Below are 264,493 nucleotides of genomic sequence, written 5' to 3'. Positions count from 1 at the left end.
GTCCTTCGAAAAGCTATCAGTGTTGTACAAAGGCGGAGAGATGGTCTCAGGTTAAAAGGAATTTAAGAAGATATGACAACTAAATGCAGTGCGTGATCTCAGATTGGAAAAACTGAATTTACTGTGAATAAATATTGGATAAATAGATGAAATTCAGTATAGGCTTTATGATAGATAATAGCACTGTGATGTAAAATATTCCAATGTGAAATAGTCTGAATTTCATAATGGTACTGTGGGCTTGTCCTCAGGAGATAGAAACAAGGGTATTTTAGGGGCAAAACTGAGGTTTGTGTCTTCTTCTATCCCAAGACAGTTTGACCTTAAACAGAACAATAACAACAAACAAATGTTTTTAGAAGCTTTGGTGTCTCCACCATGACAGTAATTCTGATGGTGGTTGGCACTGTCACCACTGTAGGCAGGAACCCACATGTATGTGACACCCTAGACATTTGGGGGATGGGTGTGGTTCTCAGTTCTCTTAGCTGCATTTTCTGTTGCCGCATCTTTCTCTGTGGAGTCATATGGCAGTAGTGCCCCTTGCTCCTATCTGGAGACCGTAAGACTGTGGCCCAGGCTCCAGGGGGACTTCTGATACTCCGTGGTAGTGTCAATCACTGGTTCTTGTGTTTTGCTTGGGTGAAACTGAGCTGTTTCGTTTACCTGCCTTTGCTCTTTCTAGAAGCTCCTTGGCAGCAGTGCTCCTCTCGGAGTCTCAACTTTTGTGAATCTCACTAGCTCAGTAAGGATCTCGTAAAGCACACATGAGGCCGGGCCACAGAAATCACATAGGTGTCCCTAGCACTTTCATATTTAGAAGGAAGGAAGGAACTGCCAGTTGGGCCTTTTGCTGCCGGGCCAGAATAGAGCAAGCCAAACGGAGGGAAATTCCCTTTCTCGAGAGTATGGGAAATCAGTTATGCCAGTAGAAATCAGAAAAGGAAAATGTCTCCTCCCAGCTGATTGGCATCTAGGCCACCCCAAGGGCCTCAGTTCACATTCACAAGCACCAATGGATCTGGTAACATGGTTTTTCTACCAGTCAGCTAAATCTAAGTATTAAATGCAAAGTGTGCATTTCAGGAACGTTATGTGGATTTGTGGTGGTGCTAGCATGCTCCAGGCCTATAAAAATGCAGAATGAATTACAAGGAAATATAAATATGGCATTCTCATCAGTGACAGTTATCACCGTGTCACAGTAGAGAAGGACACCGGTGATTTCCTCGTGAATGGACGTGTTCACTGTAGCTGTGGAAAAGCGCACGACTAAGCAGAAACCCGAGCGAGTAAAGCAAGGCGTGATTTCAATGGCGACATCGGGAGAGTCTCACACTTCAGAGCAAAGGAGGATGTGTGCCCTTCTGTTTGCAGCTACGCGAGCCTGTCACTCAGCACCAGGAAAGCTGCTGATCTGGACAGTGGTAGGGAGGTGTTGCCAGCAGGCCAGCCTCAGAGGGCCCCAGTAAGCTGGTGTGTGGTCAGGGAACAGCAGGGGCTGCCTGGTAACATGAAGAGCCATGGCCCTGGGTGCCTATCTTCTGCGCCTCCTTACCCAGAGGCCTTCCCAGACAAGACAAACCCTATTGGACCTTTTCTACCCACACCCCTACTCTTTGTTCTGAAGCATCATTCAATAAATTATGACCTTATAGCTTAAAGGGTTCTAATCATATTTTCCATTTTTTACCCAGGTAAAGATATATAAATTTTATTAGCACATTTGACAGGCAGTGCTTGGTAGATTTCTGGATTGTTCTGGGCACAGGGTAAGCAAGTTCTGTGTATCCATGTCTAGGGTAATGCCCAGAACTTAGGGGCAGGTATCTAGAGCCTACAGATCCAGAGATCTGAAATGAATTCATACTTGAAAGACCTTTGGTCTGTGCTACCTTGTTAGTTTTGTAAAACATTGTGTTAATACAATCTGTAAACGAGCCTAGCTGCTTTATGTGAATGATAATCAAAGGCTGGTCTTATAATTTGTTACTGGTACTTTTGATATTTGCAAAAACAATATAATGACTAAGATTATGTATGTCATTTTGTATTTCTGAAATTATGCATTTGGTAAAGATGACTGAAAGTGGGATTGTTGCTCATGGCGAAAAATAACTACTTTTTGATAGTTAATCAAATCACTGAATCCAGTATAAACTTATGTTGTTTCTCTTTTTTTAGAAAGAAGCCAACAGAACATATAATTGTGAAAATTTAGGGCTCCATGAAATTCCTGGCACTCTCCCAAATTCAACAGAATTTTTGGAATTTGGTTTTAATGTCTTGCCTACACTTCAAAACACAACCTTCAGCAGACTCGTTTATCTTACATTTTTGGATTTAACCAGGTATGTATCTGAGTGCTTCATGTCTTCTTGGTATATTGCTTTCATAAAAACACAATATGTATTCAAATAATTTCTAAGAACTGTGGGGAAGCACAGAGGCAAGCTTCTCTCCTTGTGTGTTCATTTACTCTCCATGAAATACTTTCACCCAGGTCAAGTGTAGTTTGAATAAACATCTGTCAAGAACCAGAAGAGAGGCAAATGCATTGTTCTCAAACAAGCTGCATTAGCGGTTGCTGTTTAAGAAGTTCTGAGGAAAACTAATAACAATAATGAAAATAAACCTTGTACTAAATCAGTTATTATATTATTCTACAGTTGAGCATAGTTGACAATTCTAGAGTAATGACAAATTTTGAGACGTTTTCATAGGAGAAGCCTGGTACTTGGTGGTTCATATTTGCAAATCTTAGCTACTCAGGAGGCTGAGTTCTGAGGATCAAGATTGAAAGCCAGCATGGACAGGAAAGTCCTTGAGACTTTAATCTCCAATTAATCAATAAAAGGCAAGAAATGGAGATGTGGCTCAAGTGGTCCAGCATCAACCTTGAGTGAAAAAGCCAAGTGAGAGAGCAAGACCCTAATTTTAAATCTCGGTACTGGAGCACAGATGCGCACGTGCACACGCATGTGTGCACACACACACACAATTTATAGGAGCATCTCACACCTATTAACCTTTTCCCCTCACAGATTTGCTAAGGCATTCCATTACTTGGTTTAAGGGGTCGAATCAGGATTCCAAAAGTCTGAACCAGTGTTTGAAAACCAGTATTACAAGTAAAGGAAAAAAAACTCAGGGATATACAATGTGAATGTGTGTATGTGTGTGTGCACATGCGTGTGTAAGAAGAGCAGAGACCTATGTGCTCATGATATCTGCACCCCTTAAGAAGTGCCCTCCACTTTGCACCTTCCATGTAAGCTACTGCAATGGAAAAATGAACATTATAATGCTTTATATTTATAACCACCACTGGAAGATGCCCAAGGTGAATCCTGCTGCCTACTTATGGTTAGATGGGGAAACCATTGGTGTGCATGTGTGTGTGTGTGTGTGTGTGTGTGTGTGTGTGTGTGTGAGTGTATTTACATGTATATGTAATCCAGTATTTTTAGAAGCATTACCAGAATCAGGTTCTCCAGAACCCTGCTGTTGTGTAGGACAATTGAGCATTTTCACATGTCATGTGGTGAATAATAGTTCTGCAGAGTAACATGACTTTTATATTTCACAGATGAAAAAGTGGGTGTGGCGTGGTAGGAAAATGTGGACACAGCATGTGTAATATTCTGAGTTCAATTCCAAGCATAGGGAAAGACTCCCTCAAAAGTAAAGCTTCCAGCTTGCCCAGGATGGAATAGCATATTGCATGGTATGCACAGTCTAGGATGCATACTATGAATATTGTATATTACTTAAAATAGCAATAGTCTGATTTTTGCAATCAGCAAAACCATGAATTGTTCCTTACAGTATGAATGTAAACCATTTTTGTCCTTCATAAAGGTGCTGGAAATTCAGAATCAATTCAAAATCAGTATTCAGAACAGAGGCTATTATGAGTTCATTTAACAGGCCACATGTGGATCCGAAAGAAAGTTTATGTTCAATTTTCAGTCTTTCTTTATTTTTTATTGTGAAAATACAGTACAGAGGGGTTACAATTACATGGGCAAGATAATGAGTACATTTCTTATCAAGCATTGTAGTCTCCTCCTTTGTTTCTCCTTCCCATCCCTTCCCATTCTCCCCCTACCCTCCCACCCAATCCTCCCCCCCCACCAAAGTTGTAAAGTTCATTTTCAACATAACGACTTGTACGTCTCATTGTTGCAATGGGTCCACCTGTATCCCTATTTAAACAATTTGTTTTTTCCCTTCCTCTCCACAATCAATTCTCAGTCTTGATGTATATTATTTCACAGTTTGTAAATGGAGGATTTGTCGATGCAAGTCACTAAGACAGTGCCTTTTCTTTTTCCTCTAATTAATCATTATTACATATGATTGTTTGTTTTGAGGTGCCAGATTAACTGGATACATGAAGATACTTTTCAAAGCCACCATCAACTAAGCACACTTGTGTTAACCGGAAACCCCCTGGTATTTATGGCTACTACATCACTTGATGGGCCCCAGTCACTGAAACATCTGTTCTTAATCCAAACAGGAATATCCAGTCTTGAATTTATTCCAAGGCACAATCTGAAAGACTTAGAAAGTTTGTACCTTGGGAGCAACTATATTGCCTCCATTAAGCTCCCTGAAGACTTCCTGACAAGGAATCTGAAAGTCCTGGATTTTCAGAATAATGCTATACACTACCTCTCCAGAAAAGATATAAATTCTCTGAAGCCATCCAGTAACCTGAGCCTTAACTTCAAAGGCAATGACATTAAAGGCATTGAGCCTGGGGCTTTTGAGTCAACAGTCTTCCAAAGTTTGAACTTTGGAGGGACTCGCAACTTGTCTGTGGTATTAAATGGTCTGCAGAACTCTACTATTCAATCTCTGTGGCTGGGGACATTTGTGGACACAGAGGACGAAGATGTTACTTTAGATATGCTCCAGGGTCTTTGTGAAATATCCGTTGAGAGCATCTACCTGCAGAAGCACCATTTCTATGACCTCTCCCCCACCACGTTTCAGTGTTTCACCGGCCTCCAGGAACTGGATCTGACGGCCACTCACTTGAAAGCATTACCCTCTGGAATTGAGGGCATGAACTTACTCAAGAAATTAGTTCTCAATGGCAACAGTTTTGACCAATTATGTCAAATCAATGCTGCCAATTTTCCTTCCCTCACCCACCTTTCCATCAAAGGCAATAGGAAGAAACTTCACCTTGGGACTGGCTGTTTAGAAAAATTAGAAAATCTTCAGAAACTGGACTTGAGCCATGATGACATAGATGCCACTGATTGTTGCAATCTGCAACTTAAAAACCTATCTCGCCTGCAAAGTCTAAACCTGAGTTTCAATGAGCCTCTTGGTCTCCAGAGTGAGGCGTTCAAAGCATGTCCTCACCTGGCATTCTTGGATTTGGCATTTACCCACCTACTTGTTAATGCGCCACAAAGTCCTTTCAAAGGCCTCCAGCTCCTACAGGCTCTGAATCTCTCTCACTGCCTTCTTGACACCAGTAATCAGTATCTTCTCACTGGCCTGCCAAATCTCCAACATCTAAACTTAGAGGGAAATCACTTTCAAGATGGAAGTATTTCAATGATCAACCCACTTCAGACAGTGCCCAACCTGGAGAGTCTGGTTTTATCCTATTGTGATCTCTCTTCCATACATCTGCAAGCCTTCAAGGGCCTTGGAAAGATACATCGCATAGATCTAAGCCATAACAGCCTGACATCTAGTAGCCTGGAGGCTTTCAGCGATCTTAAGGGGATGTACCTCAATCTGGCAGCCAATAACATCCGTATTATCCCACCCCATCTCCTTCCCATCTTGTCCCAGCAGAATACTATTAATTTAAGTCACAATCCCCTAGACTGCACTTGCTCGAATGTTTATTTTTTAACATGGTATCAAAAAAACCTACACAAAGTCGAGGACTCCGAGAAGACACTGTGTGCAAATCCTCCATCACTAACGGGGGTTAAACTGTCTGACGTCATGCTGAACTGTGGGATTACAGCTGTGGGCATTTTCTTTCTCATATTATTTTTGCTCTTGTTTGCCATTGTACTCATTCTTGCAATTAAGTTCCTTCTCAGGTGGAAGTATCAACACCTTTAAGTGCTGAAACTTTCCAGAGATGGCAGATACATGTATTGAGCAAAATTGCTCTACATGAGGAAACTATGGTCTATTCTTCACCATGACCATGGGGTAACTGTTTCATTAGTGACCAGACTTTAGATTGGTTCTTGATGCTGGGTTGGAATCGACTGTTGTTTTTCTGAGCTTCTTTACCCTTGGGAGTCCTGCATGGAGGGAAAACCAGGGCGAGAGGGCCAGATGCTGTGTGAAGATACGGAGCCCTTTCCTCATACGGAAGTGGGCAGAAATGGAAGCAGGAAGAACTCATCACAGTCATCTGCTCTCCACATATTGAAACCCCTGAAGCCTCTCTCACCTTGCTCCCAAAGGACATCATCGACTCCTGCTCCTAACAACTTGAAAGTGCTAAGGCCAGGCTCCCTCTCCCAAGGCTCAGGCCTTGTGCTCAAGACTAAACTCTCAGCCATGTAGCCATTTGCGAAATAGTCTAGGACAAAGTCCCAATGCTTATTTTAAATGTAAAAACAATGCAATGAATTTTAAAGACTAAGCAATGAATGTTGCTCTCAAATAGACTCTATTGATCTTCTTCATTCTTAGGTTTCTCAAGTTTCTATAATATCCTAAGGTACAAATCACTATGAAAATAAAAATAATCTTCCTTTATCACCAAAGTCTAGGGTTTCATTTGCTTCTATAACTTTACAACCATACAGGGAGGCTCCCTCGAGTCTGTCTGGTGTTCTAGGTTTTATGTTGCAAACCCAATTTTACAGGTGGGCTGCAATCCAAAGCACTGGTCTCATTTGGTATCTAGTCCTTAGAAGCCTGTCTCCCGTAGGAACAGGGAGATAATGGTGGTTTGGTTCCCAGGCTATGCCTCAAAAGCCTATTCACCTGGGAAAATATTTAAGACAGCGCTTTCACAATGGAACCTCGTGGGCAGAGCCACCTCTGTGCACTAGCTGTTGGGAACATGATAAGGAGGTTTAGTGAGAAGTGGTTTCTGTTGAGACTGGGCTGTCAGTGGTGGCTGTATGAGTGACAGGTAGGAATTAGAGCCATATACAAAGAGGATGGTGTAAAGGACAGTGTCACAATTTAGGCTTTCTCAAGACTCAGTAAATCTCACTAATGTGGGCCTCAATCTCAAGTCTAGATTGCTGGACAATCTTGCTGGGAACTGAGATGCTTGACCACTCTATCTCTAGTCTCCCTCTTCTCCTCATCCACAGATCTGAACACCCGCAGAGAAACAATATTCAGAAATATTTCATGGCTACTGAGCATATACAGACTACATATTATTCCCTAAAGAATACAGTATGACAACATAGCATTTATATAGTATGAGGTACAAGTAATTTAGAGATTAAAGTATATGGGAGGAAATATGGAGGTTATACATAATATACCATAGCATTTTATGTAATCGCAGGACTTGGCTATCTGTGGGGAGATAGAAAGCAATCTCATGGATCAACCCCTTCCCCCATTGGAACCCAAAAAGCATCTGTATAAGGCCTTGATTAAATTCTGCAACCAATTTGTAATACTTCTGAACATCTGAATATCAAAGAAAAAATTATCTATCTTAAAATTCAATCAGAGGGATCGTACACACACATATATACACATGTGTGTGTGCACATACACGAATCCTATCAGAACTTGCTAGCTCCTAAGCTGAGGGACTAATACTGGTGTAGCAACAGTAGCAATGTGGGGACCTACCTTCTCTCCTCTTCTTCATACCCAGGAAAAGCAGGATGTGTGAGGCCACCACAGCGAGTGAACATTTTTCCAGTTCAGGGACTTGAGGCTTCTTTACTCTTTCTGTTTTCTTTGGTTTAAGATGTTGCATCAAATCTCCAAACCACTGGTTCCCTTGCAGCCTTAAAATTTTTCAGGCTTTCCCCTCTGACAGCAGCTCTCCACTGACCGCACAAACCCAAGCTAAGGATACCACGCCCACACGAACTCTCTAGTAGCTTCCTAGTCTTCAGGTGTTCCTCCGTGTGTGGAATTGCTTCCCTCACCTGTTTTAATTTGCCTTTCATGTCCTCTGTCTTCCTCAGATTTAAAGTCTACGAGAGAGTCTTTCCTCAAGTGGGTGTCCTAGAACACGCCCAGGCCATAGTACGGAGTCAATATATCTTTATATTTATTTTTAATTGTTATTGTAAAGGTGATGTACAAAGGGATTGTAGTCGCATAAGTCAGATAAAGAGTGCGTTTCTTTTTGGAAAATGTCACCCCTTCTGTCACTCTCTCCCAGTTTTTCCCTCCCAGCCCCACCCATAAGTTGTATAGCTCATTTTCAACATAGTGTCCAGTGAATACCACTACTGCATTTGTTCATCCTTCAACGTGTTTTTGATCATTGCTCATAGGTTGCCTGACCTCTGTTCCCTGACCATTTATTGGCACCTAATTCTACCCTAGGCCCACACCTACGACTCTTAGCTTCAGTCAACATCTCCAGTGTTCCCTGGGCTTCCCATGTTTCTCCTTAGAATTACTCAGAGCAGTATTTAAAAACTGGATTCCTGACTGGGACTAATAGTTCATTTAATCCCAGATCCGGAGGTAGAGGTAGTAGGATTGCAAGTTTAAGGCCAACCTGGTCTACATAGTAAGAAACAAGCAACAATAACAAAAAAAATCCACAATAAAACAAAACAAATAATCCCCTAAAATCTAAACAAATAAACAAAACAAAGCTGGATTGATTCTTTTGTCTTACTGCCAGATGATAGAACTCTTTTTTTTTTGTCATTCATGGGGCTTGAACTCTGGGCCTGGGCGTTGTCCCTCAGCTCTTCAGCTCAAGGCTAGCACTCTACCACTTGAGCCACAGCGCCACTTCCGGCTTTCTCTGTTTATGTGGTGCTGAGGAATAGAACCAGGGCCTCATGCATGTGAGCCAAGCACTCTACCTCTGAGCCACCTTCCCAGACCAGATAATAGAATTGTTTTTGATCGAGGCTAGCCCTAGATTTATAATCAATGATTGCTTTCATGTATAAAATACTTCCATATTCTAAATGGTAGGTGTATTTCTACTTCTTCCACCTCAGAATGGAGATGAAATTCCATCATAGGAATGCAGTTTTAGGCAGCACCAACCACTGGATTTCCTGTGCATTCTGTTGAATGTCAGATTTTTCCTGCTTTAAGAACTTGCACTGTAGATAGGAAATTGCTCATCTACCACCCACAGCCACACTAGACTCCATAGTATTTAATGAAGAACTTGGACAACCAAACTGTTCTGAAAAAAAATTCTTTGATGCATATTACATTACACTAAAGGCCACAGGGTCTCTAGCCGTGGTGAGACCCAACTGCCCTTTAGCTTTTATTTGTCTTATTTGTCAGCCATCCTCCTTTTCCATGTAATGTGACTTGCTGCTTCATAACTGTGCCTTGATCTAAGGCTCTGTGACAGCACCTCTGCTTTAAGCAACAGTAAATTCACCCCACAAAGTCAGAAAGGGAGTTTGTTGATGGCTGCTGTCAGTTTTATTGCTTTATCTGGTTACTAGGGTAGAATCTGTAGACATGGTGTGTTTATTGGCTTTATGTATCGCATGTTGTTGCTGCTTTGACAAGCTACTCCTATAAAAATGTGTTATTATTGCATGATGTAGCTCAGTGAGCTGACCCTGCATTTCAAAGTGTACTGAAGCAAATAGCATCGAAGTCCATAAAAGCTGACTGGCCTCCATCACAGAGGATCTCTGCGTGAGCTGCAAGTCTTATAATCTGAGAAAGAATGATACCTTCCTCTATGCCTGCAGCCTCTGCTATTAACAGCACAGCATGGCCCCAAACACAGGCATTAGTGGAAAAACTGCAAAACATTCTTCCCTGTCCAATTCTCTGATAAGCACCAACTACAATTTTAAAGTTTACAAACATATGAAACAACCAGCCTCTTAATGTTTACCTATGTGAGAGTAGACTAGAAGTGGCAACAATTTTTATCTGCTCTCCATGCTGAAGAGAAACTTGAATTATAGCAAGTAATAGTACTAGAAGTCAACTGACTAATATGTTAAGGATTTAAATAATATTGCATTTGAGATAGTCCATGCTATCAAAATTGGAATTAACCTGAGGGAATTGGCTCCCAAACCCACTCAGTATCAGAATAACCTAAAGAACTCTTTACCAAACAGATGTCAGTACCCTGCTCTTAGGTTTCAGAATACCATGGGACTAGGATCAATTCTAAAGTCTGACCAAATTATTTTATATAAAACTCTTCGCTCATCTTAATCAACCAATAATCGAAACTCGTTAGGCCCTGGGAGTCAAATGAATGGGGATCTGTCAGAAATTTGTCAGCAAAAAAAATAGAGCAAAATCATAAAGAAGCCCTCCAGTCTGGGCGAAACATCCTGGAGGGCGGTGTGCTAGTCCCTTCTGCTACCTACCAGGCTGCAAGACTGTCTCCCACCGATGCCCTCCTCCCACTCCAACTGAGCTGTTTATCATTTGAAATCATGCTTTGAATATGTGAGACCTTAAAAAAAAAGAATTAATCGATGGATTATATTTCAAAGCTGTGGTTGACCATATATGGTCAAGGTTAAGCAGTGAAGTTAAGTGTTAGAGTTCCATCTACCTTCTTTGCCATCTGTAGTTAATGTTCTTTGAGCACCTGGTGCTAGATTCTACCAAGGTGAAGAAGAGGACAAGTGACAATCAGAATGTCCATCCATTCTCCTCTTTTTCCCTTCAAGCTGATTCGTGGGCTTTCTCTATTGCTTTCATTCCCCTTTTGTCTTTCTATCCTCCTTAGAAACAATGTAAACATGCTAAAGTACATAAATTATTAAATAAATGAGAGAATGCTCTGAATAAAAGGGGAGATATTGCATACACTTTAGAGGAACAGTGAATACTATAAGCATATCTAGAATCAGAGAAGCTCATGTTAAAATAAACTTTCTACCCACCGGACTAGCAAAGAGGGAAAGTAACACTATAGACAGTGGGGATATGCCATTATAGGAACTGCATGCTTCACTCATGGGTGTGTGGATTGGGGCAGCCCCTTCTAGGTCCATTTGGGAATAATTAGTCAAATTAAATATTATCCACTCATTCTACTGTGGTGTAGTATCCCAAGAAAGTGTCATATGTTGGCCAAGACATTCATCCAGACATTCATGGGGGGTGGGGAGATGTTCTTGGCAGTTTGAGTGTTCATTTCTAGGAAAGCAGACAGGCAAATTTCATAATACAGGAGATCAGACTGTAGCTGGAAGCAATGGATTAGACACGGCCAGAGTTAAATCTTAAACACTGTTAGAAGAAAAATTTCAAGCAAATGAAATTAAAGCAGAATTTATCTGTGTAAAGGATTCACGAGTTGGGCACACTTTGAAACAGTGGTACAGAGGTACAGGAAAGGAAGTGGCTGACAGAAATGATTTGATTAGTTATAGCTGTCTTTGCCTTATTTGGGCAGGATATGTTGAGCTAGTTGCCTTACATGGACATTGTCTCATCATTTGGCAGTTAGTGACAGGCTGATACTCAACTATCTTACAATAATCCATTCTTTCGTATTTTTGAGTATTGGGATTTGAACTCAGATCTTTGCATTTGCTAGACAGCTGCTCAACCACTTAAGCCATACCTCCAATACCTATTGATCTTGTTTTTTCAAATAGAGTTGTTTCACTTTTTGTTTAGGCTAGCCTGTTTCCTGGGTAGAAGTGATGACAGGCATCCCCTCTCCCTGCCCCCCCCACGCCATTGTATCCAGAATTGTATTGTTTATGATGAGAGCTTGTGAACTTTTTGCCTGGGATGACCACAAACCACAATCCTACTTTTGCCTCCTATAAAACTAAAATTACCAACGTGAGCCACTGAATTCAACTGTCTAAATACATGGTTAAGCAAGGCTGCAATTTATCTATGTTCCCATTCATTTATGTGCAGTGGCAAAACTTAACAACATATAAAGCTTCCAGGAGAAAAAAAACCACAAAATGATATCTGATTTTCTCCAAAAATTAAAAAGCCATGTACACAAATCAACGATACGTACTTTTCAGGAATATAAGTCAAAAGCTAAGCCAGGGACATAGTTGCTTATTGGGTGGGAGAAGGGTGGAAGGAAATATCAGAATAAATGAAGTCAGCCTTAGCATAGGAAAAGGTTAACATTTCAAAAATTGAAGCAAGATGATATTCTCATTTGCACCTGAGGTTCTTCAACATACATACACAAACACACTCACACAGAAAGAAAATGGGGCACACACACACACACACACACACACACACACACACACACACACACATACACAAAGGGAAAGAGAATAAATGTCACACATACACATACATAGTGTGATGCTGTATAGCCATTATAAATAGTATTTCCCACTATATTTGCAAACACTGAAATATATTTGTGCTCTAATATTCAAGTAAATGAGTAGGTTGCTTACAGCATGCCCACTATTACTTCATTGTTTAGAAAATTAATACCTATGAATTAAAGCATGACTGAGTTGCTAGAGAGATTGCAATGGCTCAAGAACCTTTCTTGTTTATATTTTGGATTTCCTTTCAGTGCATTTCCTAGGCAATAGGAGGAAAAAAAAGTGTGTGTGTGTGTGTGTGTGTGTGTGTGTGTGTGTGTGTGTGTGTGTGTGTGTGTGTGATTTTCCAAGGAAGATCATTATTTCTGCAAAGGTGAAGAATAAAGAGGTCTTTAGTTGGAAGGAGTACAGGTATTAGAAGAGGATCCTATTTTTCTGAGGGTTTGTGGTTTCATATGTAGTGGTCATGTTCGATCTTTCCATGTGAATAATGAGGCCACCTGACCTGTCCTAGGGACCCATCCCCACCACTACAGTAGGACACGACATGCATCACTGCTTCTAGTGCCAACAGGATTAGAACATCTCCACCTCAGCAACATTATTTCAGTGTAGCACAATTTAACATAGTGTATTCCAAAGGGACCAAACTTTGGGGCAAAATTTTTCACTTAGACAGGGGGATATGGAGGCACCAGCCTGACAGATAAAGAAATGGAGAGGTAGCTGCAAGATGCTTGCTGAAGGCCTTGCAAAACATCACTCCGCCTACTGGCCACGCATGGCCATCTAGCACAGGATGCACATTTGTACCAGGCTTGTAGACATTGTGTACATATATTCTCATCAAGTTAATGGGAGCCATGTTCTAGGAACTGGTTCTGGTGCTAGGAGCTCTCTAGTTCAATTTCATTTCACTCAGATAAATCCTATTAAATGTTAGTGGTCTAAGGAAGTGTCCTCTCAGTGTTGACCAAGTCAAATGGATCTGAAGCTCAGCTCCGTGGACCCACCGCGTAGCAGGCAAGCTGGTGAAAATACTTGCTGGGCCTTTGTGGTCAGTGTCTTCTTTCAACACCTACGAGTCTTGGTTAACAAGATTCATGAATTTGTGTCTGTAACTGGTTATATTGTAAATAATTTCTTTTATCTGAACTGGGTTTAGAAGTTATAACTAGAAACAGGACTGGGTCCTGTGTGTGTATAGGGTAGTGTCTCAGGCATCTGTGGAAATAGAAGTCGTGCCGTTAGAGAGGCCCTAGAAGTCTGAATGGGTCAGATAGAAAACTTAAAAAGCAAAAAAAAAAAAAAAAAAACCAAACAAACAACCAAACAAACAAAAACAACTCAAACCAAACCAAAGCAAAGCAAAAAAAGGGGGGTGGGGAGACAAAAAATAATAGAACTAAGCTCAGTAGGTAGGTAAAATTGCTGAAAGATAGAAGTCATCTGGATCTAGAAGCTAGAACTCCACCTTCTAGAACTCCATCCAAGATCATACTGTGAAAAAGGACATGACCTTGGGGGTGGGTATAAAGGTCAGTTTGTGCTACCTGAGGACATGTGGCTATTTTTGTGGGGGAGGGGGAAGCAGTATGTAGTGGTTATCTCAGTTAGTTAGACAAAAATTGACTGGGCCCCAGGAATGGAACCAACCAATTTCCCTGTTTCAGAATTCCAAGAACCTAGAGCTTTTGTGTTTTATGTATGTGGGTTTTTGGGTTGTTTTGTTTTTGTTGGGGTTTTTTGGATTTTTTTTTTTGAGAAATGGGTGAGCCTTACCAGAAATAACAGGATTACAGAGGCCATAGCATGAGTGTTTTAAGTTAGCTGAAATAGTTTATTTATAGGGTAGATGAGAAAAGGCAAGCTCGTAGACCTCAACAGTGTAGATTCCCCAAAATAACCACAAATAGGCAGCTTCCCACCAAGCCTGTCATGTGACTGATTGCCAGGCAGAGCCCATTAATGAGCAAGGCACAAACACCTCCACACCCGACCTAGACACACCTGTTATTGTCCTGAGCTTCAGGGTTTAACCACAACATACATTTATTACCCCTTTGATCTTTATTATTTATTTTCTTCTACTGACTGTGGGCTCGGTTTGTCTATACCTTTCAAAAACTTTGATATGGGGGAGGTCCCTCCCCCACAGTATAACCCCTGCTTTCACTGTATTTGATGTTGGTATAATTTGTGGAGGGGAAAGGGAAAAACAAATCGTTTAAATAGGGATACAGGTGGACCCATTGCAACAACGAGATGTACAAGTCATTAGAGGAGAGGATTGGGTGGAGGGGGGGGGGGTGTGGGGGAGGATGGGAAGGGATGGGAAAGAGAAATGAAGGACAATGCTTGATAAGAAATGTACTCATTATCTTGCCCATGTAATTGTAACCCCTCTGTACAGTATTTTCACAATAAATAAATAAATAAAAACTTTGATATGTACTATTATATTATTTATATGAGATATTTTCTTTTTTTTTTTTTTTTTTTGTCGGTCGTGGGGCTTGAACTCTGGGCCTGGGCGCTGTCCCTCAGCTCTTCAGCTCAAGGCAAGCACTCTACCACTTGAGCTACAGCGCCACTTCTGGCTTTCTGGTGGTTTATTGGAGATAGGAGTCTCACGGTCTCTCCTGCCCAGGCTAGCTTTGAACCACGATCCTCAGATCTCAGCCTTCTGAGTAGCTAGGATTACAGGCGTGAGCCACCAGCGCCCGGCGAGATATTTTCTTTTAGGTGGGCATTGTTATAATTTTCCTTCTTTATACTGACTACATTTGCTTTATCTCCTAGGTTTTGGTATGTTACGTTTCCACTTTTTTCTAATGAGAGGAATTTTTAAATTTCCTCTCTGATCTCCTCAATGGTTCCCTGTTAATGAGAGTGTTGTTCAGTTCCCATGCACTTAAGAAAATTTTGCAATGTCCCTTGCTGCTTCCTTCTTTCCTTTGCCATGAGAGGAGGTGTAGGATATCATTTCTGCTGTTTGAATTTGTTAAAACTGTTGACTGATGCATGGTGCATTCTAGAAAAAGTTTCATGTGCTGATGAAAAGAATGTATTCTGTAGTTGTTGCACAAAATATTCTGTGAAGCTCTGTTAAGCATGTTTGATCTACAATGTACTTTAACTGTTTCTTTTTTTTTTGGTAAGGGGGACTGAATATTTACTGGTCAGAGTATAGAAATTTCCCTAGAATCCCCCTACTATTTAGAAATAATTTTGTGTGTGTACACATGTGTGTGTGCACACGTGTGCATGTGTGTGTGTGCATGTGCACTAGTACTGGGTCTTGAAGTCAGGGTTTTATGCTCTCAATTTTTTAGCTTATGGCTGATGCTTTATCACTTAAGATACACTTCCAGTTCTGGCTTTAGCTGGCTAGTTGGAGACAAGAGTTTCCCAGTTTTGTGTGCCTGGGCTGGTTCTGAACCATTATCCTCAGATCTTAGCCTCCTGAGGAACAAGGGTTATAGGCATGATTCACTGGTTCCTGGCTATAAATAATTCTTTATGCAAATAAAGATATGGTTTGGGTAGAAGAAGCTAAAGTATGGGAGATGTACACCTTCTTTTAGGAAAACTAATTTTATTGTAGAATAACTGTTTCAAAGTGGGACAGAAAACACATATGAAATATAACTGAATGTTAACTTACCTTATGTGACAAGCTGGTTAAAATCAGAAGAGAATTATGTTTGTGCTGAGAATTGAGCATTAGTATAAAAATTAAGTAGGCTAAATAATTTGAATCCATGTTATTTTATGTTGATAAAGAGTTTTAAGCCTTTATTTCTAAGTTTCCTAGAATCAGATCCTAAGTGATTAAGAACTAAGAAACGTTCCAAAGGCGTCCTAGAACCTCTGAAAGGGAGATACTCATTAGGTCCATTTGAAAAAGTAATGTGAGCAGAAGTCACTGTGAAATAAGTGGTTCTGGATAGTGTTTGAATTGTGTTTGGAGGAATGTGTTAATATGTTTCAGAAAAAAACCATAAATTTCATAGAAATCTGAGATCTAATGCTGTCAGTCATAATTCTTATAGCCTTAAGGCATGTGTGCAATACCTCCTGAGTTTCCTTCTCAATTCCATCCTTGTGGTGAAATCTCACCATTTAACAGATGGTTCATTACTTTCTCTGTCCTGAAATGCTTTCATCTTTAGGAAAATTAATAGACAGGACTCAGCCAAATGCAGGTTTCAGAAAATTTTGGGGCCTTATCTGTAAGGCAAGAATTCCTAGAATGCTAACGAGGTCACTGTTTATAGGACTGTTATTCCAGCATCAGGCAAGAGTTTTCTGAACAACAGCTAAATGTGTTTCCCATCTTCATACTGAACCAGTTAGATTGCCGAGATGTACAATTTGAGGTTGATCCAAAGCAGACTGCTTCTAACAGCCTGCTTAATGGAGGGCACTATATTATGAAGTGGAAAGACAAAAATGGTATCTGAAAGGAATTTAATTTGTCTGAAGCATAAATTCACTGAAAAACTCCTGCCTGGTCTTTCCTGAGTCTTTAAAACTTCACGGCTAAAAGATCTGTATTCCAACTGATCATAAAATATACTGAATCACACTAATCCTGCGAAAACTTCCTGGTTTTGTGGCTGTTCCTTCTCACTTCTCCACCTAAATTAAACTTCAGGGCTGTGACTAGCATCTTTTTTTTTTTGGGTCCGGTCGTGGGGCCTGAACTCTGGGCCTGGGTGCTGTCCCTCAGCTCTTCAGCTCAAGGCTAGCGCTCTACCACTTGAGCCACAGCGCCACTTCCGGCTTTTTTCTTTTTGCTTATGTGGTGCTGAGGAATCGAACCCAGGGCCTCAGGCATGCAAGGCAAGCGCTCTACCACTGAGCCACCTTCCCAGCCCCCTGTGACTAGCATCTTTATTTTACAACTTCAGAGTGTCCTGGACTACTAGAATAGTACACCTGTTGGAACTTTAAATCAAAGCCACCTGAAGACCAGCTTCCCCAGAAGCAGAGGACATCTTAAGATATGAACAAATTTATTCAAGATGCCAGAACAAGGCTGACATAATGAGACTCTTATACTTCTTATTTTTTCCTTGTGCCTATCATTTTCATTTGAAGTACTAGATTAGTAACTAAACTTTTAGACCCTTGTTCTCACTCAGTATTTTAGTTTACCCGGTTATGGGGTGCTGGATTACTGGCTAGCTGAACAGGAGTCTGCAATTACTAATTCTTTTTACTGCATATGCATGAATGCATTGGGAATGATAGAGAATCAATTACAAGAAGAATCTGAACTTAGGTCAGGATAGTTGGCTTTACTATGTAAACAGTAATGAAGCCAGGCTCACTGAAGTCTTGGTCGTATTTAGACTTTCTACATATGTGTATACTGGAGTAGCAGGTAGAGAGGACTTTGCAAAATGACTGTTTCAAGGAATGACTTGAACATACTAGTAGGAGGGAAATTAAGGGACTGCCCTATTATTGGATTTCTTAATGTTTGCCCTATATTTAAGGGAGCAAATTTCCATATTTAATATAGCTGTGCTTTTTACTGTTGCATTTGTGTTGTGAACCGAAAATGCCAGATGCAAAATTGCCTGCTGATTAATTAAAACTAGTGCAGGAGCTCTATTACAGAGAATGATTAGCTTTACTTGCTCATGCTTTCCCACCAATCACCATGTTTGTAACTTAGAAATGCATGACTTTTCTGCATTAAAGGAAAAGGGAAAACAGATGGCTTATATTCTTGATCTGAATTCATTTACATGAAATTTGGTGTTTAGAATAGCCTAGAACTTTAGAACCAGAAGATCTGAATTATAATCCAAACTCTCTTTAGTGTTCTTAAGCAAACAATGTAGCTGTGTGGAGCTGTTTCCTCATCTGAAACATAGGGACACTACCACACGCTTTGAAGATTATGTGGAGGCTCAAATAAGATGGCAGATAAAAAGCATAGAGCCCAGGCTAAACATACAGATAAGGCAGACAATGTGTATTTAAGTTCTTTCTTCCTTATAGTTTCAATGCCATTTAGCGTTGAATTTTCTATGGTCAAGAAGTTCAAGAAATAGTTAGGAGATGATGCTTTAGCTATAGCAGTTTGAGCATAGATGATGCACAGAACTTAGACCAGAATTGCTTGTGACTCTCTTATGAGAACAACCTGCTCTTTCCATACATTGATGATAAACTGTTTCCAAGGCCTCTCCTGGAAGATCTTTGGGTCACTGGATCAGTGATAGGCCCAGGAAACTTGTGTGTTTAATAAATAACCAAAACACCTATCTTGAAGGAAGTTTTCTAACCAAGTTTCTCAAACTTTAATGGGCAAACAACTTGACTGTCTTGTTAAAATGCAGTAAAAAAAATCACAGGTCTGGGTGAGGTGGAAGAGTTTGCATTTCTAGTACACTACTATGTGATATGGATGTTCCTCATGTGAGGACCACACTGTGAGTAGGAAGGGTCTTCAAGGTCGAGGTAAGGACCCACCATTTGTATGAGAAGTAAAAATGCTCTGGAATTTCTCACACGGAGGTGGGGGAGTGAGGTAAGCAAAGAGTCAACCTGTGGGTAGAAATTTTCTTCTTTGCTTTTCAACTGTGACTGCACATTGCAGCTGCCTGAGAAGTGGTTTGTTAAAATTGCAGATGCCTGAATACCCAGTCTTCAGATTCTTATTTTTTGGTGTGATCAGGCAGGCAGCATCTGACTTAATAAGGAGCTTATTAGATTCTCAGGATTTTCAGTGGGACCCGGCCCTTCTGATCAGAATGTGCAAGATTTTCATGTAATTCTAGTGCATGCTTAAGGACAGATAGGTTGCTATATCTCAAGTCATCAACCATTTTCCTCTTACAAGGGCTTGGCTGTTGTGTGCCCAGTGTAATTGTCCCACATGTGTAGCAGGTTGGTGTCAACTCAATTTCGGAAGCAATTTCCTCATTTAATACCTATATCCAGCTCATAAATTCTCTGATCCTCTTGAACCCATAACCCTACCCAACTCCTATTCTTACTGCAGGAGAGAATCTGTAATCTCCATTAATTGCATCTCCTTATTGCTTACATTGTTAGTGGTCTACTAAAAACAATGCCTTGGGTTTAAGAAAAGATTTTGCCCTCAGAGTCTGTTTGAGAAATACTAGAATTTCAAATGCATTTAACTATAGTTGCATTAAAGAAAACTCAAGTAGCCACATGTAAAGACATGGCCCAAGACATTATATCCCAATGACCAAACTAACAGGAATGTGATTGTCCATGCCTGCTCTTTATAGTGACGTATGTGGTTTTTGCCCAGTCTGGATCAAAGTAGGTTCTTCTGAAAGTTTAAACTTTTGTTTCACTAAAGGGTATGTATTCATGCTGAAGTTTTATAAGCAGTTATTACCGTTAATATTGGCCCTGAGATGTAGTTTGGCTTATTAAGTACCAATAAAATGATCACTTCCATAATTGCTGTTTTAAAATGAGACATTCAGCAGAGAGTTGCTCTCTAATCAGTGAGAACTGATTATGCAGTGAGAACTGTATTATGTATCATGATTCTGTCCTCTTTCCTCTTGTAACTTATGATTGTGCAGTGTAAGAGAAAAAGGGAGTCGTGGCTAGTGATAGATGGTAAGTGTGTGGGCTGGCCAGTCAGATTGCAGAAGTTCAAGTCCTAGTCTTGCCAACCAGCAGGGTTAGTCTCTCAATCTCTCTTTTCTAAGTTTTGGCTTCTTAACGCAAGCAATGAAGGAACACCGGAGCTCAGTGTTAGATAGAGGCCTAGTAAAAGGTATCAGGTTATTGGGAGTACTTTGGTTAGCTTCCACAAGAATGAATTTTTATTAAAACAAGAAGGAGGAGGAAGAGGAGGAGGAGAAGGAAAAGGAGGAAGAGAAGGAGGAGAGGATGAACTACTTGTGTAGGCCTAAAGAAAAAAAGGTAAAACATTCCATTCACCAAAAACCAATTCTTGAAAACCCCCCCTCTGTGTTACAGAATAATAATTGTTAATATTTCTGAGGTGATATGTATTTGAAAAACACATAGCCATCTTTTCATGCTAAATTTTATTCAATATTATGCAACTGCATAAGTATAAATATTTGTTCAGTATACAACAATTATGACATCCATGGGGGAGGGGATTTCTTAGAGAAAATAAGACTGCAAACACTTTATTGCACAGATCCTAACAAACTTTTAAGCTGGTAAGTCTACAGCTGGGAGCACTTACCGAGGAGCACATCTTAACAACCACAAAGAGACTGAGCAAACCAAACACAGAACTTCTAACCCGCTGATTGGAGAGTCCCACAACAACAAACAGGTATCACATGAATGCAACCTTAAGTACTCTTTACTCATCCAAAATGCAAAAAACATATTTGGCAAAAAATGATAGTACACTATACAAAATATACATAAAAATATCCTTTGTAAACAAGCAGCTAGTTGTGCTTCAAAGAAAACTGGACAGTGGAAAGAAAAGAAAAAAAAAAACAAGGTTGTAAACCATGAACTATCTCCTGGATAGACCTGCCTTGATGTCTTTAGTGTTGAAAGCTTAGGTTATGACAACTGCTAAACAGATATGTATCGTAAGTGTTGAGACCATTTTTGAAACTCATTTTAACTTCTTGTGAAAAAATATGTTTGTTTCTTTGACAGTTTCACAGTGTAGTGATGAGGAAGAGCTAAAAATTTGGGAATAGCTAACCATTGTGTAGGGGTAGAGAAGGGCAGAGAAGACATTTTTTTCTTTTTCTTTATTATTATTATTTTTTTTTGCCATTGCCAACTTACTTTACAAGGAAGGACAACTGCAAAGTCAGTAATGTCTTTACAGCCTTGCCAAACGATTTATAATCCACAGGGCTGTACGATGATGCTGTGCTTACATAAACAACTTTATAGCACAAAGATACTAAGACATCACCAAGGGGAGAGGGGAGTTGGTGCTAGATTGGTTATTTATTGGTCATTTTTTTCCTCTTATAAAACCAAAGTCCTGTCCAGGATCCCAAACATCTAATAAATACTTATCTGCATTGTCTCTTAGTGCCTTAGTACTTATGTCAGCAAGTGCCATCTTACAATTCAAAACAAGCCACCCCCCAAACTGCAACGACAACAACAACAAAAAAATCAAAAACCCCTCAGCACTAAAAATGGTTTGACAAATTCTACACATTTCATGGTATACAAAATTTAAATAAGGCTTAGCAAAAAGTAAAAAAGGATGGTCACATTCAAGCACCAAATAGCTCCATTAAGTCTTTGTTACAAAAATGCTGCTCTTTATTAGTACAGAATTTTTTTCTTTGCATACAAATAAAGAGATCGTGTTATGAACTGTATGGAGCTACTCGATGCATCAGAAACGAATGTGAAACCCAGGAAACTTGCTCAAAACAGCAGGTTTCACCTACAACATAAGGCCCCAGCTATGTTTAAAATGTATCTGATGTCCTGATTATTCTTTAGTATATATGCTATGATGCCCAAATCCACCTCCCCCCATTTCTTTTCCTCAAAAAAAAAAAAAGCAAATTTAAAACCTCTTCCAATGCCTGATGCTTATATCACTTGACCTAAGTACTAGCAGAGTTGTGTGCAGCCAGCAATTTTTATTCCAGAACAGGGCTAGTGCAGAACCACAAAACGTGGTTGGACTTGCCACTCACAGCAGAGAGGCCTGAGTGTAAGAGCTTGAAAAGAAGAGAAAGAAAGAACAGAAATAAAGCTGATGTGTGTTTAGTCCCTGCTCGTCCTCATGTGAAGACCAAACATGGAATTCAGAGACAAAGACAACTGACCCTTTGGACAGTTGGCCCCAAAGACCAGAATACCCACTATGGTGACTGTGAAGTAAATGGCTAGCTCCATTTGCCCTGGCCATTTTTAATGGAGGAATGCAAATACAGCAGTCAGAGCAGTTCTTGCTTTAGATCTGGAAATAGGTAGCCAGATACAGTACTATCAGAAACTCTGCTTTAAAATACACATGAAAAACTCACAATCTACTGTGTTTAGGGTTTTCTTTCATCTTGAACTCTACTTATAAAAACAGCCTTGAAATAGTCTTAAACCACAGACCAAAACATGTAGGTGAATGTGTACATGTATGAATATGGATGTCTCTATAGTTTTACACACACCCAGTTTTGACCATTATACTTCATTACTACGACATGATAGCGGTAAAGATCTTAATTCAGAAAAGTTGTAGGCGATGATGCGATTACAGCAGCAAGGTATAGACTCTACATCCCAAACCAAACACATCGCTAGGTATTTACAGAGACAATCTCTCTCTCCTCACCAACCTGTGCTGGATACTATCTCGCTTCTTACAAACACTAGCTGGTAAGCTTCGCCGGTTACTCCTGGGAAGGCATCTGGAAGGAGGTTTCCTCTTTCTGTCTCTATCCTCCACTTCCCGCTTCGTGAGGCTCCAAGCTCTGCCTGGCGGACATCCCCACACAGTGCTGGTTTTCATTGGTGGTCAAGACTCAATTCCAGGTTCGGGCTGGGTCCCCAGAGCCCTGTCCTGTTAGGAGGCTTTTTTGTGAGGGCTGCTACGCAAACTCTCTTTGCCTCGCCTCTGCCGCACTACAAAGTCCTTCTCAGAGGAAAGGGTGAGAGGGCGGTCTGAGCTGGGGGCTGGGGGCGCCTTGGTCACCTCCCTGCCTGTGTTCTGTTTCCTGGCCAGGGGAGGCTGGGCAGAGGCAGGCTCTCTCCCTTTGGCTTCTCCCATGGTGGCAGTTACTGACAGTGCCCTGTGCCGATGGCCAGGTCCACCTGGCACATGTGGGTCAGCGTGGTGAGACTCTTGGGCAGTGCCAGAGAGGCGGAAAGTTGGCAAAGAGTCACTCTTGGTCATCTGGGTTTTTCCGTCCTCCTCAGACTGAGACTTCCGGTGGTCTCTGTGGCTAGGGCCTGCGGTCTCAGGAGTGACCCCTTTGGTCTTGGCAGGAGAGGGGTCAGTGCTGAGTGTGGTGGATTCTGACGTGCCTGGCCGGTTCTCAGGGAAACTGGAGGAGAAGCTCAGAGTCTTCTCTGGGAGGGTGGCGGGGCGGAGGCTACTTTGTCCAGTGACCGAAGTTGAGCGTTTCATGCTACTAGACTTACTAGCCTCAGCCGGTGGCTTCTGAGAAGCAGGCGTTTTCCCCTTGGCCTCTGGGAAGCCCTTCCCCATGCCCATGACTGGCCTCTCTGAGCCTTTAGCCCGTGTGTCACCGTGCCCGTGGGAAAGGCTGGCTTCGAGCTTGTTGTCAGCTGCTGGAACATAAAGTGCTTCTGTGCATTTCTTGCCTTCTGGCTTCCTATCTGTGGGGGTGACCTGCTGATTGGGGCTTCTTTCTGTCTGTCTGCACAGAGGAGGGCAGTCTTTCACAGTGGATGGTTTGGGGTGCTTTGGAGACAAGCTTTGCTTTTCACTGGCAGCGGGAAGTTTCTGGTCTACGGCCTCGCCGAACTCTAGGTGTCCTTGCATTGGCAAATGCACTGGCTTCTCTTGTGTATCCAGTGGCCGTCCACCAATGGTGGCTTTCAGCTTGGCCTCAGGAGGACCCTCTTCAGCGTGCAGTGGGCTGGAAGGACCCCCTTTTCCATGGCCCACCGCATCACTGGCTTTGCTCTGGGTGGCTGGGACAACAAGAAACACATCCACACACTTGCTAGTGCTTTTCTCCTCTCTGCTGGAGCCACCCAGGGGTTGTGTGGCAGGCTCTTTGCCCTTTGTAGCCCCAATGCTTGGCTTCTGGGATGAAAGGGGCCTGTCTGGGTGCTTGGGCTTGGGGGCGCTGGGGTCAAGGCCAGGCCGGGGCTTGTGGCTGCTGCTGTCAGTGTGCAGAGCAGCAGGCCTGGAGGAGTCCTGGAGGCAGGGACCGGGTTCTACAGGAGTGGGCTTGGTTCCAGGTTCCCTGGCGGAAGCAGGGACTGGACTATTGCAGTGCTGCCACGCGGCCGGGCTGGGCAGCTCTTTGGTGGTCAGGACAAGTTGAGGGCCACTACTGATCACCCTTTGAAGAGGCTGTTCCTTCCTCTCTAGCTCCTTGGGACTCTGTTTCTGCAAAGGAATGAACGCAGGGAGCTTTTCAGTTCCTGGAGGCTCCGGAGCACAGCGGGCAGGAGGGACTTCAGGCTTGGGGTTCAGGCTGTGTCTCCCCTTGCTCGCCTCTTTTTCACAGTGGCTCCCAGCTGAGGGTGAGGGGTCCTCTCTGGCCAGGGCCCTCCCCTCATCTTTCAAGTTTGTTTTTGCACAAGGCCCCCATGCTTTCTCTATGGCCTGAGTCTGCAGGTGGACATCTGGGCGGGTCCTTCCCCCCGAAGGCAGATTTTTGGAATTGTCACTGGCTTTAGCTGTCTCTGGAGGATACAACTCCACCGAGGGTTCTCGGTGCACCTCTGCCCTCATGATAGCACGCTCACTCCGGGCTGTGGATGGCCCCCTTTCAGACCGCTCTTTCAGGCTTGGCTTCTCTCTTGGGAGGACCTCTTTGGGTGGGAGGGGGACGCCTGGCCTGGCCGGGTCAGTGCTTTGCAGGGTCTGCCCTGGGCTAGCCATGACCTTGATGTCTGTGGACCGGTCCTGGTGTTTGGGACTCCCCTCTCGCTGCTGGGGCTGACTCTCCACAACTGTCACCGAGCTTCTGGCAGCAGCATGGGCAACTTTCCTGGTTTGTTTTAAGTCTGAGTCTGGCAAGGGAGCTGCTGGTGAGTTCTGGAGACCCCGGGCAGGGGGGAGGAACCGAGGGTCTAGCAGGTAGGACTTGTTCATCTTTAAGCTGGCAGGGTCACCCTTTTTGCCACTGCTGCTAGCGAGGGCCAGCAGCACAGAGGGCTTCATGTCGTCACCTGGGCTGGGGCTCTGCGCAGGCTCTGGGGAAGGCAGCTGTGTCTTAGAAGCATGAGGTCCAGATAGGAGAGCAATGTCCAGTGTGCCCTCGATGGGCTTCAGGCACGAAACTGACCTTCCTTCCAACTTATACTCAGAGGGGCTCTTCCTGACCGGCGACTCGGGGGCAGCCAAGCCTGGCTTCTCTGCTCCACCATCCCCCCGGCCAGCTAAGGCTTTGAGGGGAACAAAGGAGACACCACTCATCGAAGCCACATGGGCACTGCTGACATATGCCCGGCTCTCGGGCTCCTGATGTCCATTTGCAGGCCGGGCTGGATTTCCCGCCGGGCATTCGTGGGTATTGGATGTCATCTTTGGCTTGAGCATGGAGCAGTGGTTATCGTCTTTGTCGTCGAGGGACATTTTCTTTCGGAGGTAATCAATATTGGCCAGCTTGCCGTCTAGCTTGTCATTTCGAATGAATTCCTTGGCCTGGGAGGTCTTCTCTGTGCTCTCCCCTTTCCCAGGGGCGGGCCTCTCAGGGGAGTGACAAAGCCCGTCCTGGAGCGTGGTAGGGGTGCAGGCCCGTTTAAAGTCACCTGTACCGTGACCATGCTCCCCGGGGGCCAGGCTGTGGCCAGGCACTGTCCCATCTAGAGTCACCCCCTCGCTGGCCCGCACGCTGGCCTGCTTGTGAAGAGCATCTTTTAACAGGCTGCCCAGAGAAGGAGCCTCCACTGCTTTGTTATCAAAATGACCTGCCCTTTCTAATGGTTTGGGGTAGCTTTTCTTCTCTCTCTCCTCTAGCCTGAAGAGAGCATGACTTTCTGAATCACTGTTGAGGCTGGGGGCTTTCTGATGGGGGTCTTGTTTCTCTGGGAGGCCATCTGGTTTCTTCACGACCACTTTGGCCTTCAGTCTGTCCCTGTCTAGGTCATCCACAGATTCCTGCCGGCCCAACTTCCGGGACACGGGGCGTTTCAGGCAGCCCTGTTCCACAGGCCGGGCACGGCTGAGCGACGGGGCATCACACACGTTTTCCTCCAGGCTCTGTAGGGTCATCTCCCGCTGGGACTGTTCCCGCTGCACTTCCTCCTGGGTCACCTCTAGGCTGTGCTTGCGGGAGCACAGGTGCTTCTTGTCACTGCTGTAGGAAGGGGAGAGTTTCTCCTCAGACTGCACCCGCTTGAGCAGCGGGGAGCGTGGGGGCTCGGCACTCTTGGGCCTCACGATGTGCCTGACGATGGTGGGAGGAGAGTGCATCTTGCCAGGAAAGGCTTGTGCCATCTTGGCATTGCCCAGTGAATGTCCCAGCAGAGGGGATGGTGAGCGCTGAGGGGAGGTGGGCTGGGGGGTGGGAGAGGGTGTCCTGGCCAGTGGGGACAATGGGATGCTGCCAGCCGACTTCCGTCTTCCAGAGCGGTACCGCTGTCCACTGAGTTTGGGGGCCAGGCCGTGGAGAGTGCTTGGGCGGATGTGCCCAGACCCTGCTGGGGAGTTGGGAGCGCTAGAACTTGGGGAGCTGCTCTGGGAGGAATTCGTACCTGTGGGTGAAAGATAGAAGGCGGTGAGTACCCAGGGTCGTCTTCCTTTATCCCCCCCAGGCCTGTCAGGTAAATCCCCTCATGCTAATCTTATTTCAATAGTCAGTGAACAGCCCCATCTGTGTCCTGCTTCTGAGTCCTGCCGTTCACCTCCGCCACCTGCCTTCCCCGGGCCGGCCTGAGTGCCTGCTTCTCAGAAAGGACCAAGGATGACCTCACTTCCTCTCCACACTCTAGGGCGTCAAGACCTGGGGATCACTCACCGGATGGGAAGTCAGGGGTGGAGCGATAGCTAGGGGTAGGAGAGCGAGGGGACAGGCTGTGTGTCGGGGAGCCCGGGAGACTCTCTCCTGATGACAGAGACCGGTTCAAGCAGGAGAAACTGCGGCTGGTGTGGAGCAAGGGCGAGGGCTGCTTGGCTAGCTTTTTGAAAAGAGATCTCCTCCTAGTGTGGAAACAGGAAATAATAGATCAGGTTTACTTTCAGATCCTCTCCTGCCTGCCCACGATACAGTGTCTTCACTCAGTGCCTGAGTGTCAGATGGTATCTGCCTGCAGAGAGTAGGAGGCTACTTCCTCATGAATGAGAAGGGAACAGTCCCAACTGGGTGCTGGTGGCTCACGCCTATAATCATAGCTACTCAAAAAGACTGAGATCTGAGGATGGAGATTCAAAGCCAGCCTGGCAGGAAAGACTGTGAGACTCTTACCTCTAATTAACCACCAAAAAAACTGGAAGTGGAGCTGTGGCTCAAGCGGTAGAGTACCAGCCTTGGGTAATAAAGCTCAGGGACAGTGCCCAGGCCCTGAGTTCAAGCCTCAGTACTACCAGAGGAGGAGGAGGAGGAGGAGGAGGAGGAATAGTGTGGGACAGTATTCATGCAGGTACATTTAATTCCAAACACTTAGGAAGATCTGGGAAAATAGAGGTATAAATACATTAAAAACATACTAATTAGGTTTATGGTAAGAGTCTTCTTTGTGTGAAAGCTTCTTAGGGCATACCGCATCTGTGTCAGCATGATTTAATCAAGAATAATACAAATAAACCCATAGAAATGAAACCATTAGTCTGGATACAGAATCCTGTAATGGTGAGATACTGGGCAGAGGCTTTATCTGTGGAGGGCTGTTTGCTATGCTCATTCCGTTGTGGGCTCTTGAATATTCCCAACAACAATGCGGGCTATGTTTACATGGACGACACCAGGCAAGGTAACGCGGAGGCCTTCCCTATCAGTAGACAGCAGACACTGTGCCACAGACACATTGAACACTTAGAGCTCAGTGAGTGCAAGATAAAAAATAATAATAATAATACAGCTGCCTCAGGCTTATCTGCACATGTGGCTAGCTGGAGCTCTTTTGCTATCAAAGAGAGCTTAAACACTAAATTGTAATGCTTCTATACCTTCTAGAGTAGCTTATTCTCTATAACCTAAAGCACACCCAAAATATAAAGTGCAATATAAAAGAGTAGAAGGAGCCTAGAATTTGTGGGAACACTTTACGTTCTCTCTACTCCCTCAGAGAAATGAATGGGAAACTACCTTCTATTCTTTTGCCTCTTTACTCTCATTTGTCTGTATATTGCTAAATCCTGTGCCTATATTACTATATTTAAATTTGTTTGGCTGTAGAAATCCTGTTCATTTGCTACACTGAAGGATGAGAATTAAATTCTTATATAATCACTTTTGACTCACAACACCTTATGGCCTTTTTTCTATTCTTCCCAATATAGCTGACTCAAAAAATTTTGGTTCTAGGCTGGGCACTGGTGGCTCACGCCTGTAATTGTAGCTACTCAGGAGGCTGAGATCAGAGGATCATGGTTCAAAGCCAGCCTGGGCAAGAAAGTCTCTGAGACTCTGAACACCAATTAATCACCAGAAAACCGGAAGTGGCACTGTGGCTCCAGTGGTGGAGCACTAGCCTTGAGCTGAAGAGGTCAGAGACAGCTCCCAGGCCCAGAGTTCAAGCGCCACAACCAAAGGAAAAAAAAATTGGTTTTAGAAACAGCTCATGTTTAATTTTCACATCACAGCTAGACTATAGAAAGTATAATTCTGTTTTCCTTCTTATATAGCTTTATTTTTCCCAGAACTGATCACTCATTTTCCACATATATCTTTCTATATCTCTATTCAAAGTCTCCATATGATGACTATGCCAGGTCCAAGTGAGTGAAGCAGACAGGTTACAGCACACACAAGCCAAACCCACCTGGCAAGAAAAATCCCTGCCTGGAGCACAAGCATGCATCTCCCTTTCCTCTGCATGGAACACGGTTAGACACGTAGTGTCCCATACACCAGGTTTATGTCAACTCACTGGGCTTTTGTTACTGAGAAAGAGCTCCTTTATTTCTAAGTCTATATTTGGAAGCTTTAAGGATGTAGTTATTTTGGTATGTCTGGCATTACAAAACAACCATGTTTACATTAGTAAAGTACATTTATAATGCAGATACAATGTGTGAAAAACTGCCTGATGGCCCAGTTCCAGAAATCTACCTCTACCGAAATGAAGTCTAAGAGGCTTAAAAATGAGCAAAGGGCTCTTTGTGGTACTCACAGGTGATCAAAGATGATAGAATCTTTGTACTATAAAACATCCCAATAATTTTCCCGTGAAAAAGAGTGGTATTAACAAATATGAACTTTAATGTATACGCATGTGTAAATTGTGGCATGCAATTTCTCACGGTAAAATAGATCTCTCTTCTATGTCAGAGTGTATGTTAAGGAACAACTTTTTTCCTACATGGGTAGGTGTACACCAAATTTGGGAAGATCCATTTAACTAACCTCTCTAGACTTTCCTTCTTCTTAGACTTCTTGCTCCGCCTCACCATCCGGCTCTTATAGCTGTTTCTTCTGGCTGGTCCTGTTTTGATTGATGTGTTTTCAAATGGGGTCGTGGTGATTGACACCTTATTTCCGCTCTATTAAAAGAAAAAAAAAAGGTTAGGTGGTATTAAAGAGAAATGCTATAATAAAGCAAGATCTGAACTGAGTTAAAGATTGGAAGACAAAAGAGACAGGGGCATTTATCCAAAAGTCCTTCCATTTCTAAATAACCCTTCTCTCCCCGAAGTCCTGACAATTCAAATGGGATGGCTGGCAAAAAGGAAGTGCCTTTAGAGGGTGGGCCCTGGAGCCATTGGTTTGAATTCCTACTTGAGCAGGCTGCTGAACCTCATGAGTCCATATTCCCACTGTACTAGCTAAAGGTGAGGGCTGAATTCTATCTATCTCATTTCTCAGTGCTCATTCAGGGAGCAAATGAAGAGTTTGTAAAACCTTTAGCACCAAGTGGTAAGGGAAGGCCTTATGGGAAGGCCTCTATAAATAACGGTTAGCTTCATTCATATGCATTAAGTAGAAATGTGCCCAGTGGCTGTCTAGTCTTGGTTGATATATTTTTCTTCTTTTTTTCCCCCCCTCTGTTTTTGTGTTTTTCCTTTGGCCTAGAAATCATAGAGCAGCAAAACTGAATGAGACTTTTATGTTTAATGATTCTTAAAAGGTTCTTTTCCTATTATCATAAAACCTGTCAGCCTGCAGAGCTAGAGAGTATGTGCCAGGCAGTGGGAAAGCTCTCTATGCAGGCTGCACACAGTAAGGTATTTCCTTGCTTCCTGGTTGGTTCTGTGTCTTCTCCCTGAGTTTTGGGAAGGGACATGGTGGGCAGCCGCAAAGCATAAGGTAAAGTATGGTGCTGGCAGCCAGATGAGGGGTGCTGAGGGCAGGTGGTGAGTTACTCTGACTTTCACAATTTCTTGAATTTCCTAATAACCAGAGGAGAGACATGTTCTTTCAAAGTCCGGGGTGGGGGTGGGGGTGGTGCTGGGAAGATGGCTCAGTGGTAGAGCGCTTGCCTTGCATGCATGAGGCCCTGGGTTCAATTCCTCAGCACCATGTAAATAGAAAAAGGCCTGAAGTGGTGCTATGGCTCAAGTGGTAGAGCACTAGCTTTGAACTAAAGAGCTGAGAGACAGTGCCCAGGCCCAGAGTTCAGGCCCCACAACCACCACCACCACCACCAACAAAAACAAAGTCAGAGGGGGCTCTGATGACCTTGCAATGACAAGCACTATAAGGAAAGGGCCTTTCCAAAGGCCTTTGCCGGGAAGGGACCCAGTGGCTGAGGTTGAAAAATGGTATCAGGTTATAGGAAATGAAGGGTTGTGGGTACAGTTGAAAACACAAGGAGTGACTATTGTAATGATAACATCTATTCTTCCCTTCCCCCAATTGGGAAGTATCTCATGCTTAGTAAGAAAAAAAAATGGAAGTATAAGTTAAAACACAGGGTCTTGTGTATGCAAAACAAGTGTTCTATCATTAGTTTTAAAACTATATCCTCCTCTTGACCCCCCAACTTTCTAAGACATGTATAAATATACATGTATATTTATATATTTTATAGATAGTTTTATTATTACTCTGGAGATTTATTTCTTAATTTCACATTATATAATTTTTCATCATTGAACATTCTCTAAGAGTGAGATTGTTATTGGCCACATACTAGATTCTTCCACTTGGGTGAGCCACAACTTATTTAGCTATTTACCTTCTGCAATTCTTTTCTCTTTTTTGCCAGTCCTGGGGCTTGAACTCAGGGCCTGAATGCTGTCCCTGAGCTTCTTTTGCTCAAGGTTAACACTCTATTACCATAGAGTGGCCATAGTGCCACTTCCTGCTTTTTCTGTTTACGTGGCACTGAGGAATTGAACCCAGGGCATGACATGCTAGCAAGCACTCTACCACTAAGCCACATTCCTAACCTGTAATTATTTTCTATTTTTCAATCCTTATGGGTTAAGATTCTCTTATTTTAGTTTTCTATGTTTCTTTAGGGAATGATTTGTTTCTGCCTTTGACTAGGCATGGTATTTATTGTTGTCTTTATTATCCTTTATCATTCCCTAAAATTTTAGAGAAATGTAGTTTGAATTCCAATACACAGATTTTTATCTTCTTCATTCTAAATAGGTAACTGGTGTGTTCTATATGCAAATACACATTTTGAAAGTATACCTTTACTCTTGTAGTAGAGATTGATAGTCTATTTTCTAAATAGAAAATTCAGCTACTAAGTATATCAGTTTTACTACTGGAGGTTCTTTGGGGTGGGGTCTTCTCTTCATAAATCATGTGGGGCCATGATGGAAAATGGTAGGTTTTCCTTTCATGAAGGAAAGGACAACAGAAACGGCTGAATTTCACCACTTAACGATGCTTCGCTTCATTTTTTTTCACATTCCTACATTGAGTGGACACACAAGGCCATACAGTTATCTGGGATGTCCTACAACAATAAGTACAATGGAACCAAAAGCCTCAACATTATTTATCACAGGTTACAGATCCCAATGAAAGAAGATTCCAAGCCTGGCTCTCCTGACCCCATCCTCCAGTACTTCTCCTTCCCAAACCCAGTCCTTATAGGTGGGGTAAGTCCTTATCCTCTACATCTCTTCTGTGCTTGGCTCATACTTATCACCAGTGGTGATGAAGAAGCCAGGAATGCTCCTGGTGGGAGGCCTGTCCAGAGTATCAGATCACCAAGAAGAAATGAGGGAGACAGAAGCTTTGTAAAACTGGGTGACCACTTCTCAGTGAGGAGCAGGCCTTCCTGAGAGCAACTGACTGCCCTTTCCCAATACAAATCTGTTTCCTTTCTGTTCGTACACATGGCTATTTCAGAGAATCATTCATTGGATGTAGGCACATACTCCAACGATAATTTCTCTAGGGGGGAAACATACAAAAAATGTAGAGTACAAATATTACATTGAAAACAATAGTGGGGGGAAGGTACATAATTGGGGAAAAAAATGCTATTTGGGAAGCCTGCCACCTGGTGGATCTAGTTGGCAAGTGCTACCTGAGTATGGATGAATATAGTTTGCAGACTAGGGTTATACTCAATTAACTTCTCTTGGATAAATGAGCAATTTATGGCAAAACTTGTTTTAAAATAATAGCAACAACAACATAAATGTAGTCAGCACAGTAGTCAGTGTTCAGTTAATTCACTTTTACTTAAATTCTTTTCAAGAATGTTTACAGTGGGAGGGAAATTATTTTAAGCTGGCTGAACTGAGTCCAGTAGCAGAAGTTACACTATCCAATTTCCTCTCATAGTCTGACTGTGTCACCTTAACAGTTAGTCTTGAGCCAACTGGTAGATCTAATGCTCTTGCCTTTCTCTGCAAAACACAGGTGGGGAACAGGCCTTTCTTGCACATAGATTCTCCTATACTACCTTTTCATATGATGAATCTCCATGCATCTATCAAAGCCCTGAACAGATAGCTCCCATTTCTCTGATGCTATTCCTATGCAGCTTGGTGGCCAGCCATCTTTCCTCCTTCTGAACGTCTGCCATGTTTACAGGCTGATCCTTATGTTGAACGCTGTGATTAGAGTCTGGCATTGCCACCATTTCCCACTGTGAGCATTAGACTATAGGGTGCACTGGCAAATTGGCGGATGCATGTGTGCAGTAGTGCACTGCAGGAGTGCAAATTATCTTTGGCTCCCTGGCAGACAGGCTGGAGTGCCTTGTTCAGTTTTCTCTGTGTTTCCTTTTTTAAACAAGAACATTTATATTTGTACATTCATCGCATCTACCTCAGAGGGTAACTGAGGGTGATCTAAGATTATTTTTGTCAAGCATGACAGAGCTTGACAGGTACCAAATACTCTGGCTTTACTAGCTGTTATTCTTATGTGTCATTTTCGTGTGATCCTTGCAGTATTCCCATAAGTACTACACATACGGGGGCGGGGGGGGGGGGCGGGGAGAGGCGGGGAACATGATGCTATTTTGGTGGTCCTCGTTTCAGTATCTAGAATTTCCCAAGAAGTCATAGAAAGGATACTTCTGAAGCAGAAGCTCATGAAGTTTAGGGCTTCTCTTAGGCCTAACAATGTAAAATAGTGCTATACTTAAGGCAGCAACCTGGGTGAATGCAAAGTCTGGTAAGCCTAGAAGAAGGCTATCAGGCAGGCAGGGAATATGGCGGGGTCCATATGGCCTCTGTGAATAAGGAAAGGGTGGAGAAAGATTTCAGCCAATCTCTGATGTTTTTAGAAAGACTGATGCCACCTAAAAGTCAAATGTAAGTAGTGAACTCCTTGTGGCAGGAAAGAGATTAACTCCTTGTGTGAAAGGATTTGTGTCGTTACTGGGGAGGTGGACCAGATAATCCACAGTGTCTATAATTCCATGGGTCAAGGATGCTGAAAGTCTGGACAAGTTTCTCTGTCTGTATAAGGCTGAGCTTCCATAACAGGTCTACTTGGAGACAGTGAGGAAAAGTGAAGCCCAGTGTGAAACCATGAGACAGAAAATACTTACGATGTTTACAATCTAAAGAATAGCTATTAGAGTTTCTAAATGTGTACATGTAGCTCTATGTGGCGACTTTCCTGCCCTTTTTTTAAGGATGCCATGCATTTCTGTAGAGCAGTATATTGTGGGAATAGAGCTGCCACCCCGAGGCTAAGCCCGCTGTTGATACCCGTCACTCTTATACTCTTTGCTCAAGAATCGTTGGTTAAATTTGGAAGAGAGCTGCATGATTACACAGTTCGCTGGGAAGATAATTAAATCCCTTGTATCCTCTTTGTTTCATTACACTAGCTACTCCTTCTGAGTGCTTTCTCTATGAACCAGAGGCAGGATCCTCTGCTTGGATGTGTGACAGAACATATCATGGCCTCAAAGGGTGCCAGGGCTGCATGCCACCATACTACAGCAGATGCAGGGACACACCATGACAGCAGCCAGCAAGGAAGCCTGCGGGCTGTACACAGTGATCTGGCTACAGCCAGAGGAGGCAAGATGCTACATAGAGGACCATCTGATTCTGCTAAGAGACCTGGCCAGAAGTCTTTACGAGGGAAATTCACATTTGAATTTCATAGAAGCAGAAAGGGAAGGTTTCAAAGTCCAGAATCATATTAAGATAGAAAATAAGTTGCACAAAATGTGTTCCGTGACGTCTCAGCAAAATAAACAAGTGTATATTCCCTCAGTGTAGAGTTGTTTATTGTGTATTGTGTCTTCTGCTTTAATGAGCAGATGTAGGACATGATGTAAACATATGCTGTAGCAGGAGCTATTTTGCATATAATACATGTGATAAAGAATGCGGAAACCAGGTACATAGTACCACCTGAAATCTTTTTAGTGTTTTAAAAATCAGTGATGCTGATCTCCAGTAGAATGAATGACAGCTAAGAAAAGCCCACCTACAGACTTACTCTCTGACAACAAGGGTCAAAGTAGGTTCCTAGACAGAGTGAAGGAGCATTTTAGAGACAGTAAATTCCTTTTTGTCTGTTGCTCCGGAAGTCTCTACCAACTGGAAAGGCTTCACACTGAATGTGAGAGAAAAACCTTCAGTACTTTCCTTGAACCCTTATCCCCAAAGGATAGGGATTGCAGGATCGAGAGCTGTTAGCGAAGCAGTTAGCCAGAAGAAAGAGCTTTTGCATTTCTTCCTTCCACAGTCAAAGGATTGCAAAGTCAGCAGTCCTACTGGGCTTCCCATTTCTTAGATACTTAACTGAGAGAGCTGCTCTACCTCATTGTCAAGACAGATGCTAAGTGAAACTGAACACTGTGGCTCTTATCCATGCAGGGGTGAGAAGCTACAGAGGGCATAGGGCCCAAGTATGGGCCAGCCCAAATCATCTTATGGTAATTGCTATTAAACAAAGACACGTGCAATCAGACATGAATCGGGACCCAACAAAAATAGCCACATGGACCTTGTCTTCTTACGGTAGTTTTGGGATAGCTAGCAAAGGAGAACCTAATGGTTCATTTTAATGTTTCAACTTTGAGCCCCAAATTCCCACAGACCCTGAGCTCAAGATGAAAGGCTCATCAATGCTGCCAATTAATCATTAACAACAACTCTCTTATAATAGATCTCAGAGGATACATACACTTCTGCTTCTGGGACCCAGGCCAGAATCCAAATCTTTTGAAAACCAATTATGTGAACTAGGAAATGACAAAGGAAGAGAAAAGTCATTTAACGACACTTGGTTTCAAAAGCTCTGTGCACTCACTACCTGTATTGCATTCAAATTCCTCATTTTATTTTCAGTCCCACTTCAGTGTCACTTCCCTGGGATGCCTCTCCTCAGGTCTGGGCTCACTCTGTTCTCATATACACGTCCAGTACTTCATGAGCCAGCATCTCTTAAATCCCACATCCGTCAATGAGGGCTCAAGATCATCAGTGACACCCCACACAGGTTAATGCACATCCGTGCTTTGTCTCTTTAAGAGGGCTGTGGATTCAATGAGGCTTGCATCTCTCTGGCTGCCATCCCTGACATTCTCTTAGTATAGTACTCAAGAAGTAAAACCTACTCACAAACCCATGGGTAGTAAAGACTGTCTTTCCTATCATAGAAAAGTCAATGTTTTCCTGAGAATGTTTAAAATCAAATTCAACCATACTTGGATGGATGACTTTATATATTCTGGAGTCAGCAAAGCAAGCATCTCAACAGATCTCTCTGAAAGAAGGGAAATATTCCTGTCTCTCTCCATTTATTTTCATGGCCCCTGTCATATGACTCCATGGAGCTACTTAGCTTTCCTTGTTAGTAGGAACTGATTCCCATTTAATTCATACATTTGTATAGTGAGCCCTTTCTTGTACTTATTTTTTTAAATCACTTACAGCACCTGTGTATATATTTATAGTTCTGTCTTTAAAGGAACACCAACTCTTGGAATAAATTTAGATCTGACCTCATAATTGAATTCTATGATAGTCAGACCTAAAAAAAAAAATTCCTGAAGAAAGCCATCTTTAGGACAGGTGAATCCAAAATAAATTCTACCCTGGGATATATAAACAAAGAGAGTTCTTACTATACACAACTTAGAATGAGAAGCAAAATTAAATTAGGGAATGAGTGTGCAGGTGTAAAGACATTCTTTCACTACGTAATACTTGAGAATTCACAGTAGTTTTGCTTTTATGTGAAACCTCATATTAGTGACTCTCTTTTCAGTGGTGAGACTGACCACAGGGGGTAGGCCTTAGAGAAGATGACCTCTTGGTACTAATCCTTCAGGGATACCTGCCTTTTCTGCATGTCCATGATATGAAGAAGACAGTACCTTTAATAGGAGCTCTATAACTTCCGTGTGGACAAGTCCATGCACGGGCTCTCCGTTGATGTGCGTGATCAGATCCCCAGCCTTCAGTCCTGCCTGGCATGCTGGACTTCCTTCTTCTACATTCTAAATTCCAAAAGGAGAGTATATATTTGTAAGCACACTGATGACAACTCAAACACCCAACTGTTTCTTCCATCAGACTACCCTGAGCTACCTTGCAATCAATCCTGTTCCTGACAGGAAATCAAAGTCATGATTCCTATTCCTATTCTCATGTTCTAAGTAGGATAATTCCTATGTTGCCATTAAAAAGAAAAAGCTTAGTGAACTTTGGAAAAAAATAGTGGAATAAGAAATGAAAAAGAGAGTGAAAGAATGTTGTCTGCCTATGTGGCATGCAGAAACACAGATACTGGACAGAATTAGGAGCGATGTTTTTTGTGAAGTCAGATTCATCTATACAGAGGGAAAAGCGCCTGAACAGGTTAATGAAATGCTTCCCAAGGGCCACCAGCTTAACACAAATGCACTGGCTGAGAACAATATTTTTGCCACGTGATCACTCTCCAGTGTGGCTGGGAACAAGAGCTGATGTGTGTGAGATCCTGCGCTTACCCAAACGATGTGGTGCACTGTGTAGATGTCGCTGTCTCCCACGTACACCCGGATGGCTCTGATGGCGAACCCGTAGTTCTTCCCTGAACTGTGGATCACAATGGGCTGATGGGGACTTGCAGAAGCTGCTGAAGAATCTCGGCTGGGCGAGGAATCTCTCGAAGATGAGGGGTCCGAGGACAAGGAGTGGGGAGACATTGGACTGCCCAGAGGAGAAACAGCAAACATATCTGCAACAAAGAAGTCGGCCATCAAAGCCAATCCTGGGTGCACACTTGTCCATGCAGCCAGCCCTCACCATGGGAGCCCTGCCAGGATTGGGAAACAACCCCACAGAACAACCCCATTTATGACCAGTGGCAAAACCAGGAAGAAATTATGCAAAAAACAAAAAACAAAAGGTTTCTATTGGCTCTGGCATGGATTGCAAAACTGAAACCTGTCAAGAAAACAGCAAAAGTGTTTCTATTTAATTTTTCAATTAAGACTCAACAATCATGAGTCTTTCATTCTCTAAACTAATTACAAGACATAAAGATTACTTTCTGACTGTGATATTTTTAATTACAGATACATGCATTCAAGTATGCAGAGAAGAGTGTGTGAACTACAGTTAAGACACGGGATTCCAAATCTTACCCTCAATCATTTCCCTTGGTTCTTTCCAGCCATATATGGCCAGGAAAGCCATGATCAATTTACTACCTGCTTTCTGATGTGGCATTAAAGTACTATTAATTAACACATTTTAATTGGAAAAAACCCACTAACGTGCTAAACTCTTTATAAAATAATTACTATGGTTACAATTGATTCTATTTATTACCTGCAAACACAATTAGTTTTACTGTAGAATAAGGCAGGTAATGTAGATTAATTTAAAGAGCAATTCAGTTCATACCCCAAACACCAATTCTACAATTTTATAAGCAAACTCCTATGTTCTGAATGCCTGTGGTTCTTCCAAAGTTCCAGCTCACTTGTGAGAACACACAGGAGGTACCATCTAGGAAGAAAAAAAAGTTCCCACTCACACCAAATCTGCCAGTCTCTTGATTTTAGACACTGCAGTCTCCAAGACTGTGTACAACAAATCTGCTGCTGACAAATCACTAAATCTAAAGTATTACATTATAGCAGCCTGAACAGCTAAGACATTAGCATATTTTTAATCAGTTCATATCACTATAAATAGGTCTTCACTGGTTATGGGAATTTGTGTGTGTCTGAGAAATGTAGAGAAGATGCTGATGTTTAAATGAAAGCCTAGTCCAGGACCAGGCTATAAGATCCCAGTGATCACAGGTACATGGCACTTCCCACTGTGATTATAGTAAGCTGGAAGTGCACACACTCAGCATGTTCCAGGTCTTAGGTTGTGGGAAGAAGAACAGAGCTAAGCATGCCGCTATCTGCGTTCTTCTACTCTGGTTTCAATGTGCCCCTGGCCACTTCTGTTTGCTGGCTACCTTCTGTCTAATCCCTAGCTACAGGCCAGGCGAAGAGAGGCACCACAGTAAGCAGTGACATGAGTGGGAAGAGGACAGAGTGAAAGAGCCAGTTCCCTAATTCTCCATCCCACGTTGATCTCCCTTATCTCCCCAAAGTGATTTAGTTTCCGCTACTAAAGAGTGGGCTGTCTCATCTGCTTTCAAGAGATGACCGCATGGGCTGGGAATATGGCTCAGTGGTAGAGTGCTTGCCTTGCATGCATGAGGCCCTGGGTTCGATTCCTCAGCACCACATAAGCAAAAAGAAAAAAAAAATCATTCAAGAGATGACCGCACCATGCCTAACTCTCCTGCTGGGCAGATGGACTGCGGCCACTTCTTGGGTTATGATGGACCATTCAGACTAGTGACACAGATCTCCACTTTATGGTGCTCAACAAAATGTCACTCAGGAAAGAAATCTACTAGAGTGAGCGCTATCCCCAAATGAGCATTTGTTTATATCCAATTTCTTTCTGCATAAATATGGAATTTCAATAAATGTAAACAATCCCTTTCGTGCATGGCCACATCCTTCCCAACACAAGCCATCTGCAAACATAATTTTGCTCCACTTGCTCCCTTCTGCTGTCATTGTCATGATGTCACCAGCACAAGGGTGTCTATTTCATCCTCACCACAGAAGGACCACAGGAGTAACCAGCCGAGGTGAAATCGATCTAACCCAACTATGATGAAGCTGTTTCCAGGGGGAATTTTTTAAAAAGTGCCAAGAACAATTTATCTACCATTAGGAGGAAGCAGACCCCAACCCACAGGATTGGGGAAAGCTTCAAATTCTTTCAGGGCCATCTGTGATGCTCTGCATCTCCAGAAATGCAAAAGTTTACACTCTATTTGTCTATTTCCTCATTAATTAGCTGTGAAAAGCTATACTTAAGCTTCCAACACAGATGCTGTATACAGCTTTTTAAAGTATATACATGATATATAGTCTAGAGAAGAAAAATTATTCCAGGGAGGGAAATTCATCATTCTCCTTGGAGGGAAAAAAAAAAAAATTCATAGAAAGAACGATTTTCTCATTTCCTGATACAGAATGTGAGAGGAAAGTCCCTGTCTGTTTTCTTTGGAACTCCCAAAGGTCCTATAGGGAGAAATACGGGGTCTGTAGGCAGTCCTGAAGATCTTAACAGTTTTTCTGAGACACCACCCATGATAGATTTGAGTGATCTAGCATCTCCACCAGCATTCAGAATGCGGGGAAGTGGAGGGAGGACAGGGCACACATGCACAAATGCATACATCACACCATTTCATGCAAGTAGACATCTCTCTACCTCCTGGGATCATGAGGGACAGAGCACTGGCAGAAAGGGACTTTGTGACTTTCCCCGAGATTTTCTTTCTCTCTGTGCTTTCTAATCGCTGTCGAGCCATGTGAGAAGCGGATTCACTGGAGGGCTTGGAGGAATTATCTGTACTGTCCACACACTCGCTCCGTCCATTTATCTGATCCAAGTGCTCTGAAAAACTGCCAACTGAACAAAGAAGAAGGAACAAACACATTCAGGAAAATCTAGGACAGGAGAGGTGGAGAAAGGGTGAGAAGGGAAGGAAGGATAAATACTGGGAAACATACTCATGGTTAGCTGAGTCCATCTGGTGTCAGGCCAACAGGAAAAACACATGATTGGTTAGGAGAAAGGAGAGGTGGAGAAGGAAGAGATGAAAGAGGTATCAGTTCAGCCTTGGTTCTCCTTGTACACATGGCTGCTAAATTCTCAATCAATTCTCAGATCCAGTTAAGAACATATGTACAGCGGCTTCTTTAACCCCCAAGACCAGCATTTCCTTAGAATCCCCATGATCAACCATATTATACTCTGGTACTGATGATAATCAGCAATGTTGCTAAAAATTTTCATCACAGAGTCATCCTGAATCACTCTCTGCCCAAATCTGCATCCTTCTCAGACATACCTCACCTGGGCCCCAGTTAAGATGGTAGAGTATGCACCACCCAAGTAGCTGGGATTACAAGTGTAAGTCACTACTCCTAGCTTCTGTTTTCCCTTTGGTTAAAAACCAATGACAACACATTGTCATCCACTGAGAAGAGGCAATGTGTATCTCATAAATTCTATCAAAAACAGAAATATAACATTTCTAAATTCATATCATAAGCTTGTGGTACTTAAAATCCCTCAACTCCACTAAAATCTGAAGATCTACAATCCATGCAGAGAATGTCACACCACTGTGCAAGAGCCTCTGAAAATCTATCCCGAACACTTAAAAATGCTGACTAAATGACATTCTTTGCCTAGTAGAGCACTGGCCTAATTCAACAAAACAAATACTTCATTTCAGCTGAAATGTTACAACACATGACTATCCAGTTCTTGTCCTTTCTAGTCCATGGAGAGAGACACACTTCACGGTTCTAAGGTTTCTTCTAAGAGAAGCCTGAGACAGGAGGGCAGGGATGGGCAGAGGTTCCTTCCGGACTTTCCTGTAAATCCACCTGACCAATCAAAGAAGACAATGTTAAAGCACACAGCAACAATCTTTTTGCTCCGGTGTGCTAACATTCTTACCTAACAGTTTATTCTATTCCTTACAAAGCCATCAGTTGTCTGCAGAACTTGTTCAGAACTGCTTCACTAGTCAAAACTTTCGTGTCTCCAAACTTCAGCTTACTGCTGGGTGACTCAGACACTACCTTTCTCTTTGGAACTGGTTTGGATAGGCTAAATGACAAGAATAAAATGATAAATACACAGCGGAATCTCTTCACAGTGACCAGTTATTGGGTACATTCAGGCACCATACCTATCTACAATTTCAAGGATTCAAATACAATGTAGTCATGAAAAGAGAGAGAGAGAGGCATAAAGTTCACTTTCCTAAGTGTCTAGGCACCATTTCCCCCTCGCTCATCTTTTCCTCTTCCCTCCATCATCTCATCGAATTGCATCTGAGTATACACTTCTTTACTGCCAATGATGGATAATGTCACCTTAATGTTCTCTAAATGTCAAGGGTTCCTTCCTTTTGATGGTGGAGCAATATAAAAATCAACAAATTTAATTTTACTACAGTCACGGTTTTCAGGTTCCCTAATTACCCTTGGCTATAAGCAAATCAACTCATCTCTCTATTCTGTACAGACCCCTGGGTCTTTGATTATTTTTAGTGTGTGTATGGGGGAGAGAGAGAGAGAGAGAGCGAGAAAGGTGGTTTGAAACTATTAATCAAGATGCATGGCAGGACCCAGGCAGAGACTTTTTAATTATGAAAGTAATCAATCAAGTGTTTAGACATTCCTCCCCTCCCTTCACCTCCTACCTTTCTGATGGTGAGTATCTAGAGGTTTTAAGGAAGAGCAAACAATTCACCACATCAAGGACAGGACAACCAGCTGGGGAACTTTGTAACCAAGAATGCAAAATACTGAAACATCTACACTTTCTATGATCACCAAGAACTAAAAATGATCAGGCATTGTAGAATAATATATGTCTCTACACTTACTTCTATGTTGCTATTCTCCTGGCTTTACAGTTTGAATAAGTGAAATTATCCAATAGGAAGAGATGTGAGGTGAAAAGAGAAATGAAGAAAATATGACATTTTTTTCTCCCAAATTGATTCTAACCAGATATGAAGCTCTTCTCCCTCTCCTTCTCCTTCTTCTTCTCCTAATTTCTCTCCCCCTCTCTCTTTCTCTCTCTCACTCCACCTTCTCTCCACCTACCTTTCCTTTTCCTTCCCTTAGGGCATTCCATTTGCTAAGTGGGTGCTCTACCACTTGAGTCATGCCTCCAAACAATTTTTGCTTTACATTATTTTTTGCCTGAAGTCAAGCTAGGACCATCTTCCTCCTTCCTATGGCTTTCCTTATAGCGGGGATAATAAATGGTACCACTATGCCAAGATTATTTTGTTGAGATGAGACCTCACATTTTCGCCTGGGCTGTGGGGCTGTCTTTGACCGGTGCTGCTCTGGATCCCTGCCTCTTGAGTAGCTGTGTATACAGGGTATGGGCCACCAGGCTTGGCAGATCCAAATTCTTTAGTGAGGCTGAAATAAGCCTAGCTTGTAAATCTGTTGGGATTTTCTTTTTTTAGGTGATTTTTTTTTCCAAAATAACTTAGGCTCTGCATATTTACTTAGTTTAAAAATGTTGAGGGAAATTCTTGGAATTATTTATGGTTGTCAATATAGCATATTGAATATGGTTTAATGAAAACATTTATTCTAGCAACGCTAAGCCATACTATGTTTCATTTTTTGCAAAAGTATAAATATGCACTGCTTGCTAATAGCAGGGTATACTGTGTATAACACCTTTGATAAATCAAATGATATTTTAAAGACATGTTCTGAGGGAACTCCAACAGTATGTTTTGTCTGCCATGGAGCTGCTTTATGTGCAGTGCAAAAAGACAGCACATGAAAGCACATTGTTGTTTTTTTGTTTGTCTATTTGTTGATGGGTCCTGGGGCTTGAACTCAGGGCCTGGGCACTGTCCCTAAGCTTTTTCACTCAAGGCTAGCACTATACCACTTTGAGCCATAGCGCCATTTGTGGTTTACTGGTAGTTAATTAGAGAGAAGAGTCTCAGGGACTTTCCTGCCTGGGCTGGCTTTGAACCATGATCCTCATATCTCAGCCTCCTGAGTAGCTAGGATTAGAGGAAAGAGCCACGGGCACTAGGCCGCACATTGGTTTTTCTGCCTCACTCTCCCTTCTGCAGTCTTATATAGGCTGGAAGCTATCCTGTGAGTCTCACAGAGAGGGTATCAGGAGGCACCGAGTTTGAGTTTCTATACCATACTGTCAGAGCAATCAGGTCAGGGTGGGCAGAAAAGCTCACTTTATATTGTACCATATGGGTGACTGAAGGTATTTGTGAATATAATTTTGGTGCTATGATCATCTGGTATTTTGTCTCACTCCAAACTCTTGGGTTGCACGCCATCCTGTAAGACATACCTTTACATCAACAACTAGGACCATCCTCTCCTACATTATCCAGTTCTGATTGCTAGGGATCCCACTGAAGCCAGCTGTGAAAGAGAGGCTGGAAAAGATCAGACCCCAGCCAGCGCGGAGGAGGGGGCTGAGGCATGTGACCTGTGTCCCTCAGCCCCAAATGAGAAGCTACAGGATGATTATAGAAACATGGGATCTTCACCTTCACCACCTGGCCAGATCAACACCAGAACCACTTCTCAGTGTGGCACCAGCAGTGCCAGCACCTTACCTGACAGGGTGGAGCTGCTGATAGTGCTGGCTGGGGTGGTGACCTCAGCCTCCTCTTGGGCACATTCTTCGGGAGGAAGAACTGGCTTTTCAGGCTCCTCACGGGGGTCTCCAAGGCAGGGGGTGGCTTGATCTTGCTCTCCCTCTGTTGAAATAGCCAGTTTGGGAAGTAGGCCGGAGCTGAGTTTATGTCTGCTGCTATCAGTATCTGAAGAGTTGGAGGCTGATAACTGTTGCCTTAAATTGAAAACAAAAGCAAAGTCAACTATATAAACTGGAAAACAGATGAAAGCATATGTTCGGAAGAACCAGGTAACAACATTCTTGGGTGTGCCTGACCATGACACATATATCTAGTGCAATAGTTGCTGAGGTGTGGTACCCATGGATGGGAGGCGTCAGCATGGCCAGGGAACTCACTGGGAGCACACATCCTCAGGACTCACTCCCCATCTACTAACTGGCTTGGAAACTCCTTGGGAGAATCCAGCATCTGTATTTCAACACCCCTACCTCCTCAAGAAATTCTCAACAACAACAAAAAAATCCCAAAGCTGCTTTGGCTACTGTGCAGGTGGCTATTTAGGAGGCATCTCACATACACTTCAGAATACTCCGAACTCCAGCTTAATGTTTCCGTGGATGGCAAAGGTGTGCTTTTGGCTTTGTCCCCAGAGTCGTCTTTCTCTTCTCCTGAATTCTGAGTTATTCGATCTATACTGCTGAAAACCTGGAAGGCAAAATAATCAGTGCTTGTAAATATCTTCTACAAAGAGCTTGTCAGATAAAGCTTCTTGACTTGAGAGGTAAAAATAAATATATAAACAAACAAAACTGAGTTTATGGCTGAAGTGTGAACTGTGACGAGGTATCCAGAAAGTTCTTGCAATGTTGTTTGTATGACTTCTGAAATGAAGGGTCTGAATGTGTATGTTATTTCTTTTTTTTTCCAGTATAAAAGCTATCAATCTTGAAGTCCCTGTACCCAGTGTCTTGGGTTTCAGATGTGTGAATAAAATCTATAGACATAGCCTGAGGATCATTGCCTATCTCTGATTAATGTTTGATCATAGTGCTAATAAAAAAGAGGGGAGGGGAAATAACACAGAAAGGTTGATTAGCCACCAGTCAGAGGTAGGAAGGAATTGAGTGCAAAGGGAAGAATGACTGATCCATTTCAAGATTTGGGTGGGAAGGTCCACAAGGCAGGTGTACCCTATATCCTTGGTGCTAAGAGCCAGGATAACTTGTCTGGCTTACAAATCACCTGCAGTGAGTCAGGAAGCTTCCTGTGCAGATTCTGAGATTCCTTCAGCAGACCAGAGATTAGCTCTCCTCATTTCAGAATCTTTGCAATCTCAAATGAAAGATGGGAGGCATCAACTTCCCATGGGCAGTGGCGGGGAGGGGAGGGGGTATATACCCCATGGCTCTGCTCAGCAACTTGCCCTCACACCTGCGATCTACTGGGATTGGGAGAAAAAAGATTAGGCTAGAGAACAGAAGGTGGGGGAAAAAATGAAACACTTTGCAAGGCAAAGCAGGAAGCAGTATTTAAAAGCCCTGGATTTGGTAGGATGGGCAAACAGTTGTGTCCAGATTTGGTGTTAGCCAAGCTTTGTCCTAGCTCTAGACAGGCTAGCCACCATACTCTCCAACAATACCTCTGCGACATTCTTATAAACAGAGAGGGTAAGCACTGGCCAATTTGCAGATGCACTTTGGGTAATCAACTTAGAAAAACCTACAGAGCACTTTAAAATCATGAAAAGCTATAGAAAAGCTAAATAGTCATCATGCATGGTACCATGGCAACAGAAAACATGTAGCAACTGAGAATAGCAAAAGGGAGGTAGGCTGCCCTTTAGGTTTATTTCTGTGTTGTTTTTTTTTTAATAATAAGTTTTTTTACTGTGAAAATGCTGTATAGAGGGGTTACAATTACATGAGCAAGGTAATGAGTACATTTCTCATCAAGCATTGTTGCCTCCTCCTTTGTTTCCCCTTACCATCCCTGCCCTCCCATTCCCTTCCCTCCTCCACCCCCCTCCCCGCCCCCGTTGTAAAGTTCATTTTTTGACATAACGATTTTTACATCTCATTGTTGCAATGGGTCTACCTGTATCCCTATTTAAACAATTTGTTTTTTCCCTTCCCCTCCACAAATTATACCAACATCAAATACAGTGAAAAAGGTTGTACCATGTGGGAGGGACATACAAAGCAACAAAGAAATCATCTTATAAATATGTTAGAAACAATAGAAGAAAGAAAAACATTTGAGTCCTTTCCTCCCTCTCTGAACTACCAATTTCCTTAAATTAAAAAAAAAAAAGAATTTAAAAATCTTACTGTCTGTAAAAAGCTATTTTTCTCAAGCATCAATTTTATTGTTTTCTACCTTCCCCCAAATTCTAGTTTGGCTTCCTACTGACATTCATTATAGCTTACAATTTATATTACTGACTAAATAGTTTTCCTTGGGGAAAGAGGCAAAAAAATTTCAAGTTTGAGGCTAGCCTGTATTACACAGACAGACCCTGTCTCAAAAAGGAAAACACTAAAACAAAAACAAACAAAACCAACTTTCGCATCTCATAATCAGTGGTCCCAAGGTAGCATGTGTTCTTTCAAGGACTCGAGGAAAGAGCTCTCTACACAACAAACTCACATTCTACCTTATAAGATAATTAGGAAATGGAAAGAATTGGAAAAAATTATATTAAGTGAAGTAAGCCAGGTCCAAAGAAACATAACTCCCAAGGTTTCCCTTATTTTCAATAACTAGTATATGTCTGGGACAAGCAGAAAAGGTCAAAAGCTATGTACATATGACTAGTTAAGATGATGTTAGCGAAATCAACCCCAAGATAGGGACACAGTGTTTTTTTCTTTCTTGCTATTGTTTCTAACCTATTTATAATGTACCATGTGATTTTTTTGTTCCTTTGTATGTTCCTCCCCCACAGTATAACTCCTATTTTCACTGTATTTGATATTGGTGCCCTGCATCTTGTGTATACACTTCTCTAATTTTGGGAGGGGAAGGGGAAAAAAAACAAAATGTTTAAATAGGGATACAGGTTGACCCATTGTAACAATGAGATGCACAAGACACTATGTTGAAAAACAAACTTTACAATTTAGGTGGGGGGGGGGTGTAGTTGTGGAGGTGGGAGGGAAGGGATGGTAGGGGAAAAACAAAGGAGGAAGCAACAACGCTTGCTAGGAAATACACTCATTACCTTGCTCATGTAACTGTAACCCCTCTGTACAGTATTTTTACAATAAAAACTTAAAAAAAGAAAGAAATGAGTGAGGCTTCCACAGCCTGGCTTGGCAACAAGCATGCTCATCAGATAAACAGCTACCACAAAGAGATGACTATAGATGCAACTCCATGCCTCAAAAACAAAACAACAGCTAAAAAATAAACCCACCCAAAACAAAAACATCCTTTTCTGTGTGCTGGTACTGGGGTTCTCGTTTAGTTTCTCCCATCCCACACCCTAAGGCTGGTGCCCTACCACTTGAACCACATCTCTATCTACTTCCAGATTGTTGTTGGTTACTGAACATAAGAGAGTCTCCAAGATGCATCTCCCTGGCTTTTAACCTAGATTAAAAGCTTCCTGCGTGTAGCTAGGACTATAGACATGAACCAATGGTGCCCGTTAAAAATTTATTTTTGAAAAAGAATCTTAATTTGTAGAGAGAGAAATACTTCCACACTAGAGTGGAGACTCCTGATTATCAAGAGGATGAGGTCATTTTTCCTGACTGGAAAAGAGTTTTATAAGCACAGGAGAGCTCCAGCCCATCTAATAAGGGTAGGTGGGAGACTCTTGCAGCGTCTCTGAACATCGATGGCCCATGCAACTTACTTTTGAGAACCTGTGTGAACAGGAGGAGAACTGCCGTATTTCCACGGTGAAATCTTCATCATTTGTGTCATCTTCTTCCTCCGTTTCCATGTGATGGTATTTCTCTGATCGAGCTGTACAGAAATGGTTAGGGACAATACCAATTACTCAGAGTTTTGGCTTTTAATTTAGGTATTTTAATTACTTATTTCTGTATCATCTATTATGGGTCCCATTATGTTTAAAAACGTGTAGGTATGAGATTGGAAGGCTCAAAATTGGATTTATTTTAAACAAAGTAAAAGCCAAATGAAGTCTTATGTCAGATAATGCACATACTATCAAAATAACTCGTGTCATCCTCGGATTCCAGTTGGGGAATGAATTCTGCCTTCTGTCTCAGCAAACTGTTCCAGTCTAAAGAGCGGAAGAAGCGATGCTGCTTGACTTCATAAGCTCCACCTGGAAGTGGGGAAGCAGAGGCAGAGAGGAAAGGGTGAACTATCCTCCAAGGGAAGGTGAACTGCGGGTCTTGGGAACAACTCAGCAGAGAATAAGAAACAACATAGAAATCGTAACTTTTTCACTTGACTACCAAAACCCAAAAAATTTTGCTTCCATAATCCATCAGCTGGGGATGTGATTTTGCTAACAGCAGTGTGCTAAGGCACACGGTGTCTCCTTGTTAATTTTTCCATGACTCCTTCCATTTTTCAAAGGTTAATGATGTGGCCACTTAAAATCACATCATGCAGAACCTAGGGATCTGGATGCATGTCTGCCCAAAGCAGGCTCACTCATTACAAACCCAGAAAAATTCTAACAAGGTGCAAAATGTGCTCACAGCACTATGTCCTCTGGAGGTGAGGTTAACAATGATGGATTGTTCCTAAATACCATATAACAGTTACCATTCAATTTTATTGGATTGCTCATTAGCATATGTAGGAATTAGATTCTTTGGCTTAGATTCCTAAGTAAGGGACTGATGGCATGTTGGATAGATTTATAATGCATCCAATAAAAAAAAAATCAATCAATTCCTAAATCCAGGCTCCTCTTGCCAAATCAGCATAACAGCACAATTTGATGAGTTTTTTTTTAATTCAGTTCATGACTTTTCAAGGAAAGGACTTATAGAGAATATTAACACTACAACTCACATAAAGAGAGGTGTGACATAAAATCATGGCGTGATATAAAAGTCAGAGCATGAGAATCAGGCCCCTACCCTGCCACGAGCATCACACTGTTCATGAGAGAGAGAACAAAGAACAGATTCTGCAAAAACACTAGGAAGAAAGATTTCTGAAAAGACAACCCCCAGGGTCCAAATCAGCCTCCCCATAGGCTATCTCTTCTGGTTGGAATGTAGTTGTCACTCATGCCTCCATCCTATCCTTTGTGGGACACAAAAAGAACAGCTAGAAAGAAATGCAAGCTAGATGGAAAATGGGCTGGGGATTTTGTTCCAAGAAAGGATTCTGTCGATGTCTTTCAAAGATGTGGTTCTGTCTGTATTGGGCTCCTCTACTACAAGGCACAGTTCTGGCTCTCCCCAAAAGAAATCCAGACAAGGGTAACTGGAGCTCTGAGGACAAAGGTGTGCACAGAGAAAAGAAAACAGGAAACTCACCCTAAAAATAGGGAGAGTGGATTCTTCTTTATAAAGCAATGGATAAAAATGTATATTGAAGATTCTGCCCAGGTGTTTTCCATGTTTCTAGCACTGGGGTGAAGCATAACAGCTGTGTATTAGCAGCTATGGTTTGTGGGCCAATTCTATGCCAGTGTGATATCTGGCAGAGGTATCTTTTTAAAAAAAAAATTAGATCATAGAAAGTAACCCCCCAAAGTAGGCATCATCCACTTCATTTTTAAATGTGGAAAATGAGGAAAAATTACACTGAGAGAGTAAGCATGGGAGGGCTAAATCTAGGTAAAAATATTCAGGTGTAGACAGTGCTACAAGTTGTTGTTGTATATAATGGGAGGCATGCTGTGCTTTGCTTCATCTCCACTTTTTCTTCTGCACCATTTTGACATGGATCCACATTCACCTGGCCATTCCACAATAGGCCAGCACATTCCATTCCAGTTCACCGTGCGTTCTAGGTCCCAGTCAATTTCCCCAAATGCAGCTGCCAGTGTCATTTTCTTCCAGTATCCAGTAGATATAAAGGCCAAGAGAGCTTAAGTGCTTCCCTGTCCCATTCCCTCACCAGGCAAACAGCACTAAAGTTCACACCATCAGGCTCTGATGTGTATCTCATACGACACATCTCTGGGCTCTTGTTCCAGCCATGGTTCCACTTTGATGATGATTAGCATTTCAGCTGCTGCTCAGCTTAATCCAGAGATGCAACTATTCCCAGGTGAAGGTCTCAGATGGTGCTTCTGGACCACAGCACTGCTCTGTCTTCCCTCCCCTGGAACTCTACAAATAGATGATCCCAAGGAGTCACAGTCTCCTGAGGACCTACCACATATTTCTTACCCTTTGGTTTTTGTGTCCCACTGAGAACTTGGTTATAAGTGGGTTCTGTTTCTGAAGTCCTAACAGAGAAGAACAGAAGGGGAAAAAAAGGGAAAAACTAGGAGAGGAGAAGATGACCTCAGGCTTCAACTATTATCAGGAATATAGTTGAAGACATATGAGCTAAACACAAATTGTTCATATGAAGATAGTTCACCATGGAGAAAAGAGGTGAGAAAGAGAAGGATGTGGAGTATATCTTGAGCTCCTATGATGTACAAGGTTCAAAAGCTAGAAACTGTTAGGACTTTTGTAGGGGTAGGGGGTGATACTGGGGATTGAACCTAGGGCCTCACACATGCTAGGCAAGCATGGTATCCTTTAAGTCTTATCACCAGTCCTTTGGCTTTATATTTTGTTTTTTGAGATAGGGTCTCATTAGCTTTCCCCAGGTTGGCTGCTCTCTTCATTTCATGTAGGCTCTTCGTGTATATTTCTGCATTTACTCCTTATGATAATCTTGACATCTTCATAGACAAGGAAGCTGAGGCTACGGACAAGGAAGAGATTACTCAGGACTCCACCACTGGGGATCCTGGTAACAGTCACCATTGAGCAGCTTTAAGTTCCAGTGGGCCAGGCTGCCACTCTGTAAATTCAAGAGTATAGTTCAAGTAGGACAAAGTCCCCAAATTGCAAGCTATGTTTTGGCACTAATGTATTTTCTCCCTTGAGTTTTCTCTTTCCATGGAAGTTTCTTAAACATCCATTATGATCTTCACACCATTTTTCTCAGCCTCTCTGGTCTCTTGGGGCAAATGTACATTCACACATTTTCATGATGCATTATTTTGCCCACTAAATATACGTTAAATACGAAATACTGTCGCTGGAAGCAGCCTGGCAGGGCTGCAGGAGCCTCAGCCTCATTCTCTGGGTCCTATTGAGAGCTGTCATGTTGGACTTGCTTGTTTGGCAGACACTTCTTGACAATGTTAAGAGCTTCAGCAGGGTCTTTTAAATGTCTCTTTCAGACTTCTGCTAGGGGGTTTGTTCCTCAAGCTGTCAAAACCTGAAAAGGCTGAATGTAGCAGTCAACAAGAAAATGCGCAGAGAAATAACTTGCAGCATATGATACATAAACATGGGTATGCTGACCACCATCCAGGCTCTGTCTTGTTAAGCCTAATAGGGAATCTGAGTATTCTTAGAGGAGGGAAAGGGGTAGAACAGCATGTAGAAAACCTCTCCAAACTGGCATTTGAACAGTGAAGGATGAAGGTTTCTGAGTCTCCTTCAGAAAGGGTGTGTCCAACCAAATATACTTTTAGTCAGATCTTAGGAGGCCCTTTCTCCGGGTCAGTTGAACAGAATATCTAAATAGATTTTTGTATTATCACAGGGCAATCTTCAAATGCCACTGCTTCTCATTTTTGGCTCCAGTGAGTAAAAAATCACTCCTTCAAAGTCTGCCCCATATACAATCTTGACACAAATTCTTTGACAGCTACTTGAATCTCTTGATCAAAAGCCGATCTGACTGCAGGACACGGAGGACAGGAAATATCAAGTTTGCTTATCATTCCAGGCAAGTGTAAAAGCAAACAGTGGTGAGGCAACATAAAGAGGTTCAGTCAGGTGGAAGGTAGTGGTACCACCACTATGCTAGTATCTGATTATGTCCCCAAAAAGGTGAGATTTCTTTTTTTGAAATGCAGAAAATTCAAAATGGCATCATAGGCACCACACCTGGTTCCAAGAACCATACCTGGATAACCTCGTTGTATCCTCACAATAATCCTATAAGATGCTTTTTCCTTTTTTTGGTTTTTATTTTTGCTTTTGGTGTCAGTCCTTGGCCTTGAACTCTGGGGCTGGACATTGTTACTGAGCTCCTTTGCTCACGGTTAACACTCTACCACTTAAGTCAAAGTTCCACTTCTGGTTTTTTAGGGGGCAGAGATTTGGAGATAAGAGTCTCATGGACTTTTCTGCCCAGGTTGGCTTGGAACAGATCTCAAACTCTGGAGTAGCTAGGATTACAGGCATGAGCCACCAGTACCCCACAGAGATGCTATTTCTAAAGGTTTCTTTTTAGGGCTGGGAAGGTGGCTCAGTGGCAGAGCTCTTGCCTTGCATACATGAGGCCCTGGGTTTGAGGTCCCTCAGCACCACATAAGCAAAAAGAAAAAAGCCAGAAGTGGCACTGTGGCTCAAGTGGTAGAGTGCTAGCCTTGAGCTGAAGAGCTGAGGGACAGCGCCCAGGCCCAGAGTTCAGGCCCCATGACCAGACCCCCCCTCCAAAAAGTAAAATAAATAAAGGTTCCTTTTTATGCATGAAGAAACCTACCACATGGCCACAGAGCTGATAACTCAGACCATCTGATCCAGTTTGTGTCCTCAATCCTGATTTACAATGACTCAGTAAAGGTCCACCTACCACTGAAAGAATGGAGAGGCATGGGGATTCCAGTATGAGGTCTGGCTCAAACATCACCTGGCTAACCCTTCATTTTTTTTTTTTTTGGGGGGGGGGGGGTTCCAGTCATGGGGCCTGAACTCTGGCCTTGGCGCTGTCCCTCAGCTCTTCAGCTCAAGGCTAGCGCTCTACCACTTAAGCCACAGCGCTACTTCCGGCTTTTTTCTTTTTGTTTATGTGGTACTGAGGAATGGAACCCAGGGCCTCAGGCATGCAAGGCAAGCGCTCTACCACTGAGCCACCTTCCCAGCCCCTAACCCTTCATTTTTAAACCTTCTTGAATTCTCTGATGCAGGTTGGGCATTTTAGTCTTTGTGGACCAAACTGCTATGACTAATCAGCTCTGCAGTCAGATGTAATACTAAATAAATAATGGCATTGTGTTTTAGTAAAAACAGATAATAGGCCAGATTTGGCCTGTAGATGACAGTTTGGCAGTTCCTGTTCTTACGTATTGTTGTAAATTCTAGGAATACATCAGTCCATACTAAGTAACAACAGAACCCCCAACAAGGATCTGTGGTGAATGAGGAAAATAATAGTTGTTTGGAACTGTCATAAAGGGATTTTATGTTGGAAAAAGTGTAGGAAGAAATTATTAAGTATTTTTCCTGATATTTCTGCTTAAATGGGGTAGCATGAGACCATTTAGAGAGTAGATATTCTTTACAATCAACTATTTCACTGAGAAAAATAACGCAGCCTGAGATAAATTCATATACTCAGGTATCCTGGGATCTCTAATCTGTCTATCCAAAATCTATGCAAGAAAAGAAAACATAAAATAGTCAAGAAAAATAACCCATAAGAAATGAATCTCCTATCTCCTTCATCTTGAAAGGCAGTGGTGTTTAATAGTCTTTCTAGGGTCACAGTACTGATCACTGTGATAGGATAGCATAGTTCAACCCCAAGCTATCATTTCTAGTAATTAGTTTGAGTACTGATAACCCGTTTCAAAGCCTGTGGATAATAACATGCTGGGTTAAATCCTTATGGAACATATTAAAACAAAAGGAAAAGTGCACCACTTATTTGGGCATCACTGTCATGTTAGTTAAGATGCATGTTTTTCAAGACAGAAGAATTGCATATATTCTTGGGATTTTTTTTTATTAAAGCAAGTGAAGAATGTCTGTTTTGCAAAATACAAAAACAAACAGTAGCCCTCGTAGGGTCTATGCTACTCTGAGACAACAAAAACAAAAACAAAACAAAAAAAAAACACAATCCAAATAATATTGCTCTAATGTGTTGCTGTTATGTCCTACATCAACTAACAGATGTTGCCTATGCAAAAAACAAAACACAAACAATGCCCCAGATTGCTCCAGAAGACATTATATCTGGCATATTGGGGGGAAACAAATCACGATGCATGTGCTCTAACCTGTTCCCAGCCTCTCCAGGGGATTCTGCCTGAGCAGCAAAGTAATCAGATCCTGGGCATCCGGTGGTGGGGCCTCATCCTTTTCAGGCCAATTGATTTCATCTAGAAAGAAGAAAAGTCGTTTATAATTTTATTGCTCGAAGGGTGGTCCAGGTCCCTGTCTACAGCCTGAGCCTAACCTGGCTTATGAAACCAGATTCTGCATGTTAAGTCCTTTACTGGACTTGAATGTACAGCCAGGCCAGAGTAGTGTTAATTTAATAGAACAGAAATAGTATGGCTCTGCACAGGGTAGGGAGGAAAGATTTTAATAAGAATTATGTTTTCACTTTTCTGATTTATATTTCTGTGGGCAGAATTGGCTCCCAACAAGTCGCCCCTTCTGTTTATTAAGAAGATTTAATAGAACAGAAAGTAAACACCTGTGTTCAGATGCCTGCCTATGAGGGATCATCTAAGAGTGAAATTTTTTTGTCTCATTTTGCTGTGGCCACTGACTTCCTCAGCTCCAGGAAATAAAAAATTATTTTGCCAAAAAAAAGAGAAAACAACAACAACAACAACAAAAACCTTCTAAAGTCAAAGGAAAGGCTAGAATGCTAAGACTAAAAAGAAGAGACATACCCAAGTCATCATAATAATGGGAGCATATAAACTCTGTCATAGATATTAGAATATGTTCTTATTCTAAAAGAGATTTTGCCTAAAGATAGGTGTGCATGCTTGTATGTAATAAATGCAATAAAAACATGAGTTATTTCTGTGTGTGCCTGCCTCTAGCTTCCTCTGCTGCAGTTTAAATCTGATTTGGAAAATAAAACATGAATATGCATCAGAGCCGTAAGGCATCCAGAACAAAGCCAGCATTTGCTGCTTGTGTTAATTAAACAGTTGATTCCCCTTGCCATTCAGGCCTTGGTATGTGAGAAAGCAGCCTAGTTATAAATCCATAAAAAGCGCAGATATTGTATAAACCGGTTACTCACTGCAGGCGACTCACAAATCTACTTTGTTAAAGTTTACAAATATACTTGGCTTTCAAAGTCAATGTTAGAAAGTAACATGATGATTAAGGGGCTCAAGCATAAGCACAATGATTTTTTTCTGTGTTCCATTGTGGACTCTGGAAATACAGACCAGAAGGGACTAGAAGTAGTTGATGGACATGTTAGGGCTGTCTGACCAACTTCAGGAAAAGAAGCCTTGTTCAGCTTTGCTTTGGGGAAATTGACAAAATCAGCAGGTAAGATAGTGATGGATACTATTTAATTATCATTTAGCTTTGCCACAAGCCTCATAACAACAGTAAGGGTCAGCTTGCAGGTTAAGATCTAAAGGTTATTGAATTTTAAATGAAAGATGAACAGCTGTTACAGAAATAACATTATACCATAACAACTACCAATGAAATCATTAACAATCTGTGGATTCAATTTGCTTCCTTCCCATTCTCATTATTTATTATTTGGAAGACATTTGTTATAGGGTTTATTACATTTTTTTGTTAATTTCTTCAGTGTGCCATTATCCATTCTTCCCATTTATATAACTGTTTCCCACATTAACCTTTTTTTCCCTGGTGCAATTTTCCTATTATAGGAAGGAAAACTAGATGACAATTAAATCATTTGTAAATCCCATACCAATTTCTTTTGCAAAAAAGAAAAAAAATAGTACACGATAAAAGTTGGAGCCATAGCCAGCACACTTCCCAATTCCATGCTAACAAAATTTCCTCAGATCAGTTTTCAACACATATTACCCTTGAGATTGTGAGAGTCAGTTTATGGGCTATGATGAGTGAGTTCTTTAATTTGTTGGCTTAACTGTTTGATAAAGGTTAACATAATAGTAGTAAAAATTGTGATTCTCAACAGATTTATATAAAATAGTTGCTCTGAACTAGTAGCTTCAATATTAACTCCTGATGATACTTACCACTGATGACTTGTCCAAATAGCTCTTCGGGGGTGTCCCCAAAGAATGGTACGCATCCAACTAGAAATTCATAGAGAATAATTCCCATGGCCCACCAGTCCACTGGCTTCCCATAGCCTTGTCTCAGGATTACTTCTGGAGCAATATATTCAGGTGTGCCACAAACCTAAAGATGATTGCATTATTAGAACAACTGGAATATTAGAAATGAATTAAGATCAAGATGGCTAAACCCAATTATTTTGCCTAGAGAAAACCTGTTCAACTTTATGGAATCACGTGAAAATGATCTTAACACTAGCAATTAAAAGTTGGGTGCCATAATCCTAGCTACTCAGGAAGCTGAGCTCTGAGGATAGCCATTCAAAGCCAGTGAAAGCAGAGATGTCCATGAGACTCTTCTGACTTCCAAAAATCCAGAAGTGGAGTTGTGGCTTAAGTGGTAAAGCATCAGCTCTATCACCAGGAAAAAGCTAAGGAACAGGGCCCAGACCCTGAGTTTAAGCCCCGATCCCAATGGGCACATGTATGTTAGTGCACAAACACACACACACACACACATACACACACCCACACACACACATACTACATACAAGCAATTATAAGACCAAGGAAAATTATTGATTCAGTGTTAAATTTCTGGTTATGTTCAGTTTCAAACTAAGAATCTAGGTAGTTTTACCTAGTTTGTAATAGTACAGATATTTATAATTCTTCAATTTACACAATAGCACACTTTTAATCAGTCACTACTGGAGATATTTATATGAGGAAACCAATTCTCGCAGTGGTTATTTCACAAAGGCAGGACAGTGGAGATGTGTTTACCTTAAGTAACTTTACAATGAACAGATTGCGGGCACATGGTAATGAGGCATGCTTAAAGGGAAATGGGCCATGGCTCAGATTTTAGCATCCGTGATTGTACAATGCATCATGAGTTTCACAAGTACTCTACTGAGACTCCTGGATTCCTTATAAAAACAGTTTTCCATTTGTCTCTCTCATACTCTCACTTGTGTGCAATTAGATCGTTCGTCTTGCTAATAGACTATAATGCTAGGGGAGGAATGCAGAGGGAATGGACAGTTCAAAGAAGCCCAGGGAGACAAATGGGAGCAATCTGTACTTTATTAAATGTAAGGCTTATACAGACATCTAACCCACTGGTACTAATGTGAAGATGGCCTACACAAGTCACTTCTGAACTACGTTTTATTTCTCTGTAGAGTGGAACAGCATCTTAGCCTACCTGTTTATCCAGGAACTCTCGCGCATCCTTCTCAATATGACCCTCATAAAGATTGGTAGTCATGCTCATCAGTCCCACCTTAGACAAGCCAAAATCTGTCAGCTTGATGTGCCCCATGGAGGTAACCAACAAGCTGCGAAGCAGAAGGACACGGAGAACGACAATCACTTTGAAGCTGCTTCTATTTATTTTAGGCTCCCTTCTCCCCTCATCAGTTTGAAAGACTTATTACGTACATTGGTATCAGCTTTATGACAAAATCCAGACTAGAAAGAGAGGAAGTCACACAAAGATGTCAAAGGCTTGAGTATAAGTCACATGGGAGGGCTGTCTCAGCTGATCTTTCCTAGAGCATCACACAACTGAAACTCTTAGAAAAAATTCAAGTATGAAACTCTAACTCCTTTCCCATTTTCAGAATGAAGAAATAGGAAAGGGCTACCATCTCCTAAGTCAGTAGTTAAGATAAGCCATTCATCTTGGATTCCAATGAGACACAGATAAAGGACATGGACAAAAACAAAACAAACAAAAAACAACCCTCCAAAAGCCTGTATTTCTTTTACATGTGAATACGTTGCATTTGGATATACCATAAATGTTTCATGTTAAGTCAAGGAATGAAATTTTTAATAGCAGATATAGGGTCGTAGCAATTTAGAATAATGATAGGAATAGAGATTTAAAAAGCTACTAGGAAGAAATCAGTGTTTCAGATGAACTTTCCAAATTTTCTGAAATGAGTACGAGTCCCTTTTATCATAAAATTTGTAACACATTCAAGGTTTTTGTAGTGTAATGATTTAAGAGGTATCTCACCTTAGTAGAAAAAGTCTGAAATATTTCATAATTGGTGTCAAAATGAATAGCTAATCACTTTGGGAAAATGTTATCTTTGTATATTAAATCAGACACCAAAATAAACTCCACATGAATTAAAAATCGATAAATAGTGTGAGGAAACCACAGTATTACATCACGTACATTATCTTGAAATAGGGAAGGACTAGGTCAGTATGATATCAAATATAGGAACTATCCAGAAAGAGGTAGACTTCTATGTTGTTAGTCAAAAGTTCACATAAAAATATGTATTTTCCTAAAAAATTAACTATAGTCATCATTTTCTCCTATTTCTCATAATTTCTTATTCTAAAACATTGTAGCCTTTAAAGACGTATATAAAAATAACCACATATACTGTTTGGAACATTGTAGAAGAATTTTTTTTTCTTTTTGCTTATGTGGTACTGAGGAATCGAACCCAGGGCCTCATGCATGCAAGGCAAACACTCTACCACTGAGCCACCTTCCCAGCCCCTAGAAAAATTTTTTAAGTATGAATGACATTAAGAGAAAATCTTTTGCCAGGCGTCAGTGGCTCACACCTGTTTTCCTAGCTACTCAGGAGGCTGAGATCTGAGGATCACAGTTCAAATCTAGCCCGGGCAGGAAAAGCCATGAAACTCTTGTCTCCAATAAACCACCGGAAAAAAACAGAAGTGGCACTATGGCTCAAGTGGTAAAGCACTAGCCTTGAACTAACTGAAGAGCTGAGGAACAGTGCTCAGGCCCAGAGTTCAAGCCCCATGACTGACAGAAAAGAAAAGCTCTCATAAGAAGAAAATATTTGGTATCTTGAGAAAGAAGACTTATGTTTCCCCAATGTACATACTTGTCTGGTTTCAAATCCCTATGTACAATTCCATAGTTATGCAGATATTCCAAGGCCAAGACTGTCTCAGCAAAGTACATCCTGGCCATATCAACTGGAAGAGGACCCATGTTTTTCATTAAAGTAGCACAGTCTCCCCCTAGAAAACAAAGGATAAAGACTTAGTAAGTGCAGTGCCAAGCAGGATTCATGAAGACCAGCAGTTTAGATTGCAGAATTGCAATATTGCTTTTATTCGTAAGTGAAGACTCTGTTGAGTAATTACATTTCCAATTAAGACACAGAGGAGAGAAAATAAAGATTTAAGATGTTGTAATCATCACAGTAGGTTGGGCTCTGAAATGAAACTGGATTCAAGAACCATGAGTGTCCTTTTTGGATGACAGTAACAATTCAAAAGCCATAAAACATGGATTCTTAGCAGGGTGCCAGTGGCTCATGCCTGTAATCCTTGCTACCCAAGAGTCTGAGATCAAATGGAACTGGGCAGAAAAGTCCCCATGAGACTCTTACCTCCAATTAATCACTCAAAACAGCAGCGGTGGTGCTTTGGCTCAATTGGTAGAGTAACAGCCTTGAGCACAAAGAAGCTCAGGCATAGTGTCGAGGCTGAGTTCAAGCCCCACCACCACTAAAACAACAACAACAGTTAAAAAAAAACAACCATGGATTCTGGAATTAATCCGTCTAAGCATGAATTGTAAATATGCCTCAGACAGAGAGCTTGTAGGCAAACTTGTCTTGGCCATCCTGACTGTGTCATCTGTACCATCATAGCAATGATGTCCTCATTTACAGGATTATTGTGAGGGTTCATTAATTAATATATGTAAAGAATTTAAGATATAATAGACCAACACATATCAAACATGTTAACTGTTTATTATTGCTGTTAAAATGACCACAATAACCAAGTGTTGATGTGGTAAAAAGAACTATGAATGCAAATCAGGTGGTACCCAGCAAGCCTCCCTTCCTCTAATTTTACTTAGCTGCAGTTAAAAACTTGAATTAAAGAATGTTATTCTTTGCTTGCATTTTGTAGTTTTGAAATTGTGTGCAAACAATGACAAGAGCTTAAACTGGATGTTCAGGAATTTGTTTGGCTTTAGCCAAACTCTCTCTCTCTCTCTGTATTTATCTATACACTTTATGTCAGCAAGTCATAGCCACTTTATCTCTCTGAAATTAAATGGGGAAAAAAGATAGAAATGAGATTCCTGGGAGTATTTGAAGTGGACAGCATGAACCACTTTGAAAAAAAAAGCAAGAAAAGCTAAGTGTTGGAAGTTCACACCTGTGATCCTAGCACTCTGGTGGGGCTGTGGTACATGCCTGCTATCCCAGCATTTGGGAGACACCAGAAGGTCTAGAATTTTAACTCAGTCTGGGCTATGGAGCAAGACAAAGAAAGAGGAGGTGGAGGAGAGACAGTGAGAGAGAGAAGAAGAGGAGAGAGGAGGAGGAGGAGGAATAGGAAAATAGAACAAGGAGCCACTAAAAATCAGAAAGACTGTCTGGATTTCCAGAATATTTTTCCTTTCCTATAATTCATTTTTAATTTCACAGGATAGATTGAAAAGGTTATATTTTAATTCATTTTTAATAAGACTGGTTATAATGAATGTGTTTTGTGATACAAGATGTAAGTAAGTAGGAAAAATCCTACAGCTTATATTTCAATGTTAATGGTCATTTTTGGAAGGTAGTTAGGATTAAAAGCTATTAAAAAAGAAAAACAACCTGTTCCCATCTAGCACTAATTTTCCCTTTGTTATAGTAGAGTAGGCACTTTACCAGCAATTATCCAAAGATAATGACTGGGAATACAGCCATCTCATTGCCTGGCTTCAGTTCCTACATGGAGAGAGCCATTATATGGCACAGACACAGACAGCTTGAACAACACAGCTGAGTGAGGGATTTCTGGGTATACGTGTCATGTTCCCCATGTCCCAGCCAGACTTACCTTCTACGTATTCCATGACCATGCACAAATGGCGCCTTGTTTCAAAGGAGCAATACATGCTGACCACAAAGGGGTTTTCTGCAAAAGTCAGGATGTCTCGTTCCACAAAGGCCTGCTGGATCTGGTTTCGAAGGATGAGGTTCTGTTTATTAATCTTCTTCATGGCAAATCTCTGCCGAGATTCCTTATGCCGGACAAAGTAGACTGCCCTGAAAAGGAGCACAAGTATTGGGATTTTCGGGAAGACAGAAGGTAAGGGTGTTTGGGGTTACAGTAGCCATGAGATGCACAGTGTTTCTCAGGTTTTACAAAGCTGGAATTCAGTTTGCAAGAGATACACTGGCAATTAGAAACAGCCTATAACAGGCTAAAGTCTTTTAGCTAACTGAAGTAAAAAGAAAATAAAAAATCTTTCCATAAAGGTCACATATAAAGTATCAAATTCACCTGGCCCCAGTGGTTCATGCCTGTAATCCCAGCTACTCAGAAGGCAGAGAGCTGAGGACTGTCATTTGATGCCAGCCTGGGCAGGAGAGTCTGTGAGACTCTTATCTCTAATTAACTACCAGAGAGTGGTATTGTGGCTCAAAGTAGTAGAGCACTAGCCTTGAGTAAAAAAAACCTGGACAGCACCCAGACCTGGAGTTCAAACTCATCTTCACTGCTGAAAAAGGAGACAAATTAACCCTGTATTTGTGTGCACATGTGTAGAAACTGGGCCTTGAACCCAGACCCATGTGCTCGATTGGCTTTTTTTGTTGTCATATAAAGCTGGCCTTCTACCCCTTAAGCCACAGCTCTACTTCTTCTTGACTGACTAAAGCAATACATTTCTCAATGTTACTCAATGTCTGCAGATGGGACCATAGCTTCTTAAGAGTATGTGTTATCCAACTGAGAGTAATCTCCTTCCTATGAAATTGGTAGGTAAATGAGAGTACCTGAGCCCTTACACGAGCAACAAAAAGTAATGCATTTCCTTCTGTGGGCCTCAGTGTATATCCCTGTGCTTGTTCCAAGAGGAAATACAGTCTCAACAGAAAAGGAGACAACCATGTAGCTGCATTTCTGTTCCCTCCAACCCCAGGCCAAGGTGTCAAGAAACTGCATTGTGGGATGACCATTTTATCTCAGCCTAAAACCTTATCCAGATACTTTCTAGAGCAAGACACCAGACCCCTTGAGGCGTGGTTGATATGATATCAAAATTAATGAACTTAAGTAAATATTCAAACCATATCGTACTGAATCATCCATTTGAAAATGAGAAGTTTTGTTTATAAGAAAACTAAAGGAATGTTTCAGAAAGTTTCAAAGATGTGAATTACTGAATGAAATTCCTAAGGGGTTTAGTGGGGATAATTTTAAAAAATCATATAATCCTAGATTCCTACAGTCAGACTGCTTCAAGTATTTATTTTACCTTTAAAGAAGCTAAAACTGGAAAACAGAAACAATGTATTTTATGGGAGGCTTATACTGGCTGTCTTCAAAGGCCTTACATTGAAAGACCAATAAACACATTTATGTAGGTCAAATTTTAATGTTTTAAGTATATATTTCAATACTTTCCTACACTGATTTTTTTCTTAACCAATTAATAATTCTTTCTGTATCAGATTAAAAGCTTTTACTCTATTTTTGCTTTCCCTATTACTGGTTGGATAAAATCAGAAATCCATAGTCACTTAAGCTGCTTCTAATCAGATAATGCTAGCAGAATATAACAAAGGAGGACAGAAAACAACTTGGCAATCCCTGGAATGAGCATTGGTAAACAAGTAACTGTCACCAAGAGTGGGTTCTGAAAAAGGAACCTATCATTTTGAAATAAAATTAAGAACTCAAAATGCTGAAAGGAAAGCATCTTTATTTTTTTTTATAATGACCTACCTAGAAGTCAGTTTTCATGCAACTTCCTTTCCAACTCTTCCCTCAAACATTTTATCTTAAGCTCAGTGCCAAGGACCCTTCAATGTCTAAGCAAATATATTGGCATTTCCACACTTAGACTATCACAAGGTGGCAAATGGATTTTTCAGCCAAGCATCCCTTCCCCTTCTCTACACTCCCTTCCCACCTCCCCTCCCCTTTCCTTTCCTTCTCTTTCCTTATACTATACACTTAAGCCACAGTTCCTCTTCTGGCTTTTTGGTAGTTAATTGGAGTTTAAGAGTCATCATGAACTTTCTTGCCCCAAGTGGCTTCAAACCACAAATCTAAGATTTCAACCTCCTGAACAGCTAGGATTATAGGCATGAGCTACCACCATTTCTTACATAAGTAATTGCTCCAGGAACCATAGAAGGTAGAAGAAGAACAGAATTCTACAGAATTTTATAAAAGAATAAAAGAAATGTAGCTTTAAGTTCAATCTGACCAACATCCATAATAAGGATCTTAGTAGCACAGTGTAAAAAAAAAAAAAAGGATTCCATCTATATCTCAGATTTTTAGTATATAAAATTTTGGTTTGGGGCTGGGAAGGTGGCTCAGTGGTAGAGTGCTTGCCTTGCATGCCTGAGGCCCTGGATTCTACTCCTCAGTACCATATAAGCAAAAAGAAAAAAGCCAGAAGTGGCGCTGTGGCTCAAGTGGTAGAGCGCTAGCCTTGAGCTGAAGAGCTGAGGGACAGCACCCAGGCCCAGAGTTCAGACCCCACGACCAGACCCCCCCCAAATTTTTTTTTGGTTTGAGTTTTTTATTTTTCCATACGATGGTGTATTTAAAATAGTCAGCTAATCATTAGGAAAACTGACTTAAAGTAATTGAAATGAAATTTGTCTTGTAGTAGCTTGAGAAATCCCTGACTCAGGACAGATGGGTCTATCTTGATAAAATTGTAGAGGTGAACTAGACTTCATAATTAGAAATTCAAGGGAGTTTTATTGGTGTTGTGGTTGGTTGTTTTTGTGGTCCTAGGGATCATACGCAGGCCTTCATTCATTCTAGGCAAACATTCTATTTCCACGCTATACCCCAACCCATGGTTTGCTTTATGTTCTTGGTTTCTTACATTTGTGTTTTGCTTTTCGAGTATTATTCTTCATGCTAGAATTTGTTTACTATGATGGTTCTCTTTTACAGATACCTGTCCTACTTTTCTATAAGTTGATGATCTAAAATTACTAAACTCAGCAGAGAGCAGGAGAAATTGAAAAAGAGCAAGAAAGAGCAAGAAAAAGGCAATTGGCACTGTTGAGCAGAATATAAAATTCCTGATATCCTAATGCTACACTGGACTGACATGGCCTCTGTTTCTCAGCTTTCTGGCTCCAGGGCTTACTTAGTTGGAAAAGGCTGTATCTGTCTCTACCTCTGGCAATCTTCCTGCGAATCATGAAAACCCCAGGGTGCGAGGTGACATACAGTTAAAGGGTACCCAGGGACATGTTCTCTGTGAGCCAGAAGAGCTTGTACACTCTTCCCAGGCAAGAATGAGGTGTGGAAGGATGGCGAGAAGTGGATTCTGAAGTTAACAAAACCTAGAGCCCATTGATTCTGCCCTATTTGGCGTGTGACTCTAACGTGTGTAAGTTGTGTAAGGCTGTGAGAGCCAAATATCTGATTCTGGGCTGGTGGAGCTGCATATGGGAGCAAGGAGATGTGTGTCAAAGGAAAGCGGAGAGGAAAGGCAACAGGAAGCATGTGAAGAAAGAGCAGATGTCAGTTTGCACTCAGGGGTCTCTTGAATAATGTACATGGAGGTTATAGAGTAGAGGAAGTGTGTGGGGGAGGTGCTGTGCCTCTCCAAGTTAGTGATTTTATTCTGGAGTCAATTTTATTCTTTCTGTGAAAAGTATCTCAAGTACTAAAACTTGCTATCCTCTTTTCTCAGCCTCCCTCATGCTGGGATTACCAGAGCAACAAAAGGGAAGGGCCTCTATATCCCAACTCAGATGGCAAAAAGCTTTAAAGGCCAGGTGGTACCAGTGGCCCTGGCCTATAATCCAAGCTACTCATAAGGCTGAGAATTGGTCAGAAAAGCCTGAGAGACTCTGTCTCCAATTAACCAGCAAAAATGGAGAAACTGGAGGTGTGGCTCAAGGGGTAGAGCATAAACCATGAAGGAAAGAGCCCAGTGAGACTGTGGGCATAGAGTGCAAGCCCCAGTACTAGCATAAAGGAGAAAAGGAGTTTTAAACAATATTAGTTACAGCAAAAGGTAAATATTGCTTAAAATCAGAGGATCTGTCACCATGTCTTTGAGCTGTCCTTCCTGTATACTAGTGATATGAACTACCATTCAGGCGTCTTTGAGTGAAGAGAGACAAGGAGGCAGCACAGTACTTGACATGACAATCATCCTTCTACAAAGTGCTACATAGTAGGCATAAAGAAATGCCTCAACTCTCTTTTAGTTAATAGTCAGAACCATGTTAAACAGAGAAAGAAATTGGAATTAAATGTGCTTCCTCCGCCCTGGTACTCAGGGCTTTGCTCTCTCACTTGGCTCTTTTGCTCAAGACGAGAGCTCTTCCACTTGAACCACACTCTATTTCTGGCTTTTTGCTGGTTAACTGGACATAAGCATCTCCCTGACTTATGTGCCCAGGATGACTTTGAATAAAGATTCTCAGATTGCAGCTTCCTGAATTATAGGTGTGAGCCACCAGGGCTTGGTTAAGAAATTAAATCATCCTTTTCACAAGAATGGCCACCAAGTAAGAAGAGAAAGTCACTACACTCTGTGTTTCAGCAGGACAAATAGAAGCCCTTCCTAATTAGAAAGTGAGAAGCAGCATCATTAAAGTTTGCGAAGTCACCAAAATCCTTCTTTCTAAGCTTTTGATGTGAGTAATGAAACAAGGACACGCTGATGCCCTAGACATTTTCTACAACCAAGCTCCACTACGCATCTAGAGATCCATTTATTCAGCCAGCCCGCAATCAGCATTATAGCTGCATAAATGGATAGAGGTACCTCCATTCAAATTTCAAATTAAAAATAATTAAAATAGAGAGGAAATCTGTCAGAAATGTAATGAGAGATTAAATCTGAGTAGAGCAAGGGAGAGGAAAAAAAAAAAAGAGTCCTGACTGATAGCAGAGGCTCGGATAGGCAGCTTGTGAAACCATTAATGACTTGGCCTACATCCTGGGTGTTTACTGATTCACAGCTTGTTTAACTTCTTGTATATTCCCAACTGTTCCCCAAAGTGTGATATACCTCATCTACTCTACAGTGCTTTAACTGCACTACAAATGAGTTTACTCAACCAATTAGAACTCCAAATACTGCTAAGATAAATGCCCAAGTTTTATGAAAGTAGTGATTCCCAGATCATCTTTTTCTAGATTTCCACTGCCAGTAGAATTAAGCAATGCTCCAACCCACCAGCCCATTCAATTCTTCCATTTAATATACAAAGAATTCCTCAAGCCATCTCCAAAAGAACAAAAAAAAGTGAAATATTAATAAATAGGCAAAATCTAAGAACACCTGGATGGCTTAAACACTTATTTTTATGTAGAAAACTTCCTGTGAGGTCCTTAAAGGAAAGAAAATGTTGTGAAAAATGTAACACCAAGAAAGTATTTATGAGCCACATCAAGAAATATGCCATCTGACATAGTCCTGCAAACAAATCAGTGAAGCATAGAAAGGACTCACAAATATTTAAGTTCTTCACTAAGTTAATGGTGTGGAAAATATTAGAGGTGAAAAACTAGCAAGGAGAAATATCCCTTGTGGCACAACAAAAATCACTTTACCTCATCTGTTCGAATGTGTCGTAAATGGCAATAAATGTCTCTGGGATTATTTATTGCTTTCCACATACAGATGGAAGAGGGATTAATACTTAATTAGGCTAGGATTCTTAGGCTGTCTATAATGGATTAAGCCCTAGACTGTGCATTCACTGCCTTCCCACAGTATTTACTAGTAACTCAAAAAGATCTTGTTGCTATTTATGCTGTGCCCTGAGAAGGTAATTGTGTGTCTATAAAAACAGATCAAGCCACTAAAAGAGGGGAATTCAAAGATTCCCAGCACAGAGTAATGATAAATGTTGAAAGGGTCAGAAATAGCAATTATCCTTCTTTTTTCATATTACATGTAATGAAGAATTACAATTAATCCCACAAATATAGACAATTATATGCCAATGAAAATACCCTGAAAAATAATGCTTATGTTGTATATTATGTAATGGTACTATAATAAAGGAAAAAGAAAGGAAAGTGATAATTTGTTACCTCCTAGGAGCCTAAAATATATTATTTGGATGTTTGATGTCAATCTAGAAAATAAATCTCTTCCTTAAAGGAAAAAAAATGGGATCAAGGGAGGAGGACCAGTAATTTGATTAGATTATAGGATTAGGCTCAATTTAGTAAATTTTGGTATAACGTAAGGATTAACAGAACATATCATGATAAATTTTCCAACAGCCTTATTTTAAATAGTTTTCTCATAAGGCTGACTATTGATCAGATAGGAAATACAAGGTAATGCTCAAGTAGCAATTCTATGTATGAAACTATATATGTGTACATGTATAGATATAGCTTTATGTAATATATAATATGTATAATTCCTCTCCCAAGAGTGAACCCAGCATGGCAGAATGAATAAATGCAAACAGAAATACAGAACTATTTTTCCTTTGTTTTATAAAACCTTCTTTCCAACCTTCTAAAACAACTGCTAGGCCACTTGCTATTTTTGCAGTTGGATATTCAGTAAGAAGTGATTCTGGCTGTATATCAGCCCCACTGAGGAAAGCGAACAGTGATCTGAAAAGGGAAGTCCCTGCCTGGCATCTATTTGGCAAAAGATGAATGTGCAGAATAAAGATATCACTCCGGTGTGTTAAAATATAACAGAGAGCTTCTCTTCAATTAACTCACCCATAGGCTCCATTGCTAATCAATTTAATTGTTTCAAAATCACTTTCTCGAGGTTTCCTTCGAAGTTTCAGGGAAGTATTCGAACTCTTGGAAAGAAAACAAAGTTAAAAATAAGTCTAGCATTTGAGAAAATCATTTTAATGACAAAACAGGTACTACTTGAATGGATGTCATGCCGTTTAATATAGAATTCTAGCTAACAGAACCCAGGGCCAACTCTAAAGATCAAAGTGCCACAGCAGTGCTTAAGCCACTGTTCCTTGTGACTCCAGCTTAGCTACATTTAAGCAAAGACAATGGCAGGGAGGAAACTGGAAAGTCCTGGTTTTATTTCCACTCTGTATACTCCTCAAGTTAGCCACCTTCCCAGCCCTCTATGAGTCTTCTTGTCCCATCAACTCTCCCCTCAAATCTCCACCACGAACTCTTCAGAGGGGAGTGCCAGAAAATAGCAGACAGAAAGACAAGTACCAGTTTGATAGTGCTTCCCTGATGCTTCCAAGGAACTTCAGTCTCAACACATTTAAAGTTTTGATAGTTACTACAACAAAATTAACAGGACAACCATCATTTGCTTAGTACAGCTTCTAACCACCAAGATACTCTCTTATCCATTTTACATGGAATTATCTCATTTAATCTTTCATAATCTCTTATAACTGTTGTACTGATGGGGAAATTGAAGCACAGGAGAATCATTTCCCTACACCCTCCACACCTAGTAAGAGGTGAAGCCAGTTTTTAAATCCAAGCAATCTGAATCCGGAAGAATCTCTTTCCCAATTCCTACCCCCATGATTATACAGATGTTCCAGGTTTCCTGATCATCCCTAGCCTGCTCCTTCCTGATTTCTCTGCTAGGGTTAGCTATTTACAAGAGTGTTCCCCAACCAAACCTCTGACTGGTGTCCCTGTAACTGCCACTTAACTGACTTTCCCACAAGCACCCTGCTGTACCCCAGTTGACTTCTTTTCTTCAAGCCATTACTCTGATTGGAGCATCTTCCTTTTTAGTCCATCCTTTCTCATATACATGGACACTGTTCCAAAGCTGGGTTGCTTCCTGTTGTTGCTTATCTTAAAAGCAACTACACACAGGGGCAACAGGGACTTGTGTGCATGTGTGTGGGAAGGGTTCTGACAAGAGCTTTCCATCTCTATGGTCTCCCCTGATTTTAGCCCACAGATGTCCCTTGTGTCTTCAGTGTTCCTTGGTCCCTTGGCATCTTAACCATGTCTTGCATCACAAGAGCCATGGCCCCAGGGAATTTTTTTTGTGACTGGCCAGACTAAAGCAAATCTCCTTATGGTATATTCCAGCAGTGCATAGTCTTTTTTGCTTTGTAGATTTTATTCATACTTGTTATTCTAGGGTTTGTTTTTGTTTTTTGCACATGATTTCTTTTTTGTAAAATTAGGCTTTTTGTAGAAGGTAGACACAAACATTGTTTGCCTAGTGCCTGGCATACAGAAGAAGACAATAAATATTTGTTGAAGAAAGTAATTAACGCACTCAAAAATCTCCAGATGCTAATAAAACACAAAAGCCAACAGCATATTTCATGGGGAAAGTACTCACACTCACTGATTCATCCGTCTCTGGTGTTTCTGCTGTACCACTATCATAGTTTCCCAACTGAGCCATTTCTAGGAATAAAATAGCCAAGAAAACAAAAAGCCAGGTACAGTTTAAGAAATAACTGCAATTAGACAAGAAGGATGTGCTCTTTCTTCTAATATAGCCATAGGAAAACTGTATCTAAACATAGCAAGAACCAGTGGCAGCTGGTAACGTGCACTTGGTCATTACATACCCTGTCCTGGAATTCCATTTCTTTTTATTTTTTGAAAATATTTTTATGATCTTTACTTGTACAAAGGAGTTGCCAGCCAATAAAGCAGTTATGAGTACAATGCATCTTGATCAGTGTTCACTCCTTACCATTTCTTATGACAGCTCAACAGAGGAAAAAGGGTTACTTGCTCTGTTTAAAATGATATCAAAATATACAAGTCTTTCCAAGTCGGGTGCCAGTGGATCATGCCTGTAATTCTAGCTACTCAGGGGACTGACATCTGAGGATGATGGTTCAAGGCCAACCCAGGCAAGAAAGTTGATGATACTCTTATCACCAATAAATTACCAAAAGAAAACAAAAAGTAAAAAGAAAAACTGGAAGTGGAGCTGTGGCACAAGTGGTAGACTGTTAACCTTGAACAAAAGAAGCTAGGGACAGTATACAAGCCATGAGTTCAAGCCCAAGGACTGGCACCAAAAATAAAAAATACCCGCCCCCCAAAAAAAACAAAAGATGCAAAGCTCTTCAGGATTTGATGGACAACAAAAAGGCACTGGCTACATTTTGGAAATAATTTTCGTTTCCAGTGAGCATCTATTGCTTCATTCCTTTGGACCTTCTAAGAGAAATGCTACCAAATATAAAGAGAATTTGCAGTTTCTTAGAAGTGGTAATGGTGATTGGTTCAGAAGGGTTTGGAGATGAAAAGATTTGATTAAGGCCACTGGCTAATTTTTAGGCTCTTCTCCAGCAAAATGGAAACAATATTAGTTATCTCTTAGAACTTTTTTATTAGTACAATGCATCATAATGCATGTGAAGCTCTTAGCATGTTAACTAACAAAAATTAAGTGTTTATTAAATAATGATTGTTATTTATTATTAATTATATAGTACAAAGTAATCAATTCTGGGCTGGATGCCACATGCTTGACATCAGCTTAAGCACTACCCTGGTGGTCTAGTTAAAAATGACAAAGGCATATAATTGCCCAGCTCAAGTTGGAATGCATCCTTGAGTTTATGTAAATAAATGGCTAAGTCTAATTAATGCACTGATCTCAGTCCCCTGCGTAGCTAGAATAAATTTTTTTCCCACAGGTATTTTCTAATTTTATAAAAAAGTGGACCTGTGTAATAAGAAGTGATAGTTTTAGATACATATTTTTGTAGAGTCTATAATCATTTCTTAGGTTCTTATTTCATATGTTTATGTTTTTATAAATATAACTATAATTTTTAGCTAGTGATTATTCCTAAGGCTTATGAAGCTAAAATACATTTAAAGTAAAAATTGGTATAGTCTAGCCAAAAAATATCTGGAGATGGACTCGAGTGTTCTCAGTTGGGAAAATGCCAGGATAAAAATAACCTTAAACTCTATACTTTCTTGGTGTCATTCAAATGAGGTACAGACACAGAGACAAACTAAAGCATATTTGGATTGAAGGAATCTCCAGAAAAGAGGTAGTATTTAATATTGTTTAAAAATAGAAATAACAGTTAACACATTAAGCAATGACAATGTGATTGCCATAAATTTGATTTGGAAGGACCTGAGGGGTAAAGAGGGCCATGAATTGTTTGTTTAAATCCATGACACAGATCCAGAACTCTCACTCATCAAAGGACCAGCTACAGATACGTTAGCTTGGATGCCAATAGCATAGAGAAATTTATTAAATTGCCTGAGGAAGTCATACTGTAAATGAGAACAAGCAGATTAAAAACTATCCTCAGACAGAACTAAAAAAATTAAATCTCAAGAGTTTTTAAAAAAGCGACTCCTAGTGATAAATTTTTATTACCAAATTTGAAACATGCCAGAGACCCTTACAAGTTTTTAAGGCCTCTGTTAAGGGACATAAATGGGCCTGGGACTATTCACATACCAAAGATCAGCTACAGAAGTATTTACTGTCAGGGAGGAAAACTGGGAAGAGCTGACCCAGCCTTAACCACACTGGCGTGAAGAGCCAGGGTAATCTGCCTTGACAGCCTCCCCTCACTCCAATTATTTTCATAAAAAAATAAATTAAAAGAGGGTTCTGTTTTAAATAGAATTTCTGCTAAATAACTATTATCTGGGAAATACATATTATTGGTAAACAGTGGGTAGTAATGGGAAGGAACCAAGAGTCAGCTTTTGAAGAGGAAGCTAAGGCATCATTTTGTAATGCCTGAAGAGATTTTTAAAAACTCATCTAAATACCATTAAACATCTGCCCTTTTTTATTTCATTGATTTAAACCATTTCTGAAGAGTCATGATTCAAAAAGGTAAAGATGGTAATTTAAAAGCCATGGGGGGAAAAATCTCTCTCCAGGGAACTTCTCAGAAAAGCAGCCACCAGTCTCTGATAAGTGATGAATCTGTTGTGGTATTGCTTTCAGTACAGTATGAATTTATCTGGAATTATCTCCCAGTAATGCATGCATCATTTCACTGGAAGCAAAGATACGACGGCCACAACAGCAAACAAAGCAGGAAGCACAGGAGAGAGCAGGGCAGAAAGCAGCAGGCTCCCTGGCTTTAGATGGGAAAAAAACTTCTGTGCCCATATTTACTTTCATCACGCACAATGGAGCAGGATAAGCGCTGCTCAAATTCAATTTGATGAACCAGGAAGACTATTTTGAATGAGGAGTCGATGATTGTTTATGAGTCTTTTTAGGCAGTGTATAATACTAAGGTTTACAAGTAACAATCTAGAACTACAATGAACAGGAAAAGGTGGGGACATGACTCATACTAGGTTTTTAAGAAAAAAAAATCACTAACAGAATGTTTTCTATTCTCTGTACTCAATAGAAAGCTATCTTGTTTTTATTTGATTCAAAAAATCCTTTGATAAGCCTTAAGAGACGCAATCTTTTCTATTATTGTCTCTCATGTGTGCTAACATTCCTTTAGACTGTCTTGAGACATAAAAGCAAAACTATACATACCTAACACTACTGTACTCAGATTTAAAGCAATCTACCATCAATTGCATTACACCCCAATTAAATATAAATGCCAATTTTAAAGGAATGATAATTAATTTCTTCAGCAACACTTTCAAAATAAAAATTACTCTCAAAAGGAGTTCAATCTAGCTATGCCAGCGAAAAAGTCTTCAGAGAAGATTGAAAACCAAATTCTCCAGGATAGTCTGGCTCACAGCCTATAAGCTATCAAGGCCTGACCCCTTCTCCAGGTAACCAAAACTGGAACAGGCTCATTTTCCTCAGGACTAGATGCTCCCCAAGAAGAAGTACTTCAATAGAGAGCCTAAATAGGAAAAACAAAGACTTGCTACTAAGGTCTTCTAGAGGACATAGAATAGAAGCAACGAAAAGTTAACCCAGCCAAGTTCTTACCTTCCAAAGGGTCCTTATTGAGCCCCAGCTGACTGATGATGTACCTGGGAATGTCAGTTTTGATGCCCTGACCTTCTTTTGCATGGCCTTCTGCTGCTTCCAATAGGTAGTAAAATTCTTCAGGATCAAATTCCTGGCAGAAGACAAACAGAGACAGAATGCTATGAGCCAAAATGGTGTGAGATTCTGTTACATAAATCTCATTTATAATAATACTATTGATATAGCTTATTTATTTGTTTTTATTGTAAAGGTGATGTGCAGAAGGGTTACAGTTACATAAGTCAGGTAATGAATACATTTTTTTTCGGGGGGGTCAGTCATGGGGCCTGAGTTGTGGGCCTAGGTGCTGGCCCTTCACTCTTCAGCTCAAAGTGGGTGCTCTACCACTTGAGCCACAATGCCACTTCAGCTTTTTTTGTTTATGTGGTGGCTGAGGAATCAAACCCAGGGCCTCATGCATGCAAGGCCCCTGAATACATTTCTTTTAGAATAGTGTCACCACTTCCCTCATTTTCTCTCAGAATTTTCTCTCCTGACTCCCCCTCCCTGACAAGCGGTATAGTTCATTTTCAGCAGTGTCTAATGAATGTCACTGTTGCATTTGTTCACCCTTTGTCCCACCATTTCTGTGATTCCCCTTCCCCTCCCCAAATCAAATAAACTTACATACGAGACAAAAGGCACAGAAATCAAAAACATCAACAAAGGAGAAAACAAAAAAAAAAAAAAACCACAAAAACAAAAGGCAATAACAACAACAACAAAAAACACAAAAAACAACCTCCAAAAACCTCTTGTTTCAATTTTTTGGGGTTCATGTCAATAAACATCATTTTACATGATTTTATGTACATAGCTACTGAACCTTTATGATCCTCTCCTAAGAATATCCTCCTATGGTCTCACTCTGTGAATGTTTAATTTATCATGTCCAAGTGTAATATTTTGTCTTTTACCATCCAGTGTGTTTACTTGTAGACTTATAGGCACATTCTAATTACTACAAATGAGGGATACCAAGCAACCTATGTTTCTTTGGGTCTGGCTTACTTCCCTTAAAATAATTTTTCCAAGTCTTTCCATTTCCTTACAAATGGTGCATTATTATTCTTTCTGATGAAAGCATAGAATTCCATTGCATATATCATATTTTCTTGAGCCAGCTCAAAAAATTAACACCGTTCCTCCCCCGCCCCCCCCCCCCCCCCCGCAAAAAAAAAAAAGACAACAAAAATCCAATTAATAAATGGGCTAAAGCTTAAAGAAACACTTCTCAGGAGAAATAGGAATGGCTAACGGACACATGAGAAATGTTCAACATCTCTTGCCATAAAAGAAATGTAAATCAAAACAACATGGAATGTAGCTTTAAAAAAAATGTATGTAACTTTCACTTCTATTTGAAGTCTGTTCATATTCTAAGCCAATATACTCATTCAATGGGATAACCTAAAGATAATGATTGCTTCTAGTTACCTTGTAAGGCAATATTTGAGATACTATTTATGCTCCAGTCAAGATCTGGATTTCATTGGAAAAGAGCAGATATTCTTTTAATGGTTTATGTGACCCAGTACTCTATCGCCCTGGTTGACCTTGGACTCCTAGGATCAATTATCTTCATTCACCTCCTCCTCCTGAACATCTAGGACTATAACTATGTATTTATTACTTGCTCTGCTAGATCTGAAGTTTCATTTTTTCAATTTAATTTTTTTTAGAGTTGGGGAGTAGTGCTAAAAATTGAATCCAAAGCTGTGGGTCTGATAACAAAATTTTGAAATCTGAGAATTTTACTTAGAAGATTCAGTGTCTCTCTATATATAATTAAGCATAATATTAAACTACAATTACTTAAAGGTTTGTAGGAAATTTACCAGATCTAGATGTCTAAAACTATTAGAAAGAAAATCTTTAATGCTACCATATTTTTAACTCTAAGTATTATTATTCATACTTACATTATGCAAAGATTTTTTAAAGTAGTAAGCTGAAGTTGTCAATGACCTCTATATTACTTTCATAATAAATTTTTCCTATATATTTAAGTTTTGCTGGTCATCGATTAATATATTGTAAACAATTGTGTTCAGAAATTTAAAGCACAGTTGCGGATTTCATGGTTCAGTTCCTAAAACCCTCTTCCTTCTTGATTAATGTCCAGAATAACCACCTTTCAAATCTGAATCCCCCACCCACAGGGCTGAGGACCGAAATCAGGGCCTTGCACTGACCAAGCAAGTGCTCTTCCACTGAGCTAAATCCCCAAACCCTTGAATCTGTGTTTCATCTGATAATTACTCAAGAATTTTTAAGGGTCAGGAAGTGGCGCTGTGGCTCAAGCAGTAGAGAGCTTGCCTTGAGCTGTAGAGAGCAGGGACAGCACCCAGGCCCAGAGTTCAAGCCCCACCACCGACCATTGGTGGTGGGGCTTTTTTTTTGGTCGGTGGTGGGGCTTGAACTCTGGGCTTGAGTGCAAAAAAAGAATGTCTCAGGGTCACATTAAAAAAGCTTACTGCAAATGAAATCAGGCCCAGCCAGTATAATCTAATCACTCAGAGCTCTGAAAAGACACTTCCCAGGACTGACAGGACAAACCTGGGAACTGCTGGCATAAGATAAAAGCTTAAGGAAACATCCTTTAACATTCTTGACACTCCAGTTTAATCTGATCTCTAAACTATACTGAATATAAACATTTCCAAAGCTACTTTAGAGTCCACTTGTTCCTGTCAATACTTTTACTTCTCTTATCTGCTGCTGAGTGATTACTATAAAAAAATGCATTTCCTCTTTGAAGACAAGATCTGTTCCTAGTATACAGGCTATTGTGCATAAAAATATTTTAATGTTTATTAGCATTCCCCCCACCACTGATTATATTATTGCACCATAGGAGAAGCAGGAAAAAATATCTCCCTTCTATCTGTCCACACATCTAGTTCTCTTACCACAGGTATCCAAGGTAGTGTACTTCTGGCTTTTTGCTGGTTATCTAGAGATAAGAATATTGAGGATCTACCTGCCTAGGTTCGCTTCAAATGAACCTCAGATCTCAGCCTACTGAGTAGCTATGATTACAGGAATAAGTCACCAGTGCTCAGCTACATGATGCTTTTTACTCTGTGGTCCTAAGGATCCAAAGCTGATAGAAATCCTGCTCTCCATCTTTTACCTCAAGATCTGCCTCCCTCTGCTATCTCTCATCAGGCACTGGTATTTCTGAGGCTAAAAATATTTCAATATTGTAAAATCTAATGAATGTTAATTAAGAGAATAACAAGAACAAAGCACCACAACCACACACATTATTTTGTATTAAATGCTGAAAAATATATTATACATGGAGTTCAATTACTTTAATAGCTGGTAGAATTTTTAAAAGGGAAACTTTGTGCTATATTAATTTAGCCCTTTAAATAATTCTTATGTTAAAGTTCCATGTTTATTTACAATTTTGATTGAAATAACAATCAAGATTTAGTAAAACAAAAATTTTAAAAGGGCAAAATGAGTATTATTATGATATAATTTTAAAAATGAAACAATATCTAAAAGTCATTCCTCCTGATAGCCCACTGTACCCTTTTCCAAATGGGTTTGCTCAATAGCAATGACTTCTAGCATAGTATAATAAAAAAACAAATAATAATTATATCTACGGGTCACTATATAGGATATCTGGGATTTCCTTCTCTCTGACCCTCACCAAACTCCAAAAAAACACGAGGCAGAGCAAACATTTTACATTAGCTGTGACACAGAGTAATTATGCAGAAGTAAGGTCGAGTACACTATTTCATGACCATCCTTCAAGTTTGACCAGAATGTAAGATGACTACCAGTTAACGCAGCACCAACTCTAGAATTCTTTCTTAAAATCAAAGAAGACAAGTCACATATGGATGCCATCACACACATTCACAAGCTGCAGCTCATCCCAATTCTCCCCATTTAGTGCTGCTGGCTGAAGTGAAATGAAACTGGAGCTTTCTGTGGGTTGCTGCTTTCCTGCAGTTAACAATAAATAATGTAGTCACATCTAAAGGCAACTTACCAGGCACTCCAATAAACGAGCAGGGCGGGCAATAACAATTAGGATCTTTCGGACTAGCTGTTTAATAAATGCCAATTCTCCGCTTTCAGAGCGATCGTGGGCCTATGAAAAAAGCAATGAACAGCATGAGGACACAGTGTTGCTCCACTAAATGGAAAAGAAAATCAGCAAAGCATGCTAATGAGCTAATTGCAAACGTTCAAAAATTAAGCAATTTAGAAAATACTCTTAAAAGATTGATAAGTGGGCATTATCTCTAGATAAATGGACACTATTAAACATCCACATCCATAAAATAGCTCTATTAGCTAAACTTTAACTGCAAAACTTTGATTTATTATCTATGTTAAAAATTGAATATGTCTCTTTAATGTGAACCATGAATGAAGGAGACATTAAAAGTTTATGACACATTAAAACGTGTTACCAGTACCGTCAGCTCATCAAGAACATGGACTTACCAGATGTAACATGTTAGATGTGTGAACAGCAGGAACAGACTGGGTATTCTGTTATCCTGGGCATTTAACATGCTCATGAAATATACTTCACATATACAATATGATTTGCTTACAAGTTAGTTACTTCCCCATGTGTAAGAAGTATACAATGCTTACTTTAAATATTAGCTGACTAATGTTTATCATTGGACACACACATATATATATATATGTGTATGTGTATATATGTATGAATTCAATTTCACACACTGAATAAATAGGCACTCAACTCAGTAAAATTTTATCCAGTTTTGAATTTTACTTTACATGTTGTCCAAACACAATGAAATGTCCTGAGACCAAAGTTGTTTGCCAACAGTCAATGAAATTTTCAATGAGGTCTTCTTGAATTATCTGGTAAATATTGGGTTGATATAGGACAGAGATTTTGGAAGTTTTGATGTAAATTTCTATACTTGTTCATTTTAGGACTGTTTTTTTTTTTTGGGGGGGGGGGGAAGGTCCGGTTGTGGGGCCTGAACTCTGGGCCTAGGTGCTGTCCCTCAGCTCTTCAGCTCAATCTAGCGCTCTACCACTTGAGCCACAGCGCCACTTCTGGCTTTTTTTTCCTGCTTATGTGGTGCTGAGGAATTGAACCCAGGGCCTCAAGCATGCAAAGCAAGTGCTCTACCACGGAGCCACCTTCCCAGCCCTAGGACTGTTTTTTAATGACTTACTTTCCTCAAAGGATTAAAAACAAGTATCATGTTCCTGATGGTACAATATGATGTAATTCTGCTGACACAGAAATAAGCAACTACAAAAAGGTTCTTCTAGCTGGGTGCCTGTGGCTCACGCCTGTAATCTTAGCTACTCAGAAAGCTGAGATCTGAGGATCATGATTCAAAGTCAGTCCAGGCAGAAAAGTCCATGAGATTCTTATCTCCAATAAACCACTCGGAAAACTGTAGCTCAAGTGGTAGAGAGCTAGCTTTGAGCTGAAGAGCTGAGGGACAGCGCCCAGTCCCAGAGTTCAGGCCCCTTGACTGATTTAAAAAAAAAAAAAAAAAAAAAGGTGTTTCATCTTTGCCAAGTCCCTCTCTACAAAAAAAGAGCTGGCAAGGGATGTGAAGGGGAAACAAAGGAGGAGGCTGCAATGCTTGATAAGAGATGTACTCATTATCTTGCCCATGTAATTGTAACCCCTCTGTACAGTATGTTCACAATAAATAAAACTAAAAAAAAAAAAGAGCTGGCAGACTAGTTTATTTTTTAAATGATTTTAATATGCATATTGAATTTAGGCCAGCATATCAAAGATGATGTTAAAAATACGTAAGTATATAAACTATGTACAGAGTGGGGTGCCAGTGGCTCACACCTGTAATCCTAGCTACTCAGCAGGCTGAGATCTGAGGATTGAGGTTTAAAGCTAGCCATAAGAAAGTCTATAAATGTAACCCCTCTGTACAGTATTTTCACAATAAAAAAAAAGAAAGTCTGAAAGACTCTCTCTCCAATTAAAACAAAACAAAACTGTATTAGAGGCCATTGGTAGAGCACTAGCCATGAGAAAAAAAGGCTTAAGAGAGCCTGAGGCCCTAAGTTCTAACATTGGTACCAACAAAACAAGGAAAATAATTAAGACAGGAGGAAGGAAGGAAGGAAGGTAGGAAGGAAGGAAGGAAGGAAGGAAGGAAGGAAGGAAGGAAGGAAGGAAGGAAGGAAGGAAAGGGAAGGGAAGGGATGGAAAGGGAAGGGAAGGGAAGGGAAAAAAGGAATACAAATCATAAAAGAATAAGAAATCAGCTTATATTTAAAAAATAAAGAAATTGGTAAGCAACTAGAAAATAATACATTCCTCACACTTACACACATATGCTTCAAATAATAAATTTTCTGCTGCAACAAAAATAGATTTTGGAAGATAAAATGAATGCTAAGAAATATGATGATTTTTTTTTATAGTTTAGCCTTAACTAAAGAGAGAAGCTTAAAAATAAAAACAAAAACCCCAAAGCCCACCTAATTCTTTGTCTTAAAAGGCCAAGCATGTTTTGGTGGCTGTTTTCAAAGGGAAATGAGAGTTTTATATATAAAAGAACTAAAAAATGCCCAATTCAGGCTAGACAGATTTCATTTCAAAAACCATAATAAAAAACTATTAATTCACTCCAACTTCTTCTGACAACCAGCTATATCAAAGGCCAAAGCAAAGGAAATATATCAGCTGCAATAATGTGTTATTTTACCAACAGGGAGAGTTTATTTGTGTGTGTGTGTGTGTGTGTGTGTGTGTGTGTGTGTGTGTGTGTGTGTGTGTGTGTGTGTGTTTGTCTGCCTGCTGGTCTTGGGGCTGTCTTGAACTGAGGGCCTGAATGCTGTCTCTGAGCTTCAGTGCTCAAGGCTAGCCCTCTATCACTGAGGTCCAGCTCTACTTTGGGCCTTTTTTGGTGCTTAAGAGAAGAGACTTTCTTGTCTAGGCTGGTTTTGAATCCCAATCCTCAGCCTCCTGAGTAGCTAGGATTACAGGTATGAGTCACCAGTACCAGCTAAGATTTATTTTTAATTGCCTTGAAATAGTCTGCAAAATCTATCATCAATAAGCAAAAAATAAGTGGGCAATTCTACTATAAATAGCTTTGGATATCAATTCTACCCTTTTCAAGGAATGCTTACAAAGGAATGAAAAACAGAAGTAGGCTGATAATTATGATAATGTCCTGGGACAGATTTCTGGAATTACAGAAGAAGATGCTCACAGAGGTTGATTACAGAGTTGCTCTCTGGTCTGCCTCTTGTGCTTAAAAGTGTACATGCCAATACTTTCTCTTGTGTTCAAGGTGTACCATTTCCATACTTTCAAGGTATCTTCATACACAGAAATAAGCATGGAGTTGGCATTTTCTAGAAGTTGACTTGATGGAAAAAGCGCCAGCAGATTAGATTAGTATGACATTACATGATAATAGGCGAAATATTTAGGCATGCCTCTGTATGTGTTTTTCCCTTCTGCCTCTCCATAGTCACTGACCACTCAATAACAAGGCACTGAATTGGGCACCAGGAATCAGAGCTGACCCATCTTCCTCAAAGTCGGCTTTATGCTGATAAAACAAGTTCTCCCCACCTCCAAACTATTATCGCAATATGCTGGAGCTTAATACACTGAGAGGGGTGTGCAGACATAGGCCATGCTGTGGTTTTTCCCTTAGGCTGCATGGAACACTGAAGAGTCTGAGGCTGATGTTCCTGTTGCTGCATGGAAGTGTGGATCTGAGGGGTTATGACTAGAGGGAAACAGACCACTGAAAAGGAGGGTCCAGCTCAAGTGGTGGATATAGAATAGGAGGAGAAAGTTGGGAGAATTTTAGGAAGAAAACAGAGAGGTTAGTGGCTGCTTTAGGTAGGGCAAGGCGAGTTGTTACTACAACTTGTATTCCCAGGAGGGCTTGTAGTCCCAAGAGGTACCTGGGAAGAAGGTGGTGTGATTGGGGGGCAAGGGGAGGGGAGCATGCAGGAGAAGCCCGTTGAAGGACCCTGAGAAAGGCAGGCAAGCCAGCAGTGTTGTGGTGGCCTAAGTGAAAGGCATTCAGTAGGCAGGCAGGCACATACCTCTGAAATCCCAGCACTGAGTACTGCTGATCTGAGATCTGGACTGGAAGCTACTAGAATCCTTAAGACTCTAATGAGAGCAGCCAACAGGCTGAAAGGGGAAACAGTGAAAGGATAAGATTGTAGGAAAAAGGTGGGCGCCGGTGGCTCACACCTGTCATCCTAGCTACCCAGGAGGCTGAGATCTGAGGATCGCGGTTCAAAGCCAGCCTGGGCAGGAAAGTCCGTGAGACTCTTATCTTCAATAAACCACTAGAAAACCGGAAGTGGCGCTGTGGCTTAAGTGGTAGAGCGCTCACCTTGAGCTGAAGAGCGCAGGGATAGCACCCAAGCCCAGAGTTCAAGCCCCACGACCGACCAAAAAAAAAAAAAAGATTGTAGGAAAATTAACTTGGAGAAAACAAGACTTTGAAAAGAAATGCTTAGAATAAACAGGGCAGAAATGGGTAAGAGAGGTGTTTTATTTTTGCAGGGAGGGGGGGAGGTGGTTGGAGGACAGTAGGGGTCAGACACTCGTGCCACAAATATTTAGGCCCCTCTATGAAACAAATGCCTTCCTGGGAAAACAAAGCAGGGGAGATCCCTGTCACATGAGTTCTCATCTCATAGTACTACTCCAGTGAGGTCCACAGACAAGCGATCTGTGTGATAAATTAAGTGCAATTATTGAGAGTAAGCATCTAGCAACTCTTATGGTAAAAGTGTACAAGGCCAGGATACCCAAGTACATGCTCATTTCCCTTAAACTTATTTTCATTTTTGTGTATGGGAGGCCTGCTCCAAGCCAAATTGGAAGTTAACAACAACAAAGTCGAAACACAACATGTTTGTCTCCCCCCACACACATACACACCCGCAAAGACAGCCTGAGAGACACTTGTTTTAGAAGGTTGAAATGTGAGAAATGAGAACAGCAAACAAAGCCCCATGGGGAAGTTTGGATGGAAAAGGGGGAAAAAAAACAAAACAAAACAGTGGCTGTTAGCTAGAGAGGAATCATCTTACCTTGCTAAAATTACGAAAATTGTATAGGGCCAAGGACAGGTGGATTTCTCCAAAATTAGGGCTAGTGTTTTCCTGTAGTTTTGTACAAGTATTTATATATTTATTCTTAGGAAAAAAGCATCTATGATTACTTTCACATGGGTATAATTTATGCTCTATGAGGTACAAGAATATTATAAATCCAAATACACAGGCTTTTAAATAGGTTTCCCCTATGAACTGTGGCCGATCAATTTCAGTGAGAGGAGCAATATCATATACTAATTCCATTCCACCAAGCACATTCCCTTCCTGTCTGGGGTGTTATCAGGAGGTAGGCATGCAAGTGTTAGGCAGAGACCAGCCCTGTGTTTATCTGTCATTTTAGAAATTGGATATGTTGTTAGAGGAAGAACTGACACTAATGAAAATATAAGTTGCCATTTACTACCCACCACACGCAGGTTAATTAATAGGACACATAGCCTGGAAGAAGCCATCAATTTTCCATTTAGCTTTTGCAGATATTAGAAGTAGATAGGACCATCAAAGAACGTACATATACTCAAGCAATTTATAGCTTTCTGGGTAAGGAGGCAGGAATCTCTACTTCAAAATCCTTCAAAACCCACTTATCCCAGAGTCAGTGATTGCTGGGTCTCAAGGTTCCTGTATAGGTGATTACATTAACTTCCTATTACTATACATATTGACCAGAGTCAACCTACAGCAAGTAGTAATCAGTTAGCTTTTTTTTTTTCTTCTTTGCTTCCTTGGAATATAAACTATATCTCATAGCTACCATTTGTAAGAAAATGGTCTCATAAAGCATTCTTTTTCCCAGGGAAAAATGCAAAACAAATCAGAAAATTTTATATGCATGGCATACGGTTCTTACCTCCTGTAGCAACTTGTCTAATTTGTGCTGCAATTCAAGGAAGTACCGTGAGGTGATAAGACCCTGGTGAGATTTATCCAAACAATCTCGAGCCAGTTCAATAATCTGATGGTGAGTGAAGCTAAGCACTCCATCTGCTAAGGGAAGAACGTTGTCAGGGGAGTAGCTAGTGATAATTTCCTTCAGACGCTCTTCCATTTGAGCAGTAGCCTGTTTAGAGGAAACACACAAGTACAGGTGTAACATAAGGAGACAGACGTGAATAACCCAACCATCCCATTTCCTAGGCATTTCCAAAAACCTCCACAAATTGTTAGTAGAATTCCATAAAATAAAGTCAAAAGAAACCCCAACTTCTGGGCTGGGAGGAGTGTATATGTGTGTGTATGTCTCGTGTGTGTGTGTGTGTGTGTGTGTGTGTGTGTGTGTGTGTGTGTGTGTGTCCAGTAGAGTGCTTGACTAGTACGTGCAAGGCCCTGAGCTTGATCTTCAGCACAAGAAAAGGAGGAAGGGAAAGAGGGAGAAATAGGAGAGGGAGAGAGATCTCAGTTTTGTATAATACAAGAATCACACATACCTGTCAATGTGTATTTGTCCAAACATATTGATTGTACAGACTCAAGAGAGAGTCTTAAAGAAAATGTGGGTTGTAGGAGATCATGATGGGTTCATGAGGGTTCACTGATTGCAAGAAACGTACCACCTTGCTGCTGGAGGTCAATGAAGAGTGTAGCTGTGTATGTGTGGGATGCTGAATACAGAAAACTTCTGTACTCTCCACTTTATTTTGCTATGAAGCTAACGAAGAGCGGAGGGGAAAGATAAGGCAGATTCTGCAATTACTTCATCATGTGGCATGAAGATGGTAAAGATTTAAGGTACTTAAATGAAAAGGAATATTTCAGGGTGCCAATCCCTTTTCCAATGTCCCATCAAATGTAAGGTGACCCTTGTAGGCTTTCTGAACTAATTCCATATATATCTGTGAAATGCGATGCTTTTATGTTCAATCTTGGGCTCTTTCAGATGGATTGTCAAGAAGCTCCAATATTTCTTTAGTTATTAGTTACACAGAACTCAAGGATTACTGCTATAGTTTTATAGTATGAACCATGTTTGCTTTCTTGACTAGGTTTTCATGTACCAGGACAAACACCTTAGATCAATCATCTTTATCCTTTCCTTAAAAGGGTTGTCCCACGAGCAAAAGGCCAAGGAGATTCCCGTGGCAAAATGTATCTAAAATTTCCAACTTTCACTTCCTTCTTTGTGAACACTGACTGCCCAATCAATACCCCTGGCTTACATGAACTATATATAAAGAGAGATTCCTTCTTTCCCCTTCCTCTTCTCCTCTTTCATGTCTGAAACTGCATTAACTCCTTGTAGTCAGTATCTATTTCCCTGGTGAGCAGGTGGCATGTGATAAATAGTGAAAACAATCAATGTTGGGTTCATTACAAATAATAAGTCCTCTACCCCTGATTTATGAAAATGGAGATTTCCCTTTGTTCTTGCCTAAGGCAACAACGGCAGTGGGTGAGGATTAAGACTGACAAAGACAGGTTGTCTTCTACCTAATGTGCAGAAACACTTTGAGGAAAAAGATGTGGACAGAGGTAAGGTGGTAGGGACTATGGGAGAGCTGGTTATTGCTGCCAGAGGGTTTGGCATCAGCCAAATAGCATTCTGCCTCAATTCAAATTCCTTTTACCAGTCTACTGGTAACATTACAATTGTCCCCTCTCTAGCAATTGGCTTACCATGTGTAATGACTGAAGACATGAGGAAAGGGCAAATGAGGTTTCAAAAGAAAAGTGAGCTCATGCCTATAATCCTAGCTACTCAGGAGGCTGAGATCTGAGGATTTCAGTTCAAAGCCAGCCTGGGTAGGAAAGTTCATGAGACTCTAATCTTCAATTAGCTGTCAAAAATGCTGGAACTGGAGCAGAGACTCAAGTGATAGGATGCTAGCCTTGAGCAAAAGAAGCTCAGGGACAGCATACAGGTCCTGAGTTCTAGCCCCAGTACCAGCAGAAATTTAAAAAAGAAAAAAAATAAGAAAAATGGTTTGTAGATGCAGCAATCTATGGCTTTCTAAGAAGAAAAAGATCCTCTACTTGGCAATCTTGCAGTAGTTCCAGAACATGAGTACAAGAAGTACGTACACACACACACACACACACACACACACACACACACACACACACACACACACACACAGCATAAAGCCTTTGAGAACAGACCCTCCCTGTCTCACCAACCCCAGGTCTGCCAAGTTCGTTGCATATACTAACAGCACTGGCTTCAAGGCCAATTCAACAGAGTTCTCAGTGGTTGGTAGCTTCCTATTTCCTTAGTTGTTTTCTTTTCCCAAGAAAAGACATATAAGACATTACTGGAGGCTGGATCCTTCCTTCTTATAACAATAACACCTTTACCTTAAGGATGCTGAACCTACATTGCCTGTTCATTTAGGTGCCAGGCACCATCAATTCAATTCATTACCTTTGGGAACCTTTCTTTGTAGACATGGTTCATCATAATTATTTCATGGTCACAGCAGGCAGGGGAACGTCCAGGGCTGCAAGCAAAGCAAATTACCCTTTCACAGCATGAAATGAAAATAAGCTTTTTATTTATAAACAGTCCATTACATCCAACGCACTATGCAACCTTCAGAGGAAAAGTATGCCGTATTAGGTAATAAACTACAAAATCAGTCATTAGTGCTCATGTCCACACACAGACCTGCAAATACAGAAATACACTGAAAACTCTTCAGGAAGCAAACCCAAGAAGTAAAGTGCCATAGAATAATTATAATATTAGTTCAGGAACCAGCCTTACATTGAGATTGTATTCTGCATGTGGCGTGAGTCTTTGTAGTTCTGGAAACCAACTAATGAATTGCAGTATAACACCAAACAGAGCGGCCACACACAGCAACCTCAAAGATACATTTAACAGTGTAATTTCACACTTTTATCATACACCTGCGCTCTGCCACATGCTGCTAGAAAGGGCGGAGAGACTTCCATGGCACAGGTGTTGAAGTGAAATCCATTTTCTAGACTAGCAAACATTTATTTGGGATGCTGAGGTAGACACACACAAAGAAACACAGGTATACAACTGTTGTGTGGTTTTTGTTCTTTTATTTCAGTAGTCAGTTTGTGTCTTGCGTGATGCAATGCGGTTCTACCGTTTTAAGGAGGTTACATTGCTAGATATATACAACTTACACTAGACACCCCAGGAATTTCTTAAAAGAATTTTAAAGAAATTTTTAAGAATTTTTAAGCTGAGAAGGTGGCTCAGTGGTAGAGTGCTTGCCTTGCACACATGAGGTCTTGGGTTTGATTCCTCAGCACCACATAAACAGAAAAAGCTGGAAGTAGTGCTGTGGCTCAAGTGGTAGAGCACTAGCCTTGAGCTGAAGAGCTGAGGGACAGCGCCCAGGCCCAGAGTTCAGGCCGCACAACCAACAAATTTTTTTCTGTAATGGTACTCATCTAGTCACCAAAGAACCTCTAGATGAACTAGAAATACTGGTTTTTAATTCTGAGTATCACAGGAATCTAACATATTCTACCATCCTCTGGTACGGATAAATTCAGTATTACAATATTACATGAAGAAAGCTATAAAGAGAAAACTCTTTTGTGTAAACTTCAAAATTCACCTAACAAGCTATTTTTTAAATGATAAAACCTCAGTAAAGCAACACATATTACTAATATAGAATCCTATGGAGCCGGGAGTTGGTGCCTCAAGCTTGTAATCCTAGCTACTTGGTAGACTGAGAACTGCATGGTCATGATTCAATGTCAGAAAACTTTGTAGATTCTATCTCCAATATAGCCAGTAAAAACCATGCTAGAGACATGCTCTACTCAGCTGCTAGAGCACCAGCTGAGTAGCAAAGTTGGGTAAGTGTGAGATCCTGAGTTCAAACTGTGGTAAGAAAAAAAAACTCAAATTGTCATTGGTCAAGGAGATGCACTACTCTGTATCCACTCATTTAAGCAGGACCTATTGACTGGCTCCTAGGGATGCTGTTAGCAAAAACCCTGAAATTCATGTGCCATCTGAGTCTCTTCCAGAAAATCTCATCTAAAAAATCACTTCACCCATGACCTTTCCAAGGTATTCTAACAACAAACTCAGGAACTGAGGAACCGGAAGCAGGGTATAAAGAAAGGAAGCTCCATTTGGCCCAAAGGTTCAACAACCCACAGAAGTGCCCAAGGCAGTAGGCCCTAAATGGCAGTTTGATTCTCCCACTCCTACTTGCTTCCTTCTCTTACATAGTTGGTAATCCCCAATAAACATACTGAAGAGGAAATACTATTTCAGAGTTTACTTCTTGAAGAAACAGAGTTTGGTACACATTATTTGAAACAAAGTCAAAATGAAACTAGCAGCCAGGTGCCAGTGGCTCACACCTATCCTCCTAGCTACTCAGGAGGCTGAGATCTGAGGATCATGGTTTGAAGCCAGTCCAGGCAAGAAACTCCATGAGACTTATCTCCAATTAGCCATCAAAAAGCCAGAAGTGGAGCTGTAGCTCAAGTGGTAGAGCATGAGTGCCAAGGCCCTGAGTTCAAGCTCTAAGAATGGCACAAAAAAGCAAATGAAAAAGCAAAGAAGAAACTGGCTCTACTCCAACATCAAGAGGACTAAATCTGACAACCACACAATTCAGGAGACACAACTCCTATAAATGTGTTCATAATCTGGGAAAATGTAGGATGTATGATGGGAAGATAGTATGGAAAAAATATTAGGATGGGCCTTTATAATATGGAATCCAGGAAAATATCTTCCTGTTTTTGCTATTCTTTCCAAGTAAGCTCTTTTCTCTTCATATAAATACTTAACTGTTCTTGCATCATAATAAGATGGCCTTGAGATTTCCAATGGCTAGAAGTTTTCATAGGTAGTACCCTAAGGCTAACATGATTACTGCTATTGCAGCAATTAGCAAACTGTGAAAACTTAAAGAAACAATACCATGCCTTTCAACAGTAATTACCAATTTCATCTGTAGACAGGGAAAAAAAGTCATACTATATTTACGTCTGTTCACAAATCAACTAACACATATATGAATTAAAGGATGAAAGATTTTTTTTTTTTTTACTGCCAATAGCTCAAACAGATAACACAATAAATCACAGTTTGGGAGAGGGCCACACACCTGAGACTTCGGGAACGGGGACGCATCGGCGTGTTTCTGCATCTGTTCTCAGTGGCAATGCTTTCTGTGGTACAAAAATGTTTTGACAAGAAGTGTAATTCATCTGGTGTTGGTTGGTATGGCAACTGATGCAACTTCTCCTGAGAAGAACAGGATGACTGAAACAAACCAAAACAAAGTTTTTAAGACTATGTCCAAGAGAAATTCTGAAAACAAATATAAGACCAAAGTGCTAACCTTGGGAGACAAAAACATTTTATCACTTTCTTTCTATATAATAATAATATATAATATCAGTACATAATAATATACACTATAATAACTATATAATAGTTACTAGAGTCTAAACGAATATCTGATGCTCTCTGAAAGGCTAATGGCTTTCTCTATCTTCTCTAATTTATTTCCAAAGATAATTTCCCCAAAGATAGTTTCCTCTGTGGATAAAACCTAGGCTCAGAAAATGGGTAGGAGACAGTCAAAGCCAAAGCAAGAAAGTGACCCTTGAAGTGAGATTTGCATTACGGATTATTTCTTGCATATACTGTTGCTTATAAGCAAACCCTGTCATTTTTCAGATAAATAACAAATTATATGGGATAAGGCAAAAATAAAATAATAAAGCACTAAGTGCGCCAATGGGAAGATATTTAAAATATGTACATTCAGGAGGCTGAAGCAGGAGGATTGTGACTTTGAGGCTAGCCTAGATTACATATGGATTTCCAAGCTAGCCGTAGCTACATGGCACTGATCTTATCTCAAAAGTCAAAAGTATATAAGATCACGAGAAATCCCTTAATAATGCATGTTGTCCTTACATAAAACTTCCCTCAATCCAACCTTCACCAGTAGGCTTTCTCAGCAATCTGAATTTTTTTCTTCCTCTTTTTGTGCCAAGACTATCATAAAATAAAATAAAAAGTCTTCAAGAAACAACAGTTTCACTACCGATGGAGAGTTTTTTGTTCATTGTGTACAGACTTGGTGGGTTGTTTCTTTAGATCATCGCTCAAATTTGGAAAATGGTAATGTTGGAAAGTAAATAGCTAAAACTGACTACTTTTAATCAATCAAAGATAAAGAACTGCAAATAGAGAAACTGGAGTCGGGTCTTTTTCTTTTGTCAGTACTTGGGCTTGAACTCAAAGCCTTGCCGTTGGTCAGCTTTCAGACTCCTAGCTGTCATCTACCATTTCAGTTAGGCCCCTAGTCCAATTTCTGCTACTTAGTTAGAGGCAGATGTTTTTTTTTTTTTTTGCCCTGGTTGACTTTAAAATGAGGAAGGTCCTAGCTTGCTATGTTGCGAGGGTTATAGGTGTGAGTTACTGGTGCTGTCTTAATGACAAGTAAACTCTGTATGTAATTTTCATAAAAGAGAACAAGAAATTTTTGAGTAAGTGGAAACATGGCTAGAATTAGCATAGGTTGAAAGATCTCACTCATGCAACAGTATCAGTTCTAGTAGATTTTTTTATTGAAAGACTACTGTCATTACTAAAACATACCCTTCATAAACACTGAAGCTCTGCAGTACTATAAAAACTATAAATTAATGACTAGAAGTTAAAAATAATCCTTATACATTGAAATTACAAAACGCCTAACTAATGCTGAGACAAAGAGGGATTTTTATAATGTAATTAGATGATTTTATAAACCATAAAAATGAGAACATAGCGAAAAGGACTTGTGATACAATAAGGCACAGCCTTACATACTTTCACTATAAAGTAAAACCCACAAAAATGAGTTCAAGAACTCAGGAAAGGAATAGTGAGATCAGTCTTCCAAGTGGTAGAGAAGCAGTGGCGATAACAGCAAAGGTGAGGAAAATAAACATCAAACAAACAAACAAAAAACATAAGGCTGTACGTGGAGAGCTGGGGAGAAGATGAATGGCCAAGTACTTGTCTAACACACACCTAGCTCTGGGTTCTACCAACATCCTAAAAAGTCTATACATGTATTCCTCAGGTAAATCTATGTCTACATTCTTGTATCCAAGATTTAAAAACCCACAAACCAAGAAGTTTGTAAGTTGACAGCAACTGAGCCAATGGGAAGATATTTAAAATATGTACTCAATTCACTAAGTGTGAATGTTGATTCAGGTTGCTGTAGAAACATTAATGTATTGGAGTTGCTGCTGGGCTGTTATGTATAATTACAGAGATCATGTTACCTTTCTAAAAATAAAAATTAATTCTAAAACATACCAGCCTCAAGAGTTTCAGAAGTCAGTATGGACAGGTAAGAAACCCGTATAGGAAAGATACCAACCAACCTCAGAGAGAGGTCCTTTGAGTAGGTAGGGACAAAGGGGTTTTGATGGTATTTTTTAACATTCTATCTATCCATCTGTCTTTCTATCATCTATCTACTTGTCTGTCTGTCTATCTACCTATCTACCGACCGACCTACCTATCTAGCATGCAAGTACTAGGGCTTGACCTCAGGGGACTAGGTGTGTCTTTAACTTTTTCCCTCAAAGTTGACACTCTACTACTTTAGTCAAAGCTCCACTTCTGGTTCTTGGCTAGTTAGCTGGAGATAAGGGTCTCTCAGACTTTTCTCCTTGGGTTGGCTTTGAATTGTGATCCTCAAATATCCTGAGTTGCTAGGATTACAGTGTGAGCTGCTGGAACCCAGCGAATCATTTTATTAAATAAAATAGAAATCTGGTTTTTCAACATAGTTGTAGCATATATGACAAAAAAGGTTAACATCTGATGAATCTAAGGAAAATGAGATGGTATCACATGTACTTACTGGGCAGCTCCATGAGGAACTTGGCCTTGGTTAGGGGATAGGGAATGTGATAACCTGAGTGAATGGGGGGTGCGGGGTGGGTGGGGGGAGTGTGCTAACTGTGACAGCAGAGTCTAGGAGTCCAGGAGCTTTTCTGGAGAGAAAGAGAGAGAAAGAGAGACAGACAGACAGACAGAAAGACAGACAGAGACAGAGACAGAGAAAGTATATCCCAACCAGGTATAAATTGGAACAGAGTTAAACAAGTAATTCTAGGATGTGCCCAAGACACTGGGGACAGCTGCAGGCCAGCAAGATGAGCTGGGGATGTCTTAAAACAGTAAAGTGCCTCCAGAAAGTAGGTCATGTTTTTAATACATATACAGGATCAGTTTCAGCAGAGAGTAAGGATTCAGTGAAGAACTTGCAAAACCAGCAAAGACAGCTGCCAGGATGTCAGTGGGATGCAAGTGTTGTCTCTAAAAGCTTTCTCTCTCTCTCTCTCTTTCTCTCTTGCCAGGGTGACCATCTGAACTCAGTAGTCATCTTGTCTCAGCCTCCCTAGTAGCTGGAAATATAGGCATGAACCATACCTGGCCCTGACATACTTATTGAGGAGGTGCCCCAATAAGCATCCTTGGAGTAAAATGCCGGAGGATAGAGCAAGGGTAGACCCTATTCCCTCACCTGATTGTCATGTGTGACCACCAGTCATGATCATTCTCTTCTGTTATTAGTAGAGTTTAAATTATGTTTATAAAAAAATTTAGCATTCTCATTCTAATTTATGTACATTTTGATGTGCACCAGAGAAGAAAGATTTGTTTATATGTTTATAAACAAATACAAGATGAAATAGAGAAATAAAATATAACTGTACACCCACAAGTAAAATAAAGCATCCTTGAAATGTTTAGAAGAGTCTCAAGAATTAGTCTGGGAGTTTTCCAATCAACTAAGTCTTATTACTTCATATTTTCCAAATGGAATGCCAGTGAGCCTCATTACCTAACTAGTTTGCAAAGGATTTTTGAAGTAACCATAAATCAAATCCACTTTCAAAGAATGGAAGATTTATACAATACAAACTATCCTGCTAGTAATTCTCAAGGCAGTTAGAGTTCTAAGTACATTTTCTGAGTTATACTATCTTGCAAATAATCATTTAGCCTCTCCAGATGACCACTTTGCAAAGGATAATGGTCATGGATGCATGAATTTCTCCTTGTTGTTTCCTAAAAGTAATATAATTTAATAGTCATACCTCATATTTATCAGTATATATATTCACATTTTTATTCTGTCCCTCAGCAGAAAAATAATTTATCTGATGGGATGTCTTTTCCTTACTGCTGCAAATGATTCCATATTACTTATTTCATAATTTAAAATTATGATCTGAATATCATCTTGGAGAGGTCCCACAAATTAATTTTAACTAACATTGGACACTAAAAAGAAGTTGTGGTACTAAATATTCTCTATGAAGACTGATTAATTTCATGTGAACATATCTTTCCAATGTCAAAATGCAGCATTTTAAACACTGAGCTGTTTAGCAATTCCTGTAATATCCATTGGTTAAAGAAATAATAATATTTCCATTTCTGTGTAAACAGTTTTAGAGTTCAGCTTGTAAAAGAACTATCTGTAAAATTTAAACTCTGTTTTCAGTGTACTGATAATTTCATCTGGATAGGTTCTATATTTTCCTTGGGAAAAAACAGCTAAACTATATTTTGTTTGGCTAACTAACTAATGCTTAATGATAATCCTAAAAGTAATTCAGATTTTATTTAGGCAAGAAAAAACTGTAACTAAGTAGTTTTGTGAAAATATTGCAGCACTATTTAAAGGAACAGGACACAAAGAAAGTGGGGAATGAGAGAAATAGCATTTCTAGTTTTCACTGGTCACTTTTTTTCTGATTTTTTTATTGTGAACTGGTCACTTTTATCAACATTAATATGGAGAAAAGATAGCAGAAGTAGTAGTACCTACCATCACAGACTAAATAGCTGTTTCTGGTTGTTTGTTTGTTTTGGCTGGAAGTACAATTTGGAACACTTTATAATAAGTACTTGTAAAAGCACTAGTTTAAAAACCATTTAAAACCAACAGAGTCAGATTTTATGTACTTGTTCTTTTTTAATTCTCATTAAAGATGATATGTGATAAAAACACACAGAGATATTATGCTCTCTCTTACTTTTCTTAATAAATGGGAGATTTCTGCATCAAGCTATCATAAAGCCTAACTGGGTAGAATGCAAAGTGTTATAAAGGGAATAAAATAATTTGACATTAGGAGACATGAATTCTTTTGGGAGGGGATTAAATGAAAATATGTATGTAAAATCCATAAGGACAATCACTCTGCTAATCAGAGCTTGGTGCTAATTAAAGATACCAAGGGTCTGGGGAAGGACAGTACTTAAAACTTTATGAATTACTCTTCTTTCTCCTTTGGTTAATCGGTTTCAGCATTCATTTTCACATTGTGGTTTCCCACATTTTCAACATCTGAAATGTGGACCAGTAACCACTGACGGCTGCCATAACAGCCAAAGATGACCTCACTATTAGTTAGTGACAATTTTATCCATGGGTCCCATCCAGGATTTTTATTGATGTGAGGTTGATGTGCCACCCAAACTACTTAGGACTCTTAGAAATTTTCTCAAAATGGTCCAAATGAACAATAAATTCACATCCACAACAAAACGGAATAATGGACAGGAAAAATGACCTCACTTCAGTAAAACTCTAAAAGAAGATTTTAACAACTTGGTTTAGAGGTGCTCCAGAAAACCCATGTCAAATTATAGTTGGGATCCTAGGAACAGATAATTGAAGGTTCTAGTGATACAGTTATGGGTTATCTACTGAGCTGTTGTTTCTTGTCAACTCCAGGATTATCCAGTGAATGAGTCTCTGTGCTTAGCATAGTACTGCAGGCTGTGGAAAGCACAACAGATGGATATTCCTAATCAGCCACACATTTTAACATTAAGAGGGAGGAAATGAATTAAAAAGACTATACACATAGTCCACATTCGTGGCTCACACAAGAACATCCAAGCCATCACATTATATATTTAGTGAACACCTTCAGCCTCCTGGGTCTTTCTAAACGACTATTTGGTTTCTAAGGCCTTATGGATACAGACAATCCACAAAGCTACACTAACTTCAACTAAGACTGCTTCTACTTAATCTACTGAAGTCTGTTCAGAAATACCTAGGCCTCTTATTGAAATAGTGTTTAGGGGCAAGAGTCTTTTCCCTCTATTCTATTTCCATGATTCAATCTTGTCTCTATTTATATGAACCTTTTACTAAGTAATCTGTGACTCTCTTTAAAATGGCAAGCTAGAAGTCTTGTCATTTTTGGGGGGTTTGGTTTTCTTGTGTTCTTTGAAAGAGAGAGGAAACAAAACAAACTTCTAAACCACACAAAACAAGGTCAAGTCTAGTAAAGTTTAATGGCATTTTCAGTATTAATATCCCCAACATGAAACTAAAGCAAGAAAACCAGATTGTGTTTTCCTCACAAACTACAATAAAAATTGGTATTAAAACAAAAGCTTCCAGTTGTCTCTAAACCTCTTGGGCCTTATACAGTTTATGTGTCACAATTTAGAAGCTTACAGGAATACTAAGCCCTTTTCATGTTTGTTAGGCCATCATTTGACAAGTAACATATTCAGAGTGGCAGACATGTAGAATTTATCTTCTTCCCACCAGGAAACACCCAGAGGAAGCACTGCCTACATAGAGGGTAGATGGGAGGGAGAGAAAAGGATCTAGTACTTACAGAGACAGTAGAGCTGGGTGTGTTTGTCCCATAACCAGAGGAGGGTAGGGAAGCCAACGACCAGCGGCGTCCATCAGTCCTGTTGAGAAAGGGAACATAGTTTAGGTCAACTCTGGAGTACTGTCACAAGGGAACTCAAGAGAAAAGGAGTAGTTTTAGTCGAACAAATGACACAAACATCATCTGTGAGGTTGTGGAAATGCTCAGCCAGGGTCAGGGTAAACAAACATTATACAGCAGGTTGACTTTTATTTAAACTGAATCAATACACCCAAACAAGAGGAAAGTGAATGGTTTGATCCATAGTATTGATCTCTCACTAATACAATTTGACAAAATGAATACCAGGGATAATTACAATGGTCAGACTCAGCAGATTCAAAAGCATACAAACAGAAGGGAGGAAGGGAAAACACTCTCAACTAGGAACTGATAACCAGAACCAAAAATCTTTACCAGGGCCTTAATTCCAGCATAGTGTGAGAGCCTATGGGAAGTCAGGACTGATGAAAAACTTCAGTGTCCTAAACTCTTTGCACTTTGTGTTTTCAAGGGAGCAGTCCCAGAAGGAAGCTCATGGCTTGTAGATGGTTGAAGTTGTTTTTTTTTTTTTTTTTTTTGTCAGTCCTGGGGCTTGAACTCTGGGCCTGGGCACTGTCCCTCAGTTCTTCAGCTCAAGGCTAGTGCTCTACCTCTTGAGCCACAGCACCACTTCCTGGTTCAAGTTTTTAAGTGGCAAGTAGAACTAAAAAAGTGACTGTCTTTGAGCTCAGACTCTCTGAAGAGTTATTGCTTCTGACATGACCTGGCTTCCTTCATAAAGTGTTGGAGCAAAGATCACCTGCAGAATTTTAGAGTCTGCAGCCCACTTCTAGGCAATGACCATAAGGGCAGAAGGAAAAAGTATCCACAAATAACAGATGCAAACACAAGGGGTAAAGCCGTCTGTTCTAGTCTTAGAGGGAAGGCTGTCAGGAGTCTTAAATAGAATTGCTTTTGTCCTCAATAGTGTTAGCATAGTGATTTCTGAATTGGACTCTGGTTATGAATCAGGGTCATTACATGGGTCTAAGATGGGTTAATTTCATAGTAGAAGCAATACTGCTTCATCTAAGGCAAGTAGAAACCAAAAAGGAAATTTTCTGGAATTGCTGGCATCCCAGACTATGTCTTAAAAATCACAAAGTGTCATGAAAGCAAACACATGCAAATCTGCCAAGGGGAAAGATAGAGAAAACATCTGAGGGGTAGTATTGTGTTCCTAGATGCACTACCATTCATCAACTTTCTATAATTCATGACTATATTAATTTACAAAGTAGGAGACAGGAATAGACAAACTACCAAAATCACATTCACAGTAAGTTGAAATCAAGGAATTCTACAACACTGAACACGAACTGGAGAAAACACAATTTGATGTTGATGTAAAAAACTGACAATTTAGCCTGATGTGCAAGGAAAAAATATTACCATAGGCTACCATGGGTGTTACTCCACTAAATGCGAATGGTCTACAAAGACAAAATGGAGAAAATCAAGTGGACAAATCATGGAACTACTACAATGTTAAGATTTTAATAAAAGTTACCTGTCATTTCTGTGACCATGATTGGAGTACAATTGAATCAAATATGGTAAGAAAAAAACAAGAAAAAAAAAGAAAAAGAAGAAGAAGCAAAATAAGATGTTTTCAGATATACCAAAGTAAAGAAACTAGGACAATTAAGTTCTATGTTGTTTAAAAAACACTGTTAAACAATTGAAAATATTAAATACTTTAAAAGAAAATAATTATAATATGCTTATAGATACCCAACTATCAATTAAATGGACACAGATTGATTCTATTTTATTTAACTATTTATTAAAGTCTTAAAAATCTATATCTGTATTTTATATTTTAAATCCCAATTTAGAAAAGGATATGATTTTAAAAGAATTCAGTCTATTTAATAGCAATTATCAGAAACTAGTTTCTGGAAACAGTAAGGGACACAATATCCCCTACCATAATTTTGTTTTGTGATTCATTAACTCTCTCCTTTCCCTCAGGTATCAATGAACATATTTCAGATGGATGAACAATTCCAAGAGGAGATACAATCTTACTAGCTCTGAAGCATAAATTATATTTGCATAGTCCAGAAAACATACAACTAGAAAGATGTTTGAACAAAAATGTGCCAGTATTCTGTACAGGTATTGAACAGATATAATTTACATCTCATAAAGTTCCCTAAGTTGTCTGTGTCTATTTACTCAAATGGAGCAAAAGGACCATTGCATTTTCATTGTCATGACAACCGTACATCAGAAGTTACTATATATGCTACATGCAGTCTTTAAGAGAGAATATGCCCCTTTTCCAAGAAAGCTATCCCACAAGTGCAATTTGCATCTTACTAACAATGTTGCCTTTTCTCTTTAGTAGCTATCAAAAAGATATACGAAGTCAAGCCCACATTCTTACCAAAGCAACAGGCTTTTTGGAAAAAGTCTTTTCCTTGTGTGTAAAAATCTTGATGTTACATTAAGTGAAAAAAACAGGGAGAAAAAAACATCTGAATGGAACAGAGGACACAAAGATATTGGCAAAAAACAACAACAACAAAGCAAAACCCCATGGTTTCAATTCACAAAAACTCAGAATTAGGTATATCACAAAGAAAGAATGAAAAACTCTGCTATCAACCTATTTAACCATATGATGTGGAAGCAGATTTCTTTCCTTAATTGTTATGGTCACCTGGGGTGATACTTATATTGTGTACTTTAGTAGATGTTAGAACAAACTGAACTCTAATATAGTACAAGCAACAAAATCTGCTCCAGAAAGAATTCTAAAAAATTAAGTAGGAGGTTGCCTTGGTCACAAATGCTCAACAAATATCTAAGGACTTTAACACAGCAGACAAATGTGCTCGAGTAATTTGCGTGTATAAATATAGCTAGAGATTTAACCTGATAAACAACAGCTAGACAACCAAGAAAGACCTATGGCATTTATTCAAGGACACTTGATTTCCAAAGAAGGTGAAAGTAATTTATCATGTGTGAACCTCTACAACTTCTGGAAAAAGCAGATTATCACCTCCAACTTACCACACAGGGAAAGATGTTAATCCACACTTAAGTACACTAAATCAGTACAGGTTAACTATCTGTCATCCAAAATTCTTGGGATCTGAGAGTCTCAGATTCTGGAATTCCTTGTCTTTTGAAATATCTGTGCAGACTTTTTTGGTAAGTATCTCGAATTCAAAGTCAGAAACATTTTGAAATCTCATCCTGCCACCCCAAAGTGTCAATGAACTTCAAAATGCTTCAGATTTTGAGCCAGACACTGGTGGCTTATGCCTATAATCCTAGTTACTCAGGAGGCTGAGATCTGAGGTTCGAAGTTCAAAGCCAGCCTTGGAAAAGAAAAAAAAAAGTCCACCAAACTCTTGTCTCTGATTAACCAGCAAAAAGCCAGTAGAGGTGTTAGGCTCAAATTGTAGAACATTAGTATTGAGTGAGAAAGCTAAAGGAGAATGCTTTAACCCTAAGTTCAAGCCTCAGGACCAGCATACACACGTGCGCGCACGCGCGCGTACACACACACACACACACACACACACACACACACACACACACACACAGAGTTTTAGATACTAGAGTATTCTGAATTTTGAGTTTGTAGATTAAGGGTGTTTAAGCAAACAGGTTATAAAATAATTACCAATGTAAAAAGGCAGAGCACTAGTGGCTCATGCCTATAATTCTAGCTACTAAGGTGAGATCTGAGGACTGTGGTTCATAGCTAGGCTGGGCTAGAAAGTCTGTAAGACTCATCTCCAATTAGCTAATGAAAAGTTGGAAGTGGAGCTGTCGCTCAAGTGATGGAGTGCTAAGATCTGAACAGCTCAGGAACCACACCCAGGCCTGGGTTCAAGCTCCAATACCAGCACAAAGCAACAACAACAAAACAAACAAAAACAATTGCCAGTGTGAAAATAATCCTCTAGACAAAAATCTCTAAAATTGATGCTTTTTTCCTTTTTATAACTCAACATTTAAAAAATTAACTTGCTAATTCTACTCTTGCATCTGTATTAGACAATATGGAAAGCAAATATGAATCATCATACCATACATTCTGTAATTGGAATTTTATATTACAGGGGTGTCTACTGGGGGAGTATTATTATATTGCAAATTATGATCAGGAAAGACTAATCAGCCTGACCTTTATCTCTTCATGCAGAGCAAGTTAAAAGAGAGCATATGTCCTCTATTGGACTGCATTCATAAAACAATAAACTGGCATTACTTCTTAAGTCTAAGAGTCCATAGCAAATAGAAGGTAATGGAATCCCTGAGATAAAATCACCATGTTTCCCAAATGAAAAGCAGCTCTAAAATGGGAAAAAGACTCCCAGATGAATGTTCAATAGAAAATGCTTATTTGAATTCTCATGAGGAACACAGGGTTCTTTTTGCTTCTTTAAGAAGATGATCACTCATGTCCTAATATACACTAATGCTTCTTGAAGAGTGTGGAGGGAGTTTGTGCTGGAAGTTCAGGCAAAATGGACCAGAGGTCTCCTGTGGTAATCTCCTGTCACACTGTATGGTTTATTTGTCAAAGATTAACATACTTGGGTGCTGGTGTATTTTTTTTTTTTTACTGCACAGACACTAGATTTATCTGTCCTTCAATCACCCACTTAATTATTAGAGTATCTTCATTCTTAAAAATCTGGCAGGATTAAAAGACTACGATTTCTGTCATATTTTAATGCAAGCTGTAATGAGATTTGCATTTTATTTTATTGCTAAAGGTAATTCAATGTGCTTCTCCCATTTTTGGAGACATGTTTTGAAGACTACATAGGGCAATTTATCAATTTTATTAGATATCTTTCTGCTTGGAACATTGCACAATTAAAAATTTAATACCTGCTAGGCAAATAGACTTTCTGAAATCCTTTTGTTTTGTTTTGTTTTCTCTCTCTCTTTACAATACTTACTGGGAAGAACTAAAAAGAATAAGAGTCAGAACTCTGGGATGATTAAGGGGGGCCTCAATAAGCTCCATGGAGAAGCTGCCTTAATCACTCTATACCCTTCCCACAGTAGGACACAGAAAGACATTGAGCGTAGGATGGGACATGACTAAAGCAACAGAAGAACAAACATTTCCTTTTGGCTTGGGACTCATTATGGAATCTTAATTCTACAGAATTCTGAAAATGCCACAGACACATTCTTCCCTCTAGATTTCATAATATAAAACACATCACCTGCTGACCAACAGCAGTGGGTACACTGTAAGTTTTGCTAGATAGTAATGTGTCTAAGAAAAAATAAATTTCTTAACCTACCTATGCACTTTCATTAAGTGCAATCTAGACCATTTCAGGAAATAGTTAGGTCTCTAAGGAAATTTTGGCAAATATCTAGGACACTCAAACCACAAGCCAAATTTATCCTGAATATCCAGAGACCTGACCGAGGGACATTTTGCTTTTGATTGTCCTGGGCAGACAGGACAAGGTGTATATATGGGAGGGGTGAAGGTTAAATCTGATGGAAAAAGTAGGTTGATTCCACATGCCGAATCCAAAAAAGATGGTTGAATACTACTCTTCTAACTTGGCTAATCTACAGGAGAAAGGGTAGAGATAAGATCCACCTGAGCAACAACAATCCTTCCTCTTGACTCAATGCCCCAGAGTAGAGATGTGTATCTTCAATATGAATAGAATTTGGTGCTATTTGTAAGTAGGCTAGAAAGAGAAAATGCAACGTATCATATAGCCTACCATACATTGTATAGTCTACACATGGCTTTTTCTCAGAGGCATCACTGATTTGTTAGCTTGATGCTCCTAAATAGAGAGCTATCTCAGATTCTAGAAGGAAGTCATTTCTACAGAGTATCAAAACAATAATAACACAAAAAACATACTAGGATACAGATGACTATTGCCTCTATCAGAGAAGCTCAGATAACTCAGTAAAATCTGTTGACCACCACCACCACACAAGATATGCATTAACAATGGGAGAAAATATAGAAAGAGTAATTTCCTGCCTTTATTGGAAACTTATCATCTACTGAAGGACAAGAAGGGACCTAGAAGTCTAATATAAGGCAGAGTCATTAGTTAAACTGTTAAAGCAAGGTGTTCAACTGTTAAAGCAAGCAAAGCCCTTAAGCCAGAGAAGACTTAGGGATTATGAGTTGGACCTCACAAGGCAGAGGCAAGAAAGGGAAGGGACAGGGAGAAGGTAAAGAAATGGGATTCTCCATTACTCCACTTATAAGAAAACCTTACCTCCGTGCAAATGAAAAATGGGCTGAGGCACTGGGGGAGAAATTTCTTGGGCTATCTTGAGGGCTATTTCCTGTAAAGAAAAAGAGGAGAAAAATGTGTCACATGAGCTTGGTTTTTGTACTACTATCCATATCCAGAATCTTCTTCTCCTTAGCAATAAGTTTCTTTACAGCTCTGTAAAATGTTGTTTCCTCAAATAAAATTTTACTTTTATCTGGAGCACAGGAGTGTCTTGAGTTTCAGCAGATTTCCAAGTATACAAAATTTATGAACAGACATCCACCATATCACCAACCACAGCCCTCCAAATATTTAATCACTGAAATAGTTCCACTGTACACAAGAATGAGTATCAATTTGCTTTGGTTGTGCTCCTCCAAGTGCAAACCGGATGGGTAGGTACATGCTTCTATTTGAGGGGTGATGGTTATAGTAAGAAGTGTGAGTTGTCAAACTTAAATACTCCTATGCTAAAAAAAATACATTTTAAAAGATGGATATGTCATAAACTTCTAGGGAGAACTCAGCTGTCTAGACCTGTTTCTAACACATCCCAGATTAATCCTAGCATCGCTAGAAGGGCCCAGCAGGAGCGCCCCTTGTCAATATTTTCTTCAACAATCTCTATGCCCCTAAACAGCTGGAATGTGACTGGCCAGACGGCTTCTAAAAGCCACAGCCACAAGGAGATGGGCAGCATGTGTCTCTTCAAGTCTTTCCAGGGCAGAGAGGAGAGCTGATTGCTCGCTGGAAGGAGGGTAGCTCCTTTGGGGCTTGTTACTTTCTCCATTAGCCCACTCAACCTGCTGCTGATCATTGACAAAGCTTGGCAGGCAGCTGGCGAGGGCAAGTTCAGGACACTCCAGACCACCCTGCTTCCCTCTGCATGCTTAATTAGATTGAAGGAATTGTCTGAAGACCACTTGGGACTGAAGCCTGTTTCAGTATGGAGGTGAGGAAAGGCTGCAAAGAAAATCCTGTGCGTTCATGAAAAACGGAAAACAAATTACAAAGATATATTTGATCCCTAACAACAAACCAGTTGCCACAACACTGGCTTTTCCGTGAAAGAGACTATTGTAATTAGGTATAAGGCTTACAAGATTTTACACACAAGTTAGTACCTGGCTGTAAAGTAAACAATTTATTACCAGTGGACAAAAAGAACAGACTATCACATTAAGAAAGGTAAGTTTAAGTCCTTGAGGACTTCTGGACCGGCAACAACTACTGAAATTTTTCAATTAACTTAAGGTTGCAAATTTTATAGTGATGCCTTCAACAGACAGTCGTTAACTTTATGACAGACAGCACAATCAAAGCTGTTCAACGGGGAAATGCTGAGAAGCCCATTTCTTTATGGAGATAGACTCAAGAAGCATTTTCCCCCTGCCACAGTGAAATTTATCATGTCTTTGCATCTGGTGTTCCTTGGACCCCCTGAGAAATAGATTTTTGCTTCTGCCATCTAGTAATCCAAGACTCATTTGGTCTATTTATCTATTGCTAAATTAAGTTATTTTGACTACTCTGAATAACCTTTATTCCCCCATCCATAATGTAGCTTGTAATTTACTCTCTACATTTCTTAAGACCTCAATAATTTCAAGATGGCTACAAAGTTTTGCTTCCTAAAGGGAAATAGCTTATGTCAGAAATCTTTGTCAAGATTTTGTGGTTTTTCTTCCCCCTTGGGAAAAGTATTTACTTTGTGCAAACACTATAGAATACAAATTATCTGTAAATTATCAAAAATAAAATAACTGCTTAGTTGAGGCCAATACATTTTGAGAACAATCCCTGCTACCTGATTTTACTCAGAATGAAATAATGCCATGAAGGAAATATGATCCCAAATTCTTTGCTTGTGTTCTTTTAAAAAGAAAATATTAAATCTTGAGAATTAAATATTATGGCCAAGAACAATAAGAGAATGAAATGAATATTTTCACAATACAGGATAGAAAAAAAAAACAATACAAGAAATTAACTGAAAAATCACTTTCAATTTTAGAGATTTTTTAACAAGTGATCTCCAGTGATCTCCTCAATATTCTATAAAATATTGAGGCCCACCACCTGTATGTTTGTTTGATAGGCAGACAGAGAGGTGTAGACAGGTTAATTAAACATTGCTCTTTTTTTTTTTTTTGCCAGTCCTGGGGCTTGAACTCGTGGGCTGGGTACTATCCCTGAGCTTCTTTTGTACAAGGCGAGCCCTCTACCACTTGAGCAACAGTGCTTCTTTTGCTCAAGGCTACCACTCTACCACTTGAGCCACAGCCCTATTTCCGGCATTTTCTATTTATGTGGTACCGTGGAATAGAACCTAGGGCTTCATACATGCTAGGCAAGCACTCTACCACTAAGCCACATTCCTAGTCCTTAAGAAAAGAAAAAGGCTAAGATCTGAGGATTGGATTTGAAGCCAGTCCAAGCAGAAAATTCTGTGACATTCTTATCCTGTTAGCCAGCACAAAGCCAGAAGTGAAGCTGTAGCTCAAGCTTTTAGCAACACCTAAAACAAAAAGAGCTAAGAGACTCACCCAGATCCTGAGTTAAAGCTCCAATACAGGCGCGTGCGCGCACCCACACCACCCCCCCACATACATACATAAATAAATAAACAAATAAATAAATAAAGTGAAGAAAAATAAGAAAAAGTCAAGGTTGCCATTAGTCATCTCTTCAGATTTTGCTTTCTCATCTCAGACTACCTTTCCAGGTATATCAGCTGCATACATATTTTCCTTATTTTCTTCTGCTTACCCCTATGCTGCTATAAAAGCAATCATAAATTCTCACACCTTAAACTCAAGTCAATAAGAACCCATCTGAGTTATCTTAATGATGCCAGATCTTTCCTCATTTCATGTGCAACTGAAAGGTCAGATTGAAATGTAAGTATACACAATACACACCCACAGTCATGTGTTCCTCAGGTACTAGACATTTTCTGAGATGCACATCAGGCAATTCCATAAACGCTTGATTATCACAGACTGTACCTAAATAAACTAACATGGCAACTAGGTGATATAATCTTGTAGGTGATCTTTGGAAGTTTTGACAACAGAGTTGACAGAATGTGATGAACAATGAGATTCAATGGAATAAAAGGGGATGCTGTTATTTGATGCACATATGTATGCATATTGTAATTAAGGCTCTTTAAGTGTCATGAAGTTGTAGAGAACATGAGGAGAATGGAGTAGGCTAGAGTTCAACTGAGGATAGTTCAGCAAGCTTTAGATTATCAGGAGAAATAGAAGGGACTTCTAAGAGGGTCAGAAAACAACTCAAACAGTAGTAGGATTCAAGAGTCAGGCTTTCTGGCTAAAAGAAATTCAGACTGGTAAAGCCAATGAGCTGTGGACTATGGTCATTGGTACTAACTAGTGGCTGATCTTAAAAGCTGCTTGAATGCAAGAGAGAGGTGTCAGAGATTTAAATTGGGTATTAGTAAACCTGGTATGGGTGGCCAGACTAGCACTAGAGAAGGAAGAACTGGATCTGGACATGCCAGGCCAATAGAAAAAATATTCGGGGGGATGAATCAAGTATAAGAAGTGATAGGCTAGAAATAAGTGATGAAAAAAGAATACAAAGAAAAAGTGATTGACATCTCCCACATGGATAAACTAAAAGAATAGAATGACTAGTCCAATGGCAGGCATCTTGGGAGGCAAGTCAGATTGTGGTGATCACAGAGGAGGGAAAAAAAAATCAAAAAACAAATGAGCATCCTGTAGACTTTTGTGGCATGTGTTACAGAAAATTCAGCTTTCCCCAGGGAGAAATTACAAGATTTAGCAGATTAGACCTGTGGAAGTCAATCTTTGCAGTCTTTGTTCTTATTTGAAATAAAAATTGATTTCTACTTGGTCTCTGAAGATTTAGAGACATTGTTTGGTCACACAGTGATCAAAATACTGTTAATTTAGAACAGTTCTATTATAAAGCATGTCATCTCTATCCTTAAACTCTGAAATGAGGACCTGACTATTGCACTTGTGCAGGAAGCTTCTTTGGGATAAGAGAGCTAAGATGGACTGAAACCAGAGTCCTATACATGACCTTCACTCCTCACAGCACTGCTGTCTGAATTCATCCACCCATCTGCAAAGCAATACCTGGGAGACTCTCAAATGAAAACTGGTGCCAGTTAATTCTCTGCCCATATGTGCAGCTCTTGCTTATAACTCAAATCCTGCTGCTCCAGGGATTTGCTGGCTCTTGCAAGTTTGAGTGCTTGGACACTTTATAGACTGCTGATATCTTGGCTGATGGCTCTGACCTGCTAGCGAAAGGCTCCGTAGTGGTCAAGCATTAGGTAGGTAATTAACTCCATGAACCCCATGGGGCACAGGAATGGCTAATAAGCAAGCCGTATAACAAAACCATACTTTACCTCATGGCGCTACACAGGGAGCCTCATTTCAGAGGCAGTTATTGTTAAGAAAGTGATTTCTAGATTAATTAAATTGTTTGATTGCTTTGTAATTAGGTTGGGGAAGGCCCATGTCTTTGCCACAGAGAATCAAGCTGCAAAGCTTTTTAAAGGCATATGCTTTACCCATTATAGATTATTAATGTGCTTTTAATGGGGGCTGTTCATGAAATGATAGTTTCTGATGCCCTGATTTTCTATCAGGACTGAGTAAATTCAAGAATTAATGGCCACAGCCATTTAAAAACTCTTGATTTAACAAAAAGAGTGAGCCCCCATTTAAATCCTTGTTGTTACTACCTGATGATGCCCTTAAATGAGCTGTGATGTTTCAGCTCTCAGCCGTGTGCTGTTTCTGACTGCTCTTCTGGGAAAACCTTTGCAACACATGGCCTCTATTTAAAAACCTCCAGTACTAGATCTTACAGAACCATATCTAGGACCTCCTTGCAAGATGAATGCCAGCAAATAAAGTGGCCACTGGCACACTTATTCAAGAACCTCAAACTGAATGAACTTTGTGAACTAATAGTTCGAGTCACCAGAGAAGTTTACATCAACCCCACTGGAACAAAACAAATGACATGTGAAGAGAGGCAGAGACCTCTTCTCCACTTAGACACCTGTCTCGGAAATTGGCTCCTCTCCAGATATAATTGTGGAATATTAATTAAGCCTGGACAGCTGTTTAGAATCTAAGTAGCCAAAGAAAATCCTTGACTAGCTGTCTCTGGGTAAGCTGTGAAGTGTTCATTGCAAGCCAAAGAAAAATAAGCTTGGGATTTTAAGTAAAAAGAGCACTATGCACAATGGATCAAGGCTCTCCCTGTCCTGTGGGCTCTCTGAATATCTTCTGGGTTTTCCTGTGCTGCCTGCCTTGTTGATACTTCCAGAACCACCCCTAATACCATTGCTTGATTCAATATCAGAGGGGAATGACATAGATCCTTTTGAGCTGTTTTTGGTAGGAAACTGCCATCTTTGACAGGGAAGGGAGGATGTTGGTAACATAGAACAACTTTAGTCGTCAGGAATATTGGCAGCAGAGTCAATGGGATTTGCTGAAAAATGGGATTGAGTGCAATGGAGAAGGAAAGAGAGTAAGCAAGGGTGGAGTCTAGTTTAGGACTAAGCAAATGCCTGAATGGTGGCATTGAGTGAGATATGGAAGACTGAGATAAGAACGGAGGTGGGAGAATTAGGAGCTGTGGTTAGCAGGGGCATCCATGGGTTTTGCCTATAATCCTATATAGTCAGAACATGAGATCCAGAAGATGGAGACTCAACCCTAAGCCAAGGCAGAAGAGTCTGTGAGGCTCCCATCGCTAAAATAATCAGTAAAAAGCAGGATTGGAGGAATGCTTTTGTGCTATAAGGCCCTGACTTCAAACCTCAATACTTCTCTCTGGCAAAAAAAAAAAAAAAAAAAGAGAAAAATCTGCATACTTGGATAAACTTTAGGGTTCTACAGAGGCTCCACTTTAAATATATGAAAAGGTACTCCTATCCCACATGATATGCAATTATATATAACACAGTTGCCTTTAGCTGCAGTTTCCAGTTAACATTTATGTTATCTAACATTTAAATCTATAATATAGGTTTTTTGTTATGCTTTAGAGCAAATATTTTTAATACAATTCACTTTGGTGCCCCTGATTGGTTTCAGACAGACACAAACCAGTCAACGGTGCTACTAAAAAAGATTTGCTAGAAATAATTTCAATATTTTTCAATAATTTCAACGATTCTATCTGTCACCACAAAAAGTAAAAGTGAATGGAATATAATGATACACACATTACACTGAATTTCTGCATTTTTCTCACTAATTTACCATTCTAAATTCAAGTAAAGAATATGTTCTAGTTACAGATATAAGCCAATAAAAACTATGTTTTGCTCAGTACCTAAGCAAGTTTCTATTGTTCAGAAAACTAGAAACATTGTTTTTCTCCACTTCAATGAGTATTAACTTCTTTCCATGCACAGAGTTTTGAGTTATCTGCTAGAGTAAATTCAATAAGTGAACATGATGCATACAGCTAAAAATCTACTGATAGATGCAGGAATACATATCACTCACTCTAACAAGACCTCCCAAAACCAATTCTAGATTGTTACATATGTAAAGAATTTTTTCTAAGCCAAAGCTCTTGGGTGTACCAAATTCCTTTTAACAAAACCTCCCAATAATGGTAATGTGTGAACAACATACCACTTCCTAACAGACTGATAATTGTACTTATAATGTTTGTTTTCTAAAGATTGATGGATGAGAGTAAAGAGTGTGAATGAGAGACCAACCAAGAGGTCAATTTCTGTCACTGACTCTCATAGATGCCCCTTGTCTCCCATTCCTTGAAGCCATTCCTGGGAATGTGTGTCCTGTATTTGAAATGCTGTGGCACTGACATGAATCCCTTGGAGATGTGTTATAATAGGTTCTTGAGAATGTTTCAGGTTTGCATTGACCCTTCCTTATTACTCTGAATTGATGTCACATCTCAAGGTGATCCTGAATAAAGACTAGAGAATGTCCAGAGTGATGAAGAAGGTGGATGTTTAGTTATTTGCTTTCCTCCCAACCTACTGTAAATCATCAGCCAGCTATAGAAAAAGATTACTTTTGTCTTTTGTTTATAGTTACTGAGAAGCATTTGTAAGATCAAGGAAGGGGAGGTAAAAACATTGCCACCAAAATAGGTATTCCTCAGTGTCATGCAATTATGTGAAACGTGATTGGTGCTATTAATTTTAGATAATCAATTACTGCCTGATTTTGCACATGACTACATTAAAGAATGAACAATGTATTCGTGCTATTTTTCTCTACCTTACAGAAAGAGATTTCAATTTCTTAACATAATTAAACACAAAAGATTCCCCATTTTACCTAGAAGAAGAGAATGTTTTCAAGAAATTAATTCCCAGATCATTAGCCTCAACTGCTGAGTCAAAGCAGAATTAAATAGGATGCTGTATATCCATGTGATTTCCTAAATATAATCTAAAGGAATTCTTTACCACCCACCTTTCCTTTCAGCATCTCTTAGTTAAAAATATAAATATTAAACTAACATGGTCCTACTTAACATATTATAAGTGTTCCTTTAGAATCAGCTATATGGCACTTGTATCACAAAACACAAATATATGTGCAAGGATTTTTTTTTATTTTTGAAATAATTATTTTTCAGTTTCTACATCTAGAAGAATTCAGCTTAGTTTTAAAAGAATCAACAACATTCAATGTGCTAAGAATCTAGTAAATCAGATCTTGGAAATCCCTTGGCTCTGAGAGTCTTCCTCCTCCAATATTATTCTCAACCTTGACTATATATTAAAATCAACTAGGAATTTTTTTAAATGCTTTAACTAGGGAAAGCACAGAAATGGTGGGACAAAGGGTGGACTAATTCAGCAGTGATGCTCACAAGATATATTGTTGGAAATGAACTATGCAACTTGGGGGGAAGGGTAGTGGGAAGAAAAAAAAACTGGGAGAAAATGACACTGTTCAAAAAGAAATGTACTTATTACCTGACTTATGTAACTATAACCCCTCTGTACATCACCTTTACAATAAAAAAGAGAAAAAAATGCTTTATGTGAGAGGATAGAAATTGAAAGCTGGGATGCAGAAGCAATGCCTGAGAATTTCCTGGTGCAAGGTAAATCATTTTGCAAACCTGCATGTGCCCTTTTGAGCTCTTTCAGCAGAAAAGGGTTGGAATTTCCTCCCAGTTTGCAATTCTTTGTAAAATGGAACTTTCCACTTCCTTGTCTCAGGTAGAATAGTAGTTCAATGTCCTTTTTACACACATACTTCCCTTTGACCTCTAAGAAATCTCAAAACAGCAGTAAAACCTTTCCCTATCAAAAATGTCAACACTCCAGAATCCCACCTGCCTCATTCACACAGGGATCACTCCAAGATTCCTGTAGATACCTAAAACCACAAATACTACTGAACTTTCTATATACTACACACACTCGCACACTGCTGGACTCTATGCTCTATATCCTATATATACTATATAAAGTTGTACAGACTACATATATAGTATATATACATATATATATGTATATGTACTTTTGCTACTTTCTTCTAAATTCACTCTGTCATACCCACCAGTACTTTAATTTCCACTAAAAGAGATAATCTGTGTCATTCCTATGATACTGACATAAGATTATAAAGCTTTTTAAAAGAAAAACTCAGTGAGAAATATATTCATTAACTATAAAATTGTGTATACTTTTTCTATCAACTTTAATCATTTGTTTACTCAAGTCAATTTTCATTATAACCAGTACCTAACAATATATGAATAAAATACAATGACTTTTAAATTTGTGCAGTTCATGCTCTGTTCTCTTCCCCCATAGGTAAAGTATCAGTTATTTGGTCCATGAGATACTAAAGCATTTCAATGTTTTAGGGCGATTAAAATCAAGGCATTGGGTCTGAACTCAACACATAATTATCAGAAGCAAAACTAAGGTCCCTCATTCTAATTATCCTAATCACCCCCTTCTTGTAGAAAATACACTTTTATTCACGTAGGGATGTTTCCATTCAATCCCATATTGAGATTTTGTACATGGGTCCCTGTGTCCATGATATTTCCAATAAGCAACCCTTAAGCAACTGATGCATGAGCAGAGGGGGGCTTGGTTTAAAGTACACACAACTGTGAGGTTCTAAAAGCACACATCAACCTTTAGAGAATTACTGTCTTAAGAAGCCGTACTTATTAAATGCTTATTGTATCTTTCAAGTATTTTAGGTTATACTCAGGCAGGGAATGAGTTCTGATCACCTTTTTAGAGTATGATAGGGTCTTAAAGGCCATCATTGAATAAAAAATTCTAGATACAAACAAGATGCACATTCTGGAAGTAGCTCCTAGTTTTTAATCAAGGACACCAGATATACTGTCAGTTCAGAATCTCAAGATCCTAACCTTGACTTCCCATTAAAATGGCCTAGGGAACTCAGAAAAATCCCCAAAGCCCAGGTCTCACCATAAACCAATTAAATCCAAATGGAAAGGGGTGGGAGTAACCATCAGTCATAGTTGAACGCTTCCCTGGTGCATTTAAGTTTCAGAAATACTACTTCAGATTCTGCTTTAAAGAGCAGTAGATTTTATACTTTCAGTTGTTCTCTAACCTTACTAGGTATGGCAATCTCTGGGGAGCCTTTAAAAAGATACACACTGATGCCAGGCAAGACCCCGGACGTTTCTGATTTAATTGGTAGGGAACAAGGATCTTTTTTAAAGCTCCATAAGTGGCTTTAGGGAGCAAAAGGTTTTAGAACCTACAGCACAGGCTTCTCCTCTGAAGTGTACCCACATCACCCTGAGAATCTGTCACAGCAGGCTGCTGGGCACCTCCTCGTACTTCTCCATCTGTAGGTCTGGGGTGGAACCCAAGTGTGTATTTCTAACTAGCCGCCTCCAGTTACTGTTGTTTGGGGGACCACTGTGGAAACCACCACACTTGTGGGTGTCATGATGAATCATGGAATGTTTTACTTTAGTTAACGGACAAAATAAATTTCATGTTTTTCAAAAACAATTAGCTTCCCAGTGGAGAGAGAATTGATGGAGGTAGGACACGGGAAGAAGAGAGTGCATAGAGATATGTCTGGTTTTACATTTCTTGAAAAGCCATGAACATGTGGCTTTGGAAGAGGGGCTATGTAAACTCATTTTAGAGGAAAGTGGGAAGGCTGTATAATAAGACAGGACCTGAGAATTCTCATTCCTATTGGTAGGCAGATAACTGGTGGCTCACACTTGTAATCCTAGCTAATCAGGAGGCTGAGATCTGAGGATCAAGGTTTGAAGCTAGCCTGGGCAGAAAAGTCCCCATGAGACTCTTATCTCCAATTAACCACTCATAAACCAGAAGTGGAACTGTGGCTGAAAGTGGTAGAGTGTGAGCCTTGAGACAGTAACCAGGCCCTGAGAGTTCAAGCCCATGATCGACAAAACAACAACAACAAAAAACAATAAACAGAATTGATGACAAATTGGGCACAGGAAAATCACTGGACTTGAGAACACAGATGGATGGAAGACAGACCAACATGTGGTCTGGAGAAGTGTCCAGACCCGAGATAAAGCTGTGTGGAAACTGAGTACAGTCTATCTGGAAGAGACAGTACATGTCACAAATGACACGTAGATGGTATATGTAACTCAAGGGCTGCCAATAATCAAACTAGACAAGGAAACTAAGAGGGGCCAACAAAAACAGACACATAGAAGTCGAGTATTCAGGCTGAGTTATATGTATGTATATGTATAACATATATATAAAACCACACATCCATGTACATATACACACATACACATGTATGTTGTAGCTGTATATACATGTGTGTTTAAAGTGTAGGTGTGTCGTGTGTATGTTTAATAATACGCATATGTGTCACTGAATTTGGCCTCTGGGAGATGATGGAGGATCTCCTACAGTGTAGTACTAGCCAAGAATGTTGTAAAACTCACATGCTCTCTCTCAATTCATCTTGGGCAATGTTAGACCTGAGCTAGTTCCCCAGGGATGAAACAATCAGCATGAACTGCTGCTGATTAGTATGTTTTACCAAGATATATAATAAACATAATAAGTAACAATATGTACATTTGGTTATTAATTAAACTATGATTTCAAAAATACGAAATTTCAAATGTTGTAACCGTTAATAACTTCATAATATGAGTTGAAAACCCATTATTAAAAATGTGCTATCAGATGGAAAATGGGTAAGACAATTCCCAAGTGGCTGGCGTTAACATTTTATGATACCAAGTTACTGTAAAACTAATGTTCAACCTTTTTCCTGCTGGTTAGAGGATATGTGAACCTAGATTTCCAACAGACCAATTTTACAAAGGTGGTTCACGGTTTTTTTATTAACCTAAATTAACGCATATATTAATATGGTTCAGTGTGATATACTGGTTCACACATACAGCAGGCACTAAGGCTGTTTTCAATTAACTTTTAAAGAAAACAAAAATTAAAGACAAAGCTCTGTTAGTTTTGTAATGCTTTCCAAAAGTAGTTCACTCAGGTTTTTGGTTTTTTTTTTAAAGGACATTTTTGTTCCATCAGTAGATGTCATAAAAACACTCCTGCATTGTCTGAGGCTCCATGCTATATCCAGCCGGATGCATGTTTCTGGGGGATGTTGGGTTCATCACTACCCAGGGGCTGACTAAGGAGAAATTGAATTGAAAGGATACTAGTCCCATTGCCACTGATACTGGCAAATGCTACACATAAAACTGCTTAACTGCTTTAAACTGCAGGCAGATGGTGAGAGTCGAAGCAATGTGCACATGGGATTTTTTAGCTGAAACACTTAAAATCCATAGAAAAGGAATTGCTAACTTCAAAAATAATGGGTCTTTTTGTTGTTGTTGTTGTTTTGTATGAGTCCTGGGGTTTGTACTTAGGGCCTGGGCATTGTCTCTGAGCTTTTATACTCAAGGCTAGTGCTCTGCTACTTGAGCCACAGTTCAACTTCTGAAGGCCTTTCTTGCCCAAGTCTTTCTTGCCCAGGGCTGGCTTTGAACTGCAAACTTCAAATCTCACCTTCCTGAGTTGCTAGAATTATAGGCATGAGCTGCTGGTTCCTAGCAAAAGAATAAAAATAAAAATAAATAATGTTTTAAAACCCTATTTCAAAGATAACATATAATCACAGTAGAGGATGTGAAAAATATATTTCATTATAAAAATAAAATGCTAATGTTACTGTGGTAGTGTTTCTTTAGCCTACATTTTGATAGTGTGCACATGTACTTGCAAATATTTTTAAGTCAAATCACAAAGTGTATTTGATTTTGTGTGCTGCTTTTAAAATTTTAAATGTTTTGGCAGCACTGGGGTATGAACTTAGGGTCTCGAGTTTGCTTGGTATTCATGCTCTACTACTTAAGTCCTGCTTCTGGTTGGTAAATATTTTGGAAATCCATTTCCAAGTCTCCAGGACTGTTCTTCCTAGGCTGGGTTTCAACCACCATCCTCCAGATCTCCTAAGTAGTTAAGATTACAGGCATGAGCCACATGTTGCTGGCTGCATTCTGCTCTTTAATGTTAGATTGTAACTATAATTTTCCTATACCTTAAGCAATTTTCAAAAACTGTGATTTTTAAATTAAATTTTTATTTTTTGGTTCTGGAGATTGAACAGAGGAATTTCTGCATACTTTCCCTCCCTCCTTCCCTCCCTCCCTCCTTCCCTTCTTTCTTTCTTTCTTTCTCTTTCTTTCTTTCTTTCTTTCTTTCTTTCTTTCTTTCTTTCTTTCTTTCTTTCTTTCTTTCTTTCTTTCTTTCTTTCTTTCTTTCTTTCTTTCTTCCTTCCTTCCTTCCTTCCTTCCTTCCTTTCTTTCTTTGTCCAGGATCAGGACTTGAACTAGGTACTTGACACTTAACACTCATTGGCTAGTGCTCTTCCAACTGAGCCATATGTCCAACCCAACAATATATGTATGCTAAACAGATGTTCTACTTCTGATACATCTCTACCTACACACACAATGTGATCATTTTTAATGGCCACCAAGTGTCCTATTATACAGATAGGTACAATTTACCTAATACTGGCACAGCAACAAAACAAACTCTTAAAGTCAGATGACTGTATTTAGGACAAAGTTTGGTTTGTTATCATAATTTATGTTCATATAAATTATGTTATATAGTATAATTTTGTCATTGTTATTTTTCAGACAGGGTCTTACTATGTGGTCCAGCAGGCTGACCTCAAACTCATAAACCTCTTATTTCAGCCTCCTGAATACTGGAATTACAGGTATGCACCACCATGTCCAAGCTCATTAATAGCACTTTTGATCATTACTTTGTTCTACTGATCTGGTCCCCTGCCAACAAGGGTATATTATTACAAATTAATAAATGAGCACTCAAATTATCTGATAGGGCATGTCGAACACCTGAAAATGTACATTCTCAAATCCAATTGAGAAAGGTAATACTGCTGGATCTGTCTGGCTAGCTCACAAAGCAGCTTTCTTGTGGCAAGAAGTGCCTGCCAGCCCTTTTGGTTGTTGGCCCAGGTATTAAGTGACTAATACTGGGAATTCAGTGTAAGAAGGGAGAACCCATTTCTGTCTCCGGCCTTTCAGGATGTCGTATTGTTTGTGATGTCTAGCCATCAGTTACCAGCCAACTCAGGATTTTGCAACATAAGACTTGTTACATAGGAAATAAAGGCAGTTCCTACTAAAGACATGGTCAGGCATTGGCTTAGTTATTTTCTCCATTGTTAACTGTACTGTGAGTGGCAACAGGCTTTTACAGATATTTTAAGGAAAAGTATGACTAGCTATCAAACACACAATTCATAGGGCAACATGAGACTCTGAAGCATGTTCATGTCAGTAACCTAAATTTAAATAATACACTTTCTACTCTACTAGGAAAACAGCTTTAGGAAATAAAATGGCAAGTAAGATTCTGGTGAGACAGACAAAAAACTCAGCAGAAAAATTGGTAAGGTCCCATTTACCAGAAGAAATAAATGACTGCCATTATATCAATAGTAAGAGCAGGAGGGACAAAATAAAACAAAGCAGATCCATACTGTTTGTGTGAAAGATGTTGTCAAGAATGTGTACATTTTTCTATGTTAAAAGTCTGTCTGAGGGGCTGGGAAGGTGGCTCAGTGATAGAACACTTGCCTTAAATGCATGAGGCCCTGGGTTTGATTCCTCAGCACCACATAAGCAGAAAAAGCTAAAAGTGGTGCTATGGCTCAAGTGGTAGAGCGCTAGCCTTGAGCTGAAGAGCTGAGGGACAGCGCCCAGGCTCAGAGTTCAGGCCCCAGGACCAACAACAACAAAAAGTCTGAGTTGGTGCTGGTGGCTCCTGCCTATAAGCCTAGCTACTCAGGAGGCTAAGAGCTGAGGATCATGGTAGGATGGCAGTTGTAAGGCAGCCAGGTTAGGAAAGTTTGTGAGATGCTTATCTCTAATTAACCATCAGAAAAGCAGAAGTGGAGCTGTCACTCAAAGTGGTAGAGTGCAAGCCTTGAGGGACAAAGCTCAGGGACAGTGCCCCGGCTCTGAGTTTAAGCCCCATGACTGACAAAATACAACAAAACAAACAGTCTGTCTGGGAATGGCAATCATCAACAAGCAAACTACAAATACAGGTGAGACTGCAGGAGATAAAGGAACTCTCATATACTGTTAGTGGAAATGTAAACCAGTGCAACCACTATGGAGATCAGTATGAAATCAGTCTTCAAAAGACTGAAAATAGAGGACCTATGATATCACCTTATTATTCCTGGGCATATATGCTAAGGAGAGTAAATCAGCATGTAAGAGCAACTAATACCTGCATACCCATGTTTATTACAGATCTTTTCACAATCACCAAGCTGCAGAACTAGCTGAGACTAGCCAAGGTACTCAAAAGTCAATGACTGGATAAAGAAAATATAATACATGCATGTGTACATATGAGCACGCACATGTACACACAGTGTCACAGTATCCATCTATGTAATTATCACAGTGAATCCTCCTATTTTAATGTAAGGTAATTCATAACTAAAATAAAATTTAAAGCCTCCCTTGGGTCTCCAAATAATTTTTTAGTTCATGTTTATGTTTGAAAAATGAAAACTGCCCAAATAAAATGACTACTGATAAGCTTAAGAGTCATATTTCCGACCTAAACAATAGTACAAAAGTATGAAATGTCAACCAATTCACCTATCTTTTTACTTTCAGTTTGAAGGATGCTCAAATATGCCCATTTCTCTATCCAAATACATCATCTCATAAGGGAGCAGATGTTTTACAAATTAAGAAACTTACTTCATTTCCTTTATTTGGTCTATTTATGATGATTTATACCTGTAAATACTGAAATAGGGCATTTCTCTTTCTCTTTCACATCCCCCAAATTTCAGAACTAAATCCATTCATTCAATGATGGGTAAGTAACTCAAAAGACTGGAAAGTTCCAGAACATTTTCACAATTGCCCCCCCTCCCCTGCCCCAAGAGCTTTTAGGCCTAATATTCCAGCAATGTTATTGCCACAAACTGAGATCTATTGTTATTCTAGATAAATCAGGAGATAGATGGTTTTCAAAGTGCCTAGGTGGTACGGGCAAAAGGAAATTCTCTTTTTCTATCAAAACTACTTCCAGACACCCATTTTCAGATGTAAATGGAGTGAAGAGAAAAAGAGCCCATATCCAAAACAAGTTAGTGAGTCCTTCAACTATGCTCTACTGTGGCACCATTTGTCACAGACTCTGACATTTCCAATAAAGGCTACAAGATTAGTATAAATGAATCTTGAAAATATGGGGTAAAAAATACCCTTAAAAAATAGAAACTTCGCTGGCCGTCAGTGGCTCATGCCTGTAATCCTAGCTACTCAGGAGACTGAGATCTGAGGATCATGGTTCAAAGCCAGCCCGGGGAAGGAAAGCCCGTGAAACTCTTGTCACCAATAAACCACCAGAAAACCAGAAGTGGTGCTGTAGTTCAAGTGGTAGAGCGCTAGCCTTGAGCTGAAAAGCTGAGGGACAGTGCTCAGGTCCAGAGTTCAAGCACCATGACTGACACAAAAAAAAAAAAAGAAAGAAAGAAAGAAAAAGAAACATGTATTCTTGCCAAAGAATACATAATTTTTAGAAATGTGTCTACAAACTAGTCTACTCCTTTAACAGAAAAAGAAAATGAGGCCAGGTAGAGATAGAATTGTCCAAAATAATATTTGTTACTGGATCCAATTAAGTCTTCAGGAAAAAGGCCGGGGGCCAGTGGCTCACACCTGTAATCCTAGCTACTCAGGAGGCTGAGATCTGAGGATCTCAGTTGAAAGCCAGCCCAGGCAGGAAAGTCTGTGGAACTCTTATCTCCAATAAACCACCAGAAAACTGGAAGTGGCACTGTAGCTCAAGTGGTAGAGTGCCAGCCTTGAGCTGAAGAGGTGAGAGACAGCGTTCAGGCCCAGACTTCAAGCCCCACGACCGACAAAAAAAAAAAAAAAAAAAAAAAGTCTTCAGGAAAATAACCATGAAATAAAACTTCCAAAAATATGAGCATAGTTCTCCTCATATTTAAATGCTAGACTTCCTGTTTGCCGACATCTAATACCTTAGTAGATGAAGCACAAGGAATGTTCATGATTTACAAAAATTGTTAGGTATCCTGCCTCATTAACTTGCCACCAATGCCAAAGATGTTGGCAGGAGAGTCTGTAGGAGAAAGGTTAGAAGATTCCTGGCTTTTGTTAACATGGATAGGATACTGTTTCCCAGAGGTACCATGTCTGAACCATCCTTGACTTCCTTTAACCATGTGGTGTCCTATCATCTTAGAGTTACTCTGCTTATCTCCTGGCTACTCTTTTAGATCCCACAGCAAAAGAGTTAATTCTTAAAATAAAACACTCAGAAACCTGGCACTGGTAACTCATGCCTGTAATCGTAGCTGCTAAGGAGGCTGAGATCGGAAGACTGGTATTCAAAGCCAGCCCAGGCAATAAACTCTGTGAGACTCTTATCTCTAATTAACCACCAAAATCCAAAAGTGGATCTGTGGCTCAAATGGTAGAGCGCTAGCCTTGAAAACAAAAGCTGAGGGACAGTGCCAAGGCTCTGAGTTGAGTCACAGGAGATACACACACACACACACACACACACACACACACACACACACACACACACACACAGGGGTTTTCTCTATCCTTAAATCATATCATAAATGATAAATATAACAAAGATGCCTCTAAACATGTGTATTTCTTTTTGGAAAAGTGAAATCTGCTCTTTATGAATCTACTTGCAGTGGAAGAACCCAAATGCTTTCATAGAATCAGACAGAAGAAATATAATGAGACAGAGTGAATCAAGGCTCATGGGTAGGGTGGAGATTTCCCAGACCCTCCCTGATCCTTCCAGAATGTATCTTCCAGGGCCAGCTTCCAGGCCCTTGCTAGGAGTTGAAAAGGCAAAGCACTGGGGAGCAGGATTCAGAGCTGGGCTCCAGCATTAACGAACTGTGGTGCTCAGAACATTTGTTGAATGGTCATCAGATGTGTGTGTGTGTTTGCACACGCACTCATGCACGCATGTGCACGTGTCCGTGTCTGTCTGTCTGTCTGTACACCAAATGTTTAACTCAAACAGAAGATTACTCTGAGTAATGTGTTAGGTTAAGTGTCCCTGGCTGAAGTAAAGGTGAGGAAGGGAGATGTGACCCCACTCCCAGATCACCCTTCCTAGTTCTTATCATCCAGTTCCAATACACCAAAAGGTAACGCTACTATCATTGATTTCCCAAATGATATCTAAACCAGAACAAGCACACAGGCTAAGGGAAATGAGAAAACCCATAGAGACTGCTTGCTGATAGTCAGCAGCCCTCATGTGACTCCAAAATGTCTGCATCCTGATTTGTACACTAACCTACTCTTTGTAAGTCATGAATTCAGGTTGGTTGTAATAATGCTTAGGATGTTTCTTAAAACCACAGACAAGTACACTTTAAATCATGTGAATGCCTTCATATTGAAACAATTACATGGAGTTACAAGGGCAAGTTTTATGATTTCCAATTGGTAAGTGAAGAGGACCCATTTGATAATGTACTCATAGATCCCAAAAGTGACACACCCAGACCAGAATTGCTGCTGAGTGAAAGGACTGGGTGAAAACCTGAATCTACTGTTCATACCACTTAGCCCTTTATCAGTGGTCAGTGGTGTTGCAGGAGGGTTTTAGGTAGCCAGGGTCCTGACTACCCAGTAGCTGGTGGGGAGGAATTCCTACCATAGAGTCTAGTCCTTAGGGACTGAGGGAAAGCAGTATGAACAGCTCTATAGCCTCCTGTACTAAATAGTTCCTATTTCATCTACCTTAACACCACCATATCACCATGATGTCACTGGGTACAAAGTTCCTGGAAGTTTAATACAACCAGCTATTGTCTGGACTTGAAAGAACATATTGAGATGTACTTAGATAAGTGTTGAGTTATTTTAGTGCCTACACCACAAATTCTTGATGCTTATAAAATGTCATTTGCAGCAAGCATTTGAGAGCATTTCCTGTCAAGATAATCTCTGGCTTCTAGGGACTCAAAAAATAGATTATAATAACACACATACACAAATATAATGATATAAATTCAAGGCAGTATGAGGTTAGCATGCTAAACAATAGGTTCCTAGATTAAGCTAAGAAAGTAATTAGAGTGTATCACAAAGATTTATTTGTGTGTTGTCTAAAATCTAAGGAGTTAGAAGATGAAAAGGGTTAAAAGGTACTATGGAGGGAGAAAATTTGAAGAACATCATATACAAAAGTAAATATTACAAGGAAATCCCTCTCTATGATTGATTTATGCTAATAAAAAATAAAAAAGATTTATGTGTTGTTGCATTTGCCATAACAATAGATATATGAACAAAAAAATCTGTTGTTTATTTTTGTGATGCTAGTAATTTAGCCTAGGGCCTTATTCATGCCAGGTAATTGCTTGACCACCAAGCTACATTCTCAGTCCTAAGAACAAAAACTGAAACCAGCTAATATATTCACTAGGGGAAGGAAGTTACAGAACATTCATTAAATGGATATTAAAATGAAATGATATATGGAAATACTCAAACTATCATACCAAGAGAAAAACCATCTAGACACAAAACTTCATCAATGAGTCCACCATACATGTGTGTATATAAATATTTATATATACAAAGACATGCATACCTAAATTTTATGTAATAAATAAAAGTATAGAAAATATATCTTTTTAGATTTATAGCCAATGTTAAGTAGCTATTCCAATGGTAGAGTGGGCTAATGATGATTTTCACCTTCTTCATGGATATATTTAGTAAATTTTTGACAATGTTTGTAGACTTTATAAATGGAAAAAATGTTTTTAAAAACAGATTTTATGGGCTGGGTGTGTGGCTTAGTGGTAGTGTGTTTGCCTAGCATCCACGAATCCCTGGGTTCAATTTCTTAGTACCATATAAACAGAAAAAGCAAGAAATGGTGCTGTGGCTCAAGTGGTAGAGAGCTAGCCTTGAGCACAGAGAGGCTCAGAGACAGATCCCAGGCCCTGAGTTCAAACCCCAGGCCTGGCAAAAACAAAAAATAAAACTAAACTATAAACAGGTTTTATAATCCTAGTTACTCAGGACGTTGAAATCTAAGGAGCTTGGTTTGAAGCCAGCTGGACAGAAAACTTCATGAGACTCTCATATCTAGTTAACCAGCAAAAACCCAGAAGTAGAGGTATAGATTAAATGGTAGCAAAAGGGCTAAGGGCCAGTGCCTATACTCTTGAGTTCAAGCCCCAGGATCAGTTTTTACAAAGAAGAAATTTTTACAAAGAAGAAAAAACAAAAAGGAAGAAGATCCAAGATGAAGGACAAAAAAACACATATTTTTAAAACACCTAAAATATTTCAATTTTTTTTAACAACTCTTCTAAAATTATACTGCTTTCCTTATTTAAGCTTTTCTAAATTTTCTCCCCCAGGTCTAGAAAAGCCAAAGTTTGTTCCCTTCTCTTACACAGGTATGTTCAGGGTTCCTCTCCCCCAAGCTTGAGCTGTAAACTCAGATAGCTACCACCAGTGTGGATAGACACCCTCGTATTTCATTACAAGCTCTCTAATTACCCACTGTTCTCCTCATATAAAAGCTTAGACCTTGAAAAGCCTGCAATTTGGATGGCTTCAGTAGGGAAGCATTCACATGATGCTGCAGTAAATATACAAATCTGTATTAAAGCATCATTAAAGCTGAAATTACAATCATGCCAGTGTGAATGAGTTCAAAGACAGAGATGGCATTGCTGTACATAATATTTCAATATGCTAGAAAGGGAAAATGCTTTTAAGCTTATGTTCTTGAATTTAAAATACAGACCTATTAATCATCCATTTTATAGGCTGACCAATAAGAGTACAGCTGCTTTGGTAATGTTGAGTGTCTTGCCTTCTGGCAAAGACAGCTGTCCAGGTCTCAAGTTAATGCAGCCCTTCCTCAAGTCCTTTCATCTCTGCAACAGTTATATTGACTGTGAAACAAATACACTTCTTCACAAAGCTAAGGGCTTGAGGAAGACAGTGTGCCCTTACACATAGCTGAGGATTTTTGACCTCTGAGATAATTTAGGAATCAGCTGGTGAGGAGTGAGCTAGAACCACCATGGGAAAAGAAGAGTTGAAGCCACAGGAAGCTATTGTGGCATCGAGTGGAAATTTATTGTACTTTAGAACAAATGCAACTCTAGAAAAGAGAGCAGAATCCCAGGTTCTGACAAGTAAATCAGAAAGGTCTATTCTTTACCCATTTTAATACCTAAGTATTTAATATACTAAGGATTTAATATACTACTTGAGTCATGCATATATACTTAAAACAGTGAAACATGCAATTAAACATCTATAAGATATTAATCTAAAAAGTCTAATCCAATTGCAGTCAGAGTTGGTAAACCAATGATTTTAATTTCATTATAATATTGTACAAAATTTGAAATTGAAACAATTCTCTCTTGATAACTTTAAAGAAAACTGACCATTTCTCATTGAAATATTTAAGGATCTTTTAAGTAACTTTAAGAATGCCCAGGAGCCAGGCGCTGGTAAGGCTCACACCTGTAATCCTAAGTACTCAGGAGGCTGAGAGCTAAGGATTGAGGTTCAAACCCAGCCTGGGCAGGAAAGACTCTTATCTCCAATAAACCACCAGAAAACTGGAAGTGGTGCTGTGGCTCAAGTGGTAGAGCACTAATCTTGAGCTGAAGAGCTGAGGGACAGCACCTAGGCCCAGATTTCAAGCCCCACCACCACTACCACCATTACCACCACCACCACCACCACCAACAACAACAACAACAAAAGAATGTCCACTTAGTGTCAAGACAACTTCAGTTTTCCTAAATTAAATGAGGTGTTTCCTATTTGGCTGCTCGTTGAGGGTGGGAGGTTGTAAATGAGTGTGACCTGGATGGCTAAATTATTAAAGTCTTTGAAAAGCAATAGCAGATCCACTCTCTACTTTTAGCATTGGTGAAACATTAGATTGTTAACAAGGGAAAGAAGAGATTTGCTACAACTACTTGCAAAATAAAGTAACTGAGAAACAGTGCTATGTCAGTCCATGTTTAAGAGGATTCATTTTCTTGGGCAAAAGCAAATCTTGGGTTACATTAGGGCATATACTGCCTCATTGACCCTGAGAGTTCAAAGAAACCTTAGGTATTTCTGGGTAAAAAATCATTTATTTCAGCTGAAGTGCCTGATGGGCCAGCGGACTTCGTGATAAAACTTTCCTTTCTTCCTTTCTGGGAGCCCTGCCTTCTTGTGGATGCTATGACACTCCAATTCCTCTGTCCCTCCTCCCTCTGTGGTTGCTGCTTCTTAAGACTCCTGATGGCCCTTTGGCCTCTCAAGACCTCCACATTTTAACACTGCAGGCTCTGTCTTCTCCCTTCAATGAGTCTTTGCCCTCTTAAAGTTTAAAACCACAGCAATGAGTGAATGACTTCCAAAGCCATACAAGCAACACGGACTCTGCCTCTCAGTGTAACAACTGCCTACTTCTGTCCCTTACATGTCTTCTGAGCCTTTTATGCCCATAAGTCAGCAAAGTGAACTCACACACACATTGCTTCAGCTTTGTTTTTCTTGCCTCTCCTCTCATGGGAAACACTCTCTATATACCTGAATCTCCCCTACAGGACAGTTGGAAGTCACCTTTGATCAACTTCCTCTCTCTTCACATGCAATCTTTATTGAGCACTGGTGATTTTAACTTGAAAAGTACATGATTGAGACCCAATTGGTGCTTCAACAACTGATTCTAAAGAAGAGCCACAGTATGCATGCACAAGCATACACACACACACACACACACACACACCTGCAAAATTATAATTCAAAAAAAAAACTAGCAACAATCAAACAGAAAGAGGTGTAATAGATAGATAGATAGATAGATAGAATATATTAAACTCCAATAACCTTAATTTGTAATTAGGATAATAAGTTAAAGATCCTTCTAGTTAAATTTTCCCTATACTAAGGGGACTAGGAAAGATAAACAGTCATTAAATTAATATTAGGAATAGATTACATCTGAACATTACAGTCCCTTGAAAGGACCCAAATGACAAATGTAGGTCACAGGGCAGGTGAATCTCCATAAAGGATTTAACAATGAATAATGATGTTGGTGTACACAGCCGATTAGTACTTTAATACCAAGCAATACAAAACAACTAAGAAAACACACTGACTGACGTCAGTTCGATTTTATCATTCTTTCCTTAAGCAGGAAGGACAAGATGTGTCATTGCTTCAGCCAACAACTGGTAATTACATAAAGGCTAGGATTTGAAGAAAAAAATTCTGTGAGAACAGCAGGGAGTAGAAAGGTGGTTTTCTCCCATAATGCAGAAAAAATGATGTTTGAAATGACAGAAGAGTTATATCGTGAAATGATACAGCTTTAACACACAAACTCAATTAAGAAGTGTGGTCTGGGAGACCATGTCAGACAGTTACGTGAATCCAAGGTCATGCTCTCCTGAAGATTAACTAAAGGGGAAAAAAGCTGGATGAAGCCATGGGATATGCTTCATTTTTTCACCAACACAAAATGAAACTTGATGGAAAAGATCTTAAGGTGCACTAGATGGAAGACAGACTTTACATGCCTAAGTTTATTTTGTTGAGCTCAACTTATGATGAGGAAAAAACAATGACAGTGGGTGTTCATGTCAGAGATCTTTCTGAAGCAAATTAACTAAAAATCATTTTCCACATTTTATTAATACAGAAATCAGACAGTGTGATGGGTTTCACTGTCACAGTTCTATGCATGTAGATATTTTGCTTATATTTGACCCTTCTATTGATCTTTCCTATTCCTCTCTCCCCTACCTTACTTTTTCAGCTTTCTTACAGTTTTTTAAGTAGAGCTGATTATATCCTTTACATACATGCATGTAATGTACTTTGATCATATTCTTTTCCCTTTGTCTTCCCTTTTTCCCCCTCTCAAAGTGATTATATCATCCACCAAGAAACTTAATTCCTACCAAGGCCAGCAAACAATTTGCTGTTACACTGTGGACACAAAATCTTGCATTGTCCTACTCCCCAAATATAAAGAAGCAAATGTCTTGTGCTAGCATCATCTGTGCAGCGAGAGAGAGAGAGAGAGAGAGAGAGAGAGTTTATGTGTATGCAAAAACTTGGGCTTTAACTTAAGGCCTGGACATTGTCCCTTGGTCTTTTTGCTCAAGGCTAGCATGCTACCACAGATCCACTTCTAGATTTTTGCTAGAGTAGTTTCCCAGACTTTCCTACCCAGGCTGGCTTCAAACCACAATCCTCAAATCTTAGCCTCCCAATTAGTTTCAGATTACTGGTGTGAACTATCTGTATCTGGCAAAATTTTAAACAAAGGTCTAGAAAGCAAATTCAAACTGTTTTTCAAGCATGGGAAATGTACTGCTGGGCTTTTGAATGAAAGTCACAACTAAATACAACAGGAGAACTAATATACCCAGGGCTTTGCCTTAGTCTCTACTAATCGAAGGAGAAACTTCTACTAGGACTTTAAAATCATTCATCTTTACTGACTAAGTTGTTCTTAGCCCATCTGAAGTTCTTAAGCCTCACTTTCTCTCGGTATGCTGCATGGGCACCAATATCTGGTAGAATGCTATGTGTATAATCACTCTAGAAGGCCGGAAAGAGTGAGGAACTGTGACTATCTGCTTGACTTCTAGTCTCTCTTCCCTCATTGCCTGAAAGTTTTAGGAAGGAATCAGAAAACCTGTTGTTTTAAGATGGTTCTGAGGATTGACCAGGAATCTTTTTGCATGCTAAGCAAGCAATCAACCACTGAGTTTCACACCCAGGTCAAAACACTTGTTTTGCACAAAAACGTTCTCAGTGCTTGGGAAAACTATCACCCTACACTGACCTTCTGTGATTAGGAGAAAAAGAACTGAGTCACTGACTATCAAGCATGAAGAGGGAGGGAAGGCAATGAAGTGAGAACAGGATATTCTTAGAGCAAGCCTAGCCCTGTTAAAAAACGAAAACCACAACCAGGTGCAACAACAAAAAGGAAAGAAATCAGAAGGAAAATGTTAGACAGGCTTGACTAAAATATTGGAAAGCCAGGTACCCATGACTCATGCTTGAATACTAACTACTCAGGGGGCTGAGATTGGAGGATCACAATATGAAGCCAGTCCAGGCAGAAAAGTTCATAAGACTCCATAAAAATTAACCAGCAATGCCCCCAGCATAGCTCAAGTGGTAAAGCACTTACCTCTCAAGCACAAGCGCCTGACTTCAATACCCAGTATCAAAAATTAAAGGAAAAGAAAAGGACTAACTAGTAAAAGGCACCACTAAAAAAGTGCAGATTGAGGGAGAATATTGATGAGATTATAAAAGATTAATACTGATATCTCATTTCTTACAAATAAGTAAAAATTACACCAAAGAGTGATGGGTGAAAATATAAAGGAGATACACAGTTAATGAATATGAAAAATGTAAGCTCTTCGAGTAGTAAAATATGTCTTACAAATACTGAGATACCGTTCTTGACTTACACTGATAGAATCTATAAGATTTGATTGTGGTTCTAGGTTAGGCCAGACAACATTAGCAAGACCACACTTTCTCTCTCTCTCTCTCTCTCTCATATATGCAATACACACATATACATATATTCAGTATATATTGATTGTTTAAAGGGGTTTCCTTATATTTCAATGCAAGTATATAATGTACCTTAACCAAATTCACTCCTTTCTAAAATGCAAGACCCTAAGTGAAAAAAGACACACACATCAAACAAAAGAAAGAAAGAAAGAAAGATGCAAAAACAACAGAAAGAAAGAAAGAAAGAAAGAAAGAAAGAAAGAAAGAAAGAAAGAAACAAAGAAAGAAACAAAGAAAGAAAGAAAGAAAAGAAAGAAAGAAAGAAAGGAAGGCAGTCAGGGAGGAAAGGAAGGAAGGAAGGAAGGAAGAAAGGAAGGAAGGAAAGAAGGAAGGAAGAGAGGGAGGGAGGGAGGGAGGGAGGGAGGGAAGGAGGAAAAAAAATGTGCTAGAGATGTGCATCAAGTGGCAGAACACCTGCCTAGTAAGCATAATATCCTAAGTTCAAACCCAGGTACTAACCTCTACTGAGAGAGGAAGATAAATTCAGAGAGAGAGAGAGAGAGAGAGAGAGAGAGAGATTGAGAGTGAGCTCTTTAAAAGAGTTTACTTTGGCTAGTGCAAAGAGGACAAGACAGGTCTGAAGTGTATGCCATGGCTGGCTAAATGATGGCAGGCAACCTTTGGAAGCTAAAAGCAGCCCTGAGTGACAGTCAGGAGGAAATCAAGACCTCAGTCCTACAAAGGCAACAATTTGAATCTATCTACAATCTGCATAAGCTCAGAAGTAGACAGTTTCCCAGCTACCAAAGAAGAGCTCCACTCAATCAACACATTGATCCTGGACTTAATAGCTCTTGAGCAAAGAACTCAGGCATGCCTGCCCAGAATTTCTGCTCCACAAAGCTAGAAGATTAATAAATGCATCTGCTTTAAGCCATTACATTTTTTTGGTAATGTGTTTCATAGCAACAAGAAAACTCTGCAAATATTTTGTTTTCTTTTGGATTTATTTTTAGAGCCTTATTTTCCATTATAAAAGCTCTATATGCTAACTTTCCTACCTTTCTATTCGCTCCTGTGAGTAAACAGCTCTTCCCCCTTTCTCTTTGCACAAAGTCCCAATGCATATCCACAAATACATAAGTATATGCTGTGTGTGCACACTCCACAACTCATGTGCCCATACACACATACACACAACACACACATGCAGTTACTACCTGTACCTTTTCACTGTTTCTTTGGGTATCTTCTCAACACAATTACACAAAAGCCCACCATTCTCTTTATAACCATGCAGTGATGAATTAGATGCCATTATTTATTTAACCAGTTCACAACTGAAGGGCAAGTTACAAAATACACTAATAACAGTTTTAGTATTATTTCATTGTTATTATTATATTTACTAGTTACAATATTACCTTTATAATTTCCTTTTATTTTATGAGAATATCTATAAGATAAATTCTCCTCTATACATGTCCTGGGCCAAAGGGTAAACAGATTTGAATTTTCCTTTTTCTCCTCCTTCCTTCCTTCCTTCCTTCCTTCCTTCCTTCCTTCCTTCCTTCCTTCCTTCCTTCCTTGTGTGTGTGTGTGTGTGTGAACATTCCAGAACTAGGGCTTAAACTCAAGGCTTGGATGCTGTCTGTCCCTTAGCTTTTTGGCTCAAGATTATCACTCCACTACTTCATCGGCAGCTGTACTTCTGCTTTTTTGGTGGGTAAATGGAGATAAGAGTCTCACAGAGTTTTTCTGCTCAGACTTACTTTGAACCATGAGCCTGAGATCTCAGCCTCCTGATTAGCTAGTGTGAGCCACTGGTGCCTCTTAACACATTTGAACTACTTTTAACCAACACGGTAAACCACTATGGTTTATCATGGACTATCTTGATTTTCACCAACACTTATGTCCTGTAGAAGTCCAGCTTTCTTCGTGTCCTTGCTATGATTGTTTTATAGGTAAATAATGCCAGTGCACTTTCCTGGCTCATATTTCCCTTAGAATTGCAGTGAAGCAGCATTTTGTATGCTTTTGTTGGCCATTTTTGCTATGACATGCTATTGAAACCTTTTCCTCACCTTTCTATTAGTCCATCTACTATTTCACATCAATTTACTCAAGGTCTTTGTGCTTTTGGACAATCTGATAGGCATAAAACTATTTTTCACACTTTGATTTATTTTATAGAAACTTTCATTTTAGGAGAAAGTCGGGAGTCTTCTCTTAAAATTTCTGGATTATATTTCATGCTTAGAATATTCCTGGAACTAGGATCCTGTGGATGTTTTCTGTCTTTCTTTGTTGAATGGAACCGTCTTGTTGACTATTTTATTAGCAGTTTCTCACAACCACAATTTCGTATGTGAAGACATGCTTCAGAACACCATGCCAACAGCCTCCCAGCTCTCCTGACACACCTACACAAATAATGAATGTGCTGTCTCTACTCGGGCCGGGATGTGTGGAGACTCATGCCAGGGAAGAGTGGCAGGGTGTGAATATCCTTCCCTATGGAAAAGAGAAAAGTAAGCTATCTTCTGGGTATATTTGTGGCGAGAGATGGTGGGTTTTCTTTGTGTTATTTTCATGGAAATAGCTAGGAATTCTCACCTGACCCTCTGCACCTAACACAGGATAGGAAACATGTTGACAGGACGGAGGGAAGAGGTAAAGGTTCAGCAAATAACATGGTATGGCAGATTACTCAGATATGAAGAAGGGCCTATCATTTAATAGCCTCGTATTGAATTAACATTTTCTTTTTTTTCCACACAGAAATATGAATCTACCAGTTAGTAAATGATGAACACCACTTCTTACATATAAAAAAAAAAATCTGAGAGAATTCTAAATGCTGTAGCAGGAAGATCACAATTTAGAATGTTAGAGGCTACCATGGGCTATACCACCCACTCTCTCAAAAAAACAAAAAAAAAAAACAAAAACCATGTATAGATTGAAAAATAGGTTTCATCCTGACCATTCCTTTGATTAGTTCTAAAATTAATGCTGAAGGGAAAAGAATTCATGCTAAGACTAGGTAGAGAAGAGAGAAATAATTTAAAGGATCATTAAAGTCTTAACCACATTTTTCTTCCTTGTTCAATATTAAAGCTGAAGAAAATCACAGCAATAAAAGATTGATCAACAGGCACATAAAGGATGGGAAGTCATTACAAAACAATAAGAGATGAGGAAATTACTATAAAATACTACAACAAGAACTATGCTGAGCACCGATGGCTCATGCCTGCAATCTTAGCCACTCAGAAGACTGAGAGCTGAGGACTGTGGTTCAAAGCCAGTCCAGGCAGGAAACTCAGTGAGACTCTTCTCTCCAATTAACCACCAAAAAAAAGCGCTACAAGTACAACTGTGGTTCAAGTGGTAGTGTGCTAGCCTTGAGCAGAAAAGCTCAGGGACTATGCCCAGGCCCTGAGTTCAAGCCCCAGGGTAGACATGTACACACACACACACACACACACACACACACACACACACACACACACTATTGATTCACATATAAGAGTCAATATTCACTCAGCCTAGTAATACAGCCAGGCACTGTGCTGGGTGTTAAAGAAATGAACGTCATATAAAGCTATAATTCCAGTCCTTGAATAGGACATTTATCTTTGTTTTACACTCTATAGATATCTACTATATGATAATGATGTAATAAACCTCAAAATTATAAATAGTAGCAATGAAAGTAATTGTGTACTCACTCCACAGCTTGGAAACTAGAACACCATCCAGGCTCAACCTTCCCTATTCTCATCACCCCCACCTCTCAGAAGTAACTATCATAAAGCTGGTCTTTAAAATTACCCTCTCTCTCTTTAAATTCTTACTACAAATATATACATGTAAGTATATACAATTGATATGTAGAACATTGGTATTTATTATAATGCATAGAATATAATTTATATATACCCCCCAAACAAAATATTGTATGTAGAACCATGCTAACTTTATATGAATGATTTATACAATATTCTTTTATAATTTGCTTTTGCCGCTCAACACTATATTTGAGTTTCCTATATGCTAATACAGATGCTAAGAGATAGTTTGTTTTCTCTGTATGACTATGCCTTAGTTTTTTTTTTACCTCGTTCCAAACCAACTGAGATTTAGGTTGTTTGGAATGGTCAACCATCACCAAGATGCATCTGTGCAGAGTTTTAAGCATGCCTCCACATACTAGACATTCTTTAAAGCATTTCTGGGCACTAGTGGTCAACTTACAATACTATCATTTTATCACTTGATCTTCTGCATTTTAACTTTACCGCTATTTACTTTTTACTAAAGTAAAATGTGAGCGATGACTTTTCTCTCCCTTCTAGGCCAACCATAACAGACAACTCGCATGCATCTGAGACCACCAGAAGTTCAGAACTTCCTGAGGAGGGACAGTGACAAGCAGGCATTAACTATAAAACAAATCAAGACCACGTGAAAGCCTACCAAGTTAAACTCAAGTGTTTATGAAGAGGGCCATAAACTAGGTCTATTCTCTTGATTTCTTATCCTTCCTTCAACACTGATCTTCCTCTTGGTCCTGAAAAAACACTCAGGTCAAAATTCCTTCTATCGATGACCTTGATTTTCTTTTCCACCTTTATGTTCTCTTGGCAATCCATCTCAAAGCTCTTTGAATCATTTCTACCTGTCCAAATTATAGTCATCTTTCAATATTTTGGGGAAATTACTCCTTCATACTCCCAAAATTTCCTAATTGGAAGTTACTTTTTTGCATCACTTTGATCGACTTTGAAATTAAAAAAAAATAAAACCAACATCATACAAAGCAGTCTTCATTGGACAGTTTTTGTACTGTGCTTCTACCTTCCTTGTAGTTCTTTAAAGCATTTGAGGCTCAAAGCTTCACCTCTTTAGTCTTTATCCTCTCACAATGGCTATCTCAGTAAAGTTCAGTTTTACAAAGAAATGTGCTGAACAATTCTGAACACTTATCCTCTTCCTGTGAGCTATTTTATCTACATTTTCAGAAGGTATTCCTAATATAAGAACATACCTTGCATCATCTCATAATCTAGAAATGGAGGAAGAATTAACTGAAACAGAATCATATATAGAAAGGAATTGTATAATTCAAAAAGAACAATTTAAAAACAAAGCAATAAGAATACCCAGATAGATGCAAAGACACCCCTGAGACCCAGAAGGCCTGAATTTTTTTTTAAACAGAACAAAAGAAATGAGACAGAACTCAAGAAAGAAAAATGGCTTACCTGCATGAGCAGAGAGAGGTGAGTGTGGTCGAGGCAATGCTGGTGACTGGCCATTGCCTATCAAGCTTTTCCGGTTACTTGTTCGGCAACTGTCAAAAGAAAAGAAAAACAATTTTTAAAAGGAGAATAGCACCAACACTGCTCAAGTATGTATGTATTTGGTATATACTTCCATATCTAGTCATGATGTTGCTAACATTATTGTAAATTACAATATGATCACTAATCATTGAGGGATGCCTGTCTCCTGAATATCAGAAACCATAATGTATTCATATAGTATAACATCATCAATATTCATCACCACCAGTGGACCTATAATCAAATGCCTCCTTTCAGCTCCTGTCCGCATCTGCAAATGTACAGCACGCCATACACATAAGTGATAAATTAAGAATTCAAATCAGCAAACCACAGGTAGCATCTTTGTTGACATGAAATTTCTAATAGAAAATTACATGCAATGAAGTGCAGTGACATTAATCTTACAATGATGCTCTAATTAAAAATCTAATTATTTAGACAAATTTCATATTTGTGCCTTTTGTCAATAGAACAGCCGATGCCAAAGATAAATATACCTCACCACTCATTCATTTTTCATCTTGTAGACTACATTCAAATTCCTTGCTAAGGCTCATGCTTCAGAATCCCAAAAGCAAATACCAGTGTATTAAAATAATGGTGATGGCCACACTGCACAAGCAGAGCAGCTAGTACCCTGTACATAAACGTTAATTACTAAATACAACACAAGGTGATATTCTGTTTCTGTCAGTAGAAAACTATAAAAATGGCTAATTAATTTCAAAGTAACTTTCACAAGCCTCAAAGAGTAAGTCAAATACAAGACCCACTGATGGTGAATTAGACATCTCATTTTCATTTTATTCTTCCCCATCAGTACAATAGTTAGAAATAGTGATAAAACCCAGCAGTAGAGCTTCCTCTGGTTCACCTGTGACAGTACTGGTCAGGGCTCTCCTACCTGTTGTCATTAAGAATGCACTGCAAGCTGGGTGCTGGTGCCTCATGACTATAATCCTAGGCTGAGATCTGAGGATTATGATTTGAAGCAAGCCTGGGCAGGAAAGTCCCTGAGATTCTTTTCTCCAAATTAACCACCAAAAAGCTTGAAGTAGAGCTATGGCTCAAATGGTAGAATGTTAGCCTTGAACAACAACAAAAACAAACAAACAAACAAAAATCAACTCAGGACAGCACCCAGACCCTGAGTTCAAGTCTCAGGATGAGCACCAAAAAGAAAAAAAATAATTAATAATGTACTGTAACTGGGGCATTGGTGGCTCACGCCTGTAATCCTAGCTACTCAGGAGACTGAGATCTGATCATCATAGCCTGGGCAGAAAAATATGAGATTCTTTTTTTTTTTTTTTTTTTTTGGGGGGGTGGGGGAGGAGCCAGTCGTGGGGCCTGAACTCTGGGCCTCTGGGCCTTAGCACTGTCCCTCAGTTCTTCAGCTCAAGGCTAGCACTCTACCACTTGAGCCACAGCGCCACTTCTGGCTTTTTTTTTCTGCTTATGTGGTTGGTGCTGAGGAATTGAACTCAGGGCCTCATGCATGCAAAACAAGCACTCTACCACTGAGCCACCTTTCCAGCCCAAAGTAGGAGACTCTTATCTCCAAATATCAAAAAACCAAAAGTGGAGGAGTGGTCCAAGTGGCAGAATGCCAGCTTTGAGCAATAAAGCCAAATAAATGAGACCCTGAGGCCTGAGTTCAAACCCCAGTACACACACACACACACACACACACACACACACACACACACACACACACACACACACACACACACACACACACACACACACGCTTGCGCATGTGCGAAAGTTCCATCCTTATTTAGTAGAGGCTACTATTATACCAAGTTCTAAAACAGGAATGCTCACTTGACCTGTAAGTATAAGACTTGCCACATTTCTGAGTTCATATAGCTATTAGAAAGGAGCATTTCTAAATATTAATACCTAAACCCAGATTGTTCCAGCAATATTGATTTGAGAGCCAATCTTCTCCTGGATGTTTGCTGCTTATTATCATTTGTCAACATTCCCACATTTATCATTTCTTAAGGTCAGGCTGCATCATTTTATTTTCCTTACTGCAGCAATCAACTTCCCCTAGCATTGTCTGTGAGATTAATTAAGATCATGTTTACTCATCCTTAAAGAAGCTGTTGAATGAGAATAGACTCTTGATACTTAATTATGAAGGTGGAATGTGATATTATCAACTCATCTATCAAGAATTGTATTCAATCTATTAGATACATAATCTTTACATCAGACAGGCTGGTGGTTTTAAAGATACTGTAAAATATATTTAGTGTTAATTCAAATTAATGTCTCCGTTCATTTCAGTATGGCACTATTAAATGTATTAACTTGCTAAAGTTAACAAAAGAAATTGTAAATGACAGATTTCTATCCTGGAAACCTTAGCAGACATATTTCAGCAAGTTAACTGTAATTCAGGATATTACAAAAATGGCTATTGGTTTATATTTGGCATTTGATCTACCTAGTTGATGAAGATTTTTTCTCTACATATTTAATTAACATTTGTATATAAGTAAAATGGATTAAAAAATGTGTGGTAAAACAAATAGAAGCTTAATTAATACCATACCTAGGAACATGAGTACAGTACACTGACTTACTTAAAAACCAAAAATAATAAATAATACTTCTTAAAGAAAAAAAAGAATTTCCTAAGAAACATATAGAATGACTAATGTAAATGAAAATAGTCAACAGTTCAGGTTTAAAGCAAATAAAGAAAAACTCAAACCACAAACCCTCACACACACAAAAAATAATAAACCAGGCATGGTGGGTCACTCCTATCATCTCAGCTACTTAGAAGATCAGAGATTAGAAGGATCACAGTTTGAGGTCAACCCAGGCAAAACATTCACAAGATGCCTTCTCAGCCAATAAAAAAGCTAGCATGTCTGTCACTCCAGCTACATGGAGGTGTACACAGAAGGACCATAGTTCAGGCTTGCTTCAGCGTAAATTCAGGACTATTTGAAAAATAACTAAAGTAAAAATGTCTAAGACATTGGCCCAAGTGCTAGATCATCTGCCTATCAAGCCCAAGGCCCTGAGTTCACACTCTCAAGAAGAAAACTATCAGGAGAACTAGCAAGAATAATATATATATATATATATATCAAAAAGGGATGAAAAAGTTATTCCAAAAGATGTAATTCAAAAAGAAGACCCACATTTAGGTTTTATTTAAATATTTACAGGCATAGTTCACTGACAAATGCCATATACCTAGGCTGAGTATGAGGATCTTCTGCATCTTTTATTGATACTCAACATACATGTCAAAGTCAAAGAGATCATGTCAAAGTCAAAGCAGGCTCAGAACCTCCTCAAGCTCTCAACAATGGCACAGGAAGTTTTAAGGCTGCAATGTTTCTACATTAGCCACAGCAAACCCTATAAAATACAGGCTGAGGCAGATTTCCATGTGCTCAAACACAAATCTCAGTACAGCTGAAGCGGTTTCCTGTCCTCACAAATGAAATTGTTGACAATATTCTTAGGAGAAAGGCACACTTCAAACAGCATTTAATTTTAAAATACATAGATTATTTTTTTTGCAGTGTTGGAAATAATCCAGTGTTAGCACCTTAGGGCATGCGTAGGTTAACCTAGATCTTGACATATGATAATACTTTTGAAATCCAAGGACACTAATGAGATATTCTTGTAGATAAGTAGGAGAGGGATGGTCACCCTACCTCACTCACTAATACCTGCTTCTGCTACCTTTGACAGCCACCAAATCCTATTGCTCTAAGTAACTGGACTTACAACCTACATTGGTCACCACAGGAAGGAGGATCCAAGTAGACAGGACCTCAGAATCTGTGCCATAAGATGCCACAGCACCTGGCTCTGCCCACCTTAATGACACAACATTGGAACACATCACTGTGCCAGCATTGCCCTTTGCCCTCATTCTTTATCTGCCCAGCAATCACACACTTCCTGCCACCAAAGAATTTTATGACATTCCAGTGGGAGGCAGGCTCCTCAGGTGTTGGTGATCACACCTACTCATGTAGTCTTGAGAGTGAGCAAATAGTGGAAATACTGCCTAGGCAAAGTAAAGGTTTCTTCCTTTTCACCAATGTGACTAAGCTGAGTCTGGCTTGCTTTATCTCAGTCACCCAAGGGAAACATGGAGTAAGTCAGTAATGCCACTTCTCAATGGCAGAAATTCTTCATCCTTATCAATGCATTTGATCTTGTAGGACTTGTATAGTTTTTTGTTTGTTTGTTTTTGTCCTTAGAAACACAGATATAGGACCACAAAAATGAAACCGAAGAACAGGTTTGAAGGCGGGCTTGAGCTATTCTATCCTCAAACGACTTCTCTTCACCTCACCTCTCAAGAGGAAACCCAACTCTTCTGCCCCACCCGTGTTCCAGTCTGAGAGTCAGGCCAGCCAGTATCCACTTCCCACTATGGACCTCCCCCACCTCCTCCTCTTAGCTTTCCAGTTGAAGCAACACAGGAAAAAAACTTCCGTTTCCTGGGAACAACCAGCTCAGTTTGTTCTCTGAATTTAGAAGGTGACTTATCATTGTTTGATTAATACAATGGCACAGTCAGAGTCTTGTAAAACCAGAATTGAGTGGAGAAGAAAATCATACACAACTTGAGACAAAGGCAAAGGATGGATTAAGACAAGAGGCTGATAATCCCAGGTAAGTTCTTCTTGTTACCTCATTCTGGGAAGGTCCAGGAACCACTAGGAGACACAGAAACAAGACACTCATCTATTCACCCTGCCCACTGTGACCTGAGATCTGAAAAAAATGGCCAGGTAGAAAAATGGCAACAGAATACTTTTGCCCCCTGCATATTAAGGAATCTGCAGGAAGAAACAGAATACTTTAAAGAGTGTCACTACTGGCTGGAGAGGTGAACATGCTATAGGGTGATATGAAGCCAACATGGAGAATTCTTGTTTTTGTCTGCATGGATTTTGTTCAGGCAGGTAGACTGAAAAGGTCTGTTCCCCAATCCCAAGATCACTGTCACCACCACCAAAGCAGTTTCACCAAGAGCACCACAATCTCCTAACGACTGGCAACAGTGTTTTCCATTTGTTTGAAAGAGATGGCTCATGTCAGTCTTGACTCAGTATCATGACAAAGAAACATGGCTACAAAGCTAATGGAGTGCTACGGAGGGCAGGGTATATATTTTTGGCTTAAATCATCCACATTCTATTTCTGCTTAAACTCTCCTGCCTCCCTTCCTTCCATAAGGAAGGCTTGGTGGGCTCTTTAACAGTTGTCTCGTGGGTCTGTCACATGACTCCTGGCAGAAGAACCTGTTAACCATTCCCTGTAGGTCTCTAAAAGCTGTGAAACCCAACAGGCCATGGCCATTTGCAATCATTCTGAGTAGCTGAAATCCTTCTTAATGTTAAATTACTCTCACTTTGAGACATACATTCTGTGTATGTCTGACCAGGGCAAGACACTGGAGAAGGGGAAACCCCCAGGCACTAAGTTTTACATTCTCAGATGACTTGAGACGTCAACACTCAGCACAACCTGAAACTACCACCACTGAGAGGCGGCAAGAGCAGTGAATTGAGCAAAAAGAGCCTCAGCAATGCTGAGAAGCGAGGCTCCAATTTTATTACTTCATTTTGATGAACGTTTTGATACATTTGCACAGGAGACCAATTATGGGCCAAAGCTTTACCATTCATGAACATCTGCTAACTCTTCATGGTTGAATCTGAACATCTGACTATTCCTTAAACAGAAAGTAGGGCTGACCAGGTGGCAGAAATCCTCTAGTGAATTGTTGTCTAAATATAACTAACTTGGAAGAATTTGGTTTCTTTATCTTTACAATGAAGAGGTTGGACCACATAGAAGTAATCACAAATTAGATTTTTAGTAGAGGAGAATGTTTTTAAAAAATAGAAAAATAATCCAATAACTCCCACCACTTATAATAGACACTATGTTGTTCGTTTTGAATGTTAACATAGATGTGTAAAGAGATGTTAAAGATTTTTTTTAAAAAAGTGTTCAGTGCCATCCAAACTGGTGTCACCTTGCTTGCCCCAAGCAAGGCAAGTACTACAGGAATAGAAGCCTGTAGATTGCCCATGTGGTCTTGATACTGTAGCATTCATGCATGCCTGATGAACATAGGTGGTAAATAGTTTTATACCTAGTAGTACTAGTTTTACACTAGTAGTATCCTAGTGAAAAAACTGTGAAAAAATTGTGAAAAACTACCTCACCCCAGTTAGAATGGCTATAATCAAGAACTCTAACAACAACAGATGCTGGAGGGGATGTGGACAGAAGGGAACCTTACTTCATTGTTGGTGGGAGTGTAAACTTGTTCAACCACTTTGGAAAGCAGTATGGAGGTTCCTCAAAAGACTTCACATAGAGCTCCCCTATGACCCAGCAATCCCACTTTTGGGCATTTACCCAAATGGTTACAAACAAGACCACACTAAAGCTACCAGCACAACTATGTTTATTGCAGCATTATTTACCATAGCTAAGATATGGAACCAGCCCAGATGCCCCTCAGTAGATGAATGGATCAAGAAAATGTGGTATATATACACAATGGAATTCTATGCCTCCATCAGAAAGAATGACACTGCCCCATTTGTGGGAAATGGAAAAACTTGGAAAAAATTATATTAAGTGAAGTAAGCTAGGCCCAAAGAAACATAGGTCCCATGGTTTCCCTTATTTGCAATATCTAGTATATGTATGAGTCAAGCAGAAAAGGCCAGATAATGTGATGTTAGGAAAATGAACCCTTAGATATGTATTTAAATGTTTTTTTCTTTCATGCATTTGTTTCTAACGCATTTATAAGATTATCTCTTTGTTGCTTTGTATGTCCCTCCCCCACAGTATAACCCCTGCTTTTACTATATTTGATGGCAGTATAACTTGTGGAGGAGATGGGGAAAAACAAGTTGTTTAAGGATACAGGTGGACCTGTTGCAACAATGAGAAGTATAAGGTCATGTCGAAAACGAGCTTTACAAGGTTGGGGGGGGGGGAGGATTGGGTGGGGGGGAGGTAGGGAAGGGATGTGAAGGGTAAACAAAGGAGGAGGCTGCAATGCTTGGTAAGAAATGTATGCATTATCCTGCCCATGTAATTGTAACCCCTCTGTACAGTATGTTCACAAAAAAAAAAAAATTAAATTAAAAAAACAAAAAAATTTGTGAAAAACTGATAATCTAGAACTGTGCAAGAAGAAATTGATGGACTTGATTGTAAAAACCCACAACATTGCATTGTAATTCTGCTGTCTTTCTAATCTGCTTTAGACTTGTTGGAGTAAATGTTAGATTGTAGAAAATTCTTAGGTTCACATTTCTTCACCATAATACTCTAAATGACTGGTGGTAGTACAACAGATATCCATCCCCACAGAAAGATGATCTCAAGACCCAGTTTCCCTGTCCTATAAGGCACTGATGAGCTTTGCAATCCATCTCATAATTTCCTAATTATATATTATAATGATTTGTAAAAATTACTATATTAATACAATACTCATATATATAACCATGTGCATCTAATTTTAAAGTCTCCCTCGAATCTGTTTTAATATGCTACTGCTTCTTTAATCAATTAATAATTTAAATAAAGCCTTTGACATACATTCATTTTGTATGCCAGCCATGTTTTGGACTTTTGGATAAGGTCTACTTTGGTATATGATACATATTGTAGGTTTTCTATGACTTACTTCCCCCCCCATACTCAACATTACATTTTTTAGATTTAACCATGGCAACATAAATATATGTCTAATTCATTTTTTAAACACTATTCACCCACAGCAAATTCTATATTCTTAAATGTACTAAAATTATATGCCATGGACATTTCTTTTTCCTATTTGCGACATTAAATATCCAGGACTCTGTGCAATTGCAAATCTAATTGCAAAACCCTTGAAAAACATCTTTACTAAGAGCTGTAGTTGAAAGAAAAATTATACCACACAACATGAAACCTTCACTGGACACCTCTCCTAAGTTATTCAGATTCCCTTATCTACCTTTATTCTATTCCTTTTTCTCCCCCAGAATAGCTCTGGTTTTCTCACGTAAACCAGTAAGTTGTTTTTCTAGGCATCTTCAGGTATATACCTTTACCATTTTTCCTGAGCTGAACAAGGCCAAACCTTTTAGTTGGCTGGCCATACATCATTCAACAAAAGACGTTTTATGTGCCTAAGATAGCTAGGCACTCCCTGGCTTGATTTTGGAAGGCGAAACAGATAATAAACTCAAAAATGCAGAAAGCAGGATAGAGAATGCAAGTGTGCAAAGTCATGGTTTTAAATAGGTGTTTAGGAAAAGCATCAAGGAGGATGTGGCAGTTGGTAAGGCAAGAGAGTGAAGATTAGGCACAAGCAAAGGCTCTGGGGCAGGAGGGCTCTAAGCAGAGCCAACACACAGCATGACAGGAGTGGGGCGAACAGGGGAGAAACCCAGATGACTATGCCAGAGGGAGATGACAGGAGGCAGATCTGTGGCATTTTGCAGGCCATAGTAGGGAGTCTGAATTTTAGGCTGAGAGAAAAGGGCAGCTGTTGGAAGGTTCTGAACATGATCTGCGTTGTTTTTAAGAGAAGCGTTCTGGCTTTTCTTTTTTTTTTGGTCCGGTCGTGGGGCCTTAACTCTGGGCCTGGGCGCTGTCCCTCAGCTCTTCAACTCAAGGCGAGCACTCTACCACTTGAGCTACAGCGCCACTTCCGACGTTCTGGCTTTTCTTAAAGTAGCCACAAGTAGCAGCAACAAGAAGGAAATAAAGGTGATCTGAATCCCAAATGTACTTTATGTCTGGTGATTCTACTTTACACTGTAGTATTTTGTTTTTAAAAATTGACTAAAATTACCCAAGTTTGATGCAAGCATAATATATTAGCTCCTGGTTTTTTGCACAGTCTCCAGAACACGAGAAAAATAGCAAGTACTGATAGGTTGGTGACTACCATGCCCAGTGCTTCAGGACTTGTGCATCTGCACCAAGGTAATGACCCAGTTCAGAGTTATCATGACGCAATTGTTAATAAGATTGGTATGATACTTGAACTAAAACTTTCCCATTAGCATATAATAAAGCATTAATTATAATACGAAGGAATTGTTGTTCAATCTATTTCAACCTACCAACATAAACATGTAGGTTAATTACAACAGGGAGTGGAAAGTATTGGTCTTCAAGCTTCCAAAAATTTTGGGAAGCCGGGCGCTGGTGGCTCACGCCTGTAATCCTAGCTACTCAGGAGGCTGAGATCTGAGGATCGCGGTTCAAAGCCAGCCCGGGCAGGAGACACCGTGAGACTCCTATCTCCAATAAACCGCCAGAAAACCGGAAGTGGCGCTGTAGCTCAAGTGGTAGAGCGCTCGCCTTGAGCTGAAGAGCTGAGGGACAGCGCCCAGGCCCAGAGTTCAAGCCCCACGACTGACAAAAAAAAAAAAAAAAAGACCCAAAAATTTTGGGAAGCCAGGTGCCAGTGGCTCGTACCTATAAGCTTAGCTCTTGAAAGGATGAGATGGTTGGAGCCAGTCATGGAGGAAAAAAATGTTTGTAAGACCCATGCTTATCAACAAGGTAGATGTGATGGCAGACACTTGTTATTCTAGCTACCAGGAAGCCTAACATAGGTGGCCTGCACCCAGTCATGGGTATAGACAAGAAGACAGACACCATCTGAAAAGTAAGCAGCAAAACTAAGGTCAGGAGGCATGGCTCAGTGGTAAGGGCTGTATTTATTAAGTGCAAGGCCATGAGCTCAAACCCCAGCAGTGCCAACAACCATCTAATACGCTAACAAAATTTCTGGGAAAGACAACAGAAAGATCTATTACACTTATAGGCCATTTCTAGATATAATCAAGACATCAAGATAAGTCTTTTTGGTGTGCAGTAGTTCACCCATTATCTCAGCTACTTGGAAAGTAGAAATCAAGAGGAACATAATCTGATCACAGAAGAAAGTACAAGACCCTATCTGAAAAATAATTAGTGCAAAAAAGAGCTGAGCTTATGGCTCAAGTGGTAGTGTATCTACATAGTAAGCTCAAGGTAATGAGTCCAAACTCCAGTACTTGGGGTGTAGGGTGTGGGGGAAGACCACAGTGGGATCCTGCTCAGTTTTTTAATCTTCGTAAAGGAAAAGTGAGAGCACTGAACATTTGTTCCACTATCATGTGGCACAAATATTTATGAAGTGTCACCAAAGAAAAGGAAGATATTCCCAGAGCGAATAAAGTATAAAGGTACAAGTACAATTGATTCAGATGACTCTAAGGAGGAATCTGGAAGACAGGTACAACCAAACCTTTGTTGCTCTCTAAAAAGTGGGAGATAAATTCCCAAGTCTGCTTTCAGACATATTTTTATAAATATCAAACACTAGAATTTTATAGTTTATACTTCATTGCAAATTATCCAGTGTTATGGAATTTCCTTGAGTAATCCTTTAATCTCTGTTATCAGCCTCACACTTGGGGAATAAACCCTATTCCAGGAAAAAACAAAACCAATAACAAAAAACTTAAACTATTCCTGGAAAATCTCAGCCTATAACTGGAAATGATCACCTTTCCTCATCTTAGCTTAAGAAGAATCCTCCCTACATTAACCTGTTCTCTTAAGTGGGTTATCTAAAATCCCAGAGAAGTGATTCACTATTAAAAAGTCCCCATCCAGGATTGAGTGCCAGCTGTGAGCAAAACAGCTGAATGAGAACTCCAGGCCCTGAGTTCAAGGTTCTTCAGTATATAATTTTTTTCCCAGTGATATAATGTTCCCCCAATTCCTTAGTTTGTCTGAACTTTTTTCCTGACCCTGACAAAGACCTGAAAACACTAGGTAGAGGTGTCAGTCTGCTCTAAGACCAGCCAGACTTCACCACTGGCAACACAACAACCTAAGGAAACACTACCTGTGCTACTGGATAGATCTTGGACTAGTTTATACAAGCTTATACAAACATTGTTCCGAACCAAATTACAAGATCACCAGAATAATGAAAAGATAGGGCATAATTAAAAAATCAAGAAGGAACTGGGAATGATATGACAGGATTTGATAGCAGGTTAGATTCAGCTGTTAAAAATTGAAAGTAATTGAAAAATTTGAAAGTAATTAAAGTGAAAAAAGGCCTAAGCCTCAATACTTATGAATTTTTTTTCCTCCACAATTAGCTGCAACAGGGTTCATAAGAGATACGTAACCTGCAAATCTACCCCAAGAATCAAACCATCTGGGCAGACCATCTATTTCCCCAAGGCTCTCAAAGACTGAGGCAGTCAAAGATTGAAGAGAGACTCCAGGATTTAAGATTAGCACAACGCAAGATCAAAGGTGTACAACATTGTTCTTACTTGGGACAAGGGTGGGGAAAAAGCTGGGCCGAGCTAGGTAATTATCTGTGATCTAAGAGCTGAAGGGCACAAGCTATATCTTGGGAAACAGCTCTAAGGGCTGATGCTTGGCAAAAAGTTGCAAGGGCTCATTCCAAACTCTTAGGTCTAATCTGCCCTGCAAGGATAAAGAGATGCTATCACTGGACTAGGCAAATCTGTGGCAAAGTTATCAAAGCAACAGAGTAAAAGTTGGGGGAGGGATGGACTTAGTAGAGCCAGTTTTATAACTGGGGAAAGGCCAGGATTAAATAGCTATCAGACTGATGGGCAAGTGTTAGGCTGTCTACTGTGAAGTTATGTTATCATTGAAGACCAAAGAGAAGTCTCCACAGATACTGGGGAACTAGGGAGTCCAATTTAAGCTGGACTCAAATTCAAAACTTCTCCTGCCTTCGCCTCCCAAGTGCTAGCATTCCAGCACTTGTCTTTTTTTTTTTTTTAATTCCCATGTTTTGTACTTTTTTTTTTTACTTCCATGTTTTAGACTCCCATGCTTTTTTTTCTTTTTTTTTTTTTCAGTCATGTGGCTTGAACTCTGGGCTTGGGCACTATCTCTTAGCTCTTCAGCTCAAGGCCAGCAGGTAGTACCGCTTAAGCCACAGTGCTACTTCTGTTTTTCTAGTGGTTTATTGGAGATAAGAGTCTCACAGACTTTCCTGCCCGGGCTGGCTTTGAACTGTGATCCTCAGATCTCAGCCTCCTGAGTAGCTAGGATTACAGGCGTGAGCCATGGGTGCCCGGTGCCCAGCTAGACTCCCATGTTTTTAACTCCCATGTTAGCACATCAAAGTCAGAATTTAGTGTATCTTTTCTTTAAAAAAAAAAAAAAAAAAAGCAAGTCCAAAGTCCTACTGTAAAAAGACTTTAGTTTACTGACATTGGATTATTTTTTTTATTGTGAAAATACTGTACAAAGGGGTTACAATTACATGGGCAAGATAAAGAGTACATTTCTTACCAAGCATTGTAGCCTCCTCCTTTGTTTCCCCTTCCCATCCCTTCCCATCCTCCCCCTGACATTGGATTATTCTAAGTAGCCAGGGGTTAACCAAAGTAAGTCTTAGAATAAGTCTTAGCAGGTGTTAGTTGCCCCAAACCATAATAAATCCAGCAGCTTAAATCTTCCTTTTTGTATATATCATAGTACAGCTTTGCTATTAACTTCTTTCCCCTCTATGTAATATCCTATGTAAGTTGGTTTAACAAAATGATCATTAGTTTTAGAGAACTGGATTGGAGATGTTCTTAAATTCAGCATTTATTTGTTTGTTCGTTTTTGTTAGTTGTGGGGTTCAACTCAAGGGCCTTGTCCCTGTCCCTGAGCTGTATTGCTCAAGGCTAGCCCTCTACCACTTTAAGCCACAGTGCCACTTCTGGGTTTCTCTGAAATAACTGGAGATCAGAGTCTCACGGATTTTCCTACTCAGGTTGGGTTCAAACCTCAATCCTCAGATCTCAGCCTCCTGAGGAGCTAGGATTACAGACATGAGCCACCAGTACCTGGCTCAACTCTTATTTATATAATATGTATATGTGTGTGCATGTAGCAAAAATTGTATATTATTGTTTTTATCTAACGCAGCCTACTTCAAACAGAAATTGTCAGTTCAACTTGCTACACCTGAAATGCTTAATGAGGTGAATAGATTTTAGCTTGCTAGTATACTTCAGCTTTTATAAAAATCTCTGTTCACCCTTCATACTTCCTAGGCCTCTGGAAGAAGAATATACTGCTGGAGCCACCAGACTGCCTTGGCCTCACGCTCAACAGAAGTTTCTTTCAGCCTAGAAGAAACAGCATGACTATTTAACACTTCCCAGCTCTGAAGCATTTTGCTTTCTTAGAGCAGCTTGGCGTAATGCTCTGCCCACCAGTGAACTGCCCTGATTCCATGTGCCTCGGCAATCAGAACACAAACACACAAACATGCAAAGCTGACATCAGAGCTCCACTTTGTTCTTTTTTGTGAGGCAAAGTCAGGTGGCAACAAGCCAGTCTCTCTGTGTTCAGTATGTTTTGTTGCTGGCTGCTCCTAATTCAGTATCTTTCAAAATGACATTCTGTTAATGACAGGAATGTCAAAGCTGTGATAATGGGCAGAAGTAGAAGAAAATGTTTCCTAAATGGAGAGGCCACAAGAACTAACTGCCAAAGAGATATTAAAATAAGTTGTGTATTTACCTCATACGTCAGTACTTATCCACATTCATTTATTCCTAACTTGAAAGTGGGGGGGCTCTAAGAAGGGAAAACAGCTCACCTTGGTAAGAGTACAAAAACAAAACAAAACAAAAAAGGAGGTTAAAGGAATGTTTTCCCTTAATTAACCTGACAGATGTCTTTTCTTATTCACATTTGCATCCACTGATGTTTTCTTAGTCATTCTCTCACTGTGCCAAGTGAAATTGGCCACAAGGAAAGCATTCTGTTGCGGACGACAGGAGGACTGGGGAGATACCAGAAGATGCTAGCCTAGAAGCTGCTCAGTATTCAGTCTGGGTAAAAAATGTTTCTTGTTGTTAATTTATGGGTCCAAGAACAGGATATTAGGTATAAAAGACAATGAATGTGGAACTGGAGGTATGGTTCAAGTAGTTAGAGTTGGCCAGTCATGAGCAGAAAATGCTCATGAATGCATGAGAGCAAGGCTCAGAGTTCAAGTCCCAGTACTGGCGCGTGCATGTGCCTCTCATACACACACACACACACACACACACACACACACACATACACACACACACACACTCACACACACACATACACACAATGGTCTGTTTTTCTTGCACACTTTCTCTTGTCCATACATCTTTTCCTCAAGGACTATGGGTCAAGAAGAAACTCAGTACAGCCCCTTGAACTAATTTTTCAATTCAAACTATATTATGGAAGAACTAAAGAGGCGAACTGTGGGCCAGCAAGCCTCAGTGGAATATGTAAATATTAACTTGGTTATAGGAAAAATATGCCAATAAGGAGAGAGGTTGGTTAGAGAGAGAGATTTCTAAAGAAACAGAAACAAAACAAATTCAGAGTATCTGCTCAAGCACTGGTGAGGGTTTCAATCCAGCAATGTAAAGGTAGCACAACATGAAAGGCATTTCAGAGCAATTGCCAAAACATGAGCATGACCCCAACTAGTCCAGAGCCTTTAATCTCCCAAGCTATCTGACCTGTTCTGCTACTATGTTCACCAAACAACCTTCTGACAACTCTTCATAGTGAAGCCTTCCCAAAAATGAACACCAAGTACAGTAATAGTAACTGCTAACACTGAATATGTGTTTATTATATTCCAAGCAATAACTTAATTTTCTGGACAATCCTGTATGGTAGGATTTACTATTACCCTCTCTCATCTTTATAGATGTGAAAACAACTGAGAACTCCCATTGTATTTCCAAAATCACAGTGAGAGAGTAGGAAAATTGGCATCTAACTTCAGCAAGTTTGCCTTCTGAACCTGTTCCTGATTTGCTAGACTGTGTACCAAGCAGACAATGAGAACATGGAGGGGCAGGCCAAAGTCCAACGATTATATCTACTCTTGTAAATGAATATTTTAGTTTACTGCTCATAGGTAAGTCACATGACCTTGGCAACTGTGACTCCATGTCTCCAAGCTTTGCTAGGATGGAACTGAACTTCTGCAACTGCAGCCTGAAGGTCAGGTACAGGAAACCAAGATCAAGCCAGAAGTCCTGGTCAAGTTGTCAAACTTTATACAAGATGGGAGTTTTTCTGGAAGCAGCAGCCTGACTACAGTGAAAACATACCCCCAGTATTACTCAGCAGAGATGCTTCATATCCAGGGTGCTTCTTTTCTGACCTGTGGTAGATGTACAGGTGGGATGTGTATGTAGGGTTAGATGCTCTTCCCTCTGCTGTGTGTTCTCAAAGGATCCATAAGTGGATGGATGACTCAACACAAGCAAGCACTTCTTCCACATCCCCACCCAAACCAGCTGGTCTAGACAAAAACAATCAGGAACTAGGAGAGCACTGTTTACATATCTGCAAGTATCACATCTTTGTTCAATTGTTGCTTTGTAAATTACAGGAGCAACCCCAAATTTCCAGATCTTAGTCCCCTTAAAGTGGCTTTCTTTGGCTTCTTTATTTCTAGATAACTGAGTCAAAGTATTTGAGACAAGGCAGAAATCATACTTCTGATGAGAAGCATCCTTTTGTTTTATTGTTGCTGTTGTTACTTCTTTTTAAAAGACAAGATCCCACTATACAGCCTAGGATAGCCTGGATTTCCAGATCCTCATTTCTCTGCTTCTTGAGTGCTAGGATTAGAGGTGTGCATCACCCTTCTTGGCTAGATGCAAGGGTCCAATGAGTTGGGAGAAAAAAATAAAGGAGTAATTGCAAAATTAGGCAGAAGACTTAGAAACTGCCATAGGCATACTAAGTTTATTAATGAGATGAGATTTTTAAAACAAGTATTTACAAATAATGTATCTCGTATCTTTACAACTTCTATACCCTTGTGGCCCCAAATTTTCCATTCTTTGGTTGCCCTTATTCTTTCAAGATATTCAGTCTCACATTCTCTCCCTGTTCTTTTCCCTATTAGTGTACGTATCAGAGGGGTCTGTGTGCAGAAAGAAATTGCATCAAATCATAGAAATTCAATTAAAATTAAGGCAGAATTCACTCAAGATCAATGTGTAGGCCTCAGATCTCTGGCCTGCCTGTTTCTTTTAGGTCTAGACTTTTACTCTAGTGAGATGACCTCATTCATTCCTAGCTGGGAATTTGATTCTTAATAGTAAGTACCTTGGGCTCCAGCAAAACACACCAACTCCACACCTTGCCTATATTTGCCAGACACCCAACTTAAACTCATTCTGTATTCCCAGTTGTGACTCAGAGAGTTCCTGTTCATTGTGTCCCTAGATTCCTGTTCATTAAAGTTAGGGAATTCCCATTCTTCCATGGAAACATTTCCAAGTAGAAATTCTGTGGTATAGAGAGAAGACATCTTACTATGTATACTCATTTTGAAAAGGATGCTGAGCAGCTCCCCACTCCCACTGTGAGATCAAACTGCACATCAAGAGCAGAGTTAGGATACCCCAATGTGATGAAAAACTATCCTGTGATACTAAAAAGGAAATGAATGCTATTTTGGCTTATTGGTTTTCTATATTGACCCCAAGTCATACTGAAAGCACGAAATATATCATATATGAACAACATACTTGGGGGACACAAACAGAAATGTATTCGTTACCTGACATATGTAACTGTAACCACTCTGTATATGAAATAAAAAATAAATCATAAAAAAGCCACACCTAAACTCATCTTGAAAATGATCTGTCAATATTACCTAGTGACTCATTTCTTTGGCTTTGTGGTCATGCCATATTTCCACTCACAGCATAATCATAAAATTGTTGAGCTCATTTATGTAATGAAGGATGTTTTCCACATCCTTGAATTAAGGAGCTCTTCATGGGCCTGGGTCTTTAGAAGCTAGCTAGCTATGAGTGTTGATTTCAGTAGGCAGCAATGGCTATGAACTCATGAAATGATGTCATAAGGGGCCAAGTTACTTGATACTATTAGTCTGCTTCATGGACAGTAGAACCAGACTTGACAAGGAATTGTTTTTACTTTACTTAAAAACAATGCTTATGCACACCTTTATCTACTTTTGTTCTGCCTCCTAAATTTCAATATTTTAGGCTTTATTGTTTTTCAAATAACATAAAGCAGATAAGTGGTATATTCTAGGTGTTACTGTCACCATTTAAAATGGTGGTAAAGCATTTTGTCAACATTTACTCTACCCTCTATTTTTCTTGTTTTAAGTCCATTTGCATGTATAGCTTTTCTTATAATTCCACCCCAAATCCCCCTAAACCTTTGTCAAAAAGTATCTTGTCCTAGGCTTAAGGAGGCCAGATACCAGATTCTAAGAAAAGTGCTCATAAGTTTGCAACCAGGAAATCTGGGGAGGGAGACATTTCTCTGCATTTTGAAATGATTCTACTGTTAAATTGAAAGACAATGTGTAACTGGAAGAACAAATTAATAAATGAAAATAAAAATGTGTCCCTAAGTTATGACAGAAATTAGGTTGTCCTGTGACTCAAGATAAAAAGAAAAGGTATCAACAATCTATACTAAAAGTTTTTCAATATGTAATGTGATCCTTCTTAAGCTAAAGCAGATTTTAAAGTAATGTAAAAAGGAAGGAGAGTTAACAAAAGGAATGATTTGTGTTCATTATTCAAAAATGAGTGGAAAAGGCTAAGAGTCAGAGTGAGCAGGAAAGGTTCCTAGGAAGATTATTTAATGTGTCTGTGCCCAAACAAAATATATGAATATATAATTCTATCTACACTATGAATTAAAAAAATTGTATTACAGAGAGCACCAGTAGAATGAACAATTAAAGGTTAGGTTCTAAGTTCAGAAAGGATAGGGAAGGAGAGAGGGAGAAAGGATCTGAGGGAAGGAGAAAAGGAAAGAAAGATAGCAATAAAATCCTTACCATAGTTAGGAAAAATTAAGTGTACTCATGATAAATGCTAACTCTAACACTCTAATTCTCCTGACCCTCATTGCCACAAGTTTGCTTTAAAGATAGGTCATTTTTTAACTGCTAAAACTTCCTCTTAGAGGAAGAGGTTGCATTGCCCCTTTTCCCCCACCCCACTCTTTGCTTGATTTATGTAACTATAACCCCTCTGAAAATCACCTTCATAATAACCATTTCTTTAACTTCCTCTTAGAGAAAGAACTTTGATTAGTTTCCTACATCCTTTTCTAAGATACGAATTTACCTCAGAAAGATTCATGTCTAGCCATGTGTGGATGGCTCACACCTATAATCCTAGCTAGTCAGAAGGCTGAGACCTGAGGATTGTGGTTTAAAGCCAGCCGGGGCAGGAATGTTTGTGAGACTCTTATCTCTACTTAACCACCAGAAAACTGGAAGTGGTGCTGTGGCTCAAGTGGTAGAGCACTAGCCTTGAGCTGAAGAGCTCAGAGAAGTGCCCAGGCCCAAAATTCAAGACCTAGGACTGACCAAAAAAAAAAAAAGATTCATGTCTAACACATGCAAAAGAGTTAAACAAATGAAGAAAAACCAGCTTCTCTAATCTTTTTAAAGAAATGTTTTCTTAGTGATAAGATCCAAGAATAGAAATTAGGCTGGAAACTCTTCTCAGGATGGGTCATTTTTCTGTTATTCTGTCCTGCATAATAAGGATTGAGTTCTGAGTCATACTGACCAAAAATTAAATGATAATGAAAAGCCAAGACTCAAGATAGAAAAGGTTGCTGGTCTTCTGAGAACTGAGAAGCTGAGCCTATTACCAAACACCTCTCTTCTTGAGATCACTAGGTATCTAGCCTAACCACCTTCTCCCCCATGGAATTTTTTTGTTTTTTGTTTTGTTGCTGCTTGTTTCAAATCCAGCCAACTTACTACCTACCTCCTTTCACTACTTCTTTTGACCTTTTTCTGAGATGACAGAAAACCAAGGACAAGGTATAACCCATCCCAAGTCTCCTCTTCAATACCATAAAGAAAGTAGGCAAACTATGCTACAACCACAAAATGGGATGAAAACCCCTGAAGGCTTACAAAGAAAGGAGTGAAAAGTGGAAGGCACAAAGCCCCATTCCACACACATGTAAAGTAGATCGGATGCAGAGACTCAACTGGAAAAAAGATATTGTAAAAATTACATCATCATAGTCATTGCTTCTCAGGGACAGAAATACGGGGTTAGGAATGTATATATATACATCAATAGGGGAAGGTAGTTATACAAATGCTTTCATTTTCAAAAATATTTATTGTGTGTGTGTGTGTGTGTGTGTGTGTGTGTGTGTAAAAATGAAAGTAGGAAAACTTGAGGGCATGTGGACGGGTTTGGGAAGAGAGTGGGAAGGATTGTAAAAGCAATGACATTGCTGGAGACACATTGTATTCATAAACTGACATGTTGAATTGAAACGCCTTTCTACAACTACTTAAAGATATAATTTTTAAAAATTAAATTCTAAAGTTGGGCGCCAATGGCTAACACTTGTAATCCTAGTTACTCAGGAGGCTGAGATCTGAGGATTGTGGTTCAAAGCCAGCCTGAGCAGGAAAGGCTGTGAGACTCTTATTACCAATTAACCACCAGAAAACCAGAAATGGAGTGGTGGCTCAAGTGGTAGAGTGCTGGCCTTGAGCTGACGAGCTAAGGGACAGCGCCCAGGCCCAGAGTTCAAGCCCTATGACTAACAAAAACAAAAACAAAATTAAATTCTAAATCATAAAGATTAGAACTTCTTTCTCTGGGAAACTGCATGTCTAGTAAAGAAACATTGGTGCCTTTTTAAAATAATAGCTGCATCTCCTAAGAAGAAATGAGGGAGGTAGAAAGGGACAACAAAATAATCTATAATGTAGACTGTCTACTCAATAATTTATTGAGCTATTCATTGATGGTATTCTCTCTACTGGAGAAGAATGAAAAATGTTTTTTTTTTCCTTCTTGTATTCCAAGAAGTCTTTGTGTTTCAAGTCTGTACTCCGTGGCCTTGGAAGATCCTTAGAGGGTTTTGGTTTCAGGAATGTAGGCAGAGATTGGAGGAAGCCCAGAGGCAACTCCCAGGCCTGCCCTTAAAGAGGAAACAGCTTACTGTACCCACAGTACATCAAAGAGGAGAACTAGCCAAGTTAGAAGATAGGGATCAGCTGTCCTGAAACTGCGGTGACAATGACGAGAGGCACTGAAGTCTGGTTGTACAGCTGACTGAGTGATCAAGACCTTTCCAGTGCACAATCTTAAGATGACAGGCTTTGTGATGGGCCTGTATGTGTCTTGGAAAAGAGGAGATATAGATTAAGGACAGAAGCCAAATTCACTTCGACAATGCCAGTTATAAATGCTCCTATCCACCATAAGCACCCAGAAATACCACAGCCCATTTAGAACAGGCCACATCATTCTATGTGGGTTAGGGGACACAAGTGAGTCTGATGGGTAGGGAACCATTCCTAGATCTATGTCATAAAGTCTCTATCAGGTTTTCTAATGTGGAAAATAGATTAATCCCCTTGGTTGAGAAGTACTAGCCAGAGCTAACTTACTAACAGTTACTGAGAAAACCAGGGAAGTGTCTTCCCCCAGAAATCTTCTACATATGCTATTTTATTTTAGCCAAATCCTTGGGACTTAAAATACAAAAACAGAAATGAAGTTCAGAATGTTGACCATACAGTTTGTTACAGGAATCAATTTTTGCTCCCCTCTCATTACAACTCAATGGCTGTTGGTTATGTAGACACAGCAGTACTGATCAAAGCTGGCTTAGGCCATTCTAATAGTTATTATTCACACAGGGGACACAGAGCCAGACTTTGACAAGTTTGGTGAGCTCTAGGAAAAAAACAAAGCCAAAAGAAAACATGTCTCCTTTACTTACATGCCAAAAACCAAGAACATCAACAAAATGTCCCCAAAAGATAACATCCACCCCACAAAACAACCTGTGCTGCAGAGGTTTGAAAATGGGTTATCCCTATGGTTCATTCTAAATTAGCAGTCCTTCAGAGAAACTTTTCTTTTTAACCTTTTTAATCTATAAATTAACTTCCTAATGGAAGATGTCATTCTTTTAGAAAATCACCCAGGTGCACATAATTTCTAGATCTAAATCACTACTCTAAAATAATACAGAACTGTACAGATGTCATCTTTTCCTATTTTATTTTTTTTCCCCTGAGGGGGTGCTATTAACAGGGCTTGAATTCAGGGCCTTATGCTCTTACTCAATTTTCTTGCTATGGCTGGCTTCCTACACCTTGAGCCATATCTCCAGCCTAGCATTTTGTTGGCTAATTGGAGATATGTCTTGCAGACTTTATCATTCAAACTGGCTTCAAACAGCAATTCTTCAGGTCTTGGCCTTCTGACTAGCTAGGAAGACAGGCATGAAGCTGCCAGTGCCTGGATCTTTTCCCAGTTTTATTGTTAAATATATTCATTCCTTTTGGAGCTTTACTTACAGAATTTATATTTGGACAGTGATTACCATATCGCATAGGAATACAAAGTGTCTCACATTCAATTTACAGAAAATGAACAAAGTTGAAACTCAATACAGAATCTAACTAGAATTGCAGTCACATGATTCAAAAAGCACAATGTTGCATGCACTGGGGCCAGAAAGGCAAACCCACTCACATCTGTTCCTTTACCACCTGGTGTTTCAGGAAGGTCATCTGGCTCTCACTACAGAATTTGTGGCTATAGATCTAGTGGGGAAAATCAGCAGATCAAGAATTCAGCACCAGAGACAATGGAAAGGCCTGGAGGTTTTACAATAATTGTTCCATAATCCCCACCCCACCCAAATGCCTGCCATATCATATCCTCCCCAAGCACCTCATCTGTTTCCCAACTGAAGCCTTCCACAGGCTGAGAGATGTCTTGCTTCTTGGTGATGGAGAACTTGGTAATACTTTGTAGTTAGGGGCCCAGAAAGAATATGTTGCCATTCAAGGCCTTTCATAAAGGCAGATTAGAAGACATATCTAAATAAGCTAAGCAAGAATTCTGCATTCTCTAGGTGTGGCTTGTGATGGCACCATAACAAAAGACATAAGCCTTTTCTAGGAGAGTTCTTTTAAATAAAGAGATTGCACAAAGCCAGATAAACCATTTTATGTCAAGTCACTGGCCAACTGGTTTATGCTGTAATCCCATGCTTGAAATGGGATCTGCTATGAAAGGTAGGATGCTTTCATAAAGGGTCTCTTCCCTAGAAGATTAAATAGATAAACAGGGCTATGTACCTACAGTGAAATACAATACTGTATTAAAAAAATAACTATTCTCATCCTTCATTGTTTATTAAGTCTCCAGATGGGTGGCATGAGCAGAGGTGGCCGCAATGTGGCATTTCTGACAATAAACTGACACTTGCCTTTGAAACATATTTATTTTGCTTATCAGAGAAAGTGATTCCAAACGCAAAGGTAAAGGTAGCTATTGTCATGAGAACATAAGCCCTGGCAGACTGCTTTTTCTCATTAGATTCAAAGTTAGTTTCCCACTTTGCAAAAACTATAAACAAAATTCATAAGACACCACATATCAAGGCTTCAGCACTGTAACCTGGCTTAACTAATGAAAACTAGTGCCACTGATTTTAGAATAGGGTATTCACTTATGACTTTGACCAGCAGCTTCTGTTTCTCAGTCAGAAAGCACAGAACATTTTCTAGAATATAAACCATGCCCATGTTGCAATGTACTATTCAAGCTAGCACGGCCTGACCCTCATTTTTAATTTACAGCCTCCTCAAAAGGAAGTATCTCTAACAACCTGGGGAAGGGGGAAAATTGCAAAGAAATTAAGACCCAAATAAAGTGATACTTACAATTTATTCTCAGTTAGCTGAGAATAAATTCCACTTTGTTACTTTAATGTTGATAGTCATCACCTTTTAAAAATGTGCTGTCAAGTCAGCATGAGCTTTTTTTCTTTCTTCTTCATCTTCTTCTTTTTTTTAATGTGAGTTGTTCACAGTAAGAACTAATTGACTGCCAAGAAAGTTTTCAAAGGAAAACTATTCTACTTTTTAGATACCAGTTTCCATTTACTGTAAGACTATTACATTTAGACTACTCATTCTTAATCTGAAGGTCTTCATAAGAATGGCAGACTAAGGCACAAAACATTTATTATTTTATCTGGATTGAGCTTCAGCTTGTATGCATGTAAAAGTGTATATCGTTTCTAAAATGTGGTTGTTTGTACAATATTGGACATGAAATAAACAGCTATAAATCTGAGCAACCATATGTTATTTGTAGTTCCAGTGCATATTTCTAGTTCAAATGTGTAATACACAGCATTTCTCTTTCTGATGTCCTACATTTTGTGATTCTATAAAAGTATGTAAAGTTCTAGGGGACATTTCTAGTCCACATGCTGATACATGTGAGTGTTTGGCATAGGTAAACTCTCTGATCATGACAGATAAGACTTTGATTCTAAGAATAACAACGTTTGGTCAGGTGGTGGTGGCTCATGACTGTAATCCTAGCTAGTTGGGAGGAAAAGATTGGGAGAATCAAGGCTCCAGGCTAGCCTAGAAGGAATGGGGAGAGAGTTCCAGTGACACAATCTTAACAGAAAAAAGCTAGGCATCACTGTACATGTTTGTCATCCAAGCTATGACAGTAAGCATAAATAGGGATTGTGGACCAGGCTTGGTCTAGGTTAAAAAAAAAAAAAAAAGCCTTCCCTAGGCACAAAAAAGGTAAGAGACTTAGCTCAAACAATAGGACACCTTCGAAGTACAAAGCTTAGAGTTCAAACCACAGTCACACACACACACACACACACACACACACACACACACACACACACACACACACACGATTTTAAAAGTTAAGTAAGTAGAAACACAATGCCTTTGAAGGCCTCCTAGAAACTGTAAGCTCTTTGAAGGGCTAGCTTATATCTCATTCTTTGTGTAATCCTGGTACATCACCTAACACAAAAGTATGTGTGAATAAACTTTGTTAAATAAATAAAGGATATAAAACAATAAGCAAATAAAAATGAGAAGAAGAACATTTGGCTGAAAAGAGGGATGAGGAAGTTGGTCATAATAAATCTAGTCATGTCTTTATTCATCCTCTCTTAAATTGGCAAAGGTTCTTTCTAAAAATCTTAAACTTTTCCTTTGGAGGTATTAACTGTGGCTCAGGTTTCTGCTGGGCATCTGGAGGCTCCTTGTAAAGTGGACTGTAGGATAGAATTACTTATAGAACAACATAGTCAACTGTACATATTCTAAAATTATCTATAAGGGCTGAGGGGTTAACATGACCACAGAGTTTGAGCTTTTGCAAGAGGGCAGATTGCTTCTGACAAATAGGCACACCTTCACCGCAAGTGACAGAAGTAGGTCAAGATGAGTAAGTGAATTTTCCACTGACTCATTCCCACATGTACCCTGTGCAGCAAAGGACACCAGAGATCTAGTTCCCCACCTGAAAGAGCAGTGCAAGTGAGATTCCCAACAAAGAATCTGGTCTGCAAACTGCCTGGAAGGTAGGGGTACCCTCCTGAACTGCAGATAGAGCAACAGGCACTGAAGCCCACAGACACTAGAGCACCAGTCACTTTAGAGAAATCCTCCTGGCTGTGCAAACCAACAGCTGTCACTGGAGACAAGGAAGTAGGGACATTCGTCCTCTTCTCCAGCTAACAGATCAAGTTGAATAGGGTTGCACCAATTAACATATTTGAGAAATCTGGACAGGCAGGGTTTGGGATTTTGCTTTTTCCTCTGTCTCTTTGCAAAAAAAGTTAGATTTTATGTTTGATAGGACAAAAAAATGTGGCAAATTCTTTCTAAATACCAATTCATTTATTTTAGTGCCTATGGAGCATACCCTTGTAAATGTCAAATAGTCACAATCCATTATGAAAATGGGACCTAGCCAATATTTCCAACTTATTTAAAGTTCAATGCATGAATGATCGGAACCCTCAGTCTCCAGACAGAAACTTAAAATATGTCCTTATTAAAATACCGAAGGACAATAAATCAGGTTAAAGAGATGACCCTCTCTTGCCACCAACTCTGGGAAATGCCCAGTGTTGCCTACGAGAGCAGTTAGGATGCCGAGTGTCCCTCAAGGGAGAGGACACCCAAGCTGGGTCTCCTATAGGTTTCCATTCACCTGCAACTTACATTGCAGTAAGTCTGTTGAACAAGTGCATCCATTTTGCTTTACTTTTACTAGGAGAGCACATGAAGGCAAATGCTTTCCTTCACACTGGAGAAAATATTGTCCCGATTTGGAAGGATTCCATCGTACTAAGAATAGTTTTGCTTTTTCCAGTACAACTAATGAGCTAGGTAACATCATTCATACTTTGCAAAAAGAAGCCAAATGTTATCAGCAAGTTCGGAAACAATAGTTGAAGCATAGGAGAAAAAAAGAAGTACTTTTTAACTGGAAAAGCTGATTGGCATAGGATCAACACCCAAGACCTTGGCCCCTTTAACACAATGCTCTATTGAACTAAGACACTAAATAAAAATACAGCTTTTGAGACACCCAAGGCTTTATAAAATGAGACATTGTTAAGAGAATGACACAAACACCCCAGATAGGAAAGTACTGAAGTACAGAACATTTACAAGACAGTAGGTGCTCCAAACAGGCAATGTTTCTACAGTGCTGTATTTATTTCCTGAGTAAAATGTTACTCAGATGATCTCTTTTTGCCACTAGTGTTATGATTACCAAAAAGATGATACATCATTTTGTAAAAGCTATCTAATAACATCAGATGAGCCACTGCAGGAATCTTGCCAAAACTAACCTGATTGAAGTTAAAGTTTAAAAGAAAATAAGTCAAATGCATTGAGGGGCTGTGGAATAATATCTTATCATGGCACTAATAAGTTAACTACAGAGTTCTATACTCTATTGACCCAGGAAATCAATTGCTAATGAAGACCTGTAAGGATGTGAATGACATTTGCTCACTGTATACAAAATATCTGATGAAACAGATGATTTAGAATTTGGTTTTAGTTTTCTGGTTATGCCTAAATATACCTAACCTTTAACATTGAATCATGTGAAATCTTAGTAAATTTCAGCTTTAAACATATCCACATTTTTAATACAAATGAATATAGTTGATTAAATGAAATTTTGTACTTTGCAATTCAGAGAAGTTCAAAATGTCTAAAAAAATAATCAGTGTGTCTTTTAGATTAAATAAAATTTTCAAGTGCACAGATAGTGTTGCCATTGATGTGGTTAATAATCCTACTTTTTCCATTTTTTTTAGCCTTTTCTCCATCTGAGGAATATACTTTCCTTGTAAAACTTCTACCAGTCTTTTTTGTTTTTGAAGAGAGGGCAGTACTAGGGTTTGAACTCAGGGCTTTGTACTTGCTAGGCAAGTATTTTACCACTTGAGCCATGCCTCTGGATCTTTTTATTTTAGTTATCTTTTTCAGAATGTTGGGTTTTTTTGACTGGGCTAGTCTGGGACCATGATCTTCTGTATTAGCTAGGATTATAGACATGAGCCACCATACCATGCCTAAATCATCCAATCATTCTACTTCATTTTCCCTGTATACGAACACAGAAAATATTGCCAACCAAGGTTTTCTAAATAGGAAGTGTCTTTTATTCTTGTCACAAAAAAAGTAAAAAAACAAAAACAAAATAAGCAAAACACAGTAATAAAAAACAACAACAACACTATCAACTTGTTACAGAATTTTCTAATCCCAGTTTCCTACTTAAGTGCTCTCATCCTCTCTACCTCCTTTTTTTTTTCAAGATTTAATAAAGGAATGTTAGCCTTCTCTCCTTTCCTAACATACTTTTAACTACAAGGAAAATAAAAGCAATGCAATCAAATGTCAGTAGTTTTTGTTTTTGTTTTTAAATCCTACTATGGTTTAGGCTGTTTATATCTCAAACGCTACTCCAAAAATAACAGCAGAACACATATGCCTATGAAAAGGAGTAAGTATATGGCTTTGTGGATGTCCCTCTTCCTAGAAAATACTACTCAAACCATGTGTGAATCTTTCTCCTCTCTCTGATCTCTATTTCTCTTGGGAACACAGGGGCCTAGAAAGAGTAGACTCAGTGCTGAGTCTAAGCAGCTTTTAATACTTGAGAATCCTGGAAAAGAAATAATGTTCGATACTAATTACCTTCAGCACTCTTAGTAGTCTTTATGTAGATGACTCAGTCCCCAACATGAAACTGTTTCCTGACCCGCACCTCCAGCATCTTTATTCCAGTGTCAGCAGAAACTCCAACCCAATGAGTCCTAAACTAAAGTTACCACCTTCCCCCAACCTGACCCACTTCCTGTGTCCCATACACTCACTGGCACCATCATCCCTGGCCTAACATAGGACAAGGGAGCATGAAATTCCACATTTGCACCTCCTCACTTTAACCACTAATTAGTCACTGCCTCATGGACTTCACTCTCCAGGCTTCTGCTTTACTCTCCTAGCTGCCCACTTGGTTGTGGCCTCACTCACCATGTGTGATCTAACTAGAACTCTTCATACCATACTACCATCAATCTTTATGCCAGAACATTTCCATTGACTTTATCTCTGTCTGGTAGAAACCCTCCAATGGTTCCCTTTCCCCCAGTATAAATGACATGCATCCAAAATTCTCAACACAAAATTTCTCTGTGAAACTACTGTTCTCTTTGTCTGAACCATCCTCTCCCACCTTTCATTAAACAATCACTCGTCAATGTAATGAGTGACTACACTTGATTGTCGCTTTTTGGTTATGTGTCCCTCAGCTGTACTCAAGGCCCTCTGTATTTCCCACGGTGGGATGGCTGAGAGGGACCAGCACTGACACACACAGCTGTCAACTCTGGTGATTCTTTGTGTCTTCTGGTCTCCATGTCATCCCAGCCCCCATTTTACTCCTCAAAAATTGCAAGCTTTTTCAAAGGTAGGACCCATCTGTCTCCTTCACACATGGTCTCTCCAGCACATTGCCTACCAAATTGAAGGTGCTCAACTAAGATTACTGAATTTGCACAATGCATCAATGCAGATGGATGAGAGCAGAATGCAGCCAGCTTCACAGCACAGGCTTTATCTCCTAAAGGAAATGAATATCCTTTGGCGTATCTTCTTAAACTGGAGACGGTCCTAACAATACATCTGGGAAGTCAACATGTTTCAGTCGGAATTGCCTAAAACAGACGAGAAGCCAAACAACTCCATCCAACTCTCAATGCACCACCAACCTACAAACCCATTTTCTGACTAAAATTCCTCAGGGTTAAAAGGCTTATATATTCATACTGACTATAGAGTATCTTCTTGTCATTCTGACAGGTAAGGTTTTTATTTGGGAATAATTACAAAAACAGAATGAAAAGGAGGCTCCTTACAGTTCCATGGTGACAGGAACCATGTCTATGACCCCACTACAAAATGGTGTTTCTTTCTGGAATTGTACAGTGAAACCCTGCAACTCATTTCATTCAGCTGTGGACATATGCAGGTTATGAGTACAGCTAGAGCCAATTTTGCTTCCAAAGTACTGTTACAACTCTGAGCTACACCTAGGTGAGCTACTAGTCAAAATAGAGTTTACTGTTTTGTATGTGTGCCAGTCCTAGGCTTGAACTTAGAGCCTGGATGTTATCCCTGAGCTTTTTGGTACAAGCTAGTGCTTTACCACTTGAACTACATCCCCTTTTCTGGTTTTTTGCTGACTTAATTGGAGAAAAGTGTTTCATAGACTTTCCTGCCTGGCCTGGTTTCAAACTGTGATCCTCAGTTTGAAGACTCCTCAGTAGCTAGGATTACAGGTCACTGGTACACGCTTACTTTGTTTTGTAATGACTGTATATTTCACTGAGCTCTGCACTACAACTATATGGGAATGGCGGTCAAACCATCTAGGCACATTAAAGTAAAAGAAACCTATTGTCTCTGCTAATTATCTACATTATAACATTAAAATATGGATAATAAATATTCTCATAATACAACTCTGATAATTTATAGCAATCATGTAAACACAGCTTCCTGATGAAGATGTTTTCAATATCAAAAAAGTACTGCAGTTATCGTAATATGTTTGGATTTCCACAAATAAAGTAACTAGAAATTTTAAATACGATTTCTTCACAGGAACAGTTTCATTTTCATTGGTATTCAGGATTAAATAGAGAGTAAATGAAGCCTTAGGTGAGCAGGGAAGAATTGTTGGTTGTCTACATCTATGTCAGCCTTGTCAAACCCCAAAGAAATGATGAATCATTTTTCCCATTTCTTTTGATGAGAATTGTGTGGTCTGAAGTATAACAAGGAAGGGGAAAAAGTGCTTAAGGGGCTATGATTTACAATTATTCTGTCTCATGCTGCTTAGCATAAACCATGATAGAAAATTGTATTGTAAACCCCAGAAGAGACAATAAAGATATTGATCAAAGACAGCAACTGAGGAAGAAAAAATTGCTTACAGTCGATGCTTCAAGCTTGCTACCTAATTTGGTAGAGGATCCTTTAACCTGAAATGAATTCCTTGTTTATAAAGCATTTTTTCTTGCATATGAATTACTTTATATAAGCAGATGGACATACCAATCTGAGCAATTTACTCTCCAGTGTATCAGGTTATGAGTTTTGTTTCCAGGTTGACTTAAGAGGCATAGACTGCAAAGCCAAAATAATGTCCCTCTCCTTGAGAAATGGCAAATGGTAAAATAGAAGACTTTATAACTCTTTAACTTACAAAAGAAAGCATTTTCCCCTCCAAAAATGCAAAACTGAGGGCAGTAGGTCATTACCTGATCTGTAAAACACTTACAAATTCTAGAAAGAAAACTGCTTTAAAAGTAACAGATATGCTAGGCATGACATATATCTCTAATTCTAGTACTGTAGAGGTGAAGGTAAGAGTTCAAGGTAAACCTGGGCGATAGAATAAGACCTTGTCTCAAAACAAAAACAAACAACAAAAACCATCCTAGTGACAAATGGCAAGTGCTCTGCCATTACATTATTCTTTAACATTTTCTAAATTGAAGATACTGTTTCTCAGCTAGGCAATATAAGTAGGTAGGTGAAGGACAGAATATTCATATATTTATGGTCACATGTAATTAAGATACAAGCTCATTTAAACGGCACAAGTTACTATAGACATCGGGGGACAGCCACATTCCCACAACTCCTGGGCATTTCGTCCCTTGAAAGGCAAATGATCAGGATTTGTTAGTACTGCCTGTACCATTCAGGTGGGTTGTGTTTGCATCCACTCCCCAGCATTCCTAGCTACATGCTAGAATGAAAGTAACTGAAGACAATCTGACTGCTTACTTCCCCGCCAGATGAATCAAAGGGTACTTGGCTCCCATAACATCATCTTAATCAGGTCAGCTATGAGGCCAATGTCATGACAAATTCCATAGACCATCTATGTCAGCCTTTTTCTCTGAGCTACAGCACTTATAGGGAGTTTCTAATTCACTTATTTACTACCTGGAGTCCAAGATCTTGGATTGCTTAAAACAACAACAACAATTACAAAAAAAAAAAAAAAAAAGAATGCCTTTATTTCCACTAACCAGAAAATAAAATGTGAATCTCTTTTCCCAACAAATGTACATTCCCAGTACTAGCAGTCATTAGAATTCTGTTTTGAACAGAAACCACATGTTTTCATATGTTGCTACAGATACATTAAAAAAATCATTTATACTCATTATCACTTCAAAGTTGTGGTAGTTACCAGACCTGCCTCTAGATAGTGATGTCGGATGTGCTAATAAAAAACTACACAATATCACCAACATTTTAATAGGGTTATGACTATTTCAAATATATTGGTTTCCATTATGATGTTATACATTTTATTTTATGAATCTTAAGTATTTTATGTTATATATTTGATTTTATACCATTCTGAAAAAGTATCTATTGACTTTACCCATATTGTCAATGGAATTCTTAAATGAAATAATACCAATAATAATCAAAAATAATGATAAGATAAACTCTAGAAGACCCAGAAAGACATGGCAGTATCATAAAACTTGTTTGCTGTGCCAATATGACTACAAACATGACTCCTGAAGTTTCTTTTTTTAATTACTGGATCATTTTGGCTAACCTTAATTAAAAATCAAAACAAAACAAAACAACAACAAAACAGGATCCTCAAAAGAATAGCATGTAAAATAGCATCATGTTCTAGATAATGTAAGAGGTCCTGACCTCTTGAATCCATTCCTTAAAATCACAGTATCATTGTATATAACACAGTATCATTGATCTATGTGGAACCAGAAGCGTCTTCTTTCAAGGAATCCACTGCAAGTTTAGATACTGATATAATTATGTCACAGAAATGGGAACAGAAAACCAGTCTACCTACTTTGCATCATGGAGAATTATCATTAGTTAACCCAAATAGTACTTAAACATTACTTCAGATAAAGAGTCCACACAGTCAAAAATCTTTTCTACTAGTCACAGAAAGTTAAAAAAGACAAAAATAAAAAGCTTGTACTGTTTTATGTTGATTAGGATGGGTACTATAAGAAAGAAGAAAAACAAAATGAAGGGACCAAGGGTGAACAAATGCAGCAGCAGTGGTACTCACCACTATGTTAAAAATGAACTATATAAATTGTGGATGGGGATGGGAGGGAAAAACTGGGGGGGGGACACTGAGGGAAGGGGTGACATTGTCCAAAAAGAAATGTGTCCCTTACCCAATTTATGTAACTGTATAACTGTATCCCCTCTGTATGTCACTTTTATAATAACAATAAACATTTAAGAAAAGAAAAACAATGAACAAAAACAAGCAAGTGGAGAGGATATGGTGACATTGGAATCCTGTACGTAGTTGCTGAAAAAACTAGAGAGAAGGTCCTCAAAAAAGTCATAAATAAAACTTTCATGTGATCCAACAACTCCTCTTCTGGATATGTACCCCCAAAGAACCTGGAAAAGCTATTTGCACAGCCATGTTCATAGCTGCTCTATGCTCAGCCTTGTTCACAACAGCCAACATATGGAACAAATCCAACTGTTCATGTTGGGCTAAATAGGTAAACAAGATGTGCTCTACGTATCATGGAATATAGTTCACCTTTTGAAAAATTAAAGGACCCTAACACATGCTACACGATGTGTAAATCCTGAGGTCATCATGCTAATTTTTTTAAGCAAGCCACAAAAAAAAAACCAAATGCTATATGGTTCCATCTATATAAGGTTCCCCAAAGAATTACATTCATAGACAGTGAAAATGGAATAGTGGTTGCCAGTGGCTGGGAGGGGTGAGGGAGGGAAGGTTTCATGGGTAAAGAGCTTCATCCGTCCCACAAGATGAAAAGCGTTCTAGAGCTCAGGCAATATGGATGTGTTTGACACTAAGATGGACCAGTTTTCTGGAAAAAGTGAAAGAGGCTGAGTGCAGAATATGATTAAGTTAAGGAGGTAGCGTGGAGCCAAGGTTCTATTACTGTTCTATTATATCTGCCAGCTTTCCAAATACTGCAAATGCCACTAGTCATAATTACTCAACCATACTGCCCCTCCAAAATACTGTAAATATCTTACGTAAGTTCAATTAAGTTATTTGGGTTAGAATTATCTACTTCTAGTCCTCTAGCATCTTTAACCTATGTGAAGGGGATGGTACTTGTCCATGTCTGAGTAACAGGACCCAGGATTCATGGAAAGACTAAAAAGACCGCTTCTCCCAAGTCATCTAGATCTTTAAAGTCCCAAAGTGATGGGACTCCAGGAAGACAAACAGCATGGCTCACTGAATCCTTTTCAGCCTATGTATGGCTTGAAATAACCCATGTATGATCACGTACTACCAAGTTATTATTGATTTCTCAAAGATTCTCAAAAAAAACAACAACAACAACCAACCTGTCTAATTAGGTCAAGGTCTACAGACTCTGCCTTTCAAAAAAAAAAAGAGAGAAGGGCTGGGAAGGTGGCTCAGTGGTAGAGTGTTTGCCTCTCATGCATGAGGCCCTGGGTTCGATTCCTCAGCACCACATAAACAGAAAAAGCTGTGGCTCAAGTGGTAGAGTGCTAGCCTTGAGCTGAAGAACTGAGGGACAGCGCCCAGGCCCAGAATTCAAGCCCCATGACCAACACACATGCGCACGCGCGCGCACACACACACACACACACACACACACACACACACACACAAAGAAAGAAAGAAAAAGAAGAAAAAGGAGGAAGAGGAAGAGGAAATCTGAAAGCCACATCTAGGAGTAGAAAAAAAATTTTTTTTTTCTGTCAGATGTGGGACCTGAACTCTGGGCCTGGGCACTGTCCCTCAGCTCTTCAGCTCAAGGCTAGCATTCTACCACTTGGGCCACAGCACCACTTCCAGCTTTTTCTGCTTTTGTGGTGCTAAGGAATCGAACCCAGGGCCTCAGGCATTCAAGGCCAGCACTCTACCACTGAGCCACCTTCCCAGACCTAGAAAATATTTCTGACTCCTCTATCGGGCTATTTATCCAGAGACTAAATTTGCAGTTTTAAATACATATTGAAGCTAACTAAGCTGGGAAAGAATATATACAACAATGGAATAGAAAACTTCAGAAATCATAAAAACATTACTCTTAAGTATTGAATCTTCCTATTCACAATCCTCAGACTCTACAAGCTATTTTTTTATACAACACTGTTGTCATTCTGTTCAGCTTAGGTCCCTCAAGCTTCACATGTCATCTTGTAAAGTGTCATTTGGGTGACTCTATCTATATATTTCTCAATAACATCCTTGTGCCAAAAGGTAGATCAGGCTATTTATCACTGGTAATTTATGAGCCTGCCAAATACTAAGAGATGAGGGAGTAGAAAATATCAAGCTGAAAAAAAAAAACAAAACCCATGACTGTTTCTCAAGGTCACAGCATGGAGGCTCTGTCTTATTTCACACGCACAAATCAGATCAATGGAAGATGGAAATGCATTATACATTAGACAAACAGTTTCAAACGTTGATAAAAGCAGACCTTGGAATGGACATTAACAGCAATTTGCATTTAGTAATGTCTCCTATTTGAACAGTCAATGTGGGCTGTGGGGAGGTGAATAAAAAAATATCCAATTGCTTTCTTGAAATATTGATGGCAGTTCAGTCAAGTTCAGAGCAGTAATGAAACTCAGGAATTATCTGCCCTTAAGACAACATTTTTTAATCCACTGTCTTGCCTCTGCTGCCTATCTCTCCTATTTCCTGAATTCTACAATGAGAGATTTTAATGCTTTTAGAAGGATTTCATTCTCAAACATATGCAATGTGCACTCCAGACTTGAATTTGGCGCTGATGTATCCTACTGTCACTTTTTTGCTAGAGAAAATATGGAACACCAGACTGCCAACCTAGCAATAATATACCCAGCAATATGAGAACCACAAACTTGGAAGGCACCTCAAGTAGACATAAAAGCTACTTGGCATTATGTATTAAGATTCATAAACATGTTCACGTCACTTTGGCCTAGAAATATCTATTCTGGGACTTTATTCTAAGGAAAGAGTCCAAATGACAGAAAAAGCTATATGCATGAATACCCTCACTGTGGAGTGCTTTCAGTCAATAAACCTTTATTAAGTACCGATTATGTAGCAGGCACTACACAGGCATAAAGTCTTTGCCTCAAGATACTCATCATCAGCTGGACATTCAGATAAGAACATGCAGAATCACCATATGTTGAGATAAAGGCTACCAGTGAACTGACTGTGCAGATGCAATAGAAATGTATGATGGTACTATAAGGGACAGGAGAGACAGAAAGAAAGAGTTGGGAAGACTCGGCACAATTTGGGGTAATGATCTTGTATCTTGTCATGTCTTCATAGTATTTTTTTGGGGGGGGGGCCAGTCATGGGGCTTGAATTGAGGGCCTGGGCAATGGCCCTGAGCTTCTTTTGCCCAAGGCTAGCACTTGAGCCACAGTACCATTTCTGGTCTTTTCTGTGTATGTGGTACTGAGGAATTGAACCCGGGGTTTCATGAGTGCTAGGCCAGCATTCTACCACTGAGCCACATTCTCAGCCCCCATAGTGTATTTTTTAATTTAAAGACATCTGTTAATGTTAAAATCTCTTTGTTTTTAAATGGAAAATATCAAGCAAGCACAATCACTATTAGCAGCCGTCAGAAGTCTCATCCCTCCTGTACTGGGTGTAAGGGTTGTGATAAATCACAAATCCTCCTCTGCCACTGTGTACCACAATCGAGTCCCAGCTGGAGTTGTCTACTAGACACCAGGGTGTCCCTAACCAAAGCCACTAAGGAACTGTGAGCTCACTTTGCTTACAAAACAAAACAAAACAAACTCACAAAACAACCTTCATTGCTCCTTTGAGAACGTTTACTTTCCAACTGCCCAGAGTGGCTTCAGGAATTCCTGCTGCTACAATTCAGAAAGTCTTTTGCTATAGAAGAGTCGTTATCATTTGTAATCATTCTACCCTTTGGCACATTTCGAGACAGTTTTAAAGGGACTGAGTCTGGAAGCTTTTGAAGAAGCCTCGATTTAACATACCTGGTAAAATACAGTGAGCAATAATCTGAACTAAACCTAGGCATGTTGCAATCTACATTGCATGGCTGTATTTATACTTGGATCAGAGAAAATTTTATTCCTGCAGTATGCATGGCCTCTGCTTCAAGTCAGGACATGCTAGAGGGCAGGGTGAGGGAGCCACACGGATGCCTCTTTCAACATGTTCTGTCCTGTGTCATGGCTCAAGGCTCTGGCCACACTCCAGAAGTGGGGTGGGGCTCTCTAGATACAACAGCCATACCCAAACTTTCTTTCTGGGGTGCCTAAAGTAAAAGCCTAAAATAACAGTGATCAGTGGGGAAAGGGTCAATTTTAACATTTATATATTTGGGAAGTATTGGCCTGGGTAAGAGGTGGATAAATTTTTTCTAAATATTTTTGGCTTTGTAGGCCAGTTTCTGTTACAATGACTTGATTGTTCCCTTGGCGCACAAGTAACTACAAATCATCTCTAAGTGAATCCCTGTGGTTACCTTTCAATAAAACTCAACATCCAGCCAGGCTTATACCTGGAATCCTAGCTACTTAGAAGGCTGAGATATATGACTCAAGGTTCAAAGCCAGTCCAGGCAGGAAAGTCTGTGAGACTCTTACCATACCTATAATTCTAGCTATTCAGGAGGCTGAGATCTCAGAATCAAAGTTCAGAGCCAGCTCAGACAGTAAAGTCTGTGAGACTCTTATCTCCTATTAGCCATCAAAAAAAGCTAGAAGTAGAACTGTGGCTCAAGTGGCAGAGCACCCATCTGGAGTCAAAAAGCTAAAGAACAGTACACCCAAGGACCTGAATTCAAACCGCAGTACTGGTACATTGTTGTGCTTACACACACACACACACACACACACACACACACACACACACACACACACACACACACACACACACACAGATCAGGGGAGGCAGACTGGGCCTGAAGGTGGACCTTACCTGCCCCTGCCCTCAGGGTTCAGAGAAGCTGTTCAGGGTTCAGAGGGAAAAAAGTTACTGGTTAAAGAAAAAAAACAAGTATCAGAGTTGAGATGATATGCCAAGATCATATGTCTAGGCTCATACAGTCAGGAACTAACAAAACTTTGCACAAATCTACAGTCTGATTGGGTAGAAAGACCTCTTAGTCTGAATATGGATGAAGAAGAAAGGCCAATTTGAGTAAAGGAAACTAGGCCAAGTATAAATCCTTCTCAGTGAAGGTCAACTGATCTAAACCAACCTATCATAAAATATGAAGGGCATAAAAAGCACTAGTAATCAGGGTCACAAGTGAAACACTCCTCCCAAAAGAGACAGGAATCAGATTTCTCTGTCATGTTGTGATAGATTATGGCAAAGCAAAAAAATCAGTCAAGTTTAGCACTAAGTGGAGTTTATAAAATAACTCCATTGATACTCAGATATTCAGTAATAAATTTGTTTCAAGCCCAGATAGTGAGCCACCTGTGTGCTCAAATAAATAAATAAAAAGCTAGGCTCCAGTGGCTCATGCCTATAATCCTAGCTACCCAGGAGGCTAAGATCTGAGGATCTCAGTTCAAAGCCAGACCAGGCAGGTACATCCATGAGACTCTTATTACCAATTAGCCAGTAGAAAACTGGAAGTGGTACTGTGGCTCAAGTGGTTGAGCATTAGCCTTGAGCTGAAGAGCTCAGGGACAGCTTAAGACCCAAGACTGACAAAAATAAATAAATAAATAAAAGTAAATTAAAAAAAATAGAATGTGGCACTTGTTCTTTAGGACCTTATGGCAGAAATGGACAGCACAGCAGACACACTCTAAGTAAATAATTACTCACTGCTCTGAATTGCCACTTACGGGCAAAAAATGAAAAGTAAAGCAACTTGCACACATGAGCACCTGAAACTCCAGGGAGAGCAGGCAATAAGTGAATGGACTTCACTTGGACTGGGTTTACAGTCCTCACTCCTGTCTCCTCCCTTGAAGGATTATAGAGATTCTTTTTTCACCGTGGCTGTCCTCATTTGGAACCTGAAGGCAAAGTTCTAAGTCCATCTCTGTTGCTTACCCATTTGAAACACTGGTAGCTAAGCAATAATTTTCTCATCTTACAGGGGAGGAAGGGGTCAATTTAGATGTTTCTGGTAGCCTTGTTTTTTGTTTGTTTTTGTTTCAGATTTTGCTTTGTTTCTGAAGGGAAGTAACTAGAGATTAAATTCAGGGTTTGGTGCTTGCCAGGCAAACACTCTACCAGTTGAACCATGCGCCCAGTCCATCTGCTTTTAGTTGGATTTTGAGATAGGGTCTTATGCTAACTTCACTCAGGCTACAGCCTTGGACTATGATTCATCTATCTCTGCCTCTGGGATTACTGGCCTGAACCACTGGCCAAGACAACCTCATTTTAAACATATGATTCAGTATACTCAGCTCTCAAAACAAGTAATACACTGGATGGATTTAGATATCCCCATATTTTACCCCATGACATAGAATAGTTTTTTAAAAAGTTATTACAACTACTTCAAAAAAAATCAAAGTATCACAGTACTGCACAATATATTTCGGAAAATTAAAAGGTTTTTCCCCCCCTCAAAGAACACAGGGAAAAGGAGGAGATGAATTCATTGTTACCCTATAGAGAGAAAAAACAAATTCCACACCTTGGAAAAAGTATATTAATTGACCCTGACATCTGCCAAGTCTGCTCACATACATAAAGGATAAAGTTTGGATCTTGAGGTTTTAACATTTAAGGCCGTAGGGAGATGGTAATTGGAATCTATTTTAACACTAGTATTTTTAAAGAGAGCTCTAAATACAGGTGGAGAAAAAGAGGATCTAAAATCTGCAGTCTCCCAGGGTGACATCACTAGTGTTTTTTTTCTTTTCTGCGGTCCCAGCTGTACACAGGGGAGGTTGCCTGGAGATACAGTGGGCATGCCCACAATCGGCAGTGCAGGGTACTGCCCAGAGGCCTTCAAAGCTCAATTGGGATTGTGGTTCCACCATCCTTCTGATTCTTTCCACAGACTAACAATATTCAAAGTTTCCAGAAATCTGACCACTATAAATTTGGATACTTAAAGAGTCTCATGAAAGGAAAGAGGCAAATCAAAGCAGACCAAAAAAAAGAATGAATGAAATGACTAACTGAACTGAGTAAATTTTGTAATGTGTGCACACATGCACAAAACACACATATACACACAAAATAAACTAACCAATAATTTAACAATAGTTATATCCAAGTTTTATATTTGAAGGTAAGTTTTTTCCTTATGCTTGTTGATATGTTCTCATTCTTTATCTCAAGTATGTGCTAATTTATGTTATTTTAAAAGCTATGAGAGTTCTATTAGGATTAAGATATAATAAAGTATCAGAAGGACTCGATAATTATTTTCTAAACCAGAAAAGGGACATTAAGTTGATCTTTGGTAAAATGTATATTTTGTTTAGTCTCCCCTTCATTCTTTCCAGTAATGATAATCTATGTCTTAAGCCACAAATATGTCTTATACATACATAAGTAAACAATAAATAAGCTCCCCCCCCAAGTCCTGGGGTTTGAACTCACAGCCTGGGAACTGTCCCTGAGCTTCTTTTGCTCAAGGCTAGCACTCTACCACTTGAGCCACAGCACCACTTCTGGCTTTTTCTGTGTACGTGGTACTGAGAAATTGAACCCAAGGCAAGCTCTCTACTGCTAAGCCACATTTCCAGACCATAAGTAAACTCTTTTACCTCATGGTACTCTTTCCTTCCCCCAGAAAACAATCTAGAATTATTTTTAGACATTTCCTGCCAGTCAGATGAACTTATCTGGATTTTAACAACTTCACTGTCTATGCGGCATTACCAGGGCTATTATATACTAATAGTAAACCATATGACTCAGCTCATACCCTTTTTTACACATACCTCATTCTGATGCATTTTCCTGCTACTTGACATAACCAACATGTAATCAAGCTATGTGATAATTATTTCCTCCTAAAAATCATGTTTAAATAGGACCATACAATGTACCATGATACATTAGATGAGATCCTGGGACAGAAAAGAAACTAATAATAAATGTTGTGTTCAATTGAAAACATAGGGTAGAGAGAAATAACTTATTCAAAGTCTGCATTATCAATTAAACTATTAAAAATATTTAAATGTGTTTGAGGTAACAGAATTACACTATGTTTTGCTTTTAGTGTTAGCTACATGCCTGTGTTTGTTAAACTTCAGTGAAAGGCACACCTAAAACACATGACTTTAATATATATATTTTATATCTCAACAACCCGAATTCTAAACAAAATGAGACAAAGAAAACTACTTACTGGAATGAATTTTCCTTTTCTACAATAAGTAAATCCAAGGGGTTAGTCCCATGTCCCTAGCAATCTGAAAACTTAGGTTTAGGTGAGGAACCCTTAAAGTAACCTTGTCATTTAAAAAAATACCTGAAGGGAAGATTTCTGTAGTTCAGTCCACAGTAAAGGCAGTCACTCCTCAAAAGCAGCTCAATGGAAGCTGAGAGCCAGTGAAGATTGTGTGTGTGTGTGTGTGTGTGTGTGTGTGTGTGTGTGTGTGTGTGTGTGTGTGTGTGTGTGTGTGAGTGTGTGGTGAGGGGTGTACTTCTGAGACTCCTGGACATAGCATTTTTGTATTTTGCTATAGACTATTTATAGCTTATTCTGATACAGTTGTCTAATTCATTACATAGCAGTTCCTTCTCAGTTCTCTAAATATGACATTTCCAATGGAAAAATATTTAAATGAGTGTCATCAAGCCATATCCTTGTTAAAAATGTTAGTTTAGCATATTCAAAAGAGTCATTCTATTTAAAAAAAAGAATAGAAGCCTATAACTAAATCATTTCTAAAATGTCTCAGCCAATCTCTTCTGGTATTCCCATTGTACAGCTGTATAAGATTAAAGAACTTCTGTCCCTCTATGAAATAAACTATGCAATATCTTAAGGTCACTATGTATTCTGAGATGTGTACATTAAATATATACAGTGCTCATGTGAATACACAGGATTTCACAGTACATAGAGGGCAATCTCAGAAAAACAATCTTGGATGCAATGGGGTGTTACTCATTGAACGGCAGCTGTTCATAGCTACATCCTAAGTAAAGCTTCAATTTGAAAGCACAAACCCACTCAAAACCCATTATAAACTGTGATGCTTTAAGATGAGGAAATTACAGAAGAATACATATACAATTCCCATTAGTGGAGGAAAGCAGCAGCAGGTGGCAGTTTTAAAACAAAGTAAAACCTATTTCTATTTTTTCACTCTCTTTCCTCAGACGGCAGGTGGCATTTCTATAGCAAAGATCAAAATGATCAGAGCTCTGTATTCCAAAAATATTACTCACTGCCAAGGGGCAACTGATTTATAAAATTAACATGCTACCATCTCACTTTGAAAATATTATTTTCAATAATTAGACTATGGTTCACTCTCTTAGGAGATAGAACAATGAAGTTTGAGTTTTTTTCTTTCTTTTTTTAATCAGGAATCACTACTTAGTACAGGTTTGATTTGAAAGCAGGTACTTTTGTCTTCCTTTTTTTTCCACTGTAGTATAAATATAATAAATAACCTTCACAGAGTTATGAGGATATGAGGGTTCGATGAGGTAATATGTATGAAATTTCATCAACAGACATTCTCCTTGTACCTCCCTTCTTGGCAGCTCTCCCACTGATTATTACATGTTATCATAAATATTTGTCTACATTATTTTCTGACCCCAATGGATCGAGCTACTTAAACAAAAACATCATGCCATACGTCATCTTTGTTTTCTAGATGTAACCATAGCCCTTGTCCCATAGAAGACGCTCAATGAATATTTGGTATAGACATGAAAAAAAAAGATGATGATATAACAAATCTCAGACTCTATCCACAGAAGTCAACCTAGGTTATTAGGTTATCAGGTTTCAGAGGTGATTCAGGCTCATAGGCAAGCTCCCAGAGCCATAAAAGGGTCACACAGAGAAGCATGACTCATAAATCAGCCCCTCTTAAGTATTTTTAACTATAATTAACTTCCCATATTTGAGAAGTTACTCCTCCATTTCTCAGTTTCCTTGTCATTTTGCCCGGTTTATAATCACTTGACTTCTCTTTCGTTAGGCTGCCAAAGGAAGAGAATTTTAAAAAGGATCTACTCAGCCTTGAGGACTAGACGTTTCCTTTCCTTTCCAATCCAGACCCTAAGACATCTTTAAAACTATGCCCAGAACACAGAGTAAAGCAAAAGCAGAAACACTTTAGTCTAACCAGCTTTAACATAGCATTAAAGATAGATACACACCTGGGACTTCCCAACGAAGTCCATAAATGCTGGGCCATGAATACCCTCCAACCATGTTAGTTTCTCTATGAAATAGATGTGAAATCAAACCTGTTAAGTGGCTGAGGATCAGCTACAAGCCACTGCCGGCTGGACACACCTAAAAGAAGGGAGGGTTTGAAAAGCAAAGGCTGTTGCTGCAGCTCCAGGCTGGGCAAATCACTTACATGGGAACTAGAGAACTGGCTTAAAACAGGACTATAATCTTTCTGGAACAATAGGTCATGACGAGCTTCCTTAATGCCAAAGTAAGTGTTTAGAAGTGATTTCTAACTGAAAGAAGTATAAAGGGCATATATGTTTATTCTGGCTCGAATACAATACTTCTGAATGCCTCTTGGTGCCAAGAGTCAGAACCATTTTTCCCTCGTGGATTTTTAACCCACAGCCCATTCTACTGAATGTTTCGTAACCACTTCACCATCCCTGAACCACTAGGTCATCATATGTATAAAAGATAGTCTGCTGTGTGTGTGTGTGTGTGTGTGTGTGTGTGTGTGTGTGTGTGTGTGCATGCATGCATGCGTGTGCATGCTCGCATACACGCGCTGATCCTGGGGCTTGAACTCAGGGCCTGGTACTGTCTCTGAATTTTATTGCTCAAGGCTAGCACTCTACCATTTGAGCCACCTCTCTACTTCCTGCTTTCTGGTGATTAATTGAAGATAAGAGTCTCATGGATTTTCCTGCCCAGGCTGGCTTCGAACTGCAATCCTCAGATTCTAGTCTCCTGAGTAGCTAGGACTGCAGGTGTGAGCCACTGGTGTCTGGCAGAAGATGGACTACTTTTAAGGTTAAATCTCAAAAAAAGTAAGATAACTCTAAAGGGCTATTGTTTACAGAGCTCTTACAAGAAATTGTCAAATGACAAGTAACTATCACAAAGTCAAAGAAACATAAAATGCACCTGCCAAAAGCACACCTAGGCAATGGCTTTGCTGGTAAAATGCACCAAGATATAAGAAATGGACTAAAGGGTCTTGAGCTTGAAGCCCTATGTTAAGAAAAACTATTGATTTCTCAGCTTAAAATTCTTGATTTTAGCTGAGTGCTGATGGCTCACGCCTGTAATCCAGCTACTCAGGAGGCTGAGATCTGAGGATCATTGTTCAAAGCCAGCCTGAGCAGGAAAGTCCGTTAGACTCTTAACTCCAATGAACTACCAAAAAAACAGAAGTGGCTCTGTGGCTCAAAGTGGTAGAGCACCAGAGCAAAGGAGCTCAGGGATAGTGCCCAGGCCCTGAGTTCAAGTCACATGACTAAAAGAAAAAAAAAAAAAAACACCTTGATTTCTAAGGCCCAATTTACCTCAATTTAACAGGACAGAAGACATCTACTGAGAAAGAATTCTACATAGAAAATTTTACAGGCCACAAAGTAAAAAAAAAATTATTAATTCCATGGTCCAAACATCTAACCCCAGAAATCAAATCCTAAAACATATAAGAAATTACAATTCATGCACTTAGAAGCTTATTTCACAGAATATGTAGCAAGAACTATTACCCAAGGTATCCTGAACTTTTCCACCACCCATCTGTCCTCCAATGGTTCCTATTGTCATTTGAGATCAAAGTCTTCTGCTTAAGGATCTACCCTGTGTGGGATAGGCAAATTCACTATCACTCATCCAGTTTTTTTATGACAGGTGACTTGCATTTATTTTGCCATCTACTTGAGCGCTAGAGTAGTTGGGCAAGCACAGACTCATTTTACAGTGAGCTAGTTTTGGGGTGATTAGATTATTTGTGTTTGGATAGGTAATAGGATGAAGATTACCAAATAGATAACAGTATTTCTCACATGGGAAAATTAAATCTAGTCAACAGAGCTTCAATATCTCCAATGGTTTGTGTCTGCTCTAGGTAATCTCCCTGAAAAATTCTTTGATTTTTGTCTCAAGAGTCTTGAGATTAGCCAAGTGAAGTAATAACTTCACAGGAATTCTACTTCAGGTTCCAAGACCAACAAGCCAACCAACTCAGACTTAAGAAATAACATTGCATAATAGCCATTTCATGGCTATTGTTTTTCCCTAACAATGGATTCATTTACCACATTTCCTAGAGTGCCTTATCCAGCTGAACTTATTCCCATGACAAACATACTTTTTCCCCACTTCACTCCTACATACATCAGTAAATATTTCATTATTATAATTCCCAACATAAAGGTATCTAGCATATTGCATTTTAAAACACATTAATGTTTATTGTTAAAGAGGAATAAGTGATTTTTTAATTAAGCTACAGTTTCGGTAGTTCCCTTCATATTTCAGAGCCAAGAAATTCAATAATGACTAAGTAATAATCTAAGAGTGAATCTCAACAAAGTCACAATTGAACCTGATACACAAACAATACTGTAACACTTAAAATTAGATAGAAAAAAGCATAACAAAAGCTGGGCACCAGTGGCTTATGGCTATGATCCTAGCTACTCAGGAGGCTGAGATCTGAGGATCACCGTTTGAAACCAGCAAGGGCAGCAAAGTCCATGAGACTCTTATCTCCAATTAACCACCAGAAAACTGGAAGTGGCACTGTGGCTGAAGCTAGAAGTGGCACTGTGGCTGAAGTGGTAGAGTACTTGCTTTGAGCTGAAAAGCTCAGGGGCAGCGCCCAGGCCCAGAGTTCAAGCCCCATGACAGACAAAAAAAAAAAGAAAAGAAAAGAAAAAGAAAAGCATAACAAAGACAGCTTCTTACTCACATAGTAACACATTCCTGGTAAATTCACTTTTCTTCCCTTTCTGACCTTATGATCCTAAGGGAGCTTAGCAAGTTTCACAAATTCCCTCCACTCAGGTGATTCACTCTGAACAGAACTAATTATTCCAAAAAGTATCTCTGCAATTCAAACTTGCATGTCAGACAAGAAACTTTCCAGGAACAAGGGATGCTGGATCTTACCTCTGAACAGTCAAAAGCTTACTTAAGAACTTCAGAATACAAATGATGGCTGGCCTAGAACATTTCACATATGCTTTTGCTTGCAATTATATTTGAGATGCCATCCTAAATTCTTAACAAAATCAGTGTTGATAAATGGAAGACCACCAAGTCAGAGAATGTAGAAATTCCCAAGGTTCTATAATTTTAATAAAGCAATAGGGTACTTAAGGGGAAAAAAATAAATGACTGCCTCTTTTCTTACCAATCTATTTTACCTGCAAGTGCTGATCAAAGCCTAGTTTGTGGTAGGGTCGTTTTTTTTTTTTCTTTAAGACAAAACAATTTGACAGTTTAGTTTGATATCAGTATAATTACCTTGTCTAACAAGCATGGCCAAAAGCCATTAGCAGAGCTACAACTCCCTCAGGTTCTCTTATTCTATTAACAAGGTTTTAGGTCAACATTTTCAGAATTTACAACCAAGTTCATGGTGGAATTTTCCTATTTTCCAAGTAGACAGAGCAAAAGAAAGCATAAAGTACCAGAACTACAAGTTTCACAACCATCTGAACTTTTCTTTAGAGATCTTCCAGTTACAAAACATCTACTGATAGAAAATGATTGCTTATTATAGATGGGTATGCATACAACCTGTGCATACTACTTTGATCCTGCTAGCCCCAGGACCTTTTTAATATCTTGGCGCTACTATTTAACTTTCAAAGGCAGTATTCAGTTTACCATGATGTCATACTCAAATGACTAGGAGACGCACAGTGAAGGTGGTTCAGATTACAATAGTTTTGTGCATGTTCACCCACCCTAGAGAAGGGTATGGATGATGGGTGGGGAGGAGTCTAGGGCCTCCAGTCTTAATCTTCCTGAAATGATCTATTTGCATTTCTACCAATATAAGGAGGAATCTCTTCATCCATACTTTCTCATCTATGGGCTATTTCCCAGCAGGGGCTCAGTGATTTCTTGACATTACAAGCTGCCAGCTTTTCCTTTCTAGCACGAGTCTTAGGATTCACCTATTTAAAGACATTATCTAAGCTTCTGATACTAGCATATACTTGTAAAGAAAAGGCAATGAAGCGCATACACTGAGTGTACACACACAGTCAGTGGTCAATGCTGTCCAGTTACAGCAATAACTGCTCATGTCTCCCCTGCCATGGAGCATACTCTTCACATTCTAATGGTTGACTTCAATGAACTTTTGAAATCTCCTTTTAGTACTTCCACACATCTCTCCACCCTGTCCCTTTTCATTCATTTCTTTCCTGCTATCTACCCTCCCTTTTCTGCCACCCTCCCCTCATGTGGAAGATCTGAGTATTCAAGTAGCAACTCCACAACCTGTAAGCCTGACCTGAAGGCTAAGATCAGTACACTGGAAATGTACTCAGTCCTGTGTGTGTCCTTTCCATTTGGTCAGGTTTATCAGGGACACGATGTCTGAAATTCCTTGTCCTGTGTAAAAGCCTAGGCTCTCCAGAGAAATCACTGAGAGAACATAGGCCTCAGGGGTCTCAGCTTTCTCCTCTTTCCTGAATGGAACATATCTGGGTTGGACGGCTCAGTGAGAAACATCATCCAAGTGGGGCACAGCCTGACTGAAGATGAGAGGATATAGGTGACAGGCAGGCTTCAGGGCAGAACAAGAAGAAAGGAGAAGGATTAAAGGAAGCAGTTATGAAACAGGCCTGGGCAAGGCAAGGAGTGGGCGGAAATGAGCTCAGGGACTCAGGGCAGGGCTGAGCCCACAGGTCAGACAGGGAGGGACAGAGAGAAGACCACGTGAGGCCAGGTTTCAGTCAGTGGTGGGACAGGCTACAGGGGAAGGCCAAGGGCCAGGGCTCAGGAAAAATTCAAGGTGGTGGGTAGGGGTAGGGAAGCTGAGAGTCAGTGCTTTAAAGTCAGAGAAAGTCAACTGTAAACATGAAGGAAAGGAGATAACTCACAGGCTGAGGAGGAGGTAAAAAGGAAAAACTGGCTTTGCCAATTTGGATGATAAAGCTAGTCAAGGAGTGAGCAATGGTGAGTAAGGGGGTATGATTCAGGAAGAGGGCTGACAGACCAGCCATGAATAGACAGAAGCTACTAAGGCCTCATGATGAGTGGCTGCTGGAGTCAGCTGCCAGAGAGAGTGGTCACCACCCTGTCTGCATGCAATTCCTGGCTTCATTCTGGTTTCCAGGCTTGTGACACGCCCACCCTAGCCTATCACTCTGGGGCAACTGTTGGTGCTGCAATTGTCCCAAGCCCTTCCAGATACCAGTTACAGCACCCACCTTCATTTCAGTGCTCTTAGCAGAGTTAAACATTTTCCTGGCTCTCAGGGACAACGTTCTTCAGGCTCCCTTCTTCCTTGGGGGATTCTTTCCCCTCCCACCAAGCTGCTGCACCCAGCTGTGTTCCTGCCCACTCCTTGACTAGAGCCTCCTAGGCTTTCCCAGATTAAGCTAATTTACCTCTCTGATTGTTTGAATCATGATTGCCACGCATATACTTTCTGGGCTAGCCTTTAGGAGTGGCTTGCACCTGTATATTCAACCGCGTGCCTGGGGGACATTCTTTCCTGCCTCATAGTCTTTGATGTTGCCAAATAGCTGCCCCCAAACTTCCCACAGCAAGGTCTTACCCTTTACTTTTCCCCTAAATATTACTTTGGTGAGGGAGAGGGGAAATGCCTGCCGTGGTGTTTGAACTCAGGATCTGGGTGCTGTCTCTGAGTTTTTCAGCTTAAGGCTAGCACTATACCTCTTGAGCTTCAGCTCCAGTTCTGACTTTTTTTTTTTTTTTACTCATTAACTGTAGATGAGAGCCTCATGACATTGTTGCCTGGGCTGGCTTTCAATGGTGTTCCTCAGCTCTTAGATTCCCGAGTAGCTAGGATTACAGGTATGAGCAACTGGTCTTTGGAAAGACCTCCTCCCCTGACCACATTAAAGCAGCCCTCACCTTACACCCACAAGGCGACTCTCTGCTCTGCTCTTGCTCACATCTGTCAGAATATTGATCTCAGTTTGGCAATTGACTTAGTTAGACACTTGTTCACTGGTGAGGCCCAAGCACTCTGCATTGTTTGCCTCTGTATCCCTTGTCCAGCATGGTCTAGATGAAGGAATAAGTTTCCCAGAAGCGCATCCTGGGATACTTAACCATGTACATTTATTTAAAAGTGTTTGGAAACCAAAGGAGAAAGTACAGGTTGCCATCTCTTCTACTCCCCCATGCGTATTCAGGTAAGTGCTTCCTCTACTTCCCTGGTTCCCCAAGTCAAAAACTTAGGGCCATCATAGAATCTTCCTTTGTTCTTAAGGGTCCATGGGTTATCCGCTTCTGTCAATTTTACATCCTTAATTTTTCTAGCTCGTCACCTTCTTTGTGGAGGCCTATAAAAATCTTTCAGCTAGGCTATTTCAATGACTTGCTGATTGCCAGTGAAGTTTCATCCTACTCCAAGGCTGGAACTGTCCAGGGCCACTAGCAGCTCCCTCCTCCAAGGATAAAGGGCAAAGGCCCTCAGCTCCCCTTCTCAGCCTCATCACCCCCCTACTCATCTCCTGTTGAAACGAAGCTGTAATGAAACAGCTAAAATTTATTCAGAGTTTTTATATGCCAGTCATCACATTAATCAACTTACACATAGGAATGCATTTGAATCTTCACAACAATCCAGTAAGTACTTTACTTATCCCCAGCTCACAGATGGAACAACCCAAGTCCACAGAAGCTAACTTACCTAACAGCAGAGTAAAGATTCTGAGCTGGCTCCAGGTCAACTTTCCTAACTACTTTGCACTGCCTGCATGGCCTCTTCATGTTCTGCTCCAGCAACACTGAGCTATGCTCTGGTTCCTTCTGCTCCAGCAACACTCAGCTATGTAGACTTCCTTGAACTCCACTGGCACTGTCATCATCCTTTGAATATACTGTTTCTCTGCCCTGTGGGGAAGCCTTGTCCTGTCTGATAACACTAACCATTCTTTCAAGGCCTTCTGAGATTTGGTTTTTCTACATGGTGTCTCTCCTTGGCTACCTGAAACCTGCTTCTCTTGCCTGGACAACTCCTACAGTATACACGTAGCTCGTAAATACTTCTCCATTGACCTAGTATGCATTGTGATTCATTTCCATGTTCCATTGAAGGGATGCCTATGGCTTTCAGTGACGGGTCACAGTGCCCAGGTGTACAACAGAGACTTAACAAATGTGGATTTAAGTAGACATTGAGTGAAAAGAGTGAATACAAGTTTCCTGACACCCAGAGGGCCAACGCAGGGGAGAAATCTATTTGTTATCCTCATATGTTCATAACAAAACAAACAGAAAAACTCATCATACATTACAGATGTTTTAAAGGAAGGATAAAGTGAACATGAAAATTCAATATATTCTCCCAACCACAGCAGTTAATTTAAGAATCTTTCTTTACATATTGGGTCTCAGAATCTGGAGTTCTCGGAAAAATAAGTTCAGAAATTTGGCCCAAATAAGCAACTAAGTCACAAACTGCTCATTGGCATAGAAGAGGGTCATACTGATTTAAGGCTGTATTGATTTAAATAAAAATAATAAATAAATAAAGTATGTGTGTGTGCATACATGTATACACACAGTGACATGAATATAGGCCAACTGCTTGCCAATATTGCTAGGGAATTATCAAAAAATACAATATCCATGAATCTACAAAGCTTCTATTACATGCAACTTTCACTTAAGTGTAAATTTTTTTAAAAAATGGATGAGTCTATGAAATCCAGATCTCTGTGCCTAAAAGCAGAAAGTGAATGGTGAGAGAAAAGTAAAGGTAGTTACAAAAAGGAAACATTTTCCAATAGCATATCTGAGCTGTACATCAAAATAGCAGATATAAGACAGCATGCATTCACACTGTGCATACGACAGAAAAAAAGAAGAGCGGGTACAATATGCCATCTTTTTTTAAATATATATTTTTATCATAAAGATACTGTACAGAAGGGTTACAGTTAGTTATAGGAGCAAGATAATGAGTCCATTTCCTATCGGATATTGTTTACTCCTTCTTTTGTTTTTCCCCTACCATTCCTTTCCTCCCCAAATATGCCAACTTTATAATACTCTACAATCCTGAACATCTAGGCCTAATGAACATCTATAGATTCCTTTACCCCAGAACACAAGGAGTAATAGGCTAGGTAGGACTTTGAGTTGAAGAACATCTCAATAACAGAACAAAGTAATAAGATAGTGCCATGTGGGAGCTTAAAGGCAGGTGAGGTTCAGCAAACCAAAAACTTTCATGCTGACAATTCCTACAATGGACATTCAAGGTAAAATCTGGAAATCATTCATCCTCTTTTCTTGCAGGCAAGTTAGCAAGTATAGGTTCTGGGCAAGAGAGAGGTTCCAAAGGTAAAGACAGACCTCAAAGAGGGCAAGGGCAAAATGTCCTCAGCTGCAAAATGTTACTCAGCCTGGCAAAAGACAATACAACTTGGGAATAAACATATCCTTTACAAAATATAGAATTCTAGGGAAACTGACCAGCCAGGTAAGGACTGGGGTGAGACTTGGAGAATACAGGTGTTAGAAGTTAGTGAAGGAATATTGCAGAAGGAAAAGTCACAATATAACCGTATGCTTCATGACTTCAAAGAGGAACACAGCTAGAACTGACCCTTATAGAATGGCAGGATGTACAGCCACACACACATACTACCCTGCAGAGAGGGGCACCTGCCCTTTACCCTTCCAAGTCTACATGCCAAGCATTCTAATCTGAAAACTCAAAAACCAAATGTCTCCCAAATGTAAAACAATGTGCTCAAAAAGTTTTCAATTTTGGAGCATTTTGGGATTAGAAATACTTAGCCAGTTGAGTATGTGCACATATTCCAAACTCTGAAAACAGTATGAAATCTGAAACACTTCTGGTCCCTAGCCATTAAGTGGGACAATGATGGGATAGAGGTAGAGATGATCTTTAGAACATTTATTTCCAAATTCCACGCATTCTAGAAATTCCTAGATAATGGCTGTGACAACCTCTACTACTAGAAGGAAAGAAGGAAAATCCTGTAGGCTTTGCTGAACTAAAGATGGAGGCCTGTGGCTTGGGGTGTGAAAGCAGCTCTCCCATGCTCTCCTAACCCGCATTACTTTAGAACCAATGTAAGCTGCTGAATTGGAGTGATGGCACAGATAATGCCCTACAGCCAGGGCTGGACCAGACTGAGAATTCCTCTGGCACTGGACTCTCAATAGTGTACTATCAGCAATACAGTACTGCCAACAGGTAGGCAAGGGAAAGAAAGACTACAATACAACTGCTCTTCAGACTCAGACACGTAGTGTCAGGATACCTTATCGCCTCAAAAACTGGCTCCAGGTAAGAGTAGAGGATGTATGGTAGCCAGGATTACACCATTAGGAAATGTCAAAAGAAGCCATCACATTTACCACAACAAGGGGGCACACAGGATGCATGCCTCTTCTTTCACTAGTTATTTTGGAGGTTTGGTACATGAGTGATATAATTTGAACAAAACTGACCAATACTGACCAAAATAAAACTCACAAAAAGTAAATCATCTCAACACAATATATCACAGAATCAGAAGAGAAAGGAGAGCCGTATCTCTCAAAAGGCATATCTGGATTTAGCGATGTCAATCATGTTCAATTTGCAGGAAAAAGTATGGCTTTACACCCTATCAGATTTCTTCTCTCTCTGTATCTGTCTCTGTCTCTTTCTCACACACACACACACAAGCATGGGATCAGTGTTTATACATCTAAGGACTGTGTGTGAGCATATTACAAAATCCAAGAGATATTATGAAAAATAAATAATGCACTAAATTTTTCTAAGTGCTACATATTGCCATTTATACTTCAAATAGTTACAGGTGTCACCAAACTCAAAGAAGCATATTCTTTCATTCTTTGAATAGTGGCGTACAGAGATTACAAAGTTCCAAATCTGATAGTCGGCATCCTGTTTATTTGATTGGACTGTTGCTTTCATGCGTTCTGATGAAAAGCAAGGCATCTATATTTACATACCTCAGAGGATGTAGCCCTCTCAAACCACAACAATCTTACTTTGCTGTTCTCCACAGAAATGAGAAGAGAAATACCTCTTAAAATCATATGCTCTCATTCCAAACGTCAACAAACTAAGCTCGAATGCCTTTCAACCTACAGCAGGAGGTTCTTTGTGACTTTGAAAAGTTTCCCCTACCCGTTCTGTCAAATAGATAGTACAAAATGAAAAGGCCAGCCCTGCATTAGCAATATCTGACAGCAAACCAGTAAAGACTAAAACACAGATTTGCCTCTTTAAAAGCAGTCCATAGGAAATAGGATAGCATGGATTATTATTGTTGTTGTTGTTGTTATTTTGCATCATACAACTGCATCTTATAAAGATCAAGTAGTTCTTTATGGAGAAGAATATCGGAAAGGTTCTATCAGGAGTACCAGAAGGCCCAGGTCTGGATAAATGATAAACACAATTGGATCAAAAGAACAGACTAAAACGAAGTGCCTCCTCCTCTCCCTCTCCTTTTTCTCTCCACTATTCCCAAGAAAAGTCTTACCACCCACATTTCCAAGAGGAACTCAGGAGCACATTTACCAGGATTACCCAGAGACTCACAGAGTGCAGAATACCTGAAATAACTCCCCCCACCATCCCATTTAATAAGGTGTAAACTTTTCAGACTGTTATCCAATAACAAAACCCCAGCTGCCCAGGGGGTTCTGAGCTCTGGGCAGAGAAAGCATTCATTCCCTCTCTAACCAAAGGAACCGCGGGTTTTTTTTTGTTTTTTACCTTTGTGTTCGCCGAAGCCTGTTTCCACTCCTCAAGTGAGGCAGCGTAAAGTTTGAGAGCACAGTCCAAAAATTGGGGTCAGACATATCCATTTCTTTCTCTCTTCAATTCACTGCGGGTTCAAGGCCATGAGACCAAGACGAAGAAGAAGGATCAAAGAAATAGAAGAAGAAGAAAAATAATAATAATAATCCCAATTATCTACTCACTCCCTCCAAAGAAAAACGTGATGTGAACTCTGATCTCAAGAACAACTTGCAGCATGTCTGAGAATTACCCGTCCCATTCTAGCCTTTAATTAATGCACAGCCATCGCTCAAAGGTTCAGGAAACTTATTTCCTCTTGGGTTTGCCCTCTCCTAGTGAGCCTTGGCCGGCTATAAACTGTAATTACAAGAGTTTAGCCGTGCGTTCTGCTCAAAATGCTGTCTCTGTGTGATTCAGTCCAAGGTACTTTGTCATCTGTTTGGCAGATACCATTTGCAGCCTCTGCAGGGGGGAGTGGAGGTGGAGGGAGGAGGATGACTATTTTAAGTCTTCAGTTCCGGGAGGCTGTTGCTTATCAGCAAAACACCATTCACATCCGAACATGCCCAGTGTAGCCTTTCCTTTTGGTATCTACATACAAGGAAAAGAATTTGAATAGGAAAAAGCTCTTCTTGCCCTCCCCTCCTAGAAGCAGGGGGGGGGGGGGGACGGAATGGAAACTTAAAAAGCACTTCTAGAAAATTGGCCTATGGGAACACTTGAACCTGACACGTTGTGGACCCTCCCAGGGTCCAGCTGGAAAGGAGAGACAGGGCACTTTCCCAGTCTGACGCTCCCTACGTGCTACCCCAACCTAGAGTGGAGGCCTCTTGGGCAAGGGAGCCGAGTGGGGGTGCTGCCCAAGAAGCAGGCGTGGGACACCGAGCATCCTCCGCTGCTCCCCCATCCTCAGCCTGAAATGGATCCGTCCTCCAAAATAAATAAATAACTCCAGCTGCTACGCCAGAACAGGCTCAAGTGTGTGCTCTGCACACCTGAAGGCTGATCAGTGATTCACTGCGGGACAGGGCACAATTAAAACCCTCCCAGGGAAGTCCCTAGTGAGTGACTCTTGACCATGACGCTGTTTGTTGTGGAGGAAAAGCACACATACACAGGCAAAGCCACCATCACCGAAAAACCTCAGTAAAACTACATTCATGAGTTTACAGTCGTTTGATGGATTTACTGTAGTACACACTTGTTTGGTTTCGTGGATATGAATGACAGAGATAGGTAAAGGTCAACCATCACATGTAAATATATTGTCTGGCACTGATTGAACACGTGCTAGATAGAATTAGTTTCCCTTCCAGCATACTAGATCTGTCTGAAAAGGAAAGAATGAAGGGGAGGGATGAGCCAAACTTGTTGTTCATTTTGAAAGAAGGTATTTAAATAACTCCTCCAAACCACAAGTGCTTGTACAAAAGTATGTAAAGAAAAAATAATTAAACTAGCTGCTTTAAATCTGATGTAATATGCTTGTGGCCCACAAAAGTATTTTCATACCAAATATTAAGAGTGTCAGAGTATAATTCTTATGCACAACCCTCACATTCTTCCATAGTTTCCACAGATTTTTACCAGCTGGCACAGGGGACATAAAATTTTCCCCACTGTTACAGCTGAGAATTTGAGGTTAGGGATGGGACACAAAGTAACAAAACACACTTCCTGAGATACTGAAAGCTTTTCTCCAGCATTTATGCCCTAGATTATCTCTTCTTTCAGAACAAACTGATCAACTGATCACTGGTGGCTCCCGCCAGCAATCTTAGCTAGCGGAGAGACTAAGATCTGAGGATGATGGAGGACCATGGTTCACAACCAGTCTAGGCAGACAGATCCTTGAAACTCTTATCTCCAATTAATCAGCAAAAACAGCCAGAAGTGGAGAGCAGTACAAGTGTTAGAGTACTAGCCTTAGGCCAAACGCCAAGCAAAGAGCACAGGACTCAAAGTTCAAGTCTCAGTGCTGGTACGCAAACAAACAAATACTTTCACTGCTTCTACATTCATGAATTCAAACATACTCAGAGGGGATGGGAAGGTGGCTCAATGGTAGAGTGCTTGCTTCACACGCATGAGGCCCTGAGTTCGATTCCTCAGTACCACATAAGCAGAAAAAAAGCCAGAAGTGACACTGTGGCTCAAATGGTACAGTGCTAGCCTTGAGATGAAGAGCTGAGGGACAGCACCTAGGCCCAGAGTTCAGGTCCCATGACAAACAAACAAACAACAATTACAAAAAAAAAAACATACTCAGATTGAAAATATTTGAGAACAAAAGTGAGTCACTAATGAATATATACAGACTTTTCTTTCTTGTCCTCATTCCCTAAATACTATAACAACAGTTTATATCACTCACATTTTATTAGCTATTGACTTAAAATACAAAAGGATATATGCAAGCTATATATTTTTTAAAAAACACAATTTTATGTAAGAAACTTGAGCATGTGTAGACTTTGGTAGATTTGGGGGTTCCCAGAACCAGTATCTAGGGGTGATTTTACTTTAAAAAAAAAAAAGTAGTCCCAAAGTCCTATTAGGGCTTCTCTCTATTAATAGCTTATTTAGCCTGGGTAATTTTGGAGGGAGCTTTCTTGTATTTTGGAGGGAGCTTTCTTGTACTTTGGAGGATATTTGACACCATTACTGAGCTTGACTTCTATCCATCAGATATCAGAAACAACAATTAAAAATGTCTGCAGATAATGCCAATGTCTTTTTTTGTTGTTGTTGGTTGTGGGGCTTGAACTCTGGGCTTGGGTGCTGTCCCTCAACTCTTCAGGTCAAGGCTAGCACTCTACCATTTGAGCCACAGCACTACTTCCAGTTTTCTGGTAGTTTATTGGAGATAAGAATCTCATGGACTTTCCTGCCCCAGCTGACTTTGAACCTCGATCCTCAGATCTCAGCCTCCTGAGTAGCGAGGATTACAGGCATGAGCCACCCAGTGCTTGCCTGTCCTTTTTTTTTTTTTTTTTTTTTAAGGAAAAAATAAATCATCCTGCTTGGAAACCATTGTTCAAGATAAAGACTCTCATAGGTGAAAGGTTATATATTAGGGTTAAATTATGGACTGATTATATGTGGTAAACTTAGGCAAATCAGTTCATTTATGCTTGTTTTCTCCACTGTAGAAGGGTTCCATGTAGAACCTCTATGAGGTTGGCATGTCTAAGAGACATGAGATGATATGTAAGTCCTTTGTGCAGCCTCCAGCAATACTGTATGTAGTAATTATGGAAACTGTATTGTTGGCAATATAGGAAAGCCAGAAAAATACCACAGAGAGACAAGCCTGGAGTAGCCTCCCCACAAGGCATTCTCTATTCTCAGTGCCTTGAATGGGACTCTACCCTGGTACTGATCACAGTATATTATCATAATTGACAGGTTACTGCTAATTTCCCCACTCATCTGTGAATTCCTTAAGGCTGAAGACATGTTTTATTGATCTCTATGTTGCCAGTACCTGACAGCTTCTAGTTTAGTAGGTATTTCTAAAATGCTTTTGGAATGGTTACTTGGCTACTTCTAAGGGCCAGATAGCTACGACTTCCCTTAAGATATACTGAAACAATCAGTATTAGTAGATCAATTGATGTTTTCTCATAGAATCTTGAATTTTCAGCAATCCTATGAGGAGGTTGTTAAATCTGAAAGACTTTCTTTTGTTGACTCGTTTTTAACTGCAACTGGAAAAGACAGTAGTGCTAACATTCCTCAGATCTTAATATGGTTCTAAGAAATGTCACAGGCAAACCCAAGGAACTTGGAGGCCCATGTCCCTATTCCACAGGCAAACCACAAGGAAGATCTTTCTGGACTCCCTTTTAGATTGAGTGTCATCTTTACATAGCATATGCTGCCCCCAGCAAGAGCAATCAAGATCCTAAGAGAGGATTTAAACCTGTACCATTCAAATTACCAGTTAAAGGATTTCTTTGTTGAAACTAGAAAAGAGAAAATTTAGGAGATGAACAATAGATGCCCATGAATATTAAAAGGAAGATGTAGAACAGGGGTTAACTCCAAAGATAAAAGAATAAGAGCAGATTTCTTCCTTGGATGTTTGAGCAGATACAAGTGGAAGGAAAGACAGTAGGTAAGACTCAAGCACGGGATGGCTTGAAAACTTGATGACTTTTGGACTTCTCAACTCTTTTGATTTTTCTTCTTTTCCAAATCCATTTATTTGGCTTCTCCTGTGAGATTGATAGCAACTGAAATGGATAAATCAATGACATACAACATGTATTTCTTCTCTCGATTGAATTATGCATACCCTGGTCCATGGGCATCAAATGGTCAGATTTACTTCAACTCTGAATTTTGAGAAATTTAATCAAATTCTCAAAGGGAAGAGTAAAGCATATGTTTTACCATCATATACTTCCTAGTGTTTTTTTAATACTTAAAAGACTCATCAGGATGTGGGTTTATTAAAACTGAGAGCCAAGAAGCCAGAAATGAAGTAGTTAACATTATGAAAGTGCTTGATATATTCCCAAACTCATTTAAGATAAGAGTACGTGTGACACTAAAGTGTACTCTGTCTTGTAACCTGTTTGACTTCATTTTGGAACCTATGATTCAGAAGGAAAAGCAGTCAGTAAACACAAGAATTAAAACTGTCAGATCTACTGACATTTTCCTACAGACAAAATAATTATATGGGTAGGAACTAAAGCACAGATTAGCTACGATTACAGTAAAACTGACTCCAGAACAAAGAAGAAATTGAGATTATTAGAAATTCTTTCTTTTATAGTAAATACATTATTATTTTTCTCATTCTAACATCCATAGGAGCTTTGTTAGAACTATGGAAATTAGGGAAGATAAAGAAAATTTAAATCACCCTACAGCAATCATCAAATGATGACTACTTTAGACAATCTTCTCCAATTACTTTCTAATCTAACTAAACTATGACATTATTAGAAATTCTTAAGCATACAGCTGCCCTAGGTGAATATGGAGATATTTAGTAAGAGTTTCTACTTATTGCACAACACCCAAGTCTATGTGAGCTCACCATATTCATTCATTTATCAGTATGAGATTACTGGCCATTGCTTTCCTGAGAAAGGTAAATGAGATTGTAAAACAAGCGTGTCATGTTGACATGCTAGCACAGGAAGAAATGAGAAGGTGAGAAAAGGTTAGGTTCTTCACCATTCTTTTCCCTCCTACATACAAAAAAAAAAAAATCACCATGTCCTTTTTATTGATGTACATTTGTCTGCTTTTCTACCAGCTGCCCCATACTCACACAAAAGAGTGTTGAAAGATAATATGCCTGGAGTATCAAATTTATACAACATGAAGAAACTGAGTTTCCCTGGGCAGGACACTCTGGCCATGTCTCCATGTCCAGTGCAAAAACATGAAGGAAAGGAGGAGCTGGTAGTAAGTTTTGATAAACATTCCACCTGGTCCTTCAAGTGTAAGCTTTGACACATTCCTAGCCACATCTCGTGGCATCTAGAAATGACTACTTCTCAAGATTTTTCACGCATCAAGTGCAGATCTATTTTGGTGACCTTCTAAATAGTCTCTTGAGCTTGAGAAGAACACACTGCCTGTCCTTAATGAATGATCCTTCAGGAAATACAACTTAAAAGATGGAAATGCAACAAAGGAGCAGAATGCAGAAAGAATGTCAATCTCACAATGTAGGATGCAAAGAGAAGCCAGTGGGAAGAAAACTCTCCTAATGTCACTAACCAAGTTTGTGCTCACAATGATAAAATATGGAGGAAAATAACAAGAGAAAGGAACAAATAGGAACAGATTTGAATGCTGAACACCAAGAGACAGACAATAAACAGAGTTACATCAGCTCAGAGATATGATAAAACACACTTGAAAACAGTATCACAAGGCAAGATTCAGATTTCTAAACCGAATGGATAGGACAAAGGAAACAAAAAGGCCTGACTCGTTTATCCTAGTAAGCTGAGCAGAGGCCCAGGGAAGGGATGAAAGGTAAGGTTCCTGGGCAGGGAAGGAAAGGCTGATGGTGAGCTACAATGAGAAAAGAACGCAGCCTTGTCCTCAGGCATTCTCTGGATCCCAGGAGAAGCATAAATTCAAAATAGTAGCAAAAAATATATTCTCAACTTTGCAAAATCTAAGAGGAGAGACTAGACAGATATGGGAGCTGAAGAGCTTTACACTTGAAGTAGTGGATCCTTCATCACAGATAAACAAAGTGCAATGTGTTCCTGATGGGCTGATGGGGGAGAGGGGAGATGTGTGTGTGTGTGTGTGTGTGTGTACACGCGCGTGTGTGATTTAAACACTCCCTACTTGCAAGGATGACCATACTCTCTCTCGTCACTGGAGCAGGAGAACTAACAAAAAGGCCCACAATTGAGTCCGGCAGAGTCCTATTCCAAAGAGAAGGATAGGAAATGCATGCCAGAAAAGGCATGGCAAGGCATACAAAGCAGGAGGTGTTTCCCTATCAGGAAGCAGGTACAGAGCAGACCCACAGATCAGTGTGCTTGTCTCTCCATTCTGAAACAATTCTCTGAAAGATCCATCAGGGAACATGGAATACTGGCCTCCAACAGTGTTAGAAATACAGTCACACACGTGGAGATCATTGTTATCTCTCTCACACACAAGAAAGCTGAACATATGGAGCAAGGTTTGCTCTTTTTAAAAAAAAATTTTTTTTTATTGTTTAAATACTGTACAGAGGGGTTACAGTTACATGGGCAAGGTAATGAGTACATTTCTTATCAAGCATTGTTGCCTCCTCCTTTGTTGTTTTTTTTTTCCCCTACCATCCCTTCCCTCCTACCTCTACAACTACACTCCCCCCACCCCCCACCCCGGTCCCCCAAAGTTTGCTCTATGTTGCTGTAAGATTGAGTTGTGTAACCAAGGTTCTGAACAAGCTTAATATGAGCCTGCCAGTCCCAACTGATAGGGTATGTATGTCTCTACTAGCCTCTGTCCCTGATGGATTCTGCACAGAAGAGTTCAGTTGCTGTACCAATATGTAGATTTGTTTGCAGATCAGTGCCCTTAGAGTAACAGTTTCTTAAGGGCAGCAGCTATAGCTCCTGCATATTTAAGTCCTTAATGTTCCCATTAGGTATAAATGAAGAACATAGGAGAAAAGGGAGGAGACAAAGAACTTACTGAACGGTAAATGGTGAGAACTGCGGGGGGGGGGGGGGAGTGGGTAAGCAGGGGCAGGGAAAAGAACAATTCATTTGTTCCCAATGAGAAAGATAAATGATAATAATGTTAGGGTTAGATGCCTGGTATTTCGAAGACTGACAAGACTGACACTGTGAAAGTTTTTAAAGTTTTTTTTTGGGGGGGGGGAGAGTCTATTTCTATTTGAGCCTCATAAGTCCAATGGTCCATTCTATTATTTATAGATACTAAATCACGAATGTCTATTTATTGTCTCAGCTTCCTAAATGTCAGATTATCCAAATGCAATTAGACGTGGATCATGGTTAGGTATATGCACACTGCTATTTGTAGGAAATGCTAAATCATTTTTGATGGTTACAATGAACCCGAAGTACTAATCACTGCATTGGACTCTCAGATGGGAGTTATCTTCAAGGACATGGTGCTTCTTGATCCAGAAGCTTAGGGCCAAAGTATATCATTTCTCACACAGGCCCTGAGCATGAATTACAGCGCAATTATAAGAAGTGTCAATTTGGTTTAAGTGGGTCAGTGTAGTTATATTTAGCCCTTTAGTAGCTGACACCAAGGCCTTTCTGTAATATAAGATTAAGGTTAATTTATCAGTTCATCTTTTCTTGAATATTTTTCCAGGTCAGATAACTAAAGTTGTGGAAAATTATCCAGTTAAAGTGAGAGATAGAAGGTGCCATCCAAGAACCACATAGGAACAGATTGAGGTAGAAACCATACCCTTCTGTACAATCAAAATTTTATTCCAGCCAGATGCTGCTACTCAAGAGGCTGAGATCTAAGGATCGTAGTTCAAAGCCAGCCCCAACAGAAAAGCCTGTGAGACTCTTATCTCCAATGTACCACCAAAAAAGCCAGAAGTAGCACTATGGTTCAAGTGCCAGAGAGGTAGCCTTGAACAAAAAAGCTCAGGGATAGCACTCAGACCCTGAGTTCAAGCCCCAGGATTGGACAAACAAAAATAACTTTTACTCAAATTGTCACACCTTAGGGTCCTATGTTGGTGAGAACATGAAAATTTCACACAAGTTTTAATGTATATGTCTATTATGTTGTATCACCTTTAAGGTCAATACAATATTTTAAAGATATATGAATTAACAAGGTAATAGAATGTCAACCATGAGAAGTGTTCACTCTGACTACCTATCAAAGAATATCAATCAGATACCAATTTTACCTAACTGGAAAATATTAGGAAATGATAATAGTTGGGGTCCTCGAAAAATAAATAATCCCTACCAATGTCTAGAAAGCAATTTGGACTTGAAGAATGAAAACACACATATAAACACACATATGCACACACACACATACATATACTTAAGCACATTTAGATATATGCATTTATATTTGAACTATAATACCACATTCTGGAAGTTAAAGAACATAATAAAGTATATGCAAAAAACATTTGCGAGTAGGGAAATGAATCTCAGAATTCCTGTAATAGTAAAATATTCACTGGGGGATCAATAGGTAGAAGACAAGGGCAATTATTAATAAATCCTGAAACAATCTTAACATGTTATTTTAAGCAAACCATTATAGTAGGCTGAACAATTAATTCCAGGGACTCCTAAATTCTGTTCAGTAGAAGCTGTGAATTACATTATTAAGTGGCACGATACATTGTGCACATGTGATTAAGATTTTGAGATCGAGAGATTATAGTAGGTTGTTCACATGGGCCTTCAATGTAACCACAAGAATCTCTGAAAAGTAGAACAGAGAGAGATTTGAAAAAGGCGGGAAGATGAACCTAAAATAAAATGCTATGCTGCTGGTTTTGAAGATGGAGTTCTCCCTACCCCCAAGAGCTAAAGAATGCAAGGAATGCACTAGCAACTAGCCAGGGTAGGGAATAAATCCCAGTTTAGTGTTTCAAGGTGCTGAGTCCTGAGGGTACATTGATTTTAGCCCAGAGACACTGATTTGGGGCCTCTGAGCTTACAACTCTAAGAGAATGAATGGATGTTGCTTTAAATCACGTAGCATGTTATAATTTGTTGTGGCAGCCGGAAAACTTAAACAATAATGTTTTCAAAAAAATGTAATGAATAGAAAATGGTCCTGAGATTCCATTATATATATATATATATATATATATATATATATATATATATATGCATGCTCCTGAGATTATGTATCTGGCCTTAAATGATGGAAATAAAGAATTTTAGTAAACATTTTTATGGGATTATGATTGATTCTTTTCTTTATACTTTTTACATTTTTTAATTATTTTAAGTAGTTTTACAAAGGGAGTATACTTTCATATTTTGGGACAAACTATTTTTAATTTGAAATCAATTCCAAGTTCCAGAAGTTATGCTTTGGATAGTCTTGTTATCATACCTGGAAGTTCAAGTCCCTGAGAATTTTGGGATACTTTGTAAAGTTTATAAAATTAAGAAAGAATACATACTTTCACTCTGACATTTTTATAAAATTTGATTGACATTTTCACACGAGATAAAATACATATGTAAAGGGCTCTATAATTCTGAAAATAAGTCCTAAAAATGCTTTTAAAAACAAGGCTTTTGCCGGGCGCTCGTGGCTCACGCCTGTAATCCTAGCTACTCGGAGGCTGAGATCTGAGGATCAAAGTTCAAAGCCAGCCCGGGCAGCAAAGTCCATGAGACTCTTATCTCCAATAAACCACTAGAAAACTAGAAGTGGTACTGTGGCTCAAGTGGTAGTGTGCTCGCCTTGAGCTGAAGAGCTGAGGGACAGCTCTGAGGCCCAGAGTTCAAGCCCCTCGACTGACAAAAAAATAATGGAACTAAAAAATATATATAAATAAATAAATACATAAAACAAGGCTTTTCTAACCCAGGAAATTTATAAAATAGAAATGAAAATTATCTCACTTTTCTAAACATAAATCCTTACCTGTCTATGGCAAATGGACAAATAGGTATTTTCAAAGCTGCCTGGATGATAAATCCAAGGCAATGCTTTGTTTTGGGGAGAATATATGCATTATTGCTCACAGACTGGTGAGGCTGTACATTTATGTGAACAGTTTTGAATTCCAGACCTGCTTCCCTGCAATACATCCTGAGGTTTCTTCCTTCATTGCTCAGAAAACCCATATGCATTTACTTCTAATATTTTCAAGATATTACTGCAGCAAGAAATAAAGTTCTTCATTTGAAAGTATTAATATAATATATGTTACTATATGTAATATGTTACTATATGTAATAGCAATTATATTTATAATACAATCATAATAAAATATATAAAATTACATAAAATAATTATATTAGCAATTACAATTATAATATTACATACAAACATGCCCTTTTTCATGTGGATACATAATCCAGATTTGATTCTCTTTTCTTTTCTTTTTCCTTTTTTTTTGTCGGTCGTAGTGCTTGAACTCTGGGCCCCGGAGCTGTCCCTCAGCTCTTCAGCTCAAGGCAAGCGCTCTGCCACAGCACCACTTCTGGTTTTCTGGAGGTAAGTGTTTCACAGACTTTCCTGCCCAGGCTGGCTTTGCACTTTGATCCACAGATCTCAGCCTCCAGAGTAGCTAGGATTATAGGCGTGAGGCTCTGGCACAGGGCTTGACTCTCTTTTCTTAAGTAGATTACGAGGACAAGAAAGGTGAAGACTCCATTTCCAACCCTGAACACATTCTTCCAACCAGTGCATTGGCACAGATGTTACCGAAAGTTTGTGATGACCAAAACCTTTTATAAATTATTTCAGTTTATCAGAACCATAACAACAGCCATTCAGTTCAACCAATCGAGCACCAATGGATGATGAGAGGTAGATAGCTATCAGAATGATTTAAGAATTCTTTCTATTATAGTCCCTTAGAAGTGAATTATATACAAAGTTATTTTTAAAATGCCAATACGTCAAGAAGAAAAGAAAAAAACAAGGTGAGATGACACACATGAACCAGAAAGTAGAAAATTGAAGAGGATAGAACAAATCCTATGTACAAGTGACAGAAAAAGTATCCTAGTTTGGAACACTGGAAAGCTCAGTAAAAGTTTTCAGTGTAGATAAAAGAACAATAGAGTTTCAAGTTTCCTCCCCACTGCCCACACGAGGTAATGGTTCTATTATTTCTTACCTAGATTAATATGGCTCTCTTCCTGCTTCCTGACACTTCTCATTATCAGTGTGAAACCATTCTTTCAAAACTGCCCAGCTCCAGCATGAGCACACAATTGATCTCCTTACCAGGAAACAAAGTTCAATGGCTCCCCATTGTTTTATATATTTCTCCAAGGATGTTTTCCATCCAACCACCATGCATCATCTGGAATCACAATGCTAATCTTGGAGGTGCTCTCTGCATCCACTGATGGAAGAATATGGGGAGTCAAGTTCAGAAATGCATCCTCTACCAAAATGTCCAAGGGAGGATCCCACGTGCATCAAAGACACGTGTTTGAGAGGCTCTTCCTTGAAAAATTAAAATTTCTTTAGATAGAAGAGGTTTTTGAGATGGTGCCCTGTTAAACTTCCCTGCCTCATCCCTTGCTGGATAGCTTATGCTCCAACCAGAGTAAAATGTGGACGTGCCAGAAATATTGAATTACGTAAACTCCCTAGACGCAGTAAGTTCCGCCATCCCTCATTGCCTTTGCACAGCCTGTTCCCCTTTCTTTTTCTTTTTTAAAGAATTTCCCCCTCCTCCTCTCAGCAAACTTCTGCTCATCTTTCATGTATGAGTTATAAGGTCACCTCTCCAGCCAGTTTGCCAGACTTTTCTCCTACACACATAAATGGCCTTTCTCCTGTCTCCCCAATGAATCTTATGCATGGTAGGCCTCTATAAAGTCAATCATTCTACAACAGTATGGCGTTGTGCTTATAGGTCTAATGCCCCACCAGGCAATGAGTGCTCCAAATATAGGGACAGGTACTATTTATCTGTACATGGCTCAAAGTAAAAGTAGATACTCAGTGGAATGAATGGATGTGCATAGATTATTTTCTAAGGTTAGCTGGAAAACATCAGACAAACCTGTCAAGTTTCTGGTTCTCTAACCTCTATATACAATCCTTGCTGCCTTTAAAATATATATGTATATATTAATGTTATTGTTATGATTAAGATGTTGTACAGAGGAGTTACCATTTCATAAGCTAGGTAATGAATACTTTTTTTGGGGGGGGAGACAATGTCACTCTTTCCTTTGTTTCCCCCATCGCCTTTTATCAGTTGGTTAGATGTTTTTCTCTTAAACTACTATTACCAACAGTCTCCATAGTAAGCAATGATGATAATAACAATATAAATTAAGGCAGATTTTAATAGTTTACTATAAACCGAATGAAACATCACTATTAGTGTTTCAACTTTCCTTACAGTATTAATTGAAATGAAGAATTATTTTTGTTTCTTTGAAAGGACAGATCCAAAAGGAGCTTGGGCAGAGTGACCTTTTTTTTCCCCAAGGCTGGAAACTGGATCTTTTGGGAACACGATCAACACACACACACACACACACACACACACACACACAGACCCACAGCACCTAATTGAAGGTGCTACATCAGTAGTACTCAAGGATGCAATCTGTAGGCCACTAACTCACTGCTTGGGCCTCCTCACTCATACGTGTCATTTTCCACAGCAAAATCTTCCAGAGATCAAATTTGCAAAGACAAGCAAACTTCAGGTCAACTGATCTAAGTGACATTTGACAGTCTGCCATCTCTGTTCTTCTGCTCTCCTATACATTTCCTCCTCTATGGCGAGGTGACCGTCCCTTCCAACATCATGTTCCTGCTCTGATCACAGTTCTAAGACCACCTAAGGTTTTAACTAAGAGTTCATGTTGTGGTTGTAGATGTGGACCATCCAGCTGCACTTACATTTTAGAGAGATAAATGTTTTAGACCCATGTAGAGATGTAGGTGATGGGAGTCCACCCTCCACTGTGGAAGTCTGAGGTTTGGGACAAGGGTGCTCTTTATAAGCTAGAGGCAGACTCACCACAGAGTGTTGGCTGAGGCCTTATCTCCCCTTCACAGAAATAAAGGGTCTCATGGTTTCCCTTATTTGCAATAACTAGTATATGTCTGAGACAAACAGAAAAGGTCAGATAAGTTGATGTTAGGTGAAATGAACCCCAAGATAAGGACTCAAATGTTTTTTCTTTCATGCGATTGTTTCTTACATATTTATAAGATGATTTCTTTGTTGCTTTGTATGTCCCTCCTCCACAGTATAACTCCTGTTTTCACTGTATTTGATGTTGGTATAATTTGTGGAGGGGAAGGGAAAAAACAAATCGTTTAAATAGGGATACAGATGGACCCATTGCAACAATGAGATGTACAAGTTGTTATGTCGAACTTTACAATGTTGGGGAGAGGGGGAGATGGGAAGGGATGGGAAGGGGAAACAAGGAGGAGGCAATAATGCTTGATAAGAAATGTACTCATTATCTTGCCCATGTAATTGTAACCCCTCTGTATGGTATTTTCACAATTAAAAAAAAAACTTTGAAGGAAAAACAGAAAGAAATAAAGGGACAGAACTCAGAAAGTATTCCTTGTCTTCTGATACACACACACCATTGTCACTTCTTCTATTTTGTTCAAGGTCATAAAGAATAGATGACCTATTTACTAAATGTGCAGCCACTAAAATGGCCATTATGAAGATTATACAATAGCAGGTAATATGTTCCATGAAAAAAAAAAAAGAAGTGGTAAAAGTATGATGATGAGAATGTGGTGGCTCAAGCTTGTAATGCTAGCTACTTAGGAACAAAGGTCAGAGGATCAGGGCTGAAGACCAGCCAGGGCATAAAAGTTTGCAAGACTCTAATTTCAATCAATGGCTGGGCACAGTGGTATTTGCCTGTTATCGCAGAAACAAATGCAAATAAGAGGATTGTAGTCCAGATAAGCTAAACATAAAGCAAGACTCTATCTGGAACAAAACAACACAGAAAAAGGACTGGCAGAGTTGTTTAAGGGGTTGTGAGCACCTTTTTAGCAAGGAGGTTGTGAGTTTAACTCCCAGTAACATCACAAAAGAAGAAAAAGAATATATAACTGTGTTACAAGTCTACCAGTACATAATCGTACATGCAGACAAAAAAAAAGATGAGTGAACTTCATGAAGAACTGAGAACAATTTACTGGAGATGATTTTTAAGGTAATTTTTATTTCTGGTACAGTTTTACTAATATATGAAAACATTAGATTTTTGTCAATTCTTCCCTAATTTTTAGTAATTTATCTCACAATCATATCAGTTTGCCAGGCTGCTAACTCATCTCCCTGAAAGCTGAAGCAGCTTTAACTACTTTCAATAACACTGCTTGATGCGGAACACACAGAAAAGAACAAGAGCCAGGCTGTCTTTAGATCAGGCTGTCTTTAGATGAGGAGGGGAAGGAAGGCAATCTTCAATTGTTCAAATTGTCTGTCTCCAGAGGGTAAAAGATAATTATCAATTAATATGTTGAATGGTATCAGGTACTACTATAAAAGTCCTTTCTTTTCCCTTTCAAAAAAATCACTTCTTCTGCTTATACTTTGTAAGACTTTAATACCAGAGGTTTAAAACCAGCATTGTAGAATTCTTGGCTTAGAAAGAACCACCCAATAATTCTGTTCCAGAAATGGGTTTGGATACATTTCCATGAGCTGCCAGGACATTACTGAAATTTCTGCTGTTATTTGTATCACAAAATACCTGAGGCTAGATACTTTATAGGGAAAGTAACTTCTATTTACCTCATAGTTTGGGAGCTTCACAGCAGGGCATGGTGAGGGCCATCTGGCCATATCACATAACAGGTGATGACATCATGGCAGGGGTACAGACAAAAGGGAAAGGTTGATCATGTGATAGAATGGAAAGTAAGAAAGAGTGAGGGGCCAAGTGTACTCTTTATAACAACTCACCCAAGGAAACTAGCCAGGGTACTACCATCACCCCTTTATTCCCTTTCAAAGTTAATGCCTAGATGCTCTTACCACCTTCTACCTCTCAATGGTTCTACTTTCTTTTAACATCCTATACTGAGGACCAATCTTCCAGCACACGAATCTTTGGGGACAAACTCTCAACTCTATCTAAACCATATCAAGTATCTAAAGCTTGAGTTATTATTTGTCACTTTAGCTTTATTGAAAAGTGAAGCCAGTTGCATGTATGTTGGTCAGAAAGCTCTGGGTAACTCAGAAAGACTGCCTCACTTTTTTTTTTTTTTTTTTTGCCAGTCCTGGGGCTTGAACTCAGGTCTTGAGCACTGCACTCTACCACTTAAGCCACAGCACCACTTCCAGCTTTTTCTATTTATGTAGCACTGAGGAATCAAACCCAGGGCTTCATTCAAAGCAAACACTCTATCACCAAGCCACCTTCCCAGTCCCTTCCTCGCTTGTTCTTTAAAGACTGAAAGGTTAGGGCAGCCGGGTACTGTGGATCATGCCTAACTAGTCCTATCCTAATGACTCAGGATGCTGAGAGTTGAAGGATCATAATTTGAAGCCAGCCATACCAAAGAAATCCACAAAACTCCAGCTGGTAAATAGCCAGCAAATAGACAGAAGCTCCTTAGTAGAAGTTCCAAAGGCCCAGGGAGTACAGGAAGAAATGTTCAATATCTTTGGTCACAGAGGAAATGCAAAGCAAAACAACACTGAGATTCTATCTCATTCCAGTAAGAATGGCCAATCAAGAACAGAAACAACCACAAATGCTGGTGAGGAAACAAGGGGAGACGAATGCTCATACGTTGTTGGTGAGGATGTAAGTTAGTAAATCACTGTGGAAGGCAGTCTGGATATTCTTCACAAAAAAAAGATAAACAGAATGACCTTGTGATCCAATGATAACACTTTTAGACATTTATCTGAAAAATTGAAAGACAGGATACAACAAAGGCACCTGCATACCCACACATCAAAGCTCACAATAGTCAAGTTATGGACACAGCTGAGATGCCTATAAGCATGAATAGCTCTATCTATCTGTCTATCTATCTATCTATCTATCTATCTATCTATCTATCTATCTATCTATATATCTATCTATCTATCTATCTATCTATCTATCCACCTACCTACCTACCTATCTGTGTGAATTTAATGCACCCATCAGAAAGAATAATATTATGTCATTTACAGGGAAAAGAATGGACTGAAAAAAAAACATATTTGAGTGAGGTAAACTAGCCTCATTTATGGAAGTTACACTTAAAATATAAACATATTTGAGAACACATACAGGGCCGTATGCATATCTATATACAGTCAAGCTAACTGAGGAATGGTATACTTCCAGAACTGTTTCAGAAACAGTGTCTGAAAAAGCCAGTTTTATTTCATTGCCCAAAGATAAGGTCCACTGATAGTCCGTATATTTTTCTGTTAATCAATGATCTACCCTTTTTTCTCTTTTTTATTTTGCTATTACCAGGGCTTGAACTTGGAACTTTGACTTTACTAGGATAGTGTTCTACCACTTGAATGACAAAGTTAACTTGGAGATGGAATCTAGAGAATTTCTTTAAACTTCTTCAGCTTCTAGAACAGCTAGGATTATAGGGATGACTATCAGCTAAGTGATTTTAATGTCCTACCACACTAAATCTTCCATACAGCTGTCAACAACTGGCCAACAAGATCTCTATTTCACTTCCTCTGTATCTCCCTATGACAGCTATGAGGGATGGCTGGAGAGCAAGGATTGAACTAGGGACACTGGATCTAGCCAGTGCCATCTTGGCCACATAATGGATGATAGGGTATTAGGTTTAATTGGTGCCAGCTTGTCTTCATGGTGGAGGCAGTGAAGTCCTACCTCCCAGGTGATGGGTGTGCCTAAATTCCTAGAGGCAAAGGGTGGTGACTTCGATGGTAGGTTACTGGGCCTGTCAGTCCTGTGCTTTGAACTTGGGAGACTCTCAAGTTTCCTGTGATCCTGTGACACTATTTAGGCATAGACCAGCTCAGATGCCATTATGTCATATCTCATACTCCGGTCCTGTCTCCTGGGTCCCTACCAGTCAACATGGGGTCCCACTTCAGCTCTCCATTGGAGTTGATCTGGTTTTTCTGCTTTTGCTTTTCTCTCCGGCTCTCACAGCTCAGTTTTGAACAGTGTTAAGTGTATTTGCGGGCTGCAGGTCTTTGTGACGACAGCAGTCTGTCTGTAGGTGCCAGCTTGCTAATAAAGACTCCCAATTCAACTTCTCAAAATATGGCTTCTCTGTTTCTCAGGAATGAGTTACCTTACAACAGGATGATCTCACAAAACCAAAATTAATTTCTAATGTATCTGGTCTTTGAATATTCAGGCATTGATTACAGAATCCAGACATTTAATGAAAATAAGACGTAAGTATTTAAAACAGAGACTTAAGATAGTCAAGAAGTTAATGCCTTTTGTTTTAACTTATAAAAAGTCTATCATAGCCCTTACTTTGAGAGGCAGGGGTGGTTCTGAGATTTGAACTCAGGTCCTTCTGCTTGCAAGGCAGGAACTCCACTTGATTCATATTATAGCCCTTTGTGCTCATATTGGTTCAAGTCCAGCCAGGACCATGATTCCCTTATTTAAGCTTCCCACATAGTTGGGATTGCAGGCATATGCCAACATACCTAGTTTTTAAGTGGTTGAGATAAGGTCTTTTTGCCTGAGCTGGCCTTAAATGACAGTCCTTCAGATCTCCAATTCCTCAATAGCTAAGACTACAAGTAGGAGCTCATATATCCAGCCATACCTGTTTATTTCAAAAAATGTTTCCTTTTTCTTTTTTGGTTGAAAACTTTGGTTTATGTGAATATATTTTTGAGTGTACTCAAAAGGTTGGTCTGAAACTATATTTCTTTTGTAAGGGAACTGGTTTCAAAGTACCAGCAAGGGGGAAAAAAAGTATTTCATCATATAAACAGGATTTTTCCAGGACTATGCTTCTCTGCCAGGGTGAGTTTTATTCATTATGGAGGCTGTGACCACGGCTCTGCCCAACGCGCTCACGTAAGTTCTGGGTTTCCACATATTTCACTGAGACAGCAAGACCTTCCGCTGATCACTCCATCTGGCTGCTGTTGCCCCTTTTGGGGAGAACTGGATGTCTTGCTGGGAAAATAAGGAGCCTAAACCGAAGAGGACCAAGGAGGTACTAGGAGAGTCAGAGACAGCACAAATGTGCTTCAGAGAATCCCAGAGAAGATGAAAAACCTAAAAGCCACTTAAAACCATCAAGGTCTTCAAACCCTTGCCTTTGGAATCCCCAACTGACTCTATTACAGTGCACCGGCCCCCCACAGCAACCATGTCCTATAAAACATGCCTAAGTATTTTATGCCTTTGCTTCACATCCCAGAGTCTTCACACATACTTGGAAGTGCAAAGAATGAAGATGGAAGCTGTTTGCAAATATAACATTTCTGTGAACGTTAACATCTCTTCATGCTGTGTAAGAAGAGAATCATACAGCAGTGGAGAACTGGGGCTCTGGGGCCTCTGCCTGAGTTTCTAATTACAACCTCAGTGTATAGTGTGGTCTTCTTGGGATGTTACTTTGCCTCTAAGTGCCCTGACTTCCCATTCTATAAAGTGGGGATGATAGTTCTTTCCACAGAGGGCTGTTGCTAAGGTTATGTTAATATTTTTAGGTGTTAGAAAAGTGCCCATGTCCCAGAAGTAGTAACCAGTATTATAGGTACTTTGTACCTGATGGATAAAATGGTTCTGGGAGAATCATTTACTTTCTATAGCAAAGCTGCTCACCCACTGGAGATTTCCTGAAAGAACAAGATAGAACTCAGATTTCAAGGAGACATAATCGTATATCAAGGGCTACACTTTTATGCCAGGTGCTGGTGGCTCAAGCCTCTCAGCTACTCAGGAGGCTGAGCTATAAGAATCACAGTTCAAAGCCAGACTTGGTAAAGAAGTCCATGAGACTCTTATTTCCAGTTAACTATCAAAGATCTGTGGAGCTGTGGTTCAGGTGGTAGAGTGCCAGGCTTGAACAAAGAAAACAACAAGGGAAGGCAAAAGGCCCTGAGTTCAAGCTCCAGTACCTGTACCCCTCAAAAAAAAAATCTGTCTTTTTCCTTTCAGAGGATATTCTTTCTTAGGAGATCTGAATACTGAGGGTGATACGCACTTCTGGGTGCCGATCAATGAGTAGGCACAGAAGCAGAGGGATTAATACCTATCCTTTCCCCTGGACAAATACTGGAGTCACTTCCCCCTAGTGGCTGAGCTGTACAATTACAGCATCCCCCATAGTCATCTTGTCATAATGGAAAGAAACTGGAGGACACTCAACTGAGCCAGAGTCGGTTTTAATCCAGTGGGGAGCAAGGCTCAGGATAACAAGCCATGAAGGTTTTGAAAAATAAAGCAATATTAAACCTTTCCATTGTGTCATAAATTATTAACCTTAGCATCACAAACAGAGCAACCTTAATTAAATGTAAGCTCATTGCGAGCATTTCGTACTTACTTCGGTGTCCTCTAAGTACAGTCAGTGGAATGCTCATGATAAATAGCTTTTTGTCTCCCTAAGATTTTTTTTTATGGATGGGGCTCATTAGTTTACATAATCATCCCTAAAACTGGGACAACGCTCCCTGTGTCGCTCCACAGTAAAATATTAATCCTACCAAACCAAACATGTGACATGATCTGTTAGGCTTGGAGTGTTTTCCTTAAACCAGTAACTTCACAGAGGCAGAAAGGGGCAAGAAAATAAAGAAAGGAACTCCATGTTTCCTCCTATGTCATTGTGACATACAGAATCTGCTATTTAGGGAATCAGATTTGCTTAAGCAGTAATGAAATGAGGCCTTAGCTGTTTATGTCCTCAGCCATTCCAGCCATGCAAGTATGCAGTATTCCTGAAGGGTTCTGATGCTAAAAACACATTGCATGCCATGCAGTCTATGTTGTACACTGATAGGGAAGCCCTAAGGAGGGAAAGGGAAGGGAGGGAGGAAGGAAGATGGTCACACCAAGTAAACTGTAAAATGATGATTCATTTCACACTTAGAAAATCACCAAAGAAGGTTCAAAATACCACTAGCAAAATGTGGGAAGATCTTCCCGAAACAAGGCTCTCTTGTTTTCTTTCACATAAACTTTCTACGTACATGCACACATTCTACCAAAATAAAAATCAAATAACTTCGGAGCTAAAATGTGCCTGCTGGAGAAGATTATTTTGTCCCTTCATGCTATTTAACACTCAGGCGGCAAGGAGTTTGCTTTCCCACATACAGTGCCATGAGGAATCTGACCGCTCTATGGCCTTTCAAGGTAATTTTAACTAAGAAGAGGGCCAGATGCCAGGTGCTCACATCTGTAATACTAGCTACTCAGGAAGTTGAGATCTCAGGATCAAGGTTGGAAGCCAGCTTGGGCAGAAAAGTCCATGAGACTCATCTTCAATTAATCAGCAAAAGGCTCAAGTGATAGAGTGTCAGCCTTGAGGGAAAAAGCCATGAAAGAAGAGAAGCCCTAATACTGGCAAACACACACACACACACACACACACACACACACACACACACACACACGCACGCACGCACGCACACGCACACACTCCTGAGAGGTACCCGGTGCACAGTGGGGCACATACAGATATTTAGGGGGAAAAGGACAAGCAGGCAGTGAGGAATGTGAGGTTTATACAAGTTTCATCTGCTGTGCTGGAAATGTGCCTAAGAGCTGATGGTCTCAGCATTCAGGCATGCAGGGCTAGAGACATTTATCATTTTTAAAAATAATAAAGTCAGTAATTTCAGTTTAAAACTGGATGAATCCCTACTGCTTGTTGAGTCTTCCATTTTGGCCCAGGCACTAAGCATTTCCTGTCCCCCCTTTTCCAGCCCCTCCCAGCTGGTCCCCAGGAGCCATGATCTCCTAGGCTGTGACCACAGCCTGTCCTCCTCACACCTGATCACCCCCTCTGCCCAGCAGGGTTTCTTTACTAGCTCCTTTTCTCTTCCTATCTACCAACCAAATGAGACAGAATGAATACTCTGTCTTTGGGTTGGTTATGACATTAGTGCTAACTGCTTCCCTGTGTGTCCTCCCAAGGGAAGGTCATACAGGAAAGGCCCTGGGGTCATTATTGACAATCAATAAGGGTGGGTATTATGAGGGAGCAGGGCTATAATGTGTGGTACACAAAGGTGACTTCAGATCATTTCAGAAGGACGTGGGATGGGGAGATAAACCAAGCTGAGGTTTCCATTTCCATGCTAACCTCACTGCTGAGTCTTTTCTAACTCCATGGCCTGGGTAAAGCCCATATTTCACACTCTGGCTGTGTTCCAGGCCCGCCTCCGACTCTCATCCACCTACCCATCCTACCTGTCTGCTAAGCTGCTTCTCCTAGCTTACCTCTTCCCAGGGCTTTCCTACTAACTCAGGGGCAGGTTCCATGTTGAAGGAAAAGCAACCCGAAGTGGCAACACATCCTAGGCCCACTGCTTGCAGGACTGGTACTAAAGACAGCCCTGATTTGCTAACTGAGAAAGGAAAAGCACCCAATGGATATTTCTTAGGTGATCTCCCCTGCTCCCTCCTTTGATGGTATTGGGTTTGAAGTCAGGATCTTGTGCTTGTGAAGTGTGAGTTCTACCATAATCCTAACCCTTTTTCTCTAGTTATTTTTCAGCTAGCGTCTTGTGGGTTTCTGCTTAGGCTAGCCTTGGACCTTAATCTACCTAAATCTGCTATGTAGCCAGGGTTAGAGGCCTGGACCACCTTGTCCTGCTTTGTTGTTGTTGCTGTTGTTGTTGAGATAGGATGCTCAGCCCATTTGTGCCCAGGGAGGCCTTCCAACCTCAATCACCCTAAATCCCCAACTCCTACATAGATGGGATTATATGTGGGTGCCACCACACGACACCTCTGCTGAAAAGGAAGGGAAGAGGTCTTACTTGTTACTTTTAAGAGTACAAAGGAAGCCTGGCACTGGTGGCTCATACTTGTAACCCTAGCTTCTCAGGAGGCTGAGATCTGAGGATCATGGTTCAAAGACAGACCGGGTAGGAAAGTCTGTGAAACTTTTATCAGAAGTGGCTGTGGCTCAAGTGGTAGAGTGCTAGCCTTGAGCTGAAGAGCTCAGGGACAGCACCCAGGCTCAGAGTTCAAACCTCACAACCGACAAAGAAAAAAAAAGAATAAGAGTACAAAGGAGTTTCATTGTGATCTTTCCATGTGATGTACCTAAGCTTGCCTTCAATCACAATCCTCCCATTCTCTAGATGTTCCAAAGAGCTGTGGTGACAGACAGAAGCCACTGCACCTGGTCTGCCATCAGATATCTCTCAATGGTCAAGAATCTCCACTATGGTTCCTCAAAAGACTACACATAGAGCTCCCTTATGACCCAGCAATCCCACTTCTGGGCATTTACCCCAGTCATCACAAACAAGGCCATACTATATCACAGCATTATTCACCAGAGCCAAGATATGGAACCAACCCAGATGCCCCTCAATAGATAAATGCATCAAGAAAATGTGATATGTATATCACCTATGGCACATATATATCATATATCATATCATATATAATATATATTATATATACATATATCATATATAGAGAGAGAGCATTCTATACTTCCATCAAAAAGAATGACACCATCCCATTTGTTAAGAAGTGGAAAGACTTGGAAAAAATCATATTAAGTGAAGTAAGTCAGATCCAAAGAAATATAGGTCCCATGGTTTCCTTTATTTGCAATAATTAGTCTATGTCTAAGATAATCCTATCAGACGAGCAGAAAAGCCCAAAAGCTGTATATGACTATATAAGATGATGCTAAGCAAAATGAACCCCATGATATGGACACAACAGGTTTTTCTTTGTTGTTGTTTTTAATGTACTATGTGAATTTTTTCCTTTGCTTCTTTTGTATGTTCTTCCTCCTATGGTATATCCCTGTTGTCATTTTATTTGATTTTGGTACCTTGCATCTTGTATATACATTTATCTTATTTGGGGAGGGGAAACAAAATGCTATGCTAAAATAAGAAAAAAAAATAAGTCAAATGGCCCTGGCAATCAAAAAAAATCTCCATTGTCCCGGGAGGACAGTTACTGAGCCCATTAGAACACACTGGTGGAGTATGATAATCATGCCTGTAATTCTAGCTACACAGCAGGCACAGATAGAAAAATCAGTCTAAGACCAGTCAGAGTAAAAAGTGTGAGCTCCTATCTGAAAAAATAGACTGAAGCAAAGCAACAACAGCATTGGCTACAATAAACTGAAGGCATGGCTCAGGTGGTAAAAATAAAATAGAAATAAAAAAAGAAAAGAACACAGGTAGAAATCTAAACTCCCACTTCAGTCCAAGCAGCTAGATACTTCCTGGGCTCAACTGCCTTCTCCACAGCAAGGAGAAGAAATTGTAAAAAGGGAAATCAGATCATGCTACTCGCCTATTCAAGAAATGCAAGTGCTTCCCTCCATGTTTAAAGGAAAACCACCCACTTCCTGTGACTTACCCCTGCCACAGCTCATCCACCCACCTTAGCTATTCACCCTCCCCAGTCCCACATAGCTCTGCTTCAGGGTACTCATGCCCCAGTGACTCTTTATGAGCAATGTTTCAGCTGGGGAATTTTCATGGCTGTCATCAGTGCTGGTTCAGTGCTGCTTCCCATGCCATTCTGTCAGAGAAGTCACCTGATCTGCCCGCTTTACTTCTCTGCAGCTCATGGGTCATTCTCCATTGTGTTTCCTGTGTGTGTATGGTGGATCTTTGTCCTTCCCACACACCACCAATATATGTCCCCTATGCTAGGACATATGCTCTGGCAGAGCAGAGATCTTCTCTGTCCAATTTCTTTTTTCAGGGGTGTGTGTGTGTGTGTGTGTGTGTGTGAGTGTGTGTGTGTGTGTGTATGGGTGTGTGTGTGTGCCAGTCCTGGGGCTTGAACTCAGGGCCTGGGTGCTGTCCTTGAGCTTTTTTTTGCTCAAGGATAGCACTCTATCACTTGTACCAAAGCTCTACTTTTGGCTTTTTGGTGGTTCATTGGAGATAAGAATCTCACAGACTTTCCTGCCCAGTCTGACTTTGAACCACAGTCCTCAGATCTCAGCCTCCTGAGTAACTAGCATTACAGGCATGAGCCACCAGCACCTAGCTGTTCTCTCTCCAATTTTACTGTAACCTCTGAGCCTAGAACACAGCCTGTCCAGTACTGGGTGTTCAAAAGCACCTGCTGAAATGAAGGTCCTCTCAATCAAGGTCTGGATCTGACCTCAGCTCCCCTAAATACCTTAAACACACAGCTAAAAGGCTCAAATCCTTCTAGGGAAGCAGCGATATGCCAGATTGGGCAGGAGAGTCTATGAGACGCTTATCTCCAATTAAATGGCAAAAGCCAAAAATGGAGCTTTGGCTCAAATAATAGAGCACCACCCTTGAGTGAAAAAGCTAAAGGGTAGGGCCCAGGCCGTGGGTCTATGGCTCAGTAACTGCACAAAACAACAAGAACACCACCACCAAACGGACTAGACCATGTATGTCTTCCCCTATGCAACAGAGTCACCTGCATGACTTGTCACTGCTCTTGGTTAATAAAAATGCTCTAGAAAATCCAGGTGTTAAGTCACTGATGAATGGGGTAGCATTCCTCCATACATATTTTAGCATACTTGAGATTGACATTAAAACAAAATCCAAATAGACAATGAACCCTGTGCAGTCAGGCAAATTAATCACCAGCAAAAGGGTAACAGTGCTTTGTGGGCTGGTAACCCTCCTTGGAACAAATTGCAGGTAGGCACTTTAATGAGGGCAAAAATACAAGTTAATAGGACTGCAGTCAAACAGTTCCTACAGGAGAAAAAAATGCCTCACTAATATGCTGATCACCGCCACTAAAATATCAGACGGCAAGAACCACCAGGCTGTCAAAGCAAGATGCAGTTACTAAGCCAAGACAGCTCAGGGTTGGGCATAGCTGCGACTTGACATTCTCCAGGGGAACATGGCTTTTGTTTCTAATGCCAGCTCTTTTAAATGCTTGGTATCCATGTCATTTTTTTTAGGCCTCACTGGTTCTTCCTGACCACTGACAGGAGATTCCATTAGATTGTCATGATGACTTCAGATCTACCTTGATAAATAATATAAATTTCCTGTCATCCTTAAACACTCTGATGCCTCTTTATTCCAGGTACCCATGTCCACGCACATTCATATCACAGCTGAAAACGGCCCTCCACCCTAGGGAGATGCATGAACGAATCTCTCTAATCAACTTCCCCCTCCTGTCTTCTGTCTCCTGACTTCAACAAACATGAGCAGAAGCTGTCCTAGACATGGAGGTCTCTGTATAGCATGTGAAACTATTCATGGTGTTAGAGAAAGAATATTTCACCTCCCCAAACCTGAGATACACCAGGCCATCATACAAGGGAAGACCACATCCTGCAGCCTTGCTTCTCTCTTGTTCGTGAGACTCTCACATGCGCTAACATGGTTTTGTTTTTAATCTGAAAATTCCAACTTCCTTCTCTTTAAAATGAGGATGGCATCACCAGTTAACACAACCTGTCTGACATAAGCTATTAGATGAGTCTACAAGTCATTTGGAGATGGCTGCCAAACACTATAAACCAATAAACAATGGGATTAACTCTAAACAAACAAACTAAAGAATGACCTCATTGGGCTTTCAGAGGGTCAAGAGCCAGGATGTGAGAAGGGTCCCTGAATTGGAGAACACTTCATAATGACTGAGCCAAATGAGTCTTGGCAGAGATGCAGAACTTTTGAAGCTTCTCCAGGAGGGATGCTGCTCCCCAGCCCTCAGAGTTGAAGTGTGTTAGAGCTGCTCAAGAGCTAAAAAAATCACATTTCAATGGGACAAAACAAAACAAACAACAACAAAAAACCCCAGCCTGCCTCAACTCTCAACCACCAGGTCCATACATGGGGGTAATGAACACTGGCTCTCCAAGCAAAGCCAAGTAGAAATGGCTTCCAGAAAGATCAGAGCTTCAGGATAACATCTGTAAAAATAAACTCATGAAATGTGCACTAAAGGCAGAATTCCTCAATCTCCTTGCTGGCACCAACTACTAGTTTTATTTAATTAATAAGTTTTTTTTTTATTGTGAAAATACCTTACAATTACATGAGCAAGGTAGTGAGTACATTTCTTATCAAGCATTGTTGCCTCCTCCTTTGTTTTCCCTCCATCCCTGCCCTCCCATCACCCCCCCCCCCCCGCCAAAGTTGTAAAGTTCGTTTTTTTGACATAAAGTCTTGTACCTCTCATTGTTGCAAGGGGTCCACCTGTATCCCTATTTAAACAATTTTTATTTTTTATTTTTATTTATTTTTTGTTGTTCATGGGGCCTGATCTCTGGGCTTGGGTGCTGTCCCTGAGCTCTTCAGCTCAAGGTGAGCACTCTACCACTTGAGCCACAGCACTACTTCTGGTTTTCTAGTGGTTTATTGGAGATAAAAGTCTCACGGACTTTCCTGTCCAGGTTGGCTTTGAATGGTGATCCTCAGATCTTAGCCTCCTCAGTAGCTAGGATTATAGGCATGAGCCACCTGCGCCCAGCTCAAGTGCTAGTTTTAGAAGACAATTTGGCATAGTTGATGCCTCCCTTCCCCCTACTCCTACCAGGACAATGGAGAGTTCTTGTGATCGGTTCTGTATCTAGTTTTTAGTTTCAGATGGTACCTCAGAATCCTCAGCCCAGATTTCTGAATGGAATTCACAATAAATTAGTAAAGAGAAGCACCTAGCACTAGCAGTCCCTAGAATGAAGAGCAATTGACTTGCAGTCAAGTATCTTTTCCAGAATTACTGTTCTCTTTTGAGCAGATAATTTCTAACAATAAAGAACATCGAAACTACATAATTTTTATGCATCAAATCAATATTCAGCTATTCTAAGTTCTGTTTTTATAAGTAATTTGCATCAGGAGGCTACAATTAAGCAGCGCCACTGAAAGCCACAAAGCCTTCTCTGGTAGAAAGTACAGAGGAAGCAAAGACAGTGGATTATAGCATTTGGTCTTAAAAACATTGTGTCCAAATGATGACTCTTGTTCTCAGCTGCTCAAGACTCCTCGCTCTCAGTCCAACACTGTTTTTCTTTAGCTTGGCCTTTGTTTTCTCTTGAAAAAGCAAACACGATGCAACAAAAGAAGCCTGTGTGGCCAGCAGACTCTCTGGCAGTCCTTGTCCTGGCCCCGGGGATGAGGAGTCATTTGACTTCTGCTGAAATTCCTCAGGCTCCTCACCCGCACTAAAAGCAGATGGGTTTCTTTTCCACTCACAAGACCACCTGCACTGTCTAGGACAAGCCCTTTTCTTCTTTCTAGAAGTGCAGATGACTTAGATGTGAGCAAGAGTACATGGAATGGTGATATTTGGAAGGCCAAATGACTCATGCTAAGTGTACACTTTTCCATGTTCTCGCCTTCTATGAAGTAAATTACTTCAAGAAAGCAATGTTCTTGCAATAAATGCAGAATGTGCATTCTCCACTGTGCCAAGATAATGTGACTAATTTCTTTGACCCTAGACCTCATGCTTTTATTTGGCTTTTTTGCTCATGGCTGGTACTCTACCACTTGAGCCATACCTCCAAATTAGCTATTATTGCTGGTAAATGAGAGACAGAGTCTCATGGATATTCTTCTGCCTAGGCTGGCTTTGAATTGTGATTCTCTGCTTCTCCACTTCCTGTGTAGTTAGAATTATAGGTGTGAGTCATTTGTGCATAGCTTTATCTTCATTTTTTTCACTAATTTGATATGTATACTTTCATTTTAAACCACCTCCAATCCATTTTCAAACAGCATGGGTATAAATAATAACTAATGCATAATGTATCATGACTGCAGCTGGCTATATTTACCAAGCTAGTCTTGATACTCAGGGCACTTATCTTTGCCAGATGTGAACATTTAGGTACTATAACACACAGTCACCTACATCTGACCACACAGATGTGAGTTAGAAGCAGTGAAACAGTTCTTATCTCACAAAGTAGCTTTGTTATGAAGTTATGAAGGCATGCATTCCTCCTCAAAGGACTTCTGCACACACACACACACACACACACACACACACACACACACACACACACACTTTCTCTCTCTCAAAATATCTTACCATCACAGTGGTAGAAGCCAATGATTTTCCTTTTACAAATCAAAGATGACCACATTGTGAATTATTTCTATACCACGCAGCTAGATGCATCACAACTGTCTATACTCATAAGCTGCCAGTTCTTCTGAGTAGACTGTTCTATATGTACACACAGGTTCTACATGCTCTTCATGGCTTTGTGAACTCTAGGACCAGCACAGCTTCCATGACTATTATTTCTCGCAAGGCTCAAATCACTCTCTCACAATGTCTGGTGAAGACCCACAAAGAGATACCATTACTCAGAAAGTTTAGTATCTCAGGTGTGGGAGGGAGACGGAAAGGAAATTCATTCAGCCTCCTGACAGTCAACCACCTTCCTTCTCACATGGGCTGGGTTAGGTTAGGCCTGCAGCCTAATCCCTAGGATAGACAATATGCATTACTCTTTCCCAACCAGAGATGCTCCCTTACCTCCTGGGGGCAAATCTAGGGAGCCTACAGGGTGGAGACCCAAATGAGGCCATGTAAGTGTTACACCAGATGAGAGCATTAGATTTTTTTCCCAAGCAAGTGGACGCAAGCTATCTATACAGGGAAGACTGCAAGTGAATATAGCCCTGCAGCCCTCTGGATGATCAGGGCTCTCACCTGGCTAGTCCTGCTCCTGCAATCACAGCTTTGCTACCTGGCTCGTAGGCCCGAACTCTCAGAGCTGAATTACCAATTATACCTAAAAAGGAAATCACTATCTCCAGAATTGTTTTTTATTTCTACATCTATCTGGATTATACCATTCTTCAATATCCAGTGCCATCCTCAGTCAGTTCTACTGCCTCTTCTTCTCTACCATCACACTGTTCCTCCCTCCCTTCACCTTTCCTTCTTCTCTCCCTTCCTTTCTCACTTCATAGTCCTAGGGGTTGGACTCAGGGTATGAGGCTTACCTCTTGAGCCATTCCCTCACCTCATTTTTGCTCTCATTGTTTTCTTCCAAGCCAGCCTAGGTTGAGATCCTCCTATTTATGCTTCCCATGTGGCTGGATGACAGATACCTGCCACCACACACAGCTTTTATTTGTTAAGTGGAGGAACCTCATGTACATTTTGTTCAGGCTAGCCTTGCACTATGATCCGCCTAACCTCCAACTCCTAATTAGCAAAGATCACAGGTGTGAGCCACCATGCTGGTATTTTTTTTTAAGGTATTAGGGCTTGAACTCAAGGCCCTGTTCTTGATAGGCAAATATTCTAGCTTTCAACCATGCTCTTAGTCCCTTTGCTTTTAGTTGTTTTTTCAGATAGGGTCTCACTCTTTTGCTGGTGCTAGCCATGGACCAACCATGATCTTCCTACCTCTACCTCCAAATAGCTAGAATTACAGTGAGTGCCAGCTTCTTTTTGAGACCGTCTCATTAAATTTTTCCTGAATTGATCCTCCTATTTCTGCCTCGCAAGTATAAGCCATTGTCTATCTTCCTCCTTTCTAGTTAAGTTTTTTTTTCATGCTTTTGCTTTCCTTCTCATTCTTTGTGCGTACATGCCTCTCTAGAGAAGTCCTACTTAAGTACCTTGTTTATCATTCTGCTTTCCTAACTAAAAACCTTCAGCCCTGTCTTACACTGAAAATATGAAACACAATACTGGCATGTGAGATACTATACAGTGTAGTCCCAGTTTTCCTTATCCATGAAAACCCCATCTGTTTACTCTCTAGCTTTAGGTAAACTCTTTATGTTTACTCTATAGCTAACTTATTTTCCATCCCTGAACATGTCCCCACTGTTCCTTTTACTCCTGCTCCTTGGTTCATCCAATATCATTCTCTTTCCTCCTTTCCACTTAGTCCCTAGACAACCTTCACAGTCAAGCTCAAATCCTGCTTCTAACTTCCTAAATTTCCCATATTCTCCAGGATATGGGAAAATTATAAATGTCATCTGAGTGACATTCATAATATAGTCATATAACATAATAATATAATAATATAACTGTGCATTTTATTCTTTCACTTATTTAGGCATACCTGCAATACTTATTTAGGCATAATCTGTGGCTCAAAATCTAAGTAAGTTCTACAAAACAAACCCTTTACCTTCCTACTGTCTCTCTCACAGCAGTCTAACCAGTCCATTAGATTTGCTGATTGACTGATAAGCTAGAATTTCTACTCTTTTGTTTGCAGTGCTGGAACTCCACATCTGAGCTGGGAGTTCTCATTGGACTTTTTTTTTTTTTAGCTCAAGGCTGGTGTTTTATCACTAGAGTAAGGCTTCCCCTTCTACTTTTGTGCTGGTTGATGGTAGATAAAATCTTGAGGAGTTTTCTGCTTGGGCTGGCTTTGAACCACAATTCTCAAATGTCAGCCTCTTAAGTAGCTAGGATATACTCATCAGCCACTGGTATCTGGCTATTCCTTACACTTTTAAGAAGGCTTTCAAAAGAATGATTTTAAACCACCAAGTAATCTAGAATGGCATTGTTAGGTGTTCAATTTTTCTAGTAGCATCAACTCTCATTATAATTCATCCAAGGGCTACCCAACTCACACATGCTTAAAGTGGAATAAATTTTGGAACAAGAAGGGAATAGATCACTTTACTTAACTGGAAAGATTATTTCTGATTTTAGTACTATGGTAAAGTGATCACAAGAGTTTCCAGAAGAACTCTCGTGGTCATTCACAGTTAAACTCACATAACAAAATAGCTCCTCAGAAGAATCAAGCAATGTAAGATTTTATGGGTACAATTTTACAGCAATATTATGTGAGCCAACTCATCCCATGCTGACAAACAAAGGCTATTATGAAACTCTGAAGAAGCAAGCAATTTAAATGAACATGCTTTCAGAAACAGAAAACTCATAAAGTCTCAAGTTTTGAGTTCAAATCCTTTGCCATCTCTACCCTTTCCTCCAGATGCTTAAGCAATGCACAGAGTCTATCTAACACTGACAAAACAATACAATACACACTCAGCCACAGTTTTATAGCTCTATTTTCACAAAATAATACAGCATCAAATGGGACTGCATTTGCTTCTAGAACTGTAGTAGCACATAGTCTTCTTTTTGGAAAGAAACTGGCTGTTGAAAACTCCAGAGTAGAGCTTGATGAAAACATCTAAGTGCAGAACAGTGACTTATGCCACAAAACATCTGAGTCCAAACACCACCACCACTGAGTGAACACAGCTAGGCGGAGAGCTGCCAGACAGATATTTCCTCCAAACACCTGTAGCTGCCACTGAGATCAATAAAATATATAGTCAAAAATGTTCCACAGGGTGTCACTGGCTCAGTCTATAACCCTAGATACTTGGGAAGCTGAGATCTAAGGATCTTTGTTCAAAGCCAGCCCAGGCAGAAAAGTCAGTGAAGCTCTTATGTCCAATGAACCACTAAAAGCCAGAAGTAGGGGTGTGCCTCAAGTGGCAGAGGGCCAACTCAGGGACAACACCCAGGCCCTGGGTTCAAGCTCCAGTATCAGCACACACACAAAACAAATGTCCTGAATTCATAGTTTTCTGCCTTCTGTATTTTCTCAGTGAAGAGATGCATTTAATCAATGGATTACTTTGCATGTTCTGAAATATGTTTGACGCTAACAAGGCTCCCCATATTCTTCAGGGTGACTCCAATCACTATTACAGCTGCCCTCGAGGGTGCGGCCACAGTGCTCTGCACATTCACTTACAAGTTGCCAAGCATTTGCTCTCTGTGCATGGTCCATACAATGCAGCTCCTTGTATATGTCCAGTTGCTACTGATAGAAAAAAATAGATCCAAACGAGTTGAAGATGGTGGTGAGTGACTATTAAATGTGATCAGAGGCTTAACTCATACCCTGTGCCGTCTCATAAGGAACTGAACAGGAAGTCCACAATCAAGGCTCCTAGATACTCTGTATGTTTCAAAAGGGAGCAGGTATGGATGAGAAGAACTTGTGATCATTGCACCCCAAATAGCCAGGTCTACACGGTGGGAATGCCACCTGTTCAGATCCTTGGGACACATGACACAGCAGAGAGGGTCTCTACCACAATGCTTCCTGTCCAAGTCAGCTCCCCCCAACCCCCTTTCCGCTCCGGCCTCTGCTCTCTCATCCTCCTGCCTGGGCAGAGGACAGTGTGGGAGAGGGCACACAGTAATTCTTTTGAGTCACTGGTTCTTTGGCTACTTCCCAGCCGTGTGTGAGAACTCCCTGAGGGGTGGGCTAGACTCCTCCTAGTCTTCATCTCCCAAGTGCCACATGTAGCCCCCACAAGCCAGGTGACCACTGGTTCATCCGAAAGCTCCATTACTGCGGTGAGCAGAGGGTGGTACCAGCGCTGACCTTGAGTACCTCTACACCTACAGCTTGAGTCTGCAACAGGGTCAGCAACAGGAGAATGCTAACACCTGCTGGGGACAAGGAGGAGTCAAAGTAAGTGCTTTCCAGAACCTGCAAATGGCTTGGAGGGCTGGAACAGCATTGGCACATGGCTTTTCCTAAAACCTTCTGTTAGGACCACTCACAATCCTTTTGCTTGCAACCTGTCAGGAAGCTACCCAGCACATAGAAACTATGATTCCATGAGAGGGCTACAGAGTACCAGCTGCAAGATAGCAAGGGATTCTCTATTCCAAGCATACATGTGGTAACTCTTGCTCCACGGAAGGTTATATCTGGAAGGTTATAATGGTTAAAATAGACAGATCAAGGCTGGGCACTGGTAGCTCATATCTGTAATCCTAGCTACTGAGGAAGCTGAGATTTGATTATTGTAGTTCAAAACCAGTCCAGACAGGAAAGTCTTTAGTACTCTTATTACTACTCAGAAAAAGTTGAAAGTGGCACTGTGGCTCAAGTGGCAGAGCACTAGACTTGAGCAAAATGAAGCTCAGGGACAGTGCCTGAGTCAAGCCACAGGACTGGCACACACACACACACACACACACACACACACACACACACACACACACACACACACACACACACACACACACACACCAGAGCAAGTCCCCTAGACTGTGGGAAACAAGTTGGTCACTTTTATCCTTGAGTGACAACCTTAGGTTTTTGCCTCACACACCTCTCCTGGAACTCTGTCCACAGTGGCCCATCATCATTTATGGGCTATCATTAGGCACATTTGCTGATCACTGACTGAAGCTGGTCAATGGAGGCAGGGTGTTGTAGTAACAGGAACTGTGGACTAATAAGCAGAGAAGCTGCTCCAAGTCACATGATACCTGCAGTCCTTGCTGTTCCTTTTTCTATAAAAATGCATGTAAATGTGTCTGCCACTCTGCCTCCCAGGGTCATTTGAGAGAATGTACAGCTTGCCATTACATTCAGCTCCTACAACTGCCTTAAACAAACTACCACCAATCCAGTACCTGAACACAACAGTTTATTCCCTTGTAGTCTGGAGTCCAGAAATCTGAAGTTAGAATCAAGAGGGCAAAATCAAGGTGGCCAAAAGCCATGCTCACTGCAGCATTAAGGAGAATCTGTTCCTTGCCTTGCCTGGATTCTCCATGTGTCCACTATCCCTCTGCTTCTTTCTGACAATGACTGTGATTGGAATTAGCAAGAATCCAGGCTCATTTCCCCATTTCAACATTCTTGAATTAATCATATCTGCAAGGACTCTTTTTCCAATTAAGGCTAACATTTACAGGTTCCAATGTTTGAATCTGCTGTCTTTGGGACCAGCTCAAAAATGCATCAGCCACACTAAGGGAAACACCAGATTCCTATCCTCCATTCTTTCTTAATTCTCATCATCCTGGCTACAACAGAAATCCTTAAAGACAATATCAAACTCCTTAAAAGTCCTGTGAAGATGTATAAGGTATTATGTATAGAACGTGTGTGTGTGTGTGTGTGTGTGTGTGTGTGTGTGTGTGTGTGGTGTGTGTGTGTTTCAATTTAGAAATTTCTCATTCTATTCACATTTTAATTTTCAGCATTAGATTTCCTGCAAAACAAAATTCTAACACAGTCAAGTGTTTCATTTTCTTAATTTCTAAAATAGCCAGACCTTCTGTTCAGAGTTGCTGTGGATAGAGCAGCAGCATAGTAAAAGCTTCCATTGTCAACTGCCAAGTGCTATAGTAAGTGTCATTTACTATCCTGGGAGTCTGAGTCCTACATCCCCAGGATCCAAAAGTAGGGGAGTTACTTGAAGGAAAATTGCAATGAACTCTAGACAGTCTGCAGTATTTGCAGTTAGTCTGGTTCATTCACTCAGCTTCAAGACACAGGCAGGCAATAGCAGCTAATCTGGGAGAGCTGTATGTAGACTCTCAGGACAAAGGTAACTCCATTCATTCATTTCTTCAGCAAGCATGTGTTGAGAATATACTGTGTGTCAGATGCTAGGGATCCAAGTGGCAAACCCAACAGACAAGTCCCTGTCAACAGACAGATCTGATTCTAGTCAGGAATGGCAAACAAACAAACAAACACATGTTATATATCAGATGGGGATACCCTGCAGGGATTATCAGTAAAGCAGGCTGGAAGGGGGAGAGGGGTGCTTGCTCTGATGCGGTAACATTTAGTAGACAGTGAGGGATGGAACAGAGAGCCATTAGGGTACCCTGTGGGTGTCCCTTACTGTTCCAGACAGCTAGAACATCTTGCTATGCTAGAAAATGTGCTCACAGACTAATAGGGTCATGTCAAAAGGACTAAAGAAGTTGGCATTAATGCTTCCCACTGATGAACTGTAGGGCAGCATGACCACTAAAAAGAGACACAATGACTGTAAATTAGTAGTCAACAAAGATATATTTCCTTTTTTTAATATATGAGTCAATAAAAATATTCCCCCAAAAGGAAGGACAGTTCTTTAACTGAAGAACACCACTAATAATAGAATAAGAAAACTGTAGGTCAGAAATGTAACAGACACATTTTAAGGCAATAATTTTATAAGGCCTATGAATGACATTATTAATATCCAAATGGCTCTTGTCAGACAAAGGGTTCCTCACCCCTGCCTTATATAGTCATCCAGTTAACCATTCACTTCTATCTTTTGTGCCAATAAGCATCTCCCAGCCTCCCATACAGGTATTATTCCTCTACCTGCCTATTCATTCATGTTTATCTTATTTGCATCCTTCATTTAAAACAACTTATTTATTGGGTTAATATGTTTAGCATACCAAATAGTATAGAACTACAAGGGAATATCATTGGCTAGTGAGTTTTAAAAACAGATGCAAAAATGCTGCATTCAAATATTCTCCCAACAGTCTCATAAAAGACTATCACAAAGTGAGAGTCCGTGTTTTAGTCAATAATTAAACATTCAACACTATTAATGAAATTCCAAAAATTAAGAAGGAAGGGAAAGGGGCTGAGAAGGTGGTTCAGTGGTAGAGTGCTTGCCTTGTATGTACAAGGCCCTGGGTTCAATTCCTCAGCACTACATAAGCAGAAAAAGCTGTAAGTGGAGCTGTGTCTCAAGTGGTAGAGTGCTAGCCTTGAGCTGAAGAGTTGAGGGACAGAGCCCAGACCCAGAATTTAGGCCCCACAACCCACAAAAAAAAAAGAAAAAAGAAAAAAAGAACGAAGGAAAAAACTCCAACGGGAACCAAGGAATATTCTGACCATCTCTTGATAAGCATACTGAGGAATTTAGAATTGTGAGGACATGTTTTCATTTGCTAGACAGCATGACCTCAAAAAAGTAATTATCTACCATGTTTTATGGCTAGTACATTATTGTTTTTCCTATTGAAAATAAAAGTAATAGAAGCCTATAGTCAGCAAACCTAATCAAGTATCAGATTAGCAAAATATAAACATGTGAAGAAATGAAGGCAATGAACAATGAAAGAAAGGAGAAAAGGCTGCCACAGGGAGCTAATATTCCACTAACACAATTGTAGAAACCAGAAGAAACTACTTTTGTTGATACAAGAAATAACATTTCCTTATAAGACATAAATTGAACATAAAATTCTTTTAACAGGTCCTAAAAAAAATGCAGAAATGATCATGACAAGAAAATATACAGTCTATCTGTATGTAATATATACAAGATATATAGCATATCAATGAAGGATGACTAGTAAAAAGAATACATGGAATGATATATATATATATATAGATATAGATATATATATTTTTTTTTAAAGAAAAGTATAGGTTGACATGGTGGCTATTGCAGTTTGAAGCCAGCCCAGGTGAAAAATTAGCAAGATCTAGGCTCAACAAACTGAGCCAAGTCACACATTTCTGTAACCAGTTAGGCAGGAGGTCAGAGTAGGAGGATCATGGTCAGAGGTTGGCATTAGGCAAGAAAGTGTGAAACTCTGTGAAAAATACACCTAGTAAGTGCAAGGCCCTGAGCTCAAACCCCAGTGCTGCCAATTTTGAAAAGAAAGAAAAGAGCCCGGCGCCTGTGGCTCATGCCTGTCATCCTAGCTACTCAGGAGGCTGAGATCTGAGGATCACAGTTCAAAGCCTGCCCAGGCAGGAAAGTCCATGAGACTCTTATCTCCAATAAACCACTAGCAAACTGGAATTGGTGCTGTGGCTCAAGTAGTAGAGCACTCGCATTGAGCTGAAGAGCATAGGGAAAGTGCCCAGGCCCAGAGTTCAAGCCCCAGGACCAACAAAAAAAAGAAAACAAAAAAGAAATTGGAAAACAGTGACAAATGACAAAGCAATAAGTTATTGAAGCAAGGTCAGCCATGCAAAATCACTGGGAGAAAATTTGCTGAGAAAAGTATCTTTACAAGAATTCAAAGTATTACCCCTATAATTATTTAACAAGGCAAAACGGAGACATCGCCTCACTAAATGGAGATATCTGGCCGACACAGAACTGTCTTCACAATGTTACATCTGGGCTTCCTGATCTTTCCTGTTCTTACTAAATGTATTTTATATGAATCTAAATCTAAATACACCCCCCCACACACACTTCTCATAAGAATGAATGAGATTATGGGATAGTCTACACAACTGTAGTATGCTTCAAAAATACCAATATTCAGATAAGGGGAAATAAAAACAGAAAAGAGACAACTTTCTGAATTAAAGGCCATGAACAGGTGTGGCAACTCAATGGAATATCTGACTTTTTTCTTCCCCTCAAGACTGGCACTCTACCACTGAGTTGAGCATCTGAGTCTTAATTGGGTTCTGCAACAGGAAAACAAAACCTCTGGAATGGGATGTAACTCGCCTAGCACAAGCAAGGCTAGTTGATCGCCAGCACCACACACATAGCAAAACAGAATCAAACCTTTAAGTAAAGACCCCCTTTTTAAAAACCAACTTATGGGCTGGGAAGGTGGCTCAGTGGCAGAGTGCTTGCCTTGCATACATGAGGCCCTGGGTTCGATTCCTCAGCACCACATAAGCAGAAAAAGCTGGAAGTGGCGCTGTGGCTCAAATGGTAGAGCGCTAGCCTTGAGCTGAAGAGCTGAGGGACAGCGCCCAGGCCCAGAGTTCAGGCCCCATGACCAGCAAAAAATAAAAATAAAAAGAAATAAATAAATAAAAACCAACTTATGCCTGACTTAGACTGGATGATAATGCTCAATTTAAAGGGTATAATGCAATGACATGGTCCCATCAGAAAACATATTTGTTCTTTGGTGATACATGTAAGTGTTTAGGGATTGAGTATCAGAATATTTATAAATCACTTTCAAATGGCTCAGTCTGAATGAATGAATAAATGAACGAATGAATACGTAAACGAGCTAAGAGGAAAAAAAAGGGAGGAGAAAGTACATGTGGCAAGTGTTAACTGGTGAAGCAAGGTGAATGTGGTTGTCAATAATACTATTCTTTCAATGTTTTTTGTTTTGTTTTTGAGGTTAGAAAATCAAAAACCATTAGAGGAATAGGAGACTATTCCAGGAACAGGAATAAAGAAGATGAACCCTGATGCAGGAGCAAGTGTGATTCTCTTGACAGGGGTCAACAGAAAGCAGAGTCCAATGTGACCACAGAGAATGAGGGAGTGCAGGAAGCCAAGCACTGGGAGGTGGTGGGCAGCCAGCCACTATGCAGAGCAGTGGTATACATACCCCAAAATGACACATGAGCTGGGTGGAGACACAGTGCAGGCAGACAATGGCCAAGGAGGAGCAGGAGCGCAGGACAAGGCTAATACCAAAGTCTAGGGATGAGTGACAAGCTCAGACTAAGGAGGTACAGAACAAAGTCCATTATGGGGGCAGAGCCAATAGGATTTTTCAAAGGAGGATACACACCTCCCATACTTGTAGGCACACGTGATAACATTTTAAAGGGGAAGAATTCCATGTGACTTGGAGGTCTCACTGCGCTATTTTATTAATCACAACCGGTAGTGATTCAGCTGAGTAAATCATTCATGGAGAAAACAGTAGGAAAGCTTGAGTCCATGAAACCCCACCCAGCTCCTCTCCCTCACAGGATCATCAGCACATTACAACAGCCTCAGTTTCCCAATTTCCCACCACTCACCACCACCACATGTCATTAGAATATGTAACAGCTTCTCTCTGGAGCTCTTTGCTGTACAGTTTGAATGCTGGGCTTCTAAGAACAATACATACCGATAATAAAACAGAACAGTCATCTTGCAGCATTTCATAAATGTGATCTAATTAATTCTCACACCACCGCTAAAATAATAGAGGTATTATTATCTGTGTTCCTGGTACAGAAACTTGAGATTTTTTTTTTAATTCTGCATTTGTATGTCTCTTCTCACAAAGACACCTCCGTCTTCATATCCTCATTACCATCTTATGCTTTCAAAGAATATCACAGCTTAATTCTCTCATCAACCGGGTAGGTGTTAATGGCTGTATCCATATTTTAAAATGTAGGAAACAGGCTTTTACAAATGATGTACAAAGTCTTTCATTTCCCCCTAGTTACAAAATTGAACATAAGACAGAACTTTATCTCAATATGCACACACACACACACACACACACACACACACACACACACACACACACACACATGCGCACACACATATGCACACATAGAGGGGAAAAGGAGGGAAGGTGGGAGGAAAGAAAGGGTAATTTTCTGATTTGTACCAAGAAGGTCTAGTAAGAAGCAATGAACTAGGCACTGGTGGCTCACTCCTGTAATCATAGCTACTCAGGAAGCAGAGATCTGAAAGATCATAGTGTGAAGCCAGCCTAGGCAGAAAAGTCTGTGAGACTCTACCTCCAATTAACTAACAAAATGTCACTTCCAGTGAAGGGAATATTATTCTTACAAGTGAGCAGTGGAGCTCTATGTCACAGATGAGAACACAGGCTCTCCAGCCAGACACAGGCTCCATTCTACACCTTGGGAATGGATATACACTGTTGTTCGAATTTGGCAAAAAGTATCAGATGGCACTTTTAATAACCATGCTGGGAACAGGCATCTGAACCTGGATAGACTGAGACACCATGGTCACCACAGACGAGTTGTCCATCTCTGAGCCTTACATTTCACACCTATAAAATGAACTTAGTGCCTGTTTCTCAGGCACAGTGTTCAGAGTTGGCAGGCACTAGGAGCCATACCAGGCAGAGGAAGCTCTCTACAAATGCTGGAAATGAAGCCACTGTACATGCAAATAATTTCAGCCTTTAACCCACATCAGTAAACCAAACAGAAATGTGAGGACAAAAAAGGTAAGCATCATGAGTGAAAGAAAAAAATGCAAATCACCAGGACAAAAAAGTCAGGCCCAGGGACAAGGACTCTGGGGATTCTGGAAGATGCTGCAGCCATGCACCTGTGGACATGGCTCTGCAAGGACAGGCATGTGCCGGGGCCCCAGAAGCCTTGAGCTGGCCATCCAAGACTTCCCCTAGATGGGCTCTGACATTTCACAGCATCTGATTTTATGATGACAGCCATTTAAAAAATAATATATATGTCAGCTGGGCATGGTAGTACATGCCTGGGGGAAGGGAGGTAAGAAGGTGATAAGTTCAAGACCAGCTTGGGCTATCTGGTGAGAACTTGTCTATAAAATCCAACCAAACTTCAAAAAAAAAAATTAAAAAAACCTAGTGTGTGTGTGTGTGTGTGTGTGTGTGTCTGTGTGTGTCTGTGTCTGTGTGTTTGTGTTGGTTCTAGGGACTGAACTCAGGGCCATGTGCTCACTGTGCAAATACTCTGCCACTTGAGCCACACTCCCCTCTCCTTTTGCTTTTAGTTTGCCTTTGGTAGGGTCTGGCACTTTGGCTAGGCTGTTTCAGATCACCATCCTCCTCTCCCTACCTCCTAAACAACTAGGAAGGATTGCTGATATGTACCCCTACACCCAGCTCTAAGCATCTTTCTGTAGCAACTTTATGACACATACCCTTGCCCATTAGGACTACCATGTGATTACAGCTACACAGATCTCTTTCCTCCTAGAGAACCACACACACAACATCTCATTCTTCCTTCACATTTCCCTTGCAACAGATGTCTCCCAGTGGTAGCACCTGTAGAAATGAGGCAAGAAAAGGACAAGAAGAAGTGCTAGCCAGCCTGTTCATACCTCCCCTGACACCTCTCCAGTGCCATCTCAAGCTGCCAACCTTCGCATCTCATCTCTGCCTGTGTGCTACCCACAGGGCCAGCACAGTGTGCCTGGCAGAGCCATTCCACACAGGACCTGCACTATTCAGATTTGGCCCTACATAACGATTCAGAAGTAAGAGGCAGGTGATCGGATAAACCATTGCATGCACAAAAGCACAGGAACGGATGTCTGGACAGCACAGAGATGCTACCATCTGGTTCCAGCTTCTTCAGATTTTTATTCTGTGTTCTCCACAAAGTGAGAGTGGCAGAGGGGAGGAACTGAAAGAATAAAGAGGACAAGGGGTCCCACTCATCCTTAACAGTGAACAGAACCAAAAGAGGTTCCGCAGTTGGGTGACGTTTCCAATCTTACGGGTTCCCAGGGAGAAGGAAACAAGAGAGTCAGCACTTATTGCCATGTGTTTGGTAGCTACTTGTTATGTCTGCCCCTCACCATGGCAACAAGTGAAGTGGGGATCCAAGCAGCCTTGGATACCCAGTGATCTTTCCAGCAGCAGCAGCAATAGCAGCAGGACAATGGCACCAGTTCTTGGCAAGATTGGATTAGGTGACAATTGTCTCTGATGCCCTTCCTGTTACTACACTGTCTGTTTTGTTTTCTGTCAATCCCCATTCTTGCTAATACAAAGCCCTCACATTCAACAGCAATAAGTTACTATTCTTACATTGTCATTCACTAAGGTAGGTGATTCACAGGTGAAAGCAATGGGAGGCTAAGAGATTTACCACTTGCCCAAGGTCACACAGCTTGTATGTGTTTGCATCCTGACAGTGGCTCAGGCAAGATGGTTCCTAGACTATCAGGCGCACCAACTGAAATGCCTCCAGGGCCATCTAGAGAATGAAGTTGGGTGGAGTCTGCACAGACTGATGTTCTTCAGTTTAAATACAGTCCCATCCATTAAAAGCACACTGAACTCTCAGCATCTGGACTTAACTACACACGGTAGAGGCTAAGCTGCTGCACCCTACTCCTACCCACCTCCACCCCCAATACAGGGACGAAGGAGCAGGTGAGAAGCTGTAGCACTTGCTACTGTCAAGCACTGCAAGGCAGTATCCTACCACACATATCTAGCATGGGAAAAGCACAGAATTCAAAATTCAAGGTCAGGCTTTTATTGAACCCATATGGCTTTGGCATCAAGGAACACTCACCAAATCATTGCCTAACCATTGTTAAGTGAATGGACTGTTTGTATATCAAGTGCTGCTATGTGAACAAGATGGTAATGCTCAAGAAAGTCAGATCTATGCCCCACAGAGCTTATGTTCTAGATTTTTCCTCTCCAATGTGGAATTGGTCATCACAGCTCGATCATCTTCTTTAGTATTTAATATACTCTCTGGGGGTGACCTTCCATCAATGCTTTTCTGTTCACACCTTCAACCTTACACCTTGTAATTATTACATATTTACATTTTCACAGCAATAAACTTACTATATTTAAGGAGGTACCGGCCTGCAAACCATGTCTCCCAAGGTATTGGTACCAAGAAAACACACCTAGTGTTTTAAATACAGGAAAAACACAGGTTTGAGTTACCAGGCAATAAGACAGGCACTCATTCAATCAATATGTATATTTGAATCTCTTCTGTATGTGCTAGGTACTATTTCAAGTTTTGTGAACATGTGTGAAAAAATAGACAGAAACATGTTTTCCTGGTGGAGTTTAAAACACAATGACATTGCTCTTCTTTGAAACTTGGTGCTGCATGCTACCAGCAATGTGGCATGTGTGTTTTCAGGCACTGCTGAAACAGAGAGGAATTTGGGAGTTGTTAGAAGAAGAAATAGAATGTCTCTTCTCTGCCAAGTCAGGCATTTCTGGCTCACTGTATGTTTACCACCTTGAGATTCCAGGAACCAAACAGAAAGGTTGGGAGAGAGAAAAAGGAAAGGCAGAGCACAAGAAGTACTACAGGTGCTCTATGGTCACCACTGGATGTTGGAGGACAAAATGGAAATACAACAGACGACCACTGGGTCTACAAGAGAATTAGAGCCACACACTGAGTGGCAGGATCAGCCTTCTGGTACCTACTGTATCACTATGGGGATGTAGCATGAGAGGTACCAAGAAAGATCCTGAGAATGAAAAATGAAATGGCTTCGTTGGGACTCCAGCTAAGCAGAGTCCAGATTGTGAGCTGGCATCGATGTCCACATCACTCAGAAGTGGTGAGATGATGGATGTCATTGTTACACAAACAGCACCTAAGTGGTAATCCATGAGGGCTTAAATCTGAGTTGTTGAGGCTGCTTTAGAAGGAGAGGGAAGGCAGCCATTGGTTCTACGTGAGATCTTAGGTGCCTCTCCCATCCTGCTGGCTGATAAACTGGCATTTTGGGGAACACACACACACATACACACACAAAAATTGTTTCCATTTATGAACAAAGCTATGTTGCCTTATTCCCAGGCCTGCTGGAAGATATAAAATGTATACTTTCAAGACGGGAAGGCCTTTGAGAATAACGTGGCTTCATTCTTAGCCCAGTGCAGGAATGTCCCTGGGATTTCAGGGTTAAATGGCTGGCTGTTCAGCCTCCTTAAGACTAAAAACCTGGTGAGATAGCCCACTGCATGCGCAGAACACTTCCCAAAGAAAGTCTTTCCTTTCATAGGGAGCCAAACTTGCTCTGCCAGAGACTCTGTGCGGCAATGTCAAGGCTCATTCCCCAGACACAAAGTCAATTCAGCAAGCACACCATATTGGAAGCTGCAGCTCGGTTATGGCTGTCTAGTCTTCAGGTGGTCTGACCTGGAGGAGCACATGGATACCTGCTGGAGATGGAAAGCTGACACGGGTCTCAGCCCAGCTGCCTCACGGGCTTTGCCATGGAAGGAACAGAATCTGCCAACCATAATTAGAAACTCTGCAAGTCAGCACCTCAAAAGGGCATTGCCGTCACCCTCCCCCACACCTTAAGCCCCACTCACAAAAAAGGTATGGAGGAGAAATCTGATCCATTGCAGTTTATGGCGGGGGCTGGGGGTGGGCATCTGTACAAGGAGCTATACTTTGTCTGAATGGTACAAACACACTTGTATTCTAATAATTCATAATATTAGACTGTCATTATGGGGCATGCTAGCAGATATCCACACTGCCAATCAGAAAAACCCTATCAGAACTTCTCAATGTGGACAAGGCCAAGTTCAGAGCCATTCCATTCTCCTCTCTCTCTCTCACTTAGCTCTCTTGGATTCCAGTGATATCACTGGTGCTGGAAATGTCCGTTTTAACCATTCATGGACAATTACGCACTGAACTCATGATGGACATAGCTCTTTCACCTACTTCTGTGACAAAGATTTCTACCTATTTACCAAACTCATTTACTTCTTGTCCTAGATCCAGGCAAGCTCTATTTCCTTAGGCATGGGCAGAACACTCAATTCTCCCTGAAGGGGTGCACAGGAGCATGGCCTGTGCCATGTCAAGGTTGAGCCAAGCATCGTCCTCCACATCCCTCCCTTTTCATTAATTGCCTGGGGATGCCCAGGCAGCCATGAGGGCACGTGTTATAAACCCTCTTGACCCTTGTGACTTTGGGGCAGATCCTCCCCTCGCCAATTCTCACTCTGCGACTGATAAATACCATTCTATTGTATTTAAACCACTGTACATTTATTTGGTGGTTGATTTGTACAGCAGCACTATAATTAATGCACCTCCACTTCACATCTGCTCAGTTATTCATTCTGTAATAAACTCTCCTCAAATGATTACTACATTCTATGCACTGAGTGAGGCACATGGGAAATAAAATTGTCTAAAGGAGGTCACAGGTCTACCTGAACCAGATAATTAAAATTCAATATAAATGACCCCTAGTGTGTGGCTGTCTGAAGTTACTCCCAATGGAAAAACCTGAGACTTCAGTTTGAACCCTACACTGTAGCTAAGCTACTTAATCTCTGTGAGTCTTAGCATGTTCTTCTGTATACAGAACAATATTTCCTCCTGGCTCACAGTAGAGTCAGATGGATTAAACTGAACAAAATTATCATCTAAGCCATTTGCACAACTATAAAGGACTCTGTGATTTTTTACTTTAATTCACTGTAATTGTCATAATCCAGCACTGGACTCCTAATTGCACTTACATGTCCTGTTGGACAAAAAGAACTTCTGGATGGTTAAAAAACAAGGCTCACTTTTAGTTTTGTATTTAAGATCTACATAATATAGTGCTTGATCAGTTGTTAAATCTGTATGAATCTCTACAATTTCATGCTTTATACTGGGGATTTAATTACAGACCTCCAACCTGCTAGGCTGGCACTCTACTACTTGAGTCACACTCCCAATTGTTTTTACATTGGTTATGTTTAAGGTAAGGTATCATTTTATGTTTAGGCTGGCCTGAGCTACAATCCTCCTACCTATGCTTCTCCATATCTCTGAAGGTATGTGTTACTATGCTCAGTCATTAGTTGAGAAAGAGTCTCATGAATTATTATACCCAAGACTGTCTTAAACTACAGTCTCACTGGGCACTGGTGGCTCATGCCTGTAATCCTAGCTACTCAGGAGGCTGAGATCTGAGGATTGTGGTTCAAAGCCAGCCCAGGCAGGAAAGTCTGTGAGACTCTCATTTCCAGTTAACCACCAAAAAACCGGAGGTGGCGCTGTGGCTCAAGTGGTATAGTGCCTACCATAAGCTGAAGAGCTGAGAGATAGTGCCAAGGCTCGGAGTTCAAGCCCTACCACCAAAAAAAAAAACCAAAAAACAAAAAACCCTACAATCTCCCAATCTCTGTCTCACAAGTAGCTAGGATTTTAGACTTGAGTTACCTCATCAAGTTCAATGTCATGCGTTTCTTTTCCTTCTATCCTAAATTCCAAAGGCATATATTAGTTCTATAATATATTATACTGTCTTATTGCTTTGATTTTCATAATTTACTTTATTTTGTTTTACCCCTTTTCAAAACTGAACCCCCAAGAATTTTTAAGGTCTAACTCAAACTCAGTTTCACAAAATGTTTTCCTAGAATCTTCTTTACATCATCACCTTCCTCCGAGCCACCATGGCATTTCATCTGTTCTCCACTAGGAATAGCCTACCATTTTTAAAGAAAGAAACATAGAAGGAAATATGAGAATTTAATGAGGATGTGATACTAGAGCTAAAACTTCAGAAGACACTCCCAATTTTTTATGGTTGGATCAAGTCATAAAACAAAAAATGGACAAGTTACAAGAGCAATGGAATTCTTTAGATAGAGAAAAAAATGATGCCTTGAGATTACTTGTATCCATAGGATACTTTATAAAACCCATTGTATATAACTTTCCCATTGAAAACAGTTTTTATGGTAACAAATATAATCCCATCAGAAGATGAGAACCAAAGCTCATTAATCCATTTCCCTAGATAATTTCTTTCACAGATTTCAGCTCAGCATTATGTTAGCATATAGGAGAACTATACTGGAGCTGTGTGTGGTTGAAGTGGTATAGTGCCTGCCGAGCAAGCACAAGGCCCTGAGTTCAAAGCCCTTACCCTTGCTAAATAAATAAGTAAATAAATAAGAAACAAATGTGCAAAATTGTACTAATGAAATGATTTAAAGCTTTATAACTTCATATTCTGAAAGAATCAGACATAAGTGGATTTTTTATTCATTTGTATATATGAAAGAGTATTAATAAAAACAAGCTGCTCTTCCCAGCAATTGAAATGTAGATTCTGTTTTCTGTCATAGGATTAAAGTAAGTAGGGAGGGACACTGATTTTTCTATCTAAATAAGTCTTCTAGTTAGAGACAGGGAAGCTTGCTACATCACAAATACAAAATCTATGAAAAGTATATCAGAAAACATGTACTAGCGGCATTCTTTATCATGTAATCTTGCAACAAGTTATGCTAAAATACAAAAAAAAAAAGAGTTCTATTATGAGGTGGGATCTAAATATCTGATGTGTCCAAGGCTTGGTACCCACGGATGATGCTATTAGTGGTGAAAACTTGGGGAGGCGAAGCCTAGTAGATCATTGGTGTGCATGACCTCAGACAGTGGGTTAGGACCCCCAGTCCCTTCCTGTCTCTCTCTGCTTCCTGGCCACCAGGACACGGATATGAGCATCCTTGCTGTACCCTATAATTCTCGCCATCGTGTTCTGTTTTACCACAAATTCCAAATGGAGCTAAGTGAACATGGACTCAAATTTCTGAAAACACAAGCTCAAATAAACTTTTCTGCTTTTCAAGTTGTTCATCCCAAGTATTTTGTCACAGAAGTAGAAAGCTGACTACCACAAGTGGCACAAGCGTCTTGGGGAATTTTCTCTAATGAACAGAGAAGAAGGAACCTATGAACCAACCTATGAGGGGAAGGCAAGGAAAGATGAATATATATGGAACTTATTTTTTTTTTAAATACTAGCTCTTTTAAACAATTTCCATATTTTGTCCTGTAAATCACAGTATACCAAATCGTTTGCGGCAACAAATACAATGATATTCTAACATAAATCAGGAAACATTTTTGCATCATTATGAGAGATGGATCCAAATTTGTGAAACTTAGTTCAAATTATTTCCAAAGAAAGCGGCACGGAAATACACACAACCACAACCGTGCGCACGCGCACATGTGCACACACACGCGTGTACACACACACACAACACACTGAAGCCAAATAAATGAATCTCCCATAACCAAATGAAAGATTCATAAGATGTAGTACATCACTGAGTGAGCCTCCAATAGACTGAGTGAATGATTCCACCAGTCTCCTGACTGGAGGGCAACAATTAAACATGGTTTCATGTGTATTGTAGAGTCCAGAATGTTCCAGCTCTAGGGGGAGGGGGCAGGGAAGGAAGGCTTCTGGGGAACAGAAGGACAAAATAGCCCTTAGAGGCCCTGTAGTGTGCTTACCTCCAAAAGTGAAAGGCGAAGAGAGGGCTACAAGGGCTGCCTGGGCTGGATGGGGTTGGACTCAGGCTCCTTGGAGTGAGACTGAAAGTTAAAATAATGTCATTCCAACTGAGAGAAATGATTGCAGTAACAACAACCACAAAAATAACAAGCTCATTTAAAGGCCAGAATCCCCAGGGCATGATTGTGGATCACACGAGGTAATCATCTCATCACTTTTCCTTTCCAGATCTACAGTTCAGAGCAAGGGAAAGACTTCCTGCCAGAATTTACATTTTAAAAACTACAGCTGCTTTTTAAAAATTTTTATTTGAGCTTTTTCTTTGTCACAAAGTAACTTGGCGATATCTTCAATACGTGATTTTTTTTTTTTTTTTTGTCTAAAGGAAAAAAATCCAATGTCATTTTAGGTGGAACATTTATCTTCCACATTAGGAATCCCTGGTAAATCTGTATGTAGCAGGACTAGAAGGAAGTAGCTTCAGATAATGCAAATAAAAATTCAGTTTCAGTGCTGTAGCTTTTTAAAAAAAATGAAGTGAGTCATATTTTCATTTGAGATAGATATATTTTTAAGTATTTTGCAGGGAAAAGCAAGTGGTACTTATCACAAAGACTAAATGTCATTCTTCTTCATCTTCAGGGGCCATTATTAAAAGACTTCTTATATTAATAGTAAATAACTTTAATAATTCAATAATAACATATAGCTATGAGTTATTTCACTTCACAGAGAATTTTGTTCCTAAATACAACTATCAAAGAACTGTTGTCCTACCTGCTCCCCCCTGTCCCCCCCCTGACTACCAGCTCATCTAACCACTAAATGTATTCTACAGCCAACTTTCAAATATTCAGCACAGGATGGCTAAACTACACTCAGGTTTCTTTTCTTGTTTATGCATTTAGCCCCATGTCTTTTCTCTGTTAGAGAGATAAGATGGCTTTTAGAAGAATGTTGCAACATATCTATCAAAGTAAGAAGTAGATACTGCTCAATTTCCAACCATTTTTATATAGCAAGCAGTTATGTATGCCTTCTATTCCCAACTCTTATGTCTGAAGTGAGCCGCTGGCACTTCTGTTACAGTCCAGTGTTTCTTAAAAATATTTGATCTCCTCACTGGAAAGTGGCTCTACACCACGCCACTTTTTTTTTACCTTAGAGGAAAGAGTCTTGGAATGGAGCTGCAGAGTGGCTCAAGCTGGTGGTGTCCTGCATTGTCACAGAAAGTTGGCAATGGTTGCCAAAATAATATCTGGGGCTAAGTGTTGACTGCAAATTTTTAATGCCATCCTTATCTCCCATTGTATACATACTTGAGAGTGGGCTGCATTTGTCTTAAACTAAAATATATTGCTGCTCAAACACTTCCATTTATTTAATAAAGGATCTCAGTAATGTTGATAGCTTCTAGAATCATTCCTTCTGGGGGTCAATGCTAGTACTTGGAAGACTCCATATGCCTTCAGAGCACATTATGAAGCTATTCTCTTACTCATACTGTACTTGAACTTAGCAGCTCATTGGAAAGTGTCCATGAATGTCACCCCAGACACCATCATTTTTATTGAAGTACTAAACTCTCTCATCTAACCTTTTCAGTTGTAAAACTGGCATCTACAGGCAGTGATGTCACTTCTTCTCTCCAAGTAGAAATGCATAGGATGAGTGCAATGAATCATCTATAATGCAAATTCTATATTTACATTAGAAAACCAAACAAATACAAAGAACAAAATCCTGCCTTCTTTTTTCAGGAATTGAAAAGCTAGGCAGAGGCTATCTAGCTGTCATCAAATGCCGTATAAATTAATGATCATTAATTTCTAAAATACTTATTTTCGTGGCATCTCATATCTAGGATGTCTCTTTTAGAAATAGAAATCAGAAATGGCTCCATGTTGCTGCCAAGTCAGCTGGAAAGTTCTAGATTTCATCTGCAGAGTGTAAAACATGTTCATGTAACACTCTGAACAGGAATGTCTCTTGAGAGAACATTCAGAAACAAATCTCAACACTGAGTCTGTGAGTTAGGGTCCTTTTATAAGGTTCACAAATAGTTAACATTATATACATTAGTTCTGTTTTTAACAGAAACAGTGATAAGACTTTTCATTATTTCTCTAAGTGGTTAGAAGCTACATTTTCTCAGACTAGCTTACTTCATGAATGAATGCAAAGTTAGTTATGTCTACTTGAGTAACTTTACATTTCCTGGGAAGCAAAATATTTGAAGTCACTTACACATTTATATTTCTATGGTATTCAAGAATAATCCTGTATTGTACTATCTAAGGTCCTCAGGTAAGACAGTAATCTAGTTCAAATCCAAAGTAACATCTACCAGGGAGTGTAGAGGCTAGACTATGGGGGAGTAGGCTGATAACCAAGACAAATCAGGAAATCCCTGTGCCTTCTGTTATTCCTAAAGCCATAAAACTTGTGGTTCACATTATAATCTTCCAAATTTAAAAAATGGAATATTTGATACAACTGAGTTTATATCGTAAAATGTTAAGGTGTTCCTTCTTACACAGATGAAATGCTAAAAATAAAAGGAAAGAAAAGGCTTAATGTGAAGTGCTTCCCTACTCAGTTGCTACATTAGAATAAGGAAGTAGCATAACAACAACAACAACAAAAGCCCAACAACTAAAAAGGTTGCTCTCCTCTTACTTACAGTGGTATCTCTCCACAATGTGAGATAACCACAGAGTGTCAGGACTCTAGCCCCAAACTCATGGTTTAGATAGCTTAATGCTCCATTTCCAGCATGCTGGGGAGGAAAGTGTGTGTGTGGGGGGGGTGGGAGGTAGTTAGGAATGAGTGCCTGTTGTTACAATATTCCCGGTTCATGGTGAGGGTTGAATGCTAGGGTAGGGATGGAGATGGGAAAAAGAACTCAGGGCAGTGGGTAAATACTGTTTGTGTCTCTATTACGACCAATACTACATCAAGCAAGAAGATCTTAAGAGCCCTCCAACTTTCTATAAATGAGGTTATCATTTGGATAAAACCAGTGTAGAATTTCAGAGCGAGAGTTGACTTGAAAAGTATTCACTTCAGAATGTATGCGGTTATTAATTTATGACTTCTTCTCCTGTATGATGCATCTATAGAATTCAAAAGGAATAATGAATACTCCAGAATGGGGACACTTCCTGCAGGCTCTTCCTGAGGGTGGCCCAAATTTTTGGAATGTTACAGATAGCACGAAAATGCAATGCCTATCTGTGCTGCTCATGAGAACAGGGATATTTATATTTTGTCTCCTAGATTTATATTTTACTGTTTATTATTTTAAGTGAGCCAGCAACAAACTCACTCACAGCTTCTGCATCTTTGACTAACAGATTTAAAATAAAAATTTGCTGACACTTCCTGCATCACAGATGTCTAACTTCTGCGCCACAAATTTGATGTGGACACGTTCACATAGCTACATCAAACCGGAAGGCAGTGAGATGAGTTAATGGGTTAAAAATAAATAACTAAAACCCAGGTGAAGCAAACACACAGCTCAACCAGGTAAACACATCGCATGCAGTGTGGCTGAAGGCGCTGCAGAAGGATTCCAAATGTGCTCAATTCATTAATATTCTGCTGCCCTGATACAACATGGATCACATCTAAGGACTGTCACAAATAACCCTTCCCTTTCACTCTCATCCATTGTAGTGTTTTCTATTACTCCATGCAGACACACAGGCCTTTTCTTTAGAAGCAGGCATCATGAGAATAAGCAAACAGTAAGAGAGGAGAGAAAAAGACAGACACACCGTGGCCTACTGATGCGTTCTTTCACAATGAGCTGTTAAGATGTTTCCAGAACTGAGGTTTAGTAACTTTAAATATGCACAGCGCCTTGTCTCTGACTGCAATGCACATTAGCTGAAACCAGATGCCATGCAGTTAAGACATGTTCGTCCACCTCACACTGCAGTGCTCCGAGGAGGATGGCAGTACAAACAAATGCTAAATAGCTATTGGTCGCTGGGAAGGGAAAAAGCAAGTACCATGCAGAACGCGTTAAAATATGAAAAGACAGACAATACTTACTCCAAGGTCAGCCCCGGAATCTGTAGCCTTTCCCGCTGGGCTTTCATGGTTGTTATATGTTACCACATTCTATTGTAACCATGCCCTGCCAGCGTCCCGGTGATGACAGAGAGCCAAAACCAAGCTCTCTAAAGGACTGGACTAACAACCTCTCGAGGGGGAGGGGGATCCTGCAAGTTTGGGTCCTTCCACCTCTAGCGTAATCATGAGCTTGTCAGCGGCTCTCCTCAGGTTCACGGCGGTGCGCACTGCACTGATTTCCTTAAGGGAGCGAGGCTTGCAGCTCTGCATATCAAGTAATTGGTTTTTGATTTTTTTTTTTTAAAGAAAGTGGCTCCACTCACAGACCCACTTTTCACCTCAGTGAAATGAAGAGTCCTTCTCAGCAGGCAGACGGGGTGAGGAGGGGGAAGGGAGAGGGGGGAGAAATAAAGCAACAGTATCATACTTAAAAAGAGTTGATCTCAGCAGAACAGCAACTGTGTCCCAGCCTCCACCCTCTTCCTACCCCCCCCCCCCCCCCAATTAGAGTAAGAGATCAAATTCAGCCACCCTGAGAAAGCTGGATTTACTGGTTTCTTTTAACTATATCTATCACTCATATTCACAAGAGATGAGGGACATTGCTGAATGCAAATAATTATATTTTTTCCCCTGTATATGACAGCCCTCAGAAAGACGGGATCCAGTAACTTTTAATTTAGGGGGAAGTTGAACTCTTGTCTTGAGGCAACGATTTATGTCAGTCATCACTACCTTATGATGGGAAGATACCTAGTGGAAATGACAAGAGACAGGGGTTTGTATTTTCATGTTGGAAAAGCTGATTTTTCAGACTCTCTCAGTGCTTCATACTTTACCAAAGCAATCTAATGTGAATTAGGAAGGGAAGAGACAGCCTATATTTTGCAAGCCTGAAAGTTTCATCTTGAATATATTCAAAGAACATAATTTTTTCTTCAGTATTCCTAACTCAGAACTAAGAGTGCTTCCATTGTCGTGGATGAAGCACGTAACTGACTCACTTCTGCTAATGCATTTTCAAATGTTTTAAAATTTGGCAACCACTGGTCTGTTGAAAAGAAATATCAGAACAAATTAAACTTTCTTTTACCAAGAAGTTGCAATTTCAAGCATTGGAAATTTCAAGCATTACACACACACACACACACACACACACACACACACACACACACACACACACACACACACACACACACACACACACACTGGGAGAACAACTAATGTTTCCATAGTTATGTGTCAAAGGCTATGAAACCAAGCTACAGTTGATGACAGTGAAGAATCAGATCCTGGTGTGTTTACTCCTACCCCCAAGGGAGTCATTCATGGGCAAGTATAGACCTGCACAAAGAGGCTGGGCAAAAGGGAAGTGGTGACTAAAATCCAGTCATTCTCCTACTTGGTTAAGCCCTCACCCACTCTGAGTAACTTCCACCCCGTTTTTCTCATTCTGTAGTCACCAGAGCGCTGTGATTCTTTAGTGGGCTACCTGTTTCTAACTCCACAGAGGTGCCTATGGGTTAGTGGAGGCCCAGGTGATATTCCCAGAACCTTTTCCTAAACCCCACCTGTCAACATGCTCTGAGACCTTGGTTGATTTTTACTTAGTTACTAACTTCTTCAGTATAAGCTCACGGAACAAACCAGCACACCAATCTACATATTAGAATAAGAAATCCATAATGGCAATAAGGACTAGGAGGTAGACAGAAATGGAAAAGGCAAGTTGTAATGCAACAGAAATAAAACATGAGAAGAAGCAAAAAGATTATGGATCACAAAGGAAAAGAAACAAACTTTAGGAGGTTTAAAGTAGGAAGGTTTAAAAACATGAGTGTTATACGCCAGATTATGATAAAAAGAAAACAAAGGTACCAAAATATGGAGCTAAATCTTCTATGTCTTTAATTGGTTGAAGATCTCAATTTCAGGAAAAACATTAGAATATAATTCAGTAGACTTCTGTACACAGATCTTATGTGAATTTTAGTTTCATATTATCAATGGACCATAGAACAGTTTTGCTTGCATTTCCATTTAACACTCTTATTTACCATGTCCCACACCAAACTCACCATCCTATCAACCAGTACCCCAAAGAAGTCTTCTGCCAAGGAAAAAATGTGCAGGACCTCACCTTTTTATGAAAACCACACGGATCCAGGATCTATTGTGTCTTGGCTAGATGACTTTCTTCCTGACTGATCTCTCTTCTTCCTTCCTGATATACTCTGTACATAAACTCCAGAGAAATCTTTTCCAGAATATGTCATCATCTTTTGGTCTGAACTCTCCAACAGCTTCTCTCTCATTCTTATTAACAGCCCAAAGCTGAACACAGTTGTTCCAAAATGGAACAGTCAAGTAGCAATAAGAATGTCAGTGGCAGCTGGGCGCCAGTGGCTCCCACCTGTCATCCTAGCTACTCAGAAGGCTGAGATCTGAAGGTCACTGTTCAAAGCCAGCCCAGGCAAGAAAGTCTGAGACTCTTATCTACAATAAACCAGCAGAAAACTGAAAGTGGTGCTGTGGCTCAAGTGGCAGAGTTCCAGCTTTGAGCTGAAGAGCTGAGGGACAGCGCCCAGGCCCAGAGTTCAAGCCCCATGACTGACAAGAAAAAAAAAAAAGACAGTGGCAACATTAAAAAAAAAAACAAAAACAAAAATAAAACAAAAAAACAGCACCCCAACAGAACAAGTGTTGAAGTCATAGGTTTAAGAAAAAATGGAGGAAGAGAATGAAGGTAAAAGGGAAGACAGCCACAGTAATTTTTGAAGAATGTCAGAGAACTGTCCCATTCAACTTTGAAATGTGACAAGAAGGAAGAATCAGGCATTGTCTTGCTTTCCCTATGCACCTCCTAGATGACAGGAATGATTCCCTTTATGGGCATTTCCAATTGGTAATACAGATAGGAAGACAGACATGGAATAGCACCATTTTCTAAACCCTAATGGGTCTGTGTATCTCTGTAATAAGCAAGAATGATAGCTGACACCACAGAAAGATGAACACTGTGTGTGTGTGTGTGTGTGTGTGTGTGTGTGTGTGTGTAGAAACACATGTGAATTAATCTTAGTCAAAGAAGTTATATCACCTCTGCAGACAACCAAGACTCTTCTACATCAGAATATTAAATCTGTCAGAAAAAAGGGCCAAAGAATATGTTAAATAATACCACAAAGATGTGTTCTCAAAAGCCAGATGAAAAACTCAGTTTCCTAATTATTTTTCATGTTGGCAAAAGTAGATGGAGTTTCCCACATACTCTACCTGGAACTTACCTGTTCTCAAGTGCCCAGTGTCTAGCTCCATAACTTTCTTCACGCCTTGCTGACAATCCTATTTGGAAGTTTAAGACTCTTCCTAAGTAATGTTTCCTTCTGTTCACTTGGATGCATTCTTTTCCTTCACATTTATCATTTGATGTTTTTTAGATATTTATTGTCCATCTTCCCTCCAAGAGGCTGTATAAAGGCACATGCTTTATGTATGTTTTATGTATCATTTCCTATCTCCAATGCCAAGAACAGGCACACAAGTGTTCTATAAACATGGACTATAAATGAATCAAAGACTTTCTCTGTATTACAGAAGCCACCAATTAAAAAGGTTAGCCTTCTTTTTAAAAAAAATGATACTCTTCACAATGTCAGATAAGGACACAGAGTCAGAAAGAAGAATGAACGCCCTGGGAAGTCTCCAAGAAATCAGACAGCTGGGAGATGTTCAGGTGGCCCATGAAGCACAATGAGATCTGGGGGTGGAAGACCCATGGTGGACTAGCTGAGCATGCGTGTGATGAGATGCTATGTAAGTTATACAGAAGTAGTGAGGTATGCTCCAGTTATGTTCAGGTGGAGAGAATATTAAACTGCTTTGTGACTGAATATATTATGTATTATATATAATATATATATGCAGAGGTTAGAAGTCATCTCAGAGGAGAGGGGCACCCATTGCTACAACAGTGGTGGTGATATGGGTTTTAAAACAGTCCAGTGCCATGGTTAAGGATGGGTCTTTTTTACTTTTTAAAATGTTTATCCTAAAGTAGTGTACAAAGGAATTGCCATTTAGCAAAGCAGTTTATGAATACACTATATCTTGATCAAGGTAATCCCTTTGGGCATTCTCACCCATCTCTCCCCTACCCATCGCTTTTCGTAATTTTGTAGGCTATACATCGGATTCTTGTCTCTATTTTCCCCCTCTTCTCCTTTTCATTTGTCTACCCCTGGCCCCTTGACCACACCCCATCCTTCCCATGTACCCACTTCCTGGTGTTTTATTTCATTGGATTTGGCTTCCTAAGGAATTACATTATTTGAGTTCTCCCTTGATTCTACCATATTTCAGTTAATACATTTGTATATACTTGCATACCACCCAATATATTTATTCACAAGTTTGTAAACTAAATCTAGCTTCCATATATAAGGAAAAAAATAGGTCTTTGTATCTCTGAGCCTGGCTTACTTCACTTAACATAATTTTTCCAAGTCTTTCCATTTCTTTACAGATGGCACAATATCATTCTTTTTAATGGGTGAGTAAAATTCCATTGTATACATATTTTCTTAATCCGTTCATCCATCGAGGGGCATCTGGGCTGATTCTATACCTTGGCTATGGTGAATAGTGCTATTCTTTAGAGTTGTGATTCTGAACCAGGTTTTGCCTATCTGGAGAATTTTTTTGCTTCACATCTTATAACTGAGAAGAGGACTGTTGGTGTGTAGGTCAGAGATGCTGCTAAACACCTGCAATACATAACATATTCCCCACTGCAAAGAACCCCAGTTCCAAACAATGGTGCTTCTCTAAAGCCCTTTCTAGAGGCAAAACTCAGCATCCATGGTCAGTTTTAAACATTTTGAATTTTCTTTCTTCTTATTTGTTTGCTTGGGCAGTACTGAGATTTGAACTCAAAACTAAGAAGGTGTTTTGAAAAACAATGTCAGTCTTATGAATCTTATTTCTCTGCACTTAGCTTAGGCCAGGGAAGAGGATAGACAATACTCTTGGCTTTACTTCTCACTCCACATTTCCTCTCTCAGCCACATTAAGCAATCTGAGTGTGTTTGTAGACTTCTGTCCTGTTTTCAGGAAGAATGGCTTTTTATAGCCAGGCCCCAGAAGTATCTCTAAGTCACAGAAACCTAATTTCCAAGGTCTTCATGCCATAGTGGAACTTTGCAAAATGACCCAAAATACAGGCAAGCCCCAGAGTTACTAGGAGGCCAAAGTGAAAGGAGGAAAACCATTTATTGCATCTGAGGTACATGGGCTGTAGGGCTCACAACAGATCTCCCCAATCCTAGATACATACTGTCTCTCTGTCTCTGTCTGTCTGTATCCATCCATCCATCTGTCTGTCTATCTGTCTGTCTGTCTGTCTGTCTGTCTGTCTCTCTCTCTCTCTATATATATATATATGTATGAATGCATATATTCATGTATTTATTTTTGTGCAGTACTGGGGCTTGAACTCAGGGCCTGGGCATTATCCTTTAGCTTTTTTGTTCATGGCTGGTGCTCTACCATTTCAGTTACAATTCCATTTCCACCTTTTAGGGGTTAATTGGAGGTAAGCATGCTACTGACTTTCCTGCCCAGGGTAGCTTTGATCTGCAATCTCCAGATCTCATTTTCCTGAGTAGCTAGGCCTCAACCACTATGCCTGGTTCCAATGCATATTCACTTTCCGCCTTAGATTCAGTCTATAAGGAACAGACAAAAAGTAAAACAAGGAGACATCACGATCATCACTTCTAGGAGGACATTAATGACCTGCATACACCTCAAAGTCAAGTAGGGTTAAGAGAAACTTTCAAAGAAGGGACCAAGTAAGGAATAGACAAAGGCACTAACATTGTCATTTTCTCAATAGCTGATAAAAGCCACTTAATCATCCTGTGCTCGGCATAGTTCCACTTCCTAGTCCAAAAGATGTAGCAGTGAATGAGACTGAAAAACCAATGTATGGAATGTATTAATTGGGGGAAGTAAATTAGGGCACAAAGAAGCTAATTTCCCACAACAGGTATGTGACGACAGGATGACAGAATCAGAGACCAAGCAATGCCTTTAGGTCAGGGCTCAGAAATCTCAATGATGCACAAATGCCATTGACAAGTGAAGAAAGATCAGCTGTCACGTATGGAGAAGGAGGCCTGCCACAGAGGACCACCCTGCAGAGGCTCAGGTACTCCTCTGCTTGCACCAATGTCTTTGATTGACTTCAGATCCTGGGCATGTGATGGAAACTATTGAGCATGTGCTGACTGGGCATTTACACATGCTTGGCATTATAGGGGATGCAAAGATGAACCACACATAAGTTAGGGTCTTAAGGATATAGGAGCTTCTTAAGCAGGAGGAGGGCTATGATAAAAGTTAATTGAGAAATAGACATATTTTATATGCAGAGGAGGTCGTATTTTGTTATTATAAAGGTGATGTACAACAATGAGATGTACAAGATGTTATGTCAAAAAACGAACTTTACAACTTTGGCGTGGGGGCGGGGGATGGGGATGGGGGAACAGGGGGCGCGTAGATAGAAAGGGATGGTAAGGGGAAACAGGAGGAGGCAACAATGCTTGATAAGAAATGTACTCATTACCTTGCTCATGTAATTGTAACCCCTCTGTATGGTATTTTCACAATAAAAAAAAAAGGTGATGTACAGTGGGGTACTATGTCAGGTGATGAGTATATTTCTTTTTGGAAAATGTCACTGTTTCCCTCACTCTTTCCCAGTTTTTCCCTGCGGGGGTTTCTTTTAATAACTGAAGTTCATGTTTCTAGTAGATCTTTATTAGAAACTGGGCAATGGTTTCTAGGGATACTCCATTACTTCTCAGGGCTGGTTATGTGAGGCTGGGAGAAGGTCTTTCACTAAAAGACACTTATGAAATACAACAGAGAAACAAAACAATGAAGACATGACTATGAGAAAGGAGCATGATGTGGAAGGCACAAGACAGGATCTTCTGGGTACTGGAAAGGAGTAGGGTGGGCCAAGGGGACAGGAGTAGACAAATGAAGAGAAGAAGGGGTATAAAAGGCAGTCAAAAACTCTCTCTATGAATCCTGTAAAATTAAGAAAAGCGAGGGAATAGCTACAGCAATAAGACAAGATGCAGACATAAAGGGGATCCAAATAGGGAAAGAAGAAATAAAACTCTCCCTCTTTGCAGATGACATGATCTTGTATTTAAAGAATCCCATAGACTCCACTCCCAAATTACTCAAGCTGATTCAAAACTTTGGCAAAGTAGCAGGTTATAAAATTAACCCCCAAAAATCCATGGCTTTTCTGTATGCCAACAATGAGAAAAGTGTTGCTGAAATTAGGAAAGCAACTCCATTTGTAATAGCCCCACAAAAAATAAAATACCTAGGAATTAACTTAACTAAAGAAGTGAAGGACCTCTATGATGAAAACTTTAAAACCTTGAAAAAGGAAATCAACACAGAACTTAAAAAATGGCAAAACCTCCCATGCTCCTGGATTGGAAAGATTAACATCGTGAAAATGGCAATACTTCCCAAGGCTAGCTACAAATTCAACGCAATACCTATCAAAATTCCACCCTCATTCTTCAAGGAAATAGAAGAGGCAATCCAAAAATTCATATGGAACAATAAAAGACCCCGAATAGCAAAAACACTCCTCAACGGAAAGATCACTGCTGGAGGAATATCAGTACCAAATTTCAAACTCTACTATAAAGCCATAGTAATCAAAACAGCTTGGTATTGGCATAAGAACAGACCTCAGGACCAATGGAATAGAATTGAAAACCCAGAAATGAACCTACAGACCTATAGCCATCTAATCTTCAATAAGGGAGCTAAAACAATAGAATGGAAGACAGACAGCCTCTTCAGTAAATGGTGCTGGCAAAACTGGTTAACTACATGTAGAAAACTAAAGCTAGATCCTTATATATCACCCTGCACCAGAATCAACTCCAAATGGATCAAAGACCTTGAACTCAAAGCAGACACTCTGAAAACATTACAGGATGGAATAGGAGAAACCCTGGGTCTCCTCGGCTCAGGCCGAAATTTTCTGAATAGAGACCCGGAAACACAACAAATCAAAGAAAGGTTGGACAAATGGGATTGTATAAGGTTGCAGAGCTTCTGCAGGGCAAATGACATAGCTAGCAAGATCAATAGAAAGCCCACGGACTGGGAGAAGATCTTTACTAGCCATACAACGGACAAGGGTCTCATATCTAAAATATACTTGGAACTCAAAAAATTAAACCACCCAACAACAAATCCTCAAAGAAACAACTGCCCAATAAGTAAGTGGGCGAAAGACTTAAAGAGAAGCTTCTCTGAAGAAGAAAGAAGGATGGCCAATAGACACATGAAGAAATGTTCAACATCCCTAGCCATAAAAGAAATGCAAATCAAAACAACATTGAGATATCACCTCACTCCAGTTAGAACAGCAAAAATCAAGAACTCTAAAAACAACAGATGCTGGAGGGGATGTGGACAGAAAGGAACCTTACTTCATTGTTGGTGGGAATGTAAACTTGTTCAACCACTTTGGAAAGCAGTATGGAGGTTCCTCAAAAGACTTCACATAGAGCTCCCCAATGACCCAGCAATCCCACTTTTGGGCATTTACCCAAATGATCACAAACAAGGCCACACTAAAGCTACCAGCACAACTATGTTTATTGCAGCATTATTTACCATAGCTAAGATATGGAACCAACCCAGATGCCCCTCAGTAGATGAATGGATCAAGAAGAAGTGGTATATATACACAATGGAATTCTATGCCTCCATCAGAAAGAATGACATTGCCCCATTTGTTAGGAAATGGAAAGGCTTGGAAAAAATTATATTAAGTGAAGTAAGCCAGGCCCAAAGAAACATAGGTCCCATGGTTTCCCTTATTTGCAATATCTAATATAGGTATGAGTCAAGCGGAAAAAGTCAGAGAATGTGATGTTAGGAAAACGAACCCTCAAATATGTATTTTAATGTTTTTGTTTCTTTCATGCATGTGTTTCTAACGCATTTATAATATTATTTCTTTGTTGCTTTGTATGTCCCTCCCCCACAGTGTAACCCCCGCTTTCACTATATTTGATGTCAGTATAACATGTGGAGGAGACGGGGACAAACAAGTCGTGTAAGGATTCAGGTGGACCTGTTGCAACAATGAGAAGTACAAAATGTCATGTCAAAACCAGCTTTACAATGTCGGGGGGGGGGGGGGGGGAGGGGGGGGTATGATTGGGTGGGGGGGGAGGGGGGAGGCTGGGAAGGGAGGTGAAGGGTAAACAAAGGAGGAGGCTGCAATGCTTGGTAAGAAAAGTATGCATTTTCCTGCCCATGTAATTGTAACCCCTCTGTACAGTATGTTCTCAAATAAAATAAAATAAAATTAAAAAAAAAAAAAGTTTCCATAAAAAAAAAAAAAAAAAAAAGAAAAGCGAGGGAAGGGGTAGGTTGAGAAGAATGGGTGAGAATGTTGAAGGGAGTGACACTGATAAAGATATATGGTATTTCACAATACTGTGAAATTTGGGAAATTATGTAACCACTTAATCACAATAAAAATTTGAAAAAAAGATCTATGGTATTCATAAACTGCTTTGTTGAAGGGCAACTCTTTCGTGCAACTACTTAAAGATTAAAGGAAAATCAATGAGGAAGTAAAAAGTGCTATGAAGAAGCTCTGGGGTCAAATAAAGAAAGCTGATGATAAGTACATCTTGTGATTGTGTATTTAGGCAAGCATATCTTGTGATGGTTTGTAGAAATTTAGTCTTACCCTTGAGAGTTTAAAAATCAAAGAAATCAATATTACATTTTAATCTGTATTACACTTTAATTTGCATATTAGTTACTTAAAATAAGGCAAGCTCTGCTATTCTTCCTACCAATTTCTCCTCTCCCATTCCTCTTCCTTTCAAAACAACAGAAGGCTCTCTCTCACCAGTCACATATGGTTTATCACTGATTCCACACTGTTCACTAAAGAAAGGGAAGGAGTCAAGTTTACAACCAACATGCTTTCCCAAGAAACTGCTGGAGGACTCCCTTTACCTAACAATGAAAATAAGGGTGGTAAAAGGCGAAAGACTGATACAATCTGAAGAGAAACAAGAGTGAAAATGAGGGAAAGGTAACAATGCAATCCCTACCTCACTTACGTAACTGTAACCCCTCTGTACATCACCTCAGCAATAAGTAGAAGGGTGGGTCATAGAAAGAGGTGAAGTGAATCCCCTGGATGTTGGGAATGGATGGTAAAAGGAAATCCTAAGAGAGCAGCTGCACATGGAATGTTTCAGGAGCACAAAGTACATCCTGAACCAGAACATGGAGGGCACAGGAAGAGGCTTCAGGACAAGACCCACTTCCAGCAGATGTGAGGCCTAGAAGAGTGTGGAAAGTTCAAACAAGGCCTTTATAGCTTTGATGACAAGTGTGTGGAGAGGATCCATAGCTACAAAAGGTCTAGAAAGAAGAAAAACACTCCAGTAAAAACAAAGTGATAAAAGAAGAAATATGATTAGTGAGATTATGGATTGTATGTGTGTGTGTATATGTGTTTGTGTGAGTGTGTGTGTGTGCATAGTTGTGCCCATACACACATTACAGAAACAGAGTAGTGGCCCCTCTTTTTGTGATCCATAAGCCCCTGTGAATACACGCAATATGCAAATGAGACTTTGCTGATGAGATGTGACTCAGAGAACTGAGAAGAGTAGATTATCCTTTGTTCCCTTGGGAACTCAGTGTTATCATGCAAGTTCCTATAAAGGAGGAGAAGAAGTTGTCAGTCAGAAACAGATTAAAAGAAGCAGAGGTTCAGGTGATACAGCAAGACCAGGTAATTTTCTAGAAGTTGCAAGAGATAAGGAACAGCATCTCCCCCAAAGCTTCCAGAAGATGACCTTTGAGTCCTAAGACTTTCCATCCCCAGAACTGTAAGAAAATAATTTTGTCTTATTTTAAGATATTAAGTTCATGGTAAATTGTTACTATAGCAATAAGAAATTAAAATGCACGCAATGCTTGATAAGAAATGTACTCATTATCTTGCCCATGTAATTGTAACCCCTCTGTACAGTATTTTCACAATAAAAAAAGGAAAAAAAGAAATTAAAATGCACATACCTGGCATAATATAGCCAGCAAATAGTGATATCATCCTAAACCACACTATTATAATGTTATCACTATTTTGGGAAACTGGGGCATAGAAAGATAAGGTAGTAAAGGGTATGAGTCGTATCAGAGTTAAGTTTTCATGGATCATAAATGAAGTCAATACATAAAGTATAAAATTGATATTAAGGAAGAGCAATTTATATGTGTTATTGTGCAATGTGAGGATATTACTAACTAGCACAGGAATCAGAAGCAGGAATGAAGGGCAGGAAGGAATAAGACAGGACTCTACAGTTTTCATAAGCCTGGTACTACTATGTAATTTTTAAGACTTGTACATACATATTATACTTCGATAAGAATAAAATTAATGTTAAACTGAAAGATTAGCTGCCAGATACACTAGTAATTCCTCGCCGTATCTCTGAATTTTCCTGTACTCACGTTTATTGAAACATCATCTAATTTCCTTGCACGTGCTATCTACTACATTCAGATAGACAGTGTAGTGCTTAAAATAAAAAGATTTAGTGGTTTTTATTCTCTCAATAACATCTCCCTCATGATCAATGTGAATCGAAAGCTTTATAAGCAGAAGGAAAATGGAAAGCAAGCAAATAAATTCTAAGGAAATATTGCGGAGTTGTGCTTCCAAATGTGATGGCAATCTCCAGGACACAACTCCATGTTCAGTAAACTATGATACCTTTCTAGGCCATGTTCTCACCTGGTTTGAAGATGTCTTGGTTTCTTTTCTTTTCTTTCTTTTCTTTTCTTTTTTTTCCCCAGTCAGTCAGGGGGCTTGAACTTGGGGCCTGGGCGCTAGTCCTGAGCTCTTCAGCTCAAGGTGAACACTCTATCACTTCGAGCCACAGCGCCACTTCTGGTTTCCTGGTAGTTATTTGGAGATAAAAGTCTCAGGGACTTTCCTGCCTGGGGTTGGCTTTGAATGATCCTTAGACAGCCTCCTGAGTACCTAGGATCAAAGGCATGAGTCACCAGCACCAGGCAACTCCTTGGTTTCTTTTGGTTACTTTTATTCTTCAGTGAAACTTTGTACTGCCCACCAGGGCTGAAGTTCCAGTTTTCTTTCCGACTAGCTGAAGCTCAAGAACATGTAAAGCCATATAGAATGTTGCTTAGCACCATCATGGCCTGAGCACAAAAGCAGGATACCTTCTCTTCATTCTCACAGCAAATGCACTCCTGTTGACTTTAGGAGACACCCTTCATCTCCTGCTGTTCCAAAGGCTTAGTGTAAAATTTACTCCATGTACAAACTATGACTCCAGTTCTTTGAATTTCAGTGCTGCATCATTCTGTCTGGAATTTTAAGCAATACAGAACACTTCATATATATATACATATATATATGTATGTATATACATACGTACATATATATATACACATATATATAAATATATACATATATGTATATATATATACAGCTATTCAGTAATACTTGTTAATCAATAAATGAAGCAAAGTAGGAAATTAAAGATAAATTAAATCAGTACCAGGGAAACTAGAATGAAAAAACAAATGGAAAAATATAGATGCTACCTATGCAGAAAATGCAGAATATTATGATAAAGGGGTAAATTTAACAGCCACCTATGACCAAGATAATCACTCTCATATCCTCAGGCCACTAGTAAGTGATTAAGCTTGGATTTGAAATCAGGTTTTCTGACTCTATCTACTGCATTCCTTCTACACTAGGAAATGATACATTTTGAGATTATAGTATGGACAATAAATTGTTTGACAAAATGATTACAGTAACATTTCTCCAACTAATGCATTCAATATACTTATATCAAATCACAATTTTACTTACTTTCAGTAGCATTTATACAACACTGCATAAAATCACACACACACAATTTTACTTACTTTCAGTAGCATTTAATACAACACTGCATAAAATCACACACACACACACACACACACACACACACACACACACACACACACACACACACACACACACACAAACCAGAAGGTAAGCAAAAGACACTGTTAAAGAATTATGAATGCCAACAATGGCAGATAGATACAAAATATTAAATGGAATGACACAAGACTCAAAAGAAGTCTTCACAAACTTCAAAACACCCCCTAGAGGCCACAATTAATAAAAGAGCTATTCTACTTCTACAGCTGGGGACAACAGAAGAAGCCCCTTAACTGGAAGGTCATCAGAGCTAGAAGGTTTATTTTCCATTTTCACTGAATGCTTCATGGCGTGTGTCCTGATCCACTCTATGACCACCATCTTTTCCAAGAGCTCAACCACATTAGCTGAAGATCTGGTATTAGAGATATAACAGGTACCTGAATGATGTCAGATTTTAAACATTTTCACATTTTTTCAAAGTTGTGAATTACATCACTGAGGCCTTTTTCATGGCTGATGTTCTGTGAGAATTTTGCCAATTGTCCTTATCCCCAGGACTCATTCTGGTGGACTATGGAAGGTGCACAGCATCTCCCTCACCCACCCTTGTTCTCCCTTGTTCCATGCATGCCTGTATCTTCATGGCCAACTCACATTCTGAGCACTGCACTTAAAGGACATCCATGGAGTGAATCAGGGATGAAGAGGAAAGAACATAAGTCACATTAAACTCTTATGGAAATGTCACTAAATACAACCATGGACGTTCAATTTGGAAACCTGGGGAAGACAACATATAAAGAGGGGACTGAAATGCTTATATCATTTGAAAAGTGACAGTCAGGAAAGTTCACCATTCTGGAATTTCATCCTTTATGGTATCTGGAATAACGGCAAATCAAGCATAACTCTGTAGTTATTATAAAATGCTACGATGAATTGACAATCCATAATGAATGACCTACTTGTGTATGTTTCTTTAAGATTTGAACGCGTGGATATCTATGGCTGAATGCCACATAAGCCATAGTGACTAATATGGATAACCATCATTCGATCAGAAAGTATTTCCTAGGCATTTACTATGTACCAAAATACCAAAAAGAGTTGGGCAATTGGTATTTGTTAGTTTTATCATAAAATGTTTTTCTGCCTTAAACTGAAGAATTTTTACCTAAAAGGACTTATTGGGTATGTTATGAGAGAAGTTAGAGAGAGGGGGAAAATGGAAGGAGGGATGAACAAATCAGCTCAAAACTGAATCTCACAACACAATTTACATATTGACTTTCATCCTGGTCTTCCACTGAACACCATCAACAACAATAAAAAAGAAGTAAAATAGAGGAAAGAAAAGACTTGGATTTATTCTGTGAGAGCATCAGAGAAAATGAAGTCTCACCCTGTCTATTTCTATTAGCCAAGCAATGCAAAAAGAATGATATGTTGTTTTTAATGTGATATTTTCACATCTTTCTTAAAACACGTTTTATCTCATCTCTCTGACAGCCAAGTACTTTCTTTTAAGATTGTAAGAGCTATAGTTTTGTACCAGCAACCCAAAGAAGAAAAGCAACAAGAGAATACAACTGCAAACACAAATGACAGCTTTTGTTAAGTAGAAAATCCTTATCCAATTTCTATCTCTTTCTGGTATAGCACAATAAAATTATAATATTTCAATACAAATGTAACACCTTTCCAGAATCACAAAGAAATGAACGAATATGTATCATGTACAACCTGTAACCAATGAACTCTATAAGAATGTCAAGCAATCACTGAGGTAGGTGTGGAAGTACAAAATGCATGACAGAAGTATGCTGACAGCACATGTCAGACTATCAATCTTTTCTGAGCAGAACTCAAAACTAATTTATAGTATTTGAAATGATCACTATTACTATCTTCCAAAAAAATCTGGGTGTGGTGGCTCACATCTGTAGTCCTAGCTACTCATAATGCTGGGATTCGAAGGATTATGGTTTGCAGCCAGCCTATGCAAAAAAAAAAAAAAAAGGTCTGCAAGTCCAGTAAAAAGCAGGGCACAGTAGGACATGCCTGTTATGTCATCTAATTGGGAAAGTGTAAACAGGAGGAAAATGGTTTGGACTGGCTTAGGCAGAGATCCTATTTAAAAAATAATGACAGCAAAAAAGGAGTCATGGAATCATGGTACAAGTGGTAAAATTCCTTGACTACTAAGTATAAAACCTCTGAGTTCAAATGCCAGTACTGTAAGAAAAAGATTTTAATCTCTATTTATAGTTTCGTGTTTTATTCTTTCGGTTGAAATTTATTTAGGAGAATGTTTTTCCTAAGCCTTTTGAAGACATAGTTAACACTGTTACTTCTGAGAGGGCAGAAAGTTCATAGGCCTCTGACATAAGTATAAGTTCAGTATAAGTGTAGTATAAGTATAGTTTCATCTGTGTCCTTTGGGATAAATATCCTGCATAATAAGCTAGAAGATGCACAGAAAAAATGTATTTTGGATTATTCACTTCTGAATTTTGGATTGCTTCTGTAGTCTAAGAGAGGACAGAGATGATGACTCTTCACTGATAACTAGAGGAAGAATACAGATCGAGTCTGCACATACTGCATATACCATTCTTCACATTCGGGGTTGGGAAGGTGGCTCAGTGGTAGAGCGCTTGCCTTGCATGCATGAGGCCCTGGGTTCTATTCCTCAGCACCATATAAGCAGAAAAAAAAAGGCTGGAAGTGGCAGGCATAGCCCCTCGATCCAAGAGCTTTGTTTCTGTTTACTTAATATCAACAATACTATGTTAAACTCCCCCAAAAGGAAAAGAAATGCATCTTACATTCCTATACCTACTATTCATGTTTTTCAGCATTGTTGAGGGCATTGTCTGTTTCTAAACTGTGTTCTGCATAATTATGACCCTGTTCCTTATTTGCTTTCCAGAATATTCTGTCTCCTTGTTGATCTGACCTCAGATCTTACCCTGTTTCTGAAGTAATCATCTTTATTCTCCAGTGGGATACATTTGTTTCTAGCCCCTATATCTTTACTTTCAACCATCTTAAGATGAGATATATTTATCAACATAGAGTATGATTGATAAACATATTAAATATCTTGACTTTATAGTTTTGGTAGCATCTATGGTTTATTGTTTAGTCAAGACTGTAAGATAAATACGTATCTAAACACATCTCTCTCTCTCTCTCTCTCTCTCACACACACACACACACACACATACACACATATATTCTATGGACACAACTAACCTAAAGACTGCATGAGGAAATAAAACTCCCCAAATACTATAAAAATGTCTTTCGCATATTTACCAAAGTGAAATATTTACCTCAAATATCATTTGCTTGATGAGGCAGGTCTTCATTAACCTAATGTGAATTAGAGATTCATTTCCCATTCCTATAACATTCTACAATTTTTCCATCAGAGCATTTATCAAAATCAACTAACTCTGAAAACATCTGACAATAAAACTGTCATAAGGGCAAAGGTTGCACACTTTTATTAGGCACCATTTTATACTAGTGCTTTAATATAGGATATACCCAATAGACATCCAGTAGATATTTGAGAAAGTAAAGAGTTAATTAGTCCTAAACAAAGATTATGGCAAGTATAAGCATTATGACAAAGGGTCAAATGCAACTGGAAGATTATTTCAAGAAAGCTTAATTACCATTCTTTTTTCATTACTAGTATTTGAATTCAAGGCTTTATGCTTGCCAGGCAAGTACACTCTGCTACTTGAGCCACTCCACCCATCTCTTATTAACATTATTGACTAGAGAAATTGGAAATCAGTATTACTCTGGGTTCTCTTTAATTTTATTTTTGTCAGTTGTGGTGCTTGAACTCAGGGCCTGGGTGCTGTCCCTGGGCTCTTTTGCTTAAGGTAGTGTTCTACCACTTTGAGCCATTGCTCCACTTTTGGTTTTTGTTTGTTTGTTTATTTTATTTTATTTTTTTGTAGGTTGTGGGGCTTGATCCCCGGGCTTGGGCACTATCCCTCAGCTCTTCAGCTCAAGGCTAGAGCTCTACCACTTGAGCCACAGTGCCACTTCTTGCTTTTTCTGCTTATGCAGAGCTGAGGAATCGAACCTAGGGCCTCATGCATGCAAGGCAAGCACTCTACCACTAAGCCACCTTCCCAGCCCCCCCACTTCTGGTTTTTGAGTGGTTAATTAGAGATAAGAGTCAAGGGGACTTTCCTGCCCCAGCTGGCTTAAACCACAATCCTCAGATCTCAGCTACCTGAATAGCATGAGCCATGGGTGCCTGGCTGCTCTGGATTATCTTGAGAAGACTAACTAGCCATGATGAACTAAGCTGAGTACAGGCCAGTGAGACTGAAATCTAGTGAGGTCATTTGTGAGTACTAGTAAGAGCTGTGTAACTTGGGATATACTCTGGAGGAAAGATTTTGTGTGTGTGATTCTGTGTGTGTGTGTGTGTGTGTGTGTGTGAGGGGTGGGGGGGAGAGAGAGAGAGAAAGAGAAAGAGAGAGAGAGAGAGAGAGAGAGAGAGAGAACGTGCTTGGAATGCTTCACTTAGTCCTGCCAAAGACCGAAGGAAATTGGGGAATAAGAAGATGCTCAAGATTCAAGAGGCAGAAAAGTGGAAGTATTAAGTTATACACATTGTGCTGCTTCTATCTAGTGATATCACACAGGATTTATTTGTAAATGCCAATAATGCTGTATTCCTTCCCAGAGCATCTAAAACCCAGACTCACACTGTACATCTATTTTACCATGTTTCAGCATGGCTTAGATGGTGGTTCTTTAACAGGTAATCCAACTAGAATATGGCATGGGTTCTCATTTTTGCCATTCCTTTTCTATCTGTACAGCCAACTTGGTGACTTGGTCCTTTAACATGTTGAACCTTAAGTCTTACAAGCTACCAGACTCCTTCATCATCTACTTCCTGACATGGTACTAGGAATGGAATGGGACCAGAGATGCTTTGCATATGCTTAAGATCAATAGTCTAGTTTACATGAGAGCTTTGTCATCTACATATTCTATTTTCCATTGCATTTTATGGGGGAAAAGGAATTACATTTTCAAGAAATCCTGTAGGCCACAGGAGAGAATTGTTAGTTTATATCATTTTTTTTATTGTGAAAATAATGTACAGAGGGGTTATAATTACATGGGCAAGATAATGAGTACATTTCTTTTTTTTTTTAATTTTTGCTTATGTAGTGATGGGGAATCGAACCCAGGGCCTCATGCATGCAAGGCAAGCTCTCTACCACTGAGCCACCTTCCCAGCCCAATGAATACATTTCTTATCAAGCATTGTAGCCTCCTCCTTTGTTTCCCCTTCCCATCCCTTCTCATTCTCCCCTCAACCTCTTACCCAATCCTCCCCCCCCCCCCACCAAAGTTGTAAAGTTCGTTTTCGACATAATGACTTGTACATCTCATTGTTGCAATGGGTCTACCTGTATCCCTATTTAAACGATTTGTTTTTTCCCTTCCCCTCCACAAATTATACCAACATCAAATACAGTAAAAGCAGGGGTTATACCATGGGTGAGGGACATACAAAGCAACAAAGAAATAATCTTATAAATGTGTTAGAAACAATCGCATGAAAGAAAAAAACATTTGAATACATATCTTAGGGTTCATTTCCCTAATATCAACTTATCTGACCTTTTCTGCTTGACTCAGACATATAGTAGTTACTGCAAATAAGGGAAACCATGGGACTTATGTTTCTTTGGGTTTATATAAATTTTTACTCCCATGTTTTCTCCTTAAATCAGAAGACACTGGGTCGAGAAGAACAAACTTGATTTAAAAATTATTATTAGCATATATTAATTGTACAAAAGAATTTCACTGATATTTTCATACATGTATATAATGTACTTTGATTATATTCATCCAAGAGGGGAATTCTTGAGACCCAACAATAAGAACTGAAATGTATCCATGGTTTTAAACCTAAATTAAAATTCTACTTCCTTCCCTATGGAAGCCAAGATTCACTGGTCAGCCAGGCTTTGTTACTGCTCTAACCTTAGAGAGTTATTCTGTCTCCTGCTACAGAAAATGTTTGGTAAAGTGAGCCCAATTATACATAGCAAGGAAGAGACTTTCCCATAGACATTCCACAATGCAAGCATTTCTAGAAAGAAAAGTAGTGATGAGTGGTAAACTGAGTAGGAGGCGAACTTCCTATGTCAATTTGACAAAGTAGAAAAGTTATAATACTTGAACTCTAAGCAATCAGAGACTCCTGTTGACCTACTGCATTGTGATTTATATCAAACTACAGGCTTGAAATCTGACATGCTTACAAAAAAGGGCAGGAAGGAAAAATACCCACATGTTCTCTTGTATAAGGAGACTGGATAGCTTACAGGGAGGAAAAAAAAAAAAGCAAAGCTCAGTTCTTTTATTTCAGTGTTCCCCTGATAGCAACTCAAGTCTGGTCCAATCCCTACAGGGACTAGAAAAGTCATCCAGAAAAAAATATATATATTCTTTTTCCAGGGTCCTATGTCTTCTAAGGCAGAAACAACAATAAAGAATCCAGGACTGAAAAGAATTAGTACATCATAAAAAATAGGAAAGAAAAATAAAATACTTTCCCATTGACTGTCCCTAACAGAATTTACTCACATATTTAAATTTATGCAGCAAGTTACCAGGAGTCTCATAAATACTGGACCCATAATCAAGCTGTAATCATTCATTTTATTTACATTTCATTAGGGGGCACTAAGCTAATGATCTTCAAAAGATTTCACTGCAGCCAATGAGAAAAGCAAGTGGACCTTTTAAAGAAGGTGGAAATAAATAGGGAATGTCATTTGTCCCAAAGGCAGAGAATTATTAAAAACAATCTGTTTAAAAAGTTACGGTGTACTTTTTCTTTTAAAGTGCTCTTGAATCGTAATTGCATTCTAAATTATTTTTATTCTGCACATTACACGTGAGATAAAACCTGAATCTATCTGCCCAAAGAATTTAGACTGGACTTTTAGCATCCTGCAGAAAGCAAACTCCCATGAAATAAAGGCTGCAACAGAAATTTCCAGAACACCTAGAACATTCCCCACATATATTACCACTTGTCACTTACTGCTGGAAACACCCATGACAACCTTTCAGGCCCTTCCTTCCATAGCAATTTGAATAGCTGCACAAAAGGGCACTGAATAAAACATCCCATGCTTGCATTATTCCTTTGAAGGCTGCCAGCCATACATTTTGAATAACCTGAAATGAAGATCAAAAGGGAATAGAATCCACTTATTTATTTATTTTACCTAAGGCAGTGAATGAGAAGAAAGTAAAATTCAGGATTAAAAATAAGGTCTAAATTTAGGTAACATCAATATCTTATTCCATAAATCTATTTTTTAAAAAGTTCAGTAATATCATTTAAGTCACAAAACAGGACGATGAGGTCTAAAAATCAAGGCCAAAGCCATGAAAATAAAGATTAAATAAAAGCGGCCGTTCCATCCTCTACACTCTTTGTCTTCGCAGTCACCTTCCATCTGACCTCCGCACAGTTCCTCCTGTATTCTGATCAGAGCTATCACAATTCTCTTCAATCATTTCAAGTTGAGAGCAGCAGCTCTTTCTGTGGGGACTCCCAGGGAGTCGCTCATGACTCTTCCTCTTTTCTGAGACACATTTTAAAGACAGGGAGGACGTGACAGAACTGAAGATGGGAAGCAGAAAAAGAGACAAACAGTGATTTTGGGATTGCTGCAACCTAACAGGTAGACATTGGTTTGAGATCAGCCTCATCGGTCACTCATACGTATTTAGAGGAACCTAGTTGGAAAAAAAAAATGAACTGAAGGATAAAAGTGCTGGTCTAATTGTTTAACAGACAACTGTGCAAGTATATCAGACCTATTTAAAAGCTTTTTATCAAGATGGGCTGGAACACAGTTGCCTAATTAACAAGCTAAATATGATCTCAATGCTCAATGCTGGAAGCTTTGCATACCAAAGCCAGGGTCCATGCTGCCAGTGACCTCACCAAACTCCAGCAGCAGAGAGAGTGAAGGTCAGCTCTGAGATTTCCATCTCCAAGGAGGTAACCTGTGGGAGGCAGCTACACAGTCTTCATGACTTTCCTGGGGCTCAGGGATTAGGCCATCGAATTTCTGGATTTCCCTAAGAAATTTTTCTTGGGAATGGGTGTTAAGTTGAATTTTGTGGAATAAACTAGGAACCAGCCCACAAATTTAGCTTTCCTGGGAAAATGGGTTCATTAAAAAAAATGTTTTGTTTAGGTTTTTTGTTGTTGTTTAGTTGTGTTATTTTGGTCAACTAGAGTTTAAGCTCAGTGTCCTGCATTTACCTAGCAAGTGATCTACCACTTGCATCACACCCAAGCCCTATCAGCCAATCTGAACGTGAACTGCTTAAAATGATTCATCTAACATTTCTACTCTTGGACATTTATAAAAAAGATTACAAACTAGGATACCCTAAAGCCAATAGCACAACCATGCTCATTGCAGCACCAGTCACTAGAGTCAAGGTGTATAATCAGCCCAGATGCCCCTCAATTAATGAACTGATCAAGAAAATGTGGAATAGATACAAAATGGAATTTTACTCATTCATTGGAAAAAAGGTGATATTGCCTCATTTGCTAAGAAATAGAAGGGCCTGAAAAAAATTATGTTAAGTGAAGTCAGGTCCAGATAGACAAAAGTTACATATTTTCTCTCATATGTAGAAGCTAGAATTAGTTTATAAATATATAAGTAAATGCTTTTGGTGGTATGCAGTATGCACAAATGTATAAACTGAAATACAGTAGATTCGGGGAAAAAATTCAGTATAATTCCTTAGAAAGGCTAAATTAAAGTTCAACAAAATAAAAACCAGAAAACTGGTACTTGGAAGAGGAAAGTTGGGCCAAGGGGAGGGGAATAGATGAATGAAGAAAAGAAGGGGAGAGAATACATTAAAAAATCCAATGCATATCTTACAAAATTTAGAAAAGTGAAGGAAGAGGAGTAGAGAAGGGACAGTTAAGAATGTCAAAAGGAATCAAGATATATTGCATTCATAAACTGCTTTGTTGAATGGCTATTCTTTCATACAACTACTTAAGATAATAAAAAATATCTAAAAGAATAGATATAATCAATAAAAGATATTTGTGACAGTTCATGAAGAAACCACTAAAAGGAGATTCTAACTGGAGATTCTACACCAAAGGTTTTTAAAATAATTTTTTATTGTTATTAAAACGGTGATGTACAGGGGGGTTTCAGGTACATAAGTCAGGTAAGGAGTACATTTCATTTTGGACAATGTTACCTCTTGCCTCGCCTCTGTTCAGAAGATTTTAACTGCCCCCCCCCCTTTTTTTGGTAGGTCATGGGGCCTGAAATCTGGGCCTGGGTGCTGTCCCTCAGTTCTTCAGCTCAAGGCTAGTGCTCTACCACTTGAGCCACAGTGCCACTTCTGGCTTTTTCTGCTTATGTGGTGCTGAGGAATTGAACCTAAGGCCTCATGCATGCAAGGCAAGCAATCTACCACTGAGCCACCTTCCCAACCCCTTAACTGGGCCCTTTTAAGTTGGTGAGAACTTCAGCCTTTTACTTCATCTCTATGGGTCTAAGTTCTAAAGTCATTTTACATGGAGGTCATAGCATTACGACCAGCAATCAAATAAGCAGATGTTCATTTATTTCATTTTGAAATCAGGAATGTGGTAGGCAGAATTCAAGAAGACCCTCAATGACTCACAGCCTGACTTACCCACCTGCTTGGTCGACTGTGGACAGAACCTGTGAAAAGGATGAGCTGTGTGTCCTTGATGAGGTTACCAATAGATAAGCTTCAACTTAATAAAAAATGAGCTAATCATGTATGAGTCTGACCTAATCCAGTAAGTCCTCTAAAACAAGGTAAAGCTGAAGAGAGGTGCTCCTCTGCTGGCCTCACAGACAACAAAGGCTGCCATAAGTCCTATGCCTGCAAGAAATAGAATTCTCCAACAACCAGGATCCCTGTCCTACAGAATTGGGATAATAAATGGAAACTATTTTAAACCACTGTACTCATGGGGATTCATTAAACAGCAAGAAAATACTTGTATAGCATATATCCTTAAACTGATGCATTTCCACATACTTACAATCACCTGAAATTCCACAAAGAAGCCAAAGACATACATTGGGAAAAAACATAGCCTCTTCAACAATTGGTGCTGGGAAAATTGGGCATCTAAGTGGATCCCTGCTTGTCACCATACACTAATATCAACTCCAAGTGAATCAGAGACCTCAACGTCAGATCCCAAACTCTGAAACTACTGCAAGTGAGAGTAGGAGAAAATCAGAAATTGTAGGTTTAGGCAGGAACTTCCTGAATAGAGTCCCAGGGGCACAACAGATAGGAGAGAGATTTGCCAAGTGGGACTACATCAAAATAAAAATTTACTGCACAGCTAAGGGCGTGGTTGCTAAACTAGAGAAACAGACAACCAATTGGCAAAAGATCTTTATGAGCAATACATCAGACAAAGGCCTAATATCCAATATATACAAGGAGCTCAAGAAACTAACTCCCCCAAACTTAATACACCAATTATTAAATGGGCAAAGGTGCTAGAGACTTCCCAAAAGAAGATGTAAGAATGGCAAAGAAACACATGAGGAAATGTTCACCATCCCCAGTCATAAAGGATCAAAACAACACTGAGATTCCATCTCACCCATGTTAAATTGGCCAACATTTTGAATTTCAACAACAACAAATGCTGGTGGGGATGTGGGCAAAAAGTAACCCTTTTGCACTGCTGGTGGGCATGTAAACTAGAACAACCACTCTGGACAGTAGTCTAAAGGTTCCTCAAAAACCTAAACGTAGACTTTCCCTACACCAAGCCATACCACTCCTAGGCATCTACCCTGAACATCATGAACCAGGATATGCTAACAACAACTGCACATCCATGTTCATTGCTGCACTATTCACAATAGCCAAGATATGGAAACAACCTACATGCCCCACAATAGAGAAAAGGATAAAAAAAATAGGCTACCTATGTGCAATGGAATTTTACACAGCCACTAGGAAGAATAAAATAATATCATTTGTAGGGAAATAGATGGGACTAGAACAATGAATCCCCATGAATACAGCCAAGATGAGAGAGACAAATGGCATATGTTTTCCCTGATATGTGGAAGTTAGATCTAAAACACAATGGGATATGACATATTACGCACGCAGGATTCTAGATACATATACTGAGATGAAAGAGGGTAATCTTAGGAGAGAATCACAAAGGTACAATACTCAAGCACCTCTTCAAATGTATGTTAAATAATATACATACTGAAATGAACTACAAGATATAGAAATGAAGGACTTTTTTCTTGTTTTGTCTTTTTCTGATGATTCTGTATTCTTTACCTTATATACGGTGTATGCATGTGCATGTCTGTGGGAGGGTGAGGGGCAGGGGACAGAATCCAAAGAAAAACGGTGAAAAAGTGCAGCAGGGAGTACACTGGACATTGATGAAAGTGGAGATGGGAGGGAGGGAAGGGATGGGAGAGAAAGAGGGAAGAGATGACACTGCATGAAAGGAAGTGCACTTATTACCTGATGCATGTAAATGTAACCCTGCTGTATATCAACCTCTAAAATAACAATAAAGGAAGTAAAAAAACCTCTCAACATCTATGTAAAGTATTATGTCAATATGGCAAGAACCCTTCAACTGAGAATGGCCTTGCAGAGACAACCAGTGGTTACAAAACACACATTCACTACTTCAAAATTACTAGTAAGTTTTGCCATTTATCAGGCTTTTAACTTTGATTCTTTAAAATAAGCCTGTGTTGATCAGCTGTGGCCTCAGGACATTTCAGAATGCTACTACAGGGAAAAGCAGACTTTTATTTTCTTTTCCTAAAGCACATACTTTTTAGCATATTAATCAAATTGTTCAGTGGTCCAGGAGATAAGCTAGAACTAGTCAAATAAATATGATGGAGTTTTAGTAGAAATAGTAGCAACTCTGCTAAAAGACAGAACTAGAGCATATGTTTACCACCCAATGAAACAACTGAAACTCCTGGAATGTGCTACTGTAATAATTTTATATATTCCAATGATCAGGCTAAAAATTATATGAGATAATTTTAAGCCCATTTAGGCACCTGGAACCTCCCTGCAGAGACTACTTGTTTTTAACAATCAAAGACAACTTTGTTTTTGTTTTTTTTTTTTTGGGGGGGGGGTCAGTCGTGGAGCCTGAACTCTGGGCCTGGGCGCTGTCCCTCAACTCTTCAGCTCAAGGCTAGCGCTCTACCACTCAAGTTACAACACCCACTTCTGGCTTTTTCTGTGTATGTGGTGCTGAGGAATAGAACCCAGGGCCTCATGCATGTGAGGCAAGCACTCTACCGCTAAGCCACCTTCCCAGCCCCAGAGACAACTTTGTAAAATGGGTAAGAATCTTTACATATTCCCAGTTGAAGAGTGTGTCCTCTGGGTCTTTGTGTTCAGTTGCTATTTATTCAATATTCTGTACTTGAACCTCACTGTGAACAGATGTGTGTTACCAATGCCAACTACAGCTTCTCCTTGCTTTGGCTAGCACTCCATATGTATTGCCATGGTGAATTCTGCCAGGTAGATCAACCTAATTGGTAATAAAATCAGGACACAGAAAGGTTATTGAATGTGTCCAAGGTTAATGGATGGTTAATACTATGTTTAATACTTTGGCCTGAATGTTTGTGCCTTCTAAAAGTCCTTCTGTTAAGATTCTACCCCCAGATGTGAATTTGGAGGAGGGAAGTGATCACGTCCTTGTAAAAAAGCTTACGAGAATTGCCCAGCACCTCTCTTCAACTCTGAGGTCACAGTGAGAAAACAGGCATCTATTAACCAGGATCAGACCCTCACCCAAAACAGAACCTGCCATCACTGAGGTCTGAAACTTCCCATATCTACAACTAGAAGAAAGAAGTTTCTGGTGTTCATCAGGTACCAACTTATTCTTATTTATTCTTAGTTTGTTCTGTGATAGCAGCTGGAAGAGATTAAGACAAGCAGTCCCCAAAGCCACAATAAGTAATTATCCTATGTTATATTATCTCCTATGACATTTTAAAATAAAAATAATAATACAGAGTCCTCCTATGTAGCACAGTTACTTCACCAGCATAAAGAGAATTTAAAAAGCTTCCAAATACACATGTACCCACAGTTGACATTGTTAGATCTTTAAGGACCTAATCCACTCTCACTCACAGATATGTCCTCACACTTGTATTAACAGAGTGATGGCTCTGGCTTCATGACAGGCATTGGCTGCTTAATTATACCTATATCACTGCTGAATTTACAAAGCAGACAATGGTCATATTAATTAATTTCTAAGCACAAAAGTCTTAAGCTAATTAACCCAAGGTCAAGGATGAAGCCATGTAGAAACAAGTATGAATTTCTAATAGCTTTTGCCACTAGAGTTAAATATTAAGGATAAATGGATATATACCCCCCAAACATATAATACATAAAGGTAATAATCACTATATTTTTATAAATGTACTTTACACTATTATGTAAAAGCTCATCTTTTACAGTATAGTCTTTCAGTATGTCTCAGCATACAAATTGATCCAGAACTTTTTGCTATAATATATAATTACATATTATGATTATAAACTTAATGAACCATTAGATTAGTTACAAATGTTTTTTATACAGATCTAGAAAATATATTTGTAATGGGCTTGATAAAAATTTATTACCTCATACAAAAATCTTTTAAGTTGATAAAAAGAATACAAATGATGACAGAATTTATAATAGCAGATACATCCAAACAGATAATTCCCAGAAAAGACCACCTAACTTCCCAAAGAAAAGAAGATAAGAGATCACCCAGAAAACTGGAAAATCATACACATAGCTAAATTATTTATTGTTGCCAGGAATATGAGAAAAAGCAGTACTCAATAAGTTTGCTAGTGGGATATATTTATATATTACTTTTTCTCTCTGGTTCAATTTGATTATTTTTAAAATATTTCCCTGCATTCTGGTTTACTAATATTATTTTCTGTTGTGTACAATCAACTATTGAACCTATCCATAGAGTTCTTAGTGTCAGATATAATTTACAGCCATAAAGTTTCTATTTTTCATGCATTCTGATTCTCTGGGAAATCTGTTCAATTGTCATCTATTTTTCTTTAAGCTATTGCATGATTTTCAACTCTTTAGGTTCTAACTTTTCAATCTCTGGACCAAAATTGAAAACTATTATTTACATTATTAGTCTTGTCTTTTATTCATATGGTTCTCTCTAAACTATAGACTTTGTTTTGGTACATTTTATTGGGCTCCATGGTGGCATTTTCACATATGTTTTTGGTCACATTCATCCATTACTCTCCTTTGCTTTCCTTCATACTGGTGTCCCTTCTCAAATAAGCCTTCTTCTATTTTTATGGTTTTTGAAATATAAATATATGTATATATATTATAACATTTAAGAGAAATTCATAATATACATCTTTCTGTGATTTATTTTACTTAACACAGTGATCTCAAGTTCCATTTATTTTCCTGCAAGTTATGATGCAAGTTTGGGGTGGGTTTTTTGTTTGTTTGTTTGTTTGGTCAGTTGTGGGGCTCAAGGCTATCACTCTGCCATTCTGAGCCACTTCTGATTTTCTGGTGGTTAAAAGGAAATAAGAGTCTCATGGCTTTTCCTGCTGGGCTGGCTTTGAACTGCATTCCTCGTATCTCAGCCTCCTGAGTAGCTAGGATAATAGCCACCAGCACCCAGCTAGTTCTCATTCTTCTTTATAGCCACATGATACTCCATTGTATATATGAACCATGTTATAGTTATACATTCATCAG

The 264,493-nt window shown here is 39.8% G+C and overlaps 2 protein-coding genes across 3 annotated transcripts in view; one reads left to right on the top strand and one right to left on the bottom strand.

Moving 5' to 3' along the window:
• Cd180 (CD180 molecule) overlaps nucleotides 1-6,615 on the top strand; it is a 13,518-nt gene extending 6,903 nt beyond the window's left edge. Inside the window, exons 2-3 of the mRNA XM_042690986.1 lie at nucleotides 2,185-2,351; nucleotides 4,377-6,615. Of these exons, the coding sequence (XP_042546920.1) occupies nucleotides 2,185-2,351; nucleotides 4,377-6,105 (1,896 nt within the window). The 3' untranslated portion in view covers nucleotides 6,106-6,615. The remainder of the gene's footprint in view (nucleotides 1-2,184; nucleotides 2,352-4,376) is intronic.
• Nucleotides 6,616-21,189: 14,574 nt separating this feature from the next.
• On the bottom strand, nucleotides 21,190-185,029 carry LOC122117159 (microtubule-associated serine/threonine-protein kinase 4-like). 2 transcript variants are annotated; one of them, XM_042690814.1, is made up of 26 exons: nucleotides 184,632-185,029; nucleotides 131,930-132,018; nucleotides 101,478-101,547; nucleotides 95,152-95,230; nucleotides 88,584-88,741; nucleotides 85,889-85,964; nucleotides 83,381-83,590; nucleotides 77,444-77,545; nucleotides 73,384-73,516; nucleotides 69,802-69,869; nucleotides 68,223-68,308; nucleotides 61,368-61,576; nucleotides 59,399-59,537; nucleotides 57,724-57,856; nucleotides 56,472-56,637; nucleotides 54,534-54,635; nucleotides 48,528-48,650; nucleotides 48,210-48,322; nucleotides 44,928-45,055; nucleotides 44,327-44,562; nucleotides 40,393-40,593; nucleotides 37,602-37,831; nucleotides 36,987-37,109; nucleotides 29,627-29,763; nucleotides 27,080-27,261; nucleotides 21,190-26,816 (listed from the first exon to the last, which is right to left on the bottom strand). In XM_042690814.1, exons 1-26 carry the CDS (start codon nucleotides 184,721-184,723, stop codon nucleotides 22,984-22,986), a joined length of 7,218 nt encoding a protein of 2,405 aa, XP_042546748.1. In that variant the 5' UTR covers nucleotides 184,724-185,029; the 3' UTR covers nucleotides 21,190-22,983. The 2 variants fall into 2 exon arrangements, with proteins under 2 accessions (XP_042546748.1, XP_042546747.1); XM_042690813.1 differs by lacking the exon at nucleotides 40,393-40,593.
• Between the last annotated feature and the right edge of the window lie 79,464 nt (nucleotides 185,030-264,493).

The sequence above is a fragment of the Dipodomys spectabilis genome, unplaced genomic scaffold (genome assembly GCF_019054845.1).
Source record: "Dipodomys spectabilis isolate Male_0828 unplaced genomic scaffold, ASM1905484v1 ptg000140l, whole genome shotgun sequence".
Taxonomy (NCBI): domain Eukaryota; kingdom Metazoa; phylum Chordata; class Mammalia; order Rodentia; family Heteromyidae; genus Dipodomys; species Dipodomys spectabilis.
Note: the sequence above shows the minus strand (reverse complement) of the source record. Positions and strands in the feature narration are given on the sequence as shown.

Bases quoted from the DNA above. Each gene is read 5' to 3' on its own strand.
- LOC122117159 (XM_042690814.1), bottom strand. From the start codon at position 184,723: ATGGATATGTCTGACCCCAATTTTTGGACTGTGCTCTCAAACTTTACG. The intron at 59,538-61,367 runs GTAAGTCTGGCT...TTTGTTTTCTAG, and splicing joins GGTCATGGAATACGTAGAAG to GGGGAGACTGTGCTACTTTA. The intron at 57,857-59,398 runs GTATGTACATTG...TCTGCTTCGCAG, and splicing joins AGGGATTTGAAACCAGACAA to CTTGTTGGTTACCTCCATGG.